The 266,403-nt window shown below is 34.9% G+C and overlaps 11 protein-coding genes across 71 annotated transcripts; 6 read left to right on the top strand and 5 right to left on the bottom strand.

The window, feature by feature from the left end:
- Positions 1-23,790: 23,790 nt before the first annotated feature.
- On the top strand, positions 23,791-33,381 carry LOC129265143 (uncharacterized). 6 transcript variants are annotated; one of them, XM_064101670.1, is made up of 8 exons: positions 23,791-23,901; positions 24,401-24,633; positions 26,024-26,139; positions 27,275-27,373; positions 28,566-28,721; positions 30,641-30,802; positions 31,165-31,449; positions 31,814-33,381. In XM_064101670.1, exons 2-8 carry the CDS (start codon positions 24,441-24,443, stop codon positions 31,925-31,927), a joined length of 1,125 nt encoding a protein of 374 aa, XP_063957740.1. In that variant the 5' UTR covers positions 23,791-23,901; positions 24,401-24,440; the 3' UTR covers positions 31,928-33,381. The 6 variants fall into 6 exon arrangements, with proteins under 6 accessions (XP_063957740.1, XP_063957743.1, XP_063957742.1 ...); XM_064101673.1 differs by having other exon boundaries at positions 23,822-23,975; XM_064101672.1 differs by lacking the exon at positions 23,791-23,901 and adding an exon at positions 24,179-24,258.
- Positions 33,382-44,152: 10,771 nt separating this feature from the next.
- Positions 44,153-45,097, bottom strand: LOC129264061 (testis-specific serine/threonine-protein kinase 1-like). The gene has a single exon (XM_054901931.2). The coding sequence runs from the start codon at positions 45,095-45,097 to the stop codon at positions 44,153-44,155; it is 945 nt and encodes a 314-aa protein (XP_054757906.2).
- Positions 45,098-46,130: 1,033 nt separating this feature from the next.
- LOC129264062 (testis-specific serine/threonine-protein kinase 1-like) lies at positions 46,131-52,068 on the top strand. The gene is made up of 5 exons (XM_054901932.2): positions 46,131-46,451; positions 47,224-47,372; positions 47,870-48,030; positions 50,833-51,031; positions 51,621-52,068. The coding sequence occupies exons 1-5, from the start codon at positions 46,131-46,133 to the stop codon at positions 52,066-52,068; spliced, it is 1,278 nt and encodes a 425-aa protein (XP_054757907.2).
- Positions 52,069-52,624: 556 nt separating this feature from the next.
- Positions 52,625-83,068, bottom strand: LOC129265144 (WD repeat-containing protein 64-like). Its single transcript, XM_054903136.2, has 25 exons — positions 82,478-83,068; positions 80,355-80,485; positions 79,866-79,971; positions 79,177-79,283; positions 77,668-77,700; positions 73,096-73,206; positions 70,878-71,089; positions 70,263-70,403; positions 69,410-69,629; positions 68,851-68,977; positions 67,749-67,897; positions 67,081-67,204; positions 66,206-66,396; positions 64,619-64,828; positions 63,950-64,074; positions 62,485-62,613; positions 61,825-61,933; positions 61,150-61,395; positions 60,364-60,469; positions 58,290-58,351; positions 57,767-57,879; positions 56,875-57,087; positions 56,199-56,376; positions 55,548-55,685; positions 52,625-54,938 (listed from the first exon to the last, which is right to left on the bottom strand). The coding sequence occupies exons 1-25, from the start codon at positions 82,635-82,637 to the stop codon at positions 54,840-54,842; spliced, it is 3,540 nt and encodes a 1,179-aa protein (XP_054759111.2). The 5' UTR covers positions 82,638-83,068; the 3' UTR covers positions 52,625-54,839.
- Positions 83,069-86,202: 3,134 nt separating this feature from the next.
- LOC129265145 (presenilin-1-like) lies at positions 86,203-119,370 on the bottom strand. Of its 33 annotated transcripts, XM_064101655.1 has the most exons (13): positions 102,311-102,471; positions 101,257-101,372; positions 100,663-100,699; positions 100,086-100,506; positions 98,760-98,965; positions 97,656-97,797; positions 96,207-96,274; positions 95,603-95,823; positions 95,127-95,225; positions 94,263-94,361; positions 93,418-93,630; positions 90,554-90,666; positions 86,203-89,857 (listed from the first exon to the last, which is right to left on the bottom strand). In XM_064101655.1, exons 4-13 carry the CDS (start codon positions 100,191-100,193, stop codon positions 89,702-89,704), a joined length of 1,425 nt encoding a protein of 474 aa, XP_063957725.1. In that variant the 5' UTR covers positions 100,194-100,506; positions 100,663-100,699; positions 101,257-101,372; positions 102,311-102,471; the 3' UTR covers positions 86,203-89,701. The 33 variants fall into 33 exon arrangements, with proteins under 33 accessions (XP_063957725.1, XP_063957704.1, XP_063957713.1 ...); XM_064101634.1 differs by lacking the exons at positions 100,086-100,506; positions 100,663-100,699; positions 101,257-101,372; positions 102,311-102,471 and adding exons at positions 108,730-108,973; positions 114,554-114,616; positions 119,182-119,370; XM_064101643.1 differs by lacking the exon at positions 101,257-101,372 and having other exon boundaries at positions 102,354-102,473.
- LOC129265603 (uncharacterized) lies at positions 105,877-107,932 on the top strand. The gene has a single exon (XM_064101669.1). It carries the CDS (start codon positions 106,444-106,446, stop codon positions 107,515-107,517), a length of 1,074 nt encoding a protein of 357 aa, XP_063957739.1. The 5' UTR covers positions 105,877-106,443; the 3' UTR covers positions 107,518-107,932.
- Positions 119,371-128,853: 9,483 nt separating the features above from the next.
- Positions 128,854-142,727, bottom strand: LOC129265147 (uncharacterized). Of its 2 annotated transcripts, XM_054903139.2 has the most exons (5): positions 142,397-142,727; positions 139,213-139,279; positions 133,615-137,685; positions 132,773-132,881; positions 128,854-132,427 (listed from the first exon to the last, which is right to left on the bottom strand). In XM_054903139.2, exons 1-5 carry the CDS (start codon positions 142,511-142,513, stop codon positions 132,124-132,126), a joined length of 4,668 nt encoding a protein of 1,555 aa, XP_054759114.2. In that variant the 5' UTR covers positions 142,514-142,727; the 3' UTR covers positions 128,854-132,123. The 2 variants fall into 2 exon arrangements, with proteins under 2 accessions (XP_054759114.2, XP_054759115.2); XM_054903140.2 differs by lacking the exon at positions 128,854-132,427 and having other exon boundaries at positions 132,679-132,881.
- A 4,750-nt stretch (positions 142,728-147,477) lies between these two features.
- On the top strand, positions 147,478-170,319 carry LOC129265148 (delta(14)-sterol reductase TM7SF2-like). 10 transcript variants are annotated; one of them, XM_064101627.1, is made up of 17 exons: positions 147,798-147,878; positions 148,351-148,486; positions 149,264-149,399; positions 151,167-151,306; positions 153,900-154,075; positions 154,298-154,504; positions 158,417-158,464; positions 159,278-159,422; positions 160,383-160,579; positions 161,774-161,828; positions 162,592-162,786; positions 163,226-163,329; positions 163,807-163,929; positions 164,698-164,866; positions 165,244-165,324; positions 166,331-166,453; positions 167,151-170,319. In XM_064101627.1, exons 5-17 carry the CDS (start codon positions 153,920-153,922, stop codon positions 167,309-167,311), a joined length of 1,764 nt encoding a protein of 587 aa, XP_063957697.1. In that variant the 5' UTR covers positions 147,798-147,878; positions 148,351-148,486; positions 149,264-149,399; positions 151,167-151,306; positions 153,900-153,919; the 3' UTR covers positions 167,312-170,319. The 10 variants fall into 10 exon arrangements, with proteins under 10 accessions (XP_054759117.2, XP_054759116.2, XP_063957695.1 ...); XM_064101626.1 differs by lacking the exon at positions 149,264-149,399; XM_064101625.1 differs by lacking the exons at positions 148,351-148,486; positions 149,264-149,399 and having other exon boundaries at positions 147,790-147,878.
- Positions 170,320-176,864: 6,545 nt separating this feature from the next.
- Positions 176,865-205,749, top strand: LOC129264063 (fibropellin-1-like). 3 transcript variants are annotated; one of them, XM_064101623.1, is made up of 32 exons: positions 176,865-177,326; positions 177,780-177,862; positions 180,693-180,830; positions 181,273-181,419; positions 181,845-181,979; positions 182,378-182,500; positions 183,564-183,692; positions 183,994-184,125; positions 184,800-184,934; positions 185,218-185,361; positions 187,348-187,470; positions 187,803-187,919; positions 188,337-188,450; positions 189,389-189,538; positions 190,018-190,152; positions 192,009-192,143; positions 192,704-192,892; positions 193,649-193,712; positions 194,094-194,137; positions 194,564-194,627; positions 195,085-195,128; positions 195,419-195,488; positions 196,040-196,086; positions 196,676-196,748; positions 197,680-197,727; positions 199,014-199,085; positions 199,454-199,517; positions 200,266-200,370; positions 200,910-201,104; positions 201,533-201,598; positions 202,280-202,964; positions 205,595-205,749. In XM_064101623.1, exons 2-31 carry the CDS (start codon positions 177,796-177,798, stop codon positions 202,376-202,378), a joined length of 3,168 nt encoding a protein of 1,055 aa, XP_063957693.1. In that variant the 5' UTR covers positions 176,865-177,326; positions 177,780-177,795; the 3' UTR covers positions 202,379-202,964; positions 205,595-205,749. The 3 variants fall into 3 exon arrangements, with proteins under 3 accessions (XP_063957693.1, XP_063957692.1, XP_063957691.1); XM_064101622.1 differs by having other exon boundaries at positions 176,993-177,326; positions 187,345-187,470; XM_064101621.1 differs by having other exon boundaries at positions 177,057-177,150.
- A 4,630-nt stretch (positions 205,750-210,379) lies between these two features.
- Positions 210,380-212,275, top strand: LOC129265604 (tetrapeptide repeat homeobox protein 2-like). Its single transcript, XM_064101620.1, has 2 exons — positions 210,380-211,206; positions 211,865-212,275. The coding sequence occupies exons 1-2, from the start codon at positions 210,421-210,423 to the stop codon at positions 212,216-212,218; spliced, it is 1,140 nt and encodes a 379-aa protein (XP_063957690.1). The 5' UTR covers positions 210,380-210,420; the 3' UTR covers positions 212,219-212,275.
- A 1,588-nt stretch (positions 212,276-213,863) lies between these two features.
- LOC129265606 (77 kDa echinoderm microtubule-associated protein) lies at positions 213,864-266,192 on the bottom strand. Of its 12 annotated transcripts, XM_064101606.1 has the most exons (24): positions 265,128-265,372; positions 262,180-262,356; positions 258,265-258,300; positions 255,901-255,939; positions 253,935-254,109; positions 253,459-253,482; positions 249,412-249,495; positions 244,883-244,911; positions 243,860-243,883; positions 239,582-239,708; positions 234,554-234,703; positions 226,029-226,101; positions 224,975-225,076; positions 224,240-224,335; positions 223,742-223,876; positions 222,935-223,034; positions 222,314-222,468; positions 221,337-221,462; positions 220,493-220,624; positions 219,790-219,946; positions 219,187-219,284; positions 217,850-218,033; positions 216,597-216,727; positions 213,864-216,057 (listed from the first exon to the last, which is right to left on the bottom strand). In XM_064101606.1, exons 1-24 carry the CDS (start codon positions 265,336-265,338, stop codon positions 215,932-215,934), a joined length of 2,691 nt encoding a protein of 896 aa, XP_063957676.1. In that variant the 5' UTR covers positions 265,339-265,372; the 3' UTR covers positions 213,864-215,931. The 12 variants fall into 12 exon arrangements, with proteins under 12 accessions (XP_063957676.1, XP_063957678.1, XP_063957679.1 ...); XM_064101608.1 differs by lacking the exon at positions 253,459-253,482 and having other exon boundaries at positions 265,128-265,819; XM_064101609.1 differs by lacking the exon at positions 258,265-258,300 and having other exon boundaries at positions 265,128-265,783.
- Positions 266,193-266,403: the final 211 nt, after the last annotated feature.

The following is a 266,403-nucleotide window of genomic DNA, read 5'->3' as shown; positions in this document are numbered from 1 at the left end:
CAACCATTTCTTTGCACACTTGCCGCATACCCCTCCATGAAAAACATTTATTTTCATTCACGGCAAATTCAGGTATGCCACTAGGTGTCCTCCAAAAATACTGAAACTTATCAGGGGCAGGGACAGTGTCCAAGAACAGTAAATTGGGGCATTGGGGGCAGAAGCAAAAAAAATTAGGGGGGTCCAGTTTAAATTTTGGGATGGACACAGGTAAAAAATTGGACAAGCCAGCAAAAAAAAAAAAAAAGTTAACATAAATTTTAGGGGGGGGGGGGGTGGTCCATTGCCCAACCTCAAATTTAGGGGGGGAAGGACCAAGTAGCTTCCTATCTTGTTGTGATCGATGACTTTGAAGTCAAGGTTTGAAAAACTGACGGTAGTTAGTTCTTGCTCCTAGAACGCTAGACCAAAAGCTTCAGTCTTCATTTTGGTTGTTCCGCTAAACCGCGTTGGCTCCACTCACCAATACATAGACTGTATCAGCTAAACCAGGGAGCTCCAGCCCCCAAAGCGGGCCAGAGCTCCCTGAGTTAGCCGATACGTAACCCAAGGGAGCTGCGGCTTGCTTTGCGGGCCGGAGCTCCCTTGGTTACGTATCGGAAGGCAGCAGTAACATTCGTCGGAAACCCGATTTTCGGATCGTTTTTTGTACATAAAATGTCACATTATAAAAAAATAATTACATCCGAATTTACAAGAAAATATATAAAATACAGAAACATCGTACCTTAGACCGCAGTTACCGCTAATTCCTTTCAAATGATGATCAAAACATAGTCATCCTCGACCCTTTCGTTAGTCATCGTACGTTGCCATCTTGGATGACATCATCATCCTTACAGATATATGTACCAGTCGCTATTATATCGCGATTCGTGCCGCTGCTTTGCGCTTGTCTATGTGCGTGCGTTCGGAACTTGTCGCTCGCATTGATTGGCTAGGATATCGAGAATTCTAATTGGAAATCCTTGATAAAAGCATAACTCTATGAACGTAGTGGGTAGTGCGCACGTTTATAAATTATGTACTGTATAATAGCAAATATCTTGGGGAAATATCTCTCACTGCATGCATCGCAATCGAGAGAGAGAGGGGGGAAAAAAGGAGGACTTTTCGATTTTTTTAATACACAGAAAATAGGAAAAGACGGAAATAAGACAGATAGCAGGGAAAAAGACGGAATTCCGTATAAAGACGGAAAAGTGGCATCCCTGCAAATTACATCATGATTCCGGACGTGTGCCGGATGGGTAAAGATATTCTTGATTATAATGATGTAAGAAAGAATTTGTGTGATTTTTTATTCATATATCATATCGTGAGTAAATTCGAAGTTTTTGTTTGCTTTTTTTATATCGAATCTGAGCAGATGTTGGTAATAAATTTGTGTTTGCTAACTACTTTTTTTTTCTTTTTAACTGCATGTTCCATGGCACTTTCCAATAATATGCTTGTTTGTATTGTATGACGCTCATCAAGTTCTATCGATGCACTGTCGATGATCGAACAGCTCTAATCACGGTTAACCTTGTGCACGGGTACCTTGAGAACTAGCCGTCGACAATCACCCACAATACACCACACCTCAACATTTGATCAAAGGAGCGGACGAGATTGAAATTCAGCAAATCATCAAATCAGGCCCATATTTCCCTCAGAAAATATTTCAATTGTTAAAGCATAAAGTTTCATATGATATTTTAATAATTTTCTGTAATTTAAAAGATAGAAAAGGTAAAGTTTAATTTTTTTTCGCCCTTGTTTTTGCAATCTTGTTCTATGTATTGCTCCCCATACATTCGTAATTCCAAGCTTCGTTATTCCGAAAGTTCGGATACTCCGAAGGTTCGTTAGTCCGAAAACAAGAGGTTCGTAATTGCGAAGGTTCGTTAATCCGAAAACGAAATGAGGTTCGTAATCCCAAAGGTTCGTTAGTCCGAAAACGAAATGAGGTTCATAATTCCGAAGGTTTGTTAGTCCGAAAACGAAATAAGGTTCGTTAATCCGAAGGTTCGTTAGTCCGAAAATGAAATAAGGTTCGTTAATCCGAAAATTAAATAAGGTTCGTATTTCCGAAAATGAAATTAATTCATTTTGGTAATAAAAACGGTGTTGTCCTTACAAGATAACATGATACTATGCAATAATAAAATAACGAACGATGATACATGTGTGTGTTGTGGCCAAAGCATGTATTGCATTAAGAATAGGCAGCCGGATCAAGCATACGCTTAATTTCGATTTTATCTGAGCAATTGCTGCCCAAGCAAATGGTTTAAAGATGCAGGGGATTAACCTCTAGATAATAGGATTTGTATTGGAGGGGATGTCATTTTTAATAAGAGCTTCTGCTGGTAATAAAAATAATACTAATGATGATCATGATAATCCCAAACGATGATCATAATAAAAATGGTGATGAAGAATATAAATGTTAATAACATTTTATTGATCGTTACGCTAGTGTTAACAATGTTAATCTTTTTTCATGATTACAAAAAATGCTTGGAAATGGAATGTTTACTTTTTATGTGGGGCGTTGTGGACCAGTGGATTAGTCTTCTGACTAAACAGAGGGTCGTAGGTTCGAATCCCAGCCATGGCATAATTTCCTTTAACAAGAAATTTATCCACACTGTGCTGCACTCAACCCGGGTGAGGTAAATGGGTACACGGTAGGAAGAAATTGATTAAATGCCTCCCTTCGGGCGCCTAGGCAGCCCAGCTAAAGCCGGGGTAATAATAATAGCAGGGCCCGCTGGGAGAATAGTTTTCAGAACTAAAGTGGCTTCCCTTGGTACATAATACCAATATTATTATTATCATTATTATTATTATCATTATTATGTCTTATTAGGCCTACATGAAATTTCCAAAGTTTGAGCTAGTGATTCGCTCGCAATATCTCACAAGGATGCCCTTTTAACAGTAATTAGGTCCATAATTAACCAAAAAGCGAGTTTTACAACTTCAGATTTGATTTTTTTTCCAAACCGCTTGCTCGCGAAAATAAAACCTAAATATATATTTTATCAATCAAAAATCAATTGAAAAAACTTTGCTCAACTTAATTACGACAAAACACACAACTTTACACAGATGATAATCTCATGGTGAAAATATCAGTTTGCAGCAAAATGCCCATTTTTTACTTTGCCCCCCCAAAGGAAAATACGTTCCGCCGCACCTGGTTGAAACATGTATCGTCTTCATGGCTAACTGCAAAACTTCCTTAACATGTCCCTTTAGATCAGGTCAGAGCTTATATTTAAAATTTCTGCTCGCGCTTCTTGCTCGCAGAACTTGTTTTGAAGATCACAAACATATTGCCCATCATACTTTCAACAAAAGATATAGCTTGCGCTTCGCGCTCGCATTATTTAAAAAAGGCTTATGATATTATTACATATTTACTTTATTTTATAAGAATAAAGCTAATTATTGGCTGTTAGGACTACCCTTTCAAAGAAACAAACAAACAAAAATCAACTTTGAGCTGCCGATCGGGGAAATTATGGGTGAAAACATTTCGCCCCCCCCCCCTATTGGCGAAAGTTGGATCCGCCGGGGGGGGGGGGGGGGGGGGGCAGGGGGCACTTGCACCCCCAAAATAAATAACAGGGAAATTCCCTTTTTTCAAAATACATACTCTTTTTAAAGTATACATTTTAGATTAATTTTCAGGCTGGAATATTACAATTTTTCAGCTCGCGTTTCGCACTTGCATTATTTGATTGGTAAAATAATTATGTATCCTAAAGAGGTCACTAAATGCAGTCCTTAACAGGTTCCTTTTCTGGTCAGTATATTTAAGCTCTCGCTTTGCGCTCGTGTTAACTCTTAAGTTAGATCATGGACCCTAGGGTCCATGGTTTAATGATAGCAGAAACCCGCTCGGATTTTTTTTTCATTTCTTATTGAAATGCCCTAAAGTTTGAGCTTGTGATTCACGCTCGCAACATCTCGCAATAATGACATTTTAACAGTAATTGACCCCCAAAACGAGTTTTACAACTTGAGCTTTGATTTTTTTCCAAACCACTCGCTCATTATACTCTCTCGCGAAAAATAAAGCCTAAATATACATCTCTCATAATCAGAAGTCACTTCTAAAAGGCCTTTCTCTACTTAATTACTATAAAACACACAATGACTTCATTGTGAAAATATCACCAAATTGCCCATTTTGACGTACGAGTGTCATTTTTGGCTTTGCTCCCCAAACGAAAATTCATTCGGCCGCCCTTGCCTTCCCATCCTCATAACAATTGAACAGCAACTGTGTCCTCCCCCCCCCCCCCACCACCACACTTGCCCTTCCTCTGCTTTCCCGGTTTTCATTTATCGGATTAACGAACCTTCGGAATAAAGAACCTTATTTCGTTTTCGGATTAACGAACCTTCGGAACAACGAACCTTATTTCGTTTTCGTAATAACGCCACAAATGTTCAGATTAACGAACCCTTTTTCGTTTTCAGATTAACGAACATCGAGGTATAGGCAATTTGCGTGTTTCGGAATTACGAACCTTCGGAATAAAGAACCTTCGGAATTACGAAGTGTAACCGTATTGCTCTGTGAATTTGAACTGCGAACGTCTTGCGGTAAGAAATTGTTTTCGTACGCAGTAATATGCGCATCCGGAATCATAATAGTGTCCGGTAATAAAATATGTGACTATACCTCAAGTGATGTTCATGTACAATTCATTTATAACAACTCATCTTACATATATCACAAAATTTCATTTCTTTTCCATGCTTCTATCAGTCTCAAAATTGGTGATTTAGAGCCAGTATCGGTTTCCTCACACGTATTAATTCACTGCCAATCCAAAACATCGCAAACGCAAATTGCACATGCGTGGAAATCGCAGCTCAATTCATGAATATTCAGGAGTAGATCTACAGATCGAGATTTGATGCAAATGCAAAACGATCCCGATCTATAGTCCTATCATGAATATTCATGAATTGAGCTGTCATTTCCGCGAATACGCAATTTGCGTTTGCAATGTTTATGGAATCGGCAGTGAATTAATACGTGTGAGGAAACCGATACTGGCTCTAAATAACAAATTTTGAGACTGATAGAAGCGTGGAAAAGTAGTGAAACTTTGTGAAATGTAACTTTGTAGGAGGAGTTGTTATAGTCTAAATGAATTGTAAGGTCATTTTTTTGCATGAGTTTTATATTCCTCCCCCCCATAAACTTTAAAGTGACACCTTTAGCACTCAGACTAGCATAGCAGAGCGAGTTTTATACCTTGTCGTTCGGGTAGGTGTAGCAGTAGTGAAGTGGAGCCTACACAAACATAGACCAAAAGCTTCGGTCTCTGTTATGTTGGTTGTTCCGCTGAACTACGTTGGCTCCACTCACCAAATACAGAGACCAAAGTTGTAGCTAGATCTGTACAGGGACTCAATGGCCATACGTTTATGTATTAAGTTCGGATAAAACAGGGAAGTGAAGTTGCGCGATGTTACAACCGATAATGTCGCACCAACGCATAATGAAGTCAGACCAAATAGAACATGGACAAAATGAGAGTAGACCAAGTGGTTATTAGACAAATTGGCTATTAGACCAAAAGGTAATAGACGTAGTGATATTGGACAAAGTGGATATTGGACCAATTGAAAAAAATACAATTAGACTAAATGATAATAAACAAAACGGCTATTAGACCTACTGGCTATTAGACGAGATGGTAATTAGACGAAATGGTTATTGGACTATGTTGATAGTTGACTAACTAATTATGGTAGACGAAATGATATCAGACCATGCGATAGTGGGGGAAAAAGACAGTAGACGAAATGGCAATAAACCGATAAATATCCATACAAAGAGTAATCCTGATTTCCAAATCACTTAATTCTCTTTCTCGTGTCTCAAAATACTTAGTGAAAGCGTATTTTATATCTTATCTGTAGCTCGGGTCCTGAAGAAAATACCGCTGCGACATTATGCGTTGCGACATGTGACGTTATAAGTTAGAAATTTGCTGGGACATTATGCGTTTCGACATGTGACGTTATCAGAGATGCCAACCTAAAGGGATGGTTGTCAGGAACATTTACCATATTTGTCAGGAACAAATGGGAGTCTCTCAGGAACATCCCGCGAAGTAGCATCGTTTATACAGGGATGCCACTAGGTGTCCTCCAAAAATACTGAAACTCATCGCGGGCCGGGACAGTGTCCAAGAAAAAAAAATTTAGGGGGGTCCACCTTTAATTTTGGGATGGACACATGTCACAGGTAAAAAATTGGACAAGCAAAAAAAAAAAAAAAAAAAAAAAAAAAAAAAATTAGGAGGGGGGGTCTGCCCCCACCTCAAATTTAGGGGAGGGGGGGGGGGAGGACCAAGTGGCTTCTTACCTTGTTGTGATTGATGACTTTGAAGTCAATTAGGACTTAGGTTTGAAAAACTGTTAGTTGTGTGTTTCTCATAGAACGCTAGACCAAAAGCTTCAGTCTCTGTATTTTGGTTGTTCAGCTGAACCGCGTTGGCTCCACTCACCAATACATAGACTGAAGAGTTGTTGGCCCGTACATTAAGACAACGTATCAGCTAACCCAGGGAGATCTGGGCTAGCTGATACGTACGTAACCCAAGGAGCTCCGGCCCGCTTTTCGGGCCGGAGCTCCCCGAGTTCCGTATCAGCATGCAGCAGTAACGTTAGATCTAACATTCGGCGGAAACCCGATTTTCGGATCGTTTTTGGTACATCAAATGTCACATTATGAAAAAATAATTACATCCAAACTTACGAGAAAATATATAAAATTAAGAAACATCGTACCTTAGACCGCAGTTACCGCTAATTCCTTTCAAATGATGATAAAAACTTAGTCATCCTCGATTCCTTCGTTGGTCATCGTAAGTTGCCATCTTGGATGACGTCATCATCTTTACAGTCGTATTTACCAGTCGCTATTATACCGCAATTCGTGCCGCTGATTTGTGCTTGTCTATGTGCGTGCGTTCGGAACTTGTCGCTCGCATTGATTGGCCAGGATATCGATAATTCTAATCAGAAAGCCTTGATAAAAGCATAACTCAATGAACGTAGTAGGCAGTGCGCGCGTTTATAAATTATAGTAGAGAAACTCCCGTTGGTTTACCGTTGGCCACACACACGCTGCATGCACGATACATGTATACACAATACACGCATATACATGCACAATACACAATACACGCATATATACACATACACAGCAAAGCAATACACAATACACAATACACATGTATTGTAGTTGTTTTTTCCGTAACCTTTTTATTGTTGCCGTAACACCGTAATTGGAGGAATAAAATCGGAACAAATACGGCGAATCCGTAACGGTTGGCATCTCTGCGTTATGCGTTAGAAAAATTACGACATTATGCGTCGGACGCTCTTGGGCATGTCGCAATCTGCGACATTATTGGTTGTTACACGCGACAGCCGAAGTAAGTCACTGTTTTTTCCCCTTTTGATGCATTTCAGGCCAAAATGGAATACTAATCTTTATTTTGGACAAGTTCTTTTTATATGTTATTATGAAATAAAGACAAAAATTGATGAGCCCCGACGGGGGGATTTTGCATTGTTAACCCCCTAATGGTAGCTGCCCGATAGCTACCTCAGGCGATGTTCGCGCAGGCTCCACTCCACTTCACTACCGCTACACTACGCTCCACCTACCTGAACATCGGGACAGTGAACTCGATCGGATATTCCGAGTCACAAAGGTGGGATGGCAATTATGGTTATCGTAAAAATTAAAGAAAAAAAATATAACGAGGGATATGAATGACTTAATATCTTACTCTACACCCGTATTTCACTCCGTGTCCATCCTCAAAATTGGTGATTTTGGGCCAGTATCTTTTACCTCACACGTATTATTCACGCCCGATTTCAAAACATCGCATGCATGCAATTGCAATCGATCAGCGACCGATCGCATGCGATGTTTTGAAATCGGCCGTGAATAATACGTGTGAGGAAAAAGATACTGGCCCAAAATCACAAATTTTGAGGATAACCGGAGGATGGACACGGAGTGAAATACGGGTAGAGTAAGATATTAAGTCATTCATAACCCTCGTTATATCTTTTTTTAAATTTTTTACGATAACCATGATTGCCATCCCACCTTTGTGACTCGGAATATCCGATCGAGTTCACTGTCCCGATGTTCGGGTAGGTGGAGAGTAGTGTAGTGGTACTAGTGAAGTGGAGCCTGCACGAACATCGCCTGAGGTACACGATAGCGAGCCGTCTGTGTACGAGGAGAAACAAAAAATGAAAAATGTTAAAAAACTCCTCGAAACAGACGGCTGCCAGCTGTCTATCACAAACATCACTTGAGGTAATCCTCAGACTGATTTCGCTTTAACTTGGCACCCTTCATGCCCTTTTTCCTTTCACCTTTTTTCAGTTTAAATAAGGTATAACTTTCACAAGGACTTTGTTCCTAATCCTAACCATGGCCATGCTAACTAAAAAATAGTACTTTTTTATAGTAGATCCCTTCTTTTCCTTTTTCATGGAAGAAGCCCAGGCCTGCCTGGCGTAAATATACACTATGTCGTGCTTTAGTCTAGTAACAAGCATTTATATTATTAAATTCTCGAGATCTAAAAATTTAGATCCAATTTTAATTTCTTGTTCAGTTGTTATTATTTTATTAACTTACCGCACATCGACAAACAACATCAGCCTCTGTCGCTAGCAAGTCGACCAGCTTTCCTTTCCCTTCGTCGCCCCATTGAGCTCCCAATACCACGTTGACTTTGTTGACGGGCTCCAGTCTCAACTTCTTTGAATTTGTACTCGTCGAATTCGAGTTATTTATCGAATTTTCGTGGCTGTTCATAATGTGAGATGATGTTATCTTCCTCAAAAGCTAAAGAAAGTGAAAGCAGCAACCAGAATTGTGCAGGGCCGGCGCGGGAGACACGTACGTGCAGTCGCCGCTGGCTAACGTCAGCTTAATGGACGCCGCCATATTGCCAGATTCAGGCAGATTTGGCCCGCGCCCTCTCCGGCTAACGCTCGGCTAAAGCTCGAACGCCATTCACCCATACACTAATTCCCCTTGATTACCGTTGTTAAAAACCTCTGTCAAATCTTTTCCAGCATTTTTATGAATTAGCGATTGATGTTTTTCCGTTTATCAGATATCCTTCATTATACACATATTTTTTTCATATTTATAACATTTTTATTTTAATCACAATTTTAGTCCAAATGCGGGTCAGTTTTTGTTAACCCACGTTGTTTGTGCATGCCCACGTATAGCCTTACGCGTATTGAAAGGAATGATGTTGGGTCGAAAAACAGAATTGTTATTGTTTGTTCCTTGTTTGTTGGGGATGAAACTATGATGGCGACCAGTCACGTTTGACTGTACCGCCAAATAGTTAAGATTAATTAATTAAGGTCAAGGTGAGATAAGAGAAATGAGCAAGGGGCATTGTGGTGGGGGAGATGGAGAGAGGGGGGGGGGGGGGGTTACGAGGGCCGAGTGGGGATACAGTTTCATCATGCAGTACAGGGCGTCGATGAACACTTTTATTTTTTTCTCCAAAATATGGAAAGTGACAGAATAATCAGAAAAAGGTTGATTGGTTCTGATTTTGAAGAAAAAAAACAGAATTTATCAAGATTGCTGTTATTCTTCATGGTTGTAGAATTTAATTTAGTTTCTCTGATAAGTATAATTCTTTCAAACAACTCAAATTTTGATTAATCGTATTTCATTTATTTCACTCTTTTCTTTCGCCTCGTTTTTTTTTCTTCCAAAAAACCAGGGAGCTGAAAAATATGAGAGCTAGAACCTAAAGATATGGGGTACGTAGCTATGACGTTGGAGGGGGCGCAGCCTCATGCACTTGCAGATCCAAATCAATTTTCACAGGGGACAATTAGAGTAGCCCCTATTTCTTTAATATTATTTTTACAAGCAAAAAGAAGTCAATGAAGACATCAGGCCACCGACAGCTGCCTCGTCAAAGGGGGGGGGGGGGGGCGGTCGATTATTTTGAGTATTTTTTTTTCATTTTGTCCTCAATAAGGGGGGGGGGGGTTCAATTAATTCTATATACACTTCTATTGTCTTTATATATGGGGGGGTCTGCTACTGAGCATGTTTTTAAAAGGGCTTAATAAGGGGCTTAGTACAACAGAAATTGTACGATTTAATACAATAAAATGTATCATCGAGGTTAATACTAAATTAATACATAATTAATAATTGTTTTAATTGAAAATGAAAATAATAAAGGCACCCATAGATCTTAACATCTCATAAATACAGGCCTAAACCTGTATTGGAAGTTGAACAGGCATAAAGTATAAATGTTTAGCTATATAGCTGATGCTTTGATCCCGCAACCAAATAATGTTATCATAAACTAGTAGATGTTATATCAGTCATGTCAGTGGCGTAACAAGTGAAAATAATTGAGGGTAAAAATACTACGATATGGCGTATCAGGCAAAATTTATAAAATATATAGTTGCAAGCAAGCGACATAAGCATAATTTTGACTTTTGGTTACAAAAATCCAATTGAACAATTTCGCAAGATTCTCTTACCTTTTCCTTTTTTTTCTTGTTCGTGAATTGGGGGCATGCAAGACCCCACCCCCCCCCCCCATACAGCACCACTCTTTGTTGTCACTGTCTAAAATTTGATTTAAACTTTGAGAATTTGAATTTCTTATCTAAGTAATCCAAAGGGATAAGACAAAAATATTTGCAGATTACTTATTTCAAAGTATTTTTATACCTATAACTCCCCAACTCTGCTCTAGCTGCACTGCACGTTGCCTGACGGCCTTCCACCAAAGGGCCAGGCCGACTCGCCCCGTGAGCAAGTGACCGCGTTCGCGTAAGTTCACCCGAAGCCATGACTGAATTCTGACCATAAACATCACCTAACTAATCACTCTCTGACAATATTTCAAAGTATCTTTTATTACAGTCGATCCTTTGGGCCATTAAACGATAATATTTCCAATGTTATCATGACAAACAATTTTAATGAGATAGTGGCATTGTAGAAAAAACAAATTTATAAGCACGAAATGGCACCAGATAAATCATCAAACATACAGCGCAGCGTTCGGGACTGGTGAGTGGTACGGCTCTCTTGGAGTTTTCGCCCCGACGAATTCGGCGAAAACGCTACCATTGCGCCGTGCGAATGTTCAATCTGCGGCTCTCAATCAGAGACTTGAATGTCTCTTTTTGCATTATCGAAAATGTATCATAGACTTTGTTTGATTTGTTTACAAGTAAGTTGCATATCCGTCGTGATAATTAGGAAAATCCATGATGTCTTCTTCTAATTCTGTAAAAATTACCTCTTCAAAGTGCCTGTGTCAGAAAATTGCCGGAAATCGTAAAAACTTGCCTAAAATGTCTCTTTTTGAAAGTTCATCCATGGTCTGGAAAAAAATGTTATAATTTATGTAGACGTATACCGTAAACAAATACATCCTCGATCACTGAAATGAAGTGTTTGCTAAGCTTTTATATCTCAGACCGCGTTACCATGGCAACTTGGGAAAACCTTTATTTTTTACTAATAAAATTCTGGTTTTAAGGGTCATTTTAGAGACATAAAACTAACCATATTTTGAAGTATTGGGTTTAAATTTCACATAAAACTGAATTATCTATGTTTATACTTTCGTATATGAATATTCATATTTCTTGTAGAATCTTAGTTTTTGATTGGTCAATGTTTCAGTCATGGATAATAACTGAGCGTTAAAAAATCTGAAAATGCGCATTTTATCGGCAACCAACAAGCAAGATGGCGGAACACATTAAGTTGGCGCTATGCACGTACGTGGAGATAGATCAGATATGGATCGAGTGCAAGCGCGCGTAAACGTAATATTCGCGCGGGTTTGTTGTTATATATACCGTATAGATAAAAGAAAAAAAGGCGGTGTAAGTTGAGCATTGGCCCATTGGCAAAAAAGTAAAAATTAAAAAAAAAAGTGTGAAATAGATAAGCGCTTTTTACCCACATGCATATGTTTAAATATAATAAAGGCATAAGAACAATATTGTTAGTCCAGGCATAGACGGATCCAGGGGGGGGGGGGGGGGCGAGGGGCCCATGCAGGCACTGCATTCAATTCAATTCAATTCAAGGCTTTAATCCAGTCACAGCTGCATATGCAGAGGTCCATATCAACAAATAACATACATGTAATATACATCAAGACAAACATACAAAGATAATACTGGAATAAACAAAGAACAAATAATTAAAGTATAAACAGTCAAAAAGGAGAAAAACAAATCACACTATAAATAACTAGATTAATGAATACCTAAAACAAGTGGTTAAGCAGTAAGTGAATAGTACAATGGAAATATTTACATATGGCAAAATGAGTAACTTGTCTCGAAAAAGACAAAGATACAGACTAATATTAGTTGACATGAAGGTACATGAGCGTCAGCGAACATTCTACTAGCACTAGAGTGCCTACTGTACTGAAGAAGCATTCTCATAGCATCGTTATAGGCTACCATAACTTTCCTTAAACTGCTCTTTTTATATCTGCACCATAAATGTGCAGTATACAACGGTGTACAATATGCTCGAAATAATGCAATCTTTACTCCATGGGAGCACATGGAACTTCCTGCACAAGTGTGTTTCCTTGTGCATAAAGTTTGCGACACTGTCTATAAATATCTCTATCATCACATAGGTCCTCTGTGAAAAAATGACCAAGATATCGGGTCTCCTTACAAACTTCAAGTTTGGTGCCACACAGATAGAAATCTGGAAACACTAATCTATTATGATCTTTACAAGTAACAAACATAGCATGACTTTTTTTTCGCATTAAATTTGACATCATTTTCCATACCAAACTGAGTGCAAACATTTAACAAACTCTGCAGCCCGGCAGTTGACGGACTAAAAATTACAAGATCGTCAGCATACATCAAGTGATTAATCTTGGTACAGCCAACTAAACAGCCAGTACTACAATCATTCAATTTCACAGATAAGTCATCCATGTACAAGTTAAAAAGGTATGGAGACAATATACCTCCTTGTCGAACACCATTAACAGGGCGGGAGTAAACGAGTCGGATAGGCAGCTACCCCATCTAATCATCATAGTTTGGTTACCATACCAATATATTTTTTAATATCCTGATCAAATAACTTGGTATCACCCCTATCATACATTTTTTGGAAGAGTTTTTCATGATTGACTCTATCAAATGCTTTGGAGGCATCAAGAAAACATAAAAACACTGAGGAATTTCTCTTTTGATAGCTCGCAATGATCTCTTTTAGAACAAAAATACACATATCAGTTCCATGTTTTGCTCTAAAGCCAAATTGATTATCACATATTGAAATATATTTTTCTAACCTAAACAGAATTATCTTCTCCAAGACTTTAGAAATTACACTCGCTAACGCAATTATAGTTATCTTTGCTAGCAATTCGGCCCGCTTTGTCCTTCAACACAGGGACCAAAATAACAGATAGCATACTATCGGGTAGTATTCCATGAATTAAAAAACCAGAAAAGCATACAGCAAGTAAATGCAAGTAAATGGAGACCGATCTCACTACTTAATGCAGATATTAAAATTTTATCCAAAGTCTTTGCTAATAGACTATGCAAAGTTTTACCTAGATTGATACATCCATGCCAGACAGGTTTTATGAAAGATCGATACATAGGTGAATCGATTCGAACTATCATAGATACTATGTTCTACACAAAAGAAAATGATATCCCAGGTTTGCTTTTATTTTTAGATTATCAAAAAGCCTTTGACTCTTTAGAATGGAATTTTATTTTCTCTACCCTTGGCAAATTTGGATTTAGTCAGAAATTTATAAAGTACATTCAGTCCTTTTATACAAATATCAGTAGCTGCATATGTAGTAATGGACATTCATCAGGATATTTTGATTTAAATAGAGGGGTTAGACAGGGAGACCCCTTGTCCCCGTATTTGTTCATACTTTGTATTGAATCTTTCGCATGTGAGATAAGGCAAAGGGATGATATTAAAGGTATTCTTATAAATGAAAATATGATTAAACTTGCCCAATATGCCGATGACACGACATTGATTTTAGCGGACAAAAAGTCTGCAGAGAAAGCTTTTTCAGTTATAGATAAATTTTCCTCTTTTTCTGGTTTGAAAACAAACAGAGATAAGTGTAAAGCCATGTGGTTGGGCTCGTTTAGAGAATCTCAAGATAAATATTTTGATATTGAGTGGCCAGAAAACCCAATTAAGGGTCTTGGAATATTTTTTTCTTATGATACTGATTTAGCTTTAAAGCTTAATTTTGATAGATGTATCAAGGATGTAAAGGTATTGCTAAATATTTGGCGAAAACGTAATCTTACTCTGATAGGAAAGATACAAATCTTAAAAACTTTTGCATTGTCAAAGTTCATATTTTGTGCCTCAGTTTTGTCTGTCCCTGAACATGTGGTGGAAGAACTTGAGAAAATTATACATGCCTTTTTATGGAATGGAAAAAAGAACTATATAAAAAAGTCAACACTGATTGCCCCTTATTCTAAAGGGGGACTGAATATGATCGATATTCGTTCAATGTTTAAGGCACTCAAAATAAAATGGATAGTAAGATTTTTTGATGAAGGACTTTCTTCATGGAAGATATATTTTAATCATTTTATAAGAAAATATGGTGGTCACTTTTTACTCTATTGTAATTTTGATAAAAAAGATTGTTTAAAACTAAGATTTGTACCCTCTTTTTATAAAGAGGTCTTATATGCCTATTTTGAGTTAAGAGATCTGAGTAACCATGATGCATTTTCTCATGAAAGTATTATTTGGAATAATAGACAAATAAAAATAGCAGGTGTCAGTTGTTTTGTGAAGGAATTGTTCAATATTGGTGTTTGGTTTATACAAGATTTATTTGATGAAAATGGTCAATTAATCCCTTTTATAAAGTGGCAACAAATTGGCTTTAAAAACTATCTTCTTTGGCGTTCAATTGTTTCTGCTATTCCACAAACAGTTAAAGCTCGTTGTTTCGAGAGGCGACATCTGTTAAAAAAGTTAGATATTTGTATAGTTTTTGGTAATAAAAAAATATTTATATCAAAATTGTCAACCAAGATCATAAATATGATATTAAAAGAAGATAAATACCAAACCCCTACTTCTGAAATATATTGGAGATCAAGGTATGATATAAGTGAAGATGAGTTTTATTTACGAGTTGCCTTTTAAAGTTATTCCAGATACAAGAACAAGAATATTTCAATATAAAATAAATACAAGATGCTTACTAGTAAATGCAAAGTTAAAGAAAATGAAAGTTGTAGATAATGAGATGTGTTCTTTTTGTAAACAAGAACAGGAAACAATTGAACACCTGTTGGTAGAATGTTCGCATACTCGAGATTTTTGGAATGAATTTCTAAGATGGTGGCATACTAAATTTAAAAAACAAATTATCCAAGTAAAGGATGAAGAGATTTTATTCGGAATTAAAAACAAGCAAGATATGTTATTGAATCATTGCCTTATTGTAGCAAAGAAAACTTTATATCTGTGTAGATATATTAATATCCTTCCTTGTTTTGACTTGTTTACCAGTAAATTAAAACAAGTGTACCAAACAGAAAAGTGTATTGCTTATAGGGACTCTACTATGTATAGATTTAAAAAAAAATGGAGTTTATTAGATTTTGGGTAATGTAGACGAACAGACCTGTATTGCTTCTCTATGTTTCTTTTCTTTTCCCTTTGTTGTTTTTGTTTTGTATGTATTTTTTTTATCAAAATGTAACCTATCCATACTGTACATTGTTATTTTATATGGTTATTAAACTCGTTTTGTAATATGTGTATGAGATGGTTATACTAAATAAAAACGTTTCAAAAAAAAAAAAAATACAGCAAGTAAAGGACCTAATTTGGAGTTAGCATACTTTAAATGCTTTGCAGTTATACCGTCTAACCCGCATGACTTATTGCCATCAAGCTTCGTAATGGCTTTTACAATTTCTTCCGGGGAAACAATCATATCATCATGAAAAGAAACATTGTTAACTAAAAACTTTTCACTTCTAACACAGTTTAGCAGATCCTTATAGTGCTTTCTCCATAGTTCACATATTTCATTATCTCCTGTGACACCTTCAATACTATTATTTTCCAAGTCTTCCCCTCATCTAATTTTATTCACTCGTCTTCCTTCTCTTATGTTTCCCCTTCTTTTTTTCTCCTCTCTTTCCTTCCTTTTTTTTCTTTCTTTCCCTTTTTTTTCTTTTTGCTCTGCCAAGGCAATATGAGTGCCTGCATGGGCCCCTCGCCCCCCCCCCTGGATCCGTCTATGCCTCGACTAACAATATTGTTCTTGTGCCTTTATTATATTTAAATAATCTTTCATGTCACTATATAAATCGCCTTTAGGTGATTTACATATCTTGCTCAATATATGAAGCTTATAAAAATCAAATTTTCAATTCAATATACAAAAAATATATTTCAGCTCGGAAATCAAACTTTCATTATTTTGTTTGATTTACAAATTGGTTTTTAAAAAGTGCTCTGTAAAATTTTCTGTTTTATGGTCTAAATATGAACATTTTCTGCTCGCTGCGCGCTCGCAAAATTTGATTTGTCAGGTAGATATTATTTTCCTGTAGGCCTATTCCATAAAGTTCTAAAAATATCTATGTCAGATTGTCAAAACTTATGAGCTAGCGCTGCACGCCTCGCGTTTGATTGGTGATGTATATAATATTAATTCTATATATAACAAACTACTTAAAATCCCCATTTCATGACAGTTTATCAAAAATGTTGGCTCACGACTGATTTGCGCTCGCATTGATTGTTGAAAATATATTAACTCATGCATCCTATTCAGTGCTTTAAATGTCCAGTTTTCAGGCCATAAAAACAAATTTCGCATCCTCATTAGTCTTATTAGAGTAATAAATAAGACATTAATTTAATAATTAAATTGTCTTTTTTTTCAGAATCTAATATCGACAAGTTTCATCCCGCGCGTAGGAAGAGAAATAGGAAGATAGTTATCATTTTAATATGATGACTTTATTATGAAGACATAGGGTTCATAGAATGTCCCGGTCCGCTGTCAAAACTCAATTAATGAAACATATCAACTCTGTTTTAACTGCATGTGCATGTGATCCATATCCACCTCACAATTTTCCTACAAAGCGTTTGAAATACGGAGCTTAAATTGACCCTTTCCAAATCGGAATATCAAATGTTATAAGATCGCGCTTCGCGCTCGCTTTATTGATTTTCATGATAGAAAAGGGTATTTAGAATGCCCAGATTCTAGGACAAAATCAAAACACACGCGCGCATGTTTATTCAAATACGCGGCTTGTTCTCTATTTAAAACATTATCCAGTTTCAGATCACAATTACCGTGTTTACACTTGATCAGCTTTTGGTTCAGAACCAAAAGCCGATGCAGAATCGGCTTTTGGTTTATCTTGCACTGCGTTTACACGCTGTTACAGCTCGCGGTTGGTTCAGAACCGCGAGCCGAAGCAAAAATGATACGCACACCAACAATATACGTCATAATAAAGACAACGCTGGATCCGTGCGCTTACAATTGCGTCACAATGGAAAAGTAAATGAAATGCACACCAATTGCCGATGCAGAATCGGCTTTCTGTTTACACGTAGTAAAAAAGCGGACTCTGCATCGGCTCTCGGTTCTGAACCTACTACTTTGGTGGTGCAAATTGCCGGTTCTGAACCGCGAGCCGATGCAAGTTAATCGCGTTTACACGTTATGAAAAAGCCGATGCAAAAGCCGATTAAATGTAAACACGGTAATTATCAAAGATTTTCTGCTCGCACTTTGCGCTCGCATTATTAATGTAGGAAGATTACTCATCCTTTTATGATTTACAAAACATGAATAGAGTGTCCCATTTTTAGGTGTAAATCTTGATATTTTTTTCCGCCCGCGCTTTGCATCAATTGTTTAGTTATATACTTTATCCTTTTAAGATTACAAAAAGTGCTTAGAACTTTCATTCTTCAGGTAAAAATGTCAAAATTTTAAGCTCGCGCTTCGCGCTCGCATTATTTGATTGTTTAAAAATAATATGTAACGTCTTCATGGGCATGGCTAAATGCAAGCAGCCGTTAACAGATCCTTTCTTTTATCAGATCAAAACGTATATTAGAAATTTCTGCTCGCGCTCGCAGTAATAATTATTTAGTTGCGATACACATCTCGTTTAGGATCACAAACATTGCCCAGAATGTTTAAATTTTAAGAAAAAAATACATGAAATTAAAAAAAATAGCTCGCGCTTAGCACTCGCACTATTTAGATAAGGCTTATGAGATAAGCATATATTTATGTTGATTTATAAGCCCGGTTTAAAAGAATAAAGCTTGGAAGTGACTATTCGGACTACCCCTTCAAAGAAACAAACAAATATAAACTTTCAGTGGCTGATCGGGGAAAATATGGGTTAAAATTTGTTCGCCCCCCCCCCCATTGGCAAAAGCTGGATCCGCCCCTGAATTTAAGCCTGCTTCAGCACCACCAGCCCCCCAAAAAGTCAATGACCTGTACCGCTTGCAACTATTCCAATTCATGTATCAGCTAGATAGAAATAGTGTACCTAATGTCCTACAAAAGAAATTTATGAGAAACAATACTTTACATTCATATAATACGAGACAATCAAATGACTATCACTTACCTAAAAGTAGAACAGTATTTTCTAGCAAAACTGTATTTTTCACAGGACCAAAACTCTGGAATTCTCTGGACAGAGTAATCTGAACCGATTTAAATTACTCATCAAAAAATTTCTTCTGAATTCTTATTGATTCAATCAAATATTTTGTGAACTTCATACTTATCCACGGTAGTATTAATTATTTTACAGTCAATATTTCATTTTGTATATAGTGTATATACATTTGTGTGACAGTGTTTATATCTATATGATTTTATATAATTTTGCTGATTATTTTACTCTACTTATACCATATTACCCTTGTATAAAATTTTGATAGGGGGTCTACATTTTACAAGCTTTGCTTTTTAGTAGGCCCCTCCACTTTTTTTAATTTCATTGCTACGTTTCAATCCTGCATGTGTTATGCATTTTTTCATTGTAAAAATGATTTATTACGAAATGTACTTAGATGATTGTGGAATATGAATATATCAATAAATAAAAATAAAATAAAATCGTCCCCAAGGCCCTGCTGCGATTGACCATTGACCAGTCTTTCAAAACCACTTTTTTTTAAATCGGTGTTTTGACACCCTTAACGAGTGCACGCGCGGCCCGAGTCCAAAACTGAAGAAAACACGTGGTTTTTTTTTGCGGTTTTTTTTTGGTCACGCATTTTGTACAGCGATATATCTGACTGCCTCCACCCCAGGAACTAGAATACCTGTACGTCAGTGCTTCAGCTTCCAAAACTTCACTACTACTCTCCAGGGGCCGCGGAACGGTTTTCAAGGGGGGGGGGGGGCTGAGCCAAAACTGTGGGGGGTTGACCATGCAAAAAATCACAATCATAATTATGCTCATTTTTACGTTTCCGCGGCCCCTGCTCTCTCCATTTCTTGCATGAGCTTCGTGTCAAACGTACTTTGTTTGTAAATAACAAATAGACAGTCTTGTGATACATTGTATCCCGCCCTCTTCCTGAGCCTAGCTCTCTATTTGTCTTTCATTTCTATATAAGTCTTATCAAATCACTTTTTTCTGCGTATACACGGCGCAGTTCTCCAAGACTTGAGAAAATCAACAGGATTTTTTTAGTAGGAGCAAAAGAACTTTTGGGGGGCGGACACAAATTTTTTGCATGTCACAAAATCGAGCGCGAAGCGCTTTTGGATATAGGCCCTATGACTTGAAAAGGGACCTGTTTTACTGTTTGATAATATCCTGATATGATAACTGGACGTTCTAAGCATTTTTTTTGTTACCATGAATAGGATTGGTATCTAACTAAACAATAATTAGTGTGAGCCCGAAACTGTCTTTTTGTAATTATGATAATGCAGGATGCGTATCTCGCTAAAACAAATAATGAAAATTCGATCAAAAGAAGAACAATATGCGAATATTGACTTGAACAACCAAGTTGTCCTATTGAATTTTATATAATGACTTGACAGATTTATCTGTTAGCGACTAATATTGTTGGGAGCTATGGAAATTTTTTCAAAGTTTGTAAAGTAAAAATGCTGTTTTGGAGCACGCTTTACAGCTCGAGTAGGATGCTTATGTCAATATTTATTACTCCTTTTTGTCTGTTTTCAAAATTTCTGGGAGCGAGGGGGGGGCAAAAATCCTGACTGGGGGAATGCCCCCGTGCCCCCCTTGGTGTCACCACTGATTGTGACCAAAATAATAATCGCACGAGCAGTTTTGTGAAAGCCCTTTATCGAACGCTATAGCGCGCTCGATATACAATGTATACCGGCCTGAAAAAGGAACATTTCTCAACTAAAATGAAACGTATCTCAATAATCAAATAACGAGAGTGAGAAGCACGAGATGAATTTTTATTATTTTTAAAAATAAACAATCAGATCTGAAAAAAGGATATTTCAAGCACTTTTTGTAATCATGTCACGTACTTATCTTATGCATGCTGTTGGGAACAAACAATGCGAACGCGGAGCGCGATAAGTTTCATTGACCCATAATTATATTTTTAAAGGGTTTTAGCACTATTTGGTATGTACGTATTAAAAAAAAAGATAAATAATGCAAGCGCCAAGCACGAGATGAAATTAGGTCAGATTTAAACCTGACGCCAGGAAATTTTAAGCATGCATTTTTTGTAATCATGAACAGGGTAAGTATCTCAAATATTGTGATAGCGAAGTGTGACCTGATATTCAGACTTGAAAAGGGTACCTAAAGACTGTTTGAAGGAAATCATGAAGAGCGTGTATCTCACAAATCAAATTTTGCGAGCGCGTAACGCGAGATGTACATATCTTTAATTTAAAAATGAAAAGTGTGGAATAATTATCTTTACCACTTTTATTAAATCATGAACAAGATGTGTATCTCACTAAACAAAATAATCAAAGCTCGAAACGAGAACACTTTTTTTGGTTGTATATTGACATTTAAACGGAAAGTTTAAAGCGTTATTCCTCGATTATGTAAGTCATTAAACAGAAAATGCGAGCGCCACGGTGTTTCGACCCCCCCCCCCTTCCTGGATCCGGGATCCGAGCCTATGGTTTATAAGCCTGCATTGGTATGATGAAGGAACGTGTTCGTTTGAAATGGGATAGGACTGGGTATGCAGGTAGGAATGAACACATATAAAATAGACTCTACAGTGCGTGTCAAAAATAGTTTACACTAAAAATAAAATCCTTGTGAAATTATATTTGTAGTATCCCTAATTTTTCCACCTTAAAACATTGATGCAGATCTCTTTAGGTAAATGACGATAAGATATTATAACTGTCGAAAAATCTTTCCGCTTGAGTGATCGAGCACTACTTACTTTTGGAAAGTTTGTGAAAAAAAAATGATTTGCGCAGAATTTGAAATAGTTGTATGACTAATGGGGCGTTGCAAGAAACTTGCGATCAATTGCAAGTCTATTTTCCTTCCCGAAATCAAGCATATGCCGTGCAATTAATTGCAAATTTGCGATTGATTGGTAATCTGCTCCATGAAACAAGGAGTGTATATCTGATTTGATAAAGGTAAAAGTGATCAATCAATTGTAAAATTGCAACAGAATATTTGCGATTGATTGCAAATATTTTCTTGCAACACCCCCTAAAAGTGGATGGTAACCATAAAGAACACATGGACTTTAGCTAGGAAGATTGACTTGAAGATATCTTTTACCTTTTTTAACTTGTGTCCTTGCCCGGGGTCCTTGCCCAGAATACTTCAAGGAGGGCCATTGCACCACGCCCCTTTCCGACACACCGAGGTAATTGTGATGATAACTGTTTTACACGGAGCTGTGATTAACATGACATGGCTTAGGCTTGCTTTATCTTCTGTAAATTATTGTCAAGCTTCGTAGAATGTGCGTATAGAAACAAGTATTAATGAAATATGAAATGTAAACCCACTTTAAATGATAAAAAACCTGACTTAGTGAAAAAAGGCTGGAGATGTCTGAAATAAACTTTTGTTTACATTCAGTTATGTCCTCAGATCCAGATGGCACAAAAACAGGTACAAGTTGTGCTTACCTATAGGGTTGAATATTCATTTGGGTGGCAAAGCTGTTACAGAATGCTTAAAATGTGTTATCTTTTGTTTCAATAGGCTAAACATCTAAAAGAAATGTATAAGAAATGTACCGTACGGTCAGTTTGTTTTCGCCCTCTTTACTTGTCACAGCGTGAAAATTAGCATTTCTGCGCAAACTAATTTCTGCGAGCTTTACAAAAAAATGGACAGTGCTCACTTGAGTGTAACATTCTGTCAAACGTTCACTTTCATTTGTTAGATGAGACTCAAACCAAAGAATATATGTGAAAAAAAAATAATCCCCATGTTATATATATTTTCAATCCCAGGACTTTTTCAAAGTGTAAAGTTTTTATTGATACGCACTGTATAAGCAAAATTATATTATGTTTTAAAAAATTGTGAACAATATATCCATGTATATATATTATAGTGTCAATAAGTATTGAGCAAGACCCGAAAGAGGCTCAAGAAAACACCATAATTCATAACTAATTTTCCTAATATAACCTTCGGATTAATTTGCCTTACTTTATAGTTCCTTAAATTTGATTAAAAATAAATTATATAATTATGATGAAATATATAAGTATATATGTATAAATAATTATGCATGCATAGATGAATGTATCCTTTTTTTTCTCCCAAACTCACACTCCATCCTACAACGGCTTGTCTCCAAAAGTAGGAAATATTCAAAGGCGTCTTGTTTCCGGGAAAGATCGAGACTTCACCAACGTTGATATTCACATCAACCGGGGTGTGTGTGTGTGGGTGTGTGTGTTATGTATTTGAGTTTTTGTCAGACGTGTATCAATCAGATATGATTATTTACGTCTGGGACCGACCTTTAACGTCACCATCCGATAGACGTGACCAGGGTTCGAACCTCGAACCTCTGCATCAATTTGTAACTTCCCCACGTAGCTTGGATTACAGGCGCACACCACAACGCCCAGTTGTACAGACGTATCCCATACTTCGATGAGGGCGTAGGATTGGAGCTGCGATTTCCTTCTTCCTTTCTCTATCATCTCCCTCCTAAGTTTTCTAGCCTGTCTACGTACTAATTAAAAGCCCTAGATTTTATATTGAGACACACCTTCATGACTTCAAATCCAAGTACCGGTATTCAAAAAGAAGAAGAAAAATGAAGAGAAGAAAAGAGAAAGTAAAAATAAAAGAAATAACTATTTTATTATTTCATTAAAAGATATATATTTTTTCAAGATAACATAGCAATTTGAAAAATATTTATAATGGCGAAACTTTCACATTGACTGGTTGCCAAATAATAACGACCCCCCCCAAAAAAAAAAAGTGCAACTAAGTATATAGCAGGTCCAAAAAGACAACGATACTGTACATGGAGATGGAGAAAACCCCTCTCGCATAGCCTGGGGTAAATCATCCATATCGATAGAATATATAGCGCCATCATCTCTAAATCCAACCAACCAATCCAAGAGGAATGTTAAAAATCCCATTGTTCCCCATTGTTACGCTTTAGAACACGATGATAATGCGTATGCGTTACAGCTAGCTCCTTCTTATTCCTGCTCTGGGCCATCGACGAGATATAGGTCTATGTCATTGTTCGTTTAGTGAACTGAGATTTGTAATCCTAACTGGGTACGTTGCTTGTTATGCAGTTGTTGCAAAAGCATTTAGCTTCAAAGATTTTTTTCTTTTATACTCTGTACTGTGTGAGTATAGTGATCTACCTTGGGATTTTATCGTATTCAATTCTTACATCCGTACGGCAGTTTGTGTATTGTCCTTAAAAAAAATTACCGCTCCACTGTGGCGGTCTCGGTCAAATGAACATCGAGTACTTCGCAATTTTTCTATTGAGATTAAAACGGCGCTCTTTGTTGTATATCACGTGGTCCCATCTCGCCAGCCAATCACAGTGCGTTATTTAACATGCGGCTGACGACACGGCACGCCGCGTGCGGAAAACATTTCATCGCATTAGAACTTCATTGTGTCTGTGATCGTTTCATACAGATCGGGTGATATTGGCGCTCTTCATTTGTCAGTGAGGATGTGATTTTTTAGAAAACATAATTGTGTAACAAATATAAATAATGATATGCTCTGATTTTGTTTAATTTCCTATATACCACAGTTAACCGCCAATCTCCTAAAGATATCAAGGAAGAGGTTTGATGATGGATCGCCCTACAAGAGTATTAAGACCGCGTGTTAGTGGCAGGGTCTACAAACATGACGTGGACAAGACGATGGACAAGGAGAATAGAGCAAGACAAGTTACAAGGAAGAGGGTGACTGTAGCCAAACATGCCAAAGGACAAGTTTGGAGAGAGCGAAAAAGGGTCAAATCAAATGGAGTGCCGACAGGTAAATGTATTTCACAATAATATTGTTCAGGATAGCAACAACAAAAAATATAAAAGTACTGACAATGTTGATGACAGTGAGGATGGCAATGTTTCTTCCCTCTATGGCGGTGATGGTGATAAATTATATTTAAAATAAGGATTGTGATTAGGATCACTAGTGCTCCTGAGGGGGGCTGCCCCCTCAAGAGTTCGATAAAAAGAACAAAAAGTAGAAAGAAAAAGACAAAATGCAAAATAAGAAGTAAAAGACAAAGAAAGAGAGAGAGAAGAAAAAAAGAAGAAAAAAGGCAAATAAGATGGTTAAAAGGAAAAAGCAATACAAAACAAAAATCACAGGAGAGACACACAAAATAAAATCTTAGTAAAAAAATATTCAAATCAATTTAAACAATTTCCGATCGCCACTGACAATGATTAAGAAAATCCTGGTTCGGCCACTGCAACCCCTCTCCCTGCCCCTCATTCACTAGCGTACATACGGGGGGGGGCAGAGGGGGCAGACTGCCCCCCCTGACGAGTCACAAACCATGGAAGGGACATATCCCTGCCCCCTGACGAGTCTTGAAGACTTTTTTTTTTTGCTTGTCAAATTTTTTTTGTTGTTACGAAATACTTTATTTGTGATAGAAGACCTTTTTTTTTTTTGCTCGTCAAATTTTTTTCTGTTACGAAATTTGTGGTTGAAGACCTTATTTTTTGCTTGTCAAATTTTTTGGCGGACGAGATCCTTTATTTGTGGTTGAAGACCTTTTTTTTTTGCTTGTCAATTTTTTTGGCGGACGAATTTGCCCCCCCCCCCTGTGGAAAATCCTAGGTACGCCACTGCCCTCATTAGTTCATTCTTGACATCGTAGTGAATATGCAAAGGAAGGGAGTCTAAATTGCCTTTCACCTTCCCTATTATCAGCTGTTATTTATTGGTGCTCTGAATAAATATATATTTATTTTATTACAAACTTTACATTCATGTCTAGTCACTCGAAATTATTTATTCTCATGATTTCTTTAATGATTTATTTTGTGGTTTCCGTTTTTCTCCAAAATGTCTTGTTATTCTTGAATGTTGTTTTTTACGATGACAAAACAATCTAACTGAACCGAGCGGCACTGAACATCCGCCCTTGTCGAATAGCAAGTGAATTTTCTACTGAATATAAGAGAATCATGATTTATTAAGATGATGGTGGTGGTGGTGGTGGTCATGATGATGATGATGATCAGTGGCGGACCGTGACCCGGAGGAGACAAAGCATTGGGGGGGGGGGGGGCACAGCATTGTTCACAAACAATACAGTGCCCCTCCAATGCTTTGTCTCCTCCGGGTCACGGTCCGCTACTGATGATGACAAAAATATGAATATAGATTTCATATTCTTTATCTATTTAAGTGCAAATCAGCGATGATGATATGGCCTTCCTGATGCGACAGAAAAATGTCGACAAGTTCTTTGACCCGTCTGTGCAAGATTACGACTACCATGAGGATATTGTTGCATATCTAAAGGTAAGAATAATGGACGGGCGGTCATATTTTTTCTCCCGACGTTTTTGTCATTGGCTGTTAGCAGGTGGAAGCAAACTTGACAACTGGCGAAATAAACCGGTGGGTAAACATTTTTGTAAGAGCAAAATTAATTTTGGGGAACGTGTCAGTTTACTAGTTTAGATCTGATAGATGTAGAAGTCGATCTTTATATACATGTAATTAATAATATAATTGTGGATTGGAGTTTGCTACCCACCAACAGTCTTATTAGGCATATGTACATTGATTTTTAAATCTAAAAAAAAATCAAAGATGATTGTTGAATCAATAAATGTATAAAGTATATACTCTCTCTTATCTAAATTCGAAAGAATTACCTGATTCGGGCTATAACGTAGGTCTCTTTAGAATCTTCATAAAATACCTGTCAACTCAAACTTGAAATTTAAGATTAAATATTTAAAGAAAAGTCAAATAGATCGTAGTAGAGGTGTTCAAAGTTATTTGGTTTTATCAAGGGCGGCAATGTGATTTATGGCACACCCAGTTAATAAATGATGCAAGAAAAAGGTGACTGTAACATTTTTTACGCTGTATGCCTACGTTAAACAAAAGACCTTTTGTTTAGGGGGAGTAAAAAGGGAACTTATATTTTAAAATTAGGCAATTGGGTGCAAACGTAATCTCATCAGATTATACTTTTTGCCTGAAATAGCTGTGTGTTTCTTAATAATCATACTGAAAAAACCGTTTGAGGGATTTATTAATGATAGAATATAGTTTTAATTACTCTGCAAGTGAACGTAGCCAGCGAGAGGTTTGAAAATTGAAATTCGAAGTTGTAAAATTCTGGTAAATTCTAGCAGTAATCCTTCCACTTGAAAGAAAGAAAGCGACTGCCGACAGCTCATTTTTATCGTTTTAAGAGAATAATTATGAACTATAAACAAGGGCGAATCCAGCTCTTTTGCCAGGGGGGGGCAGCCCGCCCCCCCCCCCCCGAGACCTAATGAATGTATAAAATAGCGCTATTGATCCGTCTTGCTTTCATGGTCCTAATACAATTACCATTTTGTTCCACAAAATGACAAATTAATTGGTGACGAAATATGTACATATAATGTTTATGTCCATCATTTTCATCTGAATTCAGGAGAGAGAAACATTGCTTGATATGAGCAGAGAAGCGAGTCGATCTTCCGTACAGCCGTTACATCGTGAAGTATTAATAGATTGGCTTACAGATGTACAAGTTAGTATAGACTCCCTATATTGGGGGAAAACGGGTAGTTAATTATGGAAGCTTAACAGTGCCACCCAGATGTTCAGATAATCATCTCGTCATGTCTACAATCCTTGAAAAATATGACGAGATGACAAGATCTTGGATCTCGTCATGTCTACATCCCATGATGAGATCCAAGATCTTGTCATCTCATCATCTCTCCCACAAGATGTAGACATGACGAGATCCAAGATCTTGTCATCTCATCATCTCTCCCATGGGATGTAGACATGACGAAATCCAAGATTTTGTCATCTGATCATCTCCTCCACAGGATGTAGACATGACGAGATCCAAGATCTTGTCATCTCATCATCTCTCCCATGGGATGTAGACATGACGAAATCCAAGATTTTGTCATCTGATCATCTCCTCCACAGGATGTAGACATGATGAGATCCAAGATCTTGTCATCTCATCATCTCTCCCACAAGATGTAGACATGACGAGATCCAAGATCTTGCCATCTGATAATCTCTCCCACGGGATGCAGACATGACGAGATCTGGCCATTTATTCTAAGGGATGTAGACATAACAAGATTATTATCTGAACATCTGAGTGGCACTTTTAAGCTTCCATAGTAAATTCAGTGATAGTTTACCAGTTACTTTTCATTTCTTTGCACGATGTTGATTCAATCAAGTTGAAGGCATACTTATTTTGTTTTTGATTTATTGAATCGCAATAAATCTCAAAAACTGTCAAACTATCAAAGGTATATACTATGCAACAGAATTTACAAAAATGCCCCCCAAAGTAATCAAACGGTTTTTCACATTGCACTGACTTTAAGATAAGTATAACAAAACAATGTTCATTTATTTTGTCAGTGTAAATAGCTTTTGCTCTGTGCCACAGTGGGCGGTGGGCGACCTGCTACATATTTTTTTGAAAAAATGAGGGGGGAGAAAATAAGAGGAGATGAATGCCTCAAAGAACATCTCATACAAAGGAGACAACTCTCCAGTTGTTTGCAAGGGGAGTTGTCCTAGAAATCATTTTGTGCGGCCCTCCTCCATCCAAGGGGTTCATAATCAGCTTCCAGTAATACAGATTCCAAAGGGAAAACAAACTGGTGGGCTTTATCCACGGATGCTCCTTTCATACAGGTGGTCATTAAAACAGGTTTGACTGTATTTTCATTCATTCATTTCAGGCTCATCTTGAACTTGAGAATGCAACATTACACTTGGCAATTGCCTTGATAGATGCATACGCAATGGAGCGGATTATCTCTGTACATTCGCTTCAGCTCGTAGGAATCACATGTCTGTTTGTAGCCTCAAAGTACGAGGATGTGTACGTTCCCAGTGTAAGTATATTACATTCAATCCATATAAATACAAGTTTTTAAGAAGCTATATAGAGTGTGAATGGATCCCTTTGCATGAAGTCACAGCAAAAGGCAAAAAGTGAAATGATGGCCAAAGAGAAAACAAGACTTCTGTAGGATATTAGTAAAAATCTTATAAAAAGTAACTTAAAAATCGAGAAAGTGGACATAAAAAATGGACTATGAAAATACATGGATTGCTTAAGGCAGATTTCTGGTTTGAAAAAAAACCCACACACACTCATAATATTATTGCCACATTTCATTATTTCATTTAAGATACTGATATACAGGCTAGTTAGAACAACCGCGTAGCCAGGATTTCATTTTGGAGGGGGCGGTAAAATAATGCACGCGAAGCGTGCCAACCAAAGGTGCCAACCGTGCCAACACTTAGAGAGCGCGCAAAGCGCGCTCCCTAGGGGGTGGGTGCAGGGAGGGGGAGCTTGCGAAGCGCGAAGCTTTCGGTGTTTCATAAATTAAAATGAAAATGAGCCGTCTCTCTTGTCTCTAGTACCTATATCAGCTCCAATTCAGTTGACTATATTGTGATTTTGAACCTTGTTTTTTAAAAGTGATTGTGAACGCACAAAAAGGGATAAAATGGAGAAAATTAAAATAATAATTACTCCGCGCCTAAAGCGTTTCACCAAGTTTTTTCTAAAGAAAAGGGTCCCGAGATAAGGGTATTCTATAAGTTAAATTAAAAAGCTTCCCTTGGAAAGATCAGATTTGATTACAAACAATTTAGCGACAGTTCATATATACTCGCAAAACAGAGGAGAAGAAGGATATATGCCGGGAGGAAGATATTCCTCCCCGCGCAGAGCAATGAAACTCTGAAATTTCAAAGGGCGGACGTTTCATCAAATGCAGATATCTCTAATACCCCATCGGCTCTAATTCAATTGATTTTCTAAGATTATTGAACTTCATTACAAGGAAAATAGTGCGCAAAAAGTTGAAACTTCTGTGATTTATTGACATTATATATTATAAAAAAAAGGATGATGTATAATTTCTTTGACCTCTCTTGAAGCGCTTCATTTTGAATATTTAAGAAACTTAAGTGTAATTCAAAATTTCAAACTGAGGGCGCGAAACAGGACAGGAGATGAATGTTTAGGGAAATGACAAGTTGAATAGAATTTGATTAAAAAAAATATTGTACTGTTTTTTATTTAATACGACACTAAATTTATACCTTCCTCTTTTTAAATTAGGAACCGTTTGCCCCCAAATTATGGTTGTTTAGTAATGAGCTGAAAAAGCGGGAGAAGTTGCCTATATGGAGGTGACGGCAGAAATTGATATCAAGGTTTTACCCGCCCGGAGTCGACCCGACCAGAAGTTGCGCGATCAATGTGATAAAAAAGATAACTTCATATACTTCGGCCTATTACTCTAATTCCATGCCCTAATGTATACTTTTGAACATTTCAAACACATAGCTGAGGTGGAAAAACAGGGTTAAAGAAAGGATTAGGGAAACAAAGGAGAACAGCAAAATTCATATATATAAATTTAGAGCAAGAGTGGATGAGTTTCTCTTTTGAGAAAAACAAAAAGAATAAAAAGAAAAACCCACAAAGCTACCTTTCCTCCCTTTCCTTCCTTCGCTTTTCCTTTTTTCCTCTCTTTTTCCCGTTCTTTTTTTTTTCTTTTTGGGGATGTTTTTTTTGGGGGGCGACCGCCCCCACCGCCCCCCCCCTGGCTACGCGCCTGAGTTAGAAAGATGTTATTAAATCCACCAGGCCTGAAATCCACCATGGGTAATTTCTAAAACACCATGGCTATCTGTAACCAAGTCATCACATTTCAGTTGTTGATAGACAAAAATAATAGAGGTAATTGCTTTTGACGCTTATCCAATTTTATCATGTCTCTTTTTTCCTTAGGTGTCTACTCTTTGTATGTTGTGTGCCAGTTGCTACAAAGAGAGTGATTTACTGAAGATGGAACCACGGATATTACGCACTTTGGAATACAGTCTCTTTTTCCCCACCGCTGTTGATTTTCTGCCTCTTTTTTTCACCCTTGCTGATATTGAGAATGAGACGGTAATCTCATGGAATCTTTTAAACATTGAATTTTTTTTCGTTTTGCTGCACTGGACTCATTGACTGCTCATTGCTCTTTTTTTCATTTCTTTGTTTTTTTTTCTTAATGATATATATATAAAAAAAAGTATTGAGCAGGTACTAATAAGAAAAAGGGAATAATACTAAATCTAAATTAATGAACATTAAGTAAAATCAATCAAGCTTGTAAAACAGTTGGTTCCATAATTTCTTCCCACATAAAAGAAATAAAATATGGATTTCTACTTGCGCATTACTTGAACATAATTGAAATTAACTGCTTTCAAAAGTTCTGGTATTTGTTGATATATAGTTAAATGTCTTTTCTTGTTAATCTAAAGCTGGTCTTCATGTGTAACTACCTGGTGGATCTTACCCTACCATTGCTCCATTCCATGGACTCCCGTCCATCAATTTGGGCCGCCGCTGCTATCTTCTTATCCCTCACAATTCGAAGATCCCATCACCTATCTAACAATGAGCAGAAGAATCCATTCAGAATGAATAACTGTGGAGTATGGAGTTTACGTCTGCAGACAGTGACAAGGTATGGTGAACTATCCATGACCAACGTAGCAAGAAAAATAGTGGAAAAGGTCCTTGAATCAAAGACTGCAAAGCTTCAGGTGATTTTATATATTTTCACATTCTCAATCATATAGTTTAAGTTATGCCAAATGCTAATTAACTACAGAAAGCTAGTATTTTTTTGTGACTCATATGTATTTTTTCTTCAATATTTTGGAAATTGACCACATTTGAAAAAGGAAAATAACCCTCAAAACCAATTGGTCTACACTATATTGTATATCAAGCTTACACTGAGAAATTCAAACACCTTGATGATTACAATAATGACTTGATGTTGATAAAGATTATTACTGAATTGCCAATATCATTAATCAGTGTATATCGTTCTGAAGTAGATGTGAACACATCCACTTTCCACAGGATTCGTTTAATCCTCGTTTTCCTATCCCTTTTCCCCAGGCACCATATAAGAAACATAACAAGGAAAGTTTCCAGTTCATCAGTGAGGAGATATTTCAATGGTGCTCTGATCCGGCAAACCTTATCTCTAACAACCTTGAACCGCTACCCTAAATAGGTAACACCAGTTAAACAGCACAACTACCCAGGACACTGCTTTCACTCATTTTCTTTCTCAAAATTTTACTTTTTTCCAGAGGAAATTCGATGATATTTAAATATTAGAGATAAAGGTATGCATTACACCTTTTCAGAATCCTCAAAATTAAGAGTGTTTCGGTATACATTACATATAATATAGTACACAGACGGGACACAGACTCTCCTTTCTACAGATCTATATATAGACTATTACAGTCTAAGAAAAGAGCACTAATTAATATTTAGTTATGCCCCCAAAATGACTTTTCTGCAATTAGCTTAAAAGAAGCACAGAATTCTGTATTGGAAGCATAATCCTGGGTTGTTTCAACTGGTGTTTTCATCAAGTGGCCTACCTGACTGAAACTATAAAAAAAATCTTTAAAAAAAATGAATGTATATCTTGCCAGAGCAAAGATGATATATTTTTCATACATATATATATTTATATTTATCTATATTCATATTTATTTCATTTATATTAGTATTTGAATTCATTAAGTGCTCTTTGCTATCTTTGTGGTATTTATGTAATTCAATGTATATTTAGGTTATGTGAGTGAAATAAGTGAAAAAACAGAATCAAGATAAACCGAATTTAGGTTGAATATATCATCTGTGCTGGTCGTAGCGACATTGCGATGAAAACTTAAAAAAAATGGAGTAAATGTATTGTAATATACTTCTCAGAATTATTTTTCATTTGAACAAAAGTGTTAAGTACTGCAATCAAGTATAAAGTATAAGTGAAGAATTTAATTGGAAATTCTGATTATTCACCCCCTTTTGTATTGCATTGTATAAAACTGAAAAGTAAATAAAATAAAACAAGAAAATGATACATGAAACTGCCATTATGATGCCAAGATTTTCTGGTCTTAATTTAGCTTCTTGAACTTATCTTAAAAATCAATGAAACAATGCACAGTCGATAACATATGAATGTCTGTTTCAATTTTTTTCAACAAAAAAGATGTTTCCAGTTTTAATTTTATGCAGACATTTAGCACCTATTTACTACAAGTGAGCACATTTATATTTATTTGTTTTTAAGAATGTAAAAAATAGGTAATTAGGGCATTTTTAAATAAATATTTCAACTATTTATAATATATTGTAATTACAGGGATACTTCAGACTGAAAGTAATGATTTAAACAGATAAGTAAAAACAACGAAAATTTTTATCAAAATCAGACAAAGAATAACAACATTATGGCATTAAAAAACTTTTCGTTACTTCAGTGAAATTGTTCTATGCATGCCTTCATGAATATGCAATGAATTTGATGTCATATCTCCACTTGTTCTTTTGTATTTTATGATATGAATTTATTTTTTTCTTCAAATTTTGTTCCCCAAGAATGTAAAAATAGGATTGAATTGATTGAATTAATGTGCAAAATGATCATTGCTGCAACCTAATTTGTTACAAGGGAGACAGGTTATACACATATTTTTGAAAATACAAAATAAAAAAGATTTTATGTAATAAAAAAAAGGAAAGTGGACATGACATCACATTCATGATCACCTGCATATAAAACTTTATTGCTAAATTGTAAATATTATTTTTTATCAGATTTTAATGAAATTTCCAGCCTTTAGCTCATTTAATTTTGCTCAAATTAGATATTGCTTTCAGCCTGGGGTACTCTTTATACATAATTTAGTTTATTTCATATTTTTTCTAGTTTTGATACCTGTGCATATTTTCCTCAATGATTTTTTGAAGTTTCTTTAGCACTGAGAATCATGGAATAGATCAGGGTACTAATATGTTGTATATAGCAAGTGTAAATATTTCTAAATATATTTTTTTGTAAAATTTAGCTTCTACTATGTTAAATATCATTCAGTGAACTTCACTCATATTACAAAATTTTGAGAATCATGTGAATTCTCTTATGTATTTTTTTTTCTTTGTTGGCGATGTCATCTTGCTAATGTTCACCAATCATTCTTTTTTTCATGAGTTAGTGGCACTTTCATCAAAGTAATCACTTATTTGTTTTTGTTTTGTTCACAATTTAAATTCAGTAGAATAGTTTACAAAGAGCATTATCCAATTATTCTGTTCATGTTTTGTTTTCAGTAGATTAGTTTATGTTGCAAATAAATATTCTTGTACAAGAACATTTCATTGTTTGTATTTTTATTCTCCAGAAAGAATACAATTATAAGCACCCATGGCCATACTTTGACTGGTATGTCAATTTTAAGCCCATCTGGCATGAAGGGCTAGATGAGCTCTTCCCGTGGCGTGGTATCAACCATCTGTCAAAATTTCAACATGCTTCTTCATTTGATGTCCGATTTCCATTCTGTTAATTCAACTGTTCAAAACATTGTTGGAGAAGATGAAAAGTAAAGTTTATATATTTTATACACTTAGCCTTTAATTTGGATTAAAATTATGGATTGAAGACCGACCCAAGATATGCATGTACCATTAACTGAGGATTTGACGGTAGAATCAGGGGGTAGAAATCCCCAAAATGAAACTATTAAAGGCACCAAAACAAGAAAAAGAGGGAAAAGGGATGAGAAAAGAGCATCAAGAGCTATTGGTTGTGTGAGATAATTAGTAAATGATCACCTCACCTATTAAACTCCCCTCGTGCCATCACTGACCAAAGCCACTATTTCTACCCCCCCCCCCATGATTTGATGAATGGTACAATATACATGTATCTATCATTTTGAATAAATAAAAATAAAGAAAGAATGTCTGAATGTTCTGTCACAAAACAGAAATGAAACTGATAATTATATATCTCTTATCATAACTCGGATCTACAGCTTTTACCTTCTAATTTCATTTGATTCAATTTTCATTATTCATACTTCATGCATGAGTGAATAAGAAAAAAGCTCTGAAGAGAGGCCACAGAAAGGTAATTTGAAGGGCGATATCTAAATTTCAAAGATATTTCCTGAAAAGTTCAATTTATGCCATTTAATTTGACACATCAATAAAGATAATTTTCATTTGAAATAAAAATGTTTGTATTCCATAATTTCACAAATCCAAGAATCATTAATTACAGGACTGTCTATCACAAAAACAAACAGAGATAGAATTTTCATCGTGACATGTCCTTTAGAGGTAATTACCAAAATCCAAGAATCATTAATTACAGGACTGTCTATCACAAAAGCAAACCGAGATAGAATTTTCATTGTGACATGTCCTTTTGGGGGTAATTACCAAAACTTAAAATAAGCTTCAACACTGATTGTATATGATAAATCATGTTTTCTGTCAGTGGCAACTATGTTAAATACATTTGTTTCATGAAATGTATGAATGCAAATTATATTTCAAATAATAACTTCGTAATATTTTTTCTTGATTGAGGTGTCATCCTAAAAGGCAAAAAGGATTTTCTTTTAAATTCAGATACTGCTGGCCAACTTTTGGTAGCCTCTTTCAAATTGTTTCCTTATTCATGAATGTCATGTGAAGTGTTTCATATCACATTGAAGTTGCCTAGAATAGAAGAGGATAAGCTTTCCAAGTACGTATTAAGTTTTATTGTAATTAAGTTATGATAAGCAAATAAGTATAAATTGATTTTTTTTATTTTTCCAGAGGGATAAATTCATAGAACGCTGTTGAAGTGCATCCCAATTTATCCATTTTTAATCATTTAGTTTTTTCCCGATTCTGTAGACCAAAAATTGAATTAGTGAAATCATCCTAATCCCTGGATTGAGCATAAAAGTCAAAATTGTTGATATCTTAGTGAAAAAGTAATTCTTGCATTATTGCATCCCATAAGTATGTGCATTGTAGATGACAATGTAAGTCTATTTATGGGCTATTCATTATATATCAAGAGGAATATCAAGTTTGACCAAAAAAAATAGGAATTTATTAAAATCCATATCAGTTCAACCACGACATTTTGAAATGACTGACAACAGGAATGGAACCATTATTGAAATTTAGAATTTATTAAAAACTGGTCAACATATGGTCAAATATTTTTATAAATAGCTTTTGTCTTATTTACAAATACTGTCTTTTGAGTTTTCAGTTGATGTGACTAAAAAAAAAATGCTGACATCCTGATAAACCTGTCCTTTTGAGGATGAGATTGAATAATACAAGCATTTACAACAAAATGTATATTGACAACTTTTTGAAGTGTGTGACATACACTGGCTTTTGGAACCCTTATCAAAACCATCAGACATAGGGCCTACAGAGAATTCAACGAACTATTTGCTTCTAAAGCTTAGGTTTTAAATATGATTAAAGCTGTTTCTGACCTCTAAATATGTTAATTCTTCTCAGTTTACAGACTAACTTTTAAGGAAGGGGGGCATTTCGTGAAAGTTGTTAGCACATACTAAATTGTCGATGCTGACTATTAATAGTGAAATCCTTACTATTGATTGGCTAAGAAGCATTGGCCTCTGACTGTTACTATGGTAATTGTCGGAGAAAGACATATTGTCAGTGCTTTTATAGTTTTAAAGGAACATTGATACTCTTCACTATACTACAAGTATAGCATGAAGCTGGTCAATTTGAAATTACACAACTTTGACATCTTAAAATGCACTTTCTTGAAGCAGGCCTATGTAGTCATCTTCCAGAAGACCGATTTTATGATTCCTTTTAAAGCTCAAAGTACATTATTCCATCGGTTAAAAGTTATACAGAAATGTTTAAGACTCACAGGTACTTTGTGTGTTTCTGGAGTTGGAAAACTTGATGATATATTCTTAGAAAGAGAAGAGCCAATCAAATATAGACAATGAGATCTACTCACAAGACATCAGGTTCACCTTTGGAAAAGGACAATCATACCCCCTCAGTGCTTTTATGCAGTAGAACAGTAACCCCCTCTCCCTACAATAGTCACTCAAATTATTATCATGCCAAGCCAGCTCTACTTGCAGCAGGGTGGTGCAGTCTTGTTTGAACATTCTCAGGAAGATAGAGTACATCCAATAAATGAGTTCATACTCACAAGACTTGTAGTTATATATCTTTGGAAATGAACAGTATCTCTTGGAGTTTTCATTCTACAGACCAACATTGGTCCTTTTTCAATGCTCTAGTATCTCGATAGCTAATAATCATTGCCCAGCTCTGACCAAACATGTTCAATCTTTTGTCATTGTTGTTATTTTTCAGTATTTGTCACCTGAGGTAGATAAAGAAAAGAAATTAACTTTCCGACGTTGTAACACATAGGAGGAAAGGTCCTTTTTCAATGCTCTAGTAATTTCGAACGCATTTTCATGAAGATATCACAGGTACAATGTTAATGCGTGCTGATCTTTTCTGAAGTACCCGCTTTGTTAATTTTTGGGGGATCTCAGAAAGAGGCTGTTTGGAGTTGGAAGACTCTTGGTCCTTTCTTGAGAAGATATATCTGATTGTTGAGGGATGCTATGAAACCATCAAAGTCAGCAACTTGGATGCTGGCTTCCTGTGATGAAAATATAGAAGTCTTGACTATGAGAGATGGTCGAAAATGATGATGCTGCCTACAATGATAACCAACCACAACATTTGTATGAAACAATGCAGTGCGTATACAAAAAAGTTTACACTTAGAAATAATCCTGTAAAATCATACTTTTGTAATATCCTGAACATATTTCCACATTTTAACATGGGTACAGATCCATTTAAGCAAACGACGATATGACTGTCGAAAAATATTTTCGCTTGAGTGAGCACCACTTACTTTTGAAAAGCTAGTGAAAAATGATTTGCGCAGAACTTTGAAATAGTTATGCGAATAAAAGTAGACCTTTATCATGAACAACACGTTGAATTTAGCTCATAAAAAATTGATTTGAAGATATTTTTTTTCATTTTGAATTGTTTCCTTGCCCAAAACACTTCGAAGAGTGCATTGCGCCCCACCCCACATTCCCACACACCAAGGCCATCGTGACGATATTTGCTTTACACTGAGCTGTGAATTACATGAAATAACTTAGGCTTGACTTTCATTTTGTTAATCATTGTCAAGCTTGGGAAAAGTGTGGAGAAACAAGTATTAATGAAAAATGAAATGTACTTCCACTTTAAATGATAAAAACTTGGTGAAAAAATGCTGGAGATGTCTGATATAAACTTTTGTTCAAATTCAGTTATGTCCTCAGATCCAGCTAGCACAATAAGGGTAAAGGTTGTGCTTACTAAGTGTTGAAATGCCAATTTGGGTGGAAAAATTGTTACAAAATTCTTGAATGTATCCGTTTTATTTCAATTGACTATAAGTACAAGGGAAATGTATGAGAAATGTTCCGCAGGGTAAGTTTGATTTCGCCCTTTCCCTTTGACACAGCGTGAAACGAGCATTTCTGCGCAAACAGATTTCTGCGAGCTTTACAAAAATGGACAGTGCTCACTCAAGTGTAACATTCTGTCAAAACTTTTACTTTCATTGGATAGATGAGACCCAAACCCAAGATTATATGTTAAAAAATTACCCACATGTTGTATATTTTTTTAATTCCCAGGTTTTTTTTCAAAGTGTAAACTTTTTTTGATACGCACTGTACATACGCATTTAACATTCAATATGTATATAGGCTTCTCTGATAAGATAATGGTCAACCATGTTTGTATTCTTGGTGTGTTCTCATTTCCTGGAGAAAAAGCCATATGTTTAACATCATACTGCACATTACTCCAAACTAGCCTCATTTTTCCTTCATGACATAACTGAACAATATCCTTTCAAAACTATAAACCATGAATGATATCTATAACCAAAATTCTTAAACATAAACAAATTAAACAACTGATATAGGGAACAATAGAATTGATTACCAGATGATACTTTTTTACTGATTAGAAATATTGTACCTGGGCAAGTTCTCTGAGATGTTGCATAGTGAAGATATTGTTATAAGTCCTTTCTGCAACTCTGTTCAGAACTGTTCAGAACTACAAATCTCTTTGCCTGAAAAAAGAAAGAGGTAGAAATAAAGATTGCCAATAATACTACCGGTTTGTTTCTTCTAGTATTAATGATATACGTTTAATATGTCATAATCTTAACCACCAAATACAAAATATCTTGGAAGAATATTAGTTAGTTATCCCAAATAATGGAATTTCTTTGGAATATCAGGCCATCCTGATAATTGCCATATATGGTTATGTCGAATCAATGTTATTTGATTCATAAACATTTATGTTTTACATACAAATTTGATCTTTATCTATTAGTATTTCTGGGTTGATCATAATAATTCAAACATACGCTGTGATTGCAATATAGTCTCGTTTTCAACGCAATATTATCTGGTCTGATCTTGCTTCCGAACATGATGGCAAATTTACCAATTGTAAAGAAATATAGATGATGATGATACTGTAAGTGACAGAACAAAAATATTTTATCTGAATTATTAGACTCTGTTTGATTATTGCATCTCAACAACTTATAAAACGAGATTATTGATTAAACAAGTGGAACGCCTCTGGTAGTCTTGCCTGCATTACGTAGTTTGATATAGCAGCAGTGCTGACTTTGAAAACAGCTATTGAATAATTATTCACAAAATAAAACATTCATATCAAATACTATGTTCATTGACCCAAAATGACCTTTGACCATGATCATGTGACCTAAGACATGTGCAAAAGTGATATGGTGATTTAATATTCAATGAGATAGGCACCAACTTTGATGTCCACTAGCGACTGTTATTTATCAGATGGCCAAGTACATTGTTATAACGACATACTAATGCATTCAAGGCAGAAATGCAAGAAATACCTTTATAGAGTGTTCATTTTGTGTGTTATTCTGTCACCTATTCTATGTAATTTCTACATCCTGCTATGTAAGGCATGCTTACAAAATGTCTTGCTTTGAAATGTTTCATTTGTTCGAAATTGCCAATGAGGTAACTCTGAACTGGTCTATTAATCACCTCTGTGATCTTTGAACCCCAAATCTATATCCTGGCTATCCTTGACAACCAGTGGCGTATCCAGGGAGGGGCAAGGGGGCACGTGCCCCGGGCGCCACCTTTAGGGGGCGCAAAAAAAAAGGAAAAAAAATAAACAGAAATTGTGAACTTTTTTTGTATTCAGAAAAGTCAAACTTAAGGAATAAAGTTGCAGAAAAGGAAGACCACTGAAGGTGATTAATACCCCCGTTACATGCTATTACCATGCATGGTAATTCAGTTTTGAACCCATGTAGAAAATGAATCTTGCATGTTTTTGCCCAACGATGAATACTCCGTATCCGCGCCAATTTTTGATGAGCTAGTGATATACTTATTCTTTCCAAGAATTCCGGCAAACATTCCTTAAAATATTTCTTTTTCAATCGCATATCATATAATATTTCATCTCTAGCTGCGGTAAGCATTTTGATATGGTACTCTTCATTGATTCTTACAAACAGTTCTGAAATACATCTTTTTTTCTTCTTGTTTAATTAAAAAAGTCTTATAATCACGCCCTGATTTGATAAGGTATAGATACAAACCTTCTTCATTATTTTTTTTTTACAAACAATCGTCTCTTTTTTGGAGAGGATATACCAACAAAATCAACTCGCGCTTCTCACACGCATTTTGTCGTTGAGATACGTTTAGGAACTTCATGAATTCAGAAGAAAACTCCTTAAAATCGTCCCCTTTCATGTCTGTATATATAAAAAAAATAATCAGCTCATTGATCGTGCCTGCATTAATTGCTTAGTTACAGATCCGCATCGTGGGATTACCTCTCCATGAAATGTCCCGATATCAGGTCTAAAATATCAATAATTTTCGGTTTGCGCTTCGCCCTCGTATTAGGTCGATTTATTTAATGAGATCCCTGATTCTCTGTCGTAATTTATTTATGATAAATGTTGCTTTTCAGGTCAGAGATCAATAATTTTCAGCTCGCGCTTCGCGTTCGCATTCATTGTTAAGTTAGATACGAATCACATTATGATTACAAAAAAAAACAAATAATATTCCGTCTTAACGTCTATTGACAATTTTTTGCACTCGATTTGGGCGTTGTAAGGTATTCTTCTTAGTGTTTAAAAATAGTATTTACTGAATAAAACTTTTTGAGCATGATAGATCACCATCGCATGCCAATTAAACCACAAAAAATATAAATTCGAATCGTTTGTGATATGAAAAGAATTTTTACGAAGTATGCGTGTCGATAAATAAAGATATTGGTACTTAATAAAATTGTATGGAAATAGTTTCTATTTACATGTGATGACCAGTGGCGTAGCTAGGATTTTTTTCTCGGGGGGGGGGGGGGCACTGGGTGTCCTTGCTTTTTAATGGGGGGACAACAATTTTTTCTGTGTGTGTATGTGTCACAGGAGCGATCCAGCTTCCGCCAATAGGGGGTGGGCACCAATATTTTTCACCCATATTTTCCCCGATCGGCCGCTCAAAGTTGATTTTTGTTTGTTTGAAGGGGTAGTCCTCACAGTCACTTCTTAGCTTTATTCTTATATAACAACATAATTATAAAATAATCTCAAAAGACCTATATAAAAAGTGCGAGCTAAATTTTCTATTTTTTGTTTTTAAAAAACTTTCATGCATTTTTTCCTGAAAATTTAACATCCTGAACAAAATGCGATGTAACTAGATAATTACTGCGAACGACAAGCGCGAGCGGGAAATTTTAATAAACGTTCTGTCCTGATAAGAACTGTTTGCAGTTACCTATGAAGACAAAAAATTTCAACACTAAATAATGTGAGCGCAAAGCGCGAGCTGAAATTTGTTTTTCATATTTTACACAACAAATTGTTCATTCTAAGCACTTTTTGTAATCATGAAAGGGATGTAACTAAACAAGTGATGCGAGCGCGAAGCGTGAGCGGAAGAAAATTCAGATTTTAGACCTAAAACGATTTGTAAATCATGAATCGGATGGGTAATTGGGTATCTTCCTGATAATGCGAGCGTGAAGCGCGAGCAGAAAATTATGTACATTCTGATCTGAAACTGGATACTTTAAGCACGTTTTAAATAAAGAACAAGCTGCCTATCTCAAACTTGCGTGCGCGTGTTTTAGATTTAGACCTAGAATCTGGGCATTCTGAATACTTTTTTTTTAATTATAAAGATCAATAATGCGAGCTCGAAGCGCGAGCTGAAAACATTCGATATTCCGATCTGAAAAAGAGTCAATTTAGGCATTATTTCAAGCACTGTGTAGGAAAATTTCGAAGTGGATGTGGATCACACTTAATAAATGATGCGAGCGCGAAGCGCGAACTGACATTTTATATCATTATTTTGACATAGGACAGGGACATTCTAAGGACATTATGTCATCAAATAAAAATGATGACTTCTTCCTTATCTTCCTATTATTCCTAAGCGTGAGATGAAACTTGTCGATATTCCATTCTAAAAAAGGGCCAATTTAGTTAATAGGATTTTATGAAAATTTTATTTTCTTATTCATTAATCAAATATCCTTAATGAGAGCGTGGAATTTGTTGATACTAAAGCCTGAAAAGCATTTTATAATTATGAATAGGACGCATGGGTTAATACATTTTCAACAATTAATGCGAGCTTAAATCGCGAGCTGATTTTTTTTTAATAAACTGTAATGAAAAGGGGACTTTAAGTAGCTGGGTATAAAATTATTATAGAGGTATACATACCAATCAAAATACGAGCGCGCAGAGCTAGCTTAGAGGCCTATGTTTTGACAATCACATCTGAAAAGGGATATTTTGATAACTTTATGGAATACACAAAGACAATAGGAGCTTGGAAAATAAAATAATGCGACCGTGCTGCGTAAGCTGAAAATGTGGATATTTTGACCATCAAACGGACATTTTACAGAGCACATAAAAACTCAATTTGTAAATAAAAAAAATATGAAAGCTCGATGTCCGAGCTGAAATATGTTTTGTATATTGATTTCAAAACTTGATATTTTAAGCTCTATATCAGCCTATAATTGAGCAATATTTGAATCTCATCGAACAGGCACTGCGAGCGCGCAGCGCGAGCGAAAATTTTACGTAGTGACATGAAAGTTGTTATCTTTTTGCAAGTTTTCCCCTTACTTTATTTTATTCATTTGTCTCCCTTCTCTAATTTTCCTCTTCTTTTTTTTCTTCTATCTTTCAACTTCTTTTTTTCTTTTGCTCCGCCAATTTTTTTCTCAGGGGGGGGGCATCTGGGGGCACACCAAATCTCTGAGGGCACGTGCCTCCCAGACCCCCCCCCCCCGTAGCTACGCCCCTAGTGATGACATACTACACTGACATGGTGACGAAACTGTTATTGATACAAAATCGTTTATCACATTGAAATAGCAACGATTTCTAGACAAGTTAGTACCAATATCTATATTAATCGACACGCATACTTCATTAAAAAAAACTTTTTCATCTTACAAACGATTCAGTATCAATAGCGACCCCACATCATTGAGCTTCTTCATCTCATGTCTACCAATAACCCAACTAAACGATTTTGTATCAATAACAACTTCGTCACCACTTCAGTTCATTTCGTCATCATAATTATGTCTAAGAACAACTCAAATAAACGATTTTGTATCAATAACAACTTCGTCACCGCTTCAATTCATTTAGTCATCACATGTCTAAGAACAACCCAAAATAAACGATTTTGTATACTCCATTTACTGTTTCACAAATAATTATTCGCTAGTCTTATTTTCTGTTATGTGTGTTTTATTGTTTGATGTTAAACTGAAAAAGGCGAATAAAAAAAATCTAATGAATGTCGTCTTCAAATACTTATATTTTTTCGAAAACAATCAATGAATTTTAAGTTCGTCGTTTATCCCCAAATAGCTTTCCTAGGCTCCATATTCAATTATTCTTCAGCAGTTCTCCATTCAAAAGTAGATAGGTCAAGTCTGTACAGCTTCGTTTATAGCTTGTTTGTATTGCCTTTTTTATTCATTGTTTATTTATTTTTTATTTCGATTACAGTTTATCATATTTTGATCACCTTTCTCTGTGTTCAAGCATTGTAAAGTTTGTATATATATATTCCCTTTTCAGGAGCACCTAATACATCTCCGATCCACCCAGCGATACTCCATTACAATTTATTTCGGGTTGACAAAATCCAGAGTCCATGCAGATACGAGAATTAGTAGTAAACTTGCATTCTACTGGTCATATAGACCCATATCACAAGATCTTTTAATATCCACATTTTTAAAAAGATTCCTTTAAGAAATCTGAACTTGATTGAGCCACTCGCTCTCCATCACCTCTCCTAGTGCCAACCTAGTCTTAGTAGATATGGTCAACATGCTTCTAATCAGGTCCCGACATTCGTCTCTGACATTAGTGCTATTACTGGCGTTGAAATGAGCACCTGAATATTGCTGATGAAGGATCTTCTTTATGTTCTTGACGTCATCACCAAACGGCATACAGCCAACAACCAGGATGTAGATGACCACTCCAAAAGCCCACACGTCACTCTTGAAAGGACAGTAAGGCACAGAACGGATGATCTCTGGAGCAGCATATGCAGCAGATCCACAGTAGGTCTTACTGAGACTACCCTTCCCGACTGATCTTACGAAGCCAAAGTCAGTTAGTTTGATGTTGTTACAGCGATCGAGTAACAGGTTTTCACACTTTACATCGCGGTGTGCCACATCCATCTCATGCATGTAAAGAAGAGCTCGTCCAGTTTGGAGGGACCACTTTCTTGCAAGCACCTCTGGGACGGAACCCTTGGTAACAGTACGTATATACTCCAATACATCACCAGATTCTGCTAATTCTAAAACCATGTAGACCTTTTGATTCTGTTCAAACCACTCATATGTACGCAGAACATTTGGATGCTGAAGCTGACGAATGACGGCCAATTCTCTTGGAAGAAAGTGATCCTGGTAATCTCTAGGTGCTCGTCTTCTATCAATGATCTTGACAGCAACACGTTTTCGGGTCGTCTTGTGCACGGCCATCCGTACTTTGGAATAACTACCAGAACCGAGTTTGTGTGCCAAACAGTATCCATGACTTAGCATCACTGTTCCATCGTTAACAGCATTATTCAAATGGGCTTGCTCTGGTGTTCTGATTCTTGCCGATTGGGATGTTTGATTTTTACCCATCGTTCGGATTTTTAAACCGATGGCTTTTACTGAACTCTGCATGATTTTCGTCACCTTTTTACGCCGCTTTTTTACAAAAAATAATATATGATGAATTCCTACAAATTTAATGCTTGTTAGAACTGATGATCGTTAGAACATTAATGTTTGATTGGTTACCAACATTGAAATATGAAATATATTTTATGTTACCAATTAAGGTCTACATTGTTACGTCATCGTGTTGTACTGGTGCGCATGATGTCAATGCGGTGATCTAGGTCACACCAGTCGGGTCATGTGCATGAGCCATGTACTCACATGACGTCACAATTACAATTGCACGTAACTTTTATTGCTTTGCTCATTGCGAAATATAGGTCACCAAACATGGGGTTCATGTCTCATGTCGATAATGTAAAAAAGGCCACATTCACACGAAGAAACATAATCCTTCCATAAAACTATTATCTTCCAATTTATAATTTAGGCCTAATCTATTCTCAAGTATCGATCTACAGGGTTCGTGTAGCCATGCAGTCAATCAACCGTTATCTTTTCCTTTTTTGTAATTTTTTTTCAGTAAGTGAGATCAACAATCTGCGAAGGTGAATTATTTTGGTAAAGACAAAATACAATTGAATATACATAAATTATTAACTTAAACAAAATAATAGATAAATATATTAAATATGTTCATTATAATTTGATTATTAATTGATTACCACATGCCTATTTACACAAGTTATCCGTCTTTCTTTAATTGCATCAACTTGATACAGGAGAATTATTTTCATTTATTGGTCAATGATATTGCTACGACAATCCTATTGTTGACGTCATTCATCAATCGACAAGTGGTTTACGTTTGCATGCACAAGGCGCGTGCGCGTTGCCCCATGCGCTATGCAAAAGAAACTTTATTAATCACAATCCAATTTCAATTTAGAGGTGCCAGGAAAACACAACGATAAAAGTTCAGTATTGAATAACTTGTGTTAATAAAACACAAAAGAAAACTTAAAATAAAAAAACATAGAGCTCAAGTCAAAACAAGCAAAATACCCCAAAAAAAATGTTATCACCAGAAACTAAGATGGAAACAAAGCCTCCGGCGACGGATAGTGCCAAATTCATGGCTGGAACAACATCGGTTCGGAGAGTTATAAATGAAGAAGTCATGTTAAACAAAAAAGGGTATACTCTTGGATTAATGTTAGGAGAGGGGTCATATGCTGCCGTCTACTCATGCCAACTGAGCAACAACAGAGGAAAGTGCGCCATTAAAATTATCAACAGAAAGAAGGCTCCAAAAGATTTTCTGGAAAAATTTCTTCCACGAGAAATCAAAATTTTGAGTAAAGTACAGCACAGAAATATCGTCAAATGTTTTGAAATATTTGATACTGGAAATAAGGTAAGCTATTTGCTCAATATTTAGGCCTATATCTATATACCCAGTTGTTGTGTGTCCGGACAGGTTGTGTGTCCGGACGATCAGTTTTATAAAGTCATTTGGAAAAATTTACAAGCAAAGTTTCATAAAATATTTAGTACGAAATGTTAGGTAATATCATAGAGAACAAAACAGAAGATGATTACAACTATTGAATTCGTATTTTTAGTGTAATCCAAAGACAAAAAAGAAGGCTTCAAAAATATTAAGTGTCCGGACACCCCACCCCCCATCCTACAGGTTAAGGTTATAGTGAATTAATTTATGAAAATCATATTTTTTGACACCCAACGTTAGTTCTTAAAACAAAATAAAACTGAAATTGATCAAAGAATTTGAGCCTACTGAATTAAGAGTTGTTTGACACATCGTTCCGATGTATTACTGCAATAAAATAATGTGGGGGGGGGGGGGTATCATCATAATCTATATCATCATTAGAATCATCATCGTTATTAACATTATTAATGGCATTATCATTATTTTCAATCATATTATGATAATAATTTTATCGTCATTCGTCGTCATCATCATCTTTATAATTATCATTATTATTTATATGACTATTTTCATTTTATTTTAAGTAATATCATTACTATCATTGTTACCATAAATAAAACATTCAGAGGAACAGATAGTTATATTATTGTGCGAGTCATTTTGTGAACTACAAATCGAAATAATAACTTAGAGTTATGAAAACTTTCGATTTTTCCATATATTTTCATTTAAGGTCTATATGGTGCTTGAGTTGGCCGGACATGGTGATATGTTGGAATACATCAAGCTCAGACGATCCTTAACCGAAGAAAAGGCGCGCTCATTTTTTCGTCAAATGGTGGATGGAGTTGCTTATCTGCATAGCTTAAACGTAGTGCACAGGTCAGTAAGCAAAATATATTAATTGATAGAAAAAAAAAATTTAAGATTGAATGGTTTTAATATCCGTCATCAACCTAAGCATGACTACCCCTGATGAACATTGAATAAAACTTTATTATAATGCTATCGAGGAATGATGATCATAGGCTATAGTTCATGAAAAAAGATCAAATTGATTATGGTAGGCCTATTTATTTTCATACTTTTATATAACCTAATGAAAAATAATCAATGTAGTCGTAATGACACTCAGTTCATTCAGAACAAATCAAAATCTAACTTGGGATTCAAGATCATTGTCATAATATTAGCTTTAATAAAAAATCTTCGCCATCGTACATCATGATATTCCCCTCTCTACAAACCTCTGCCCAATGTTAAAGGCCTTATTAATTGACAATTTCGTTGAATATTTTACTTAAAAAACTATGTTAGTAGCGATATTTTATATTAAAGTTCAATTAATTGTTGCGTTATTTTCATTGATATTAATTAAGGGATTTGAAATGTGAAAACATTTTGCTGGATGCAGCGAACACCATTAAAATATCTGACTTTGGTTTCGCACGCTTCATGGAGCCGCAAGATCTCAGCAAGACTTACTGTGGCAGTGCGGCCTATGCTGCTCCAGAAATATTAAAAGGAAACATGTATAATGGTATGTAAATGTAAATATATAATAATCCATTTCATTAAAATAGAAACTTATATATATTTTTTAAGGAATGAAATATTATCGCAATTAGATCTTGGTTTTTAATTGAATTTAAACCCTTCTCGGTTCAACTAATTGGCATATTCGAATCGTTCATAATATTGTCAGCACTGGAAAGAGATGCATCTTCATAGTTTGATGAAGAGATAATAGGTATAAACTTATTGCCATTTTAAATCAAGATTTACTTAAAGTATGAACAATATATGCAGTGGACATGGATATGAATTGGCAAAGTGATTTAAAAAATGTGGGGTACAGAAAAAGACATATAGGGTAAACATTTTGTCGCGAGCAAGCAAAAACTTTTTACCTTTAAAAATGAAAATTCCATTTGTGATAGATTAAGTCATAATATTAAGAAAATACCATATTTCACTCCTTTTCCTTTCCATTGTTTTCCCTCCTCATCCCCACCTGGGCCCCGTTGCATAAAAGCCTACTATTTTAGTATCTTTGTCATCCAAAGGTAACTACCATGGTAACAATGCTTAGCAACCAATCAGAATCAAGGATTTCAGGGAAGTTTTTTAATGGCTAAGTTACCAAATTAGAATTTTTTATGCAACGGGGCCCTGTTACAACCGATAATTTCGCAGCAACGCATAATGTCACACCAACGCATAATGTCGCAGATTGCGACATTATGCCAAGAGCGTCCAACGCATAATGTCACAGTCAACGCATTAGTAATGTCGTAGCTTTTCTACCAACGCATAACGTCGCAAGTCTTAACGCATAATGTCGCAGCGGTATTCGCTTCAGGACTCGAGTTAAATATAAGACATAAAATATGTTTTCACTGATTCATTTGTGCAAGCCCTGTCATCTGAACGTTTTAAAGAGCGTGTTTGGTGGGGCAGGTACGGATGCAGGGGAGGGGGTCAATATCGAATTCATTGTCTGGGGAAGGGCCGGGGTGGACTTTGAAACATTGTAATGTGTGGACTAGTGAAATGCAAGTATACGCATATCACCATTCATATGTGCATGTAGCTATACATGCAATTCAACTTATTTTGCAGGACAGTAAAGTCATCTTGCTGAAAATTAAATACAAATTTAATTACATTTCATTGTTGTTCATGACATTTTAATAAAGAAATCATATTTCGTATTTTTACTCGGAATGTGCCATCAATATATAAAAAATTTAGCGCGCGATTCGCGCTCGCATATCTTATACTGCCAAAAATTGCTCAGAATGTACATTGCTTTGGTCTAAATGCATCAAGATCCAAAAAGTTGAGCTCGCGCTTCGCGCTCTCATTATCTATTTAGGCAATGTGAGATAGCCTATCTTGTTTGTAAGAATACAGCTAATTAAAATAATAGTCTTCAAACTTTAGTCTTTAGCTGGGACTGCTCCCTCTATAAACCAACAGCAAAAATTGGCTTTTAGCAGCCCATTGGGGAAACCTGAATTAAAACATTCTGCGCCCCACCCCCTTTTGGCGAAATCCTGCTTTATAATGTATTAGAAACACGTATGTATGCGTGCTCTGACCCTGGACTCCAACAGGGATCCAAAAGTTGGATCCAGTGCCCTAGTCGCGCTTCACACTCCATTTTGTGAAACATGCAAAATAAATTTTAGTCCCCTCTATCCCTTTTCCTTTGCCACCCACCAGTTTTAAAATTCTGGTGCCGCCACTGCAAGGGTCGGCTCTCGTTATTTAAAAAAGAAACGAAAACAAGTTGTAAAACATTGTAATGTCCAGTTATTTTTTTTAATAAGAAATACATACTCAGCTTTTTTTCTGTGAGGAGGGGATGTGGTCATGTGAAAAACGAATCTAAAGTGATATTTAATGATTTCGTGCACATTTTAGTAAAGTTTTTTTTTTTTTTTTTTTTTTTTTTTTTTTTTGGGGGGGGGCATTAATTCTGCCCCCTCCCGCAACATACTAACATGTTATTACTTTATCACGTGATCCCCTCTCCCCCACGGGAGATTTGTATAGGACCTATCGCTTTATAATTACTGTTCATACGGTACATTCTGAGTTATAATACGAAATATGATTTCTTTCTTAAAATATGAACAACGATAAAATATCAAATTTTCAAAAAGTGACCATTCTTCATCATAATGAATTCAATACTGCCCCCCCCCCGCATTCGCGCCTGTCCCACCAAACACAATTTCAAAAACGTTCAGATGACAGAGCTTGAATGAATTACTGAGTGAAAACATATCTTATATCTTATCTGCAACTCGATTCCTGAATAAAATACCGATGCGACATTATGCGTTAAGACTTGCGACGTTATGCGTTAGTAATTTAAGCTACGACATTATGCGTTGACTGTGACATTATGCCAAAATCATCCAACGCATAATGTCACAGTCAACGCATAATGTCGCAATTGCGACATTATGCGTCCCTGCGACATTATCGGTTGTAACAGGCCCTAGTCCGATATCTTTTGGGGTCTATTGCCCCTAATGCCCCTCCATCAATACATCGGTGTAAATGTGAATTTATTTATTGTCAGATGTCTCTAATTCCAGTCTCATATAAATTATGTTTCATGAAGTATGATTATTTTATTAGCAAACAGCCACCTGAAAGTATGAATAGCCACATAAATAAGTAAAACAATAAATAACAAATTAAAAGAATACGACTCTAAATTGTAGGCCTATTTGTTATATATTTTGATCAACACCTGTTTAGCTTAATTATTATTTCAGTCCTATCAAAATGGGACTAAAATACACACAAACTTATGTAATTTCAGGTAAGGCATACGATGTATGGAGTTTGGGGATTATTCTATACATCATGGTATGCGGGACAATGCCTTTTGATGATTCTAATATCAAACGGATGATTAAAGACCAAATGGATCAGAGACTCTGCTTCACGAAAAAGAAAGAACTTACCTTACTCTTTAAAGATATCATTCTGGCTGTTCTCCAACCTGCTGCAGAAAGGAGGTAAGTTTGATATGTCAAGGCAATATAGATGATCATATCAAGGCAATATATATGATCATAATTATCAAGGCAATACAGATTATCATATCTAGGCAATATAGATGATCATATCAAGGCAATAGATGATCATATCAGAGAATAAAGTGATGATGTCATAGAATTAAAAGGAAAAGCAGGAGGAGGGAGCAATGAGCAGTGGTAGAAATTCGTTGTTAAATGAAATATTTCCTTATCATTCATCATTTTCTGAAGCCATTACAATTGCTATTCTTTTTATTATAAAATAATTCATTGATATAAAATTCAAGATAATAAAAACAATGAATGTATTGGTAGGAATTTCGGTTTTTTTTAGTTGGAAATGATTATAAGTTCTAATATGACAATGCTTTTAAACTTTTCAGTACAATAGAATGACTCCATCTCCCCAAAAGTTTTACAAATCATTGCATCAGAAATAGTACACAAACCAGCATTTGCTGTGATTGTTTTGATAAAATTACAAATAACTATGTGCTATTGGTGTGGTGAGAGTCATTACTAACAGCTACTTCTGGCTTGGTTTCATTTTGGTATATAAAAAACGCAGACTGAAAGTGAATGACATTCTTAACCATCCATGGATGCAAGATGGATGTAACTTCAAGCCAGTTACAACTCCAAACTTTGCGACTACATCACGCTCATCTTCAAACCGCCGTAGTCCACCTGCACATCCTCCTACCCCAACCCCTGCAACCAGCAATCTGGTAGAAAGTAATCGTGTGAGCGGTAACAACAATGCTACTACGAGGTCAACTCCACCGCTACGTGAAGACCGATCTACCGAATCGACCAGCCGTTTTACGCAGAATTTGACTCGACGCAGCAAGAAGATTGAACCGGGGACATCAGCTGTAGCGTCTGCAAGTCAAGATAGCATGCATTCACCAATGCCTTCAAGAACTGCTGATGTTGGTCGGAATACTCCTAGAGATGGTCATCGAGAAAGAACAAGGCCACCCACAGCAACCAGATATACTAGAAATGCACCTTGATCAATTCAAACATCCCAAGTAATTTTTTAACATCTCAGTCAATTTGAAATGAAAATAACCTATATCAAATTTAATTTTACACTTGGGGCACAAGATCATTTTCCCTGTATCATATACCAAGCATTCATTCATAATAGGTTATTTTCAGTCACAATCACGATTTCTCCATCCTAAATATTGATATACCCTTTAAAATTGTTTTTAGTATAATTGTTTGACATAGCCACAGCAAAGGCAGATACTGAAAAGCTGAGGTCCTTTACAATCAAAGTGTAATGTGAAGTGAGAGGAAAAAAAATAATGAACATCCTATCAAGTAGGTCATAATATGACAACATGAATAACTAGCCTATGTTAACTAACATTTCCCATTATTGAAGTTGTAAATAAAGATAGAAAAATATAATGTAAATAAATATATGTGAACACATGCCAAAAATTGGATGCATGCAAATTGTTTATTCATTTCCTTGTTGTTAACCCCCTCCCCCAAATCCCACTCATATTCAAACAGGAAAAAACACAATTTGAACAGAAACTAAATACAGACATAAGATTTAAATAATTTGAATTATTTTATTCCACCCTGCAAACACTCAAACTTGATAAATATTTCAGGAAAATAAAAGCGAATCAATTCGTATGATGCCCTCTATGAATATATTCAGACCAGCCAATTAATACATCACCATATACATGTATGCAAGTTTGAAGATAAAAAAAAAAAGTGTAGCAGATGAGCTGAACAAAATATAGTCAATTAGAAATCTGAGCTAAAAACAACAAATTATTGAAGAAAATATTTTTGAAATAATTTGGATATGTGAAATTTATACCTCTCAAGCTCTGTATAGTGAAATATTTTGGTGTAATGGCCAGGCATATTATACATTTGCCTGGATTTTCCTTATTTCACTGTTAATGTTTTAAAGAATACCAGGGTAGCATTTGTAAAAGGTGAAACAAAATTCTATACTCAAACAAATTGACAGGTAACATAAATTGAAAAGATAACATCTGTTAATGTTGCAAAAAGCAAATTGAAAACAAAATCCTGACTTGATTTTGAAATAAATACCTTGAGATAATTTCTCAGTTCATACTTTTAGAATTTGATGTTCAAACACAAGCATGTCTCATCTTACTTCATTAATAAGTACTAGAATCAAAACCCATAAACGATCTTTTGATAAATGAGTTGCACTTTGTGCATGTTAATATGCAACCACCAAAGCAAATAAACTTCACTTCAAATGAGTTGAGATGTCACGCCCACATTTACAAAACACTCCCAAATTCAAATTAGAATAATCTATAAATACATGTATGTATAAAGAGTGTAATACACCATATTTTCAAGGTGAATTCAAGAGAGAAAATATAGGTCAAGATCTTTATTTACATATTTATATATTCAATACACACATAACTGATATAGCTTTTCTATAAATGACTTAATTGTTGAGAATTTACTAGAAGATGGGACGGATATAATATAATTGCTAGAAAATCCAATATAAGCTGCTTTCAAATCATTATAAAAAGATATGGACAGATCTATACACAACTGAAGTGCTAGAGTATAAAAAAAGACAGATGAAAAAGAATACTTAATTTAAGTAACAAGGTTGAATACTATTCTTTGGTAATTTGATCACCCTTGATCATCATTTAAAAGATAAAATATACAGTACTATATATCAAATAAATACTATGATTCACACAATCATCAATTCTAACTTGATATATCATTGCATAGTTTGGTCCAATGATAAATAAAGGTCAATCAACCATATCTTTTCAAAATATACAAGAATATAATCAGAATTGATACCAGTAACATTTTTACAATGCAAAAAAAAAAGGTCAAGCTGTCAAAATAATAGAAGAATATCACATGACCAACTTTGCATAGGAATGGCTTCCGAGGGGTTGTGAACTTACATCATGTCATTAAATACATATCTCAGTTTGAAATAATTATGAAATTTACTAAATCATGCAATAGCATTCTGATTTGTCAACATATCAATAAAAACAATATTTGACAGATATATAACTTAACAATGATGAAGAAACATCTTTCAACAGTTTATCTTAATTATGTATGCCACAATTCCATCCAAAATGCCTATAACTTATGTCACAAAAACTAGTATTTGTTATCTACAAACGTCACTGTCAATTATAGTAAGCAAAATAGAATTAGATGGTGTTTTTTCTCTCTAGTCTCTACAACATATAACCTCCAGGTTAGAAAAATGATTAAAGAGTGAAAGGAAGTTTACTGACAAGTGAAAGAGGGAGAAATGTGTGTGTTAAAGCAAACTGAAAAGGTCTTTTAAATGTATATATTTGTGTTGGGGGAGATGGAGATGTTGGTATATGGCATTATGAAATACAATATGAGAGCATAAGGAAAAGCAAAGACTTAATGATGAAGAAAGGAGTTATACTCTGAAGTAGAAGGATGCACAAGGCGCAAAGTATTTGGATAGATGATGGTGATGGAAGATGAAATGCATATCTACATACACTAATACTGTCATATATGGGCAAGAGGTCCAATGGATTCAAGAAGATTCAAACGGGAGGAGATAACAGGTAGGAGGAAGATGATAACACTGATAAACCATCACAGATGATACTAGATACATTCACTAATTAATGCATCATCAATTCTCTTGTGCATTCCTCTTATATAAATGCATGAATGTTTATAGATTAAGGTTGACATTCATAGCCGATTGGCATGGAAGAATTATGCTGCATCATCTTGGAGTTTTGTCTGTTGTTCGTCGCCGTGGTGATGGAAGAGGTGATCTTATCGGCGAAACTGTACCTTTCTTCTGACTCTGACCTTTGCTTGGCTGTCAAATTTACAATAGAGAGAGAAAGAGAGCAACTTTAACCATCTTTCACGTTCATTTATCGATCTGAAATTAAGAAATGTATTATGTGGAGAGAAGTGTGTTGATCTTGTCAGGATTTTATGCTTTGTGACAAGTGTACATTCATTTTCATGAGTTTTCAAGTGATTTTTCATTCTTAATGGTTTCTGTTACTAAGATAAGATCTTACTCATTTGAATGTCCTATCAATGATTTCACAATAAGGGTACTACTTTACTGTTAACAATTCTTCTGGTAGGGCAGTTTTATAACTGAAGTGGCTACCCTGGATAAAAAAGATATTACTACTATAATTATTTTTCTAGTGGGTATGGTCTTGCTGTTTTACAGCCACTGTGTAGGGACACCTAAGTAGTGCTCTCAGACATTGATGTACCTTGATTTGTTGCCTTTTTAGATAGGTAATCACTTCCATCATGTCTTGAAAGTTCAGGAATTGTTGATAATACACTATTAGAGATACGTAATAGCTCTCATTCCATTCAAGGCATATTATTCTATTTATGACAGAGTTTAAGTATGTCTCCCAATAGTGTTATTTTCAAATGTAGGAATTAGAATAAATACCTTTGTTGAGACTTCTTTATTAGGTGAAGGAGCCCTGTTGTTCCTAGGTGGAGGTGGTCCATATAGATAGGAATCATTGGCTAAAGCTGATTTACTGTACTCCATAGCTGGTGTTTCTAATCTCTCAGGTGTACTCACCTAATCAAAGATCAAAATTTGACATGTGGAAGATATCTATGTCAGTGAAATGAATTGTCAATGATTCAATGAAATGCACAAATTACTCATCAATTCAAACCCCTCAAGATATCACAATGTTATACCTGATACCTCTAGATGGACCTTTAGGAAAAATCTATCGTTTTAATTATTTATATATTGCTAACATTCTCATATACATTATTTTGATCTTTAAATAACACTGAACCACACTAAACTAAATCTGAACAACATCAGTCATATTTGTTCTTAAAATGCACATACAATTCCAAAGGAAAAATTTTGAATATTGACTAATCAGGAAAGAATCTTTTTCTCAAAATGATACAATTACTTTGGTAATAAGAAATGCATAGTTCAAGTTTCTGTATCACAAAGTGAAAAGCAGCATGTTTTACGAACACAATCATGCATTTTTCATGCTTTTCCATCAATGTTTAGCCTGGGGTTCATGTCTGTATAATCCCCAATACAATTAAATAATTGACTTACTCTATAGACTGGTAGGGCTCTGAACACTGCTCCAAGACTCATTTCTCCTGTCTTGAAACTCTTCAGATGATCATTGTAGAAGTGAGGCTTCTGAAGCGCTTCAAAGAACTTCTTATCTTCAGGCTCCATCTTCTTGTTTCTGGTCTGTTGATAAGCTGAACGACGGAATGGCTTCCATCTAGATCCAGAGAGAAATGTGAAATTGGTGGTTTTGATATACAGAATTAACCTTCATTCTGTGATAATTGTTATATTTAAAAACTTGTGCTTTTCAATTTTTAATTTCTATTTTTTTCAATATGATTAATAATGACAAATAAAACCAAGCAATAAGGAAAGGTATCACGCAGGACTTCTTCCCAGGCTTATGCTGGTTTAATAATTCAACGATGATCCAGGGCACTTGTAACAAGATAATTTGCAAAATAAAAAAGAAACCCATTAATAGACAATAAAAGAGGCAATCTGGCAAATAGATTGACCTTGAATCACCAAATGAAAACAAACACAGCCCTGCCATACTAATTTAGTTGTTTTACGAGACTTTGATGTTGGTTGATAATAATATATCAGCATTTAAGAGATGGGGCGAGTGTCAACCGCCTACTGTGTTAAATAAAAACTCAATTAACCCATGTTCTTCCAAAGCAATACTCCTCTTACTGTTTCTACTTACTTGTCACTATCAAAGATGAGGGGATACTCATAGCTCTGAGTATTCTGTTTCTTCTTCTCATTCTCCCTCTTTGGTGGCAGGAGGGGTCTCTCAGCTATATCATAGGGTAATACAGGTTCACTTGAGCTTTCAGCACTGGGGTAGTTCCATGGTCTATGTTGACCAAAGAATCCCATGAAGTGACTTCTCTGGGGTGCATCACCATACCAAACCCTATCACAAAAGAATGTAGTGTTAATTGGTATCTCCAAATACGATCTCTTAAGTAACAGCAGTCACTATTTCCATTGTCCTGTATCATTCATTTTCTATGTCAGTTTTTTTTTATTGGAACTTCTATCAACTTGTAAAAATGGTGAATTGCTATGACTAGAATATTTCTGGATAAATCTGAGAACTTTTCTGAAAATATATCCTGTCCATGCTAATAATGGATGGATAATCAGTTAATGAATTATGACCAAGTGAAGTGGTACCACTGAGTCATTACATCTTGCTACCAACTATCAGCCGATATTTCCAGTTTTCAATATCACTTGTCTCCTATGGAAGTGGCATTGTTATTTTTTAAACAACCTCTATCAGAAAGAAATAAACAATTTGATTCTCATGGTGATTAGCAATGCAATAGGCAGGGGTTTGTTTATTACTCTTTCATGCATCCCTTCCAACTAATCGTTTTGAAATTTGTTGTAAATGCAGCCATTTAATCTTACAAAAATGATTCACCACATAACACAGTGATTAAGAACTAAACTCAGTTTCATAGAACTTCTTATCAAGAAAAATATACAAACTCTCACAAAATGTTCCCTAGACCAATCAGAAGGCATCATTTGATGAGTTAAAATATTAGCTTTTAACTTGACAATGATAATAGAAACCTACATACCTGACTGAACCATCTGTTGATCCTGATATGATAATCTTCATCCTATCTACATAGATCAGACTAACAATCTTACTAAGGTGAGCTCTCCAACTTATCAGCTGCTGTACTGCTCCCTGTAAAAACAATAAGAGTATTTAGTAAAGTCACCATGTATATTACAGGATATATCTTGAATAATTCATGAACATTTTCTTCAATTTATTCAATGACCAATGACCATTCAAAGACCACTAGCAACACTGAGAAAAAGAAAAATGATCACCTGGCTAAAGAAAGTCAACAAATACAAATTAGATAAAAGCTTGGCACAAAATTTAAGTTGGTATGAGCTTAAATATGTTAATTACCAAACTCTTTTATCAGTTACATATTTGACTCAAATTAAATCTACTTGAAATTTTACTTGAACAATCAAGACTGTGACTCCACACACAATCAATTTCATGATTGGTTCCTATACTTGCTTTGGCTATATAGACATTTTACTGAAATCTTTATATATATGGTATTGTGTATAACTTACATGATCATCTGTTAGGGGGTCCTCCAAGAGTGCAGCAACATTCCACATTGTTATGTAACCCTCTGATGATAATGAATAATGAACAAAACAAGACAATAATACTATTATACTGGATGGCTCAGAATGGAATACCAGAAATATCCCAAGAGTTTGGGAAAATATTAGCCATTACGAGTGGAATGTTTCTGGTATTTCATGAAATAAAGCCATCCAATATAATTATTATCATCTATACAACCCCCCCCAAAAAAAAAAAAAGAGGGAGAATTTGATTTGAACAAGTCAAATCACTTATCACATTATGGCATCACTTTAGGATCAATTTTGGTCATTGAGCGTAATTGTGATCTATGCTGCTCTTCGCATTGCTTTCATTGTTGTACGCATTGTATATTTCACGCATTCACGCATGTGCACTAGACTGTTCAATATGGTCTCATACTCAACGGTAAATTTTTACAGAAGCCTATGGGATATTTATCTCTATACACTCTGATACTGCACAAGCAATTGATGCAGACCAAAATACATGTTTCTAATGTATGGCTAAAACGCTATATATAGATGATAATGATGTATACCTCATGGTTTGTTATGATGCAAAGAGAACAAGGAGCATCATCAATCTACAAGAAAAATGTAACTTCTAAAAAGGCAATTAACCTGGTATTTGCATAAGAACACCAAAATGATGGAACAATATATCTTAAAGTTTTTTTCTTCAACGGTTCTCTTCAACGGTTCTTTCTTCAACTGAAATTCTCTACCATTATGTTATCCCTGAACCCTATCATATTGGACTGCATAATATAACATATTTGGGGATTCAATAAGCGATAACTCATTGTCACCCATGTATAATGGTCAATGTTCAAATGGTGCATAGGTTATCATACATCCAAGATGCACTGGAAGGAGTAAACAAATTGGTTATGGTTAACACATATATTTGAAACCTGGTGAAGTGGATAAGGGATTTCCAATTTTTATGACCTACTGTCACTAATTTATTGCAAATTGAGCAAGTTTTAATTCTTTGAACATATTAAACCTTCATTTTTTGCAATATTGTAAGTGGTGACAGGGGCGTCGATCCATTTTTCAGATTGGGGGGGCAAAATCATGAATCAATGTTCCAAAGGTGCTTGATCACACAAAACGAACAAACTCACCCCCCTCACACAAATAGGTACACACACACACACACACTATATATATATATATATATATATGACACATGAGAAAGAGACACATATCTCAACAACAAGTTAATGCGAGCGCGAAGCGCGAGCTGAAGTTTGTTAGTATACTGAATTGAAAACAGGAAAAGGGTACCTGTTTAGGACTGTTTGTAGTAACTCATGAGGAGGATAGATACTTGTATCTCACTACACATATAATGCGAGTGCCGAGAGCGAGCTGAAATTTCTTTATATTCTGACCTGAAAGCTTGATATTCTAAGCATTTTTGGTACCAATTGTTAAGATGGGTATCTAATAGAAAAATAGATGCGAGCGCGAAGCGCGAGCTGAAAATTTTGATATTTCGATCTAAAAAAAGGCAGTTTAATGGACATTTTTTTCATAAAGAACAAGATATATATCCAACAAAAGATTATTGCAAATCGAAGCTGTAGTTCTGTTAAGGTTCGGAACTGAAAATGGGACATTCTATTCACCTATTTAATAATGAAAAGTATGGGTTTTTGCTACATAAATGATGCGAGCGCGAAGCGCGAGCTGAAAATTCTTATATTCCAATCTAAAAAGCGGACATTTTGAGCACAATTTTAAATAAAGAACGAGTTGGTATCTCAATCTCACTTGTTGATTTCTGTGTAACATTACAATCTTAATTTATTTTTACACATCAGCGGAATTATTGGGGGGGCAAAACGATATGTTTGCCCCCCCAATATTTTCATTGGTGGGGCGATCGCCCCCCTGCCCCCCCAGGATCGACGCCTCTGAGTGGTGATACTCCTTCAACCTAATAGGATATGTTCTTGATATAATTATCATATCCTGTACAGCAATAGAGTATCAGATACAGGATAGAAGTCTGTCTACTCACTCATATCTCCAGTAATGATCATATTACAATCTTCATCTGAACAGATTGATGTTACAGCTGAACCTTGTCTCTTAGTCATAGGACTCAACATCCTCACAACCTCTCCCTAAAACCAATGGACAAGATTACAATCAAGACTAAATAAAATCCTCAAAACTGAATGAATATAAAGCAATAATGAATAATTGTGCATGAAATCATTGCTGTAATGAATACACAACATTTAGTAGCTTTCAGCACAAAGGACAACTAGAAATGATGTAACTATAGACTAAATTCCCACTGTGCCCTTGGTTTCTAACACTCACAAGGGTTTGAAAGCACCCTATAAGCCTGTTCACGGTTTTGTAAATTGCACACAAGCAGTAAAATGTTCTTTGAGATAAACCATGAAGGTGGTTTTCAAATTCACTGACATAGGCATTTGTGATTTGATGATTATTCATGTCTTACTTTTAAATTATTTTTTCATCACATCCACGCTAAAGAGTAAAAAAGTCTTCATAATCACTGGTATTTGACAGTAGTCCAAACAATAGTCAAATATGCCAAAAGCAGACAATAAAATAGATTTCCTAACTTTACCTCTATTCTATTCTAGTCACCTGGTCTATACAAGGCCTTTCATTCTTAGACTTTGAATGATTTGCATAGTTCAAGATTCTGTATTAATAAGTGAAATATTTAAGCAACATCTTCATCCTAATGAAAAAACGTAATGGTCATTTGAGAAAAGTTGATGATGAGCTAACCATGAACTGACTTGTTGTATGAAGAAAGACCTACCTCCATAGTCCAGAATCTAATGAAAGAATCTGCATGAACCGAGACAAGAATAGGATCATACTCGGTGACCAACATCTTAGCATTAGGATCCTGCTCACTCTCTGGCTTGGAACCTAACCTCTCCATCTCATCATCTTCCATCTTTTCTTCTTCCTTATCTCCATCTTGGATAGCAGTATCCATGTCTTCAGTTTCTCCATCCCTTGGGCTCTTTGTATCTTCCTCCATCCCTTCCTCATCTTCAACCTAGAGATGGAATAAAAAACAATGATGAATTCATGATCTACTAAAATATCAGGGTACATACAAGAATCTGAACAGTTTAAACAAAATTACAGTTTTATAATCGTGCAGAGCTTAAACATTGGTCTTGGTGGAAGGAATCTAGTACTGAAATTATAACACACATATTGATAAGTCTTTCTGGTATCAATAATAAGTTGTGTATTTCATATACACACTTTCAAATAACAAGAAAACAAAAGTCAAAGCAAACAAATGCAAACACTGTCTTGTTTAATTGTGTTGCATAACTTTGCCATAACAATTTTAACTCATGATGAATTATCAATAATAATAATGTTACATGCACCATAGGCTGTCATAAAAAAAAGAATCAAATAAGCAATATGAACTACTAAAACACCTTTAACAATTAGAGATAGTCAAACTAACCTTTTCTTTCTGAGTAAATGAAGAAGCATCTGAGTCTTCATCACCTTCCTTGATCCCTTCTAAATCAGTTCCAGGAGTTGATGGTCCTTCCTGTCTTACTGTTAGTTTCCTAACACATAAAACAAACAGATATGAATACAGAAAATTGCCTACAAATAACAAATGTACTCTCACTGCATCATTGAAGGTGCTGTTGATGTAATAATAATAAGATTTAAAATGATTTTTCATTATCCAAATTAGGAACATACTGTTTGGTTCTAACATTCATATTTATTCAATCTAATTTCATGAAATCACTATCTATTTGCTTAAAGATACTGTTGAGTCTATATATCACAGGACCATGAACCCATCTGTACTGAATTATTTTCAGGGAGGGAAACAATGCATTGTTTGTTGAGTGTGAAATGCGAAGTTCGCACGGCACCGAGTGTGCATTGGTGCGAAGTACGCGTGGAAAGGGTTAAGAGAGAAAAAAATGTAAGGTTACATGGACAAATGAAAATGTTGAAGATGGTTTGAAAAAAAAAACTAAATGAATCTACAAAACTGGAACCTTCTTTATTACCTTACATATCATTGTTCTATGGAATGAAACGAAGATAAACTGAACAAGTAACAAGTGTTGAAAAGGATTATGTACTAAGTATGGCTTACTTGATATAAGCAGGATCTGGTCGTCTTGTTCTATGAATAAGAAACATCATCATATAGACCTTGTGAGGATTAGGACTCTTCAATCTATTCTCATCTTCTGGTCCAGGAGCAAGTGGTGGCATCTCAAATCTAACAGATAAAGGATAAAAGAGTTTACACAGTTTTAATAGTGAAGTAAAAGGAATGTATTCACAAGTTCTCACAGCAAAGAAAACATTTTTGATAGTCAATATTCATTCATCAATATAATATTCCTTTGATGATAAAGAAGGCATCACAGCTGAGTTGGGAGAGCAGGGGTTTTAGATTCTGGAAAAACGGTTCAATTCCCACTTGGTGTGCTAGTGCCATCTGGTAAGGCATTTATCCTCATTACCAGGTCCCTCGGAGAGGACCTTAAAAACTTTGTTCCTCTGATTGCTTGCTTACAAGCATTCATGCATTTTAGCAATCAGGTAAAAAACAAGTGGAATGCCTCTGGCAGTCTCGCCTGCATTACGCAATGCGATATAGCAGCAGTGCTTCTTTTGAAAATAGCTAATGAATATTATTTACAGAAGAAAACACTAATATGATAATAAAACATTATGCCCATTGACCCAAAATGACCTTTGACCATGATCATGTGACCTAAGACATGTGCAAAACAATCATTCATACTTGATTATCCTTATGTCGATGTTTCATGAGCTAGATCCATAAACTTCCTTTGTTATGATGCCAATTCAACACATACTCCCAACACAGCCAGAGTTCACTGACCTTTAAATGACCTTTGATCTTGGCCATGTTCCTGAAATGCATACAGGATATTCAGGGATACACTGCTGCTTCCCAACGAGATCCATAGACTTTTAAATTTATGATGACAATTCCTCAAATAACCCCAACATGGCCAAAGTTTGTTGACCCTAAGTGACCTTTGACCTTGGTCATGTGACCTAAAACTCGCACATGATATTCAGAGATACATGATTGCTCTTATGTCCAAGTTTCATGAACCAGATCCATAAAATTTCAAAGTTATGATGACAATTCCTCAAATAACCCCAACATGGCCGAAGTTCATTGACCCTAAATGACCTTTGACCTTGGTCATGTGACCTGAAACTCAGGCAGGATGTCCAGTTATACTTAATTACCCTTATGTCTAAGTTTCATGAACTAGGTCCATATACTTTCTAAGTTATGACGACATTTCAAAAACTTAACCTTGGTTAAGATTTCAATGTTGACGACGCTGCCGCCGCCGTCGGAAAAGCGGCGCCTATAGTCTCGCTCTGCTATGCAGGCGAGTCAAAAACCACCACCACCACAAGCACAGACATATAGTGACTAATAACTTGAAAACCTGGCTTGAGTAATGCTCTGATTACACTGAGAATAATAACCTAAGAAGAACTTAGACCCAAATCCTCCAAGTATTCAGAGGACAATTAATTCTTTCCCTTTACATTTTACTTACATATTATCAACAGCACCTCTTGACACATCCCATAGAAGAATGTTACCATTAGAACATCCTGTAGCGAGTACATCTGGATTCATGAAGGCTGTACAAGTCATATCATAATACTGAAGAATGTCATCCTGAAGTAAGAGATCGTACAACAATGATTAATGAGCTAGGTGAGCTAGGTGAGCTATAACACATCACTTTATTTTGCATTATCAACACCTACTCCCAAAATAAGGAGTTCTTGTCAAATGAATACACATTATTATCATTATGTCCAAAGTTTGTTTCATTGGTATTTTGGATGAACTGGTTATGTTAAGCTCTGCTTGTGGATGTATTTTCTCTACACGTGATAAAGGACAGCATGTTTACTTTGTATCAAGTTTAATTTTTGATCGGCTAAATAATCAAGTTTAATCAGCTAAATAACATGTTAAATTCAATGATTTGAAAAAAATATTTTGAGGTGTGGACCTTTTTGCTCATTTCGCACCAAAAATAAAACCATATGAGTCTTTCTGATGATTTGATATGAGAATTCAGTTACTCTTTCTGTCTATAAGTAGTAAAAACAGAGTGGTTTTGATCATCTCACCTGGGCATGAAAGGTTAATTGTGGACAACTTCTTATATAATTTTGAATACAAGAATAGCTATTGGGTAGTTTACACTCACCTCCCGAGCCATATTTGTGACCTGTGCAACACTTTGACCAATGGATGGAAGTGGAGCTGACTTGTTGAAGGGACTCACACTTCCACCACCCCTAGCACTGCTACTTCCACTGCTAGGATTAGGACTAGTTGGTAAGACTAGACTGTCAGGTAGCTGGGTGTAGCCTGAGAACTCAGCAAACAGGACCAAGTCACCATGATCAGCAGGGTCCTAAAGGGTAAAGGGATACACGTAGATGAATCAGGAAGGGACAATAACATTGATGTCCATCCATGACGTCATACTATTCAAGTCGGGAATGAAACAATAGATCAACCCCCCTTGAACAATAGATTCACAACACAAATCGACACCCATACACAATAAGGTTGTTGATGAAGCTGTTACCATAACATGAATGTACTACAGAAATAGATCATTTAGTAAAAAAATACTATAACAAATCATATCAACACTTGTCTACAAAGAGCACACTATATGTTTTCTTGAATATAGGCCACAGCTGGATCATGTGACCAATTGATAAATACCATCAACTGTTGGACAATTGCTATGTCTACCTTTATTTATTTAGATGCATATATGCACTGAAAATAAGCAGACCTGTTGACCCTCTGATCTGAAGAAAAATAAAAGAAGTATCGGTCATCCAGTGATAAAGCCCGGGGGGGGGGCCACTTACATTGACGAGTGGATACCATGCGCGACCAAAAAGCACGTAAAAAGGATGTCATTTTCAAGATAGGGCACGTTACGTACGTAACGTAATAAGGATGTCAAAAAACACTAAAATACTTTAGGGTAAAATTTGCGAGGGTGTAAAAATTAAGACTAAAATGTTTTATAAAAGATGTACTTTTTGCCCCAAGGGTCAACACTACCGTGTTTAGAGTACGATTTTGCGCGAGATGGGGCTGTACTAAACACAATCAGGTAAAGGTAAAACCGACGACAGTGACATAACATAACAATAAGAATATCGTTGTACTTGTTTAGGGGGTCAATTCAGGGAATACTTGCCAAGGGTGTCGTTTTGTTTCCAATACTTGTTAAGGGTAGGGTTTCACACGCCAATACTTGTTAAGGGGTGCATTTTCAGAATATGGAAAATACGTGTTAAGGGTGATTTTCGAGACCCCATGGTCGCGCATGGTATCCACTCGTCAATGGAAGTGGCCATAAAGCATCCTCTATTCTAAAGCAATTCTATTCAATTAAAGGCATAACATAATATTCCATGAAGGCAGCACCCTTTCCAAATTCGTTTGCTGTGACTTCCCCCCCCCAAAAAAAAAAGGGGGAAAAAATTGTGCTGACCGATCATAATTTTCACACATTGTTTTTAAATACTCTCCCTATAAACATGAATCATAGATCTTATCATACCTCTAAAAAGAATACCGACAGACCCTAATTTTTCTTCTTTTTCAGCAAACAAAATTTTTTTTTGGCCTAACTCAAATGAAACTTTACCCTAGTATGCAAATCATAAACAAATTTCAATTACATCCCTATTTTCTCTACAAGTTTCTCAACACAAGATTAATTTCCTCTAATGATGTTCCACCAAAACTACAATGCACTTACCTCTAAAAGTTTGAGTTTGTTATTCCAACCCAACACAGCTAAGCATCGATGTGGCTTTGGGTCATCAAACTTTTGTACTTCACAGTAAAGCATTGAAGCAATAGATACATCCTCTTCTTTCTCATTCTCTGACCAGTAGACCCAGGAACGAATTTCTTGACCACTTCCAAAGTCCCATACTCTGATTGAACCTGTAAAATTCATGTATGTATGGAATGCAATAAAACATAATCTTGAATAGAAAAGGGATTCTGGAAATTGCTTTCAGTGCACTAATAATTATTTACTTTTGTATCTAAACGCCCTGTTTTGTGTTCAACAATTAAAGAGATAGATCCTCGTCGATCTGGCGCTGCACAGTGGCTGCGGGGCCCATGATCAATTGGGCAAAAACAAATTTTCAGAGAATTTCATTTATGATGTCTACTTCAAACAATAAAATGGATTTTCTTTGTTTTTCATTAAAACTAAAGAGATATAGTTATTTCACTTTAGCTAAAATACATGTGTGTTTAGTATATAGAGGCCTAATACTTTTCATATTTATAAAAATGATCGAGAATATATATCCTTCACTATTCAGATATCATTAACCATTAAAATCTAATGGAATGCATGGCCATGCATAAAAAGAACCACAAAACCTAAAGAGCTTTTTGTCTCTTTCTCAGAAATATGCCTGTTCAACAGGTGCTAATTAAAGTAAATTCTTAGTAAACAAAAAGAAAGATACAACATTACCAGTGAATATATCTGATAGTTAATTATAAGAATGCTGAAGCAACAGCTATCGTGTATATTACTAGTATTTACAAAGTAGTACACTAAGAGGAGTAGTTGATTAGAACCTCCCAAATAAAAAAAGTGTTATATACCATCTATTGCACCAGATGCCAGTCTATATCCAGTTGTATCAATGGCAAGGGCAGTGACCTCTGTATTTGGACCATGTGACCCAGTCACATGATAAACAGCTTTACCAGATTCTAGTTCCCAAACCTATTGAGGGAGATAATCAGACATGTGAGTAGCAATAATTCATGAGATATGAAAATACATTAAACTGAAATTGAAAAAAAAGTTCATTTTCAAAAAGTTTTCCAGTAGCTAATTTGAAGTTTATTTAAAAGATTAAAATCAACATCAAGATTTGAAAACTGTATTAAGAGAAATATACTGCATAAGATTACCAAACATGATCTAACTAAATACCTGTGTCTATTCAATCTCTTAAAGTGCTAAAAACATCCTGCTAACACTACTGTATAAAGTTCAAGTGGATTAATTTCTCTCTCAATTACAAAATTAATTGATGGAGTTATCAACTATTGCTAAACATTCTTAGTAATACAATAGATGCCTGCTCTACTATGCATCACTTAACCTGAATGAAAACACAAAGATAGATTATCTATAATGGAGAGAGAGAGAATGAACAAAAGAGATAAATGATTATATTCTTTCTAAAACAGCCCACCCCCCTCCCCCCAAAAAACCCTAAATTTTAATTATTACAAACTGACTCCTCCTAAATAGGTCTTACCTTGATAACAGATTCCGTACAAACAGAGACCACCTGATTGAGTTCATCATTACATAGTACATGACTGATTGGTCTATCATGAGTATGAGGTACCTGCATAGTATCCTGTACTGTTCTTGTTAAAGGCCATACATCCAACACACTAGACCCTGAGGCCAAACAAAATAATGGGAAAAGTATAAAAAGGTTATTGGTAGGCTCAAACAAAATCTCTAAAATTACATGGTAGGTTGGTTGGTTGGTTGGTTGACTTGACTGATAAGAAAGCACAATTGCTTGCTTCAAACCATCCATAGAAAATTCTGTTTCATTTCTTCTCTGTCAGATAACTTAATGATATTTTACTAAAGGGAAATAATACACTGACCCAATCTTCAAATTTGGGTTAAGCGATTAGAAGACTACTGTACTGCCTAAAGCGTGAATGCACATTGTCATGGTAATTAACAACCAAAAATCAAGACAAAGCCTGGAGCTGAGTTAAGACAATAAAACATATTTACATAGCAATTAGTACAGTAGCTTTTAAAGGACCTAAACTTTTCAATTAGGTAAGTTCACATAGAATACAGCGTCAATACAAATTTCCTTGTTTAGTGAGCTTACAAGCCTGAATCCTCGTCTGAAATAAATGAAGGCAGCGGCCATACACAGATCCGGGAGACCAATAGGGGGCACGCCCCCTACCCATCCAAAACTCATTATATCCCCACCTTACTAATGAACAGTGTGATTTATTCCTTCTTCATTTTGACAAGTGGGAAAACTTATTTTGATTTTTCTTATTTTCTTTCTAATTATTGCGCCCATTTGAAGGGGGCTCAGGATCTTTTATTGCTCTCAGAAGAGTCTGAATACCTCAGCTCACTTTCTGCATTCTCTCTATTTCATATAATCCTGGATTGGCCCTTGTACATAATTGAAAAGTGTTGAATAAATGGTGGCAGCGGTGGGATGTGATACATGTAAATCTCTGCTCCTTTATTAAAATGTCTAACTATATCCTCTTAAAATGTAACTGATACATGAGACAGACAGCACACCTAAACATGTTTTTATTCATCTAAATAAAAGTGAATAAGCCATTAATTGAAAAGCTCACCTGTCATGAGTCTCTCATGTTTCTCATCAAATACCATACAATGAATCCTCTTTTCACCCGGCCTGTCTTCATTATCAGTAAACACCTGTAAGCTTGTCAGCGTGTGAATATCCCATATTCTGAATACCTGCATTCAAAGATACATATAAAGACATCAATGCTATTATTTGGAAACTAAATTACAGATTTATAATTTATGTAATGACATATGTTACAGATAAATTTTGATTCCTAGTAAACATATGTAAGCTCATCAAACATGTCTTCAATGGCAGATACAATAACATCTCTGCTACTAATGGAATATTGAATTTAAATATTAATTAATGACATGTTGATTCAAGCTAGATAAAGTTTTTATTTTCCTTCTGCATTTTAAACTTTAAAAAATAAACACTGAATACAATATAAATCAATTATATGCCTAGATTCTCAAGAGAATTATGATATTAGATGCATACAATAAGGACAAGCAACTCGCTAAATGTTAATGGCCTTACATCAACAAATAGTACTTATAAATATTAAGCAGTAAAGTGAACAAAATACTAATATTTACCCTAGCTGTTGATAAACTAATGACATGTTGGTCCTTCTCATTGACTGCTACATCAATGATAGTAAAGAGATGACCAATCATCTTGCCCGTAGGTCTTGAGAAGATATGTGGATGCCAGATACGGACAATCTTATCATTGCCTCCAGTTGCTATGATGTTGGCTCTTGAACAGAAGGCAAATGAGTTGACTCCCTTAGGGATACTAATGGACTTGAATGGTCTGTTAAGAGATCATTTCAAAATATTGATCACTGACTATCAGCATACTGAGGAGGTTACAATAGCAGTTGTTTTTAATTTTGTTTTTACATGTTGAAATTTCTATTGTACAAAGGAAAGTGACAAAATCAATTAATAGATTGTTAAGTTCAATGGTACAAACATACAATTTTGCACAAATCGCACAAAAGAGGTCAACCATAACTGGAATATCATATTGATGTAGTTGAACTTATACAGATCACTTCAAGAAATCCTTTATCACATTAATCTTATTCTCCATAGATGAAGATCTTGTATTTGTATTGAATACAGGCAATAATTCTGTACTTTAAAAGATGAGTTACTGAAATCAAATTAAGATGAGGTCACCAATATAATGTATGGACATAAGCCACATTGATGAATTGCTTTAATCTATTCTTAGGTTGTTTTTCAGTTCCATGATTTAAAAAACTACCTTTACTCTCTGAGGTTGTCCATCCGTTTTTTGTTGTTGGTTTTTTTACTATCTGAATGATTATTATAAAGATCATAATATTAGAGATGGTAATCATCACATATATGGATATAACAAATCATTCTAAACTGAATAAAGATTATAATTATCAGACAGGAGCTATCCTCAACTTACTGATTATCAGTGATTCTATCAACTGACTCAAGAACAAATGAAGTATTACTACTTGGTGAACAGGATGCGAAACATCTTAACTCAGGAAAGTATTTGATCTTCAGCACCCAGTTGTCATGGAACTTTCTTTTCACAATCGGACTATGGGAGAAAATCAAAGAATTGATATTGGAATGAAGATTTTTACAAGGATGAAAAGACTAGTTGAGGTGAAATAACAAATTTATAAATTCAACAGGCTTACCACAAGTAACAAATGCTGGCCTATAAACAGAATTCCTTAGAGGGTGACATACATGGACTATAAACATACAATATGAGATGAGGCATCGATGATAACTCTGTAGCGAATACTAAACAAATTTTCATCAAACAAAGAATAATCATCTTAAATGATAACAGCATGAATTGTGTCAAAAATATTTGAGAAAATTTGAATTATTCTATGACTAAAATTGGTATATTACATAATATAAAGACATCAAATCGAAAGCCAGAGCTAAACAATCTTTAGAAATGTCTCATATTTCAGTATTCTTTTGAATAACAAACATGCATGCAAAATGGATTTTAAGATCTATGAGCTAAAATGCGGTGGGGTATGAAGGTACTTACTATGTGAGAGTAGCTGGTTCAATGATGAGATTCTGATTGCGTTTATCTACCTTAGCATGCTTAGTATTGAGATCTTTAGCAGCTATTGTAAGTAGACTAATAGAACCCTGATCATCACCAAACACTAAACTATCCTCATGAAGGTTTTGGGCATGAGGAACCCAGGCAAGACATTGGACAGAGTTGTCAGTGGGCTTGATGCAAAAGATACTCTGTGTTGTAAATAGAACAGAAGAACAAGTATAACTATTGAGGATGAATGGTAATAAAACTTGAATAATTATTAGTGAATGATTATAAAGACATCAAAACAATGTCTTATCAGGACTCCATAATGTACATAACAAATTAAGTACAACTATATTAAAGTCTATGGCAAACCATGTACAAAAATTTACTAATAAAATTTGAAAAAATGTAAAAAAATCAAACGTAGGCCTACTCTTTATTTTATTGGCAATGGCTAGAAAAGCCTTCTATCCCACTTAGAATAAGAAATTAACAAGGAAATATTACACAGATTTGCAATCAATTACGCACAACGAAGATGCTTCTCATCAGATGTTTACCAAATAACAATAAGGTCATATTTTACCCAGGGAAGCCGCTTCAGTTCTACCGGTGGGCCCTGCTTAACATGGTAATGTTATCATTACCCCGGCTTTAGCAAGGCTACCTTGATCGGGCGCTCGAGCATTCAAGGAATTTCTTCCTACTGATACCCATTCACCTCACCTGGGTTGAATGCAGCACAGTATGGATAAATTTCTCGCTGAAGGAAAAAAACGCCATGGCTAGGATTCGAACCTGCGACCCTCTGTTTCAAAGGCGAGAGTCAGAACCACTAGACCACGACGCACCCCAAATGGAAGACACTTCTCATGTAACTTTGTAACTGACTACATAAATGAAGTATCATACATTATCTAAAATCCATTAAACCCATTCAATTATAAGTGAAATATAAGCAGGTGATATATGATCACATGTGATAGTAAACAGGTTGTTGCACCTGTCAGTTTCTCATTTCTATACAGACTATATAGCATGCAGTATATCAGTTAATTAATAATACAAGTCCTTTAACAACCAAACCCTTTTACTTTGCCCCAAGTGGCAGGTGAAAAGGAAATTCTCCACCACACTGGTCTAGATTAAAAGTGATGATAACATGATACATAATTTAATATTGTGGTCATAAACTATGTGGATTTGTGACTTTTGGCGACAAGGCTAATATTGAGTGAGCTTTTTGAGGATGAGTAAATTGCTTCACTATACATATAACCTAAAAAGAAAAAAAGAAAAGCAACTGTGGTGATACTTTTTGAATAAGGATGCAAATAATTGGATTTGTATGACTTTTAGGAGAAGTAATTATTTTTCCTCATTTACTTGGAAAGAAATCTTGAAAAAAAAAAAATCAAATTTTTGTGCACCCCCTTTGAAACCTGGAACTGTCCCTGAAATAGTACCCCAAAATATATAAATATACATGCATGCGTAAAAAAATACAAGGTAAAGGTGATGAAATCAGTGAAAAAAGACAATATTACCATCATTATAATAAGTAATTTACCTTATAAATGTAATATATACATCAGTCATTCAAATTTCACTTCCAATATGAGAGCTAAACAAGTCTTTCCAACTTTTTATTTGCTATCACTATTGTTATCATGGTATTTGTATCCAACATTCCTTTAAGCCTTTCCTTACACTAACAAATCTCACACAATTACAATCTTCTTTGAATCCATTCATTGTTACATGGAGCTCACTAAACAATCACTTTCTATTTTTAGATATCAAAAATCAAACTATTTGTTCTCTGATCTGAAATGCAAATATGACAGATAGAAATATCAAGATGTCATACTACAACACTTCTGTCTTTAAGAGAACAGCATTCTTTGGGTAAACATAATGTGAAAAACATAATTGTATTTTTAGGAGACTATTTCTCCTCCTGTTCATACCACATTGTATTTCAATCAATTTAAGAATTCAATACAAAGCATATAACAACCAACCAATGTGGGAGAAACTTGAATAAGAGTAAGTTTTATGTGGGCTTTCTTGGCCAATGGTCCTAGGTATATTCAATATCCATCACATTTGTATTTCATTTGTTCTTTTGCCATGAAATAAAATGTGGAAGTACAATTGAACATACAACCTTTTAAGTGAGCACTGTAAGAAGAGTCCTAGATCTTACCTGGTTCTTTCCTTTAGCTCTATGATCCCAAACACAAATGCTACGTTCTGTACAGCAAGCAATCCTACGCAAACTTGGCAAATAGTCTACTCCTGTCACCCAGCACGTCTCCTACAACAATAAACAAGACAAGATTATCATAAAGATTGACTCATTGATGTTATAAGTATGAATTTGTAAATATTAGATCACAGTTATAAAAAGATTAAATAAAAGCCATTGTATTTATCAGAATGTAGATAAAATAAAATAAGTTAGCAATGAATAGATGGCTTAAAGATGTCTATAAAAAATATGGCTCATGTACTACATGCATATTATGAACAAAACTTGAATAGTATATAAAATAGTTTGACTTGCATAGTATATATGTATATAGCTTCGACTCGCAGAGTAGATACATGTACATAAAGATAAAACTCACATAATTTATAAATGTAACCTGTATAACAAAGGATATAGTCAGTATGACAGTAACACATATTACATACATAACATCATCTATCATTAGAGATGCAAGAAACAAGCATTTGAAATACATGAGGGTGACAGGCTATTTTGCCGTCATGACAGCCCAATTTGCACCTAAAATTCCCAAAATTAAGTGCTTTTACTTGACCATCTATTCTCAAGCTGCCCCAAGAGGTCAAGTTCTGCCACAAACAATAATCAAGAAAGTTTTAAAAATCAACTTTCTACAACAGAATAATGAGAATTGCTTTTATAGCATAATAAAAAAGTAGCCTTTGAAATGAAAGAATTAGTCCAAAAAATGAAGCAATCGCCCCATTGTGGAAAAAAACAGCCTTAAAAAATTCAAAAATATTTCCTATCCTACAAGAAACCTTTTCCAAATTAAAATTTTCATTCATTTTTCCTATCTCTTCTTAATCTTCCATCTTCCTTCCTCATGGATTTGTTTTTCACAAAATTTTGCTCTGTCACTCTCTTACAAGGAGCAAACATAAACAACTTAGAATATGCAATTCATTCCTTTGTGCATTGGACACTAGTATTGTAGAAGGCATGAAAATCAATATCAAAGATATGCCATAAGAATGAGCATTGTATCTTCCCTATTGTATTGAAAATATTGACAAAAGGATCAAAGACTGAATTGGTTCTATTCAAAAGGTCATCAAAAAGTCCAATTGAAAGTAAGACTATATTACAGTTTCTGTATTACATACAGTGAGTATCCAAAAGTCAAATATGAGCTATATGATTTCAGAGCAACATCTTTACATAACACGTGATGAAATGAATTTTCACACAAAAAAGAAAACACATACTCATCAATTCATGAAACATAATATATATTTTAAAAAAACCTAAGAATTATTTCCTTAAAAATACAAGAAATGGAATCCAAAAGTGTTCACCTCAACCCCCATCCACCCCCCATTCCCCTCTCTCTCTATATATATGTTAGATCTAATATTTTCTGGATATCAAATAACCAAGTGAATTGAAGGTAGGATTAGAATGATTTCTAAGTTGTAAAGTACATGCATTCTTTGCAATGGATAAATCTTATATTTCAAGTCAAAGAGACGTAAGTGTAATGAAATCATGCATCGATCTACATGATTAAAGGAAACCAAAACCCAAGAAGAGAAGCAATCTTATTGGAAAGAGTAAAATGAGAGGAACAATTTAAAAAAAGTTTCATCAAAATCGGTTATGAAATAAGCAAGTTATGGAAATTTAAAAGGACTTGTTGTACTTTCTATGGGGATCCTCAAATTGGCAAACATGCTTCAAAATGGCTGATTTTGTGGACAACTCTCCATTTGTTTTGTACACAAATTTTCAAATTTTCCTCATTATTTTCCAAATTGCTTCTTGCCTCCTTCTGAGCACAACATGTCATGGGAAAATATAATTCACATCACATATGTCAAGGTCAGGAAGAAATAATGTCAAATATGTAAAATAAAGGGGAAAATCTGAAAATTTGTGTACAATTAAATGGAGAGTTGTCCACAAAATCCGCCATTTTGAAGCATGTTTGCCAATTTGAGGATCCCCATAGAAAGTACAACAAGACTTTTTAAACGTCCATAACTTGCTTATTTCATAACCGATTTTGATGAAACTTTTTTTTTAATTGTTCCTCTCATTTAGCGCTTTCCAAAAAGATTGCTTCTGATGATCTTTGTAGGTTTGCATGGTGGAGTTAATTTCCTCTTTTCATCCTATCTCGTCTTTCAATTTCAATCTTTCTGCCTGTATTTCCTTCCCTTCTTCACATTACACATAGTAAACCGTAAACCTTCTCCACGTTAAGATTGCTTCTCTTCTTGGGTTTTGGTTTCCTTTAACACCTTTGTATTAGAAGACAGAAAATTGCTTGATATTTCCTTTGGGCATTTAATTGATTGAAATGATTGTACATCCATTTATTCTAGAAACATCTATCAATATCATGTACATAATTATAAACAAATCAAAAGGAGATTGTATGATGATCAAAATACATAACATTCACATGAACCACAGCAATCAAAGTGGTTTTATTAACAGATTCCATCACATCTTCATCTTGTTCTCAAACATGTCTGCTTTTGAGACATTGTTGCTACCCATGGGACTATTTTAATATTTGCAGTAAAGATTACAATATACTCATGGAAGGGCCATGGATTCTTTACCTTCTTTAGGCCTTTACAGTTCATACTCTGTGTTGAAATATTGACATAAGAGTGGTAAGAATACCCAAGCATGAGTACTTTAAATGAAGATATCAACATAGCAAGAGATGGAGTAGATTGTGTATGCATGAATATTCATGACAGAGCTTTCAACAAAAACTTTAGCTTGAAAAGGCAAACACATGTGCTTTCTTTCTTTTTTATTTTTGCTAATTATGTCAATTTGTGATTGCTTTTGAAAATCAGAACTACAGTTGAAAAAAAAAATCTAGTATATAAATGTAGTAAGTCTATAATCACAACAATTATTCCTTGTAGACTGAACTATGATTAAACAAGTGGAACGCCTCTGGCAGTCTCGCCTGCATTACCCGATTTAATATAGCAGCAGTGCTAACTTTGAAAACTACTATAAAATAATCATTCACAAAAACACCATTCATATAATGACATAATACCACGTTCATTGACCATAGATGACATTTGAACGGTGACTTAAGACTTGTCAACTACATCCATGTCCACATTTAATTCACTCTATCCATAAACTTTCAAAGTTATGATGGCAATTCAACAATTACCCCAACATGGCCTACGTTTATTGACCTTAACTGACCTTTGACCTTGGTTTTGTGACCTGAAACTCAGGAAGGATGTTCAGTGATACTTGATTACTCTTATATCCCAAGTTTTATGAAATAGATCCATAAACTTCAGAGTTAGGATGGTAATTTAACAAAGACCCCCAACATGGCCAAAGTTCATTGACCTTAAATGACCATTAACCATGGTCATGTGACCATGGAACTCGCACAGAATATTCAGTGGTACTTGATTAACCTAATGTCCAAGTTTCATGAACTAGATCCATAAATTTTCAAAGTTATGAAGGTAAATACCCCCAACTTGGCCAAAGTTCATTGACCCTAAATGACCTTTGACCTTGGTAATGTGACCTGAAACTCAGGAAGGATGTTCACTAATACTTGATTAACCTTATGTCTAAGTTTCATGAACTAGATCCATAAATTTTAAAATTTATGACAGTAATTCAAAAATACCCCCAACTTGACCAAAGTTCATTGACCCTAAATGACCTTTGACCTTGATCATGTGGCCTGAAACTGGTGCAGGATGTTTACTAATACTTGATTAACCTTATGCCCAAGTTTCATGAACTAGGTCCATATACTTTTTAAGTTATGATGTCATTTCAAAAACTTAACCTTCGGTTAAGATATTGAAAATAATTCTCCCAACATGGTCTAAGTTCATTGACCCTAAATGACCTTTGACCTTAGTCATGTGACCTGAAACTCAGGCAGGATGTAATACTTGATTAACCTTATGTCCAAGTTTCATGAACTAGGTCCATATACTTTCTAAGTTATGATGTCATTTCAAAAACTTAACCTTAGGTTAAGATTTGATGTTGACGCCGCCGTCGGAAAAGCGGCGCCTATAGTCTCGCTCTGCTATGCAGGCGAGACAAAAAACTAAATGTGACCTCAATCAGAGAAAAAGTTGAAGTAATACATACTGTTTTAAATAGATTTTTTTTAACTCTTGAAAGTTTATCTGAATGATGTACATATAAGCTGTGCAATGGATGAAATTTTTCATATTGAATTTAATAATCCTTATTTGTTTCAGATTATAAAGGATAAAATCTTGATGAATAAAAAACCTGAAGGTGTTTTTTTAAGTCAGCTCAACAAGTGCCCACACAATACAGGTAACATCCATTGCCTCAAACCATTGCACCACCCTTGATAAACTTGACAGAGATTCATAACGAGTACATGTACAAAACACTGCATGCAACAACTAATTAAAAGCAATTTACACCCACTACTAATTGAATAGCACTTAATGGGGACAAATAATGGACCATTGAGTTGCTAGATGACATACTTACATTAACATCACAGCATGCTTGTAATCTCAGTGTCTGTTGGAGAGAAAATATAAATGTTATCTCACAATCTAAATAGCAATCTATTAACACAGTCTACAACATTCATAGGGAGTGCTTCAGGGGAAAGTCAATTGCATCCTATTAGTTTTTAGGTGGTCAATTAAAAATAAGGGAAATAAATCATATATTAAAAAAAAGTGCATGTCCACATGTCCGAATACACCTAATGTGTAGTAGGCTTGCCAAGTGCCAACCCACATCTCTAAATAAACTGTTTTTTTTTTATTATGTCCACTTTCTGTTTATTTTCTATTGGTCTTCTCACCCCTCCTATCATTATACGTATTAGTGCCACCATTGACCTTGTCATATAATAAAAACAAAAGAAATAGTGAGTTGATGATGTCATCAGTCTCCTCATTTGCATACCGACCAGGATGAGAATAGAACTGTTTTGTGAAATTAGCGAAACTTTAAAGGTCAAGTCCAGCTCAGAAAAATGTTGATTTGAATAAAAAGAGAAAAATTCAACAAGCACAATGCTGAAAATTTCATCAAAATCGGATGTAAAATAAGAAAGTTATGACATTTCAAAGTTTCGCTTATTTTTAACAAAATAGTTATATGAACGAGTCAGTTACATCCAAATGAGAGAGTCGATGATGTCACTCACTCACTATTTCTTTTGTTTTTTATTGTTTGAATTATACAATATTTCAATTTTTACGAATTTGATGATTAGGACCTCCTTGCCTGAAGCACAAAATGTTAAAATAATGGAATTCCACGTGTTCAGGGAGGAATGAAACTTCATTTCACATGGCAATGATGAGAAAATCAAAATATTTCATATTTCGTATAATAAAATACAAAAGAAATAGTGAGTGAGTGATGTCATCAGTCCCTCATTTGCATACTGACCGAGATGTGCATATAACTGTTTTGTGAAATGAAGCGAAACTTTAAAATGTCATAACTTTCTTATTTTACATCCGATTTTGATGAAATTTTCAGTGTTTTGCTTGTTGAATTTTTCTCTTTTTATTCAAATCAAGTTTTTGTTGGGGTGGACTTGTCCTTTAAAAATGTCATAAGTTTCTCATTTTACATCCGATTTTGATGAAATTTTCAGTGTTATGCTTTTTGGAATTTTCTCTTTTTATTCAAATAAACTTTTTGTTGGGGTGGACTTGTCCTTTAAATATATATCAAACACCATGTAAATGAAAGGATTATGTGAAAGTGAACCAAACTAGAGGTAAATCACTAAATAGTACATGATAAACAACCAGAATACAGCCACTGGACTAGATATTCACATGTAGCTCTATGTGGTGTATAATTTTTGCTCTGACGATCCCACCGCTGCCACCCAAGACAAAGAAGAGGAATGTAAGTAACACATTGCATCTGATAAGTTGCAGAAAATCAATCTATGTTTTGTACACATTCTGATAATAGCTGACCATAAAGATACTGTAATGGAGATTGAACAAATCATCTTCTCACCTTACAGTTCCATACTGATATAACCCCTTTCTGAGATGCTGCTAGATACACATCTACCTGAGGTACACTTGTTGCAGCATGAATCACATCTCTTCTCTTCTTGTCACCTAATACAAAAATATAAATTAATTTCTTTTATTAAACTTACGTACCTAAGATTACAAAAGAAAACTCTTCCAGTGACAACATAAGATTGTACGCTCAGACAATGTAAGATTGTATACTCAGACAGTCATACATATATTACATTCCAAAGAGCATGAAACACACTTATCATCACATGGGTACAAACTTGTTAAACCAAAACAAATATCTTCATAAACATCATAAGAATACAAATTGAAATTTGCAAGAGAAAATATGTTAGATAATTCAGATAAGATAAAATAAATTTACAAAAATTATATGTTTGGGGGTATAACAGAAATAATCTTGATGATTTATAAATGAATATGTTTAGAATAACAGCAAACAATACATTTTCCAATTTTAAAGAACTATGTAAATCTTTAAAAAGATCAAGTGAAAAATAACACATCACAAAATATAATCAAAATCAAATTGTATTTCATTACATTTAAGTGATTAAAAGCAAATGTGAAACAGGTTTTTTTGCAATTTGATTTAATTATTCAAGACCCATGCAATGGTAATAAAATCTAAATTTTCAAGTGAATTGATTGCATTACCTGCAGCCTCTCCAACTCTTTGTTTCTTTGAGACAGTAAAAACACTGATGTCTTCATTTAGCATCGGCTCAGGTTCATCAGTCGTAGAATGAAAGTATCCAAAAATCTGAAGCAAAAATAGAATATTCAATGGGAACCCACAACATTTCATCAAGTAGAACAAAGAACAAGTTACAGCAATTCTTAGAATGTCAAGCTACAAATACTTGAATAAGTTCTTGATTTATAATATCATTATATTGTAAATACAAGTGTTTTTTTTTTAAATATTATTGGGGTTGTTTTCACCTCAAACAGAACTACCCCATCCCCCAAACAAACAATGTAGAAAATAAGAAGCAGTGCCCAAGCATTAATTGTTTCTATGTAGAACAATAACAGCACTGAATTGACATTGTCCATTCTTTCCATTGGTCTTTCATAATTGTTTCTCATTGATACAAACAAAACATCCTTGAAAGACAGAAATCATTGATTTTTGTTTTTTACCTCACTCCAATCAACCTTAGCATCTGGATTGTTGCTGATTTTTCTGAAAATTGATTTCAGATCGCTGCTTCGGATGTCTGGTCCAAATAAAGCTTGGATCGAATCACAGAACGTGTCAAACCTCAGGTTTTCTGAAACAATGGCAAAACATTTAAAGATGTATGATACAGAAAATATACTGAAATGCAAATAATGCGATGATGATGATGATCCACAGCATTTATATTGCGCCATATTTCTGTTAAAAACATTCATAAAAACATAATGTGGCATGACTTTCGTCCAGGATAGATTAATATAAGAAAGGGGTCTTGTTTGGTAAACAATTTTTCATATGACTTTGCTGTCTATAGTCTACTGTGAACTATATAATTACTTTAATGTTTTGCTGAAATTCCTTCTTTCTTTCTTTCTAATTTTCCTACATGTAAGCGCTTAGAGACATGTTTTGCGATAAGTGCTATACAATTATTTCTTATTAAGTTACAAAGATCAAATTCACAATAGAATACTATAACTTGTAAACAGGGTTGTCACCAGGATATCTGAGCCCTATTTTTATCCTTAAGGTGACTTTATTTTTGTTCCTCATTTAATTTCTTCATCTGCATTTTCTATATTCTTTTATCACTTGAAATATCAAAGCAAACCATCACCTGCCCATACTGCCCATAATTTAAGTAAAGGTCAAGTTCACCACATAAAAATGTTGATTTGAATCAATAGAGAAAAATCAGACAAGCATAATGCTAAAAAATCATCACAATCTGGTGTAAAATAAGAAAGTTATGACATTTTTAAGTTTTTCTTTTTTTTCAAAAAATGGTTATATGCACAATTTAGTCAGATGCAAATGAGAGAAGCGCTGATGTCCTTCACTCACTATTTCTTTTGTTTTTTTATTGTTTGAATTATACATTATTTCCATTTTTACAGATTTGACAATAAGGATCAACTTGATTGAACCATAAAATGTTAAACAATGGTAATTCCACATGTTCAGGGAGAAATAAAACAGTTTCACAGGGCAATGAGCAGAAAACAAGAATATTCCATATTTCACATAATAAAATACAAAAGAATAGTGAGTGATTGATGTCATCAGTCCCCTCATTTGCATAACAACCGGGATGTGCATATAGCTATTTCGTAAAACTTAAAAATGTCTTAACTTTCCTATTTTACATCCGATTTGATGTCATTTTCAGTACTATGCTTGTTGGATCTTCTCTTCTTATTTAAATCAACTTTTTGATGGGGTGGACTTGTCCTTCGAGAATGGTTTGATAAAACAGATTATTTTGAAATATTTTCGTTTAAATATCACCAAATCATACTAGGACTCTTATCAGACAGGGTTACATGCTTCTGATAGACTGAGACTGCACAAATGAAAGTGATATGAAGAAAACACACAATAACTCATAAATATTTACTGTATTAACTAATAGGAATACATATTATTCTGACATGGTTTAATCATGGACCTACTACTCTGGTTCATGTTTTAATGAAATATGTGAAATTTGCATAAAATATTATTATAAATATAAATAAACATATGAGACCATTCTTCCCATTGCTTTTATTACATCCGTCTTCTATCAAATGAATCAATAATTATAATCATGATGAATAAAACAATTGACAATAACATTAAGAAGGCTTAGTTTAAGGTCATAATGATAATGTTCATACTAATAATAACAATGACAACAACAATAATAATAACAACAATAATAATAATAATAACAATAATAATAATGACAATAAAATTATAAAAAATAATGAGCATGAGGATAAAGATAATGATGAAAAGGTGATGACATTAATGAAGATGAATTCCAGCAGAGATAGTGACTTTCCTATTTATAGTAATGGACATAACATTCCAGACTCTTATCATGATAAATAAACAAACATCAGCTTTAATGAGTATAACAAATAAATTTAGAAAAATTCATATAATCATGAGGTCCTACTTGAAAATACAAAAAGTTACTTGACAACTTCTTTTTCAAAACTATAATACACCAACGCCCACGCCCGAGATCCGACTCTTTTTCGGGACTACCTCTCGAATCCCACCTGCCCAAGGCCAAGGAAAGGTAATGGGATCATACCATTGATTGCCTGCCGACGCTCCTCCGCGCTTGCCTCGCTGTCCTGCTGGGTGAGACGGGCAATTAGTTCTTCAAATTGCTCCAACTTTTGTCGAAAAGTATTCGTGGTATATGGTCTCGGGAGACCACCAGATGCTTTCTCAGGCGCCTTGGATGTCATGACTCCTTAGTTCCGTCAGGTTAAATAATCATCCAGTCATCGAACATGATGAAATAATGTATATTTCAGAAATTAACATTGGTTCCGGTGGCTATTCGGAGTAGTCAAACTAGTGTAAAGTCTCAACTCGACGACGGCCTTGATTTAGTTGCAAAACGTCAAAAAGTTTTGTCCTTTGAAATTAACTTAGCATTCACAATATATAAATACTTGCAACGCAGAATGATGGGTAGTTTTCACCTTTTTCAAAGAAATTACTCTTTCAAACCGTGGTCTCGAAATGAGAAAGCAGCAATTATGTCTAGCTTTCGCCTCCTTGCTTTTCTATATCTCTCGCGCTGTATCTATCGATTATGGTAGAATTTGCTCACTTATCGTCTGCACTACTGATCGCAGAGAGACCGACCTACATACGACCTTAGCGTGTAGTCACTATGGTAATCACCGGGTCGGTGGCCCTCGCTCGAAGGCAGTCAACTGACAAAGACAAACAATAGTTGTTTCACGCTATGTAATAGTAGGATATGAGATGATCGATATAGCTATTACACGTCTATATCTTGACATCAATACCTTATTGGGCTCAGCTATTGCCATTGGCAAGGGAAATTCCTCTTATTGTGAACTTGAAGGAAATTTGATTTTCATTTCATTATATTTCTTCGGCATTGTTGTTGTTTGTGTTTTTCTTTAAACCTAGATACATTTAACCCAGAAAGAAATCCCAACTTTGACAAATAGCTTGAACTCTAAAATTTCCATTGAACTTGGTATTTATTTCACATTCATTTTATATTTTACAGATAAAACTATCAGAGGATCATATACTTAAAATGTAATAAAATTGGATGAATTATGGAAATAGGTAAATATCTAAAAGATGTAAAAAAAAAAAAACTATTGTACCGGGGGGCCACTTCCATTCACGATAAGTTTCGCTTATTTTTCACAAAACAGGATATGCACAACTAGGTGACTCAGTCGATGACGTCCATCACTCACTATTTCTTTTGTTTTTTATTGTTTGAATTATACTATATTTCATTTTTTTTATAGATTTGACAATAAGGACCAACTTGACTGAACCATATAATATTAAACAATGCTAATTCCACACATTCAGTGAGGAATTAGTTGTTGTATCATTTGACAATGAGGAGAAAATTTGAATATTTCATATTTCATATAATAAAATACAAAAGAAATAGTGAGTGGATGACGTCATAGTCTCCTCATTTGCATACCAGCCAGGATGTGCATATAACTGTTTTGTGAAATTAAGCGAAACTTTAAAATGTCATAACTTTCTTATTTTACATCCGATTTTGATGAATTTTTCTGTGTTATGCGGCTTGTTGGATTTTTCTCTTTTTATTCAAATCAACTCTTTGTTGGGGTGGACTTGTCCTTTAACAAGTATTGGCGTGTGAAACCCTACCCTTAACAATTGGAAACAAAACGATACTCTTGGCAAATATTCCCTGAAATGAACCCCTAAACAAGTACAGGAATGTTTTATTGTTACGGGTCCTTCGGTCGTCGGCTTTACCTTATTTGGTTTAGTACGACCCCACCTTCTACATCTCGCGCAAATTGGACCCTAAACACGAAGTGTTGGGGCAAAAAGACATCCTTTATAAAACATTTTAATTTTGTTTAATCATCCCCGCAAATTCGACCCTAAACACGTAATTGTTCTAGCGAAATAGATACCCTTTTTTCATTATTTTTGTGTTTTTGACACCCTTATCACGTTACGTACGTAACGTGCCCTATCGTGAAAAGGACATCCTTTTAACGTGTTTTTTTGGTCGCGCATGGTATCCACTCGTCAATGTAAGTGGCCCCCCCGGGATGCATATACAACAGTGTACCAGTATATGAAGATTTCAAATTGGTCACAGATTCAACATCTTTGTGATGTAGGGTAGGGACAACCTTTCCAAACACATTCTAATTTCATTATTATTAGTATTCGCAAAGAAAGATTATGGAAAAAACCCTATAGATAAGACTTAAAGCCTGGATATATCATGGAGGTATAAATAAATCTTTATCTATACATCCAAGTCCATGATCATATTATCTTAATATATCAACTTGAAAACAACAAAAAATTGATGCCCTATGCCCGATTGAACGTGGGCATTATATATTTTTTGTCAAACAACTATAACTTTTGTTTTTGTGTTCCTAGGAGAGACTAGGAATGAGTTTTCTATTATGAAATATGGTGATTAGGTTCAAAAGAACAAATCAAAGAAATGTGAACTATATAGTACTGAATACAAATCTTGTCGGATGTTATTCTAGGTGTCTTGCTTTTACAATACATAAGCCAAATTTTTTAATGGAGAAAATAAAACTGCCCATGCTGAATAGATTTAGTAGAGTACAGTAAAATAATAATGAAGTCTTTTTTAATATAACGGAATGTATGCTGATTAAAAAGCAAGCCATGCTACCCAGTGAACCAATCAAATATTTGTTATCTGATTCGATATTATGTTATAAACTTGATCTAGTAAAGGAGCTAAAGGTAGGATTGATGAAGAGTAAACATACAAAATATCTTATTTGTAAACATGATTAATTTTCCTTCCAAATCAAGTTTCTTACAATGTCCTTAAAGGCAAGTTCACTCGCACTGAACTGGGTTTAAAAAACCCAGAAAGGTGAAAGAAACCTATCACGATTCTTTTGTGAAAATCCATTAGTTACAATTTTATTGTGGATTTTTAAAAAGATTTAATTATGTGAAATCATATTATAGAATCTCCTCTTTGTAATATTTGACTTCCATATTAAAATTGTCATTAAGTTCATGGTGATTTTTTTGTTCATAGGAGATTGTATGAAATATGATGGATTATAATATCAAATGCACCCTTATGTGAAATCCTTGTAATTTCTTGGAAAATATCACTTTAAATGAATTAATATTGCTTAGTATATGGGGAGCTACTGGGGTGTCATTGGCTGACATAAGGGTGGAGCTGTCATTAATCATAAATGTGAGTACTGCCTTCATTCCTTATTCAAGAAGATATGCAGAAGTAAATACCAACTCAAGAATATTGATAACCAAGGTATGTGCAGATCCAAGGGTGGGGTGGGTGCAGAGGGTACACTGTATCCCCCTTTGATAAGTACCCAACCTCTTGATTTTACAACTGTTTTACTTACCAGAGTTTTGGTGTGGCAAATTGTGACTGTGTGGGAAGCGGGAACCACACTCTCTTTATTTAATTTCTATTTTATTTTATTTACTCATTTATATTATATCTTATTTTCATTTAGTTATTATTTTTTGGGGGAAAAAGAAAGGACCCTGGCTGGATGGAGGACATGGACAGAAGCCAGAGCTGTGGCCTCTGATAGGCGAAGGGGGAGACGTTCGGTGGAGGCATTATGTGCCACTAGGCATCTGGATGATAGGTAACAGGTAATTTTTTTTTAGGGGGGTCAGAAATCTTAAGAGAAAATTTGAACAAATTTCCATGCCCTCTGCCCATATAATATCTTGAATTCACTACTAATACAACAGAACAAATTAACATATGGATACATTTCAACAAATAGTAAAGACTTTATTGTAAAATCACAACAAAACAAATAAAACAGAATTATACTTAGGTCTATACAATCAAATATCATTTATTCATAAAATTGGTTGCAATAATACTCAAAATGATCTACATGATCTTGATACATTATTTTTACATTGACTACACACAGTATAAAATGGGTAATAGTGGGTTATCTATGTAAGGTGAAAAAAGGCCTTTACTATACATCAAATATGTTGACAGTTGTATATGATTTTCAGATGTGAGTATGAGGGTTGGTTGGTTGATAAGAAATGTAAAAATTTCATAAGATTCAGAGGCTGATTATGTGGTTATGTATCAAATCATTTAGTATCATATAAACATAGATAAATTCTATTTTTCGAGCAACATTCAGTAAATTCAATAGAGCTTGAATAGTATCTGAAGTACATATGATTTATGATACTGCCAGAATTTGTTTGTCAGATAGGTTCACTGAGAAAAAATAAAACAGATTTAGATTTCTGATGCGTCAATATCAGCTTTTTAAAAACAATTATACTAATTCATCATCAATTTGCATCAACAATTCCTATATTCAAAGGGGCCTACTATGCTTGATTGACTTAGATTTTTAGTTTAATCCTTTTTTCCAACACATTCAGCCTGTCATTGACTTAACTATTGAAATACAAATCTTTATATATCTTAAATTCATTTCACCCCACCCCCTCACCTAGTTTACCAATAATCATCCACAATTTTCTTTTCCTATTTATTTTGAAAAGGGTATGACAGATTAGGATGAATGACAAGTCCACAAATTATGGAAAATAAGGCACATAAGCCTTTGGCTATTAACAGAAAAAAACATATTGTGTGATTTTAAGATTGGTGTTGATAACTGATTCAATTCAATTCAATTCTTTATTTCATTTCCATTCAAACATAATACAAAGCAATATAAATCGGGTACAAGTTCACAGATAAACATTCTTCCTTTGTAAATAAAAACAGTATAAGATTGAGCATAAATGGAAATGACGTTGGTGTTGGGCCTAATTTACACAATTCATCACATCAAATTTTAAGTGAGGCTGGTGCTGCGATAAACAACAGATATTGAGCTTTCATATGTTAGTCACATCAAGCCCACATTCAATATTGGAATTAAAGTCAGTACACCGACACAAAACTTGAAATTATCTATTGTGTTCATGAAGAATTGCAAAACATGGGGGTTACTCCAAGATGGAAACATTACCTACATGTAACTGTTCTTTTCTCTTCTGTTGGAGTTTACAAAAAGGAGTATGAAATGAAAAAAAGCATTTCATCACCTCATCATCTCTAATCAACAGCTACCATGGCACAATCAAAAGACTATACATTTCATAATTCTGTATAGCATAACATTTGAAGGTTATTCAAAAAGTAACTAGTATATCACTTATTTCTCTTCAAATTTTATATAATGAAGCAAATCTTTCAAACTCTGCTGCTAAGGGAATAGTCAGAATAGTGTACATGCATCTTGTGTAAAGCTAAATGTCTAATTTCAGTTTCTTTGTAGTCATACAGTGTCTACCTATACAATGCTGGGCGATTACATCATTCAATTCTATGCAGCTTTCATGTCTGTATTATTATACTATGAAATTTTTATCTCCTAATGATACATACATTTGTGAATAAAATCATTAATTAATAATTTAAAAAGGGCTTGTGAAATCGCTAATATAATAAGTACTACTAAAGTTCCCTAACCATTTTCTTGCAAAAATCATCTGTACACATCAAAATTCAGAGTGAATATCTTACACTTTTTGACAAGCAAAATTAATAAAAAAATCATGATAAGAACATTCTTAAATATAAACGCATTAGACATAGTATCAACAAAATTAACATAGAAACAAACAAAATAAATAAGAGCAACATTAACACACAAAATATAACAATGCCAAACAAAGAGATGGAATATTTTCAAACTGGCAAAATACCATCAATGAACTCTATATTTTAATATTCAAGATCCATCATATTTTTCAATATGATATTTCACATGGTGTCTGTTGGGCCTTTCCAATTCATAGAAATAGTGCCCACAGCCTCATTACAAACAATTCATAAATTAGATCCAGCAATCATGTTGTTCCAAATAACAATACTTCTCCCTTTTTTAAATTCTTTTATAACATGTTAGCAGTGGTGTCATTTTTGATGGAAAAAAAAAACACAAAATAAAATAAGATTGTTAATGTTTTCATTATTAATTGGTCAGTTAGTTAGAAATTTATATTAACCTGAATCAAAATTCCTTGAAATAGATTTCTAGTGTTGGTCTTTTAAAACCCCCAACAGCCTAACTATGATCAGATATGCTGAATGTTAATCTCTTCTTCGTTTAACTATTTCTAAACTCATGAAGTAAATATTGCATGAAGCATGAGGATGCAGTGGAAATGTTAGAAGCTTAATTCTCTAAGCCTACAGCTTTAGCTTGAACTACTTAAAAATATTGACATTCCATTTTTCTCTTTAAATTCAATTTCCATCAAAGAGCCAGTCTACGTAAACAACTGTAATCTGGTTAGTTTATCTTGAGTAAGTTAAAGAATCAATTCTAAATTGATGTTGGAGAATATTTTTCTGAAATTTCAATAACTGCCCCCTCCCCCATCCAGACCACAAAAAACTTTTGTTGGAAGTATTTTGTTAAACAAAATAGTTTCTTATTTTCACTGATACCTGTTACAAGCTACTGAAATCCTTGTAGCTGATTGGCTCAGAACAAGTTAGTCAGTGTAATGAAAATTCACTGACAATATGCTTAATAAAACACTTTCCCAGGCCTTACATATTTTCTCCAATTCTGTGATGTCACTGATAATTCATTCTCTAAAAAATTTTTATGATTAAAAAAGAACAACAATAAATCTAACAAGCAATATTTTAACACATTCAATGGGAAAGTCCACTCTAAAATCAAGGTAGCTTGAAAAGAAATTGAGAGAAATGGGGGAGTGAACATTTAAGCATATCCCCAATGAAAATTAGACAATAATGAACTTTTGATATGCAATTAACAAACTCTTTGATTGTAATATTTGAGCCTATCACCCCCATGAGCTCATCTTCAAGTCAGAAATTTTCATTTTCCCATGATTTTTCCAAACATTTTTCATCATACTTCAACATTAAATAAAGTCATTGATGTGAAATTTTATATTTTCATTATGGATTGAAAAAAAAAATTAATTTGTTATCACTACGGTAAATTTACTTTTATTACTTCACAAATGAATGGAAGGAAACCATATATTGCAAAGTACTTGCTTAATAAAAACTTTGAAAGTTCATGATTTGCCTAGTTCCAATCCTTGTTTGTTAAAATTTCACTAGTCTGTTCCTCTCTTTCTTGTTTATTTAAACAAACTAATTTCAAAGTAAACTTTCCTTTTGAAACAGAACAATATAATATCATCAGGAACTTTTAAAAGATGTATGATGTCATATGTAAACCTGTTGACTTGCAAGCTCATCTGTAAATGGGAACACTAGGTTGGAGGTACAGAAGTAGAAAACAAGACCAAAGGCAATGGAGATTGGGAGAGCAGGAAGGGCCTTCTTAAATATGGCAAGAAGAATAAGTGTTAAACACAGACCCTGGAGAGAGAAAAAAGAAAATCAGACACAAAAATCAATGTCAATTTACTAAAATAATATAGTGGATATGAAGCAATATATGGTCAATAGCAGATATAGAGAACATCTTCAGTAATCTTAATGAGAATGTGATTGATCCTCACTACGGAAAACCAAAAATGTCACTTTATACATTTCATGTACCCCTAAGTAAAGTGAGCAATACCATATACATGCACATACTTCACAGATTTGACAAATTAGTGAGCTCCTGCTGTTTGCAAACACACAGTCGGTATGCCCTCAAAATAATGAATTAGCATTTGATAGATAACACTCATTTCAATTAATCACAAAGATTGGAAATATCTATCCAATACACACATAAACACATCTCTACATATAAAATAAATCTCTCTCTCTACTTTTCAAGGAATGATAATAATAATAATAATAATATAGCATTTAGAGTGAGCCTTCTAAGGAGGCATTTGGCTTCTTGAATGCCAATGATATTTCAATATTTCAGTAAAATGAGTTTTGAAAAATCCAAAATTTTATATAAATCATCAACATTTAAGATACAATCTGCAATACTTAAGGTATTAAGTGAAAGACATAAGAATTCATAGAGGATTATACGCAAAATAAAGAAAATTATTGGTATAATTGAATTATGACAAAAATGATAAACGGGGGAAAAAGAGGATGACTTACAATAAGAATTGCTACAAAGCAAGCTACAGTTGTAGTCCAATCTCCTGATGCTGATGCTTTCCCTACTAACACACTGTAGAAAATAAAATCTCCAAGACCCAATTTAACACCACCTGTAATATTAAATTAGAATGAAGTATGAGTAATAAAACTAATGAATATACATAAATGTGGTGTAAAGATACATCAAAGTACCAAAATACAACCAGGACAATAAGAATTAATGAACAACACAAGACTAACCCAAGAGCCCACCCCCCCAAAAAAAGTCTTCATAACCTGCTTTCTACCTGTCAATAAATATCACAAATCAGTTTCCCTAAAATAGTTTGACAGTTTCCCCCACTAAAACATGTGTTACAGGAAGCTATTCATAGAGACTGCTTTTCTTGCACCTGTATGATGGTTTTTATATACAGGTTTCACTGTACCAATGACAAAAAACATCTGTCCTTTACTAATTTCAAAGACAGTTTTCATCAAACTTCAATCTATAATTGTGTGCTACAAGTTCCTTACACAGTACCCCAGGCAACTTAAGCATGTTTATATGGTCGTCTTCAGGGCTGCACAATATGTCAATAATATATAAATATTGTGAAATTGAAACTTCAATGAATAGACAATTCTGAGTCCATGACATATTGGGTCAGATGCATAACAAGGCAAAAGCGATTTGGTGTCTCGCCCACTTATGAAAATAACAAGAAATATCGTGATTTGCGAGGGCACGCAACAGAATTGTATCGAAACTTCATTGTGAAATGACTGGGATGGAATAACACTTGTCATAAGAGCCTTGCACGTAAACTTTAATGTTGACCTGAAAATGACCTTTGACCTTACCATGTGACCTCCGACTGCAGCATAACATGCAGGTCGCCTAAGTACATCTACCATCCAAGTTTTGTTGAAAAGTGACTTACGGTTGCGGAGTTAGGTGTCATAAGAGAGTCTTGCATGTAAACTTTAACATTTACCTGAAAATGACCTTTGACCTAACCATGTGACCTCTGACTGCAGCATCACATGCAGGTCCCCCAAGTCCATCTACCATTCAAGTTTGGTTTAAAAGTGACTTACGGTTGCGGAGTTAGGTGTCATAAGAGAGTCTTGCATGTAAACTTTAACGTTGACCTGAAAATGACCTTTGACCTTACCCTGTGACCTCCGACTGCAGCCTAGCATGCAGGTCTCCCAAGTCCATCCACCATCCAAGTTTGGTTGAAAAGTGACTTACGGTTGCGGAGTTAGGTGTCATAAGAGAGTCTTGCATGTAAACTTTAACGTTGACCTGAAAATGACCTTTGACCTTACATGTGACCTCCGACTGGAGCATAACATGCAGGTCCCCCAAGTCCATCTACCATCCAAGTTTGGTTGAAAAGCGACTTACGGTTGTGGAGTTATGTGTCATTAGGTTTGTGACGGACGGACGACAGACGACATTTGGATCCCTAAAGGCCACCGCACACCTTACGACCCGACCAGTCGCCGACTGGCTTGCGACTGGGTGAGGGGAGATGTGACGTCACAGCGCATGTCAGCTTCAGAGTCGCAGACCGGTCAGAGACAAATCGCAAGGAAAATCGGAAGGATTTGACATGTCGAATCCTTATGACTGGATCGCAAGCTCAATCCACATTCCAGCCAATCAGACAGCAGAGTTGCACAACGCGTATATGATAAACAACGCGCATACGCAGTAGTAAACGCATTCTCTTTGTTGTTATGCCAAAAAGCAAAAAGCGCATGCGTGAGTCGCAAATCGGATCGCAAGGTGTGCGGTGTCGTGGCTTATGACTACCTTGCGATTCATCTCCCCTCTCTCAGTCGCAAGCCAGTCGCCGACCAGTCGGGTCGTAAGGTGTGCGGTGGCCTTAAGTCTCGCCTTCACCTCTGGTGGGCGAGACAAAAATTAGGAATTGCTGGAAAGCAATTACTAGCCAAGCAAAAGATCATGTCTTAGCAATTGCTTTATTTCGTATGCATAACCTTTCACTTGTGCTTAAACCCTTTTCTTGCCTTCAGAAAGCAACTGCTAGCGGTTTGAACAATAGCTGCGTCACGCTGGTGCAAACACAACGCACAGACCATAGGCTGGACTCGAATGCAAAAGTGTGGCAGAGCAAAATACCGCTTCTCTCATGTCACATCTTTTCCTTAGACCCAGTGTCAAACTATTCCTTTAACTTGATTCTGATCAATAAATTTATAGTGTGCATTTGGTTTGCACTTACTGGGAAGAAAACATATTCCTGCAAGCTACTGTACACCTAGGGGTTCTCTCTCAGATGCATAAACATGATTTTAAAACGTGAACACCCTGATCAGGCAAATGCTGAAGCTGCTCTGACGGAGCTTGAAAAAGCACATGCTTAAACGCACAAGCAAAATTTTTTGCTTTATGCATACATGTTTTAGCAATAGCTTAATCGTCAAGCAAATGCTAGCAGACAGTTAGCAATTGCTTGAGCTTACTAGCAAAAGCATTTGGTCGCTCATTTTTATGCATACAGAATCAAGCAAAAGCAATTGCTATTTTTTATGTATCTGACCCATTGCATATCATAATATTGTAAATAATTTCAGTTTTAATGTGTTTCACACAAGAAATCTGCCTCTAAATTCTATCAAACACAGCCATCACTCCAATCCAACTCACTTGGATCTAAGGGAAAGGGTCATAATATGTTCCCCCTAACCAATATCTTATTCTCTTATCTCCATTCTGTCAGCTGCAAAAATTATGTGGACATTACTTGACAATGTTTGACATTTATTCATCAGGAGCAATATATTATTTTTTTTCATTCAAATACTCAAATATAAATCTTCTACTTGGGTTGTATTCATAAACTCACGTTCTTCTTCTTCCTCCTCATCTACTGTAGGCTGTCTATTATTCTGTGCATTATTCTGTCTCAATGCCCTGACAGCAGCTCTCCTATCTTCAGAGGTAACGCTAGAGTTTGTACTCCTCTCTAGATCTCTATCTCTTCGCTCAGTAAACACAGTATCAAAACCACCGTTAACATCCTCTTGTTCACCTGACACTGTTTGATTCGCTTCACCACCTGAGGAAAGGAGAGTAGTTCATTCTGCACTGTCATGTAAAGGTCAAAGGTTTAAACCCTGATGCAAATGCCTATTAACTACACCCCCATGATGTTGATAAATATGCGACTGGTACTCGACATATATGACATATAAACATAAATTTACAGGAGGATAAGCCAGTGACTGGTGAACTAACGTAATGATTAGAGATAAAACTTTTCCAAATTTTTGCATTGACAAAAAGAATTTCATTAGGATAAGCTTCTTGAGGTGCTGCCGCCCATTACTATCTTATGTACATTTTATATTTGAATAATTGGAAATAAATTCATGAATAGACAACTCTAAATGATAAATTAAAAAAACTCACCGACTTTCCAGATACCTACCGCACTTTCTTTTTCGTAATTCTTTTTTTATATTCACAGTAATGTAACAGATTGTATAGCTACCAAATTGAAAAGTAAAAGTGAATTAATCCTTAAATATTTTTTGCACTGGAGATATAAAAATTCTTAACATGCCAAAGTCACCAAAAAGCATCTGATCAAATACAGGAATCCTAGACAGCAGAAAGTTCTCTAACTTGTTAATGGTTAAATCTGGGTTTTTTGATCTCCAAGTCAATTTTTGTAAATAACACACTCACCAGTTTCACTTTCTTCGGCTGCTGGTTGTTTTTTATTTCCTTTAGATGCCTGTTGCATGGAATCAACATCTGCCATTCCTACTAACCACACCATTGTTGCTGTAAAGACAGACCATGATCATAAATAAAATACAATCTACAGCTAATCTTTTGATACACATGCAATATAAAAGAGGATAGATTTCTCTGTATTGGCACTGTATTTAGCAAATGTATAAGAATACATCATTTTATTTGTTGGAATTTACAATACACACTATCTAACAACTACACATCACATTATTGACTTTATATGCTACTTCAACTGAGAAGTGATTCTTTTCACATAGCTATGAGATGATGAATTTTCATCCCCTAACCCCTCAAGAAATGGACATTCTGATGTCATAATCTCATAGCGCCCTCCCTCAGAGGATATAGGAATACACATTAACAGTTGTCAGAGATATGCCAGCTGCAGATTATCATAAAAAAGCAAGGCAAAGGCTTCAGCCTCTAAAATGGTGACACAATGACGTCAATGCATACGGTCTATAACAGTAAAGGGAGAAAAGGCTAGTATTCATTATTTCTTAAGACCAGATGAGAGTGAGAATTTTCAAATACCCTATATATTACCTGGGAGCATTTATCTGAATATGTCAGTCAAATTAAACCAGGGTGGTGTTTCAAAAAGCTGTTCTTAAAGTAACATATGACTTCATGCACAACTGGAACATAGTTTTGGGTGCTAAGTCAGCTACATAGGGATAAAACTAATAGTGCAAGAAGGGGTCACCAGTCGTACATAACTTACAAACAGCTTTATGAAATGACCCCCAGGTCATGAAATGGAATTATAGAAATGCAAAAAGAGTTTCTTACATGAATAGATGAGTGCAGGAAATATCTGTTCATCTCTCTCCTGAGCAGTTTCTACCAGCATTCTGAGAGGACCCTTGGGGCATAGCACAGCAAATAAATCTAGACACATTAAAAATAATAATATATCATCATAATAAAGTCCTTGAATAAAGAAATGATTGCTGATCTGCTTCTTGTGTTCTAATCAAGTTTTGCAATTTGAGTTGATCAATATGGTAATTAAGAAAACAATAATTTGACATTTCTGGGGAGTATGGCAGTTCTGAAATTAATTATATACAGCATACAGGATAACAAATGTGACATTACAAAAAATAATCCAAAAAATAGCTAAAATTCTGTTTTCTCTTGATGGGTTTGGTCAGTAATTAATTAACAAACGTTTCCCTCCTTTTCCTGCTTTCATAAACGAAACAAAAATTGAATTGATGACAAAACATCTGATAAAATCACATGCAGATAGAAGGAAAACTGACCATAAACGGCAATGGCTGCCAGGATGGTCCAGAGGGTCCATTCTGGGAGGTATTTGATGAAGATAAGAGCCATGAGAGCAGATATGACAATGAGGTAGAGCTGCTGGAGACGTAATGGTCCCTTCCAATGTATGCTAACCATACCAACCATACCAAAGTTCCACATGATTACTGCTATGGTAAAGTAATCCATTGGTATGTTGTAAGTTACCAGCAATTCTCTGGGGAAAGAGAGAGAAACAACCTGTTGTTATAACAAGACTCACCCTATACTCTCATAAACAAGAACATCTAAAGCAGTGTTCCCAATACCCATTCATAGACACAAATGATATTTAAAAAATTCATTTATCTAATTGTGGAGCATTATAATAGTGATATTAGGCAGACATGAGAGCTATGAAAGAAATCAATATTATTATTTTCCTTTAATTCTGTATTAATTTATACATTAATTTATTCATTCTTGTACAAGTTGGCAGAGTAAGCAAGACTAAAATTTCAATATTTCTGTGATGTTTCCACAACGCTAAATAAAAATATATAATGAAGTAAAAATAAAAGGGAAGGCTGACTCACAAAATATGTGATTGTGTATACTCACTGTAAATAAAAGAATGTGAAGAAAAACAGAAGAAGAAGAGATGACAAGACTAACCAGCCATGGATAACCTATTAAATATTGGAGAAAAAACGAGAAAGGTTTGCTGTAGTACATAAGTTGTACATGATTGGGAACCCTTTCTTTGTGGTAAATTATATACCCTCAAATTTTTATTCAGTCATGCATAATATCATTTGTAACTTACGTAGTATTGTTTAGTTAAGACTATATTGGCATCGATTCGGCAGACCCGTAACCATACAAGAAGGCTTAGTCTGTTTTTTTTTAAGGCTTTGAGTCAGACTACATGCCTTAGCTGTCAGCTAATGAATAATTATTCACAGAAGAAAACACTAATATAACAAAATATTATGTCCATTGACCCAAATTGACCTTTGACCATGATCATGTGACCTAGGACGTGCAAAATAATCATTCATACTTGATTACCCTTATGTCGATGTTTCATGAGCTAGATCCATAAACTTTCTAAGTTATGATGCTAATTCAACACATACTCCCAACACGACCAGAGTTCATTGACCTTTAAATGACCTTTTATCTTGGCATGTTCCTGAAATGCGCACAGGGTATTCAGAGATACATTGATGCTCTTAACGTGGAGAAGGTTAACGGTTCACCATGTTATAAACTCCACCATGCAAACCTTCAGATCTACAGACTTATTTAATTCCTATTTGTATTTCCCGAGACTATTGGTGACATGTACTTTTCATGATGCAACACTATCATTGGAAAAAGTACAATACAATTGTCTTAATATAAATCACTAGTGCATGAATGATGGGAATTATTTCACAATAACAGATGTTTAATTACAGCTATTATATTCCAACACTCATTGAATTACATACTCAATAGTACAATCAATCATTGTCATTTAAAGTACATTTCACACCATTATACAAGCACTGACTGAACACCTTGTATAACTATTGATGTGACGCAATCAATAAAATATTGTTTACTTCAATAACATTTCTAAGGTAATTGATATCTTTGTAGACACGCACAGGTGGGTACATTTGATAACATACATGTACTGGACAGATGAAATGAATGAACTTTTGTTGATTTCAAGAATCTAAAATCCTCTAGATATCTGATTGTTTTCAAAACAAAATAAAATGTGAACAAGCTTTGATAGTCACCAAATATTGATTACACAAATTCAATATGTTATTTAAAGAACCTAAAAATCTTAACGTTGAATTAAAGGATGCATAATTCAAATCACATTTACATCATATAAAGGGGGAGACAAGCGTAAACAAAGAAAAAAATAAATTGATTGCAGATGAAAGGGAGACAACAGACAAGAAATAGAGGAGTAATGGGGGTAGAGAAAGGGTATACAATGCAATACACATCAGATCTTGTCACCTTAAGCAATAGCAAAATAGAACAAACAAAAATACACTTACTAACCTTATAACATCTGTATTTATACAGAACCACCAGAAATATTGTCATGACAAGAACTATGCCAATTATAATAAGAGCATTTGCTAAGGCATTCCATGCTTTAGTTCCAGCTTGTTCAGACTTTTCATGGAAAGGAGTGTATATCCTATAAAGAAAGAGAAAAAATTAAAAAAAATGTGAATGACAATATATATACAACACCACCAACATTATAAAAAAAATGTAAATTGTACATTTTTCTGACTAAAAAAAAAAAAACATATGAAGTGGGGACCCATTTCTGATTGCTAATCCTTAGATTGTCTTTCATAAGAATTTAACTTTGATTGATAGGATTGGCAATATCAGGATGAGGAGAGTAAATCCATATATCCCTAGTACAAACTACTAATTAAAATGTGAGTCATAGAGGCAATCAGGAGAGGAAGAGAATGGTTACAGTTTAAAGGACAAATCCACCCTAACAAAAAGTAAATATAAAGATATAAATCCAACAAGCATAACACTGAAAAATTCACCAAATTTGGATGTAAAATAATAAAGTTATTACAATTCAAATGTTTGCTTAATTTCACAAAACAGTTATATGCACATCCTGGTCGGTATTCAAATGAGGAGACTGATGACGTTATCCACTCTATTTATGTATTTTGTTACATTAAATATTCCAATTTTCTCCTCATTGTCAAGTGAAACAACAATCAATTCCTCCCTGAAAATGTGGATTTATCATTGTTTAATACTATATGGTTCAGTCCAGTTGGTCCTTATTGTCAAATCTGTAAAAAAAAGAAAAATTCTATGATGCAAACAATAAAAAAACAAAAGAAATAGTGAGAGAGGGACATCATGGTCTGTCTCGTTTGCATGTCACTGAGTTGTGCATATCACTGTTTTGTGAAAAAAAGCAAAACTTAGAAATGTCATAACTTTCTTATTTGATGTTGTAGAGGGGGGTGTGAGATTGTTAATTCTGAACTTTTAAGATTCAATCTTCTGTTTTGTGGACCAATTTCAGATCCCTAATCCTTAGTGATACAGAATGTCTTTCATAACAATTTCATCTTACACAATATAAACAACTTGATTCTAAGAAAGTGAACTCACAGGTAAACATCCCCAGATTCTGTGTAGAAAGATACGGTGGAGATTGTTGCCACGACAACCAACATACAGAGTGAGACAGGCACAAAGAGCATGATAACGTGCTTAGCTCCATACTTGAGCATCTCATCTTCTTCATCTTCTTCCATTGGCGGTGGATTTCTATCCCTCTGTCGTTCTTGGTTAGCTTGCCTGTTTCCTGCATTGGCCTGATAAATGAATAGTAAATAAAATGAGTACATTCACATAACTAAAGCAAAAATGATGACAGATCAATGATCTCAGGCAAATGTGTAGAAAATTGTCATTTCACTTTCAAATGTTTTCTTTTTATTGTCATATTATCTAACTAAACAACTTGTTGATTATTAACTTTAATAGTATTATTATTTCAAATTTACTTATATAGAATTATAAGGTAACGATTCTACAACTGCAAAATATTCATATTGAACCATTGAAGGTGAGAAAGGGCTTAGGTGCAACCTCAACTACCTAGCTTCCCTTGAAATTCCTCTTTTAATAGACATTGGTTTTAAGTCCTAATGGACAGGGTAAGAAATCAGTTCCATTTTTTCCCCATGGATATTCTTTTTCCACATTCAGGCTATTTCTTTCATTTCAAGGGCTGCATTTTTACACAAAAATTAATTATCAATTAGCAAGTTTCATTATTTCTGCGGTATATGAATAAAAGTGATTTATCTTAATATTCTTGAATATTGTTTGTGGCAAATCTTGGGGTGACTCAAAGAAGATGGTCGCCCCAAGGATTCTATTTTGGGAATTTTAGGGGCAATTTGAGCAGTCATGAGGGTAAAATTGCTCATCCTCATGTATTTCATACACTGAGTGGTTCTATGGCAAAAAACTGCCTTGCTCTCCTCAGTGCTTACTGCAAGGGGCTGACACATTCGTAACTGAAAATGGAAAATAACAAATAGTAGTACATCATGACTACCAGACTTATGCTGAATTAAATGCCCCACTCTCATCACAAATTTTAAAATTATACATAAAAACTACCAGATTGTAGTTATTAAAAAGTGAGTTTAAGAAATATCATATGTATTGCTAAGGCAAAAACTTTTGAATATTCAAATTCACAACAGCAACCAATTATGATAACCATGCAAGATCTACATTGAGAAGGGAATAAAATACCTTTAATGATACATAAATCAGTGGGGAAAATGAAAATGTACACAAATCAAAAGAAAAAATAATTGTGTCCAAATACATTTTTATTCAAAACTGTGCAATAAACAAATGAGACTGGCAATTGCCTTCTGCCTTCATGTAGGGAAGAACTGTACATTCTAAACTTACTCTCTGTCTGCCTCTGTGGAAAGATGCCTCAGACCTAGACCTGTCTGGGTTAACAAGAAGCACTGCACACTCATCAACTTCATGATCACTATCCTCCAAACCACTCATTTTATCTCATGCTTCAATTATTACCTTTTCAGATGGCTGTATTTCTAGTCTTTACAAACTACTTGTTTACTTCAGTTTCAATTCAAATTAATGTAGTCTTCTGCTTTATCTTAGCAAAGTCAATGAGGTCAATTATGGGTCACTTCTTCCCAGGCAGTACTGTATTCTTGCAACCGTCTTAACTTTTGTATGTAACATCACCTTGGGAAATATCTGCTCAAAAATAATATCAAACTGAGTTCCTTTACACGGTATCTTGTTGGATTTTGTTGAGATCTAACCAGTTCAAAGCATTCCTGCAAGGTAATGTTGCCTCTAACCAGTTCAAAGCATTCCTGCAAGGTAATGTTGCCTCTAACCAGTTCAAAGCATTCCTGCAAGGTAATGTTGCCTCTAACCAGTTCAAAGCATTCCTGCAAGGTAATGTTGCCTCTAACCAGTTCAAAGCATTCCTGCAAGGTAATGTTGCCAAATGAATAGCGCCATGTGGGATTTGAACCCTGCACCTTGTTGTAGATCCAAGATTTAAAAAAAACTTTATCACTGCTGATCGACAATAATAACAGAAATTCACTTCAAATGTAGCAACGAAACATGATTACCAGTACATCCAAATCTTAAGGGGAGAAAGTATGCAAAGAGCTGCTCTTGTTGTATGGTTGTTATCAGCTTAAAGAGAAATTCCAGTAGTTGCAGTAAACACTGATTTCATGAGAAAGTCTGTAAAACAAGGCTTAATTGTCAGTATATCATTGAGGATCTAGATCTGGTACAGTTACATGAACTGAACTTCGTGAAATATTGAAATCTACACTGAAAAATGTTCAGACTGAAGATCCCCAACACAGATAAGCGCACGTGGGACAGTGTATAATTATTGCTTTGAATGTCGTGCCCGACGCTCTACCCGAATCCTGTGCTTATTTGCTGATTTCTCAGCAATTACACAATTTCTTCCAGAATCCTTTGGCACGTTTTATTTATACAAACAGACACTTTGGTGGTCATTTCATTGGATTCTGTACGAACTCATTTTCATATCGTTACCAAAACTAGCATTTACCTTTAAGAAAATGTTGACATGATAGTTATAACTACATGTATCTCATTGAGTGGAAAGTACTTATTGTTCAAATTGATCACATAGCCCATCACATCATAGTTTTCCAAATATTCTGCCTATTGTACAAAAACAAATCCATCATGTAAAACCAGATTACACTGTACATTGTACATGTACATGCCAACATGAATAAATGTATCATATCACAAGTAAATGGACCCCACTTTGCCCACCATACAATCATGGAGCTATATAGCTCCATGATACAATGATATGGATCAAACCTGACAGTGCTAACAAATAAAATCCATACTTCTAAAATCAAATACAATAGCACCAACTGTATTCAGTGAAGACAGAAAACAAAACTTGATCCAATTCCAAAGTCCACGCCCACGTTTAAAATGGATTCACAATCGTAAATGTATAATACACATGCACACATGTACAAAACACCAAGTCTGAACAAATGATGAACAGAGAGATTTCAAATGATTTTACTGCAACATTTCTGTGACTAATGTAAAGTAGCTACTTCTTCACAAACATCTGCTCCTAGACAGTTGGTATATATGTAGTTTAGCATGGCAAGACCCATCAACATTGATAGAATACATGCAGGTGCATGGAGGCCAAAATATCGCACATGAATACACATATCAAACCAATACATGTAGATTGTAGATTTGCACTTTTAGTCTGTATAAAGATATATCACCAATAAAACCATTCAGATTGTGTATGGTCCATGGAAGTGTCCAACTATTCCTTGATCTGGACACACAAGTGATCAAACTCTGATGAGGACACACCCACTTTTGAGTGACAGTAGACCTTACTCTTAAATGCTGAAGTGATAATCCAATCAGGACACTTTCAAAACTTTATAATCCAAACACTAGCAAGGCATGAACAGTAGACGTCAACACTTTGAGAATGATATTTGGATTTCAAAAAGAATAAGCCAAAGCATGGCAATACGAATCAACAATATCAAGCAGATCATAACAATGTTCATATAAACAGTGAACAACACAGAGTAGTGAGAACATACAGCTGGAAACCAGAAGTATCAACAGCCTTTTCTGATTTTATACCATTCACATTCATCATCCAAATGAAATTACTGAAGTGGTATGGTAGCATAACAGTTTACGGTACAAAGATTCCACAGATGAATGCACTGCCACTGATGTATGTATGAATGAGTTGAATGTACAAGGAAGCCCTATGACACAAGCTGATCCGGGTAAAACAGACAATGTCAATAAGGGCACTACAGTGCAATGTTTAACCAAGATAATAAAGTTAATGGATAATAAATCCTTCACCACATCACCCCCCTAAAAAGCCTTTGCATTTTTTAAAGCAAAATTTATTAAACAGCATGTTTCAAAAAAGGAGCAATTGATGTGTATTTTACACTCTAAAAAAAAAAGATTGAGAAAGAATTTACCCAATATTCTGTAAAAAGGGAACATGCATGTTTGCTGCATACCTTTTTCCTCCATATTGCGCAAAATGCATGTTTTAAGTGTAAATTTCAACACAACATTGCATGAAATTACGAAGTATTTGGTATCATTTTACTCAGCAAATATGCATGTCCCAATTTACCTGTATTGGTTAAACTTTTTTGAGAGTGGAATGTGTAGCATGTACATGTATACCCTCAGTCAACTTCTATCCTATTTACAGTTTTCAAGGAGTGTCCCCATGTACCTTATAATCAAAGACACTTGTCAGCTTTGCCTAATCTACATGTAATACCAATTTTTTACTTCTGTCATTAACTTGGTAACAAAACACAGTACTGACAAACAGGACACCCCCTACCCCCTCCTCCCCCCAAAAAAAAGAGAGAAACACAAAATAAATGAAAATATATGTTACACATTGGTAGAAATCATTGGAAAACCTGGGGGACTACCGGTATATATTTCTCAACAGAGGGCTCACTTGATTTACATACATGTGTACATTTGCTTGATACAGATGTGGATGCTCGCATTGCATACTCTAAATATCAAGTCTACATGGCTGTCCATTTGACATCATGATCATCCCTTTTGATATCTTGAAATGCCTTGGCCTTGGGGTTTCCATACATTGTCCTTGGCCATGAGGGCTTGGCTTTAACTGCAAGTTAACGCTACAATTATCGCCATCAATCTACATCTAACATGTTAACAGCCAAATAAAACATGATCTTTTAATTTGACATTGAGAGCTATACTTAGGACCTTAACTACAAAGCTGTATTCTGACACTTAAGCCTGCATTCTTAAGTCAGGTTTAACTACATGCAGCCCACAGTCTAACTCTGTGCTTTATTTATTGGGAGCCAAATTAAAAGAAAAATCTTGTTATATTCCTTTTGCTTTCATAATGAGGAAAAATACTTCAATATACTTCATTATCATTTCCAGACAATTATGAACAATTTGTGTGTCAAATGAGTTAATAAATTGGATGTGTACTGTTAGGGACTCGTGCCCCAATTGGCTCTCCAAACTTAAACCACAACTTTAAACCAGGGTTTTTAAATTTTAACCTGACTTCAGAATACCGGCCTTAGACCCTTGTTACATCTGGAAAATTGCTGGCCCAGGGCCAGCCCAAGGCCCGTCTCAGGCAAGAAAGAAAGCAGATGTTGCACGTCAAACCAACCCAAGAGGCCGAGACCACCTCCGGAGGTAGTCTCTGGTTGGACTAGGGCCAGCCACTGGTCAACTACATGTATGTAAACACAAACCTACCTGGAACCCATCTTGGTCCACTTGCAGTAGTTTTGAAGCACAGACCATGGTTTGTCAATAGTGGTGTGAATGGTAGTCAGACAATGGACCTACTACTCCCTAGTAGGCCCATGATCAGAAAAAGGAGAATTGAGATTATGAAGTGAAGCTACTATTATATAACCATAGTCAGAAATATTGACCCAGATAGTCTGCACTTTGCAGACCACTTTTGAATCCTAAAGTTTATCAACAGTTTAAATCAGGGTCTTTGCCTTCAGTCTAACTGAAAATGGTCAGGAATCAGAAACTGACTGTGGAATTGACATACAGATGGGGGGATGAATGTGCTGTGATGTAAACTGGACCAAGTCTGTTCACAAAACTGATCCACCTTAATTTTCCTCAAGGTTGCAACCAATCCCGGGCCGACCCCAAACCAGCGATTTTCAGATGTAATACGGATCATAGGCCATGGTCTAACTCTGTGCTTAAATTGAGGAAAGCAGAAAATGCCAAAATTTTTGTTTACATTGTATGTTTTTTGTGTTCATTAAGGGTGCTCTTTTATTATGCTATGATGGAAGAGAAAACTGTTTCAGTTTTTATTACTGTTTTAAGATTTGTGTCACTATTGGCTATCCATAGTTAAACCAAAGTTTAGACCAGAGATTAAATTAAACCTGAGTTCAAAATATAGACCTGTATGTGCATGTCATCAGAGAGAGAAAAAGATGAAATCCACATATTTCAAGCACCCCATCTTAAAATTCCAGCCCTATCAAACCTCCTTGAGAAAAAGCTCAACATTTATTTTTCTTTAATCAATCGAAGTCTCCCATGGCCAATGTCAAGTGATGAGGCTTTGCATATCTTTAGACTTTAGTACACTCTATATTTGTTTCAGACAAAGTTGGTCTGGCAAAGAAGACTGGTATTGTCAATAAAGGAAATATAAGTTCTCAAAATGACCAAAGAAAATCAAATCATCTCATGGTAGTGGTAGGCATGAAATCAAGAATATTATCATTTAATGATTGAAATGCCTAAATGGTGCATGTAGTTTAAAGTCAGATTGAACAGGAAAAAAATGTTATGCAATCAATCATGACGTAGTAAATACAGCCCGGGGGGGGGGGGGGCCACTTACATTTAGGAGTGGATACCATGCGCGACCAAAAAAACACTTAAAAAGGATGTCTTTTTCAAGATAGGGCACGTTACGTGATAAGGGTGTCAAAAACACAATAATATTGAAAAAAGGGAATCTATTTCGCTTGGAAAAATATACATGTTTAGGGTCAAATATGAGGGGACGATAAAACAAAATCAAAATGTTTTATAAAGGATGTCCTTTTTGCCCCAACACTACGTGTTTAGAGTCCGAGTTTGCGCGAGGTGTGGAAGGTGGGGCCGTACTAAACCAAAATAATGGTGTGTAAAGGTAAAACCGACAACCGACGGACCCGTGACATAACAATAAAATATCGCTGTACTTGTTTAGGGGTTCATTTCAGGGAATACTTGCCAAGAGTATCATTTTCTTTCCAATACTTGTTAAGGGGTGCATTTTCAGAATATGGAAAATACATCGCTGTACTTGTTTAGGGGCTCAATTCTGGGAATACTTGCCGAAAGTATTTGTTTCCAATACTTGTTAAGGGTAGGGTTTCACACGCCAATACTTGTTAAGGTGTGCATTTTCAGAAAATGGAAAATACGTGTTTAGGGTGCTTTTCAAGACCCTGTGGTCGCGCATGGTATCCACTCGTCAATGGAAGTGGCCCCTCCGGGAAATACAGAAAAGTTTAACTTTTTTTCTCAACTCATAAGAACAATCTGAAGAAATCAAGGTAATTCTTTCAATTTTTTATTTACGTGTTGAGAACAAAACAGATGAAATTTCATGATCGTGTGTTTCAGTCAATTATTGCGAAATCAATAATAATAAGGTAATTAAAAAAATTGAGTGACAAGGTTGAAATGAAATGGTAGATAGTAATTTAAAGAATTATTTCAGAATATGTCAAGCTCTGCGGATATAATCACATATAATGACATGTACTTGTACATGTAATGACATACTGTATAATGATATGACATTACACATTAGTTTCAAAATCTACTTTGGAATAATTCAATGTTAACCTAAATGTAAGCAAGTATGTAAAAACAAATAAGGTAACCAAAAAATAGATAGAGACATGGTCATTAAATTTTGCTGTAAACTACAAAGCAGTTGGGAGATTATAAAAGCAGTCGGTAGATGCACAAATATTACATTATCCTGCCAGTGTATAGAGATGTTGGGTTCTCTTGTCATTTTTATGCGTTTGACTGTTTGACACTGCATCATCATCAAAAAGACTTTATATTTCAAAGTGAAGTTTAAAATCAGTTCCAGCCAAGTTCAACTTAATTGGATAAAATAAGACCATAATCTGTCATAATGTATACTGGAATGGAGAACATCCGTTTAGTGGTGGGTTCTTTGACTTTAGCTCTTGGTATCCCAGGAAACCTAACAATTATAATAGTCTTCATAAGACAAGGTATCAAGAACGCTACAGATGTCACCTTCACTGCTCTTGCCATTGTAGATCTCATTGCCTGTATCGTCAGTGGCGTGAAGATTCCAATTGTGTTCTTTCAAGATGAACACCCATGGCCATGTTTTACTGAGATTATCGGAGGAAGATCTACACTCTACGCTGGCTTGTTTCTCACAATCTTGATAGCTTTTTCTCGCTACCAAGCTATCTGTAAGCCCTTTGAAAGGCGGATTGGAAGACAAACTGCCATCCTGATCAACATTGGTTGCATACTTCTTGCATTTTGTATCCATGTTCCATTCTTTTTCACCTCCAAATCAAAGAATCTTGGAGGAGATAAGTTTGGGTGCTTTGTGTATGGCAACATACCATGGGGGCGTGCCGTCTATGCCAAATTCCAAGCTTCTGTATTCTGTGTTTCTGCAACAGTCATAACAATCTTATACATCATGATATACAAGTTCATCCATGCTCATCAGAATATTCGCAACCAACTGGATGTGGGTATAGCATCTGCACATAATGCTCTTTCTAAGTCAGATGACCCAGCAACCAAAGCAGCAAAGTCTAATGGAACACGAGAAAATTGTGACCCACAAAACAAGGTCTCAATCAACATGATATCCCTCAATCATCAGGCAGTCCAAGAGCAGAAAGATCAGGTACCAAAGAAACCTAGAGGCCAGAAGACCTATCACAAGACAACCAAGACGGTCATCATTATTTCTTTTCTATTTTTTCTCCTCTGGTGTCCTAGCATTGTACTTGATCAAGTTCCAGAAGAGAAAATCATTCACATCCTTCCAGATCCACAACAAAGAGAGGATTTCATCTATATTTTCCATCAAACCAAATACATCAATAATGTCATCAATATTTTTGTCTACCTGTTTGTATATCAACGTTTCAGAAAAACGTTTTGCAAGACATTTGATTACTGCAATAAGAAACCTAATCCCATTGAAGTGTAAAAATGGATTTCTTCATACCAGCCTTGTAGAGATTTGTAAAAGTTTTTCTGACATTCACTGGGATTACATATAGTTAAAGGTCAAGTCCCCGGAAAATGTTGATTTGAATAAATAGAGGAAAATCAAACTACCATAACGCTGAAAATTTCATCAAAATCAGACGTAAAATAAGAAAGTTATGGCATTTTTAAATTTCGCTTATTTTTCACAAACAGTGATAAGCAAAAGTTAGTGACATGCAAATGTGTCAGTCAATGATGTTCATCACTCACTATTTCTTTTGTTTGAATTATACAATATTTCATTCTTTTTAATACAAATTTGACAATAAGGACCAACTTGACTAAATTAAACAATGCTAATTCTATGTGTTCAAGGAGGAATTAATCGTTGTTTCACTTGACAATGAGGAGAAAATTAGAATATTTCATATTTCATATAATGAAATACGAAAGAAATAGTGAGTAGATGACATCATCAGTCTCCTTATTTGCATACCGACCATGTTGTGCATATCACTGTTGTGTGAAATTAAGCAAAGCTTTATTAAAATGTCATAACTTTCTTATTTTTCATCCCATTTTGATGAAATTTTCAGTGCTTTGCTGTTGGATTTTCTTTTTATTCAACTCAACTTTTCATTGGAGTGGACTTGTCCTTTAAAGGATCATGAAGAAATGAAAAATCTTTTACACCAAGCTTTAAATTTAGGGGTCAGAAGTAAGAAAATCTCTTCTATATATAGATATTTATATTAAGCATTGATGATTTTGTATTCAAAACAATGCACATTAAAATCACACTTTCAAGTTTGTTTGAATTCGAACAAAAATATAGCTACTTTTCAACTGTCAATAAATGTCAGCCAAAACCTTCTATCCCCTACAAACCTACTGTACTTGACGATCTATGCCTGCTTAGAAGGACCACCAGTTTTGGTCTCCTTTATATTTCCCCATTTGAATATGTATTGCATTTTTCATTCCCTGTATGTAGAGCTATGTTGCAAACATCAAAATTAACAAAAAAAAGTTCATATTCTATTGTAAAATACTTGCACTTGTATATTGTATAAAGGCTACTTGATTAAAGTATTGCATTCAGGGTAAGAAACCCAAATGAAGCTATTCAAGGACAAGAGCTCATACTATTCCATGTGGCTATAGTTTGCCTTTAAAGATGTATACGAAAAAATAATTTTGGAAGTCATACCCTTCGTTGAACAGAGGTGCCACGAACTTCAGCATTGACGCTTGTGCCATAGCTTGGATTGTTAGATCCTTCAACCTGGATAGGCCTTCTAGCATTCGAAGCACCATCTGATGATGGTGGAGCATGTTCTTCAGCCGACATTGTCTCTGTTGGTGCCTGTTCCTCCTCCTCCTCAGCGTCAATCATCAACCGTGTGTTTTCTGTGGAATTGTCTTCGTCCTGGTCCCACACACCCATATGGGAGCTGGAAATATAAAAGCAAAGGGCTACGTCATGTGAGAGAAATACGCTGTACAGGGAAGCTAGGAGGAGGATGTATGTGCTTGTGTGATTAGACGTCACAAAATGAGTGACTTCCGCCTGCTGAGTAATTGAATGAAATGTATACGTCTAGCTACTACTTTATGTTGATTGTAGTCTTTCCCAAGTCAAGTCCATTATGTATTTGTGCACATCTACACTTATGAAAAAGAATCATGAAAAAAATCTAGAAATAAATATTAAATTCATGGCTTCAATAAGGAATATTGACAAACAAAAGTTCTGTATGATTTGTATATTTTCTGATATGAAATATCTTTGGTGTACATTGCAACTGCACTAAATAAGTACAAATTCCATAAATAAATTATTGTCTATAACTTTCAGAAATTTTTTTTACATTTTACCATGGACCATGTAATTAAAGAAACAGTTTAATAGTCTCTTTAAGTACTCAGTTACTTTATAATATTAAGAAATTTATTTTCAGAAGTCTTTTCTGAATTAGCCATTAAAAACATAAACCCATGTTACCCTCACTTTACACTTTACAGCTAAGCAAAGTAAAAACACACAGCTGGAAGATATCATTCTATTCAGAAATTGCACTTATTCTTGAATTCAAATGATTAATTAACAATGTTTACAACTGAACTGAAAAGTCAACCGAATTGAGCACAAATGGGATAGTACATGGACATTAATAAATGGAGGTTGCAGCCTAGTGAATTTACGCACTGATTTTTCTACATGGACATACACATGGTGCTTCATTTACTTTATAGAGGACAAGTCCACCCTAATAAACAAGGCAAGCAATGTTGTATCTTGCTCACTTGTGAAAGTAACCAGAAATAACATGATTTGCGAGGGCACGCAACAGAATTGTATCAAAAGTTCATTGTAAAATAACTGGGATGGAATAACATTTGTCATAGGAATCTTGCACGTAAACTTTAATGTTGACCTCGAAATGAATTTTGACCTTAACATGTGACCTCTGAACGAAATAACATGCAGGTCTCCTAGTACAGCTACACCCAAGTTTGGTTCAAAAGTGACTTACGGTTGCGGAGTTATGTCATAACGATGACCTTAAAATGATCTTTGACCTTACCATGTGACCTCTGACTGCGCCATGATATGCAGGTCTCCTATAAAGTACATCTACAACCCAAGTTTGGTTGAAAAGTGACATACCGTTGCGGAGTTATGTGTCATAAGAGAGTCTTGCGCATAGACTTTAAAGTTGACCTGAAAATGACCTTTGACCTTACCATGTGACCTCTGACTGCAGCATAACATGCAGGTCTCCTAAGTACCATCTACCATCCAAGTTTGGTTGAAAAGTGACTTACGGTTGTGTCATAATGTTTGTGACGGACGACATTTGGATCCCTTAGTCTCGCCTTCACCTCTGGTGGGCAAGACAAAAATTGATTTGAATAAAAAGAGAAAAATCTTTCGAGCATAACACTGAAAATACATCTATTATCGAAATTTTATCTAAAATATTGTTATGACATTTTAAAGTTTCACCTAATAATTTTAAAAATACAGTGCAAAATAATGCACGACCTGGGGGCCGTTTCATAAAGCTGTTCGTACGTTAAGAGCGACTTTAAGAACGACTGGTGATCCTTTCTTGGGGTAAATAATATACACAAAAACCTTCATTGGCGAGGGTTTTGCGCGTAAGAAAGGATCACCAGTCGTTCTTAAAGTCACTCTTAACTTACGAACAGCTTTATGAAACACCCACCTGGTTGGTATGCAAATTAGGGGATTGATGACGTCACTCATTCACTATTTCTTTTATATTTTAATTTTTATAGGAAATATTCTAACTTTCTCTTCATTCTCATGTGAAACAAAATTTTCTACCTCCCTCAACAAGTGGAATTACCATGGTTCAGTCAAGTCTGACCTTATTGTCAAATCTGTAAAAAATTGAAATATTGAGTAATTCAAACAATTTTTTTTATGTCAGGGACATCAGTGACTCTCATTTGCATGTCAATGATATGTGCGTATTTTGTAACAATAAGTGAAACTTTAAATGCCTTAACTTTCTTATTTTACACCCAATTTTAATGAAATTTTAATTGTTATTCTTGTTTGATTTTTCTTCATCGATTCAAATTAACATATTTCTGGGGTGGACTTGACCATGAAAATTCCTTCAGGCTTCAACTTCTTGCTTGAATTAATCAGCGCGAAACAATGCATTCCTGAAGCATGTGCACCACCATTTTGTTCTGTTTGTTTGATCGTATTTACGCTGCAAAATGTTGATGCCCTCTATGTCTATTAGTCACACACAAAACAATATGGCTGCACGCATGCAACGGGAATGCAATGTTTCGGGCCAATAAATTCAAGAAAGAAAATTGAGAAATCCTGCCTGGTACTATTATTTTCATAACTATAACTGGTTGACCAACGTTTGGAAATATGCAAAAAATTATAGAGATCTAAAAGGAAACATAGGCCTAAACTTAATTTAAAATCTTTAACAAAACTGGATTTCTTATGTATAAGCTCCGCTCCAGTCTGGACAAAATTGCACCGGGGACCACCATCATCGAGCAGGCACTGGTGGACTGCCAAATTTTATTAAAACTTAGGCATACTCACAAATAACTCTGCTTTCAGTGTTATCCAAAGAAATAGCTTTATGAAATATTATTATACATTTTTTTTATGCGGATACAAAATTTGTAATACATTATTTTTCAAACAAAATGTAAGCAAAGACTTTTTTTGAATGGTAACATTGCTGCCATTTCAGGTGACAAGATCATGATACATGTATGTACATGACCATATGTACACATATGTGTATGCTTAAATTAAAGTAATATCTCTGGAATTATCAGTGAAACTGAGAGTTGGAAGAGAATGCAGACCTATAACATAATGCATTCTCAAATCATAGTTAGGTATTGTGAATCATATAGATTGATTGATAAAAAATTAACGACACTATCAACACATGCGTGTCATATAAGTGTCGGACAGTTAATCTGGAAAGGTTACTATAATACAGTACAAATTACCCTAATGCAACTTTACAAAGGAACAGGATTATAAATTAGTAATTATCAGTAATAAATTAATACGTTAACTACTTCCCCGGGATAACTTCCCTACTCTTTACGAAAAGAGGAGTAGGTTTTTTAACGTGCAAATGGTGTGACTCTCCTTTACCCAGGACCGACGGCTTAGAGTCTCCTCCGAAAGACTAGACAATTGGAATAAAATACCTTGCCCAAGGATATAAAGCATGATCTACATGTACAATACATGTGTATGAAATCAAATGGGTTTGAAAATAATACAATATTTGATATGGACACCATTATCAAAATTAAGTGTAAATATTTAAAGAATGAGATGTATTTAGAATCAGACATTTCATGTGGTGTGACAAACTCTAATATAGTGAATGTTAGATAAAGTTATGTGTTGACTAGAGTAGTATTTCCATCTGTGGTGGCTTCATTTGACAGAATACTACTACTAATATTAATAAGTCAAAATTCATAGCACATACTATGTGAGATGCACTGTACTAGACCCTATCACTAGAGTGCTTAGTGACAATTTGAAACAAATGAAAAGAAATGTTATTCATGATTTTATTTCGAACATGTATGTGAAATTTAGTAAGTCAAATGCAAAGATATTTGACGTCATTGAAATAAAATAAAAACTGAACCAATTATGGCAATTATTTCAGTACAACTAAAAATTAGAAAAAACAAGTACCGTTAATGAAAAATAATACTTTGAAAAAATCGAACAATTACAAAATTCACATGCTTAAAATGATTATCATTATCCTTGTATTAATGGCAAAAAGCACATCAACAAAACTTGACCAAAGTAAGTTACATGCATGCCTACTGTATGAACTTAGAAAATGATTCCCTGGAGCTACAGCTACTCAAGTTTTGTCATAGAATTATTCTGAATAACCCCCCCTCCCCCCCAAAAAAAAAAAATTGTATCTATGGATGGACAAGGAAGAATCGTGAAGAATTTTTATATTTTCTTGTTTAAATAACATTCTACATGTAAATACCCATTGCAACCTGCATTTCATATTCATAGTGTACATGTACATGTACCTCTTAGCATGTCTTCTTATTTGCCCAGAAATACATGGACTTCATCATAAATAAGCTTTTCTCAAGCTAAAACTAAAATGTAGAAAAAATTGATGAAATTAGAAAATAATATAACGGTAAGGTACGAAGTGTAACAATGACAAAATGTATCAAGCACATGTGAAGAAACACCTTACAACTGGTCCACAATCCAATTTTGGAGAACATCAAATTTTGCTCATTTTCTGAAAATGTGAATTATAAGTATTTTTTTATTTGTGGTTCAAATTAACTGAAAGAATACTAATAACAATTATGAATGACTGCAAGCTTTACTTTGGCGTAAAGGTCAAATAAATTGTAGTGAATCATACAATTGCTATGACGTTATTACGATTAGATATTAAATTCGCTTTTATTGTAATAAGGATGATAGCATAGTGACAGATTTGAACCTGTATTTTTACGATGGCTTAGAACATTACACAGTAAGATATTCCATGTCACAATATGAGCATCAAATTCTACACTTTTTATTCCAAAATCAGGTCACATATATTTTATTTTGATACTGTCATTGCTATACTGTATGGCAAGTGCATCAAATTTAAGTTCAAGTCTGATACAAATACTTTGGTTCTTATTTTAATATCAAAAGGGGAAATTAATTTTCACTTTCTGAAAAATTATACACAATACAAACTTTTCATTGTGACATTGATGATGATGATGATCCCACTAAGAAAGTGGGAGTTAGACTTCCCTGATCCGACTACATGTATGTTGTTAATTTTGTTCTGGACAGCATCATGCAAATGTGTTAATAACTTAATATGGGATGGAAATGATGAAATAAAACTTTCTTAAGTAGAAGTAATGATTGAATTTAAACAATAAACCTCAACTTGTTTTATAAGATATATAAAATGAAGTAAAAAAAAAACCATCAAGTTGATTTTAGAGGCTACATGTATTCAAACAAGCAGTAACTTAAAAAGTTCATAAATCAAATACATGTATAAAACATACTTGTAGAAAGTGATGTTTAAAAACTTTTCCAAGATTATAACATTGATAAGTACAAAAGAGCTGCTTATTGATGTCAAACACCAAATTCCTTTTATAATTATATTTGGCTTGTTTATTATGTGAATTTGAATTATTTCAATATCTGAGAGTAAATAAAAAAAGATGGAGAATAAAGATAGAATTTAAAAAATGAAAAATTACTCAGGACTTTTTATACTTTTCAGAGCTCAGCTTGTTAGATTAACATGGATTAAATCAACTTGGTGTTGGGGTCACTTAGGGTGGATTTTGCCCCACAAAAATATATAAGTGAATTAATTTAGTGGAAGAGCAGAAATACTGCAATCTATAAAATGGTTATAATGAAAGCACATGAATTGGTTATAATAGGTGAAGATTTACACTGTATGTAGTTTCATTACCTTGTATATATTACAGTATTAATAGAAATCAAATGTCCAAATACTTATTGAGTCAGGAAGCCTCTGAAACAAAAAAAAACAAAATTTTTGTTTTCTAAATAAGGACAAACTGCACAAAGAGTAAATATCACTGAAAAGGTTGATCTGATTGGTGTGTAGAAAGAAACATTCTTAATTCCACTATCATGAATCAGCAACTGCGCTTGCCTACTACGACGGTCTGATGAAGCTTGCAGACTAGCAAGCGAAAGCGTACCAAACAAGTGGAACGCCTCTGGCAGTCTCACCTGCATTACACAATTTAATATAGCAGCAGTGCTAACTTTGAAAACTACTATAAAATAATCATTCACAAAAACACCATTCATATAATGACATAATACCACGTTCATTGACCATAAATGACATTTGAACGGAGACTTAAGACTGTCAACTACACCCATGTCCACATTTCATTCACTCTATCCAAAAACTTTCAAAGTTATGATGGCAATTCAACAATTACCCCAACATGGCCTAGGTTTATTGACCTTAACTGACCTTTGACTTGGTTTTGTGACCTGAAACTCACAGGGGATGTTCAGTGATGCTTGATTACTCTTATATCCCAAGTTTTATGAACTAGATCCATAAACTTTCAGAGTTAGGATGGTAATTCAACAAATACCCCAACACAGCCAAAGTTAATTGACCTTTAATGACCTTTGACCATGGTCATGTGACCTGAAACTCGTACAGGATGTTCAGTGATACTTGATTACTCTTACATGTATGTCCAAGTTTTATGAACTAGATCCATAAACTTCAGGGATGCCAGTGGCAAATGGTCCCAGGGCCTGAACTTTTTTGGAAGGTAAATTATGTGCGCGAAGCGTACATGACGAGCGCGAAGCGCGAAGTCCCATTCGGCCGGGGTCCAGGGAAGCTCTAGGGTTCTAAATAGTCTCTGATGCAATCTGAGCCTATTTTAGGGATCATTTTCCCAAAAATTTAGCTCAAGTTTTGGGCATTTTTTTATGTTGCAGAGCCTCAACTTACAATTAATTCATGAAAAATATTTATGTCTTGATGAAGTCTACAAGAACATAATTAAACAATACATCGTGCTTTACCACTACCAGCGACATCGATTTTGCGAAAATAATCCGAGAGAAATGTTCCACTATTGTCTTTGTTCTCCAACCACTTCCACTGGAATTTGTTCTTGATTCCACTGTCTATTTGCTTAATGTTGGTTCCTCTTTCAACATCCATACTTGTTGAAAAATTGTGATTAAATCCACAATCCAACTGGAGAATCAGCTCAGAATAACAACGTGAATTGAACGGGAGCGCGAAAACACCGTGTACAGCCGGTGTAGGCATACTCATCGCGCAGCGAACGCATAGCCATGCAGCCCATGCCACTTATCGCATCAATTGGTATTACACTAGACTCAAATACAGTCGTTTTCTCAAAAATCAAAGTTACGTTCACAATCCATACACATTATAATGTACGGCGATCAGTCAACACCAATCACATACATACAGTGCAGTCTAGCGTAATGCGACCATATACACACACACGCACACAAAAAACTTGATTAAAACTAGCGTTTAACTGACCGGCTCGTACGAGTCTAATTCCATTATATCACAGGATTTTTTCTTGCACAATAGCTTAGGTACATGATCATAACGGCCGTACGGAGCATAGACTTCTCATTGAACGGCCGGATCTGGCCGTAGACAGTTCTGTCCGGCCTGAGAAAACTCGACCAGCAGGAACTTAACGTCGGAAAAATGAAAAAGCCGGAATTTCGGCTATAGCCGGAACTCTGGCATCCCTGAAACTTTCAGAGTTAGGATGGTAATTTAACAAATACCCCAACTTGGCCAAAGTTCACTGACCCTAAATGACCTTTGACCTTGGTCATGTGACCTGAAACTCAGGCAGGATGTTCACTAATACTTGATTAACCTTATGTCCAAGTTTCATGGACTAGATCCATAAATTTTCAAAGTTATGATAGTAATTCAACAAATACCCCCAACTTGACCAAAGTTCATTGACCCTAAATGACCTTTGACCTTGGTCACGTGACCTGAAACTCGAGCAGGATGTTCACTAATACTTGATTAACCTTATGCCCAAGTTTCATGAACTAGGTCCATATACTTTCTAAGTTATGATGTCATTTCAAAAACTTAACCTTTGGTTAAGATTTTGAAAATAATTTTCCCAACATGGTCTAAGTTCATTGACCCTAAATGACCTTTGACCTTGGTCATGTGATCTGAAACTCAGGCAGGATGTTCAGTAATACTTTATAAACCTTAAGTTTCATGAACTAGGTCCATATACTTTCTAAGTTATGTTATTTCAAAAACTTAACCTTAGGTTAAGATTTGATGTTGACGCCGCCATCGGAAAAGCGGCGCCTATAGTCTCGCTCTGCTATGCAGGCGAGACAAAAACAGGAACATTTTTGTGACTGTGGAATAAAGATTGCTTTTCTCACAAGTGAATGATAGTAAACCATAGTGTGTTTTAATAACTCTCTGCAATTCATTCTTAAAATGTTTGATTAATATACATTTCAAATACATTTCAATATCATACAAACCAATTGATACGTGTATGTACATGTCATGATCTTGGTAATTAATGTGATATTAGAGATCTCCATGGACATGAAGTTAAAATGTGCATGTACACTTTCACTGTTCAGTATGTTGTCAGAACACATTGATGTTAAAATTGCAGAGCTTTATTTCGTGTAACGGTAGATCTACATTGTATGTTCACTAACGTCATTTGATTAAAAAAATATTTGGTCCCAACTCATTGGGGAAAAATGGACCTAATAAATAGCAATAGTTAGAACTAATTAACAAAATAAAAAAGAAAGTCAAAAAGGGGCCTAAGCTTTCGATCCTAGCAGAATCTTCGTCGGAGGCAAAATTTTGCCTCCGACGAAGATTCTGCTAGGATCGAAAGCTTAGGCCCCTTTTTGACTTTCTAATTTACTCCATTGGCTCTCTTTTATTAGATAAGCAGTTTTCAGCAGCTTCTTTTTGCCAGCAAAATAAAAAAGACAAGGATTGGGGTTCTGACACATGAGCAGATTATTAACGAATCATCTTTTAAGACTCTGTTTTCTCAACATACAATTGGTAGATATGCACTTTCTCATTTCTATATTCATGAATCGAGACGCTGCTTGTGCTTTCTTTCAATATGGTCCAGAAATGCCTGGTTGCATGCCATGGGCCATGGCTGGGGATAAAACCACTTTTGTTTTGGCAATTTAAAATTTAATCATCAGTTAAATAAATACCACTGTTACAGAGAGCTTATGATCACTGTTTCTCCTAGCCTTGAGGACTCCATGATGATGTTTTTAAAATATTTTGACATATACTTCTTCATCATGGAGCCTGGACACTCTTCCCATAGACGCAGAAGCGAGACATAGACACCCGGATGGATTTCCCTAAGACCATAGTAAGAGGGTGAAATCGGTTTGTACGGCTGAATTTTATTGATATTTGAACCTTCAAACGCCCAATTCGTATGTAGGTTCCAAAAATTGGATAATAAAAAAGTGAAAATTTGAAGGTTTCTTACCAGACCGATCTTGTGTAGATCCCTCGATCCGTTTGTCAACAAAGCAAATACAATAGGTCTGACCCTTGAACTGCTTTGTTATGACGTACATTCGATTAGCGATGTTAGTTGTTACAAAATGCCGTTTTGAAGAACAATTTATAGATACAAATTATTATTTAACAAATACTAAAATTTAATAATAGGCCTACATGATTAAAAATAATTATTTATAATCATGTACAGTATTGTATTTGCTTTGTTGACAAACGGATCGAGGGATCTACACGAGATCGGTCTGGTAAGAAACCTTAAAATTTTCTCTTTTTTTAAATTTCATTAACCAATTTTTGGAACCTTCATACGCATTAAGGCGTTTGAAGGTTCTTCAAATATCAATAAAATTCACCCGTACAAACCGATTTCACCCTCTATCAACTGCTCACTATGGATTTCCTAGGGAAATCCATTCGGGTGTCTAGGTCTCGCTTCTGCGTCTATGGCCTTATGGGAAGAGTGTAGGCCTAGTCATGATTAATTTAAGAATATAGGCCTATGTCAAAATATTATTATTAAAAAAAACATCATCATGACATGGTCATGGAGTCCTCAAGTCAAGGCTAGTTTCTCCGGCATGCCGTTTCTCCTTTGAGTTTGACTTTGTCATGTTTGTCCATGTTCACTGATATTGACTGCATTAATATTAAAGAAAAAATGAAACTTAACCCTTCCTCCCAGACGTCGATAGTCGAACTGTGGACTAAGTACTGTGTGCTGCCATGTTTCTATGTTAAATGTATACCTGGCGATTTAGCTCCTGTGTAATTCAAATAGCTGCGTCACAGAACTATGATAACCCCTCAAGATACGTGTGCAAAAGAATCGCATGCGCTGGTAATGTAAGTGGCCTGGGAGTCCTCTCATGCTGCACCGGCCTGGACACGGATGCAGACCAAAAAATCATTCCATTATCATGAATATCCTCATTATTAATCACTGAATTGATCTATAGATCGGCCTCTTTAATTAAACTTACCTTATAAACAAACTTGCATTTCTTCTCTTTCCGAATTCCACTAAATGTCAATATCTGTACCAGTAATACAGTAGTCAGTATAACGAGACGGATTTAAGCTCAATGACAATGTCCAATGACAGCCGTATAGCGTATCGGATCAGTAAATACAAAATCTTACAACAAAATTACTTCCGGGTTTATTGGGGCAAATTTATTAGTCTAGGAGATAGGGCCAGGGGGCTTCATTCAGAATTTTTGGTGGGGAAGGTTTGACAAGCTTATCCAGGGTAAAATTGTGCGCTGATTAAAAAAATGTCTTATTGACCGTACTCACGCCATTTTTGCAATTTTGGCAAATTTTTGACCAAAAATGACCAATTTGACCACTCTTTGGAAAATGCATGGTCCCTTTAACAGACTGCTTTTGTAGCCACATGCAATTAAAAGGGTCTATCTTAAGTAAAAATGGATCCAGATTCCAGACAAAGTGGTTTCATTTGCCAAATCACAACAGCAGTGGTCATTTTGGCCATGATTTGGCAAAAAATGACAATTTTCATGATATTTTTTTTTGTCCGAAATGTGTTACAAAAGTTGATCAGAGCTACGATTGGATGTCTTTAGAAATCCACATTTATTTTCAAAATATGCGCTGGATCATAACCATCAACCTCATGTAATCTATTCCGTCAGTTTTGACGTATGAGGGTCGACCATTTGGGGTACTTTAGACATAACTGACCATTCGCGCAGTTTTGCATAATAAACTGCACATAGGCACTGAGGAAATTGAGATCTTCAGCGTGTTTTATCTTCTTCCCTTATAAAAAGGGAATGCATTTAAAGGTCCATCTTGTATAGAATATTATGCTGATTCTAGATATACCAGTCTTAATGACCCTATTGAACACCTTATGGTCATTTTGGCCACTTATGGCCTTAAAAATGACCAATAACATCAGTTCAATAATCCAAAAATACTTCAATGTTACCAGAATCGTTACAAGGGTGTGCTGTGACATCTAACATTGGTGTATTAATCCTTTAAAATGAACATTTCAAAAGTATTTTGACCTCATGTAATTTATATCATTAGTTTTGACTTTTGACCTATGAGGGTCATTTTGGGTAACTGACCATTCGTGCAATTTTGCACAATAACTGCAAATCGGCAGGAATTTGAGGTCTTCCGTGTGCTTTATCTTCTTCCTTTATAAAATGGGAATGATGCATAGGTCGTTCTTGTGTAGAATTTCATGCTGATTCCCAATATGTCAAGTCTTAATGACCCCATTTAACAGATTGTGGTCATTTTGGCCACTTTTTGCCCCCCCCCCCAAATGACCAATACCATCTGTTCAATACTTCAATTTATCCAAAAATACTTTGAATGTTACTATAATCGTTACAAGGGTGTGCTGTGACACCTAACACTGGTGTATTAATCATTTAAATTGAGTGTCCCAAAATATTTTGACCACCTTGGTCATTTTGGCCACATTGTCCCCTGCCCCATGTGTATACTAAATCAGCCTATAGCGAACATGGTGAGGAGACAATTCAGGATTGTGTTAATATTAACATCAATTATTGTTAAATGGGAAAAGTTTGAAAGTTTTTGGGTGAAAATCAATGCAATGATTCCATATAAACCAGTGTTATTGGCCGAACTATTGGACCTTGTGGTCATTTTGATCACTTTTCCTCAATAATGTCTAGTGACCACACATTATTTGATTTAAAAAGGGCTCAAATGTTGCTTAATATTATTTTCAGCGTGAGCTACTACACCAATAATCAAGAGTTAAATGAATGTGATATAAACTTTCACATCAAGTATAAGGTTGTTTGACGATGCACTTTGGTCATTTTCATGATTGTAGGCACATTGACCATTTTGTAAATATTCAAAGAAACGAATCAAGAATGAGATATTATTAGCATCATTTAATGTTAGATAGGACATATACAAAAACTTTCTGAATCAGATTAATACAATAATTTCAAATATATCAGTCTTAATGACTATTTAGTAGTCATTTTGGTCACCTTTGGTCCCTACAATTAGCAATGACAATTGCATGTATCAAAAGTATTCCAATGTTGTTGCTCTGTATTTTTGTAAAATTTGTTGTATCAGTCAAAATCAGTGATAAATGATTTAATTAAATATGATATTACTAATAGTACATAATCAAAATGTGACCATTTTGGCTACTCTGACCGTTTATCCAATGTGTGAATTTTGAAATAAACATGACTTAGCAGCAACTGTAGGTCTATGAACATGATGAAATGCGTTCAATCCCTTTTGATGGGAAATATTAAAGGCTCACCTTGAGAAAAAATTGTGCCAAACATCTTGTGACTGTCTACTGTGGCCCCTTTGGTCACTGTCTGGTCGTAAATAGCCAGCATTATTTCCTTCTTTAAAGTCAAATTATACTGAGAATCATTACAAAGCAAAATAGGTCACAGTGAAGTTCACTAAGAGTTTTGACTAACATTCATTTTTACCATCTTTGGTTTTTTTTGTACAATGCTTCACAAACCTCACATTGGCATGATTGGTGAGCAGCAAATTTACCCTTAATTCTTTTGAAGACGTACTGGGTAATAAAACACATTCTCTATATGAAATTATTCTCTGTGCCGATTTTTGGTCACTATTTAACAATTTAGGGCAAGTTTTCCACTTTCAACTTTACCAATCATGCCAATGTGAGGTTTGTGAAATATTATATAAAATGGCTAAGGTAATAAAAATGCATCATGGTCAAATCTATTCGTGAAATTCACTTTGACCAATTGCTTTGTAATGACGCACCTTTGAATTGAGGATTAGTGCCTTCCTCTACACTCTTAAAAATGTTGGGCAACATACGGTCCACACAACAATTGGTTAAAACTTTATCCAATTCTGGGTAGTTTTACACCAATACTGTGTGCTTTGGGTGAAAACTACACAGTATTGGTGTAAAACTACCCAGAATTGGATAAAGTTTTAACCAATTGTTGTGTGGACCGTATGTTGCCCAACATTTTTAAGAGTGTAGAACATAGTTATCTATATAATTTAAATTAAAAAGGAGGCCAGGAATTATGTTATGGCTACTCAATGACCATACAATGACCAATTGGGCCACATTAGACAGTGGTGAGGTATTTGGCACAATTTTTTACTCAAGGTGAGCTTGTAATATTTCCAATCGAAAGGGATTGAACGCATTTCCACAATTGCTCCTGTCATGTTTATTTACAAAAGTCATACATGCGATAAATAGCCAAAAAGGCCAAAATTGTTACAACATTTTGATTATGTACTATTAGTCATATCATATTGAAATCAATAATTGATATAATACATCTTATTAACAATACGGAGCGACAACAACATTTGAATCCTTTTTGATACATGCAAATGTGATTGGTCATTGTCGGGACCAAAAGCGACCAAAATGACCACGAGCTCATAAATGGTCATTAAGACTGATATATTTGGAATCATTAATCTAGGAAAATGTACTAACATAACATGTAAATAATGCTAAAATGTCTAAGTTCTTGAATTTGCTGCCCCATATATGTGAGGTTTCCATAAACATTTACTGTGTGGTCAAGGTGGCTAAAATCATGTAAATGACCACAGTGCAAGGTCAAACAACATTATGTATGCTCGATGTAAAGGATTTTATCACAATTATCAACACTCTTCACCGATTATTGGTATAGCTCATGCTGATAATGATACTGACCAACATTTGAGCCCTTTTTGACTCATCAAAGCATGTGTGGTCTCTCTCTTAGCTATTTGGAGATTCATAGGGTCCATGGTCACTGGTCAATATTGAGGGAAACGTGGTCAAAATGACCACAGGGTCCAATAACACTGGTCTGTGTGGAATCATTTCATTGATTTCCACCAAGAAGCTTTCAAACTTTCCCCATTTAACAATAATTGATGCTAATATTAACGCAATCCCAAATTTCTCCTCACCATGTTCGATATAACCTGAATTAACATACATAATGAGCAGGGCTGGCCGGGGGGTCAGGGTGGCCAAAATGACCAAGGTAGTCAACTTTGGGGATGCTCAATTTTAAGGATTCATTCACCAGTGTTGGGTGTCACAGCACACCCTTGTTAAGATTCTGGTAACATTCGAAGTATTTTTGGATAAATTGAACTGATGTTATTGGCCATTTTAAGGGCCATAAGTGGCAAAAAAATGACCTTAAGCTGTTGAATAGGATCATTAAGACTGATATATTTGGAATCAGCATCAAATTTTACACAAGATGAGCTTTTGAATGCATTTCCATTTTATATGGGAAGAAGATAAAACACGCTGAAGCCCTGAAATTCCTGCCTATGTGCAGTTTATTATACAAAACTGCGTGAATGGTCAGTTATGTCTAAAGTACGCCAAATGACCCTCATAGGTCAAAACTGATGGAATAAATTGCATGAGGTTGATGGTTATGATCCAGCGCATATTTTGAAAATAAATGTGGATTTCTAAAGACATCCAATCGTAGCTCTGATCAATATTTGTAACACATTTCGGACAAAAAAAATCATGAAAATGACCACTTCTATTGTGATTTGGCAAATGAAACCACTGGAATTTGGGTGCATTTTTACTTAAAATACACACTTTTAATTGCATGTGGCTACAAAAGCATTCTGTTGAGGGACCATTTTCCAAAGAGTGGTCAAAATGGTCATTTTTGGTCAAAGATTTGCCAAAATGGCCAAAATGGCGTGAGTACGGTCATTGAGAGTGATATTTTTGGAATCAGCGCACACTTTTACCCCGGATAAGCTTGTCAAACCTTCCCCACCAAAAATTCTGAATAAAACCCCCTTTCTCCTAGACTATATCTTTGGAGTGAGAAACCCTTGCCATATAGCGGATCCAGGGGGGCGAGGGGCCCGCCCCCCCCCCCTGTTGGCGGAGCAAAAGATAAAAAATAAAGGGGAAAGAAAAGAAAGGAAAAGGGAAAAGTCGGGGGAAAAGTGAGGAGAAAAAAAAAGAGGAGGAAGACGGGTGAATAAAATAAGGTGAAGAACACCCCCAAAATAAAATCTTTCATATCCCTATTAAAAACAAAAATTCGCTCGCCCTTCGCGCTCGCATTGCATGTTCGATATCTGAGATACATATCTTGCTCAATAGACCAGGCCTAATCCCGGGGCCTAATATGGAACTTATTTTTTTTTCAAATTTTGAAACCAATATACAAAACATGAAGCTCGGACATCGAACTTTCATTATTTTGCTTGATTTACAAATTGATTTGTTTAAAGAGCAGCTGTAAAATGTCCGTATTTATACGGTCTGAGCAGGCCCCCGAAGCTACCGCCATTTTGATTATCCATTAGAAGCCAAAATAGGCCCTCATTAATATTAATGAAGGCTTATTTTTGTCTTCAAATGATAGCGGTAGACGGAGCCTAATCTCATTTGTTTTGTGTTGAATCCGAACGCAGCTTTCGGTCTAGTAATATATTATAAGGTCTTTGGGCCTGGGCCCGAGTATCAACATTTTCAGCTCGCGCTGCGCGCTCGCATTATTTGTCAAGTACCTATTCTCTAGTCTTCGTGTATTCCATAAATTCTCAAAATATCCCTGTTCAGGCCTGATGGTCAAAATCTATCAGCTTAATTATGCTGCGCGCTAGCATTTTGATTGGTGAGTAATCTATACCTCTATTAATTCTATAACAAACTTTCTGAAATCCCCTTTTCATGAGAGTTTTTATAAACAATTTCGGTTCGCGATCCAGTTTTCAGGCCTTGATATCAACAAATTTCGCGCTCTCGTTGTACTTATTAGATAATAAATAAGATAACAGCATTTTCATGAATTCCTAATAATTGAATTCCCTTTTTCAGAATGGAATATCATCTCGCGCTTAGGAAGAGGAATAGGAAGATAATTACCATTTTCCTATGACAAATGTCCTTAGAATGTCCCGGTCCTAGGTCAAAATAATTTTTTTAAAGTATCAGCTCGCGCTTCGCGCTCGCACTGTTAAGTTATATAACAACTGTCCATGATTTTAAAAAATGCTTAGAATGTCAATTTTTTAGGTCGGAATGTCGATAAAATTCAGCTCGCTTCGCGCTCGCATTATTCGATTGTTAAAATATGTATCGTCTACATGGCCAACTGCCATCGATCAGGCCAGAACGTGTATTAAAGAACTTTAAATATTTAGTCACATACGCATCTTGTTCAGGATCACAAACATTACCCAGAATGTTCAATTTTTAGGACAAAATATATGAAATTTCCGAAAATTTAGCTCGCGTTTCGCGCTCGCACTATTCAGAATATTATTATATTTCTGTTGTTTTATAATAATAAAGCTAAGAAGTTATTGTTAGGATTACCCCTTCAAAGTATCAAATCAACTTTTAGCGGTCGATCGGGGAAAATATGGGTGAAAAAATCCCCCCCCCCCATTGGCGAAAGCTGGTTCCACCCCTGCCTTGCCCCCCCCCCCAAAAAAAAAGGGAGAGAGAGCAAATCGATTGAAAAGGAAACTTTTGAGGGGGAACGGGAAAGAAAGGCCAAGAAAATTGGAAGAGTGAGAGAAAGATATTAGAAAGAAGGAAAAGGAAGAGGGGAAAGAAAAAGAAGGTGAATAGCCGGCGGGATTAAAGAATATAGAAGAGAAGGAAAATAATCAAGGGATAGGGAGAAATGAAACACAGAAAGGGAAAAAGGGTATTCCAGAAAAATGGAAAAAGAAAATGAAACATCTCAAGCTCGATTTCAATTATCACGATTGATTTCTCTTTTATTATTTTGTATTCATCGAAAAGATATGCTTAAAGGGGAATCCAGCCTTGGCAATAAAATGTTGTGTTGGGAAGGAGAAAAATAAATCAAACAGAATGGTGAAAGTTTGAAAGAAATCGGACAAGCAATTAGAAAGTTATAGCTGCTTTAAAATTGAGATCACTAATACTATGTAGATTTCAAATTGGCAACTGTGAAAGTAAATTATGACAAGGGGCAAGGACAACTTTCCCATAGGCCATGTACTTTATTATCAGGGATTTGTGGTTTTCTCCAAAGTACCCATTCCCCTGGGGTATTAATCTAAATATAACCCAGGTAGTATATTTTCTTATGTCCTCATGAAAGAAAAATATAATTCGAAATAAAACTTTTGGGAAAAATGACATTTTAGCCATAATATGTATTGGAGTACATGGAAGAGTAGTCCTTGCCTTACATCACTATGACATCCCATATGCGGCCAATTTGAAGTCTCCATGGGTATAGTGATTACCAATATTTACAACTTTTAAAAATTCATAACTTTCTTGTTGTTTGTCCAATAATTTTCAAACTTTCACCCATCAACTTATCTGATTTTTCTTTTCCTTATAAAAACAAGTTTTTATTTGGGTTGGATTCCCCTTTAACTTCAGAAACATTTTGAATGGTATAATTGAATTATCAAAGATAAAATGTAAGAAGAAAAATGAAAAAAAGAAAAACAAGAGACATCAAACCTTTCACCAATGAGTTTTGAAAATATGAAATTGCTCAATTATTTCACTACTAGGATATTTTACTTTGCTTCAGAAGTTATGTTTGTTGGTTACTGATCAATTAATATCGAAAGATTCTTCACTTAAAACCAATAAAATATTATGAAACGCACAGAGTCAACCCTAAAAATACAAATTGACAAAAATCATCATTTGACTTATATTGACAGTTTGAGATAATTACCCTTTATTTTGATACTAAATTGTCACTGTGTTTGAAGAGCATAAGTGAATAAATTGTAAATGTTTGTAAAAAAAAAATCAGTTCTGATTACAGGTGTACCCAAAAATTTGACTGGTATTGTGTGTATCTATCTATATATATATATATATATATATATATATATATATATATATATATATATATATATATATATATATATATATATATATATTATATATATATATATATATATATTCAGAAGAGCGCATATTCACTAAAGTATATATTCCACTGCGCTTTTTTTACTCTTAAAATTCTTGTTATTAATTAAATAGGTATTCATGAATTTGTACAAATAATCCAAAACTATTTTTGAGGGAGGTCTATTCTTTGAGTGGCACGCGTGTTGCATTCAAGATAACAAAAAAGCGCATGAAATGTTTTCTTTCAGGTCAGTATATCAAATTGAATTTTATCTTGCACTCGTCCTATTATTAGTAGTACCATAACTATTACAATTATTGCTATCATTATTATTGATATTATTATCATTATTATTATTATTATTACTACTACTACTGCTACTACTATTACTACTACTACTACTACTATTACTACTACTACTACTATTACTAATACTACTAATACTACTACTACATGTAACAAAAATTTTACCATACCAATGACGTTTTTGAATAAAATTATATTACATTAAATTACATTAATACAATAAAATTGTTCATGTCAATGTACAAAAAAAAAGGTTTCAGCTGGTACTTCGCGCTCGTATTAATTTTGATCAGAGAATACTTAACTTTCCCTTCACGAATTCAAACGGTCCTTGAAATGTCCCCCTTTCAGCCAAGTAAATCAAACAGTCACGCGCTTCGTGCTCGCATAGTTTGTTTTTATATCATCTTTAAAGCTCGCTCGGTCACAAAAATCAGTATGACATAATCTTTATTAGATCTGAGGAGGTGTTCACAATTAGTGAATGGGGCATGTCTATATTTACGTATCAGTCCTTTCCTGGCGCGTAATCAGAAAGCCTTTGTCGATAGGGCGAATAAAAAAAACAGTTTCGTCCTAGACTCTGGATAAACGACATATTTGGGATTTTTTGTCAGCTCCGAAACTTAACACCAATATGCTCTTCCGGTTAACCAATTTTCGACAAAGACTTCCATCAGTTCTTTGTCACTCGACGGGCATTTTCAATACCTTCACTATTTTCTTGAACCCTCCGTTTGATTAATTGAGAAGCACTGTTCCTAATATGGTATAACTGTCAGATAAAATGGGACTTGTCAGATAAAATGCAACGATCTCCTGATCATATACAGAATCCCTTGACTGAAACTCTTTATAACTTAAAACGAAATCAATAAGCTTCAGCGTTATGAAATCTTGGTTGTCAGTGGTTTTGTATACAGCCTTTTCCAAATTATCTGGAACTTTATTATGCCGAAATTGTTAATTAGAAGAGTGAATTTTTGATAAAAATTGACGACTCGAATAATAATGCTATGAAAAGAATCACCTTTTTCTTCAAGAAAAAAAGGAAAACTGTGGGCGAAATCAGATCAAGTTAATCGGGCAGAGAAGAGAGAAAAATCCTGGAATGATGCATTTTTCTGTTTCTCAGGTCTAATCGACGACCCCCCTCCCTCGATCACTCCCCTCTCTCTCTCTCTATTATGTTTATATGAATTCATCCCTCTCTCTCTCCCGCTCCCACCAAATCCACTGGTACATTATGTTTATATAACTTTATCCATCTCCGTCTCTTTACCTCTCTCTTACATTCTCATTTTTTCAAATTTTTTTGTTCATCCCCTTCTCTGAACTCGTAACATAACATGCACTGTTAAGATAATTATAAGATCACCTTCTTATCAGACAAGTGCAATCACATAGACAACAAATATATTTTTCACAGAGTATCGAGGTCAAAATGTTTATTAGTATACAGTCGAAAATCTCTAAGCATAAACAAATACCATACACTATAAATTCTCTCTTGGAATTTTTCCCTACATTTTTTCATAAATATATTCTAGCAATCTTTTTTTTTCAAATAAATCGTTCGACACAATTAATTTCAATCACTGATTTCAATACTAGGTATTCATTATTTGTATGTATATAGACCAAATTTTATATACATTGACATGTACATTCAATGCTAAAATGGCGCACAACAAATGGTTCATAAAGATATTCTACAACAGTTAGATATGTAGGCATAGTGGAACACGATATCCTTCAGTATCTAAAATTTTGCTCCGTTTGCATGCCTAAGCCTTTGTGGAATAGGATTTAACGTAAATGGTATATTTTTGTGAGTATTACAGTACAGGCCAAAGGTTTGGGGCCACCTTCAGATTTAATAGAAAATCATAAAAAACACTGCATTCTGCATTCATTCAAATATATTGATACTGGATGGGCTATGGTAGTTCCATGACATCACACAAGGATGTTTCCAATTGGTTTTGATTGCGCTTCTGTCAAACTCCAGTCGGTTTTCATAATTTTTTATATAAAAATTTTGTGCATGACTTTAAACTTTAAAGTTAAACATAAAATTTGAATATTTAAAGCAACTTAGGTTCTTGTCAGATGCTTGTGTGACAAAGCAACAAATATGTCAACCTGTGGATAGTCAACCTGTCAATCGGGCAGTCAACCTGTCAATCGGGCAGTCAACCTGTCAATCGGGCAGTCAACCTGTGGATAGTCAACCTGTCAATCGGGCAGTCAACCTGCCTGAAACTCTTGCTCCTGCTCTACAACTCTACTAACCAACTCAAGCCAGCCGTCTCTTACCTACTCAATCTTCTCTCACCCCTCCAACTCAACCAGCCTTAATTCTACTCAAGCCTCTCATCACTTCTCAAGCTTTCCACTCTTTCTGGTTTACAGTCCTATTTACACTATACAGTCATTTCTAAAAGATACTCACTTTTGCAATCTACACTTTCTCGCCTCTCCATTGCTCTTCTACCTCTATCCATTTTATCTCAGTCCTTTCCAGGACTTTACACACGGTGTACCATAATTATAAACCACTTAATTGATTGTTTCTGCCACCATGCAAACCTTCAAACATCTTCTGCTAGAATCCAGTTTGCAAATAGTATGTGTTGCTATGTCAGACAAGCCTCAGACAAACTTTCAGGTTGTCAAAAACAACCTTTGTTTTAAATAAATTATATTCAAATTGTATGACTACCTTTAAAGTCTTTAAAGTTTAAAGGTTTGCATAAAATTTGAATAAGAAAACCAACTGGGACTTACAGGAGGTGCAGTCAAAACCAGTTGCAATGGAAACATGCTTGTGTAATATAATGGAACTGTATAATAGCTCATTCAGTATCAAAACATTTGCTTATATGCAGAATGCAGTGTTATGTATGATAATCTTTTAAATCTGATGGGGGCCCCAGACTTTGGACCTGTACTGTTCGTCAGACCGAAAAATTGATTAATAAATCAAACTTTTTGCAGATTCCAATAATTTGCTTGATTTGACCGATTCAGAATTCGGCTTTCACACCAACACCCACTTAGGGCCCTGCTGGGAACGATTTTTAAGTAAGGGGTGCTGGGATTTTGTTCAGAAAAAAAAAACATATATCATACAGATTACACTTCATGACGAAAGGGATTTCGAGAAGAAAAAATTGACAAAAAAGTCATTGCTCCATTTTTTTTCTTTTTGCTGTCAACCTGATTTCTAGAGGGAGCTGCCTACGCAATACATTCGCAGCACCCCATGAGCAACCTGGGTGCCTATTCTTATTTCCCGAATATGATATATAAGATTAACATTCATACTCCACATTATCTTATTATAAATCTGTAAGATTTAAATGGAAATCCAGTTCGGGTCAACATTAATCACATGCAGGTGTCCAGAATTTATTTCAAATCCCCGAAACGTATATGCTCACATCTATCAAAGCAATCATCTTTTTTTACTATCAGTAAATTTATTTTATTAACAAAAAGTATCACTGATCCAGTCGCAATATTCATAAAAACATATCATGAGCCCATATGGTGAGATGGCGCTGCGGAAGTATAATACCTCAACTTCATGACTTAATAACTATATAATCGAGATCATGAGTAGATCAGTTGAAGGGTCTGAATTGATCTAGTGACAAACTCAATGCCATAATTTGGGGAATCATATAGGAGAAGCGTATTTTTCGATGACATCGTGAAGCTTATACATATCACATTAATGAATCCAGTCTTAAAGAAGGAGGCCTAGACTAGAAAAGTAAACATATTGAAACGCAAGATTATAGGCGTACTCGTCTTCAGATAAAAAAACATGCAAAATCTCATTTCATACTATAATTTGATTATGAGAATTGTAATGAAAACAATATTTCCACCCAAAATTCAGGACTATAAGGGGTAACTTTGTTCAAGTTTTTTTAAAGGTTTATTAGCTTATTCTGTATTCCAATGGCAAAGTTTCGTTATTCTCACTGAAGGGTTGAATAAATTACTCATCTTCAAGGAGCAGTCCATTATTAAGATAAAACCATCCTTTCATTGATTACCATAAATAACCAATACACCGATTTAGGAAAAACAATAGCATAAGTGCGATATATACATTGCAAATTATCGTTTCCAGAAACGAATCATACATACTGGATTCAAAATATAACATTCATCAATAATCAATTGTACTGGATAATATCAGTTTCCTAAATGCCCATGCATGCATACCTTACGATTGGTCTGCGACCTGATTTTGGAAGTAAATTTACTTTTCACGTGAGACAAGGAACATCTTGCTATGCCAGGTTCTAATTCATGATTATTGCAATTTCATTTTAATATCTAATAAATGAAGTAATGGCAATCGTGCGAACAGATATTATTTGAAACCAATGCAGACTTTATTCCAAATTGGAAGGTTTAGAATTACTCAATATTAGTATTTCTAGTTATTTTGAACTATTGAAATATTCTCATGAAACAAACTGCGATTTGTTCTCAACTCAGATCGTAGACCAATCGTACGTAAGATGTGTAATGGCCTTTCTTCAGACGTATAGGCCTTTACATTTTTACTCTTACGAGGAAGCAAACATCGTTAAAATTTATACACAATTATCGATACTCTATCGATGGCGATTTTAGGCGTCTTGGGTTAATGGACTGTAGTAATATCAATTACAATTTGATATTCTGATATCATACTAACTTTTCTGATGGTATGAAGTTTCTTTCTGGTTTGTCTATAGGAGGTTGGTTGACAACGGCGCTTACAGTCTTACGATGATCTGGTGACAACTCGGTCGCCATCGCTCCTCCACCAGTTGATGGCTTACATTTTGGCGCCATTCCACTTTCGTCGCCGCACATTGCACCCACTGTACTTTGTGCAGACCCTGCAACTGGTTCGGTAACCCAATCTTTGGCCCAATCTTTGTATGTCTGCCAGTAGTTAGCCTCGTCTGCTGCGTCAATATCGAATCCAGCCTTACTTTTACTCCTCCTAGAGTCAATGATAATATTTTGAATTCGGTGGTTACCCAAAATAGTTTTATTTCCTTCTGTTGAACTTTATTCATTTTGAAATCGGCTGTTTTATTACATGATAGATAACTTAATGAGTAATGACTTTGGCCTTTTTGTCAATCAGAATTGCTGAATTCAGGAAAAGTGAATATATAAGCCATGTATTTGTCAAATTAACCAAGTAACACAGAACTGTTTGTTCATTATGGAGGAGTAATAATATTATGTAGTAAATTTATGAATTCACGCAATGGCATTGCATGATGACCACTGCGTTTATCAAGGAATTGATTTAAACCCCATTCTTACTCATTATTTGTACCTATTCTTTGCGCAATATAAAGTGACCAAAATGAGTACAATTATGAAGAAAGCAGCGAATGCCGTGCATATGTAGATAGTCAACTCCATCTCTCTTGCTGTCATTCTACCTGTAGTAATTGAATAAAAAGAGACACGAAAAATCGATTCAACAGAATTGACCAAGAATTTTATACGAATTAGCTTCCTTATCAAATGAGGATGCATAACTTTCATTATGATGGACATGATATAGGAAATTATTTGGGGGATACTTAAGGACAAGTCCACCCCAACAATTTTTTTAAAAATTTGAATTAAAAAAAAAAGGAAAATCAAACAAGCATTAGCTTCTCCTAATTTTACAAAACAGTTATATGAAAATCCTGGTCAAGTTGAAAATGAGGGGACCAGTGAAATTACCCACTCACTGTTTTTTTATTATTTAATTCCATGAAATAGGAAATATTTTATTTTTCTCCTCATTGTCACGTGAAACAAAGTTTTATTCCTCCCTGAACATGTGAAATTACCATTGTTTTAACATATTGTGGTTCAATCAAGAGTTACGTTTGTCAAACCTGTTTAAAAAATGAAATATCCTAAAATTAAAAAAAAGTGAGTGACATCATTGACTTTAGATCTCACTTGCATATCACTGAGTTTTGCATACTTATAACTGTTTTGTGAAAAATAAGCCAAACTTTAAAATGTCATAACATTTTTATTTTACATCCGCTTTTGATGAAATTTTCAGCGTCATGCTTGTTTGATTTTCCTTTATGTATTCAAACCAACTCTTTTCTTGGGTGGACTTGACCTTTAAAAAGTACACTATGATAAAATTGAAAACTGAAATCATACCTCTTCCTGGAATTACACCAAGGGTCTGTGATGTTGAGCTTCTCGTTGTCACCTCTTCCAATGAATACGTTCCTCGAAGTCTTTCAGTTGTTGTCAAGATATCTGCCCCTTCATGTGTATAACCAGTCGTAGTCTCATGGCCTTCTGGTAACTCTGTACCATAAATATCTGGCAATTCTGTTGCAAAGTCAGTAAACAATCCCAAGTCTGGAATTTCAGTTTCTACCTCAATTGGCCACGTCAGTCTTGTTCTGTCACCTTCTGTTGTTCTTCTTCCGGTTTCGACAACAACTTCTTCTGAATAGTCATCCGAAGAGAGAGGCGAAAATCCATCGTAGTCAATGACAGCCCTAAAACCGAAGATGTCTTCTGAGGATTCGCTTACAGACTTGTTATCTGCCATGTCTCTCGATTGTGCACGAGTGACATTGTACGCCATAACAAATCCTGTGTGGTTATGAGCTGGGGTGTCTCCCGATTTGAATTTAATGGTCACGTCGCGCGAGGGTGGTATAGCCACTGACCAGTCATCATCAGAACAAAATCGCTCATTTAAAACTTTAGTGCCTGTGAAGAGTGTTATCTGAACATGTGTATCAGTCAAGAGACATCTCCTTCTCCCGCTCATTCTGAATCCATCGAGGTCTAGAGACATAAACTGAAGATTGACATTCTCATCTTGGTCTGCTAATAAAGTCCAAACACATTCGAAATTAGGTGGATAGGGAATCGGAAAACTGCCTGAAGGAAATGTCCCAGATCCTTCTCCAATTGCAAACTCGCACCTTTCCTGTCCTGGTGGTTCAACAGAAGGTCCAATCCAAGAATAATTGGTAAAAATGTCTTCGCACGAGCACGGTAACTGTAGATCATCTATACTTCCATTGAATGTAGAATTAAAGGACATGAATGACGCGCAGAATCCCCGACCAACACTATATTCCGAGGAAAGTTCAATTCTGATAAACCCTGCATCGGACAAAAACAGATTTTGTCCACGATTATTACAGATATATGCGTAATTTCCAGAAATATCAACCCTAATATATCCATAACGAGTGTCACATTTGCCGTCGATTACCGGTGCACCCATACCATTGTCCAGTATTTTCAATGCTATTTGATGATCAGGAAGGGAAGATTCTATAGCCCAAATGCAATCGGTTTGGGAAAGCAACTCTTGGGGATAGAATGCGTATGAAAAGTAACCAAATTCAGAACGTATAGTGGCACCACACTCATCAGAGCTTATAACATCGCAGACAGGATCACTTACCAAGCTTTTTGGAGGAAGAGTGGACACAGGGAATTTTGAAGGTTGTGATTCTTTGGTTGTCGTGTCTTCTCTTCCATGGAATGATGGAACAGATGTCAGATTTTCAGGTAGAATTCTTAACTGTTGACCTTCGATGGTAGATTGTCTTAGTTTGTAGAAAGCATGGAAGCCCTTGCCCTGGCCACCTTGACTGTAAAACTCTATTTCAACCGAGTTGGAATGTATAATCACCTCTTCATTTTCAGTTCTGACGCCACATAGGGTTTTCTCTTCTCCTGAAACACAATCCCGGATCAGGATGAAAGTATCAGCCTCGCTACAGGGTGGGTATGTCCCAGGAACCTCACCAAGATCAAAATCAAAGAAATCCAACTTCACCATCACATTCCCTTCTCCTCGTATAATCCAGACGCAGTGTGAACCTGCTGGGTAATGCCAAGGAAACATTGGTGATGCAATCCATCCACTTTCTTTATCAGATTCTGTGAACCACTCCAACCAGGTTCCATCTACACTGCATTTGCTCATGAGAGCTGGAAGACGAGCAGTTCCGGACACAGCAAGACTCTCTAGATGTTCTGTGGCATTGCAACTTACAATCTCACCTGTGGCAACATGAGATCGAAATTGAGGTATTTCGAAAGTTTCAAACACAGCGTAAAATCCCTGTCCTTGTCCTAATTTTCCCTTAATTTCAATTTGTATACTATTTCTGGAAGATTCAATTTTCCGGTAGTCAAATTCACCGCACAAAAATACTGCATCTAAGACAAAGTCATTGATGACCACATGAGAATATGATGTATCACATGGATCTATACGAGCAGAATCAAGTGAAAAGTTTCTAAGCTGGAGCACTATATACCGTGAGGGATTTGTCATTATATACCAACAGGCCGTGTAGTTGACTGGATAGTCATTGGGATAAAACAGGGTAGAAAACTTCCCAGAATCCTCTGTAATTTTATCGCAGACATTGGATATTAATGATACATCAGTCGGCTGTGTCGATGGAGTAGTGACCCTTGGAGAACTACTAATGTCTTCATTAAAACCAAAGTTCCCTCTGTACTTGTCAAAATCGTCTTCAAATTGATTTCCCGATGTGAAGTTGATGGGCTTCATAATTCCTCCATTTTTATCCAAATAATCGAACAGGGTGGTGTTTTTCAAGAGGTCCTCTATGAAATCGAATGGAGTCGATAATATTCGCTGGCAGATAGAAAAGTTGAATAGATTTTCGTTGGAAGCAATATTGTTCGAGAAATTTCGAGAGTAGTTCATGAATAACAATTCGCAGTCCTCAAATATTCTCGCAGGTGCATATAACATTGAAGGAGGGATAGGTAGCTCTTGTAAAAGACTCCAAGCATCATCTAAGCCCAGGTTTGCTTGATATGTATCATTGTCAATATCAAAGGACGAGAAAACAGCTTGCAATCCTCTTCCAATGTTGCCTGCCTTGGGGTCGAAAATCAAACTCATCTTGCCGCCATAAGATGTTATGTTCCATGGTGGTAAAGAACCGCAGTATATATTTTCTTTGTCATAGATAGGGGAGGAAATTATGAAAAGAATAGGCGTGGTTTCGTTGCAGATGGAAGGAGGTTCATATCCAAAATCGATGTCAACGAACTCAAGATTAATTTCCTTCCCCTTACCAACAGTGATCTCCCAGATCATGCGCATACTTGGAAAAGGCATCGGATATCCCAGAGAAGAAAGGCTTCCATTATCTCCGGATAGGGAGTAAAGCAAAGTATTTTGTAGCAACGCGTCCAACAGTTGAGTAATATCCAAATCGGGCTCAACAATGCTTATTTGTGCCTTGAAATCTTGCCGTGTAACTGCAAAAGGATGATAAAGCAGCTCAATACGCACAGGAGATTGGAACCGAGCTCCAAATAAAGGAATCGAGCAGAAAAGAGTCTCGTTAGCATATCCATCAGGTTTCCAACTACGGATAGTAATGAATGCATTATCAGAGGTACAATTGGCAACCGTAGCATTAGAAAGACCAATACTGATTAAGGACAACACAAGTTCTTCATTCCCATCAGGCAAAAACGTCAGTGAACAGTTTTCACTTATACCAAACGATTCTTTTTTAGGACTTAGCATCATTTCATCGATTTCAAAGCACTGGTCAGCAGTCAGATCAGAAATTTTTTCAAGTAAACTAGAATTTACAGCTTTTAATTCTGTAAACATCTCCCCACTTCCAACGTCACTATTGTCATAAGCTTCCTGATCAAATAGGGACTCATCGACGATCTGATACCACAGTGCCCATACAATATCAGGATCTTGTTGTGTGTATACACTGATGGAAACTCTATTGCTGACAGTTATTAATGTCAGCGCTCTAGTATTTGCAGATTTTACCTCACAAAATGCTGTAATTTGAGGTTGAAAATCAGGAAGAAATTCTTCAAATATGATAAATGTCCCGTTCTCAAGGCAGAGATTGCCAGCACTTTCGGCAATAGCTAGGCTTGTGTCGTTGTATTCCAAGACCAGGATAGCAATGTTAACAATGGAGTCCTCTGGAGCAGAAATGTTCCATCTGCAAGATAGTGATTTGTCTATTGCATATGAAAACAATATGCCAGATGAACTCTCCAGTTGATGCTCACATGCGTTTTGATCTTCACCAGTGTTCTCAACGGTATCCTGCTTCGTTGTATTTTTCTGATCTCCTTTCGATGTTTGTCTTCTCGAGATAGTATGAACCAATGGGTCTGGAATTACTTCCGGGTTATCATCTGCACCCTTGGGGTCATCACCAACGTCCCCTGTGAAAAAAAAACCGGTTATTGAATAATGATTATCAAAGAATACCTGTATTAACATACAGGTATTGGCAATAAAATAAATTCAGATGACTGTATACTCAGATGCATCTCTCCCCATTCCATGGTTATTAAAATGTGATGAGCTATTCAGAGAGAGAAAGAAAAAAAATGAATCTTTTAACTTCATCTGTCAGTTACCTTTAAAGCTAAATTTTTCAACCATCGTACTTATAGAACAGGGGCTCCTATCATTAAAGGACAAGTCCACCCCAACATAAAGTTGATTTGAATAAAAAGAGAAAAATCTAACAAGCATAACACTGAAAATTTCATCAAAGTCGGATGCAAAAAAAGAAAGTTATGACATTTCAAAGTTTCGCTTAATTTCACAAAAAGTTATGCACATCCTGGTCGGCATGCAAATGAGGAGACTGATGACGTCATCCACTCACTATTTCTTTTGTACTTTATTTTATGAAATATGAAATATTCTAATTTTTCCTCATTGTAAAACAACGATTAATTCCTCCCTGAACATGTGGAATTAGCATATGTTTAATACTATAAGTTGTTCATTATTGTCAAATCTGTAAAACATGAAATATCGTATAATTCAAACAATAAAAAACAAAAGAAATAGTGAGTGATGGACATCATCGACTGACTCATTTGCATGTCACTGAGTTGTGCTTATCACTGTTTTGTTAAAAATAAGCGAAACTTTAAAATGTCATAACTTTCTAATTTAACGTCCGATTTTGATGAAATTTTCAGCATTATGCCAGTTTGATTTTTCTCTATTTATTCAAATCAACATTTTTCTGGCGTGGACTTTAATCTTAATATGGGTCTCGGAGCTGCTATCATTGAATACACTATACCCTTTGCATTGGATATCATGTAAGAGTTTTCGCAAAAGCTACGCAGACACTTTCTGGAACGTTGTCACGTAGAGAATCTATTGTCAAATACCCTTCATGTCAATAAAATCTTTGACGAAGGTCAGTGAATCGAAACAGCAGTTTCGTCGGCGACTCTGGACAAACGGCATAATTGCGATTTTTCGTCAGCTCTGAAACGTCGAACGAATTTGCTGTTCCGACCCTAGACAAAGACTTCATTGTGATTTGCATTATCAATGCATTTGTTGTGTTGTTGGATTCATTTTGTGTCGCTAAGTAAAAACTCACTATTTCGAAATAGAGTACCGAAGCGATGATGTCAGTTGCCAAGGTGTCATGGTGGCATGGTTCTAATAAACCCGCCGGATGAAAGCGTGGTTTCTCGCATAGGGGAAAATGGCTGCTTTCGGAATTTGATCGCTTGCAACCTATCAGACGAGCCAAAGTATACAGACGACCGTCAGCTGCGACTCTGTTTAGGACCAGCCCGCCATGACACCATGGCAACTGACGCCGGCAACCATGGCAACTGACGTCGCCCTTCGGTACGCTCTATAAATGAAGCACCTCTTGTAACACAAACAATCGGGCAATAGAAGAAATCCTAAATATTTCAAATACTCACTCTGTGAAAAAGAGAAGGGTGACGAGCCTTCTGATTTCCGAGTGTCCTGGTCCAGGTATGATGTCCCCTGTGACAGGTAGAAAAAAGAAAATGACTTTGTAGAGATCTTCCTTTTTCGGATATAAGGTAGATCGTTGAAAGACTATGGTTCTCCTGCTCATCTTTAGATATCACTCGATGAAACTGTAGGGGAAGGCGGGGGTAAGTTGTGCATATGGGTAAGTTTAGCCACCACCCCCAGTCAAAAAATAGAAAATTAATAAAAAGTTTTAAATGGATAAGCGCTTTTCACCCACATGCATCTTTGAATATAGTAAAGGCATCTATTGTTAGTCCAGGCAGGGGCGGATCCAGGATTTAAAAAAAAAGGAAGGCCCATTTTCCCGAGGAAAAATTTGACAAGCACAGAAAAAAAAATCTTCAACCCAAAATTAAGGAAATTTCGTCCACGAGCATGTTTGACAAGCAAAAAAATATAAAAGGTCTTCATTTTCAAGGGGGGGGGGGGCACACTTCTGTTTTAACGGCATTTTTACATTACAAATTTTAATTTTGCCTTCTCAAAAGGGGGGCACGGGCCGGCTTTGCCCCCCCCCCCTCCCCGATCCCCCAGTGAGTCCAGGTATGGATCTTCATTCTTGTCATAGTGTTTTACATTATGGATGCATAAGAAATGTGTTGATGTAAAAATAATTATCACATTAAGTTTGGACTGGGGTTGGTTGAGCTAGCCAACATGGGGCAAATTGAGCCATGGTAATGTATATTAAAAAAAAACTTGAAAAACCATTGATATGCAGGCAGAAAGAACAAAATTCATAAGACAGTTGTTTTACTTTTAGAGAATGTTGGTATTTGTAGGGAATTAGCAAGTGAAAAAGACTTAAATGAAAAATTGACATGCTGGTTCTTGTCCCATACCTTTTTTATACATAGTTTTTGAGGCTCAACTTACCCCAGAAGGTGGCCCAACTTACCCCGATGGGTGGGGCAAGTTGAGCCATTTGACATCTTTTTATTTCAAAGGTGACAGTGACTTTCAGTGTGGGCGTAGAATGTTATATATGTACATGTAGGTAAAACATGGTTCACAGGAAGTAAATTTTAAGGAAAGGTACTTATTTCTACAAGATTATGAATCATATAAGTTCTAACATGAAATGGCAAAAAATGGATCAACTCACCCCGCCTTCCCCTACACATCATAAATGATACCCTGAATTAACCTTGCATGCGTTTGATTGGTTTAGTTAGAATTTATCACGTGATTTTTGCTTCACATATAATTTAACAATATTTTTAGTAATATTTAAAGACTTGTTAAACATGCATGGAAAACATATTTTCAAAAGCTTCGGCAATTCATTTAGTATATCACCGAGGTCGGCGTAACAGGAGAAGGGGGTGCCCCTCCCCCACGTGATTTTCAAAGAAGTGAAAAAATTGAAAAAGATAGAAAGACAGAAGAAACGGAAGAGAGAAGGGTATTGAATAATAGATATCCGGTCTTCTAACTCTGTATTACCTGTGGGCAATTCCATTAAATATGTACGTCCGACCCCCTATATGTGGGACCTTCATGAAATTTTCGGTCCCTGATTTCTGGTTCTTTTGATAGTCTGTAATGCTCTCAAATGACCATGACTTGATCAGTTAATGAAGTGAAGTAAGACTTCAATGGATAATGTGAACCTTTGCGATCGGTTTACTTCTAGGTTTCTATCAAGAGGTCAGAATTCACTTCAGTACACTTGCAAATTATGGGATGTTACTTTTAAAATATCCCTTCCTCATTGCAGGAATACCATTTTACTTTTATAATATGAAATTCATGTAAATTGTTTCCCTTTCCTGTCCTCATCAATGATTTAAAAATTTAGTATTTTTTTAATTAAGTCTTTATCAGCAATAACTACTGGATTCGATAGAAATATAATGCTGCATGAAGAAGGTTTTCATTAAAATAATCATGGTATTTCTTATACGAAGGCCTATCTTAGATATTCTGGAGCGTTATTATGGAGTATTTTGCGCAATTTACATGATTTGCACGATTTTAAATTAAAGTACAATGAAGCGCTCTAGTACCAAACGTTTCAAGTGAAACTGTCATGGCCGTACGCAGCGGGGGGAGGGGGCAGGGGGCAGTTGCACCCCAAAAATTATGAAAACTTACATTGTTTTACTGACAATTTTCACAAAATTTACCATAAGTATGCAAGAAATCCTTCAATTCCACTTTTAAAAGGCAAAAGTGCCACAATGACAAGCTCGGTCGCTTTGCTCCCTCGCTTTTAATTCTTTTCGAAAAAGTTTACGTATGCTGCCCCCAGCGAAAAATTTCTGTGTACGGCGCGGCCATAGAAACTATACTGCATCTATGATGGTGATAATGATGGTGGTGGTGCATGGTGGTGACGAAGGAGGCCAAGAGGATTTACAGTTCATGATGATGACGAGGAGGTTGATGATGACGATGATCAAGATGATGCTGTTGAAGATGGTGTTGATGACGATGATAATGATGATGACAGGTGCCGGAACTGGGAAGAGGTCATCCCCAATTTCTATATCAAAATGTGACTAACAAAAACATAAAATGATCACCTGATTGTATTGTTTTACATGGCAAGCCCCTCCCTAACCATGCTAACTCTCAGCTCAGCCCTCCCCCTGCCCAATTTGAATATTCTTTCCGGGGCCCCTGTATGATGAATATGATTATGGTGATGACGTTGATGATTATGATGTAAATGATGATGATGGTGATGATGATGATGATAATTATGTTGATGTTGATGTTGATGATGATGATAATGATGATCATGATGATGTTGATGACGATGATGTTGATGACGATGATGTTGATGGTGATAATGACGGTGAATGTGACGTTGATGACAAGGACGAGAATGATTTAAAAACAATCTTCGACTGCCATATAATCTAGCCAAGAGGGCTCCGTGATGATATTTTTATAAATATGATATTAACATAAGAATTTAATCACGAAGTCCTCTTATTCCAATATGGGCATCAACTGAAAGACAAGACAATACAACCTTATCAACATAAACATGATAAAAGGGAAACATAAATCTCTATTTTACATCATGATCAGTAATGATTAAAATAATGTTTGAAACAATCTTTTAATCATGTGAGTAATGTGTTTGTAGCTTACCTGTGGGACTGGTACCTCCCCGTTGGAGGAGGCGCCATGTCTGATTACAGCTGGTGAACTTTTATGAGATGACGAAATAAGAACAGCTAGAAACAGCAAGATATGAAGGCTCAACATTTTCAAAGTTGCACTGGATCAATAACGACGATTAAATGGTTCAACCTAGACCATCGTGATTATGGTATTTTCTTTGCAGGTTATGTGATTGATATATTTTTAACTTGCAGTTTCAACTTGGCGTGGAGCGTTTGGCGACCGTCCTCACCATTCAAAAATCCGCGCGCCCAAAATAAAATCCTGCTTCTGTACCAGAAACGATCAATTAAAATGGAACGCGAATTTTGACAACAGGTACCATGGTTCATGTCGTTCACGGGTCCGACGCATTCCGGAACATTGTGATGCTAATTACCCATACTATCTGCCTGGCATTTTAATTGGGATATAGGCGAAGGTTTTCTTGGTAGATTTTTCACAAAAAGCCTTTATCAAATCAATTAAGTTCAACGTTCTTTTTTTTTTACAATCCTGCAGTCACCGTCAAATGCATGTTGCGGAAAGTCCCAAATACATCCTTCTGATTGGTTAAAGATCAAGTTAGGTTTGATATTTTGACCAGCAATTTGATTGTCACGCTCCCTACAACAGGACCAGTCTTGAAGTCGTGGAATCAGTACGACGATTTAAAGGAGAATGAAACCCTTGAAACCAGCTGAATCCATATCAAAGAGAAAAATCAAAGAAATATATTGTTGAAAGTTTGAGGAAGATTGAAAGAATAATAAGAAAGTTATGAGCATTTGAATATTGAGATCACTAATGCCATGTAGATCCTCCCATTGGCAATGCGACCAAGATCTGTGATGTCACACACGTACAACTCCCTCATTACTTTAGTACTTATTTCACTTATATTCTCACTTTTATAGAGTCTATCACAAGGTGAGGTGTTCTCTTTATGAGAGGACAAGTACAGATGTTTCACAACGTTATATCATTGATGAATCATTTGTCATATGATTAGAATGAGCAATAAGAGACGTTTTGGGGTATATTTTCAGTGTCAAAAAGGGGAGAGTTGTTCATCTGTGACATCATAGATCTTGGTCGCATTGCCAATGGGAGGATCTCCATAGCATTAGTGATCTCGACATTCAAATGCTCATAACTCTTCTATTGCTAGTCCTATTTTACTCAAACTTTTGTTGATCTTATTCTTTGATTTTTCTGCTTTCACAAAGCTAACTTGCTCCAAGAGTTTCATTCTCCTTTAAGGACAGTTGCGTATCTCGGACAAACGGCAAGTGCTAAGATCGCGCCCTTTTCAAAGTGTATTTTATGATATACATATCGGGATACATTATATATCAATGCTAGTGCAAACATTTTTCAATAGACGTTAAGACAGAATATTCTTTGTTGGGTTTTTTGTAATGTGATTCGTATCTAACTTAACAATGAATGCAAGGAAGAAGCGTGAGCTGAAAATTATTGATCTTCTGACCTGAAAAATGAACATTTATCATAGATAAATTATGACAGGGAATCAGGGATCTCATTAAATAAATCGACCTTATACGAGGGCGAAGCGCTAACCTGTTTTTTAATTCAACATTAAGATCTTAAGACTGAATATTCTAAACAATTAATGCGAGCGCGAAGCGCGAGCCGAACCTGAATTCGGGACATTCGGGAGAAGTAATCCTACGATGTGGATGTATAACTAAGCAATTAATGCAGGCACGAGCAATGAGCTAAAAAAATACTTACCTGAAAGGGGACAATTTTAAGGAGTATTCTTATGAATTCACGAACTCCCTATACGTATCTCATCGGTGTAATGAGCTGATTTTGTTGCTATATCCTCTCCTAAAAAGAGACGATTGTTTGTAAACAATTAATGAAGAGAGTTTGTATCTATATACCTTATCAAATCAGGGCGTGATTATAAGTCTTTGTTAATTAAACAAGAAAAACTGTTTGTAAGAATTAAAGGAGAATGAAACCCTTAAAACCAGCTGAATCCATATCAAGGAGAAAAATCTAAGAAACATATATTGTTGAAAGTTTGGGGAAGATTGAATGAATAATAAGAAAGTTATGAGCATTTGAATATTGAGATCACTAATGCCATGTAGATCCTCCCATTGGCAATGCGACCAAGATCTGCGATGTCACACACGTACAACTCCCTCATTACTTTAGTACTTATTTCACTTATATTCTCATTTTTATAGAGTCTATCACAATGTGAGGTGTTCTCTTTATGAGAGGACAAGTACAGAGGTTTCACAACATTATATCATTGATGAATCGTTTGTCACATCATTAGAATGAGCAAAAAGAGATGTTTTGGGGTATATTTTCAGTGTCCAAAAGGGGAGAGTTGTTCATCTGTGACATCATAGATCTTGATAGCATTGCCAATGGGAGGATCTCCATAGCATTAGTGATCTCGACATTCAAATGCTCATAACTCTTCTATTGCAAGTCCTATTTTACTCAAACTTTTGTTGATCTTATTCTTTGATTTTTCTGCTTTCACAAAAGCTAACTTGCTCCAAGAGTTTCATTCTCCTTTAATGAAGAGTAACATATCAAGATCAAAATTTGACACGGATATGGTGTATTCATCCTTGGGTAAAAACATGCAAGATTCGTTTCCAACATGGGTTCAAAACTGAATTACCATGCATGGTAATAGCATAGGACTGTGTCACCTTCAGTGGTCTTCCTTTTCTGCGACTTTATTCCTTAAGTTTGACTTTTCTGTATACAGAAAAAAAGTTGACCATTTATTTTAAGCTCATTTTTGTTCTCCTTTTTTTTTTATTATTTATTTGCGCCCATTTCCCTTTATTGCGCCCCCTAAAAGTGGCACCCGGGGCCGGCACGTGCCCCCCTTGCCCCTCCCTACATCAGTACGCCACTGTAGCGGGTGACCCCAACTCGTCAAAATCAGAATCTTGACAAGAGCGGGTATAGTGCTCGTCATAAGGACCGCTAGTCATAATAGAAAATGGGGCTCATCATTCATAAAATTCCTTATTCATAAGCATTAATTGCTTTACATAACGCAAAAAAGTCGTCAATCAACCTTTGTCTATATATATTTGGGAAATACATGCAGGCCCTGTCAGTTGGCAGCACAAAACAAAAATAGGAGGGGAGTAAAAAAAAGAAGAAGAACAGATAAGAAGATGAAAGGGGGAAGGAAAGAGAATGACAAAACGGAAGGGGAATAAGTGAAAACAAAACGAATTTTTCAGGTCATTTTATAAAAATAATGGGGCTTAGAATATAGAATTGTTATGCACCTTTTTTCAGCTTGCGATTCGAATTTTCATTATTCTCTTTTAGCGAGTTACGCTCCGTACCCATACATGATTACAAAAAGTGCTAGAAACGCTCGCATTATTGAGATTTTATCATCTCCATGAACAGTCCTTTAAATGTTCCCTGTTCGGGTCAAAATTTTGTTCAGCTCGCGCTTTGCAATCGCATTGGTTGTTTGATTAAAGATACATCCTGACCATGATTATAAAAGGTGCTATATAATGTGCCGTGTTTAGGAATAAATCGCGAAAACTAAACTTGCTCTTCGCGCTCGTGTCGTCTATTGAGTGTCTATAGAGATGTCAATACCATATGTCATACATAATTTATGTGTCCAAATCCTCTTCAAAATTGTTCTTAATTCCCTTTCGGGTTAGTATATCAAAACTTCAGCTCGCGCTGTGAGCTTGCATTAATTTAATTCTTTATTGAGATACATCTTTTTCTTTGTTAATAAACGTGCTTATAAAATTTCAAGTTTTCTGGTCGGAATATAAAAATTCTTGAATTCTTGCATGAATTGTTCTGTTAGATTTGAATTTCGTTAGTATGATATCAAAAGCTGGTCAGAATGTTAAATGTTGAGGACTAAATCAGTCGTGTACAGGTTGGGGATTTGGGGCGCTCGCCCCCAAATAAAAAAAAATCACCACCAAAAAACAATATTTTCTCAATATTATGTCAAAATCTATCAATAGATTGGAGATTTGTAATTTGTTTGCTTGCTTCTCTCTCTCACATGTTCCATAAATTTTGCCCGATACGCCATATCTACCCCCTCGTACTTCTCGCGCTCGCATTATTTAATTTGAGATACCTTCTCTTGTTTGTCCCCTGCAGGAATCACCCAAATCGGACACATAAAATGAAAATTTTATGTTTGCTGGCTTACAAGCAACTACGCTTTTTAAGCAACCGGGTAAAATATAACAGAACAAAAATTACCACTTTCACATTTTAAACTTTCCCTGATTTTCATGATTGATTGTACATTGTAATAAAATTAATCGTAGGAAAAAAAAGGTCTTCACCAAAAAGTGTTACGTCGTTTCGTACCTCCAAATAATTTACAAGCAAAAAAAAGGCCATCAATAAAATTTAAGGGGGGGTTGAATTCTTAGGGGGTGCAGGTATCAAAAAATGGAAGGGGTTTAAACACCTGTAAACCCCCCCCTAGCTGATATGCTTATGACTGGCAACCCTCTTAACCGTTTGCCAATTATGAAAAAAAAAATAGTGAGCCTTTGTCTATCACTTTTTTTTCCCATTTTACTATGGCAACCATCTTAGTTGTCATCGTGCAAGATTGGTGACCCTATCGAATAGCACCCTTCTTCAGGTTTACGAATATCGACCCCGATTTAATAGTGCATGACCCTCATTTTTATGTTTGCTTGTTTGTTTGTTTGTTTTTTGGGGGCAACATTTTCAGTGCTATTTAGGTAATGCTTGTTGTGTTGGTGTCGTCTGTAGGCCATTGTATGCCTATAGAATTGATGGGGCACCGTAACCCCACCCCCCCCCCCCCCGAAAAAATGTTCCATTAACACATTAACAAGAAAAAAAAGATAAGGAGAAAGGAAGAAAGGAAAGGTTGATCATGAAATATTGTATTAAAATCTATCTGAAAGTAGATTTTCATTTTTTTTTTCAATACTAACAATTTGACTTTTTTTTTTTTTAACATTTTAGTTCATTGATCAACCCCGACCCTCATCCGACATTAGATATTAGACTATTAACTTAGTGGGTCCATGCTCCGAAATGAGGTTACAAGCATCCAGGAGCAGACATATCAGACTTGCTTCGATCATAATTTTGGTTCGATCAGGGAGTTTTCTACCCCTTTAATTTTCTACAAGCTCCCACATCGAGCAGTATAGTAATCAGCTGGTAAAACTAGGTCGTCGTCATTTTGTGGGCGTGGGAAATATCAATGATAAATAAATCATTTCAACCAATCGTAGATGAACAATGGTCTGGCCTGTCCTATCTAATTTGAATAAACCAATCAATGAGCTTCCCGCTTCGCGTCCCTCTGTGACCGTTACGCCTGTGTTGCTTTGTGGACTATTTGAATGATTCTTACTACGGAACCGTCAATCGGATCTGTCAACTATTTCCCCTATTTTTTACAACACAGTGGGTAAGCATTAATCAATTTTGTACATATAATTCATAAAGAATAACCGAATTGTCAGTTTACAACGTCTTTATGGAAACGAGTTTGATAAAGGAGTGAGCTGCTGATATCGCATATTTTCCCACTTGTAAACGGACAGTTTGTTGAACTTTGTTGACGGGAGACTCTTTTTGCCGAATTGCTCTCTGCGCCGTGCCCGCAGCTGGCCGACGGCATTCGCTCCGCGGTACCGTAGTCTCCATGAAGGGGGGGGGGGGGGGGGGCATGTCTGCGCACCTAACAATTATTAATCATGATTTTTTTTTCACAAAAAATTGTTGATAATATTCCTTGTATTCTTAGAGTAGGCCTAGATCTAAGACTAAGTTCATGTAAGTTTAGCACTGCAGCCTTGGCCCTAGACCAAGGCAAAAAGCTTCAGTCTCTGTTAATTAAATTAGTGTTAATGACTTTGTAATTTTTGTTGGTTGTTCAGCTGAACTCCGTTGGCTTCACTCACCAAATACAGAGACCGAAGTTCTAGCGCGATCTGTACAGGGGACTCAATGGCCATATGTTTATGTGTATTAAGGTCAGATAAAACAGGGCAGTGAAGTTGCGCGACAGCCGAGGTAAGTCACTGTTTTTGTTCCTTTTAACTTTTAATCTATTCTAAGTTTAAAAACACTAATTCAGTGGCAAGACCGTTTAAAAATATTATGTAGGGCGACCTTGGATACCAAGATACGTTCATTTCAATTTAAGTTTATTCACAGACGTATAGCAACCAATTATTTTTTGTTTCGCATTGGGGTAAAAAGTTCCCCTAGATGTAATTTTTGTAAATACGAAACTCAAGATCTTATGCACCTCTTTTTTTGTTGTCCAGTTGTTGAATTATTTTGGAATGAAGTGTACAAATGGTTAGTCAGTTTAAACATTCTTACTTTGCCTTTTTCAGTTTTGGATATTTGTTTTGGAATCAAAATTAAAAATAGTCTTATTAATACCATTATATTTTATGCAAAATTCTTTATTTATAAACAAAAATACAATGAGAAAATGTTAATCTTCAAACACTTTAAAAATGAAATTATTTTTTCAGAAAAAGTAGAGCGAGCAATCGCAGTAAAACAAGGCAAACTTTCAGTTCACTTTGATAAATGGAATTCATTAAACAAGTATCAAGATATTTTTGCTGAATTGTAACACTTTTTTTACTTATGTATATGATTTATTATATTGCTGCTATTATTTATGTATATTGTGATTTGATTTTGAAGCAATAAAATCTATAATAATAAAAAAAAAAAAGTTCATGTAAGTTTAGCACTGCAGCCATGGCCCTAGACCAAGGCAAAAAGCTTCGGTCTCTGTTAATTAGTGTTAATGTTATGTTGGTTGTTCAGCTGAACTCCGTTGGCTTCACTCACCAAATACAGAGACCGAAGTTCTAGCGCGATCTGTACAGGGGACTCAATGGCCATATGTTTATGTGTATTAAGTTCAGATAAAACAGGGCAGTGAAGTTGCGCGACAGCCGAGGTAAGTCACTGTTTTTGTTCCTTTTAACTTGATTTTCCCCGTTTTTGGGCATTTAATGCTAAGAGGGAATATTAATTTGCATTTCGGTCGCGTTAATTTTCAAAAGTTTGATTCATTAAAGACAAAAATTGAAGAGCCCTGACGGGGGGATTTTGCATTGTAAGTCCCCTAATGGTGCATGGCTGCACGATAGCGAGCCGTCTGTGTATGAGGAGAAATTTAAAAAATAAAAAATGTTTAAAAACTCCTCGAAACAGACGGCTGCCAGCTGTCTACCATGGCCCATGCCCATGGCAGGCCGTCTGTTGTCGTTGTTAGTCTTTGACGGTTGAGTATACTATTACTAACTTTTAGGCCTAACGTTAGATCAGTAACAAAGTTAAACATTTTTAAATTTTTTGATTTCCCCGCGCATTTAATAGGGGGGTTACAATGCAAAATCCCACCGACGGGGCTCATCAATTTTTGTCTTTATTTCATATTTTAAAAAAAATGGACCAAAATCAAGATTATCTATCCGTTTTTGGCCTGTAATGCACCAAAACGGGAAAAAATAGACAAATCTAACAATAGAAGGAAAAAAAACAGTGACATTCTTTGGCCTGTCGGCTGCCGTGCAACTCCCACTTACTGACTTAGCCTGGAGGCTCCTGGAGAGTAAAAATCAGTCTACTAATAGTAGGTTCAGATGCGTACATGTAGGCTTACTCTCCATGACCATGGAGCCTGGGACAATTGCATTGGCCCACACAAACCAAGTATTTTGGAGACAACAATGTTGCTCCAAAATACTCGTTTTGTGTAGGGTTTAGAGCCCAAACTTATGTATGGTGAGACTTCCACATATCGACCACCTCTTTTGAAACCGACCACCTTGCGCGCGTTAAAATTATTGCGTATTACAAACGATACGCGCGGGAGAGCAGGCGCAGTGTCCATAGAAACGGTAAGAATCGATTTTACGAGAAAAAAAGAAGCAACAAAAAGTAAAAATTTAGTAGAATTAATCAAAATTGTATTGACCAAACCCAAACCCAAACCCCGCTGAAAAACCAAGAAATCCGATAGGAAACGGCTTTAGAACAAATATCCGTCGTCAATCGTCGAATCATGCGCCGGAGCTCGCAGTGGAAGTAGTGAGGCGATCATTTAGCATGTTGACGTCATACAACTGATTTGAAAGAGTAAAAATATTTCGCCACCGCGACAAGAATCGGCCGTAAACTTAGTGTATCGCGGGTGGTCGGTTTCAAAAGACGGGTGCAAATGAGCAAATGGAAAATCGTCACATTCGTTGTTCGTCGATATATACGCGGATTGAATCGGAGTCGCCGAGCGAAACATGGGAATCTGACCTGCTCAATTTTCTGCACAAATGAGACAAAAACTGGGTAAAATTGATGAATATTTTCGCAGATATGATGCTTAGAAGATTAGGTGGTCGATAAGGGGTAGTTCCAACCATAAATGGGCTACAATAATAGGTTGCAACTTCTAGTCTAGGCCTACACTAGTTTGTTTTTATGTTACAATAAAGCTTAAATACGTTAAAATATTAAAAGTAGAGGAGCGTTTTACTTACAGATGTTATTGTCACCATCTTGTCTTTGTGATTGCATCCTAGCAACGCGTCTATAGAGGGCGGCAAAATGATGAGCAGTGCCAACCTACATGTAGATTTTTAAAAATACTTGCATCGGCCGATATATATCATGAATCGTAAAATACTTGCATAGGACGATAAATATCATAAATTGTATTTTTCAGATTGAACAAAAAAGATGGTGCCCCATGTCTGCGCACCTATTCACTTTAGATCTACACACGATTCAGGGATCTTGATGAGAAAGGCTGCATTTTGAGGTCGTCGCATGAAATGCTCAAAATTCATTATTTTTTCCACCAATGTGAGTTGGATTCTTATTTAAATATCTTTCTATGTATTGCAGGTGTAAAGTATGTGGTTGCCGTGCGTCGCGTATCTTGTAATAGAATCGCGCAGATACGCATGTGTGCGGACATGGGGCACTGCGCAGACTACCTTACCACACAACTGTAGAATGTATAGGACTATGCTGATAATGTATTAGCAGGACTGATAGTTAGATCCAATCCTAACTTTAAATCTTAGAAAATACATGTAAAGGTGCCATGACTTTGTGCAATGAACATGTATGCACTTCTCTTCATAGCCCGGTAAATTGTGTTGTATTATTAATAGCAATAAATTGAGGGAAGTATTGTGTAAATTTATTTTACAGGCGTTAAAAGAAAATTACAATGTTTCAACTTAACCCGCATTCCAACTAACCCCAATCTCCCCTACTATCTTAATACCCTTGAAGACAAATATTCACATTGCCATTGCTTCATACTGTTTTATCAGTAATTTGCCATCTTATCAAATCAGCTTTTCAAAAAGTATTTGATAAAGTATAATCTAGTGCTAAGGCCTAAGCACAATAAATAAAGCAGCTATTGTAATCAAGGAGTGGAATGTACATCAAGCTACTAATTAACCATTCATGCTGGTTAGGAACATTTCTTTTTAGTGGTTATTTTATAGAATGGTTGTTGAACAAATGTTCTTGAATACTACACAATTTAAAAGTCAAGTCCACCCCAGATAAATGTTGATTTGAATAAATAAACAAAAATCAAACTAGCATAATGCTGAAAATTTCATCAAAATCGGATGTAAAATAAGAAAGTTATGACATTTTAAATTTTCGTTTATTTTTCACAAAACAGTGATATGCACATCTCAGTGACATGCAGATGAGACAGTCGATGATGTCCCCCTCTCACTATTTCTTTTGTTTTCTATTGTTTGAAATATACAGTATATCATTTTTTTTACAGATTTTACAATAAGGACCAACTTGACTGAACCATGTAGTACTATTAAATGATGCTAATTCCACATGTTCATGGAGGAATTAATCGTTGTTTCACTTGACAAAGAGGAGAAAATTAGAATATTTCATATAATAAAATACAAAAGAAATAGTGAGTGGATGATGATGTCATCAGTCTCCTCATTTGCATACAGACCAGGATGTGCATATAACTGTTTTGTGAACTAACTTTCTTATTTTAGATCCGATTTCGATGAAGTTTTTTCAGTGTTATGCTTGTTGGATTTTTCTCTTTTTATTCAAATGAACTTTTTGTTGGGGTGGACTTGTCCTTTAAATTTGTCTGAACATTACTAGAGGATAATTTGTTAAACATGTTTGTATTTATTTAGTTTCATTTTATATTCTCTTTGTAAATTTGGTTTCATTTTTTTATTTATTAGTAATTATTATAATATTTTTTTATTATTTTCTCTTTTTTTTTTTTTGGGGGGGGGTGTGGGTTCTCCTGCAAAGATGGCTAGCCATTTTCATGCACACAATGTGCGGAATCTTTTTTCATCCCCATACCTGTATTATTCCTATAAAAACAGTGTTCTTAGGATTAATGTTGAGCTGATGTGGTTTTGATTACTAGGTTGTGATGATTTCAAAAACCTATTTTAAAGTTGACATATATATTTTGATGCAAAATTATGTTTTAAATCGATTATTAATTTTAGGGTACATGTATAAATGTAGGTTCCCCGTATAGAGTGGAAGAATGACCTCAGTCTATGGAGGATGTGCAGTGAAGTAAGACATACTGTACAGTCAAGCACAACAACCAAAGAAATAAAGACTGAAGCTTTTGGTCTACCATTTTTTTTTGGGGGGAGGCAGCTCAGAAGAATGCAGTTGTCCCTAAAAATAAGATTTTAAAGATGGGTTGATTTAACTTTTAGCCTGCAATTTGCATCAAAAGTACCTATTGCCTATGGTTAATTCTCATGCTACATGTACAGCCATGAGTGCTTGACTTCCTAATATTCTAGCTTTTTATAATACATTTTTTTAGAGACATGTCAGTTGTCTGTATCCCTGGCATTTTCTCCCATGCAGCATGTACTACAGTACCATTTCTTTTCTTACCCCGTTTCATATCAGCCATATCTCCTTAGCTACTCTGTCATTGCAGAGATCTACTCTACATGTACCTTCTACTCATGGGTGTGGTTGATGGAGGAGGATTCATGTGTGTCATTTTAAGGATTAAAGGGAAAATGATTTTTAATTCAAATGGATTACCTGATTCTATCAAGGCAGCAAGTCATAAGTTTTTTTTTCCTTAAAAAATGAGTCATCAGAAGTTTACAAATACACTTCATATTGGTTTTACTCCAGTTCTACAAATCATTTAATTTTTGTGTGTGTGTGTGTGTGTGTGCTTTATGAAAACCAGTTTGTAAATTATTATGCCTTCAAAGAGGGTCCAGAGTAAAGTTTTATTTGAAATTGCCTTTTAAAAAGAAAAACATTGTCCATAATTGTACATGTACAGTTAATTTAAGATTTACATCTTATCTAGAGTTCCGTCTTCCTTCATTTTACAATATAAGACTGTATTCATTTCACCTGAAATTTCTTTTCCTTACTGGTCTAGGACTAGAGTGAGCAAGCACAATGCCCAGAAGATTTGCAGCTGGTGATGCAGTGATGGCCAAGTGGCCAGGCAGCAATCTATGGTTCAAATCTAAGATCCTGAATGTAAATGATGATGGATATGAAGTCAAATATGAAGATGGTACAGTAGAAGAAATCCCATCTACTGATGTCAAGGTAAGATACTCCAAATTATTTTACTAAATTTGTGAACAAGGGAATGACATATCAGTTTGTACATGTCAACAATCTTGTCTATAAATACAATTCTAGATACTAAGATTGTTGTAATTTAAAATTCATATTCAGGGTTACACTTACATATATAGATTGATAAAATTGAAAGTGTCTCGATATAAACAATAACACATTTATTTGTTTGATAAATTTTCTTTTCAGTTGGAATCCTTCTTTAGAACGAGGTCACGCTCCAGGTCAAGGTCACCGGGCAGAAGACGATCTCGGTCACCAGCTCGCAAATTATCCCCTTCCAGGACACAGCAGAAGAAGTCTAGGAGTCCAGCAAGAAAGCCAGAGAAGAAAGAGGTAGTAGAAACACCAGTATCGAGAACACAAGAGAAAAGAACAGAATCAAAAATCTCCAGAGTGAGTATAATTAAAGTTTGTTTTACTCATTCACTTTGTATTGCACCTAAAATCTTCATTTCTCATACTTCAAATAATAACAAGAAAAATTATGTGTAAAGGCATTTTTTATGTATGTAAATTGGTAGGTGGAAAATGTTTGTGACTTGATAATACGGAAATGAAATGGTAACATTGTGATCTTAAAGTTTGCAGTCCAATGTAGTTAGCATGGCCTTGAATCAGCCAAACAAGATGAATTTGCTTAAAATTTGCAGGTACAGTGTACATGAATCTAACATCAATAAAACTGCATTTTGTAATTCAGTAAAGAAAATCAGATATCTACATACATGTATGTGGACGCTACTTTTTCACCTCAATAATCTAAATGAACAACATACAACACACTAGTAAGTATGACATGTAGAGTTGGCTGACAAGAGTCACAAGATTATTTCATATCACAATAATCACATGTAGTGATACTATCAGACAGCCAAGCACCACTTTGAAGTTTGATATGGCAGGACACCGGGGGGGGGGTCATCAAAATGAGTTGCAATTAAACAACTTGATTTTCAACCAGAAGATGCACACATTTCTTACTTTATATTTGCGATTTATTGTTAACTATTTTTGCAACAGACTCCTATAAAAGGCGATAGCGAATTACAATATCTGCCCTTCTGAGAGTGACTTGCTTAAAGGAGAATGAAACTCTTGGAGCAAGTTAGCTTTTGTGAAAGCAGAAAAATCAAAGAATAAGATCAACAAAACTTTGAGTAAAATAGGACTAGCAATAAAAGAGTTATGAGCATTTGAATGTCGAGATCACTAATGCTATGGAGATCCTCCCATTGGCAATGCGACCAAGATCTGTGATGTCACACACGTACAACTCTCCCATTTGGACACTGAAAATATACCCCAAAACATCTCTTTTTGCTCATTCTAATCATATGACAAACGATTCATCAATGATATAATGTTGTGAAACCTCTGTACTTGTCATCTCATAAAGAGAACACCTCACCTTGTGATAGACTCTATAAAAGTGAGAATATAAGTGAAATAAGTACTAAAGTAATGAGGGAGTTGTACGTGTGTGATATCACAGATCTTGGTCGCATTGCCGTTAGGAGGATCTACATGGCACTAGTGATCTCAATATTCGAATGCTCATAACTTTTTTATTATTCATTCAATCTTCCTCACACTTTCAACAATATGTTTCTTTGATTTTTCTCTTTGATATGGATTCAGCTGGTTTCAAGGGTTTCATTCTCCTTTAATGTTTAATGGATAGAATTTTATACATATTTGTATCGGTTCATTGGGGTGATAGTGTGGTATGTACATGTATGTGTTGTGGTCTTGTGACTTAGGGTTGCATACTTGCATATGTCGTTGAGGTAGTGTGGAACAGGTTTTAAAAATCACATTAACCCTTATTAAACTGGGGGGGGGGGGTCAATTTGACCCCCCCCCCCCTTGACAAATTTCGTCACAACACCGTTGCGCCAAATTTTTTTACCGCACCGCTCGCTGACTTTTTACTTTCAAGTCTTGCGCATCTTTTGAGACCAAATTTGCGACGCTCGGGTACGTAGTTCCAAAATTACGCAACATTTTGTAAGTGCATGTCAGACCCGAAATTGCTCAAAAAACGTGATTCCGTGTACAAAGTCAATGCAAATTGTGTTTTTCAACCAAAAATCATAAATGTATGATTATTTTCACTTTTGTTGGTTTTAAGGGATTTATTTTATGCTATTTATGATCGCAAAAGGGTCCCTGACAAAGTTCATTGGAAAAAACAATAAAAAACAAAGGTTTGAAAAAACAAAGAAATACATAAGAATTAAAAAAACAATAAAATACATAAGAAATTAATCATATTTTTTCAATATTTTTGTAGATATTTGTTAGAAATGTAATAATTGATACTCCCACCAAAAATTAGCATTCTTCTAGCTATATAAATCGAGTTAAAGGTAAAAACATACACAAAAACCCAAATTTAGGGCAAATTTCATACGCTTATTTGCATAATTAATAAAAAAATATAAACAATTAATATTTTGAAAAAAAAATTCTATACAGTCTTGTAGTTTACATCCGGCTCTACGCGTGTGCAAATTTTCGCGGCGATCGCGCAATCAGCGGCCAAGATCTGAGGGGGAGTCAAATTGACCCCCCCCCCCCCCAGTATATACTGGTCCGAAATAGCCCAGTTAAGATAAGGTTAAACCTGAGCATAGCTTCCATTCCAATGTAGTACTAATACTTAATAAGTGCACTGCTTTTTGTATTTATTTACTGTCAGTGTCTACCAAGTTCTATGGAAGATACTAAATTGCTCCATTATACAAAACGTATTTCCCCATATACTGTAGTTAGGCCAACATGTAATGGCTTGAACATGTAGATTTGACTCGTTGTATATTGGAGGGTGGGGGGGGGGGATTCAGACATTCCCCAGGTCCCATGGCAAAGTCATCACATTCTAGTTCAAAATAATTATTTATAATTATAATATTATGTTTGATTGGGAAAAAGTTACTTCATTGTGTGTGTCATGTTTGCCATCTCCCCCTCCCCCAACACCTCTTTCTGTCTCCTACATTTACTATTGGTCTTCTGTTCTGATGACTTGCAGATATTTGTGAATAGTGAAGGAGTAATATTGCAAAGTTTATTGGTAGAGCAGCAGGATGTGTAATTACGGTAGTCAAACAGAGAGAGTTCACATATAAGGGGAAGTTACCTTAGGTGCTGACAGGCCTCATTCTGCAAGGACCAAAATGAAAAGGGCTTTTAGTTACAATCTACATGCATTTCTTGTATCAGTTACACTGTATACGTACCACATGAGGGTATTTAATTAAATAGAAATGGAGGGAAAAAACTGTAAACAGCACAAAATGCATTGCCAAATTCTCTTACACAGTACATGTATCTGTAACACACTAAATCGATCTTGATTCTGAGTTTTTGAGGGATTCTTTTTTCCTCTTAGCTTAAAAAGAAATAACTTTCTTACCAATAGGAACAGGAAGGGGTTTTAAAATTTAATTAATTAATTATTTTTTTTTGCAATTTTTTTTTTTGGGGGGGGGGTCATGTAGGTATAGATCTACATTACACCCCCCCCCCCCCCAAAAAAAAAAAAAATAAAAAAAAAAATAAGATGCCCAGAGCATTATAAGGTAGCAGGTTGGGGACGTTCTGCAAATAATCGTTTTTTTGTTTGATTTTCAATAAATGTTAATAACCACTGTTTTGGTTAGTGTACATGTACAATGTATTAGTCACCAGTGTGAACAGGTCATATCTAATCAGTCACCCGGTGTGTGCTATAATGATCACACGATTCAATGACATAACATACCAGTGTACACATACTAGGCTCATGTGTTGTACATAATACATATATATGCAAAGCAGGTCATAGGGTCAATATACGTATGCTCACTGCTGTTTTGGTCATGCTATTACAGGCTTACTTAATTTCACCTGGGACACAATCTTAAGATTCCAGAATAATTACTGATTAAAATGCTGAGTTAGAAATAGTAGCTGAAATAGAATAACCATACATCTACTGCTGCAGTACTGCTCAGTCTCTGCGTTGGGGTGTGTACTCTCTCTGTGTATTGCATGTACATTAATTTGCTTGCTTGCAAATTCTACTTAGATTAAGCTTGGTAAGTCTACAGATAAAGCTATATTTATTAGTTTCTTTTTCTTTGTTAATTAATATACATGTATGCATTATAGTGAATGCATGTTGGCACAAGATTAATTTAAGCTCTTTATTGCCCAAATTTAAAATTTACTCATAGCACATTAGCACTCATTTAACTGTAAATGTAAATTCATATTAAATGTATTTAATTTTTCATTTGTTTGCACTTTGACATAATTAAGGTTGTCGGTAATTTGACATTTCGGAGTCCATTTAAAAAAACTGCAAAGGTAAACGATTTGAGAAATTGGTTTCAAGTTCTTTTCCTTTTGTTGATAGTTTTATTGCTGTTTATCAAAATATATGAGTTTTTGTGTGCGTGACTGCATATATACACATGTCACATGTACTTTGTTTAACAATCTTGATTTATCTAATTCAATTTCTACAGTTGTTTAAAAAAAGACTTTCCTTTCTTTCTCCCTTTTTTTTATACTAATGCCTCCATGTGAAAAATTTGCATACATAGTGAATCTATATTCATTATAAGACATCTTTTATTTTGCCGTTTTTGTGAATTTGTGCATGACTTTTTGTAAAGAATCTTCACTGTCTAATTCTATTATGTTCTTTGAACTTTTCACTTTCTTGTATTCATATTATATAGATCACATTTCCCCATTTTTAACTAACATTTTCTTGAGTGTGAGTGTAACTTACATGAGATTACAAATACCAATTTTGAAAATTATCAATTGATGCTTGCTCTAATCAAGTTTTTATTTCTTGTGTATGTGTGTGAGGGTGGAAAGTACTAGAATTTGTAATATTGATGTGTGACATTGTCAGCCACATGCCAAAGAAGATGTACTTTCCCCCTTGTTTTAAAAAATTCATAGACTGTAGGTTATCCCCCTCCCCCCCCCCAAAAAAAAAAAAGGGGGGAGAAATAAAATGTATACCAGTACATGTAATCATGATAATGATCAATAAGATATTAAATAAAAAAGGCCTTTATAAATTGATTAATAGACGTATAAAACAATCTGAAACATACTACATTGACTTTGTTCATTATAACTGTATGTCATTGGTTTATGTAGACACAGACAGTGATCAAGACTGAGCAACATACATACACAACCAGAGCACAGACAAGATCAGGCAAACAACAGCTAGAAATACCTGCAGAGATGAAGTCAGGAAGAGTTCCTAAAACCACACACTATGAATTTGGAGGTCCAATAGGTAAGTTCTTGTTGACTGATGTGATTATTATATAGACCCATAATGATAAGGCATGATCTAGCTATTTGGTCAATTCCATGGTCAGTCGCATTAGGCCTACACTTTTATGTGTCTCTTCCAATACACGTACTTGGTGCTGTCTGTTTTACAGCGGTGAGTCTTTCTGTCGTACTGTCAATTTATCTTGACAACTGAGGCTTTATTAAAAACAATAACATACAGAAAGGTTGTATACTGTATATCGTGGATGCCATGATGTCCCAAAAATCGGTCAGTCGCATTACACAAAAAGGACTTGAAAAAAAAGTGACTGATACTTTTTTTAATAATTCTTCAAATCAAAAACAGTTTTACCAATTTCAATACCTGCAACACATACATATAGAAGACTCAAATAAGACATTTGAATTTGGGAATCACTAATCAGTTTCTAATATATATATTTGGACTCTCCATTCTCCAAATCAATCAATTTTTCATGTGATTTATTGAACGTTCCACACTTCCATGGTAGATTTAGGTCATGTTAAATAATTTTCATCAATCTAACTCTTAGAATAAATGAAATCTAAGCTGGAAAATTACCACACTGAAGATCACCAACATCCATAAGCACATGTGGGACAGTGTGTTATTATTATTGCTTGGAAAGAGACCAGACATCTGGTCGGAATACCCTGCTTATTTTGTCAATTACTCAGCAATTACACATTCTATACCAGAATCATTTGGTATTATTTATGCATATCTATCACTTTGGGGATGACTTCAATGGATTCTGTTTGAAATTCAGTTCTTTACCACAGCTAGCATTAATTGAAGTATAAAACTGGCTAGTAGACTTAAAATAAATCTATGAATTTCATATTTGAAAAAGTGATATCTTTGTAGCAATGAATTACATTTGTTGAAACATTCTTTACATGTATACATATCCATTTTTATAATTTGATCATACAGGTACCTTCTTCATGATCCTTGGTATACCATTGACAGTGTATTACCTGTATTTCACATGTCAACCATCAGGATGTCAGCTATCCTACAAACCACCAATCTCACTTGATTGGAGGGATTACTATGATCAAGAAGCCTATCTATTCTACATTGGATGGTTTTTCTTCCAAGTCATCCTTGGTCTCCTTCCAGTTGGCAAGGTAAACTCATGTCTCAACTTTCAAAGAAAATATTTTTTATTCAGTGACTTGAAAGCTAATGTCAAATGTTGTCCCAGCTCTTAATTTGAAAAAAAAAAGCCACAAAGGGAAGGGAAACTCATTTGATATATTAATGGTGTAACTCCAGCCATTATTTTTTTTCACTCCTGTAATACATGTATGTACTTGTGACACTTCAAAAGAATTCTCCAGGAATTTTTATCATTGTAGTTAGTTTTTGTCTCACCCTCATATGTAGCAGAGTGAGACTATAGGCGCCGCTTTTCCAACGGCGGCGGCATCAACACCAAATCTTAACCGAAGTATAAGTTTTTGAAATGACAGCATAACTCAGAAAATATATGGACCTAGATCATGAAACTTGGACATAAGAGTAATCAAGTATCTTTGAACATCCCGTTCGAGTTTCAGGTCACATGACCAAGGTCAAAGGTCATTTAAGGTCAATGAACTTTGGCCATGTTGGGGGTATTTGTTGAATTACCATCATATATCTGTAAGTGTATTGATCTAGTTCATAAAACATGGACATAAGAGTAACCAAGTATCACTGAACATCTTGTGCGAGTTTCAGGTCACATGACAAAGGTCAATGGACTTTGGCCATGTTGGGGTATTTGTTTAATTACCACCATAACTCTGTAAGTACATTGGTATAGTTCATAAAACTTGGACATAAGAGTCATCAAGTATCACTGAACATCTCATGCAAGTTTCAGGTCACATGACCAAAGTCAAAGTTCATTTAAGGTCATTGAACTCTGGCCATTTTAGAGGTAATTATTAGATTGCTGTCATAACTTTCAAAGTTTATAGATATATAAAATGTGGATATAGGGGTAATCAAGTATCACTGACAAGTTTTAGGTCACATGATCAAGGTCAAATGTCAATGAATGTAGTATTGTATCATTATATGAATGGTGTTTTTTGTGAATAATTATTTTATAGTAGTTTTCAAAGTCAGCACTGCTGCTATATTGAATCGCGTGATGCAGGTGAGAGAGCCAGAGGCGTTCCACTTGTTATAAGAACTATACCACAAAAAATAGTTCTGCAAAATAATACTTTGTAGGATACATGGATTATATGCATTCATTTATTGGAGGGGTGGTTATAATTTTTTACTAATAACTGAGACAGATACATTGTATACTTTCCTTCTTTCTTTAGATTGTACAAGGTCAGCCTCTGAGATCAGGAAAGAGATTGAGCTACAGGACTAATGGTATGTACTCCTTTCAAATGATTTTCAAGGAGCTTTTTTGACTTACTGGGGGGTGTTTCACAAAGATTTAAGTATGACTTAGAGTCGCACTTAAATACCGAATTGCGTACGGTATGAAAGTCTTGACCGCATTGGTCAGATCGTGTTACGAGGACGCACATTACTGCGTATCTATCAATTAGATTGCGCGTTGCATATCATGTATGCGTCGGCATTTAAGTGCGACTCTAAGTCATACTTAAATCTTTGTGAAACACCCCCCCCCCCCCACCCCCTCTGGTTTGGTAGCTGTAAATCATCATGGTAGCCTAACAACATGGGAGTGTTTCATAAAGAGTTACAACTTGGATCAAGGTTTCTTTGGTATTTACAATAATGGCTTTGTTACCACGGACCCCTGATTTCATTTGATATTATCAAATTTTCACAAGGACCTTTGGAGTTATTAATTCCAATATGCAGCTGGTTCAGATTTTTTAAATATTTTTTTTTCAAGTTTGGTATTAAAAGGCACATCCCCCCCCCCAAAAAAAAAAAAAACTCTATAGGTGTTTGGAGGTTGGAGGTTATGAGTTCTTAGAGCCACAAAGGAGCCTGTCTACAAGATGACATTAAGTACTGTTAAACAAATAAAATATTTGTGTAAGGAAACATATTTCCTGCTACAAATTTGCTTATTACTATCGTATTGGATGAGGGATACTTTACTGTTTAGAGTTGTATATCTTTCAATATATTTTCATTGCCATCATTTTCTTAACAGGCTTGTTTGCTCTGGTTGTGACATGTGCAACCTTTGGAGCCATGGTCTACTACAAGTGTCCTGTGACTTTGATTGTGGATAAGATCCTACCTTTGATGACAGCAGCTACACTCTTCTCTGTCTTCCTCAGTCTCTTCCTGTATATCAAGGCCAGGAGAGGACCAAACAGTGCTCTTGCTGCAGGAGGAAACTCTGGTATATAATCTTCTCTTTTCAAATAAGAAAAGAAATATATTGATGGGAGTGGAAGAATGTGAAGAGTGCAGAGAGAGTAATGAATCATATCATTGACAGAGAAACCGATATACACCGTATGAAGAGTGCATTGGAGAGATTAGAAATTGTACTACTACTTAGATGGTCACTATGGCCAGGCCCCTTTAGTGCTTATACTAAACTTAGAATACCATGTAAACAGATAGTCACTATTAAAGTTTGGAAGGACTGACCATAGCTGTAGGAAAATATTCGAATTTTGAGCTAGAATGTGCAAAATAACTCTGAATTTTCAGTGGATTAAGTTATTTCAATGTTGGTGGGGGGGTAACAAAGATTTGTAAACAAGTGTAAATTCAGATCCATTGAAATAAAACGAAAAGAATTTATTGCATCAAAACATTTTCCTTTTGTATAGGCAATTTCTTCTATGACTTCTTCATGGGTCATGAGCTGAACCCTCGATTTGGAAGCCTCGACCTCAAGTTCTTCTGTGAGCTACGTCCTGGACTATTTCTTTGGGTAAGTGTCATGTTATTGATATTTATCTCTCAAGTTTTGGACATGTATATCATTATAGATAGAAAAAAGAAGATGATTAATCAGGATAACAATAAAAAACTTGAGTGTTCTTTCCCAGGAAGGTCCTTGAAAAATTAAATCATTAAATTAAAAATTAATTACAACATTCCATTTAGAATTCAATTTTGCAGTGATAGAATTGTCATCTGCAAAGAAAAAGAATGTATGAAGTTTTTGGAATCCAGTGCACTTAAATAACTATATACGAGAACAGCCGTCAGAGTTTACAATTGAAAACTTCTGGATTCTTAAAAAGTGAAGGGAAAGGATTGGCTATTAGAACAAATGTTGTGATCAATCACTGTTTGCATAACATCATAACATCGCGCATCATATTTCTGTTGGAGTGATGCGTTGATGTGCACTACATTTTTCATTTGTCAAATTAATTTGTTGATATCTCCTTATTGATACCAGGCTCTGATCAACATGGCATGCTTGATGAAGGTATGGACTGAATTCCCTGATAATCCTCCATGGAACCTCATCTTGGTCTGTGTCTTCCAGTTCCTCTATGTCTTTGATGCTTTGCTTTATGAGGTATGTCAAGGGTGTTAATGGCATTGAAATTGTCAATTGGAGATACTGTCATCTATTTAATCATTATTTTCATGCAATTTTATGTGTAAAAGGGATCTTGTAAAATGAAGGGGGGGGGGGTTGCATTTTTTAAATACAGTAAAGAGGTTTAAATTTAATTTATTATGAAATATTGAAAAATTACGTCCTTCCTTGGAAATGCAGTTATAGCAAGATTCCTGCTATCTGAATGGGAAATGTTTAGACAGTTAGAATGTCTTGGTTTTGTCCAAAGCTGAGTACAGGTAAATCTATCTTTGACCAAAAAAATTTCTTTGACTAGGGGTCGAACGGCTTATGCTTATTTACCTGTCTATATTTCATGGAATAACAAAAAGGATAATGAGAAATTCATATTTACAGTAATGATCATGTTGTGTTTGTTGTATGGCTAATATCAGGCCTGGCTAATATAATCACAGATTGGTGTAGTAGGTTTCACGATACACCATGTATTTTTCTTGGGCAAGTGTTGGTCCCGAAAAGGACCACCCAAACTCAACGTTTTGACAAGTGTGGTCTTGTCATCTTCAGGAGAATGAGCAAAGTTTGTAAAAGCAGGCCTTATATATACTCTGTCAAGGTGCCGTATGCACGGTACCTACATGTCTCTGATTGACTGGATAAGTCACATGACATCCACATATGCGGACGTGAGTGACAGATGATAATCACAGATTACTTGCTTTGGTACAATTGCATTATTATATTTTTCTTTCATCTTGATAGTCTGCCATCCTGACTACGATGGACATCATCCAAGATGGCTTTGGATTCATGCTTGTCTTTGGTGATTTGGCCTGGGTACCATTCACATACAGTCTTCAAGCTCGTTACTTAGCTGATCACCCACCTGCCTTCCCAGATTATTGCCTCATCCCAGTGGCTTTGCTCTTCTGTAAGTCATAGGCATTTCTTTCTCTTATTAATTTTTATTTATACCCAGCCAAATGAAGTTTGAAGGGGGTATATAGGAATCAGCATGAGGGCTGTCTGTCAGTCCATTGCAAATCTAGCAGGTTGGAATACTTAAGTTTAACACTCATTGGTCTTAAGATGAAGAAGTGCAAGACATACATGTATTCTTTTTTGTGCGTGTTTAAAATCTCACACATACGTACACAGAAATCCAAAACATTAATCGCATGCCCACTGTCATATTTTGCTTGAATAATATCTCATAGTTCAAATGTTTGGGTGATCATTATTTCCAGCATGGTCCCTAAATGATATCGACGATTTCAATGAATTTATTCTTGAATCATTGCATTCTAGCCCTTGGATACTTCATCTTCCGTATGTCCAACAGTCAGAAGAATTCTTACAGACAAAACCCTTATGGAAAGAGTGTTGCAGGTAGGCCATCCTTATTGCTTTTGGATTTATATACACATGTCATTATCAATGTCAAATCTATTAGAACCGTAGGAATCTGTATCATATGATCTGTAATGTCAAAACCCAAATATTTGCAATAAGCTTTATATTTCAAACACTGATTCTCAACGGGGGGGGGGCTGAATCAGCCCCCCTATGATCACAGCTGTTGATTACGCGATCGCGACGAAAATTGGCACGCGTGTTACCAATGGCATAATCTACTTAACTGTAAGTTCAAAATCTCATAGCTAATTAAATATGCTTATTTATGCATAAAATCAAAAGTTTGCTTTAATTTACTGAATAATACATATATTGTTTTCTAAATTTCTTATGTATTGCTTTTTTTTTCTTCAATGGAATTGTTGGGGAAATTATTTTGACCATAAACGAGATGTAATCGATTTTAATCAGTTCAAGGAAAAATAATGAAACATTTATGAATTTTGCCTAAAAACAATATTTGCATTGGATTTGTACACAAAATCACATTTTTGAGCATTTTGGGCCTGCATGCTCTTACAAAATGTTGCGTAAATTTTGCAACTACTTACCCGGGGGTCGCAATTTTGGTCTCAAAAGTTGTGCGAGACTTGAAAGTAAAAAGTCAGCAAGCGACGCGGTCAAGAAAATTTGCGTGGCAGCTTTATTGCGAAAAATGTTGAGGGGGGCTGAATACAATACAATACAATCATGTAAGTTTGAAACAAATATTTCCATTGGCCATTATCATTTTATAGTTAATTGCAAGTCATAATGATACAGACCTTGACAGGTCAGATAATGGAGGTTGACTGTATGATGTGATTATAATTGGGTACATAATGTAGCTACATATTTATGCCAACAAATAAATACCTTAGCATGTTTCTTTTTTTAATATATATGTTAGCTAATAAAAATACTCACACATAAGTTTTAGCTGGTTTCTTGTTCTTTTAGTCCAAGATAAATATTCTCCTTTTGATTCTGTTCCTGACAGGTCTACAGACGATTCCAACCGATACAGGCAAGAGGTTGTTGGTATCAGGATGGTGGGGCTTTGTACGTAAACCTAACTATCTGGGTGATCTGCTCATGGCATTATCATGGTCACTATGCACAGGTGAGTTTCTCCTCCATTCTCTGTACAAGAAAATATGCAGAGTGCTATGAGTGGCACCTTGATATGAAGCCACAGTAATTCCAAAATAGTACAAGAGGTACAGAGCATCCTGCTTCGCTAAGAGAGGAGCATGGCTTTTTAGCTGCACTTACAAGTAGTAACTTTTTAGAATATTTAAAAATGGCACTGTACATACTCCACACCAGACCTGCCAAATATAGTACGACAATACACCAGTCAGTGGACTGTACTTTATCAGAAGAAGAAGAGTATTACCATCTCAGGAGGAGAAGAAAATATTGATGATTATTTTTCCAAGGCACTATTTTGGAATTACTGTGGCTTCATATCAAGCTGCCACTCATAGCACTCTGCATATTCAAGAAACAGATGCTGTTAAAGACTGTGCAGCACGATATATGGATTTATTGCTGGAGGAAATTAATACCATTGCTGGGCATCTCTGTGACTTATGCTACCTATTATTGTTTGATATATATAGTCAAGTTCAAGATATTTTCTTACCTTGATATAATACCAAACTGAGTTCACATCAATCTTTCTTCATCCATTTATCAACAAGAATAATGTTAATGTTTTGGAAGCATATTAACATAACAATAACTTTATTCACATATTCTACTTCCTAATTAATTCATTTCGGATAATAAGAATATCATCTTCTATTGTTGTGTAGGTTTTGTAAGCATCGTGCCATACTTCTACCCAATCTATTTCTTCATCCTCCTTGTTCATCGGGAACGACGTGATGATGCATCCTGCAGGCAGAAGTATGGAGGAGCTTGGGCTAAGTATTGTGCTACCGTCAAGTACAGGATGATTCCTTACATTTACTAGACAATCTCTCTCTCTCAGAGCCTCATTCCAGCCATAAGACATTGGTGCTTAGCCATTGAAGTGTGATTGTTTTTTGTTGTTTTTTAGCTACTCAAAATTGTGGATGCATTCCTTTCTCTACTCCAAGCCTTGCTGCACCAGTTGGATTTTACTAACTACCTACTCAGGATATGACATATTCATCCATTTTATGATGCTAAAAATTAAGGATAGTTCTCTCTCGTCTCATGCTGACTGATAAAATGAACTTGTTTTCAGGAAGAAGTCATAGGAGAGAAAGATAAATGTAGTTTTCAATAAGCCCTGGCCTATTACGATCAAATTCATCTTGAATGCCATCCACACTGGTGTTCATGTATTACTTACATTTGACTTGCTTGTGATTGAAGTGTTTATGCAACAGGACCCTACTTTCAAATAATTCACTCTCTTTATATGAGGTAATATTCCCATTATTCGGAAGTGTTTATTTTCATAAAATAGTCTTTGAAATCATTCAATTTTTTCTGAATACCTGATGCTGTATTGTGGTTTCTAGAATGTCAGTTAACATAATGAAAATTAGATTTGCAAAGCTAGAAAAAAAAAGATATATACATCACTAAGCTAGAAGCTCTTGACAGCAAGTCATAAAACCGTCCCAGTACAAGTTCACTAATATCCTGGAAGATATTGATATGATGTCCAGGGGCGGTATTCTGAACATTGTCTTTTCTCCATATTTTATCTTATCTCAGAGATATGACAAAATCGGTATTCTGGTGGATGTCATATCTTTTGTCACAAAAATTGTCATAAATTTCGTCTCTTCTTTTTAGCGCGCACCAAAAACACGCGGCTTTAAATGCGCGTAATCCTTTTATTCAAGCAAAAGATATGACAAAAGTTATGACAGGGGGGTAGCAGTCATAAATTTTGTCATATCTTTTAGCACCAAATATCCCGATACCCTGCCGACTGAATGTCAAGCATATAATGATATTATTTAGATTAGATTGTGGTATTAGTTTCACTCATCAACCATGACAATTTTCAAAATTATATTTTCATGCTACAATTAGTTAGGCCCTACATATTAAATTCCTCCTTTTTCCTTTGTTTTTCTTCTTTTTCTACTTCTCCTCTTAAATCCTTCACAGCTCCCTGTCTCTCTTTTTAATTAAGCGCATTAATATACGCGTAGTTGCGCGATGCCAGCAACTGCATTGGGGATACGCCCTACCTGCCACGGGGCCTTCCTATTGGCTAGAAGGGCTCCCACTGGGAACTAACGATGATTTTGATTGGTTTGCTTCCGAAAAGTTGGGCGGGAACTTTGAGGGATATGACAAGGAAAAGACAATGTTCAGAATACTGATTTGTGACAATCATAGCGGTGTCACATCTCGGAGAGAAATGACAAAATTTATGACAAAAGTTATGACAGTGTTCCAAAATACCACCCCAGAGTTTCAAAAGTTTGATGACGGTCATAATCATTGAGTGGTATTCTTCTTTTCTTTTTTTTTTTTTTTTCCTCCTTATAGTTCAATGTAGATTAATTCAGTACATCTCAATTGATCACATTCACAGAAGAAATGAGTAAATTAATGCACCACCCCAGATGTAAAGTATGTAAATATGTACAGTACTTTTATTGTGCCCATTCCAAAGATTATGCAGATAAGCTGTGACATGCAAATTTAAAAAAAGTCAAGATGGTTTCTTTTTAAACCATGACTTAATCAGTATTTCTTAATTGGTTAAGTGTTGTAATTGTGCATTCCTTATTATAAGTCTGAACTGAGTTATGATAGCTTAATAAATGCAGATAATGCTAATGATTATATTTTGATGGTTATGGTAATTTAAACTAAATACAGGTGAATCTGCCCAAGTAAAATCTCTGGATCTTATGCAAGAGAATTGCACACAAAAATAGTAACAATGTGTATGTAGCCTTTGCTCAAACGTATTTATTGAATGCACTGTAGATGGCTTCCAACAAATTCATTACAGAGTGTGTGATGTGCACATAATATTACTCTATTTGAGTGCCATATGAACATTGAATTGCAGTTGGTTTGTATTTCATGCTATTTACCAATATTGTTTGTTTGTTATCAATATGCATGTCTAATGTCATTATTAAAATCTGATAATAGTAGTTTATTAGAACTTGAAATTTATCCACCTTATTCTTTTCATCAGAATTTAGAATACTTTCATTCATTTTAGCCAAACATTTGATTTCATCAAGAGTAAATGTTCGAAGCTGCTATATGTATGTTGCCTAAGAACAGTATGAGCCAAGTATGCCTTGAATTACAAAAATAATAATTACAAAACTGAAATATTTATTGATAACAGTACAAATGAACTTTTGGTAGGTATTGAAATGAACTATTTGGCAATACACTATACAATTGATTCTTCTGAATCAACTTTTATTAGACATTCATTACAAGTGAACGGGCTATGTACATACAATTCCTGTAAATAGAGATTGTGTAAATATATTTGTACAATTTAAATGGACATTCTGTGAATCTGGTGTAATGCATTTATTTTACTACTTTTATCTTGTATTCATTCAGGGACATAAAATGCATAGATTCATTTATGACTCTAATTATAGAATCCTTATAATTATTATTCAATAGAATTCCTTGTCTCTTGATATTTTTCCAATTGATTTTGATAAATGTCATGTCTTTTGTTAATATTATTTATGTGTCTAAGCACTAATGATCGTTTAAATAAGCTTGTCAATACCTACTTTGTATGCAAGTGAAAGTAGTTAAATAACAACATATGGACTTAACATGGTTTTCATGAATTCAATTCTTTGGTAAATGGTAATATACATTTTCAGTGTGTTTTATCAATGCATTTTCCCCTTCTTTTTTTTATTTTTATTTTTGGTTTCCTCATGAATAAAAACACAAGATGTATCAACAGACCTGTAATGTACATTGTATGAAATTATAATGGCATTGTGGTAAATAAATGTGTGACTTAGTTTTAAAGATTTCCTTGTGGACTGATTTTTTTTTTTGCAGACTGTAATTTGCAGTATATTCTTCTTCTTTGTTGTTCTTCCCCCGGTATTCGAGGATCAGCGGCTATCCGCAGGTTGGTCGTTGTGGTGAAGTAATTTCTCTAAGCGAATATGATGAATTTTAAGAATGTATCTGAGGCAGTGGGTCATGACATTGGCAGCAAGAGTGACAGATAGGTGCGAGGAGGGTAATAAGATATTAGTGGCAAGGATGAGGGGATGAGCAGAGGTGAAGGCTTGGCTAACTGAAGCAGGGAGGCTTAGAGATAGGACATGTTGAATGAGAACAGACTGTTGAGGGTTGGGAAGGAAGTGGGTGGAGCTTTCTTCCTCCGTTGAGCAAAGTCTACAGGTGGCGCTGGGAGACTTGCCTATGGTCTTCAGTCTTTGTTGTGTTAGGTAGGTGCCTGTCAGAAGTTGGGAGCGAAGTCTTGTAGCAATACGGAGGTGTGAAGGTAGTGCAGGGGGGAATAGACTGCTAGGGCTTGGAAACGTTGAACATTGCTTCCAGAAGGCAAGAGTGTGCTTCTCCTGAGTGGCATCAACTAGGCCAGCATTGTGCTTCTTGAAGATGGCCTGGCGGCACAGTCTTTTCCAGGTGAGGTAGTCGAAGCTCGGGGAGCCAGACAGGATGGCAGGCAAGCTGTATTTGGCGATTAGCTGCTTCCAGTAGGAGATGAAAGGGACATCGGCAGCGAGAGCATTTAGAAGTATTCTGTGCTCAAACCTATCGCTTGGTAAAGTAACCAGTTGCCCGAGAGTCATCAAGGTGTTCAGGTCGATCTGCATAGAGAGAGGGATGATTCCGGTAAGGAGAAAGACTGCCTCGTTTGCTGTGCTTCTGGGGAGCCCTATAAACTTTTTTAAGAGAAGGGCCTGCGCTGAGTCTAGCTTATCCCTGGACCTCTTGGTAACTCTAATGGCAGCAATGCCATATAGCATCCTAGGAATGCAGTAGGTGGTCCACAACTTGGCAATGGTTGGAGGCCAGAAGTTGTTTCTTGAAGCCGAACCACCTAGCAGAGCGAATATGGAGTTCAATTCAATTCAAAATTTATTTCAATCAATCAATCATAAAAAATACAGGTATATACAAGTTAGGTAAAAAACATGGGATTGGGAGCCCCTAGAAGTTTTCATTAGAAAAAACTTGTGAGTGGGGCACCACCATGGTACAATCAAATACAAATTAATATAGTACATACATAAAGAGTGAACAACAAATAACAAGAAACAATGGGCTAACATAGGGGAAATAAACAAACAAATAAGCAAACTAGAAGTAATGATTATAAATCATAGTGACCTACAGTGTGCTATTGGCAGGAGTTTTTATACTGAGCAAAAAATTCAACTTTCAAGAGTTTTTTAAACTTATTTAGGGTTTTGCTTTGTTTAATATCATTATTTAAATCATTCCACAGCTTAATTCCTCTACAACGTAGAGAATTTTGGGTAATTTTAGTTTTTGGAAGATATTGGTGAAGATCTGCTGAATGACGCGTAAAGTATGAATGGAAAGAGGCATTTGTGTTGAAGAGATTATTAAAAATATTTGGCAAGAGATTTGAATGGTAATTGTACATAAATATATAAGTATACATAAGAGCCAAGTCACAAATTTTCAATATTTTACAATCAAGAAATAACTTGTTTGTGTGACTATTGAAATGTGCATTACAAACTGTTCTGATTAACCTTTTTTGAATAAGAAATAATCTATGTAAATGTGTTTTGAATCCATTCCCCCATAGCATACAGCAATAAGTGAGATGGGGTAAAACCAAAGTATTATAAAGTGAAATTAATACATGTCTGGGTAAAATAAACTTCAGTTTGCGGAGGACACCAGTACTTTTTGATAAACGAGTGCATAATTCATCTATATGAGGTTTCCAGGATAGAAATTCATTGATCTTGATACCTAAAAAATTTATATTTGATACCTGGGAAATAATCTTGCCATCCATAATAACTGGAGGAATGTCATTACCAATTTTTTTAGTTTGTGTTTTAAATAGTACAAATTTTGTTTTTTCAAGGTTCAGTGACAGTTTATTGCATTGGAGCCAGACAACGACTTTACGAAGTTCAATATTTATGGTGTTAATGAGAGGAATAATATTTTTTTGAGAAAAAGTAATACTGGTATCATCAGCAAAGAGTATGAAATTAAGAATTGAGGAACAATTTACGAGGTCGTTGATATACAAAAGGAAAAGTAAGGGGCCGAGGACGGACCCTTGCGGAACGCCGTGTGATACATGACTGAAAGTTGACTTGAAAGTTGACTTGACACCGTTGAGTTATATCCCTTGGCAATGATGTTCGGCGCAGGATCTTGAGATGTTGAAGACTTGGTGACACCAAGATGGGGATGCTGACTGACTTCTTGAACTTCCTCTTCATTCAGGTACCAAGTGTGCTTGAGGTGGTCTTGCCCATTAAAGACGAGGATTGCACTTTTTGATGGGTTGATCTTGTACTTCCATGTGGTTGCATAGGTATGGATGAGATTCAGCATGCATTGAAGTTCTTTGGCTGAGGAAGCTTTGAGGGCCACATCATCAGCTAGAACAGTTACCCCAGCATACAGGTTTTGGCAGTGGCATCCAAGACCACATGATATTCATGTGGTTCGTTAGTTACTGATGATTTTGTGGGATTTTTAGGGTTAGAAGTGCATCATATTGCCGTAGCAAAAATAAAAAAATTGATGGTAATACTCATACCGAGTGGCGCTAGACAGCCCAGTAGAGATTTAATTGATTAGTCTTACCCCTCCCACTGATTTTCAAGTCAAGGAAAAAGGAGAAAATGAATAGAAAGGAAGAAGAGTATAATAGAGATCTTGGTCGTGTTTTTCAATTACATCATTTTTAGTTGGTCTTGGCCCCCCATCAAACATCCTGCCATCCCCCCTGAATATAAATGATTATTGAGTGTTTCCATATAGCTTATCATCACTGAGAGGTGAATACACATGTTCTAAAATTGGAAGCATTGATAATTTTCCCCTGGGAAAGGGATATCGATTTTTGGGGAAACAAATGGTGTTCAAAATTCCTTCTATTGTGATTGAGAGCAGATTCAGATTTTTTATGGACTTATTCATTTTTCCTTTTTTTTACATATACATGTATTTATGTGTATTTCTTTGTACTGTCCTATGTTACCTCACTACCCCCATAATCCAAACTTGGTAAACCAGAAACATAACTATACATATTAAACAAAGCTATACGAACTTTAGTGTATATGTAATGTAAATGAGAGAATTAGTTTCACAAATCATAAGAGAAAAATGTAAGTGTCCAGTAAAATATATATGAAATAAATATATATATATATGCATATAAACCCCTCCAAAAAAGTTTGGAAATCTGAGTTTGGCCATTGATTTCTTTCAACTCCCAATTTTACACAATGCATATTTGACATCATTCAAAAGATCATTTAATACTCTTTAAAATGATACCATGCTTGTTATAATCATGCCATCACGAAAAGAGCAGGATTCAAAAGTGTTGGATGAGGTCTGAATTGAAAAGCTGCAAAACGAGCACAAAAAAAAGAGTTTGGAAATCTGAGTTTGGCCATTAATTTCTCCCAACTCCTTATTTTATACAATGCATATATAACATCATTCAAAAGATCATTTAATTCTCTTTAAAATGATATCATGCTTGTTATGATCGTGCCGTCACGAAAATAGCAGGATTCAAAAGTGTTGGATGAGGTCTGAATTGAAAAGCTGCAAAACGAGCAGAAATAGTAATGAAGGGTCAATACAGAACATGATTCTTTTGTCTGTGTCAATAGAGATGAAAATCCATTCAAATCAAGCCCCTGCTTCTTCATTTTTTATGTTTTGTTGTGGTTTATGTAGCGATGGTTCTGTGAGATAACATGGTTTGAGCCGTGGTTTGAAATACCCATGCATGTTTGTTTGTTATGTGTTTGCTCGTGCAGAGGTATGTTTGATTCCATGTTAATGTTGATGTTAAGGTGCATGAAAACAATTAAAAGAAACCGCTAAGAAACTTACTCATCACCACGGAAAAAAAGAACAGTGACTTTCAATATTGTGTCATTTTGCAACTTTTGAATTTTGACCTTGCCCCACATTTCAAGGCACTGCACCTCCATGTGAATCATGTAGGGTATAATTTTAAGGAGAATTAAATGATCTATTAATTACCCATTGATATTTACTAAAACCGAGGAGGGATTATCGATCAAAGTCAAAAGAAACCGCTGAGAAAATCACTCATCACCACGGGAAAAAGAACAGTGCTTTCAATATTGTGTCATTTTGCAACTTTTGAATTTTGACCTTGCCCCACATTTCAAGGCATTGCACCTCCATGTGAACCATAATCATATCATGTAGGGTATCATCTTAAAGAAATTAAATGATATATTCATTGATATTAATTACACATTGATATTTACTAAAACCGAGGAGGGATTATCGATCAAATTCAGATTTCCAAACTTTTTTGAGGAGTTTATATATATATGTGTGTGTGAAGTTATACATGTACTACAGCTTTGGCAACTCTTTTATATTTAAATATTGTGTGAAAGAAATGGATGAAGAGAACAATGGTAAGCTACGCCTACCATTGTTCTCTTCATCCATTTCTTTCACACAATATATATATATATATATATATATATGTGTGAAGTTATACATGTACTACAGCTTTGGCAACTCTTTTATTTAAATATTGTGTGAAAGAAATGGATGAAGAGAACGCCTACCATTGTTCTCTTCATCCATTTCTTTCACACTATATATATATATATATATATATATATATATATATATATATATATTAATGAGGCAAAGTGGTAATGCATTGTACTTAGTGATCTCAAAATAGTGATGCATTGTACTCAGTGATCTCAAAATAGTCCTTTTCGGAGGAGGTTATAAATCCGCGGAAGAGAGGAAACTCGCTGAACTTCGAGCCATTATTCATAGCCGAAGTTTCAGGTATGGCCTAAACAAGGATCTGTCTTGGCTGGACAAATACAATTTTTTTTAATAATTTCAGGAATTTATCATAGGTTTATTATCATTATTATTGCTCTACTCTCCTCCATACATATTAACAGTTGATTTCAAGATAGAGTGATTTGGGAGGCCATTGTCACCTCCTTTTATCGTAATTTATTTTCTTGATATATAAGCCTTTATCCTTTCTATTCTTGCATTTTCATGATTGTGGTGGCGTCATAATAAGTGATTGTTACGTAACAATGATATCCTCCCGCGATAACTTTTACAGCCTGCGCCTCCAATATGCTTTTTTTTATTATTATTATGATGGTGATGCTGTTTTGTGCGCGGTTCCATGACTACCACAATCATGAATGTTATTATTTCAGTTCTTGTCTCTGTGAGCTTTATCCCTGAAGAAGACGTATGTTTAACGTCGAAAATTTGGAATTCAAAATAAACTGTTGGAACTAAGTACAATGCATTACCACTTTGCCTCATTAATATCTTCTATGTCCAACACGATGAACGTAATATCGTTATATATATATATATATATATATATATATATATATATATATATATATATATATATATATATATATATATACATATATATATATGTATTTCCTTATCCATATTTACATTAATTTTGGTTGAAGCGTAATACTTATGCTTAAGTGTCCAGTTGTTCAGACCAAGTTCTATGGGGAGAGATACTTTTGTCATTCGGCCCCTAAACTTTGGAATACGATCCCTTCTTCCATTAAGGAGGCATCTACATGCTCTGCATTCAAAAGTCGCCTCAAAAGTTGGTAAATTGCCAATTCGTCTACTGCATGCCAACTCGTCCACTTTCATTTAGTCTAATGCCATTAGTCCATCAACATTTCGTCTAACAACCGTTTGTTCCATTATCCATTTGGTCCAATCATCACTTCGTCTAATCATCATTTCGTCTATGACCATTTCGTCCCATAATCAGTCGGTCTAATATCCATTTCATTTTCATTCATTTTGCACAATTTAACACTTAGTCCAATTAGACCAAATGGTAGATGCACTAAATGGCTATTGGACCAACTGGTTATCAGACGGAATGGCATTAGACTAAATGAAAGTAGACCATGTGGTGAGTGGAGGAACTGATAGTAGACCAAATGATAGTAGACGAGTTGGCAATTGGACGAATTGACATTGGACGAATTGGAAATAAACCTGCGAGTTATTATGAAACAAAGCAAGTGATACACTTAAGAAGCAAGGCCCAAGAGAGCAATATGATGATTTTCTCTTTATGACGATCTTCATACAAAATAAATAATTACATGTGGAAATTCGAACAATGGTAAAAAAAATATTCATTTCCATGAATGACGGAATCATCCTAAAATGGAACTAAAAGAACGTAGCTTGCAAGGCAAGGTGACCCTGACACCTCATCGGAGGTCGGAAGGTGTGATATAATTGTTCCCTACTCAAAACCAAAACAGACTTCACAGAACAAATAGGTTGCTTATCAAAATATTTCATACAAAGTTTTATGTTCGCCCAACCCAAGAAATTTCCCTCTTCACAAAGTCAACGGTCCCGTTCTGTTTTACTTCTTTTATTTTGCATGTTTTCCAATGCCGTCTGTTTGAAGAAGTTGATGGGCCGTGAGAAGAGGCAAGACTTGCGAAGGCCCCATCAATCTTTCCTTAAAATAAATCCTGGAAGTGATTGGAAACAAACGTTCTTGCATTGTGTATAGCTGTGACATGTGAGAAGATCATGCATGATTGATACGAGGTAACATAGAAGTGATCCAATATTATTCGTTGATAAATATTATTTCAAATCATCAATTACTGAGAGATATCGCATCCTGGCTCAAAGATTGGCTATTCACATCCAGCTGAGAAAGACGATAATTACTTTTTGATTGAACGTAATAGAAAAGGAGTGGATTCTCGAATCTTTGTGGGGTAGGTAATATGACTTCTGAAATCAAATGTGTTCATATATTTTAGATTTCACATATATATACAACAAAGTCAACAATATCAATCATACATGTTTATATAAGTTTGCTGATTTAGTTAGAGAAGAAAATTATACCCGAAGACATGACTTTTGTTATAAAATTATTACACGACCTATAGCTTTATTTGAAACACTGTGCAAAACTATGAATGATATAACATACATAAAGTAGTTCAAAAATAAAGTGTGTAAAAACTGATCTCAGCGCTAAATTCCTACAAAATTCTCAGAATTAATTGAAAGAATATGGGCTGCTTGATATAAGTCTTCAAATACAAAACAACATAGCTATTATTTAATATATTTGTGAGCTCTATACTGTATATATACTTATGGTTTTTTTTAAACCGTAATTCATACGATTCTTTATAATTTCTTCTTCTCAATCTAAACAGCAAAGGTACAAGTTTCATGATGCAATGTGTATATGCAATGATGGTAGTACTGCTGCCAATATTCAGCTACTGCAAGACACAAGGTAAGTGTAACTTAAGGATGAATATATATATTTATATATCAGAAATGCAAAACAAATGATTTTCACGGGTAATGCAAGTTTGCAATGCCAACAAGTTCTTTATTCACTAGAATATATATATATATTACATCAGATAGTTTTTTTGGGGGAGGATATAGGACTCTATTTGTTCTTGTTTCATATATATGCGTTTGCATGTGCGTGTAGCTATATGATTTTTGTTATCACGATGTTCCGAAATCTTTCAAAATCAATTACATTTCTAAAGACTCTTAAAAATAATGAAAAACACCCTTCACATAGAAAAAAGACTTTTTTTGGGGGGGGGGGGTATAAAAATAAATAAATAAATAAAACTTTACTGTTCTTGACTTTCCTGAATTTATCTTCTCTTCTTCGTCATTCATTCTCCTTCTCCGGTGTTTCTCTTTTTTCCACCCGCAGTTGAAACATTTTTCTCTTTTATTGCGCGACCTTGTGCTGTTTCTTACTTGCTTTTGTGGCATTCGATTTAGATAATGATCTTCCGCATTTTTCTAATAATTCATGTTTTTCATATTGCTCTCATAAAAATGAAAGAGCACGTTTCATCTTTTTATAGTTAAAGTTATGTATAATAGTCATTGTTTATCTTTTGTATTTCGTTAATTGATACTAACAATATATTGACAAATTTACAAAATTGTAAAACGTATATGTTGTAAAAAAAAAAATCATCAACAACCACACAACGCACTTTAAGCATGCTTGAAATAATAATTATTGCAACGAGATAATCAGATAAAAATGAATAGTATATGTAGAGAAGAAATAGAAGGTGAAGAAGAGACAAATGTGGGGGGAAAAGTGAATTATTCAAAACAAAATTATTGCATTATATGATATTTCATCTCTATATTATAATTTATATGCATCCTATCGCGGATTGTTATCTATATAAATACAGTTTACCCAAGCATGACATAATTTAACAAAAGTATGATTGACAATAAAGTATACGTCATTGGTAACAATGACTAACAATCTATTATTTTCTTGTTATTTCCCCGTTTGTAATTTATTTCTGTTACTTTGAAGAGCATGAGCCAGTTTATTAATTTCTCGAGAAAAAAAAAAGGTTATCAAAACAAGTCAAATATTTTCTAGTTCATTCTTTAAATCGTATGTGGGGATATAGAAGCGATGTTAAAAAAATAGTAGACAAAGCTATATAGCCTGACCCTATTAATCTAAAAACTTTATTGCAGAATACTTTTGTCTGTCCTACGTGTTTTCCTGTTCCGCGTTGTTTTGTATAGTGTATAATTTTATATCATTCTTTATATTTTAGTTTAAATCATCAACAATGTATCACAAGCTTCGCTTTCACGATGTTTTCTCCACATGACAGCTTTTAAATTACAATGATCATCAATTATTCAACTGCTTTTAGGAATGATTGTGTTGTTATATTCAGTGTAATTTAAATTTTACCTTTTTCATAATGGTTTTGAGATGTGCAAACTGTATCAACTTTGCTGTTAGTGTGGAAGAAAACTGGACTGAAATGAAATATAAATCGGATATTGAAATTGAAATCTTGCTCGCCATGAGCATGAATTTCATTTTCATTTTCATTCAGTGATCTACCGTGTAAGTAAAAAAAATAAACTTGACACCTCATTAATCCCCAATTTAAGAAAAAGATCTGTCATGAACACAAAATCATACATATATGGACGGTAAGAATATCTTTTGATAAAAAATTTCAATTGCGCCAAATTAAGGCATGACTGCAATTAATGAATACAGATGTAAATGATATCATAGTCCTACAATGATTGCATTAAAATACATTGTAAAACACATTTTCAGTACTTGACAATAGAATTGTTTAACTAACACCTTTTAATCAATGCTCAAGTAAATTTCATTGAAAAGAAAATCGCAAATATGTTTATTTACTCAGGTGTGGGATAATGACATCATTGGCATCTGGATTCATTCATTTGCAGCCATGCTTTATTTGGCGCAAATCGAATTTTACACATCACAGTAAAAAAAATAAAAATACGTCCTGATTATCCAACCGTGAAGACATACCATATGAATATGATATCGAATTATTTAAGAGAAGGTACTGTTTCAGGCCATATATAATTTTGTGGGGTGTCAAGTTTTGTTTTTCTTTTACTCACACGGTATAGTAAACTTGTTTTTTTTTTTACCCGCAATCAATACTAGAACAGGAATAAAACATGACTTGAAAAGAAAAATGAACAAAATAGTATGAACGTTTGCTTTGTCTACACAATTTTATTGTTAGTTATTTTTAGTGACAATATTGTCATCAATTATCTATTTTTTTATGTCAATATCAACCCTCAAGCGAAGGGAAACGAACAAGCTAAACACTAAAAGTGTTGCCAAACCGACTGGAAGATCAAAAAGTTATGACATCTTGAAGCTTTTCTTCGTTTTACAAAACTGATGCACTCAAATATATCTTTTTCTCCATTATAATTTTGACATAGAATTTCAATTTTTTCTTAGATTTAAATAACATATTGTCGATTAGATTAAATAAATAACATAAATTGCAATTTTATATGCCAAACCATATTTAGATTATTGGAAGGAAAATTAGATTTGATATATCACGGAAACAGTTCCCTCATTATGCGTAAACTGTTAAAACCGTGTTGTGCATATCAGTTTTGTGAGACAAGCATTCAAAATGCCATATTTTATAATGTTTACTGCATCGAGTATTGATGGAATGCCTTTTTCATGTTTGTAAATCGTGTTTTTAGAGGTATTCTATTTTCTCATCTAACCCACGTGAATGCAGATGCTTGTACCAATAACCCTTGCAAGAATGGAGGGACATGTTTCCTTGCTTCCGATTCATCCGCCAGCAATGCTTTCATGTGTATATGTCCTCAAAATTTCAATGGCTTTTTATGTGACACATCGACGGAATTATCTCGTAAGCGACATCTTTAATTCATTTAATCAAACCAACTTATCTTACCTACGTCATGACTATAAAAGATGGGTATGTTAGAAGTTAAAGTTACTTGTAATAATGATTTCAGACGAATAAAATGTATTTGCGTGAAGGCAGACTAAGACACTAATATATATATATATAATATATATATATATTTATATATATAAACGCAACTTTGTTTTTTGATGAATTGTTATTTATTCATTGTCAATTGACAATTGGTATTTTTGAGCGATAAGAGACAAGACGCAATCTTATCTTGCCAAAGAGTCCATCAATGTTTATAGTTTTTTTTTGTTTGTTTTTTGTTATGTATATACATACGACTCATAATTACATTGATTTATAATAGATAGTCAGTTGTCAATCAACGATATTGCTTATCTTCTGCACGAATAAACTTGTTTATTTCATGCAGCACCCTTTCCCGCCAATACTCCATGTTCCAGCGGTCCATGTATGAATGGCGCCACTTGTGTTAATCATGCTAATCCCCTGTCCATGACAGCTATCTGCCAGTGTGCACCGGGATATATAGGTTATACCTGTGACAGACTGGACACTGGTGAGTAAATTTTATCATCTTTATGCAAAATCCTTATTTTTTTTCAGAATACATGTAATTATAAGTGGTTTCAATGGTGATTAGTGACGCCATGTAAAAATACAATTTCATTCTCCAACCTGGCTCGTCCAGAAATGAGGAAGTTGAGTTTTGTATACGAATAATTATTTCCAGGAAAATTTGTGAATTGTAGTGAAGTAAAATAACAATAGTTTCAAAATCAATTAACTCTGCACAAGTAAGTCAATTTTATGATGTTAAAAATGAAATACAATGATTTTCACTATACAAACATTTTTTTCACTAAGCCAGTAGCAATTATTGGTAACAATGTAGTGACTGTTTAAGATAACAATTGTATTTCAGTTGGATAAAAATATCTCGAAACGCAACTTTCATGACACTTATGCTTTGTTCCTTTCTAGGAAAAGGAGACTGTGACCCGAATCCTTGTGGAGACAATGGAAGGTGTGACCCAAGTCCATTTGAATTTAAAGGTTATACATGTCAATGTAACCATGGATATACAGGGAATAACTGCGAACTGAGTCTATCCGGAGGTATGCCAAGCCTTTATCAAATTTGAAAATTTGTTTCGAAAGGCGAAAGGAATAACACACAGCTTGCAATTTCTATTTTTATGACCTTTTTACTGGAATCCATGACAAGAGATCAAATATAGAAATTTTGATGTTTGGAAATATGTAAATTAAGAAAGATATTGAAGATATTAACAATCTTTTATTATGATTCATTTGAAGATGAGGACAATTACGTTTTATTATTTATTTCCTCCTATTTATAATGGTGCCAAGTGTGTGAGTACCGTAGGCCTACATCCGGTTCATATTTTCATTAAGTTAATTGAAATATGCCTTTCGTCGGTATTTTCATAACTTCGAGCACTGATAACAAGGTCTCAAAATTACTTTGTAATTGTTTATTTTTCCTTGATTAGAATACAACGGCTGTGGTAGTTCACCATGCTTGAATGGAGCACAGTGTATGAATCAGTATGAAACCCAGGATTACTACTGCGAATGTACATCGGGTTATAGTGGTCGCCATTGTGAAGTAGAAGGTACGCAGGAGTGGATGACTTTGTTACACTTCAGATGTTCATAAAATAATGATGACAAAAACAATACATAAAAGTGCGAATTATGTTGCTTCTATATTACACAAAGGAAAATTGAAAGATAAATAAATCAAACACAATTATGTATAAATACGTCACTTTACTTTTCCACGCCACGAGATGAATCAGAGAAACATGTTTAGGCTTATAATATGATACTGAAATAAAAGTGGCAAACACATGGATATGCCTTTCGTTGTTGGTGGTGGTGTTGATTGTAGGAGTAGGAAGCGTAGTTAAGTAATACTAGTAGTAGTAGTAGTTGTAGCAGTAGCAGTTGTAGAAGTAGTAGTAGTAGTAGTAGCAGTAGTTGAGTATTTTTATAGTAGAAGAAATTGAGTAGTAGTGGTAGCGGTAGTTTTAGTGGTAGTAGTAGTATAGTAGTAGTAGTAGTAGTAGTAGTAGTAGTAGTAGTAACACCAGTATTAGTAGTGTGGTAGTAGTAGACGTAGTAGAAGTATAGTGGTAGTAGTAGTAGTAGTATTAGTAGTAGTAGTAGTAGTAACACCAGCAGTAGTAGTGTGGTAGTAGTAGACGTAGTAGAAGTATAGCAGTAGTAGTAGTAGTAGTAGTAGTAGTAGTAGTAGTAGTAGTAGTAGTAGTAGTAGTAAAAGTAGTAGTAGTAGTAGTAGTAGTAGTAGTAGTAGTAGTAGTAGTAGTAGAAGTAGTAGTAGTATAATAGTGATAGTAGTAGTAGCAGTAGTAGTAGAAGAAGAAGAAGAAGAAGTAGTAGTAGTAGTAGTAGTAGTAGTAGTAACAGAAGTAGTAATAGTAGTAGTAGAAGTAGTAGTAGTAGTAGTAACAGTAGTATGAATAGTAGTAGAGGGAAAAGTAGTAGTAGTATTGGTAGTAGTAGTAGTAGTAGAGGGAAAAGTAGTAGTAGTATTGGTAGTAGTAATAGTAGTAGTAGTAGTAGTAGTAGTAGTAGTAATATATAGTTGGTATGTTTGCTACGTGACTGATATTTGTTCTCTCAATTTTATTATGTTTATCCTGCTTCAATAAGGTCCATGTGTTAAAAAGCCTTGTTTGAATGGAGGGACTTGTCGGGAGGAAGCCTTTGCTTCACTGGGTTACATTTGTATTTGCACTTCAGAGTACTACGGAATAAACTGTACAGAAGCTTACCAATCAAGTAAGGATTCCTTTCAATTATGTTGAGTGATGAATTTGTGTAATATTTTTCTTTATTATTTGCGATTAATGATTAATATTTAGAATCATTATTTGACGTTGATACAGATGTGGGGCATGATACCTGATGTGCACGTTTAAATCAATTTCTTTTGACCATTAATGATGATGATGTGATTTGCACCAATGTAAAAGTAGTTCATTAATGTGATAAGATGCATCGTTATTATTGTGGTTTATTATATACTCTATTTTTAATATTAATCACATCACATTAAATGTTATTTCAACTCTACATACAGACCCGTGTAATCCCAGCCCATGTCAAAATGGGGGACGGTGTTTCCAGTTGATGCAGACTGAATTCAACCAAAACTTAACACCGTACTTTTGCTCCTGTCTTGGTTATGTGGGTACCAATTGTCAAAATATTGGTGAGTATTGCAAATAAATTGACAGAGATGAAGGTAGAATAAACGTATTGATAACCGTGATCATGATATGAAATAGAGCGGGGCATGATATACCTCGACTCAAGAAATAAATGAAACATGGGAATACGACCAAGAGTTAATCAATTCACAAAGCTCTAAGAGACATTTTCTCAGTTGTAACTGCGCACGAGCAATTTCATTTGAGACAAACCATCAAGGTGGTTTTTTAATTTACTGACATAAGATTTTGTGATTTGATTATTATTCATGTATACCTTCCAAAACATGTGCGTCACATCCAAACTGATGTGTATACGAGTTCATAATCATTGCTATTTACCAGTAGCCCAAATAATTGTCAATGAGTAAGAAATCAGACAATAAAACAAACGATTTCCAGACTGACGTATGATTCTTTTCACCTAGTCTATACCGTGTCTTTCTTTCTTAAAATTGGAATACCACAAGATCCTCTGTCGAGAAAGCTTACAAAACTTTTTCACTTGAAAGGGTTAGGAGTCATCCTAGTGAAAATGGGAAAGGTTTTTCGAGAACAATTTATCATAAGCTAACTGTGAATTTGCTTATTTCCGGCTTCGCTAAACATGCTGAGCTTGAAAAAAAGAATTGAATACATCTGATAAGCGTCGCTTCCATTGTTTGCCCCCTTACAGATCCGTGTTATTCGAACCCATGTATGAATGGTGGTACTTGTACACTGATTGCACCCGGTGGTAATGAAGATATGGTTCAAGGCTTCTGGTGTGAATGCCCTTCTACCTTTACTGGTACAACCTGCTCTGAACCAGGTAAGGAAGTTTACAGAGGGGAGGGGTGTCACCAGAAAATAACGGGGTTGAAAACTCGCTCCTCTCCCCTGTAAATGAATGTATCCACTTTTTTCATTTATGATTCATTTTGTAGGCCTACATCCAATGAAACCTTCTATTGCACTGTTTGATTACACTCTTGGTTACTATAGTTTTATTCATTATTTGATTGCACTCTTTGCTCACGCTCTTTGATCGATAATTGCACTCCGATTACGCTCTTTAATTTCACCCGATTGCACGTTTTATACGGTACACTTAGATCCCTGCCTGTCCAACCCTTGTCTTAATGGAGCAACCTGTACCACCGTTCGTGACGTCATTGATCCATTGTTTGAAGACCAAAATGCAGTTTATTGGTGCACCTGTGAAATTGGCTGGACTGGACTCAACTGCAACCAGGAATGTAAGAATAAGAATATTCGGGTAAAGATGAATATATTAAATTACACATTAACGACGCACAGTGGGCCGGGGCGAAACAAAAGTGCGCCAAAAGTCATTTTGGGCAATTTCAGATTTTTAATTTTTGTTATGCCCAGCTGAAAGACAACACTTTGAAGAATACTTCGGCAAAATATTTCATTCCAGAATTTGCATAAAGGTTGTTAATTTCCTACCTCAAATCGTAAAATGTGACATTTTGCGAAATGTCACGTATATGACAACCTAGTTGAAAAACAGGCCATTTTACATGAGGTTTTTCATGTAGGAATCTGAAATGGCTCCCACATAATCCTGATATATTCCTCTTTCGTGTGAAAGGGTTCAAAGTAGATAAAAGACATCTTTCAGGAGGTTTATAGGATGATTATTCCTCGAAATAGGCTGAAAATCCATGTTTTTTGCATTTACATTAGAAACTTTTAGATTTCCGTGGATTTCCGTCTTAATTCTATAAGCATCATTTTTCCCGATGTCTAAGCTTTAAGTCGATACCAATTTGAGCTGCCCGTTTTTGCCCGTTTTCATGTTAGAGCCGATTTTACTTGACACAACACCCCAAAAACCTGTTAAAAAACGGTCATGTTTATACCGCGCAGTCGTCGTAGCGCACCGTACGGGTGTACATTGCCGTTAGCTTTTGCACAGCGAGGACGATTCCCCTTCCATGCCATGAAAATGACATGAATTCCGGGCATAATGTAAACAAAATAAAGGTCGCTAACGCAAATAAGGGCTATACCCACAACTCTTCCAAAGATAAAACTTACTTCTAGAATAATTTCAGCAAAAAACCCTCTACATAGTGATACATTTATACTCTGCGTTTTACACAAGTCAACACACCTTGATAAAGCACGGAATATATTTCAGATTTTATAAATCTAATTAATGATCATTTTGATGCCATAAAATTATTTTTGGAATCTCATACACACTTTTTAGGCATGTGAGAAGCATAAACCAACATTCACTCTTGTCAATCTGACAGTAGCACATAACACAAAGTTTATATACTACACATTGTTTAGCGTAATTTGTCTTTTCACAGATAGGTTTTAAGTAGCCAATCAAAATTTGGTATCAAGGTGACGTCACATCGGCTTTAAATTATGTTCAGTCGATTCTACGCCCAAAATTACCCTTAATCAACATGTTAAAGTAAAAATATAACTCGAAATATATTTTTGGCGCACTTACAACCAATTCTGGCCCACTGTGCGACGTTACTTCCTTAATACATCGATATGAAATCTGCAACCAGGAACTGCAACCAGGAATGTAAGAATTAGAATAGTCGGGTAAAGATGAATATATTAAATTTTATATTAGATTTTTTTTTGTTTATTCATAGTTAATTCACGGGTCGTGTGGTCCAGTGGTTAGAGCATTGGACTCATAATTGCAAGGTTGTGAGTTCGAATTCTCACTCTGCCATTGTCTCCACTTTGATAAAAAGGCCCGAGAGTAATATCTGTCGTCTATAAGGTCAGCAACTATGACTGATTAACCTATAGACGTAAAAATGTTTCCTATAAAATGTTTTATATACCAGCTTAGCGTTTAGCAGCAAAAGTGCTGTCGTGCCAAGTTCCTACGGGAGTTACCATAAACAGAAACAAACATAAACAACAAACAGTTGAGTTCTACACCCAGTGGTATATTTCGTAAATGAAACATATCGAAATCATGATACTTAGTGTATTTCTAACACTTCGCAAATTTTGAATAATATTTCGATCCTAATCACTTGTGTCCATACTATGCATACTTTCCTTTTACTGTCCTTGTAGGTTTTGGTAGTTGATATAACACACGAGTCAATTTTATATTTTTCTTTCATCCCATTACCCTGTATTTTCTAGTTTCTTAGGTTTGATTCTTGTATTTTGATTTTTTTATTCCACCATGACAAATTTGGTTTTATTTCGTTATGTTTACACAGCAGTGCTACGTTATGATGCATGTTCATCAAATCCTTGTTTCAACGGTGCATCTTGCATCGCTATCAGTACAATCTACAGTTGTGAATGTAGAGATGGTTTCGTAGGGTCTCGTTGTGAACTTATTGGTAAGTTACTAACGTTGAAGCTCATTATCATGTAATACACAGAGCAAATAACAAAACTTTTACTGGATTTATGCAGAAAACAGGTGGAATATAATTTCAATTAAATTGTCAATTCTGACTACACTTTAATTTCAATTTTTACCCAAGTTATGATACCCTAGGTAAGAAATGTCGTTGGTCGCTGTTTCTTAATATAAGTATATTTTCTTCTATCATTTCGTCTTTTATGGTGTGTAATCAAATACTATAAATATCAACATACGGATGTATAATATGTTTAGCCAATGTTCTAATGACAACCTTAAGTATTTACACTTAATCCTCTCAATCAGATCCGTGTTCATCTAACCCTTGTTTCAATGGCGGACAGTGTTTCATCAGCTCTCAGAAAGATTCATTTATATGTCAATGTTTACCCTCATTTACTGGTCAGTACTGCGAGATGAATGGTAAGTATAGCTTTCAATAAGAATAATGTATGTTGAGATATTGCGTTTTAGAGTTTATATACCCGACCTCTATTTTTCGTTATTGTATGTACTTTTAAAGCACGATGCCATACCTTAGAGAAACTGTTGGACAATTTCCACGACCACCAAAATGCTTTGGGTTTAGCACGGCTACGACTTTCCAGTAACTTAATAGAAGTAGTAAAAGTAGTAGTAGTCATGTTAGTAGTGATGGTGGTGGTAGTAGTAGTTATAGCAGCAGCAGCAGCAGCAGCAGCAGTAGTAGTAGTAGTAGTTGTTGTTGTAGTTGTAGCATTACACGGTCCGGGTGCTTATTACCACAAACCGTTATCTTTACCTCTAAAACATCGTTGCACATTAATTTTTTTCATATTATTTCCATATGTAACATTATAGAGCCATCATGTTTATCAGATCCTTGTTTAAATGGTGGTACTTGTACATTCGATACGAATGTCCAGGTTTGCGAGTGTGCCCAGGGATTCCTCGGTCAACGATGCGAATCAACAGGTGAGCATCTATTTATTTTGAAGGAACAAATTATGTTCGAAATTTTTCTTTAAAAAGTTATTATGTTTTAAACGACATTTTTAATTCCATAAACTACTTTATCATGCATACAAATCTTAATAAACTTCAACGTTAACCGTTTTGCTATAATCATATAAGCCTAGATACTTTTGGGACATAGAAATGTGACTTGAGAGAAAAATGGTGTGAAGTAAATGCAGAGACCATACTGATTGCATTTAATTTCAGATTGGCTTTATTATAGATTTTGTTTCTTGTTTCATTTCCGTTGTCATAATTGATACCCTTTGAATTAAAAAAATACCGAAAACGGTGGACGTACAATGATGAAAGGAAGGTATTCGGCATTACGATGTTATACATTAAAACATTTTGTGTAAACTATAGTAGCATACGATATGGATTTGCCTTTTTCAAGTCAAGTTAAAGCTTTGTAAATTGAGAGATATATTGAAAAGTATTGCTTGTAAATGCAGTTCCCCTCAAAATAATGCATGTTGAAATTGCGATACCCATATTAACTATATGATATATTTTGATTAAAAGATTTTATCAATATTGATTATATTTCGTAAGATTTATCCTTGTTTCAATGTTGTTTCATGTAATAATTGACCCTCTCTGCATGTTGAGTTTAATTAATGTTCTTCTTCTTCTTCTCTATAAGTACAGGCCACCGTCTGGCGTATTGTCGTACTGTGTTATTTTTGTGATCGTTTGAGTGAAGCTTTAAATGCTTTTAAAGATACAATCGTTTCATCCATTGAAATTATTCAAATCGACTAAAATCCATCCTCCCACACTTCACATCCTCCCCCGTTCCCCCCCCCCTTCTCTCTCCCTCTCTCTCTCTCTCTCTCTCTCTCTCTCTCTCTCTCTCTCTCTCTCATTCTCGTTCAACTTTTCTTCTCTTTTAGATCCATGCTATCCACCCCCGTGCCAGAATGGTGGTGTGTGCTGGCGGAACGTCGATGCTACTGACTTCATATGTAGATGTGCTACAGGACATGGAGGGAGGCTTTGCGAAGTAATACTACTTCCACAACCCACAACTGCTGCACAAATATGTAATTATATGTTTCATTACCTGTAGTAGTAATACACAAAATTATTTTTGTTAAGTAATGAACTGAGCTTATACAGGTGTAACTGGATTATTGCGAAATTGAATGAATAACTAAATAATCAATGAAAATGGAAGTGGAGAAAAAGAAGTGGAAAGAAGAGGAAGATGATGATGACGACGGCAAAGAAGAAAATGATGTAGAAGAGGAAGAAGCAAAGAAAAAAAATGTATAAGAAAGAGGTGGACATTGTTGTATTACACTCATTAACAGAAGCTCACTCAAGTGTCGTAGTTGTATTACAGATATTGCGTTTCGTTTTTTCGAAGGGCAAGACATTATTATGCAGGGAATGAACAATTACTTATTATTTTATAATTGAATAAAATTGAGTCTGATACACATGCATATCCCATAAGCATTTCTGCATTTAGACGATAAAATTATGGTTCTTTTTTACTTGATATTTGAATTGATTTCAGATGACTGTGAATCGAATCCTTGTGAGGGTGAGAGCACGTGTGTACTTGAAGGGCCAGATTCATTGGGTAATTTCTACCCGATGTGCTTATGTCCTCTTGGTTTTACTGGAGTCACATGTGGTATCAAACTTCCACGTAAGATGTTCACTTTCATTTTATCATAGCGCTGTAGTGAGTAAACTACCCAGACACAAAAATGGCACAAGAACCTCATTACTAAGTATTTTTGTTAACTTCTGTGACTGGAAGATTTTGAAATTGTTCGCCAATACGATAATCATGAAGCGCAGGGCTGGCTACAAAGAAATATTTCACAAAAGAGATAAACTCTCCATCTTGATATCTGATGATGGCCTATTAAGTTTAGATAGCCATTGCTTGTATAAAAATCTTGAGTTTGGAGCGCCACTCCCCCAAAAAATGAAATAGTTAAAAAATTACTAATGAACAAAAAAAGTTATACAAATAATACCGCTTCGAAACTGAATATACGTTTTTCTTTCTATCAGGCCTTAAAAGTGAAAATTAAAGTATTAATAGCCTTTTTCAGGTTGCTTTATAAGTTAGTTGCTAACAATTTATAACGTTTTAGTCTTATTAGTGTATTCGGCGAGGCAACAGATATTTGGGCTTTATAAATCCATAATTGGATTTTTTTTATTGGATTGGATGAGGGAAGTAGACAACCATAATTTTCTTAATTATCATTTTTTACTTCGTGAAATATATTTATGTTTATAAACCTCTCTTTAAGAATGTCGAACAATCCGTTCCTCTGATTGGTCAAAACTGAGGTCATGTAAACGACCATGCCTTCAAAACAACAAACTAAGGTGGTAACCAAGGGCAACGGGCATAGTTAACAAGATTTCTGCCCGTTGCCCCCTGACCCGCCCCTTAACGACGGGCATAGCAAAATTTGGCTGAGATCCCCATTTGATTGCATGCAAAATGTTGCTTTCTGCGGTGATTGCGGATACCATAAATATCCGCGCGATTTGATCGAAAGTTTTAGACAATTCGCACATTTACGCGCTTATTGCGCAAGTGCGCGCAACGGATTTGACATATCGATGGAACGATGCCGATCTTTGACTTTTGCTTGTTAATTCCTGTTAAAATAAATGGCATTTATTTAAAAGAAAACTAACTTATTAAGGACATAACGGATGTATCAATCATCAAGTCTTGTCGCAGACCGCTCAAATGCATGCTCGCAGTCGCAAAAGGTGAGTCGGGTGAAAAGATTAGACGGTCACTGCACTTTCTAAGGTTAACATAACGTTACTCGTTACTTAGCCTTAGGTATGACAAACGACAACGTTATGACGGGTAGATCTAATGTTAATTGTCGTTAGTTAGCTTAGCCTTAGAAGTTATTAGATCTAACGTTAGGACGTAGGTTTAGTCGACTGTAGGCCTAGATCTAACGTTAGATTACACTCTAATAGTGATTTATTTCTGAACGTTAGATCTAGCCTAGACCCTATTCAGAATCAGAACCTAATTAGTAATTTGGTTCCTAAAAATATCAAGATCTAGGCCTAGTAGGGCCTATCGGTATGAACTGCTCGGGAACTGCTTAGTTATGATATTCGACTTTGAGACCTAACTTCAGGGTCAGGGCTAAGTAAGGGCCTAGACCTAAGTCCTAACGTTAGCTTGGGGCCAGGGCTTTTAGATCTAGATTTTATAGACTAGCCCCTAACGTTAGATCTAATGTTTAATAATTCGGTTCATAAAATATATATGGACTGCTTTTAATTTTATATTCGAGACATGGTTGTTTCAATTCGGCTCGCGGGTACCGCATCGGCCAGACCATGCCCTCGGGCAAAGCCCTCGTGCATAGTCGCGTTGCGGTCCCCTTGAGCCTCTAGAAACAACCATGCCTCTCAAAGCAGTCCATATATCTATAATATTTAATTAAAATCACCTGATAGATGGTATGTACTCTTTTCAGCAGTGTAGTAACTTGATTATCTTTGTAGCTACTGCTGTGTGTCAACCTAACCCCTGTATTAATGGTGGAGGATGTACACCATCTCCACATTCACCTGTTGGATATATATGCACCTGTCATCAAGAATATACTGGAATCATCTGTCAATATCTCGCCGCTGATGGTAGGCTCATAAATAATAAAGTTTTAAAAAAAAAAGGTAGACAGAAACTCACTAAATTTGTAAAGATGGTCGTGATTCGTGCCCATTCTCTTTTATGTACACATAATTCTAGTTCATATTTCATTGGAAAGGAGTTACCAACTATTTTCTTAGGATCGATCGGAAATTGTAGTAATTTTAGTGATTTTTTTAAATTGAATAATTGCATTCTTTAGTTTACAAATGAATGAAAATAATAATAACCTTAACGAAATCCTAAATGTTTTGATCGGGCCTATATTTCACAATTTTAAAGTTTTAGTTAACGCAAATTTCCTGTTAGAAATTTACCAACTGAAATAAAGGAATTGCTTTTAAGTTCCGTAAATACGCGTGCCGTGTTTGATGCAGTTAATCATGAATATTTTTAGAAAGAGCACTCATTCATTTTGTCGTCATGTAAATGAATATCCATACAGTGGTGTTGCCCAAATATCAGGAATACATCACAACACCTTTCCCGTTAAGAAAGTGGCCCCAAAATAATACAAGCTTATGTTCTTCTTTCGCCTTTTGATTAGGGGAATCTCCAACTATTTCTACGACCAATTCGGCCATTCCTTCATTTACGACGGTCCAATCTAGCGAGAGCAAGTCTTGCAAATCCAATCCCTGTCTGAATAATGGCACGTGTATTGATATTGTTAATATATACTTTTGTATCTGTCCAACATTCTTTGTTGGGACTACATGCGCTACGGATGTTCGAGGTGAGTATTTATTACAATTATTATTCGAAAAAAATGTTATTACATGATGTTGATGTGGCTTGTAACGAACGATACAATTTATTGATATACATGTACATGTAACACTCGTAATTGGTTCTTGTGTTCGAAACTCTTTTTTTCGTCTCCATTCGTTTTCTTTAGCAAACATTCTAAATTGACTTTATTTGCCACACACTATAAATACATTTATATTTAGTATAAAAATACATTTAAATTTAATTCAACAAAATATGTCATTAATGTATTTCTGTTTTGTGTCCGATTTTTATTCATCATTTGAGTGGGTGGGCATGCACATAAAAAACAAAGCGATACCATTCATGCGTACACCGAGCGATACCATTTATGCGTACATCGGAATATTTACGTTACATGAAATTCAAATAGGATCAAGCTATGATATCATATATATGTTTTTGTTTATATTTTGAGCTGTGTTTAAATCTTGGGAGATACCTTTCGCCTTTAATTTTACTATTTTCATAATGACGTACGACCCTCAATCAATTTTAATTTTTAGAATCATTATATTTGGATTTATGCACATCACAACCATGGGATTTTAATTCGTCCTTTGAAATTATCTTACCTAATACTGCATTTCATCTAAGGCAAGTTTGACTTGTAATGTACCTTTAAAATCCCCATGAATAAGACTTTAAAGCCGTAATAGATTTTTCCAATGATTAAGATGGTATTGGACTAAAAGAAAGCTGTTCAAATTATATCTTTCAGATTGTTCATTCGGAGATCAAACGTTTAAAGACGGAGAAAGTCGAAACGAAGGTTGTGGAGAATGGTAAATCTCTTTCTATACAAATGCCTTAAAGCCTTGGGGGGCATTATTAATGATCAATGTTTGGAATAGGTATTTGATTACATTTTTCATTTCAAAATTTTATTAAGACAGCTCACTCTTAAAACCTAAATGTTAAAGCAGCAATTGAAAGCTTTTCTAAATGTTGCATTTACCAGTTTAAATGATTCGACCCAACAGTTAAATTAGACTTAGCTTTATGCAAGGTTGGATAAAAACACTTGGAAAAGGTTGTCACTCCTCCAACCTTTCTATTGAACATTTTACTTTTGAGTGTTTATCCACTGATTCAGCCTTTAAATTACAGGTTAATTGACAAAATAAGAATAATGATTGCTAACAGGAATATTTTTTCTCCCATAGCGTTTGTGATAACTCCGAATGGGGTTGTACTTCTAATGTATGCGGTAAGTTTATTGTACTTTTCATGATAACACAATAAAGCAAATGTATGATTTTTTTTCTGTCGTCGATAGAAATTTAAATCATTTCATGTTTAAGATCAAACTAACTGATCATGTTGATATTGGCCAGCTACACTGCAAACATAGAAACTAGCATTTTTTTAAACCAACTTGACTATATACGAAACATTTTGTAAAAATATATATATGGAGGGGGGACTTGCGACCAATTAATGGTAGAAACTTTGATCTATGGGTGATTTAATCAGCATTTGGTCTATCGTTATACTGATCGACAACAATTAAAAGTTAATACACGTACTCGACATAAGAATATTGTAATATGTCATATTACTACTTCTGAAATCATTTGTCTTTATTTCTATCTTCACGTGTCATCCCTGCTCTTATCTTCTTTTTCTCCCTCAGAATGTTATGCTGATGGAAATGTATATAACAACAATGAGACCTGGTATGAAGACTGCAATACATGGTAGGTGGGGGAGTCTTTACCCACATAGTATTCACACCTTATCATTTTATTTTCTTTGTGCCATCTGTATTAGAAGGGGAATTTTATTCATTTTCTTATTACCGTCTGATTGTCTTGCTTGAACAACGAATCACCTTCAGGAATCTAACATTTGAAACAGTGGCGTACAGATGGGGGCTTGGGGGTCTCTTCCCCCCCAAAAAAAAAAAAATCACAAAGAAACCAAAAAAGAAAGGCGAAATATGAAATTATTTTCTGAATTAACGTCAAAATCTATCACAAAATTTGATTTTTCATGTGATAAAAATATTGTTTTTTTTAAATAGATTTACGCAATATGCCATATCTAGCCCCCTCAAAAGTTTTGGCTCTTTACGCCACTGAACTGAAATAATTGATAGAGTTATTCAATGTGATTTCGTAAAATATTTTTCAACCTATTTTCATTTTACTACAGTGCTTGTCAAAATGGTATCACCTTGTGTACAAATATCGATTGCAGTAAGTATGACGTCATTGTTACATCCTTGATAGAAAAGTTATTTATATACAGGCGTTACATAATTTCTACTTTACAAGAATCACACGCAATGGTACCGATTTTATTTGTTTTATTAGAGATAATTTTTATTTATTTGAAATGATATAGTGCAGAAAGGGATTGACATTAGTGTTCATTTTTGTCAATGCTCTTTATGAATTTACATCGTATTTTATGTTTTTAATAACGTGAAAAAACTGAAAATTTTGTTCAATCTTCATGTTTAATCCATTTTCTTGATATGATTCAGGTCGTGTATGTCTACATGATGATCAGCTATATGACGTAGGAGCTCAAAGAGACGATAGATGTTCAACATGGTAGTCTAAACAATCTTGTTATGAAATTCTTCTTATTTCATAAATAACTTTCAGAAACCATACCTTATAAATTACTATATTAATTTGAATTTAATATAAAGTTCAACCACATTCTCAACAAAAGTTATTCTTTCATATTTGTATAAAATGGATACGCATTTCACTTCTTATATTTCATTTTATAGGCTAACACAAACACAAACATAAATTTACAATGAACGAATATCCAATATGTCAGCTTCCATCTATCAACTTTGTTAGACTCTCTATTCACTGATATATACAGTGTATCTGTATATCCGGACATAACAGGAGGTCGTGGGTTCGATTCCCGGACGAGTCATACCAAATACTTGAAAATAAGACCTTCTGCCTTCTTGTCAGGCGCTCGACGTATGAGAATTCAGAAGGGTAATAATGTTATGCAGGGCCCGCTGGAAGAACAGCTTACAGCTAAAAGTGGCTGCCCTGGGTAAATAAGAGTTATTATTCTTGTTATCATTATTTTATTATCTATTTCTCATTACTTGCTATGTTTGTTTGATTTTTAGTCTTTGTCAGTTTGGTCGCTGGTACTGCGCTCCTCTTGATGACTGTGGTAAGTCTAGCAAATAAAAATCATGTAGCATTTTCTAGAACACGTTTGAAAATGTATGTGAATAAAAATTAAATCAAATTGATTTTTCCTCAGTTTAAGATGGGTCACAATATAAAGTCATTTTGATCAGGCTTGAATCCAGGGGGTGTGAGGGGTGAGGACATTCTCTCTACAGTTTTACACAAAGAGTACCATGTATAATGACGTGCCCCTGCCCTCTTATATCCCCGTATAAAGTGAGGGTGAAAATGTGTCCCTTTTGGAGTCGGACCCTATCTTTTTTATTTTTGTTAGCTTTATTTTATTTTTGTTGGACAAACTTTGAAAATCTTCTGCTGCCCCCATTCTGACATCCTGAATTGATGGCCTATGATTCATCCAATTCCAGGGGCTAAATCGGTTAGCCGCCCATTAATGGAATAATAATTTCCACTATAAGCTAAGAAACCACCTTACTGTAATTGTAATGCCTCAATCCTTCGAGGGGTGTAAAACTGTGGTTGATTAAGCATTGATATTTCTTTCAATTTTAATTATTCTAATTTTAATAATAGAGGAAATTCCTCCTATTTTTCCAATGTTATAACAGTTGACAATACTTGTATGTACGGTATTACGCCATACGAAGAATGGAGCATTCGCCCACAGCACTGTAATCTATGGTAAGCGTCTTTGTATAACATCTATATGAATAGAATAATCACCGCATATTAACAGAAACTATTCAAACGAATAAACATATTCATGTGAATAAGGCACAAATTACCTTTGGGAAAATCTAAATCGTACATATTTTGTTTGATGAAAATATAAACTATCCAACTTTACATTCACCACATCGTCGTCCGCCGAGGAATCAATAACACGAAAATGTCACTTTTATTTGTCTGGCCTCCACCAAGGGGGCGCAAAAATTAAATTCCTTGGGGATGTTGCGTGTATTACTCTCCATGCACGGGCGGCACCCCCCGGTATTCTGGAAGATGTGTAAAAACCTTGTTTTGTTATTTTATTGGGGGGGGGGGGCTTTCAAATTTACACAAATTCAGCAGCCCCAGTAAAAAAAATCGTTCCCAGGGCCGTGAGGGGGCGGAGATAAGTCATGAAGATAAACAGATAAAACAACTAACAGCGACTAATAATCTTTATATCAATAATTTTTCAATTAAATTATAAGTATAGTCATAGGTTCAACCTTTCGGGGGCAGGGGTGACAGTGATTTTTCAATTAATAATAGAAAGATAACAAACGGGGTAGGAGACATGAAAATATCTTGCTGGGACTTGTAACTCAATATTCCTAGTTCGAAATCTAGAAAGTAAAAAATCAATTATTTGCCGAATAAATAATAACAACAATAATAATAGTAAAATAAACTCAAATTTATAGCGCAGACAAACTAGCGAAATTAGCTCCAGTCCGACCACAGCTTTTACGTTATTTACAGTGACAGAATAGTACTGGTCGGTTTAGAATCAATTTCATTGATATAGGGCCATCTCTAATATCCTTGAGACACTCATTATAGGAAATGAATTAATTGAAATTAGATTTTGTTAAATTTTGTTTTGACTTATCCCCATTTCTCACAGTACATGTTTACAAAACGACTGGCAATGCACAACGAGTAATTGTGGTAAGTATTATAACACTATTCTGATTGGTTCCTAGTCAGTCTAATGCGCATGCAATGATGATCCAAATAGGTCATTTCATTTAGCGATTAATTGATAATATATGTATTACAGTGCACAGCTTTACAAAAAAAAATATATGTACATTGATCAAATAGATATAATAGTTGTGTCACAAGATAACCCGTTACCTAATTGAATGAGCTGCGTTGCGACAAGAAAAAATTGTTTGTTTTTATGCATAAGAGTATATATCAAGACCAAGGAAATAAATTTGTGATGAATACGTGAATTTATATAAAGTGCTTTGATATAATATTGACGAATATTATCTCAACACAGCTGTATATTTGCATCGTGTTTGTATTATGTATATTTCTTTAATGTATAAACCTTAATTTTTGACGATTAAAATTGTTTGTAGTATGTAAGAATAAACATATCAAATAGTATGTGATGTAGGTCTTATAATATTCTTCTTTTTATTCTCTCCCTTTCTTGCAATGATCTGAATGGATCACCATAGACATCTAGTAAGTGAATAATTATTTCAAATACATGTTTGTATTAAGTCATATCAGATATAGCAATACAATCTGTTTTATGAATCAGTATACTTGCAACAGCTGTTTTTATTTTATCACTTTACTTAACAGAATTGTCCACTTTCCTCTTAAAAGAAGAAACATAACGAAAATGGTCAACACTTTCCACCCCTTTCCCCTAATAATACTCCCTTTTCGGGTGACAGTGAAGATGGTTATCGTTATCACAAAATAAATCTTTTTAGTATCAAACAGGTCAAATTTTCCTTTCTAAAAATGTTTGCCCCACACACCATGTCTGGTCCCCTCCATATTTTTGGTTATTACGCCACGGCATCCTAACAACAAATATGTTTTCACATACGGGTTATGAATTTGAATAATTATGTTGAACCGTACAAAACAGAACACAGAATTGGAATATGTTGAACCACTCAATCAAACAGAACACATAATTGGATAAGAAGTTTATATTGCGTATTTTCAATATATGCTTGCTGTTTGTACTTTTTTTTAAATGTTGTCTCACTCTCATGCTATTTATACCTCATAGAGTCTCGCATGAATATTTTCTTAAAATTGCTCAAACGCGTTTTGTAAATCGGATTTATTGTTACCCGTTATCATCATTGTCATTAGATCTATTTTTTTTTTATAACAACGCATCATCGCTTTTCTGTATATTTTGGAACTAAAATGGGTATTGTGTGATTTCACTTCTTATTAATATTCTTCTCATTTATATAGTCCTGCAATTTCACAAGCTACCATTGAATTGGACAAAGGTATCCCACAAGGAAAGGAAAATGAATTTATTGAGTAAGTTAATTACTATTTGTTTCAAATGCATATTTGCTATATAGAATGATTCAAACATGTTCCCCCTTTTCAATACTTTTCGATCTGGATATGCTGCTGGATGAAGCATTCCAATGGAATATCTAACGCCATTCGATGATCTTTAAGCAGTCTTTTGTTTATAGAACTATATTATTACAACCATGTTTATCTTCACTATGAACTGCTAAATACTTTTCAGAAAAAGAGTCACTATGGGTAATAAAAAGTTACCTATTAAGAATTTGTTTAATGTTTTAGTATAGATCTGCACTATTTTATGGATGTTATTAATAACAAGACATGATTATTGATTCGCATTATTAAAATTATTGGATTCGTTTTAACAGCACATTTCGTAATGGAATGGTCCAAACTTTCAAACTTGGAAACTCGCAGATTCAGAATATTGAAGTAAGTAAATAATGATAATAATAATAATAAATAATAATAATAGGCATTTAAATAGAGCTATATTGAGTGAAATTTTCAGGATGAATTGAAATGCTAACTTTGGATAATAATAATATTTACAACAAGCACATTTATAATGCGCACATATCCACTCCGAGGAATGATCAAGGCGCCTTATGTAGTATATGTTCCCTCACTGCAAATACACCGGTTTTAATCTAACACCAGCCTGGTATCTATGATCGGTCCACACCAGAGAGGTGTTGAAACAACACCGGTTTGGCGTTAGGCTAACACCAATTTGGCATTTAAGCAATACTAATTAGTGTTAAACCAATATCGATTTGATTCTTAACTGGTGTTGTTTCAACGCTTCTCTGGGACGGACCAATATAAATACCAGGCTGGTGTTAAATTAACACCATCATTTTTGCAGTGTTATACATGTAGTTCTTTAGTATGGTTGTATTTCATTATGCATAATTTGATCATATATCCAAGAGAAATGGACAACAGGGTGGTGTTTGGCACCAGGTAGGACACACTTCATGGACATGATACGTTCTTTTTTTAAAGAAACTAAATGAAAACGGCCTATAAATCATTGCTTTTATTTTGAAATTCGTTACTCGTTAATTATCCTCGACAGAAAACAAATGGTTTATTATTTTGTCATACTATATAAACCACTGATTAACGACTTTGTATAATAAAGAATTCCAATATTTGCCGCCTTTTATATCTAAAGATGAGTCCTGACAATGGCACAGGAATGAATCTGCAATTTAATATTGTCAAGAATTCATCAGAGGAAATCAGCGTTGATGTTATAAAGGAAGCAATAGAAAATAAGGTAAGTGTTTATTTCAAACATCGTAGAAGGCTACAATTTACTCCTGAACACTGCATAAATAATACTAAAAATATATGCTTATATAGCGCATAATATTCGACATCTAATGAAGACCTATCTAATGCCATCGATTAGAAATAACGTTCAAAAGTAAAAACCGTTTGCATTTTTAAACTGCCATTCGTGTTTTTAATGTCTATCATTGTCAAGAATATGGTTAAAATGAAAGGAATGTATAATCAGATCAACAAATCACCAATTTATCAGTTATCAGTCTATCATGATCATGTCTATTTCTCGTCAATGTAAGGAGGAAAATGGGAGGAAGATTCAAGAGTAATGTACATTTTTGTATACTATTTAAAGTTATTTCATGATTTCATTCATTTAACATTATACGATTCAGGAATAAATCTTTGACATCAACCCTCTTTAAATGATATTCTTTCTCTAAGTAGGGTCTACTCTTTCATAAGAAAAAGAAAGCTTAAAATCATACTGATCTAACGCTCATGTGTAAACCTTCTCTTTCTATAAAGGTGGAGAATGGAGACTTAGAAGTGACATTCGAAGGTCAAACATACATTGTCATATCATCTAAGTTTACAGTGATTGAGATTGAACATCCAACGGAGGAACTGTCGAATACAGGGGGAGATAATATGTCTATGATCATAGGAGCTGTAGTAGGGTCTATCGGTTTCATTGTCATTATCGTGTGCATCGTCGTCTTCGTACGTAAAAGTTGCTAAAAGTTTACGCATCTATTACCTTTATGTTACAGTGACCACCCTTATAACTTTCGTTGACATTTTATCGTAAGATGTTCTTGCAAACTAACTTCACTTACTTTTCATTACTAAACCCTTTCATTTTCTTTAGATATTTCTTTAAAAAGAGATAAGAGAGGTAAAGACTATACTTGCCTGTTAATCTAAACAAAAATACATTACCCTTTTATGAAGACTGAGAACAAACAAATAACAAACACACATTTAATTGAGTCGAAATGTTCAATGACTAAGGTGACTTAAAACCGTTATTTTTTCAGTTATTCACTAGGCGGCTAACAGACATGGATTCAAACTTTGTAGTTTCCAGTATAGACAGAGACGATTGTTGACACATTTCTATCTTTTTTGTTCTAATTATTTAATAATAGTTATATCTGTACTCCAAGAGGAAGGAGTGTAAACAAGGCAATCGCAATGGTCCTCTTCATTTACAGGTATAGTTTTTTAATATTGTATTGAATCATGCATATTAATTATCCCCTCATTACTATAATTTTCAGCTCATCTCCAATACGATATGCACGATATTGAACAACCAGTCGTGTATACTTTGGGCAATATTACTAGTATTAAGATTCGTGAATATTTTACTGTGAAATTTTGACAGGATTATATGATGAAAGTTGTTTGTTAACATGAATTGATTACATATTTTTCAGATACATCGATATTTTTATATATATATTTTAATGAACCGACGCTTAGGTGTCATCATGGCTACATAAACTCTACCTTAATATCCACAACACAATTAGAGAACTCATTCTTCCCTTACACACTGGAACAAACTCACAAGGGGAAGAGTTACTTCAAAAAGCACTGATAAGTCTTCAAAACAAAATTACATAGGCCCTCCCAAACCTAAAACTATCATACCACCACTAATAACACCACCCTCGTCAGCCATGAGTATGCTGTCTTCCGGCTGAACTACAATGTACGAGGTACATTGATCATTTTAATCACCCTAAATCATTTCTGAAATTATAATGCATATTTTATTTTCAAATGTCAGTGTAAAGTATATTTTCCGAACAATGTCACCATGGAGATGGCTGTGTATCATACGGCTGTATTATGAAATATATATATATATATTTTTTTCATCTGAACAGCAACTTGCTTTGGAGACGCCGCCTGAATCACCAGTCAGTCGACCTGAGCGTTCCCGAACGATTCCAGCTCATTTCCGCTTCAAGAATCCATACATATAAACTCAGCCGGAAGGCATATCGAATCCAGAACCTGATGCAAGAACAAGCCAACTGATTTTACGGAATCCTGTAAAGTTTGTTTTTAAAGATTCGACGAAAGTTGGCATTCCTTTTCATTTTATAAACGTATATTGTGTAGTGAATATATATTCGACTGTGCTCATTACTCAACCCAGAAAACATACTTAGTGTACAATTCATTGCTCTTTGTATGTAATGATTGTTGTATTATATTTATTTTTGTTGGAAATAAAATCTAAGTTGAATTATTTTAAAGAATATATACTGTATGAATGGTATGAACTCTGAAATAATTGCTTTTTTTTTTTTATCGGCTGCTCTTTCAAACTAATGTTTTGAAATTAGACAAAAATATTATATTTTTCAACAATAAAATTTTTAAACATTGAATATTGCTGTTTAACTGTAAAAACTTTTGTTTAAAATTAGGAAATAGGTGTTCAATTAGTATTAAACTAGCCAGTATAAAATGCTTTACTGTAAAAATATTAGCTCCTTATTTCAACAAACAAAATGTTTTATTGTGAGCATGACGAATAAGTTGTGATAGTGCATAGTTCTAAGGGTGCGTTTATCCGCCACTTTTTCACCCTAGAATCATGATCTGAATCATGATTCAAATCATGATTCTGCAGAATCACGATTGCGTTTAGTCGAAATTGAATATAATCATGATTAGAATCACAAACATGAAACACGAAAAAAGGGGCGTTTGGAAAGACGTTTCTGCAGAATCACGTACGAAAATGTTCGAATAAGGCTGCGTTTATCCGACCTCAAGCCAGAATCGTGATTTGAATCATGATTGGAATCATGATTCAAATCACAAACATGAATCACAATTACTACAGAATCAGGGTTTAGACGACCTTCGTTCCAACGCTGTTTCTCCTCGGATTCGGACCGATCCAGTGCGCATCACAGTGCGCAGTTTGACCCAGGAAGTATAGGTCAACGTTGGACACTTAATTGGAGGTCGGCGACGTACATGTGATGTGACAACGTGGGGCGCGCGCCTTGGCAAGAACCGGAAATAGCTCGACACAATGACGTCATATAATCATGATTCAAATCACGATATCGTTTATCCGAACATTTTCGTACGTGATTCTGCAGAAACGTCTTTCCAAACGCCCTTTTTTTCGTAGTTCATGTTTGTGATTCTAATCATGATTATATTCAATTTCGACTAAACGCAATCGTGATTCTGCAGAATCGTGATTTGAATCATGATTGGAATCATGATTATAGGGTAAAAAAGTGGCGGATAAACGCACCCTAAACGATATCGTGATTTGAATCATGATTATATGACCTCACTGTGTCGGGCTACTTTCGGTTTGACTCTTCATGTTTGTGTTTTGAATCATCAATCATGATTCAAAACACAAACATGAATCACGATATCACAGAATCAGCGTTTAGACGACCTTCATTCCAATGCTGTTTCTCCTCAGATTCGGGCCAATCCAGTGCGCATCACTAGTGCGCAGTTTGACAGAGGAAGTTTTTCGCACGTGTTTCGGCTCTCGAAAAATATTTTGCTTCCAGAATTCAACCTAAGTTTACTTCTATCATATAGGGTCCATATGCTTCTATTCATCTTGTTAGTTAATCCAAAATGGTGTTCGGAAGTGAATTTCAGCGTAGATCCAATTTAATATTGACACTCTATACTCAACAACAACTGAGATCATTGTCTGTCCAGTTAATTCATTTACTAGAACTTGAAGTTGAAGACATGACCAAAAAATGAAAAGTAGTGGACGATGCGAAGACCAACACAGAATTTGAACATGACAAGAAATGCATGCAGAGTAATCATGTACATACAATGAGCACATGGAGAGCCTTGAGCTTGGCAAGAGTCAAACCGAAAGCCGTAGCCCGACACAGTGAGGTCATATAATCATGATTCAAATCACGATATCGTTTATTCGAACATTTTCGTACGTGATTCTGCAGAAACGTCTTTCCAAACGCCCCTTTTTTCGTGTTTCATGTTTGTGATTCTAATCATGATTATATTCAATAAACGCAATCGTGATTCTGCAGAATCATGATTTGAATCATGATTCGAATCATGATTATAGGGTAAAAAAGTGGCGGATAAACGCAAATCTTGCCGACGGAGTTATATTTTTCCCAAGGGATTATATTTTGCCCGAAGCGCGCAGCGCTGAGGCAAAATATAGCTTCGGAGGGAAGTTGAAATGTTATTTATTAAAACGATAGACCAGGCAATATTTGTTATATTATATAGTCTATATGGATTCGCCATCAGAGATTGCCTTCATCATCTGGCCCCAACCCGAAATTCTTGCTACAGCTCTGATCCGTCTACGTCATAATAGAAAAAAAATGGAAAATACATCAAGCGCGTTCTTCATGCAATCGACGCATTAACACTATAGTGCGTACATCAAATAGACTACATGATTACGCAACTTGTAAGCAGCGAGTGACGTCACCTTAGTGAATATAACGCCGCAATTGAAAATACAACGCAGTTATATTCACTGAGGTGACGTAAAAACCTCGAATATTATACAGATATTGCCTACCTAGAGTTTGAATATAACATTTCCTCTCCCCGACTGAGTTATATTTTTCCCAAGGGATTATATTTTGCCCGAAGCGCGCAGCACTGAGGGAAAATATTCTCCCGAGGGAAAAATATAAATTCGGAGGGGAGTTGAAATGTTATTTATTAAAGCGATAGACCAGGCAATATCTGTTATATTATAATATAATATAACAGATATTAATAATTATAGTCTATGTGGATTCGCCATCAGAGATTGCATTCATCATCCAGCTCCAACCCGAAATTCTTGCTACAGCTCTGATCCATCTACGTCATAATAGAAAATATTTTTAAAATGCATCAAGCGCGTTCTTCATGCAATCGACGCGTTCAAACTACCTGATTACGCAACTTGTAAGCAGCGAGTGACGTCACCTTAGTGAATATAACGCTGCAATTGACAATACAACGCAGTTATATTCACTGAGGTGACGTCAAAACCTAGAATATAACAAATGCGATCCTCGCAGCTATGGTCACGTGTTGGCGTATTGACTTATCACTGATTCGAATCTACATAACCTATGTAATATACCAAATTATGCGATCCTCGCAGCTATGATCACGTGATGGCGTATTGACCTATCACTGATTCGAACCTACATAAGTTATGTAATATTCATAAATAATTCAGTGCTCGTCATTTTTTTGGTATGGGAGATAGAGGAAATATAAAGGGGGAATGTTTTTGAGCGGGGTTATTTTCATGTTAAAGGTTCATGACAAATTAGTAATCTCAAATAAACTATTTTCGTTACAATTTACACACTATTCTTGTCGAGTTATTATTCTAGTAGTTTATGACAAAATTATGGTATACAACAAACGTTTTTTCATGGCAAAATAACAATAAGTAAAATTATACTATCACGTCTGATATAGTATATCGGGGTAAATTTAAAGTTATTTGTGAAATGGGAGCTACATTAAGAGTGATGTAATAGGAAAGAGGATGAGAAACGTATTGAACGAGGGAGGGAGAGGAAATGAAAAAATGTAGGTTTGGAAAAGTTTCTGCAAGTGTCGCCAGTTCAAAATTACTTTCTGTTCGAGATCAGTGCAGAATTTAGTTTTTTTAATCTAAAAACATTTCTAAGATTCTTTCTGAGTTTGTCAAATTTCGTTTAAGGTAGGCCTATCCTTTCGCCAGTGACGTAATAAACAAAAAGTTTTGAGGGGCATGACATGGCGAATAGGGCAATGATTATTTTTTTAAATCAAAATCTGATTTTTGTAATAGATTTTCACATATTCATAAAATAACATACTAAACGCCTTTTCCTATCTTTTTCTTCCTTTCCTCTTTTTTTTTCTTGATCGTGATTTTTTGGGGGAGGGGATCCATGGCTCCATAAGACCACCATCTGTACGCCAGTGCTTTTCGCCGAAACTTGTATTAATTTCACTGCGAATATGGACTTCTTCAGGGGCGGATCCAGCCTTCGCCAATAGGGGGGCCCGGAATTTTTTTTCAGCCATATTTTCTCCCCTCGGCCGCTCGAAGATGATTTTTGGTTTCTTTGAAGGGGTAGTTCTAATAGTCACTTCTTAGCTTTATTCTTATGAATAAACATGAATATATAATATCATAATCCTTAGTTATATAATGCGAGCGCGAAGCGCGAGCTTATTTTTTTAAAAATCTTATGTATATTTTTCCTAAAATCTTGAGCATTCTGGGCAATGTTTGTTATCCTGAAAAAGATGTGTATGCAAATGAATAATTACTAAGAACGTGAAGCGCGAGCAGAAATAAACTGATGGAAAAGGTACCTGTTTAAGACTGCTTGCAGTTAGCAATGCATGAAGACGTTACATATTTTACAAATCAAATAATGCGAGCGCGAAGCGCGAGCTGAATATTTTTTACATTTTTACCTAAGGAATGGAAATTCTTGGCACTTTTTGTTACTTAAACAGAATAAGTATATAACTAAACAATCGATGCGAGCGCGAAGCGCAAGCGGAAAATTTCGAGATTTAGACCTACTGAATGAGACAATTCATGTTTTGTAAATCATGAAAAGGATGAGTAAGTGGGGATCTTCCTTACATTAATAATGCAAGCGCAGAGCGCGAGCAGAAAACTTTTAAATACGCTTTGAAATGATCGTAAAGGTACCTGTTAAGGACTGTTTGCACTTAGCCATGAAGACGTTACATATTTCAACAATCAAATCATGCGAGCGCGAAGCGCGAGCTGAAAATTTTTGACATTTCTACATAAGAATGTAAAATTTTAATCAATTTTTGTAATCGTAAACGAGATAGGTATATAACTAAACAATTGCTGCGAGCGCGAAGCACGAGCGGAAAAAAAAATTCGAGATTTAGACCTAAAAAGTGGACACTCTATTCATGTTTTGTAAATCATGAAAATAATGAGTAATGGGGAATCTTCCTACATTAATAATGCGAGCACAAAGCGCGAGCAGAAAATTTTTGATATTGTGATCTGAAACTGGATAATGATTTAAATAGAGAACAAGTTGAGTATTTGAATAAACATGCGCGCGCGTGTTTCATATTTAGACCTAGAATTTAGGCATTCTAAATACATCTCTTATAATAAAAATCAAAGCGAGCGCGAAGCGCGAGCTTAAACTATTTGATATTCCGATCTGAAAAAAGGGTCAATTTCAGCTCTATATTTCAAGCACTTTGTAGGAAAATTGTGAGGTTGATATGGATCACACTTAATAAAGAGCTGATATTTTTTATTATTATTACTTTGAGTTTGAACATAGGACCGGGACATCCTTAGGACATGCATGTGAAAATAGTCCGACTATCTTCCTATTCCTCTTGCTAAGCGCGAGATGAAACAAAAGGGACAATTTGATTTTGAAATTAATATCTTATTCATTAATGCTAATGAGGGCGCGAAATCTGATGACATTATGGCCTGAAAACTGGACATTCCAAGCACTTTTGTAATTATAAATAGGATGCATCAGTTAATATATTTAATCATTAATGCGAGCGCAATCGCGAGCCAAAATTTTTGATAAACTGTCATGAAAAGGGGTTTGTTGTGTAATCAATACTGAGACATACATAACTCGCCAATCAAAATGCGAGCGTGATACGTTTTGACAATTAGACATGAAAATGGATATTTTGAAAACTTTATGGAAGACACGAAAATAATAGCTACCTGACAAATCAAATTTTGCGAGCACGCAGCGCGAGCAGAAAATGTTTATATTCAGACCACTTTTTAAAAATCAATTTGTAAATCAAACAAAATAATGAAAGTTCGAATTCCGAGCTGAAATATGTTTTGTATATTGAGTTCAAAATTTGATATTTTAAGCTCCATATTGAGCAAGATATGTAAATTACCTAAAAGGCAATGCGAGCGCGAAGCGCGAGCGAAAATTTTACATGAAAGATTTTTTAAAAGATTATTTTCCAAGTCTTCCCTCATCTTATTTCATTCAATCGTCTTCGTCCTCTTATGTTTCCCCTTCTTTTTCCCCTCTTTTTCTTTTTTTTTCCTCTTTTTCTTTTTTTTCTTTCTTTCCCCCTTTTTCTTTATTTTGCTCCGCCAATAGGGGGGGGGGGGGGCCTGGATCCGCCTATGCTTCTTTGACGAGCTGTATTACCAGTTTTCTCATAGGTGTTAGGTTCAAGGTTTATTCATATCAACATTTCACACTATCAAACATCAATAGCTCAATATAAAAAATAGCATTATATATTACAAATTTCCATAGATAAGCATAGATAAATATCGTAAAATATGAAATGCATACATAATATAACAATAGAAAAAAGATACCCGAAAGTATTCTTATAATTCTTTTTAAAATAATGACACAACAAGGTTTACACTAGTTTCGGGGTTGTCTAGATAAAATCGATCGCAAGTATAGGCCACCGACCCCCATGGCATAATTAATGAGCCAAACATTTCGAGGGGGCCAGATGTGACGTATCAGGCATTAATTAAAAAACAAGTGGCGAGCGAGCAAAGTGAGCAAACAAAAATAGACATTTTTATTACAAAATCCAATCTCGTTTATACAACGAGTCGAGTACAAATTTTGAGTATGTATGTACAATGTAGTTAACGGGCTCGCCCCTGAGTATCTTAAAAGTTAGTAGTATTCAGAACCCCTCAGATACCTACACGATATGCTCCAATCTCCTTTATACCCAAACCTAAAACTCAATACATGAAAAGATCTTTTCAATATCACGGTTCTATATGGAACAAACTCCCTCTTTCTGTTAGAAACGCCACATCCTTACAATCGTTCAAATCAAAGTGCAAAATCCATGCTTCCGTCAATCGCCTTAATCCTTAATTCTTTTGTAATCTTGGTTTTATTCGTTCATTTTGTAATTGTTTGGAGGGTCTTTTTTTTTCTTTTTGAAATCTTTTTCTTTTTTTTTCATTCCATTTAATAACAATAATACATAGAATCTATATAGCGTATTTTCCATTTTGATTCAATGCTCAAGGCGCTTGGAAAAGAGCAAAAAATTACGAGAAAAACAAGAAAAGGCACATAACGAAGGAGGGAAAATGTCTGTCTTCAAACCTAGTACCTAATACCTTTTATTATATATTTAATGTATATGTTGTAATATAAAATTTGTGTTGTTTTTATTGTGCTGCAGGGCCCCTTTGTAAATCATAACTGAAACAGCTACCCTATTAAAATAAAACGTGAATAAATAAAAGATTTTGACATAGGCTAATATAAAAAAACAATAGCATATTTCACCCTTCCCTCTTTCCTATTCTCTTTTGTTCTTGGTCGTGATTTTTTTTTGGGGGGAGTGGGCAGTCACCCCAAGCACCCTCCCCCCTCCTCCCCAAACTAGGGAAGAGTTTCATCAATATTTTCATCCGAAAAGTTGTCAGATCTGACAAATTTCCTTGCTTCTGATTGGCTGAGAAGCACTGTTACTATGGTAACTGTAGGATAAAACAGGACTTGTCAGATAAAAAGGCTGATAAGTCCTTTGATGAAACGCTCCCTTGGGCTTCTAAAAAGGGATCGAAAAATTATAACAAATCCGCTAAAACAGACTTGCATGGGCTTGCATCCAAAGATTTTAGGCTATCTAGCGAAGCTGCGCTCTACTGTCTTTGGTTGCAACTATGTCCTACTGTTCCTACACATAGAGTTGGATACGCTTTATCCAACTCTATGGTCCAACACGAATACGTATCGCGATTTGAGAAGAACCTGCCAGTCAAATCAATCAATTAAAATTCTGCGTTCTGATTGGTCTAAAACTTAAGACGCGCCTAGTTCTGTAGTTGCCCATGACCATTGACGCGTACATGCATGCACCGCGTAATATGTATGATTCGCAATGCGCGATCGTGATGTTGTTGTATTTGATTTTGAATGCAAAATAATTAATAGGCAAACTGGCAAACGGCTAAATTGGCGAGGCTGCAAACAAATCAACCATGGATACCGTGTCATCTGATGCATCTGCAACTGAACCAGAAACTGAAGGAAAGTTTGGAATGTTGAAACGTAAAAGAAGGAAAAGAACTATCATTACCCCGGAACAATTGATTAAGCTTGAAGAGCTTTACAAACAGGAGCAATGGCCGGGAAGGGATAGGAAAGAAGAACTTGCACGGGAGATCGAGATGTCTTCTCACTTTGTTAACATTTGGTTTCAGAACAAACGTTCAAGACTGAAAAAGCTTGCGCAAGAGGAGGAAGAAATAAAGGCAATGAAGAGCAGAGCAGAAGAGTCTTCCAAGTGCGTTAAGAAAATACCTTTAGCACCCAAACGAGAATTAAAAAAGAAGGATGAAGACAACAATGCAGCAGGAACAACACGTCTACCACCAGTGATCTCGGCTCCGATCCAGAGTATAATGCCACCTGTTGGAGGTTTGCCAGTTTTCACCATCACAACCAAGAATGGTCCTGGTCCCGCTTCACCTGTTTTTACCAGTTTGCCTCAACTTGCTGTTCCTCTCATTCCGCAAAATACACTATTTGCAACAGTTCCACAGTCAGCATGTCTTCAAAATAAAGAAAAAGTTGTGACTCCTTCAGCCGTAACATTACCAGCACTTGTCAGAGGAACAATTCCGGGAACAGCTAGATCCAAGTCAGTTAGACTTGCAGCAACACAATTGATGTCTCCTGATCCACCAAAGAGGTCCAAATCTACCTCTGGGGCAACAACATTCTTAGTTCCCTCATTAGGATCATCATACTCCTGCAATGATAATGTAAGTTGATCAGCAAGACAATGGCTGAAACTAATTTCATTTATTAAATATTAAGGGCTCTTTTGTTGACTTAATAATTATAGGGCACAATTATTCTGAATATCTGGAAAAATTGAGCCTTTATGGAATATCAAAGGGATTGTTTGATTTTAATTCAAAATTTAGATGTGCAGACATAGCCACCCTCTTTATCAGGGACCTTCCAATTTGTCTAAAAGATTCTCCCTTACCGGTATACCCAGTTGTTGTGTGTCCGGACAGGTTGTGTGTCCGGACGATCAATTTTAGAAAGTCATTTGGAAAAAATTACAAGCGAAGTTTCATCAAATTTTAGTACAAAATTTTAGAAAATATTATAGAGAACAAAATAGAAGATGATTACAACTATTGAATTCATATTTTTAGTGTAATCTTAAGACAAAAAAGAAGGCTTCAAAAATATAAAGTGTCCGGACACCCGATCCCCCATCCTACCTGTACATGTTAAATTTGATTAATTGGAAGGAGCTTGTCATATCTGTAAAGCTTATGGTATCCCACTCCCTAAATCACTTGGATCATTTAATACTATGGATGTAGTGTGTGGATATCAATGTTATGGTTCAGCTTTGTCTTAATTAAGTCATGCTCATCCCATATTACATTTTGTTTCTTTCAGAATATGCCAAATGCCTGTCATCAGCCGAAAGAGCAATCAGGAACTTCAAACTCTACTCCAGTATCCTCAAACACAGCCAGCAAAATCGTAACCCCCACTAGCCCACTAGATCCTGCTTCAACGCTACTACGCTGTATGATACTCATGATGGCCATGTCTGAAGTACCTTGTTCTATCTCTAAGGAATCTTGGGAGTTCGATCTTGCAGTAAGTGCTATGCTGTATGGTGTCAAGCTGAATAATGGCAGTGTACTGACCTATGACAAACGAGATGGCTTCCATATTGACAAAGTGGTCAAGAAAAGAAAGAAAGGAAAGAAGAAGAAAAAGGAAAAGACAGGCAAGAAGGAATGAATATGTTGGAATAATTAATTTATTATGAACATTATACCTTATCTGATCAGCGGACTGTACCCATCATTCACACAGACATCAATTAGAAATAAGCTCGCCCAGACTGAATGACCTACCCTTTTCTTGAAAATTCTAGATTTATAGTAAGATACTAGATTCAGGAATTGCCCCTAGTATTTCAAGTTTCCTAATCCTTTGGTTTTGTTTGCTGACTTGGCTCATAAATTTAACATGCATCCCGAATCCCTTCTCTCACATAATCTTCGTGCTATGGATGAATTCTAATTTTTTAAGTTATGCCAATAGGGGACTATTGCAGAAAGTGGTGAATAAGTGCAAATCAACACATTAAACAACTTGATATTAAAATCAGAAGTATGCATTTTATCTTTCTGCAAAGGGGTCCAACTTCAATTCCAATGCTTTCTGTTTTTTAAGTCTAATGATGCAACAATATAGGAATGTTTTTATCCCCATGATATTGCTTTTAATTCTAAACCCAGGTGAAATATTTCATTTTATATTTAGAGTGAATGCTTTTAACTTGTATTCTAGTATAGGTCAGCTGTACAATAAAACATCATTCACCTCTGGTAAAACAATGCCAAGCAGCATTCTCATAGCATTCAGACATGGTGAGACAAAATTAAAAATTGCCTCACTTATGCTAATCAATATGCATTACATGCTTCCAGAATTTGTCTGAATTTGTGCATCATACAATTCTTGTTACATCATAAATTAAAATCAGTTCAGTGAAAATTGTCAGATGACAATTTCAGTGGACTTATTGGTTTTAGTTGGCTGAAAAACACCGGGCCCTATTTCATAAAAAGTTTATATGATAGCAACTCTTGATGGAATGTCAACTACCATAACAATGAAAATTCTGCTTGGCTCTTCCAATGACAGTTGACATTCCAGCAAGAGTTGCTATCAGCAACTTTTTAATGAAATGAAACCCTGATCTCTATGGGAAAGAGATTGACTGGTAATGGGGAGTGTTCCATCAAACATTATTATTATAAACAAATTGTGATTTTCAATGACTAATTTGCTCTGAGCCAATCGGATGCAAGGATTTTGGTAGCTTATAACACAAATAGTCCATGAAAATCACCATTTGTTTCATAAACTGCTTCTCTGATTCTATGAGCCATTGTAGGTATAGGAAATATAATCCTGAAGGCTCTTTCATGAAGCAGTTCATAAAGTTACATGTCTAGCTCTATTGATGGGAGTATTAAGTGCTAAATATCTGCAGGTATCCATGCTGTTTGAATGAAATGTGACAATAGTTAAAATTAAATTTTTATTACTGAAACTGTACTGTTAATGTGTCTTCACATCAAGCCGATGTAATTCAAAATTGATGTCTTAAGCTTGCCAGAAGTTTTTTAATTCATGAACAGCTTCATGATATCCCCCAGTTCTATCTTCTTGAAAATGTTACCTACTGTGCTGTAGATTATATTGTAAAATATGTGAAAAGTTATTAGCAAATGTGTTTATTTTTGTTATGTAATAATTTTGATGAAATAAATGTCTATTTACAAGTACATATAATGTCCATTTCTCTGGTAATCTATTCTACATCAATGCAGTTAAACATTCAGGAATGATGAAACATAGATAGGCATTGTACTTATAACTTATCAAACTTCAAAGTTTAATTATTATCATCATTATCATCATTTATCATAAGAGTGAAAATTTTAACATGAATATTTCTTAGAAAGAGATGAAGTCGTGATTGTATTTACGAAGAACATTACATGTTTCGGCCAGTTATCTGGGCCTATATATTTTTTCTTTGCGATAAAAATACAAAATGAACAGTGCATGCGTCCCAATATAATATAATTCCTTAATGTTTCAAGGACTTGAATTTCATTCATCACATGACTATACAAAAAACTACTCCTTTGCCATACAAATTCAACCACCATGTTTTCTTACTTCTCTATAACTTTACATATCTACAAATACGTTTCCTTACACATTTTGTCAGATTGTATCAGACTATTTTGTCAGACTATATCAATTTCCAAACAAGATTGTACATGGAGAAAGCCTATCCTTGTCACATAGAACCTCCCTGTAACAAATGGTAGATACAAACCACATGACATCTCTAAAACCATTGTAACTGTTTTCCTTAAATTTATTACAGTACACAACAAATCCTGGAATTTTAAAATATTTCCTTTTATAGCTAGACCATACATTCTTATATTTCCAATTACAGATTGTAAATTGACTGGATTAACCAGTTTTTATGTAAAAAATTGTCTCAATTGTTTGCCTTAACCCAATGATTGACATAACCAAGGCCTTGAATCACAGACTTACCAAAAATTGTATTTCTGGTTGGCTAATAGTGGGTATGTTTAACAATGTATGTATGCATACTCATCAATGGGTTAAACAAACCACACAGCATTGTCAAAGAAAAGATATGAGGGAAAATTTTAAGGGAAATGATTGTAAATTATTCAGAATTGCTTCCATATTCACTTGTGATATGGATGGGATATTGGTTAAATGCAAGAGAAATATAGATTGTGTAAACACTTCAACAAACTGCACACTATAGCACTTGTTAATCAAATTCTGATCTATTTCATCTCTGTGAAATCACTTCAACCAAATATATATTCTTTTCAGTATTTACTCTCAAACATTATGAATGATTCCATTCCAATCAATACATTGGTGTCATACACTCATATATTACATCTTGGAAATATTGATCAACCTTACTCTGTAATAGGTTTGACAAGTACAAAGAGAAATAATTCATATCATAATAGGAAGCAATTCCAATACTTTTAAAGAATTAATTACAACAGAGAATTTGTTTACTTCCACTTTTCAATCTGACTGGACAAAACACTATTGAGTCGAGAAATAAAAATTAAACGATATGTCAGCAGCTGGACTGTAAAGTGTTTACCTAAATAGATAGCCTTAGCATGGAATAGCAGACTGTAATATAACAAGTACATTCTTTCATTACTTTCCCCATATCTTTTTGAAAAAGAAAATGGTAAAAATAATGTACACCCAATGAACACTTTCAGCAATGCCAATGCATACTCTCTATAACTACTTTTATCCTTTTTCTTGTTATGGCAAGTTAACTTTCCCATTTGGGTTAAGGATCCCACCTCACTGAAGCCAGGAAGCAATGCATATAACATTAATGAGAGCCCACAAACAGAAATAACTGATATTTATATAGAATTTACTAATAAACAATACAAATAAACTTGATTGTATTCATGATTGTAGAAACATCACCAAATGTGGTATATTTCGATCAAACACATAAATATATAGACTTTCTGAAGATATCAAAAACAATTGAGAAGGCTTTGATATAATTGTATTCCTTTGATGACTTGTTTTGTGAAGCATTTCAGTGAAAGACAAACAGTGCCATAAGTACAATGTTTATATTTGAAGACTTTCTTGTAATTACTCATCCAGTAAACTTAAATAGTCAAATTACCATCAAATCTGTGCAACTCTCTGTCCCTACTACCTTACAACTTCAATCGCTCTGATAAAATTTCTACCTTGGTATGAATGAAGCAAAACCCATATAAGGCATGTTGGAAGATAACAGTGGAGGAACAATGAATATAAGTTACATGAGATACCATATGGGAACTTAGATGAATATATCTAAAGACAAACGGTAGCTGATGTTAGACAACACTCCACTGCATGCATGACATGTCACGTCCGCCTGTAGAAATGAGTTTAGTGGAATCCTCATTGAATGCAACACTAGTAACATGACTGCTGTGGCCTTTGAATGAATTGCAGTCAGCCTGAAAGATACAATATCATGAAGTTATCAATCATACCAAATCATTTATAAAAATCAGTGGGAACTTGACTTGAAAAAAAGTTATTTGTTTTTTCATATTTTCCCATGATATTCATATATTACATTTGAATGAAATGGAGAAACTACCCATCAGCTTTTAATGAATGCGAATTGATGAATCAGTGAAAATGATTCAAGTTGGGGAGGACATGGTGTGTTTCATGTTATTACCTTTATGAATTGATAGACCTCTTGTTTCAACAGATCAAGAAATCTGATCTGAGGTTTCAAAATAGTGGGAATGAATTTCAAATCATTTCACTTATATTTTCTTCAGTTATTAACATTTCATTGAAATGCTTCTGAACAAGAAGACTATAACAGAAAAGGGATCAGATTAACCTGATAGGAAGGAAAATGATAGGTAACTTGATTTGGTAGCAAAGAACAAGATCCAATGGTGCATAAAGTCCTGCACTACTAATGAATAACTCTATAACCCCCCCCCCCCCTTTGATTCAGCAAAGTAGATGAACCCACCTTTGGATGGTTGACAGGATATCTGAAGAGACTGATCTTTCCAAAGTCATCCCCAGTAGCTAAGATATTACCATTTCCTGATCGTGCTGTAGTATTTACATCTGTACCATCACTACCTTCAGGCCAGATGCCTGCAATAACATTCAAAGTAAGATGGTTTACATCAAATCTGAGATAAACTGTCATTTCATGTTCCTTGTAATGCTCCGAATTGAGTACAAGATATCAGGATTTGTATTTCAAATCAAACGTAAAGAAGAGCAAGTAACAAACTATCCTAATGCATATCTCAATTGGATAAACAAATATAACACATGCTTGGCTTGAAGGCACTGTTCATCATCTAAAGAAGTTGTGCAAATAATTATTGACCAGAAACTCATAATATATGTCAAATTGTCTTTCGTGAACATAACGATACATCTGCAAGATCCTTTGAAATTCAACACATGACTTCTAATGAATTTTAGTATAATTTATCCAACCGTCACTTTTGACCTCTACTAGTGAAATTGACTCTTGGTCTGATGGCATGCAAAAGGTAACAATTTGTTACGTTAAACACAGGGAACTCTAATATGGTTTATACATGAATAACAATGTTTCATACATGAATAGTACAAGAATTTTTGTCATTACTATGTCTAAAAAGTCAGGAAGCTCAGAGATAAGTTTGCCTTATTTTCACCTCTCGTTTGATTATCATTCATGGTGAGAAGGAAAACCTTATTTTTATCAGCTTGCTCTCTATAATTGGCAAAAAGCCTCTGGAAGATTGGTATATTACCTCCAAATTGTCTGTAACTATTTCAGCTCATCACTACATGACATGACTGCACATTTAGTGTGGATGATAAAAGCACATTTCAAATGATGTATGTTGAGGTTGAAAAAAAAATTGAGATCCAAACAAATAAAATTACTGCATATATTTTCATTTTTGCTCTAACCCTCTTCTCAAGCAAGGAATTCGGCTGAAAATGCAGGAAATAATATTTGTAGCTTTCTGATATGTAATTACTAATACTGTGAGATGTGTGTTCAAAAAGTTTTTTTTTTAAGGCAAAAAATATTAACATGACACTGAGATGACCCTCCGTATCCCAATTATTCACAAAGAAACACAGATGAGAAAATATATAGTGGCTACTACACTTCTGTACGCCTGAAAAATTGACTCTCAGGTTTGATGCATTGTAAAATATTGAACCAAAGATTTATGGGACTATATCAAAAAAGACATTATTACATACCACAGACAGGATATCCAAGGACGCCAGTGAATGTTGCCCATTCAATATCTCTTGTTTCTTTGCTGCCAACAATCTGTTTGCAGGTTTCTGCATCCCAGAAGAGTAGCTCATAGTCACCGGAATTAGACTGAAGTTTGGTGGAGTCAGCTGACCAGTCAATGTGAGTTACAAAGCTAGAATGACCCTAAACAAGAAATAAGAGAATGGTAATAAGAAGTTGAACTCCCTGGCAGTCTCAGCAGCATTACATGATTCAATTAAGTAGCGGTGCTGACATTGAAACAACTACTGGGTAAGATTAATCATTTTATCATAAAGGGGGGAGAAACACTGACCTTAATCTTAAATGTTTCATTAAAAGTATTTTCAAAATAATGAACAAATATCAATTCATTTCACACCCAAGTTAACTGATCTGAAATGACCTTTGACCTTGACCCAGCAATAATAATCATCTAATTTCTGATATCCATTAATACCTAGTTCCCACTTTCACGATTTGCTTCACGACTGAAACCATGGTCTTAGTCGTGGAGCAATCGCAGTGACCGTATCAGAAAGTATTGCATCAGTCGTAGCAATTGTATTTATCAGAGAAATATTTTGAATGGTTAAAAAAAAAATTGTGACCAGCTACAAAACAAAATGGTGGCGTTAGTAATGGGTTGCATGACAGTGGGAACAAGCTGTTATCATCCTTATCAAAGTTTAATATAATACAAATTTATAATTTAAACACTGTCTTGAAAATTCAGTAACTTTTGAACTATGACATGAAATTTTCATTGATATATTTGTGATAACCATTATAGGCAATTCTTGTGTTATTTTATTATATGTTATCAACTGAAAATAATCCATGGACCCATTTTTTAAATGCCTCTACAACTTCCAAATACATTTGTCTGTAGTGCTGCAAAGTATGACATATATGACCTTGAGTTTAAATAAATGGAAGAGTGGTTTAGAACTTTTAGATACAAAGTCTTTGGTACATTTTTTGTGTTTTAATGCACATTTGGTCCAACAAAAGTGCTGTGTGTAAAGTTTGGTGAAAATGACATGGATTTCATTTTAACTGAAATTTATTCCCCTTTTTTCATAATTGTAAACCTTGAATTGAATATTCTGTATACTTCTGTAAATATCAATAGAAAACTCTCACACTTTAGATAACATTTTTTAATTCAATTCATTTTATCCAGCAAGATTTATATAGCATCAATACAGAGAATTAACATATACCTTTATATCATTCAATGCACATTGATAAGATTGAGTTTATTTATTCAAATAGGAAATTTAATCAATTTTATAATAAGAAATAAAATACGTACAGAACATCTTCCAACTTTGGAGTACTTTCGGCCTGTTTCTTTCACTGAATAAATATAGATGTAGTTATCATGGGAAGCTACTGCAAGATATTCTCCATCTGAAATATGAATCATACAGTAAATACAATCAATGAATAATAATAGCTGGGATATATGCTTCATTTTGACCCTTTAATAGCACATTTCTCAAATTTCAATTGAATGGGAATGTCACCATGATATCAAATTGGTTTTAATAATTGTAGAAAAATAAAAGAAACATAATTATTGTGAAGGTTTGACAAAAATCCATTATGGAATAAAGAAGTAATGAATGACAAGCCGGAAACATAATGCCTTCGGCATTTTTTTTAAATTAATGATGGGCATTTTTAGAGATTTAGTTTTTCTTCTTTTACTCTCTTTATCCTTTCTGCATTTCCCTCTATACTGACAATATGATTTACAGGTTTTAATGCAAATAGAAAGGCACAGTTCCAATACATTCAACATGACTCTTGTTTTAAGTTGTATATAAATGCCACAGCTGATTTGGTGAATATATAACTTTGATGAACACATCTCTAATATACATTTATTCAACATGTATCCTCTTGTTCTTACTGGGTGAATATCTGATGATGTCATGTTGTTCCTTGCCATCAGTATGTACTGTATAGAGATCACCATTCTCTACGTCTAGGGCTACCCATCGTCCACTGGTCATTCCTATGGCAACCACTTCACCAGAGGGATGAAACCCAGCTGATTGACATCCATCCTAGAAAATACAATCATACAATCATATCATATCATGCAATCAAATCAAACCATACAATCAAATCAAACAATCACATCAAACCATACAATCAAATCATACAATCAATTCAAACAATCACATCAAACAATCACATCAAACTGGTTTGTTTGGAATCAAGCTGACATATCTTAACTTGAACAGGAAGAACTTGAGAAAGTAATATTTTGTTCAAAATAGGTATTCTGAGAACACGACTTACACATGTACATGTAGTGTCCTGGTGAAACTTTGGAATCATTGCATTATAATCAAGATTGCAAAAACAAGAAAAGCAGAGGAAATTGCCCAGGTAGGCAACTGATTTTAGAGGATTGAAAAATCTGTTTCACCAAAAATACTTCATCAAACATTATTTGCAAACTTTTGTTAGATTATTAAGATATTTGGTTTAATCTTTGAAGTATTTAAAAGAAAAAAGCACTATTACAATATCAAAAGAAGTATCATTTCTGATGATTGGTCTTGTGGTCAGAATTGGAGTCGAGTAAAGATGAAAGAAGTACTGACCTCCATGAATTTGTTCCATCTTTGTGTGTGTTGTTCAAAGTCCCACAAGATGACATTCTTATCATATCCACATGTCAAGAACAAACCCTGTGTTGGATGTATGGCTAAACCCCACAGCTCTTCCGTATGGGCCTACAGAAATCAATACATCAAAAAGTGATACTAGAATTAGAATTGTTGGGTCCATTAATCTATGTTACAGTATAACAAATAATGCACAGTTGTGAGTGTAGCAATGCAGCACATTTGAAGTTATTTAACAATCTACAACAACCACAGGACACCTGTACTGGATGCTTCTGCTTTACATTGTAAATACCACAGATGCCTGTAATGCCACTATCATCAGGTATTGAACATGTGCATTATTTGTTTGATAAAATGGGTTGGCAGTATCAATTTGTAGTGTAATTTTTTTTCCAAATCTCTTCAAATATCCTTTGATCACACTGATGAAGGGGCTTAATCTTCTTGACATCATAATTATATACAGTGCCTGAGTAAAATGCACACTGCTGTATCCATGAGTATACGGCTGCATAGAAATAAAGCATGAACACATGACATGCATAATACTTGATATACACTTAATCCTTAAAACCATTATAAATGATAACATTTGATGAAATCCTCTCCACCAAAAACCCAGTCTAAAAGGAAGAGAAGTGTGATCACTCCAACAAACCAAAATCATTCTGATATCAACTTGCGCAGTTAAAACCTATTACCAATGTCTAATATGCAGCATTACATTATGTATCTTTAAATAAGAAGCCATTTCTCCCCATCATAATATTCTCTGTTTTGCTGAATAAAACCTATTTCTCTTGTAGAGATGTCTCACCTGGACCAGAGTGTTGAAGTCTCCTCCCATATCCCCACTGAGGATGGCATTCCTGGTTGTTCCTACATAGAAGTTCTCCCCTTTACCTTTACACAGAGTTCTTACTGGTCCTGTAGACTCAGGGACCTTGATAAAAAATTGAAATCATTCTCTTTTTAACATTTCGGTCAAAAATATATATACACATTGCTGAGTTTGTTTAACAGTAGAACATTTTATTTTCATTCTAAGTGCTAAAATGCTTAGGATTTCAGACTACTCCCAAAATACATACATGTATATCAATTAGATGACTTGTATGATGAACCTTGAAAAGTAAGATGCAATAAATGTTGAATTGATAATCAAATAATAGGATACAGATAATGACAGGCTAATTGAGAGAAGGGCATGCGCACATCTGGGGGCATTTCCTCAAAGAATTTGTCAGATATTTTATTTTCAAAATATGATTAATCAGACATAGGAACTGTAATTTTCAGGCAATGAAAATCAAGGAAAAATAGTCAGTCGATGTGACATAAGAGGTCTATCCTAGCATAAAACCAGTTTATGGATCACAACTCCCACAAATCTAAACACCAGTTATTAATTAGTGCTTATGGTTTAATTTGTATTAAAAACCATAGAACTTCTAGAATAGCTGCTTGATAAAAAATACAAATAGGAAAAAAGAATGATAAGTCTGATATTTAATCATTGATCAAGAAGAGAATTGATGTGAAATATCAGTAACAATTTTATTAACAGAGTTGAATATATAATAGCAATAGAGAATCAAAGTGTTGGGATTGATTGATCACTATTTGAACACCAATAAGTAGCGTTATCTCAACCTATCAATCAAGCTTTTGCAAAAAACAACCCACACAATGAAAGTAACCAATGGCATTGGTATTAATACAGATCAGCCGATAAGTGATAGGCAGAGGACAGAGGGAGACAGAAAAGAGATAGGAGAAAGCTGAATGTTTTACCTGAGTGGTTTCACTTTGTTGATAGTCTGCAGTCCATAGAACAACCTTCTTGTCTTTCCCTCCTCCAGAGAGAATCTGACCATCATTCATCACACATAGAGAGAATATACCACCCTCATGAGCTCCAAGAACAGCCTGGGAGATACGTGTATTGCCTGTAAGGAATCAAGCACACATTCAATTTGGCAAACATCAGTATTCAAATGCTGCCATCTAATGTATTCCTTATTCTTAATCTTTACAATAAATGAATACCTTCCTGATTCAATTTAGTATATTAAATAGTTTGCTTATTCTGTACACTACTCTATATATAATTCTTATGATGATTACTTTTTATCAATTATAATATGACTTGGCAAAATGTTGATAAGATAATTTTTTTACATTCAACCCATTGATTCAACCATCTTTAAAAAACATAAACCATTCAGAATCAAAATGAATTTCAACAGAAACTGAATCAAAATGTATTGATATATACATATAGCTAGTATAGTAAAGAAGCTGATTAAGACATGCTACCAATATAGGTATATGCGATCAGTTGTGGTGTGTGATATCCTATCAAAATTCTTCATTTAAAAAATATTCCAAGAACTCAATTATTCTCAAACTTACCCTTTCCCCAGATGTACATATTTCCATTAGAGTCTCCTGTGATAACATCACCGTTACCAGTGAATGCAAGACTCAACACGAACTTGGGCTTATCATATTTCTAGTCCAGGAACAAACATTAAAAAAAAACCATCAACTTGCCATTCTTACTTGAGTACAAGTTTTCACATGCATTAACAGACCATTTCATTAGACCTCATGTTCTAGGTGGTTCATGACATAAAAATGATTAGATTAATGCAATGTACAACCAATAAAACATTCAAGAGTACCGGTATATGTAAAATTGTAATTGGTTGCAATATAACTCTGCAATGGACAATATGAATGCTGGGAGGCTATTTATTCCCTTAACTCACAGGTCTTTGTTAAACTACATTGATATTTGACTTATGGTGTAAGATAATATATACCTCCGACAAACACTCGACACTAGTTTCTTCACTCAAATTATTTTCAAAAATATAAAAATCTGAAATCTAAACTTATTGATATGTTTATCTACAATTTAAATGCAGGGGCCGCGGAAGTCCCCCCCCCCTTTTTTTTCTCCAAAACCGTGTACAAAAATGTAAAAATGACCATATGATTGTGATTTTTTGCATGGTCAGCCCCCCCCCCCCCCCACTTTTGGCTCAGCCCTTCACTTTGAAAACCGTTCTGTGGCCCCTGAAATGTATGAATAAACATCTGAAGATGTACTGGCTTGAGATTTCAAATGAAAAACAATAATAACTTGTATATATACCTTGTGTTATTATTCAGTAAAATTACAAACTTTAATTAACTTGAGACTACCAATCTTACCTCAAAGATACCAGATTTCTTGACCAGTTTTCCACCAGCAGTGTTCCAGAAATGAATGTGACCTTTACCAAGTGTGATGATCTGTTCATCATTCATAGGATGGAACTCACAGGCTAAGACTGGGTCTTGAGAACTCTGATTGGAAAATAACAAATAAAGTCTAATATCAACCCCAAAATACATGCTTGCTATTAAAATAAAAAAAAACAAGATGACATTTAATTACATATGTTCTGAAAGTGAAAAAATAAATCTTCTTTTATTTCTAACATAGCTATTTATTTCTACATTCAATTTTTATTTGCTAAGGCATATAATCCACTAATTTGTAATACAGATAGAATTATACATAAAAATATGTTTAAAAAAAATTATGATCCAACATACAAATAGACTTGGAAGAGTAGTCTTGTTCACATCTGCATTTCTGCTGCTGACTTCAGCTCATAACTTATCAATGTAAGTTTGTTTTTTTTAATTGCAGGAATACATAGATACCTTTGTTTCACAGATTTTCTTCTCCTTCTTCCAGTCCCACAATGAGAGAACATGTTCATTAGATTCATCAACAGCTGCAAGATGAACACCTACATTCTGTAAGAGAAGATACCAATAGCTTTGTCAAACCAAACCCCAGTTACAATAGATAACAATAATAAACAATTGGTTCTTTTATAGTGTACCAATGTCAAAATTACTGGTAGTGGGTAAAGACTTCATAAATTGGCTAAAATTTTGTACAAATTTATAGTCAACTACTAATACATCATTAAATCTGAGGACGGGAGGGGGTGTTAACATGAATAGATACCAATAATATTGTTGGCATGAATATAGATACAAATAATATTTACAATCACTTATAATTTCTAACATAATAATACATCAAGGTAATATCAGAAATGTGACTATCTTTAAAGAATACACAAAGCTTCCCAGTGCTCTATTGATATACAGTGGTGCTAAAAGTTAGTGAACCCCACCAGAAAAATGAACATATTTGAAGTGTTCAAATTCTCCCATATTTTAGATTTTTAATTATGAAGTCAGGTGATAAAATATTACATTCAATAAAGTTTGTTTCTCTGTGCTCGCTGAACATTGTTGTGTTGTTGTCCCATTCAACACTCAGCATGAAGAAGTGCATTTTCTGTTGGGTTTCATTAAACTTTTCAGCACCACTCTAAGCAAATGTTGTATTTTCCAAGAAGAATATAAACAAAAAGACCTTACCACTTTAGAGAAACTGAGTGAGCATACTGCCCTATCAAAGAATCCAAGACCAATAACATGAAGGGTTTCCAAGGTGATAGAACTCCAAATCCTCACATGGGGCTAAAGGGGAGAAATAGGATTGGTTGGTTTCAACCAAGAATAATTAGTCCTATGTTCATATTTCATTAATTTTTCATGAATATTTCATGAGTGACAGCTTTCAGCCAAAGAATATGTCCATGAAAAAGATTATCACACCTTCAAAATTAAAATGCTTAAAACAATAGATCATACCAGAGTTGTATGCAAGTACCAAGCAAGCAAATTTTATTCACATTTTTAATATGAAAATATCAGTTTGTGATAAATTTTGACATGATAGTCAGAAAAAATAATTATATAATTCACCATTTATTTTATTTCCCTTATGTGTTTCTTGGTTAATAACCATTTCTTTTGATGTAAAGAGATTTTTATAATTGGAAAACATATAGTATATTGCATCGCACAGATCAGTATGTTATGCAAAAGGTGTAAACACTTTTTTTATTTAAATATGCAATCAAAATTGAGAGACTTGAAAAGTAGCAAGTCATTTTGCTCCAAGTCCAAGTCAAGTCCCAAGTCATTTGTTGCTAGTCCAAGTCAAGTCCCAAGTCATTTGGGCATCTAGCAAACCAAGTCACAAGTCAGCAAAATAGCAACTCAAACCTCAATAATTGAATAAAAGCTACATCCCTTCAAAGATCTTTATGGTCCTCACTTCTAGTTCTCTTGTTAGCAACCCTAATGGGGGGGGGGACATTTGTTTGCTCATCCTCTCAGTTTTCCTGAAGATATTTTACAAAATATTTCACTCTCATACATTAATGTCCAATGCTTATTTCCTTGAAAAGTTCCTTGAGCACTTTAACAAAAAAACAAGTCCAATCTTCTATTATAATCACCACCATAACCACCATCACCACCATCATCACCATCATCACCATCACCACCATCACCACCACCATCACCACCACCATCACCACCATCATCACCATCATCATCATCATAGGAGTATTGTAAGCCTCACCTTTCCCTCAGCAGCATCGTGACCTGCTACCTGACCTGTTGCTATGGTAACACTGTCTGGATGCACTGCAATGCTGTCAAATTAAATGAGAAATGTTAAATCTAGTCATTAAACATGTGAAAAAGAATTAAGTCAGCAGAGTTTATAAACATAACAAAATACAAGATTTGCTTAACTGATTGTATAAAATAAAATATGGCACAAATATATTATTTGTATGCAAATGAAGATCATTTGAAACCATGGGATCATTTAATATCTTCAAATTCATCATTTTATTCTATGGATTTTAGTTTATACCAATACCTATAAAACAGAATTTTCAATTTATGACAAACCTTGAAATAAAAACCATTTATCCTACCAGAAAAAGTGATTTACCATACAATAAATGATACTACTAAGAGTGTACTTGATAAAAAATGTGTGTAATATAGCACCTAAACATGGATATTTAAATGTTATCAAAATGCTAACAACATAGTAAGCAATTACTAATGTGAACATGATCAAGTTAGAGATGAAATGACCTGATGAGCAGATTCAAAGGAAATCAAAGAGCTATTCAACCATCCATTGATCTTGAATTATTGCAGAAGAAGATCACCAATATTCTTGTAAAACTATTGCAAAAATCTCAGATCTTCAACAAGACCCCCAGGTTGCACTTGGACCGCGCATCCACAACCGCTATGGCACTAGGGCTTTCCTGTTTGTGAACCTCTACTTTAGAACTCTCTCCCTGCACATATTCATGATGCACCCAAACCTCACACTTTCAAGAAGAGACTTGAGACACAGCACAGATAGTTAGGTTTTTAATTTGCTTTGTCATTTTATAGATTATCCATATGTTATGTGTTTCTATTTGAATGAATGATTGTAAATAATGTATCGTATTTTATTTTATTATGTATTAGAAGCTATTCTCATGTAATTTTCTGTTTCTTTTTGTATAACAGTGCTTTGAAACTTTTGTGTAAAGCGCTATATAAATGTCTGTAAGGTATAAATGTCTGTAAGGAAAGCAGGATGATGGTCTTCACTTCTCCATGCAATACTATCCTGATTGCATTGACGCCCACTGGCGACAATGCATTGTTCTTGTTCCGTATTCCTATTCCGTCGTCTTCTTCTTCTTCTTTGCATTGACGCCCAATGGCGACAATGCATTGTTCTTGTTCCGTATTCCTATTCCGTCGTCTTCTTCTTCTTCCACAAAATCCCATTTGTTTAACACATGGTTTTTGTTAGCTCTACCCTGGCTCCGTCCCTCATCCAAATTCATCCAAACTTTGTAGACATGTTGTCCAGCAACCCTAGTTGTGCACCTCGTCTTCCATTTTCCAAAATCACTCATGCATGACCATCAAGGCGCCATTTTGTAAATTTCAAGTCCATTTGCATACCATTACTAATCTCGTCCTAACTCCCGCATCCTACATGCTACAGACTTCTAACAAATTGCTATAGATAGTCAAAGAGTTGCTCCATCATCTGCGACGTATAACCTGACCTTTAAAATGCCATCTTCATGCCCTAAATTCAAATCCAAAATAGCCTTCCTTCAAAAACTTCATATTTATTGAAATGTAAAGTAAAAAAAATCGTAAAACGGCCATAACTTTCTTGTTTTTATTAATTTCAAGCTCATATTTTAAGGAATTGATATTGGTACCATATCATACATATTAATAAGTTTTCACGCATCATTGACCTTCCGTTATTGAAATAGCGCCCTCTAAAGTCTGAAAAACGCTTACCTTTGAATGCTCCTCATTGCGTCATGCATGGCCAAACCCGTACCCTTTTTTAGATTTAGGGTGTTCAAGATATGCCCTTTCATGCCATTTAGAAAAATATATACCTTACCGCTGACGAAATATCTGAAAAATGCTCCCGAAAATCAGCAAAATACGCAAAAATGCACTATAATGCCAGCACAACTTCAACTTGCTCTTATTTCCTTATTATTGAAGCTTATCCTTTCTAACTTGGCAGATATGAGTATTGATGTATACTTTAACCGTTCGTCAACCGTTTGTGACAGAAACTGACATAGAGCTGACGTCAGGTTAAAATTATTGTGCAAAACTGTCATTTTTAATGTCTTTCTTTATATGGCATTTACTTCCGGTCTATTGCTTGCGCACAAATAAAAGTGGTATCAATGTCACCGCATTGGAATGCTCTATCCAGTGATACCAAATACGACATAGGTTACAACAGAAAATTTCAAGATAAGCCAATCTGAACACATGGTATACTACTCACAATGCACACATTATCAACAACAGAATTGTACACAATGTCTATGGCATAACGTATTATGCATGCACATCGTTCTGTTATGTACTTTACACTGAGTTACGTTAATGAACTGTCAGGGGAATTTGTATGCTTATTCATATCACTCTCTGTGTCTTTTTCTCCCTTCTCTCTCTTTGTTGAGCAGCCATATGGTCTAAAAATGGACGAAATATGTTTAACTCCAGAATGTAACTTCCTATGGAGGGCAAAATGTACCAAAATCCACTTTGATTAACATATAATTTTTGTTAGTCCTCCCCTGCCTCCGCTCCTCATCCAAATTCATTCCGATTTGGTAGACATGTTGTCCATGATGCATTATTGTGTATCTCTTATTTCATTTTCTAAAATCATTCATGCATGACAGTGCATGCACCATTTTGAGTGAGTGACATCATCATCTCTCTCATTTGGATGTAACTGGCTCGCTCATATAACTCTTTTGTTAAAAATAAGCGAAACTTTGAAATGTCATAACTTTCTTATTTTACATCCGATTTTGATGAAATTTTCAGCATTGTGCTTGTCTGATTTTTTCCTATTGATTCAAATCAACATTTTTCTGAGGTGGACTTGACCTTTCAATCAGACGCGTCAATGCATGCACATCGTTCGGAAACGATTGCAGTTCTAGTCTTCTTCTTCTTCTTCTTCTTCCACAAAATCCCATTTGTTTAACACATGGTGTTTGTTAGCTCTGCCCTGGCTCCGTCCCTCGTCCAAATTCATCCAAACTTTGTAGACATGTTGTCCAGCATCCCTAGTTCTGCCCCTTGTCTTCCTTTTTTCAAAATCACTCATGCATGACCATCTAGGCGCCATTTTGTAAATTTCAAGTCCATTTGCATACCATTACTAATCTCGTCCTAACTCCCGCATCCTGCATTCTACAGACTTCTAACAAATTGCTATAGATAGTCAAAGAGTTGCCCCATCATTTGCGACGTATAACCTGACCTTCAAAATGCCATCTTCATGCCCTAAATTCAAATCCGAAATAGCCTTCCTTCAAAAACGTCATATTTATTGAAATGTAAAGTCAAAAAATCGTAAAATGGCCATAACTTTCTTGTTTTTATTCATTTCGAGCTCATATTTTCAGGAATTGATACTGGTACCACATCATACATAGGAATTAGTTTTCACGCATCACTGAATTTCCGTTACTGAAATAGCGCCCTCTAAAGTTTCAAAAACACTTATCTTTGAATGCTCCTCATTGCGTCATGCATGGCCAAACCCGTACCCTTTTTTAGATTTAGGGTGTTCAAGATATGCCCTTTCATGCCATTTAGAAAAAAATATACTTTACCACTGACGAAATGTCTGAAAAATGCTCCCGAAAATCAGCAAAATACGCAAAAATGCACTATAATGCCAGCACAACTTGAACTTGCTCTTATTTCCTTATTATTGAAGTTTATCCTTTCTAACTTGGCAGATATGAGTATTGATATATACTTCAACCGTTCGTTAACCTTTTGTGACAGAAACTGACATAGAGCTGACGCCAGCTCAAAATTATTGTGCAAAACTGTCATTTGTAATGTCTTTCTTTATATGGCATTTACTTCCGGTCTATTGCCTGCGCACAAAAAAAAGTGGTATCAATGTCACTGCATTGGAATGCTCTTTCCAGTGATACCAAATACGACATAGGTTACAACAGAAAATGTCAAGATAAATCAACCTGAACACATGGTATACTGCTCACAATGCACACATTATCAACAACAGAATTGTACACAATGTCTATGGGATCGGTTTCACGCAAAAACGAACTTAACCTATGGGGTGCAATGTGGTCTAAAATGGTTGACTCGAGAATGTAGCTTCCTATGGAGTGCAAAATCTGCCAAAATCCAATTTGATTAACATGTAATTTTTGTTAGTCCTCCCCTGCCTCCGTTCCTCATCCAAATTCATTCCGATTTAGTAGACATGCGTCTATCTCTGTTGAGCGGCCAATGGTTTGAAAATGGACGAAATCTGTTTGACTCGAGAATGTTACTTCCTATGGAGGGCACAATGTACCAAAATCCACTTTAATTAACATGTAATTTTTGTTAGTCCTCCCCTGCCTCCGCTCCTCATCCAAATTCATTCCGATTTGGTAGACATGTTGTCCATGATGCATTATTGTGTACCTCTTATTTCATTTTCTTAAATCATTCATGCATGACAGTGCATGCGCCATTTTGAGTGAGTGACATCATCATCTCTCTCATTTGGATGTAACTGGCTCGTTCATATAACTATTTTGTTAAAAATAAGCGAAACTTTGAAATGTCATAACTTTCTTATTTTACGTCCGATTTTGATGAAATTTTCAGCATTGTGCTTGTCTGATTTTTCCCTATTGATTCCAATCAAGATTTTTCTGAGGTGGACTTAACCTTTCAATCAGACGCGTCAATGCATGCACATCGTTCGGAAACGATTGCAGTTCTAGTTGCATTGACGCCCACTGGCGACAATGCATTGTTCTTGTTCCGTATTCCTATTCCGTCGTCTTCTTCTTCTGCTTCTTCCACAAAATCCCATTTGTTTAACACATGGTTTTTGTTAGCTCTACCCTGGCTCCGTCCCTCATCCAAATTCATCCAAACTTTGTAGACATGTTGTCCAGCATCCCTAGTTGTGTACCTCGTCTTCCATTTTCCAAAATCAATCATGCATGACCATCAAGGCGCCATTTTGTAAATTTCAAGTCCATTTGCATACCATTACTAATCTCGTCCTAACTCCCGCATCCTGCATGCTACAGACTTCTAACAAGTTGCTATAGATAGTCAAAGAGTTGCTCCATCATTTGCGACGTATAACCAGACCTTAAAAATGCCATCTTCATACCCTAAATTCAAATCCGAAATAGCCTTCCTTCAAAAACTTGATATTTATTGAAATGTAAAGTCAAAAAATCGTAAAATGGCCATAACTTTCTTGTTTTTATTCAATTCAAGCCAATATTTTTAGGAATTAATACTGGCAACATATTATACCCACGAGTCAGTTTTCACGCATCATTGACCTTCCGGTATTGAAATAGCGCCCTCTAAAGTTTCAAAAACGCTTACCTTTGAATGCTCCTCATTGCGTCATGCATGGCCAAACCCGTACCCTTTTTTAGATTTAGGGTCTTCAAGATATGCCCTTTCATGCAATTTAGAAAAATATATACCTTACCACTGACGAAATATCAGAAAAATGCTCCTAAAAATCAGCAAAATACGCAAAAATGCACTATAATGCCAGCACAACTTCAACTTGCTCTTATTTCCTTATTATTGAAGCTTATCCTTTCTAATTTGGCAGATATGAGTATTGATATATACTTTAACCTTTCGTCAACCTTTTGTGACAGAAACTGACATAGAGCTCACGTCAGCTCAAAATTATTGTGAAAAACTGTCATTTTTAATGTCTTTCTTTATATGGCATTTACTTCCGGTCTATTGCTTGCGCACAAATAAAAGTGGTATCAATGTCACCGCATTGGAAGGTTCTTTCCAGTGATACCAAATACGACATAGGTTACAACAGAAAATTTCAAGATAAGTCAATCTGAACACATGGTATACTCTTCACAATGCACACATTATCAATAACTAATTGTATACAATGTCTATGGCATAACGTATTATGCATGCACATCGTTCTGATACGTACTTTACAGTGAGTTACGTTAATGAACTGTCAGGGAAAATCGTAAAATGGCCATAACTTTCTTTTTTTTAATTCAGTTCGAGCTAATATTTTCAGGAATTAATACTGGCAACATATTGTACTTACGAGTCAGTTTTCACGCATCATTGACCTTCCGGTATTGAAATAGCGCCCTCTAAAGTTTCAAAAACGCTTACCTTTGAATGCTCCTCATTGCGTCATGCATGGCCAAACCCGTACCCTTTTTTAGATTTAGGGTCTTCAAGTTATGCCCTTTCATGCCATTTAGAACAATATATACCTTACCACTGACAAAATATCTGAAAAATGCTCCCGAAAATCAGCAAAATACGCAAAAATGCACTATAATGCCAGCACAACTTCAACTTGCTCTTATTTCCTTATTATTGAAGCTTATCCTTTCTAACTTGGCATAAATGAGTATTGATATATACTTTAACCGTTCGTTAACCTTTTGTGACAGAAACTGACATAGAGCTCACGTCAGCTTGAAAATATTGTGAAAAACTGTCATTTTTAATGTCTTTCTTTATATGGTATTTACTTCCGGTCTATTGCCTGCGCACAAATAAAAGTGGTATCAATGTCACCGCATTGGAATGCTCTTTTTACTGATACCAAATACGACATAGGTTACAACAGAAAATTTCAAGATAAATCAATCTGAACACATGGTATACTGTTTACAATGCACACATTATCAACAACAGAAATGTACACAATGTCTATGGCATAACGTAATATGCATGCACATCGTTCTGATACGTACTTTACAAATAGGTTACGTTAATGAACTGTCAGGGAAATTTGTATGCTTATTCATATCACTCTCTCTCTGTCTTTCTCTCCCTTCTCTCTCTTTGTTGTGCGGCCATATGGTCTAAAAATGGACGAAATCTGTTTGACTCGAGAATGTAACTTCCTATGGAGGGCAAAATGTACCAAAATCCACTTTGATTAACATGTAATTTTTGTTAGTCCTCCCCTGCCTCTGCTCCTCATCCAAATTCATTCCGATTTGGTAGACAGGTTGTCCATGATGCATTATTGTGTACCTCTTATTCCATTTTCTAAAATCATTCATGCATGACAGTGCATGCACCATTTTGAGTGAGTGACATCATCATCTCTCTCATTTGGATGTAACTGGCTCGTTCATATAACTATTTTGTTAAAAACAAGCGAAACTTTTAAATGTCATAACTTTCTTATTTTAAATCCGATTTTGATGAAATTTTCAGCATTGTGCTTGTCGGATTCTTCCCTATTGATTCAAATCAACATTTTTCTGAGGTCGACTTGACCTTTCAATCAGACGCGTCAATGCATGCACATCGTTCTGAAACGATTGCAGTTCTAGTTTTATCTATTTTTCTTGTTATCTACAATGAGTACTATGAATGGACTGCATCTGAGGCTACTCTTCCTCCACTGACCAGATCAGATGGACGTGATACTGTTCGGATTCTCTTTGTTGGTGAACCTCAAAAACAAGGATACCAAGACATGCAAGACATGCACACAAAAAAAACCCAGAATGCATGGAGACAATGCATCAAGAAGGCAGCAACTTCTTTTGAAGAAAGACGCAATGCTGACCTTGAAAAAGGAGTTGAAAAATGAAAAAGCCAACGCCCAAAATCAAGATGCTTTTAGATATCAAGACTACACATGTCCTAGATGTGGGAGAATATATCTCTCAAGAATTGGACTTTTTAGCCATCAGAGATCTTGTATCTAATGAAAAAAATATCTTCTCAATATTTGCAAGTTTAGCCATGGATAGCACCTTAACTATGATAAGGTATTCAAATATTGAATATGGTGTAATTTCAAGCAAATGATATGAAACATCAGTTCTGAATCAAACATGGGGGATGATTTAGTTTAGTCGAAATTGAAATTATTTTCTGAAAAGTTGTTTTTACAAAATCACAGCATTAAGAGCCTACAATAAAATATTAATTTTTTTTTCATTTAAACTGAAATACATTATACAAATATATACTAACAATAAGGGTCATGCATAATATTTGTTTTTTTAGTTTTTTGTTTAATATTATTTTCAAAATCTTCTTTGTATTTAAAACCAGTACAAAAATAAATGAGTAAATGATGTGAATATATTCTATTGTTCATTGGTTTATGAACTATATAGCAAAGCGGGATATTAATGAAGTGAATAACAAACAAAATGAAAGGAATGCAGGATAAGCTCATTGTAGGTTTCATATTAAAAGAAGTCTTTACTAAGCTCCACATACAAATATGAGGTAACCAAGCGTGACTTCGGAGTTTACACTTCAGTTATTATTACCATTATGGGAGGATATATGGGAGCTCGGCAGTTTGATCATGGTAGGTAACTCATTGAAGAAAATAGTTTGAAATTTTCCTTTCATAAGAATCAGTGAATTAAAGAGGATGATAAACAGTTGATTTGTTTCACATATTTTCTCAATACTGCATTTTGTATATATCTACAATAAATATATGTAGTTTATAATCAAGTAACTAATTGAACTAACCTTTTGACATCATCATTATGACCCATGTAGTGCCTTTGATTCTGTTCTTCTACATTATAGAGGATGACAACCGCTGCCATGAAGTAGACGATCTCACCAGTCGGAAGGAGGTAGAGATTACAACGGCAGTCTCGACCACGGTACCCATATCTTAAGAATTTTAAGTCAAGGTGTGTAACAATTAAGAATGGAATTCATTATCGTCTACACAGATTCTATTCCAGTGTCATAGACACCGTTCTCATTATGCTTTCTGAAACTAGTTTACTGGAAACCGGTTCAGGAAACCAGTCTGGAAGATTGCTTTGCTAGCGTTCCCATTTGATCACACAAAAGTGGTTTTCAAAATCACTTCATGTAGAGCAATCTTGTTGCTATGGGAACACTCTCAGTGGGGTGCCACATTTCGCGAAATTAAAAACCGCAGCGTAGGCAATCTACACACAGGGTGTGGAGTAGCGTGCTCAAAATGTGCGAAGATCGCTTCCCGAAGAACGGTTGTGTCCTCACTTTCGCTGAGTCTAGTTTAACGAGGCAAAGCGATCTTTAAAACTACATCGCAAGGTGGTTTTATGAACTGGTTTGGAAGATCACTTCGACCGTTCTCATTACACGTTAAACTAGTTTCCACTAAACTAGTTTTAGGAAGGTAGTGAGAACGGTATCCTGTCTTTCTTTTTTTAATATGAAGGAATAAGGAATATCTATTCCACTTGTGACAAATCAGAATATAGAACACGTTCTAGTAACATTATAAATATAAATGTTCAGTATTCACAGAGCTTTTGTTCTAACATTTTAAATGATTATGAACTCTATAAATACAAGATTAAAAAAAAAACAATATTGAATCTTTCTAAATGCATAGATTTTAACACCATTCTAAGAAGAACAGGCAATCCCAAATATTGTCATTAATCCTTCATTTTTGTTGTACAAATAATAAATCAAAGCTTTGATAATAAATACTCCATACTCCATAAATCACATGAGATTATACCAAATGCCTGGGATGTCAAGCAATAATCTCCCCTTTAATCCCAGTGGCTTAGTCAAGGCTATCTATCTCCATTTTCATCTTCTTCAATCCCACCTAATAACTATAGGCAACATTTAATCCTCCATATACAACAATGCATGACTGCTTCCTAGCTAGTACTCTGGCAGATTCCAAAGCAATAGAAGGTATTCTAGTATTATCTCTAGATTGCATCAAGAATAAAACTCCAACACATTTAAGTTTGGAAAAGAACAATGGTTCAACAACCCTCTCCCTAAATAAATGAAATAAAATTTGATTTTTAGTTTTGCACAGTCATTTTATTTATTACTGGTCCTCAAAGTCTCACATATATTTCAGTTCATTTGCATAGTTTCCCTCATGATCAATGCCAACGTATAAATGCTTGGATAAGCAATTCTCCTTTGAAAGAACATTTCAAGCACAGAATCATTTGAGTTGATTAAATTGGATTGCCTCAGCTGGTCATATGATATTCATGATAGCTTTGTATTCTCCAATAGACCAGTACTGGATGTGAGTTGTCAAAGTAATCAAGTATGGTGGATTATGTTAATGTGTTGCGCTGACCCTAAGCTGGTACAGACATGGAAGGGTTATTTATGTATTCCTCATGCAGTAATTGAAAATTGGGAATAGGCTTGCAACCCGAGTGGAAGCAATCTACATGTCAAGGATTCCGCCATGTATTGGATTTAGATTGGACAGTTTGGACAATGCAGTGAACATTGGAAGTGGTGTTATCTTGTGAAATGAAATTATTTGTAAAGAAAATGTACACTTCATAAAGGGTGATTTTATCATCATAATCACTGTGATCATAACCGCAAACATTGATCATTTTGTCACTTAAATAGAAACAGAAAAGTAAAACAGCTTTGAAAGATTAAACCCTTTCATATGAAGCACATACAGAATCTAGATTTTATTTCTCCTACAAAATTCTTGCACTTAGTTATGGCCTAGGCCTATATGTTCCAAAAGAAAGCTATAAAGTTTCAAGAGTTAAATTACAATTTATATGAATGTTCAATCATACTTCCTCCACAAGAGTACATGTACCTTAAGTCACTTGAGAGACTGTTACATTTAAACTAATACCATGTGAAAAGGAATTATTCACTTAGCTAAATTCCAGCTTAAAAAAGCCATTCACAGAATTTTCTTATCCACCCAGTAGGAATAATTCTTGGGCAAATTGGATCTAAGTTGTCTGAAGATATATGTAACATCATGACATTACATAATATATTTTGTACTCCCATACATGTACAATGTACACCTTTGAACAAGAAGACAGGGTAGACTACCAGTAGTCGCCATATGCTCCCAAGGTTAATCTACTGCTGTCCAATAGCACATCTTATCTTAATTCAATATAATAATTTGAATATAACATTATGATAATATCAGGTTCAGCAAGAAGGTTCTTACTGCAATTGATTTACACAGCACCTATGACCTTCTTGCAGCAACTCAACAGGAATCTGAATGTAGTAATCAAGGACCATAATGGATTGTTTAATCCTAGTAGGTCCATGATTTATCCAAGGATGAAAAGGGGTACTGTCAGCTGAGTGTGTGCTGCTGAAGCCTCTTTCTACATTTGAAGGGTCACACTCAGTAAGAAAAGGAACCTGTCATTTGCACATATACTTTATTTGAAATTGGAAAAAAATATCATTATCAATAGACTTCGGTAATCATACCTCAGAATTATATTATACTTTATGAAAAATGTGACTAATTAAAGCAGAACACCCTGTTATAACTTTAATGAACACCACATCCTATCATTTCATCAATGGTAATATCAATAGCATTCTATGGAGTCATACTTGAGGATTACTAGACCTATTATCAAAATATTCCTGTCATCTTTTTTTAACAAAAAGAAAGCAACCCTTGCAAGTTCTGACATGGGTTTTATATCTGTATTTTCACTTGAATGACAAGTAAACATACATTTAAACACCAACCTGTGCCAACAATAAGATGGGAAATGGGAGTTTGAATTATATACATGGGTTTCGAATGAAGATTGACAAACTAATAATGTTTGGGATTTTTCTTTAATGTCAACAATTAGATGGGAGTTTAAATTATATACATGGGTTTCGACTGAAGATTGACAAATAATGTTTGGGATTTTCTTTAAATGTGAACATTTATGCTGATCAAAATCAAAAGACTTTACTTTGTCCCAAGATACAAATAATGCAACTCATAAGGAATGAGTTATTCATTCATCATCACTCCATGAAGTAATCTACGATGTAAGATTCTCAGCCTCTAAACTGACCTGTAATAATGTCTGGAAGCCAGATTAGCAGGAGGTTCTAGATTAACACATTCAATGCCACAAGGAAATTACTAATTCCTTGTGGATCATTAACTACCATATTAGCATTGTCAGATGAACAATACTGTGTTTGAAAAAATGATAATTTTGATTATCTGACTGCCTTTACAATACTCTGCAAGTCATCTTCCCATCCTAAATTCTCAGGGGAGTGATTATAACATGATACCTATGTGCCGCGCCAAAGTCGGGGGTCCGGGGACTTTGGAAAGAAATCTTGATCTTAAAACAGGGGTCTCCGAAATGGCTCTTGGATCAACGATTGCTAAAAAATGCTCTGGAACTGACCATCAAACAGGGGTCTTCGGAACTCATTAGATAGTAGGCATAGCATGGTAGCAGCTACGTAAAAAATCATGCGTGCTTCTTGCTAGATTCATATTGGGCTATGCAAGCTAGCTGCGAGCACGGGGAGCTTCGGCGGCCAGGTGCAATGGCTCTGCGCCGATCGAGCTTGCCACTCCAGCTGAGTAGTTCATGATGGGCATGCATTGGAACGAGAAATCACTAATTTGAGGGTCAATGGAAAAGGAAAAAAAAGTAGGCTGAAAATGGGGGTCTCAGCCGCAGCAAATACATATCATATATTTATACTAAGTACACCCCCCCACATGCCTAAATTATGCTCAACTTGACATATCCCATCTTGATTTCTTTATAGAAATGTACATATGTGAAGATCGACAATGGAGTATTATCAATTATGACTTTCAGAGACAGAGGTACTTTGAAAAGAATATAGAATGATTGCATTCTAGGATCCATGGTGGATTTTCAAAAATTGTAATTCAGCTTCAGAGGTGCGTAATTGTCTGTCTTCCTCATCAAGGTTAAGTGACAAAAGCAATGTATGAGTCACTGATAGACAAGACTAATGCCCCATACCGATTAGTTCTTAGACCTAAATACAATTCTATTCAGGACAAAGCTTCAACCAAGTCCTTTGGAATATCATGGCTCATTTAGTTCCAATTGCATAAATGCATTCATGTATGATGCATCTATTCCAGTTTTACCACCACCTTTTGAATGATACGTGCCCCTCTGAGATCCATGAAGAGAATTTGATGTCACACTAACAAACTTACATTAACTTTTATTTGCAGTTCACACACCATGAAAAGTGTTCTCTCTTTCACAGGCTGGTGGATTGCTACTCATTTCATGATTGAAACATGGTTGCCTTAATAACATGACATAGACTGATTTTAAGTACCCAACTACTGTTATCTTGTCAAACAAAGCTATCCTTGGGATTCATTTTGTTCTATATTTTTGGTTTGCCACTCTGCCTACTTTAAATATAGGGTTTTTTAACGTTACATTTCTATTATTGTATACCAAAGTGATTCATGTTTGAATACATAATGAACAAAATGTTGGATGTCTCCTGATTAATTTTACTCTGTGGTAGTCCCATAGTACTCTCTATTAGTAAGTAATGCGCTGTTTCTATGTAGCATTGTAGCAAGCTATCTTTATTTTGCAACACAGATCAAACTGTTCACAACTTGGTTTCTAAATCTAGGCATCATAGCTTTACAAGGTAGATAGGTTATTCAAGATAATAAATACCTCATGTGAAAACTAAACTTAAATGCCATACAAATCTTAAAGACATTTTACGTAATTAATGAAAGGATACACCCAGTCAAGTTTGAGTTTCTCAGTTGGTGCAGGGTGCTTGGCATTGATATCATAATCCTCAACGTCTGATGGAAGATAGTTGGTTACAGGGCGTCCTCTTAGGTAGATGCGAACGTAGCCTTCCTCTATGTATATAAACAAAAACTTACAAGTTAAAATATGAGCATTATGAAGCTTGTGAAGCAGACGTTTTTTTGTACACATCTATTACATGTACACATTTTTCAAGGAGAAGATCTGAACTTTTTCTTTTTAATCTAAAATTCCTTTTTAAAATTAATCAAAATGGCAGCTTAAGATTGATAGTATTGAATGAATGAAGTGCAATGTAATGCATAGATAAATCCATGTTTCCCCCCATCAAATCTGCAATTACAAGACCTGAAATAAATACTGAAATCAGAAATACAGAATAGTAATTTTTTATATATGCAGAACATTGTAGGTCTTTTACACACTGTATACAGATTCATGATCATGCAATGGAGATAGATATTTTGATGCATATATTTTTTAAATGATCACTGTTTCATTAACAAAAATGTAAATGTAGTGGACATCTATTAGGACAACATGGTTTAGTACAAAACAAAAATGAAAACATGACTGACATGACTTGACAAAATGCACAAATACCTGATATGGGGCACAAATATTTTTTGATTTGTGCTTTTATCGAGCACAAATCCAAAGCAATGTATATATATTACGTTACATGCATTCTGTTTTTTAGCATACACCAAGGTACGTGTTTCTGGACAATGCACTATCACTACATTAAAACAATTCTTATTTATAAAGAATCTCTGTATTTCTAACAAAATTATTAGATTAGAAAATCTTTGTGTACAAATAATCTACTTGCATCTGTCATAAAAATCATCATTTTAGGTGAGGCGGTGAATATGTGTTTTGCTACGAGAAACTTATATATCTACAAAATGTGCATTACATATACAACACATTGTGACTGATATAAAATAATAAAATGTTCAGTGTTTGTGTTCAATATATGCTTTATGCTCATAATATTTCACATATTAGTTTGTATATCACAAGTACCAATTGATAGAAATACAATGTACATGTACCTGTATAAGAATGCTTTTTGACAGACATCAAAATTTTATTTCATAAATTTTTAGAATCTGTAATGTATTACATCATAATTTTCACTGCAGCATGTTGAGCATCTGAATAAGATAGAAAGTAAGCTATATAAATCTTATGTTTTATAATCATTCATTATCATTTCTCATTTAACTTAAATTGTGCAGTGCAGCACAAAGAAATTATAACAGACTTGAGATTTTAAGTATTCATTCTTTTAGTTGCACAATGTTCTCTTTGTTTCTTTTTTTCTGTTTGGTCACAAGTCCAGGTGAGGATCAAGGGTGGGTCAGAAGGTGCAGGAAGCCCAGAGCATCCTGTAAAATGGCACACCCCTTAAAGTACATTAATTTAGGAGTGATAAACTTTTTTTCTTTCTCTCTCTCTCTTTATGCTAGTCAAGTTTTTTTTTTTGGGGGGAGACAAAACTATCTCCATTTTGGACTGATAAGCCTTTTTTTTTTTGGGGGGGGCTGTTACTTTTGGGGGGACAAATCCACATTTGAAGTCCATACGATGGCAGGCTTACTTTACCAACTGCTCATAAGTCTTCCACAGGAGTCTGATAATTCCCCATCTTATCCGTAACAGTTTGCATGGCAACACTTGCATACAGAAACTCATATTGTAAGGTATGCACTTGAACTGAAGGACTACAGTATTGCATACTCAAAGGCATTGCAAATGTAAAAGGTCATGGGTTTCGGTAAAAGGGCTAACACAATTATGACTATATAGGCCTATATGAGGTCCACCCCTTTCTATCAGCCAAAGTTTTCAAACTGTGCTCCTAATTCTCATCCAGAAACTATCCCAAACAAAACATGTATGTTTTTTTTTTCTCATGGAGAGACAATTAACGAGCCTTATCGTGGGGTTTAATTTCCAGATTAAAATTTACATGTTAACTTTTTTTTTCAAATTAGCATATTCAGTGAATAATTTATCAAGCTAATTTGCAAGTGACAATGGCACGCTCTCAAATATTGGCACAGGATCATGCAGGATACCATACAATCGGAATGATTACCTGCTTTTTAAACAAACAATATTCCAAAACCCAAGAACATCTTTCATGCCCAAGTGAGAATTCATCAACTTTGGCTAAGGATAGGATTCCATAACGAACATTTGGCTGGTAAAGACTCACAAAGTATGAAAACCAAAGAGTAGGCACATGTTTAGAATATACACATTCATCAAAATTGTAAAATACAAGTTTCTCTTCAAAATTGTCTTTTTTATCTGATTTAGACTGATCTAGTATGATTTTTTTTCCATGTATTTGTATTTCAAGTCCATAAACACCTAAGGAGGAATGTCAGTATGTTTCTAAATCAAAATAAAGGAACTTTGTACCAACTGAAGGGTGTAAAGATAAGTTGAATCATATTTTCATACTGGTATGACAAAAACTCAAACTTTGATCCAACCACCACAGCACCAAAAAAAAAGTCTTCTCACAAAAGAAATCTAAATAACTTGCAAGTAGTGGATTAACCTTCCTTAAAAAAATATCAAATATAACACCTGCAAGGTTGCTTACAGTACTCAATTTTACAAGAATAATCCAAGAAACTATATAAATGCAAAACGAACATGTACAATATGATTTTAATATTGTCTATTGCTGGTATTGGTAATGACATTTACATTCATCATCAAGCATCTTAAAAATCAATAAGAATAACGCCATGGGTATAGTGTTCAGTCAAGCATTGAGATCATGGCCCTTACTCTCCCATGGGGAGAAAGGATGCAAGGTAGATGGGTGTGTGTGTGTGAATACTTGAATAATCAATATTAATCTACAAACTTGGCCTTGCCTCAAAGGGCTAGTGGCATTTACATTCCTTGAATATCACTGCACATGCGATTATGTATGAATTAAGTTGGACATGGACATTTTTTATTTTGAAATTTCAGTTATCATTGATGAATGAATAATTTCATGAAAACACATATACTTAAGGTAAAATTAATGGATGGAACAATAACTATTTTTCTTCAAATCTTATTTAATAAACTTTAAATTGGTCTAATTGATGATTGATATATTTAATATTTATTTGACATTATACAGTTGTTATTTTATAAGTATTTTCTTTATCTTCTGAATTCATTTTTTGAGCTTTCATTAGTCACTTGATATAGAGGTTTCATACTCCCTTGGTTGTAGGCTATTTCAGTATGGTAGTATATTTCCAGATGGTAGTTATCTACACCTGCTCATCAAGCATGAAATGACCATCACTGACAAAAATATGAACCTTCTTTCATTCAGGATGGTCTCTGTGTCTCATATCCAAGATGATTAGTATACCTCTCTGTTTCTAAAGTCTAAGGTATCTCTAATGGTGAAATGAATTATTGTCAGCAATACTCATCACAAACAGATGGGGTAAAATACAATAATGTGCGAGTTGTGAATGGAAGGGAAAATACCAAATTAAATCCTATACAGCTTCATGGATATCTTAACTCTACCTTTATGAAGACTATTAATGCAAATCATATAAAACGTAAAATGAATTATGAATGCTCTGGGGGTTGTATTCAGTCTTCCAAGATGTTATAAATAATGCACAAACTACAGAAACTTCATGGATGACAGGTTGATGAAAACATGCTCATTAATATTTGTTGCCTTGGAACAGATGCTTTGAATCTTGTGAAATACATGCCAGTAGTCTGAAAGTCAATCGTTCCGTCGCATAAAAATACAATTATTTGGCAAACATGTCTCAATTTTCTCAGTGTAATTTGTAGTAAAACATGAGGTGTGACAAAATTAACTGTAATACAAAATGCAAAGCTTCTCAAACTTCTTTTTCAACCAATACAAATTTCGAAAATCAAAACTACTACTTATGAAACTTACATGTATCTGTGTTTTAAATGAACTTCATATATTCAAACTGTGTATTTCTAAGTTGCTTCAAAAATTTACAGCTGCCTGCATATTTCTGAAAGGGGGGGGGGGCACGGGCCGGCTTTGCCCCCCCCCCCCTTGGGTCTGCCAGTGTATGAATTCATATACAGTGCACCTCGGTAATGGGAAATCATGTATTAGTATTGATATTTGACAACTTATATTTCTTGCTCTAAACATGCTAGATACTTGTCACATGCATCGTGCAGACTTGGTTCATTTTCCTGCACTTACCCTGGTTATATGTAGAATGGGACGCTATAGCAAGCAGGGTACAGCAAAGCAAATTTTAATGTCAGGTTAGACATATAGACAAACATGTACAATAATACATACAGGGCAATACATTTACTCAATTTATTCTACAGACAAATACACTAACACTTGTGGGAACATCACAAGCAGGAGGGGAGGTAGCATTTACCAAGGAAATTATACATGTACATATATATATGAAAAGGGTCATCACTGATACAATGCATATAAATATATATCTGGAATGGGAACATTAAGTTTCAATACATATATCAACTACAGAAAGGGTGAGTTGATGCATGCATAGGATATTCTAAACATTTAATTAGCACTACTTTGTCTTAGAGTGTATCCATCTACCAGCAACATTAAAGCCGTTTGAAACCATTCAACTTTCAAACTGCACTATTGATCTTTTAATAATCTCAACCTACATGTACATGTAATACCAGATAACTTTTTTCTTGCAAATTTACTAAAATGAAGTGCCCATCAGAACACTAAATGGTGCAACTTTCTTTTCTGAGTTAATGAATATCAACAAAATAAAACAATAGAGTTGATGTGTTTACCATTCAAATTTCAAAATGACAAATTATAAAATGAAAGTCCCTCAAAATTGTCTGTTCAAATGGAAGAGATCTTCTGAGACTCTACTTGCAATTTAGCCAAACTACAGGAGCACTCATATTTTTTTTTTCATTTTCCATTCATTTCATTAATGACTAAAAAGCTTTGACAGGATTAGCACATGCACTGTATTTGGAATTAAATCATTTTCTCTTTTTGTTTGCATATAAATTTATGTCTATGGTTGAAATCAAGTAATACGTAGGGCATGGTAATAGATAACTTCTACTTGTCCGCATCAACAAAACTGAAAACATTGTATTCCTGAAAAAACATGGTTATTTTCATCAAAACTACAGGAGATCTATACATTCAAAACTTAACAATCAATATATGATAAATGGCAGATCTTTGAATAAAAAAAAAACTCACCAGCATTATGCTGCGGCTCCTTTTGGAATCTAAACATGGATATAGAAATAGAAAGAAAATAGAAATAATAAATCATATTTACATACAGGCCTATAACTTTCATATTCCAGTCACGTTTATACTGCTAGTCTACTAGTATGTCATTTCCATCATCTCAAAATCATATCGCGTTTGAACCGCATTAATAATTACTTAAATAATTTTTATTGATATTTTATTGCCCATGGACAAATCAAATGATCATTAGTTTCCACATCATTGGTTGACTGTAAATGACAAATATCTCATTCATCAAGTATTTGTGAATCTCAAAAGTTGGTGGTGGGAATGCAAATAATAAATTGGTATGCTTGGCACCTGATTGTTGTAAATGTCAACTGAAAACCGTGCCAATAGAGATGGTGAAAATCCTGTATCAATATGGTTTGAGATCAAGAATGAGAATTGATAATAGTACAAGAAGTATTTTGGACCTTATGCCCAAGTCTTCAAAGTTTCTCAATCCTTGGGTGAGACAAGAATTAGGAAATTATTGAAATACAACACAATGCACAATAAGTCAACTCAAATACTGTATTGATTCGCTCAACTACGACTGGGAAATGTACACATGCGGTTAGGCTTACAGGTAGTACAGGCTTATTTAAACTGCAAATTCATCTCTAAAAAAATTTGTTTCCTTCTCTTTTGTAAACAACCCACAGGATATTTTCAGTTTTGATTTATGACATAAATTGCATCACTTTAAGTAGTACAAACTACAAAGCAAAGTAATGTAAGTAGGTACAGATTTTTTTCTCTCTTACTTTTGAATAATAAAAAGAGGAAACCTAAAATGCTCACCCATATTCAAGAAAATAATGAGATTGGGCTGAAATCAATAGATCAGAGCTTAAGAAAAGACATTATTTTGATAACATTTGAAAACTACAAAGTCCAAAACTGAGTAAATACAATTCTTTCCGGATTGTACAACTTACACCCACGGGCAACTCTTTGATGTCTGGAATAAAATGCTATATACAAAGAAAACTTATATACTTTGCTATGGTAAAATATGCACTTTGATCCTAACGTGTGGGATTATTGACATTGCCTTCAATATCCTCCGATTATGTGTTTTAAGCATTTTTGGTGGGAGTGGCATCTCCACGTGGTGAGAGAAGATTTTACTATTTGACTTTCATTCTATTAACTCCAATGGGGTGAATATAAAACATTTTAGATGTATTTCACAGATGAAAAGGGGGCGACATGACATTTGCTCCTCCGACATTTCCTCCGGTCTTACTACATGTACATGTATCTTAGAGGGCATATGGTCATGGATAGGTTTTTTGTTTCTGAATAATGTAAAGATATAGAAGATTAGGCTTCATTTAGTTTTGCCGGTTTAATAGGTTTTATGTTTGGCTTAATGTGCATATTTTCCATCGAAGCAATTGTCTCCCAAGCAAATGTCATAGAACCAAAAAAGGCATTGATATAATATCTATTCTGAATGGTTTTATTGCAAAATAATCAACTTGATTATATACATGTACCTCACAAATTACAGACTAAAATTATTGATTGACTGTCAACTAACACTCTTACAAATCAAGGATTAAAATAAATCCAGATTGGCTGTGAATAATGACCAGCCAAATTTTAGATTAAGTTTTACACCTTGTAGATTTAAATATAAATCTAAGAGATTTGAATCTAAATCTTTTGAAAATTTTAAAGTTAATTCTAAATATTTAAAATAAATCCAACTTTCTGCTGGTCACTATCCAGTATATCCACAGCCAATCTGGATTTGTTTAAAATCCTTGATTTTAAGAACGCAAATTAAAGGTCAAATACATAGCTCCTACAGTATGGTCAGGGAAAAAAAAAGTTCAAAGCTGGATCTAGTATTTTTAACTATTGGGCAGATGGGATTTTTTTTCTTTAGCTGGTTCTTTTTAGACAAGGTTTATTTTCACCTACAAAACCACAGCTCTTGCATGTTGTTTGAAAACTGATCATGCCGGAGTACCCGTACAGAATATAAATTGATATAAAAAAAGTATTTATGAAATTGTTTCAAGGTTTTGCACATTATATTTTTGCAATCAAGTTACTAATACTTCAACTGGAAAAATCAGATAAATGCATAAAACGATAAAAATAATAGTATGGAACTGTAAAGACCTAAATGTAAGATGCAAAACTATAATTGTTTTACATGTACTAACACACTTCCCTTGACAAGGCATGGCGGTACTACTTATTCATGCAAGAAATATTTTCAAGCATATTACAGCCATCATCCAGGCATAGAAGACCCCAGGGGTTGTAGGAGGGTCTGCAGAGAACGTCACCTACCAACGGGGTGAATCTATTGTGAGAGTCTGCAGCTCGGCCCCCTTCATTATTGATTTTCAGGTATCCCAGGGTCATTTTGTGTACAAAAAGTACATCAATCGATAATGTCCTTTTAAAGCTTTGGCTCTTTAAATTATGCATCAGAAACACAGAGGAGGTTGTAAACAAGTCACAGCTGATCTACAGAACTCATCATTCTGCATAAACACCTGGGGGAGGGGCTACTTCAAATGACGAGTGGATACCAGGCCTGTCCAAAGAAACCCATAAAAAGGATCTCTTTTTCAAGATTGGACACATAATAAAGGTGTAAAAAACACTAAAATAATGAAAAAGGGTATATATTTTGCTTGGAAAGTTATGTGTTTACGGTCAAATTTGCAAGGATATAAAACAGACTAAAATGAGTATAGGATGTACTTTTTGCCCAACCAAGCCCCAACACTACATATTTAGGGTCCGATTTGAGCAAGGTGTAACCCAATGTAAGTAAAGGTAAAGCCGACGTCCATGATCATGTCCGTGACATAACAGTTAGAATATTGTTGTACTTATTGTCAAGGGTACCATTTCGTTTCCAATACTTCATCTTGTTGAGGGTTGGGTTTCACATGCCAATACTTGTTAAGGGGTGCATTTTCAGAATATGGAAAATAATTGTTCAGGGTGCTTTCCCCTGGTATCCACTCAACTGCTCCCCTCCCCCGCTCCCCTCCCCCCTCCCGGGCATAAATATTGTGAGTTCTTAAATGACAAATAAATAAAAAATTTGAACATTTAAAAAACGGTGATGAATATAAGTAAAAACATAAATCAATAGAAAAAGCCAATGTCATAAACTTAAACGTAACTACCATCAGAATTTAATGAAACATTTAGATATTACTTTATAATGCTATTAATTTTCTTTGTGCTCATTTATAATTACCTTGAGAAGGTAATGAAAAGGGCTTTGATATATTTTTCATGCAAACATGTCTAAACTGAACACTTGAAAAGAAAGATCAATGCTATTTCGAGACTAGGATATTAATAATGTTCTACTTGTTGTCTTCATACAACATTGAAGTCGACATCTGTTGTCGGGTTAACTATGAAACTAATGAAAGTACACTCCACTGCCTAGAGCGTCTGCAATGAATAAAGGTTTTGTAGAGTAATATGAGCCGGAAGGTTTGGCTCCTTTCCTCTTCCTGGCTAACGTCCCTTGATCAGGAAATTGATGAGCAGAGCTACCTTTTGGTTGACGAGGTACTCTTCTTCATGTTCAATTCATTCATTGACACTTATTGCTTTGACAGACAAATTATGAATGCATTACTTCATGAATAAACATGTTTGGATCCTTCTGTAATTCTGTTACAGCCTTGGAAATTATTTAGTGAGGAAATTTCCAAACGTTTTGATAACTTTTTTTCTTGGTCTCTCCGAAATAAATATAATCCTTTATCAGATCCTGTTTGTATAATACAGGTACATTAATCATCATTATTGTACAGATTTATGTACAGACCATTCTTGAATGGAAGTACTTCTATAATTGTTATCCATTTGACCTATATTTATAGATAAACAAGTCACAAAAATGTTACATCATACTGCAACACTGAAAAACTATTGTAATTAATTTCTTTGCATGTTCGTATACTCTAATTGTTTTTTTTTAATGTAATGTGTATATACTTATTTATATTGGTGGAATAAATAATAATAGTAAAAATTTTTGCTATACAAAAACTGAACACAATTACTATCATTTTATCATTTTACTGTCCAATTAGAAATTTGCAAATGTTGCATTGCAATGTGCAATGCATAGAATAACAAATATACTGCACACTGTGAAGTTCAACATAATTATAGTGAATTCTAAATCTGACAAATAACAAACTGCACAACTTTGACAATAAATAACTTATCCATTATTTCTTTTTTTTTTCATTTTCATAGGTAAAATAGAATCACAACTTCAGAATGAAAGTAGGCCTATATGTACTTACATGTAAAAACAACTGGATAAAACATATTTAATGCTATGATAATAATCATTAACTACACTTTTAAAAAATTTATATGAAATTAATTAAATCATAATGAATATTTTAATAAACATAAATACATGAACCTCCCTGGTCATGATCCTTCCTGGCCTGTTGATGAAACACATCTTTACTTACCCTCCAGAGGTAGAACCAGAGGATCCTCTTCTGTCCCTAGGTGATAGATTCGTCAGGGAGGCACTTCTCCTTGATGAACCTGCACTGTGTGTGTCATCGGATCAAGAGCGTGTACTCAACAAATGTACCACATGGTACACCATGCAAAGCTTGGATACAGACCTCTTGGTATAACTATTCTCATTCAAATGCCATTTTGTAATTCAAAGTTTGAACATAGTCAGATATTCACACATTTTGCATGTATCATAGTCTGATATAATACTTTGTTCATTTTAACAAGTGCTCATGACACACAGCACACACCATACTGACTCACTTTATTTCGTGGTTATTTTAAATCCCTGTTAGAAAAGTCAGTATAAAATAATGGGTGTGAACAATTTTCTGAGCTGAAATAACTTTTTTTTCCCTTTTTTTTTTGGTTGAGAGCAATTTCTAGAGTATAGACTTTTTCCCCCAAGTTGAATTTATATAGGCTACTTGTAATTATATTTCAGGAGAATAGTTCTACCAAAAGTACAGTATGAATAGGGATAAAGCCTAAAGAGTAAAGGGGACAATGTACCGCAACTGACCCACAATGTTGACATTATGGAATGCATGGCAATATGGACTACCGACCATCCTTTACCTACCTCAGCTGATATCAATGGCAACCTGTGAACTCCTCACATGAATAATGACCCTCAACTCTACTTAAAAACCAAGCGGTACAATAGTGCACTCTTCAGCACCCTAAACTAAACATTCTTACACCTTACAGTTGGAGCATGCATGCCCCTATTACCATCCGAGCCACACAAAACGGTTTACTCATTTCTAATTTCTAGCATACTGCTTGATAAAATAATGTTGGCAAAAACTTCTTTTATATCACAAATAGAATATCCATCTTGGAAAAGAACTTGCCTCTTTCCACTTGCTGAGCCCCCTCGTGGGCTAGTGCGTGGTCGTCCGGTTCCAGGTCGAGCACTTGATGGCCGACCAGGGGTGTTAGGACGCCTGGGGCTAGCGCTGTTTGGACGGGCACTCGATGGACGACTACTCATGATTGCAATCAGTTGTTTCACTCAGAAAATCTGATTCCAATGAGATCAATACAACAACAGACCAATGCTTCACACTCCGTCAGTGGTTGTGCTCTATAATGTTCCAGAGTGACTTCCTAACTTATGCTCTATCCTGACAAACTTCACTTCCAACTAATTACTTCCAACGGTAATCAAGCTGAAATAGATTTCTAAGTCTAACTCACAAACTTGCAAAGTTCCCTCCAAAGATCTTATTCCAAGACTTTTCTCCTTTTTCCAAACTCTGCCTTTACTTTCTTTGACTAACACCACACCCTTGACACACGACAGCCAGCCCAGACGTTGGAACTCCACTGTACCCAAATTACAGTGAGCTCAGCACACATGTACACAATCCAAGCGAGTTAAACCCCGCCAAGCCAAGCCTACCCACTCAACCTTATCTACGCCAGATGACTGGCTGCCAATGAACATGTGACCAGATCCTTCCAATTACCCAGTGTATAGTCATAATCTAAAGCCCTGGGTTTAGTTCACAGTAAGCTATCTGCCAGTTCCAGCTCTATACACTATGTGCAATCAACTGTGTTGTCAAAACTTCCTATGAATCAATCAATGGGGCTCCCTCTATTGTGAGCTTACCACACAATGAAATTCTTCTCTTGTTTTGTTGTCAAACAAGCCCTCTATACCATTCTAACTTCAAGTTAATCAATCTTGATACTGAATAGATGAATCCCAACTGTTAACGGTTCAATGAATATTAGTAATCTTGTCATAATGTTGCTGATATATAAAGTACCACAATCTGAGTGGTATAGTGCTTCATGAAACTCTCAGTTAAACTTCATGGCCAAGTATGCTATGGCATGTGTTGTCGATCTTCCGGTTGATGCCCACAATCATAAAAGTTAAATATTTATAGCAAGTTAAATAAAGAGGATCACTCAAGAAGACACCTGTCCTGCAATGCAATGTCTCACAATGACGTTTCGAGCCAGATCTATGGCATAGCCCCTTTTCTGCTTTCTTTCTCGTTATTTTTTTTTCACTATTTTTTTAGAGGTGTATCAACATTATTTACACCAATTTTGAGAAACAAGTCCCTAAATACTTAACTGATTAACTGTGAATATCAATTCTCAGTGATGAAAAGCATATAATAACCATTATGCAATTCTGATTTTCAAAAATCAAGAAATATTTTTAAAATCAATCTCCTGCGAGATAAACAAGAACTCAGATTTTACATATTTCTAATACCATAAGTACACATACACTTTGATCCTGTATCTAAGAATTTTACCAATGATACAAAGTGAAATACCTCGTTTCAATCTTCAAGTTTGAAAATTTCTTACTCGTTTGCTAAGATCCATAGCATAAACAGTACAAAAATAAAATTATATCAAAGTAAACTCACTGACCTATATCAATTCTATATTCAAAAGTTTGGTGCCCATTTTTTGTTAAAATCTTTTCAAACTTTTGTATTACCACACATACCACACAACTTAAAGAAAGCAATTACTACTTTCATATCTAAAGGGTTAACTCATTTATTTTGACAGGTTATTGAGAAGGTAGGTTCACTATGGTAGCCATGCCATGCAAACCATTAGTCAACCTTGATGGGAGGAAGGTGGAAATATGGGATTAAAAACAAATCAAATCACAGAAAGTTGCACATACAAAACAAGCAATCTAAGTAGTAAAATGCAAACATTAAAAACATATTTGAATATATGTACTGATAGAAAGAGAATATATATTTTGAAAAAATGAAAGGAAATGCCAAGATTTGAAGTGGATATCCAATTATTTTTGGTGTTGTGACCGTTCACTACTTCACTGGAATGTTTCCCCCAAAAATGGATACAATGGTACATGAAGTTTCATTTCTATATCTTACTGCCTCTCTTGGAGATTAGTTGAGGGGCAGGGAGATCTATAGGGACTATAGAGGCTAAAGGTGGTTCCCCTAGACATCAAATATGGCAAAAGGGCCTTTCTAAATTTCCATAATGACCTTGAAATTCATAAATTCATTGAATATAAAGAGGATTTTAACAAAAAGCCATGAAAAGCATTCAGTTTGCAAAGCCCCTTTTCAGACATACTACTGTTTTGTTTGTTTCAGGTTTTGGAGAAAGGTAATACAACTCCACTTCTCTTTTTTGTTCTTTATTTCAATCAATGAAGCATTAATTGTTACTCTCTTCAAACCATGGCATAATTATGACATGCACCACCCAGACAATGACACTGCAACAAAAGCATTATTTAAATAAGATTAAACATATAGATGGTATGTAATCTTCTAAATGATTGTAGTAATGATAAAAACATTGTACTGAAATGGCATGAAATTAAAGGGAATATCAGTGATGATAGGAAGATAGCCAAAGTGACACCATCTAAAATCAATGAAAGAATATACTATAGAACAAAGTGGACAGTATCTCTCTGCATAAATTGGCTTCATTTAAACAAGTATACTGCAAGTTCATTATAAAAAAACTTTTTATAGGGGGTAGAATTTGAATCTTGCCTTCTTTAACACTTAATAATAAATTACACTACCCCCATAGCAATCTCATATCATTCAGCAAATCACATAGCATCCTATGCATTAGTAAACCTAGTGAAATGTTGAATCAATGATAACAACAAATCTTATGATTTGGGGGCTCAGATTTTCTTTGTATTTTTTATAGTGATATATCTGCCGAGTTATCACTCAAATTTCAAATGAGTTGAGTATGTACTTGTTTCAAGAAATTAAAGATCAAAATATATAAGCAAATGATTTGCCACTACTTTATCATAGTCTTTGTTGTTGTTTTTTATATTATAATCTATATTTGTCATTGAAAAAACTAAACCTTTTCCCTATTAAATGCATTTAATTAAAATATAATTATAACAATTTAATGAAGGCTTTTTTTCATGAAATTTTGTTTTTACAATTACTGAAAGCTTGGACAAACCACCACGAATAAATATAACTTACAGGGAACCGTATTGAAAGGCAGACCTGAAATGAATTTGTTCCAAAAATTTAATTGAGAACATTATTTACATAACATCAGCTATAATTATCAAGTTTAAATATCCATGTATAATAATATGATATATCCTAAAAAGAATTATTATTCAAATTTGGAATAATTTAATTGCTATTAAAGAAAAATATTCTTAGTTTTTTATATGGTTTAAACTTAAGATATTCTAAAAGTATCTTTCATGAGCATAATAATTTTTCAATATTATATCGATGCCACAGTTACATATTTTAACATATTGCTATTATTCCCAACTATTTCAATCATTTTCATGGCCATGTCACATAACAATGAAATTACATTAGAATAATTCAAAATGCAGTTTTTAAATTAAAGATTATTATACAAACAACATGTACATGATCACACTATTGTGAAGATAGTGTCAAACCAACATGATTAAAATACTAATATCAATACTTACTCTGTCAAGAATGTGTCACTATCATTTGAACCCCATCTCTTTAATCTCTGTTTATCAGAGTTTCCAAATGACGCAGTTCTTCTCTTTGGTTCTGGTGTTGAAGGCCTCTTTATTCTATGTCTATCATTGCTTGGTACAGGAGGTCTTGATGGAAGGGGCGATGAGTTGAATAAACCTTCAAATTTCACCAAAGATATAAACAATAAATAATATCATTATTTTGCTATTAATGAGAATATGTATGGTATACTATTACTAGTAAAAAGGAAAGCTTTACCAACCTGGCGACAAAAACAAAATAATGGTCTTAAGTCACAAAAGAGGTCTAAACCAAGAGGGGGTACAAAATAATGGCCTTTGCAGATGTTGTGTATAATTCAACACATACACTAAAAGGCCCAATAATAAATGCAAATTTTTGCCACAGGGTACTAAATACTAAGAGTAACTATATATGAAATCTCTGTAGTCTTTTGTGAAAACAGTCTCTTGCAACCATCTATGGTGGGTGTACATATCAAAATGACACATTGAAAAAGTAGGCCCTCTAATCTATAATAAAGTCTCACAAAACAGATAATAGCTATACTACTTAAGTTGAACAATAGTCAAATGACAGTCAAAGATACAAAATAATAAATGAGCATAAAAGTTCAAGAGCTTACACCAGAATTGCAAATATCTAGGTTTTCTATTCAAATTAAAGAAGAAAATCAGATTCTTTAAAATGTCAAGACAAAAACGTCACATAAAACATAATGGTTTGTAGGAATGAACTCTGTTTCACTAAAAAATGGATAAACATTATAGAGCATTCTTGCTTTAAACACTCAAAATTATAGAAATGAGTAAAGCATTGATTACAAACTCTGATAGACTGTGTATAGGAACCATCTGGATCCAGTAGACAATACATTCACAACATGTTTATCAATTTGATTATTTACAAACATAAACACAAACACTAAAAGTGAAAGGATAATCAAACTATCTAGTATGTTCTCAGTGACAGAAAATGCAATAAATTTGCTGTTTTATCTCTATATCTTGAAGAGATTCTACATGATTGTGAAATCAACTAGGATTATTAGAAAACATGCAAACATAAACTGGTCATATCCAGAATATTCAGTTACAAACCTAATACCATCCAAATGAATACAATTTACAGTTATTCACAATGTATGCATACAAGTACATGTATGAAACAAAGGGTAAACATATCAATGAAAGTGTGTCATTTTACATTCATCACTGGACAAAATTAATGTGTAAAAGAGAAAATGATTTTTTTTGGTCACATATTTCTCCCATGACCAGATGACTCATAAAATCTTATATACACCATAATGATGTGACAGAAAAAAAAATATTTTACAAAAATGATAAAGACCAAGGGTCCATACGGCTTGTATGGGTAAACATGTAAAATTCAGTGTATTGTCATGATCCCCCTTTACCCTTTTTTATTTCAAAACTGAAAAAAAAATGAAGAGTGAATACACAAAGTACATTGTAGTTATAAGTCTGAAGAATACTGTAACCAAGTAAAATATCGATGTATATGAGTCCTTTGAGTCACAGTAAAAACATATAGTTTAAACAAATGATTTATTGCTGTTTGTGTCTTTTCTATTCCCCCATACAGAATAAATAAATAAAATAATTGGTAAAATGTGGTATATTACTAGAGTCCACAAACAGGATTAAAATGATAAGAGGGCTCAGTAAAAATTACTATTTCTGTTGTATTAGGCAAAATTGCAATATGATCATGCTTTTTATTGAATGGAACCAAGATTTATGTCCATTTTCCATGTTTGTCAAAAATGAAATGAGATCCCCATACGCTATACATTGGCTCCGACACCCCTCTAGATCCTAGGAGGGGATGGTAGTGTTGGTAGAGGGGCGTGTTGGGGGTGTGTTGTGGGCGTGGTATGGGGGGTAATATAACCAGACTCACCTGGTACATCTCTGACTTTGAATGGGCCTTGTGGCATCCCTAGATGGTTGGATGAATGGGAGGTAACAACACAACACACTTAATCTAAATATAAACACACCATGCAAGAACCACAATTCATCTTGTAATACCTTGCTGAAGCAGATATGAGTAAACTTATTCATTACTTTCCATGCATCTTGGTAATTATTTGTTTAGTGTATACACAATAAATCTATGAATAATATACATGTCAATACACTACTAAATACAAATTCTATATTAAATTACACTATAAAAAAGGAAGAGTTTTGAGATGAAAATTAAATGGTAGTTAGTATTTTATACATGTAAAGGATAACTTTCATCGCTCTCATTTTAAAAGACAATTGGTTGCCACTGCAATTCACATCTTCAAATGTTAATTAGAAAGGCAAGGTATCTGATATTGGTTCACTTTTATAATTAAGTGTACATGCAAAACATTCCAGTATACTATGTTACATGATATACATGTTCATATCTCATGCTGAAAACATTGTTCTGTGACAATTAAAACTCTAATACATACAGACATTCAATTAAAAGCTAAATTATATCACATCTCACATTCACATGCTTGAATTGAGAGAAACTTATCTTGTTTTGATTTAAATGTAAATGACATTGTTTTGTTCTGATAAAGTCTACTTTTGGTTTCATTAGATATTATCAGCATTCACCAGATAAATAAGTTTGTGTGAAATATTCATGTTGTTTAATAGAGAACCTTTTATTAGACAACATTTGCTGGTAGGAAAACTAAGTTCATAATACATTATCAAAAGAAAAAACCTGAAGTCTCTATAATATCACACTTTGAGACTTTGTCTTCAAAGGGTGCATTGAAAATGAAATGAAAACAAATATATTATTACAAGTAAATATACATGTATATGCAACCCTTTATAATTATGAAATCATTTATGAATCAGAATATAACTATTTCTGTGTTTATGCCTTTGTAATAAGACTAAATCAATGTCATACAGCATGAAGAGTGTATACTTTTCAAGCCTAAAAACAGATGTTGATTTTGACCTTGTGCAGTGTCAGATGAATAAAAGGGTACTATTCAGTTTAGAGATTAGTATACAGTAGTTAAATATTGAATGCAAGATTTACAATCACAGTACACAAATGATGTGTATACAATTAATGAGCATTGCTGTAATTGTCACATTGATTGGTTTTCATACATTTTCATTAAAACTGCTTTATATTGACAATTATAGAGAGATATCTTTAAAATATTAGATCATGAATACTCACTTGCTCACATGCACATTGTAACAAATACAGGGGTAGGGCAAATCTAACAGAATATGTATTCAATATTATGGCTGAAACATTAACAGGGTGCTGGGCTATATATTTAACCCCAAATATTTATAAGCCCGACATTCATTTTTATTTTCTTGGCAATAGATTCAATAAGAATAGATGAACAGGGGGAAATAAAGGGGATAATTAATTGCTAAACACAAGTTGGAAGATCAAACAATTCATTCCATATCTAAATATACAATAAACAATGTGTTTGGTATGGAATAGAAACATAAAATGTAATATCTTGCATTGCCAAGAATACCCCCAATATGTATGCAATCCATACAGTACATGCCAAGATGGCTTTTCTTAAAGGGGGGGCCGGGGTTCACTTTGTCAAAAATGTTGATCTTGGCACAAAAAACAGTCAACATGGAGGAAGCATAAAAAGAAGAAAGTATCAATTCCAAAGTTGGTTGACATTTTGCTCTTTTGAGTATAATTTTGCTTTTCCAGGGGGGGGGGGGGGTTCATACGCATACAGCAAAACTTTAGTTTGTACGATCCATACAGGTTATACACAAGTGTAATATATGCAATCCAAACCTCAAAGCATCAAGCAATTAATACAGTTGAATGGTATAAATATCATGCATAAATGTATTTGGCATTTTCCAAAATACCCGATAAATCAAGTGTACCACCTGGCAGGCTACTTACCCTTATTGCATTGATTTAGGTGTTTATTGTGAAGGGTGAATGTTAACATAGAGGATCATATTTTCACATAGAGCATAAAATGAAGTGCAAAAATAATATAGTTAACAAAGTTCTACTCTGCACATTCATCGCTACATACTCCAGTAAAGTGTGGTGATGTTGTGCAATGTAAACATAATGCAGATAAAACAATATTAATCATATATGTTCCCTTCATTTTTTTAATGAATGTATCAATTAGAATACTGATGCACACATTGGCTTCACTATCATGATGGGTTTTAGAACTGTCCCTGTTTATCTGGATTGTAAGAAGGTATTACAGTTTGGATAATAATCATAAGAATATTGTCTTACTTGAACTTTGAGAAGCAGGCTGCTTAGTTGTTGATGCTTTCAAAAATAAAGAATAAATCATAATTGATTTAGAATATTCTCTGTTTCCAGGGAATGAGATGAATAAATCAAAGACCAAAGAATGATTAAAACAAGCACCAGCAGCAAGTTTACTTTCAAAGAGGTTCGTAAATTCAATTTTTCACGCATGCAGCAAAAGTTCGGTAAAGACTCCCATTACTCAGATTTTAAATACACATATTTAAACTTTATAAGAATTGACATAAAACTAAAGGCAAGTGAATGTTAAAATCATGCAAGTGTTTGAGAGCTACAACAGAAACTTGCAAAGTAAAGTGGATTTATTTATGGAAAGTTGAAATTATTACATTCAATTACATAAAAACATAGAACTTTTAACAAAAAATCAGTTGAAGTAGGAATATGCTCCATCATTTTTCATGAAATATCACATTTTTTGGTACCTCCATGTTAATTCATACGATACAATTGCTGAAAAAATAAAACACAGGAAATATTATTTTCATAGATGCCTTAAAGACATAATTTCATGCCTGTTCAATGGTCTGTGTGTTAAGACTTGATTATGAGCCTTAAAGGTCAAGTCCACCCAATAAAATGTTGATTTGAATCGATAGAGTAAAATCAAACAAGCATAATGCTGAAAATTTCATCAAAATCTTGATGTAAAATAAGAAAGTTATGACATTTTAAAGTTTCGCTTATTTTTCACAATAGTTATATGCACAATTTAGTCACATGCAAATGAGAGAATCGATGATGTCCCTCACTCACTATTTTTTTTTTATTGCTAGATTTACACAATATTTCATTTTTGTACAGATTTGACAATAAGGACCATAAAATGTTAAAGAATGGTACTTCCACATGTTCAGGGAGAAATAAAACCTTGTTTCACAGGACAATATGGAGAAAATTAGAATATTACATATAATAAAATACAAAAGTAATAGTGAGTGGATGAGGTCATAAGTCTCCTTATTTGCATACCGACCGAGATGTGCGTATAACTGTTTAGTTAAAATATCAAAACTTTTCTATTTTACATCCGATTTTCATGAAATTTTCAGTGTTATGCTTGTTGGATTTTTTTCAAATTTTCAACTTTGTGTTGAGGTGGACTTGTCCTTTGAATAGTGTTGAAGGGAATTTTTATGGGGGGGGGGGGCAGGCAAGTGAAATTTCATTTTCAGGTCATTGTTTCTCAACTACTTTACAAATTGCTTCCCCTACCGAGCAAATGCCTCAAAAGTTTATAGTGCCTCCAGGTAATGCTGAAGATAAGTTGATCAATGAAAAAAAATATAAAAATTATGTGAATTTCAACTACAATAAAAAAAAATCCTCACTTTTTTTAGAATCTTTATCATAAATCGCATCAGGGGAATATTTGTGGTATACCAAATAAGATTATACCTTTCTTCTGTTCTGAATATTATTCAAGAGATTGCATTTTCTTATTGTTTCAAAGTCAATTGAGTAAAAATAAATGCATTGTTGTCTCATATTGATACCTAAATGTTACAAACAACTACCCAAAAAAATGATTGCTTCGAATTCAATCTTATACTTTACTGCAGGTCTCCTCCTAAGCCAATTTTAGCTTAAAGTTAAGAAGCAATGTTCCTCACTCAAAGAGTGTGGGTGATTAGCAACCTAATTTAAGACCTGCTGAATGATTAGCAGGTCTTCCTTGTTCTAATAATGACCTTTAGATGCTGAGGGAGTAATCAAAATCAATTCATTTTACATGAAATGTCATGTAGGCGTCTTGACTTGCAAGCTTGAAAGATGTACATACAGCTGACACACCCTAACAAATTCTTACTCGTCTATCAAACTTTTCATTATTTAGAATAGCAGCTGAATTTCAATTTCTGGCTATTAAAGGGATCATCAAATATGGTTTTCCAAAGTATTAAGTGTAGTGAACTGCTTCCAAGTGCATCCCCCCATCAAAAGTAAAAAATAAATAAAAACAAATTAAGAAGTAAAAAACGTAAATGAAATATGATAAAGAAATGTGTGAAGATATTAACCAAATTAATTGAAATTAGAGAAAAAGAGGCTTTGAATAAATCAAATTAATCAAAAGGGGGGGGGGGAATTAAACACATATGAATAGAACTGATTACTTTATCATTCCAGATTATTCCAGTGCACATTGTTTGTAATATGTATTTACAGGTACAGTACTTACAATTTAATTTTAAATTCACAAAAAAAACATTAGACATGCATCAGGACCAGGGAGAGTGCCACAAAAAATGGTAGATAGGGGGCAAAATGTCCCATTCATGCAAAAAACCTTTGGAAGGGGCAGCAGTCAATCTGCTCTCATTCTGTCACTCTTCACGGGTTTTACACATTAATTAGGCGATGATGATACGACATTTTCTCCAGGTACACTTGCTCAGGTTTTATTTCGTCCAAGATATAGGGTTAGGGTTGCAATAGGATGTTATGTTAGGTTTATGATAAGGTTTATGATCTATAAAGTATTGTGTTAAATCCAGGGTAGAAGTTTGTCATTCCATTGGTGTGTGGAATTTACAGTGGAGTAATTGTCGCCGGAGCAAATGTCATGGTACCAATTAGACAAACATAGAATGCTAAATTATTAGCGTGCGAATTGAAATTAAGATGATCTCTTAACATTGGGATGAGTTAATGAATCATACTATCCAGATTACAAATGTGTTTTTCACTTTTTGCAGTTTTCTCTTTAATATGCCATACCTAGGAATCTAACATACATGCCCTGCCTGGGATATTTTAGAGAAAGCATAATTATTGCACGCAATCCGAAGTGATTTTAACAAAACTCTAAATCATAAGTGTTATTACGATTCATGCATAAACATAACCTTTATCATGCACCAAAATGCACAAATAAATATGATGTAAAACATGCAGGTTATCATACACTATATACATCTGTAAAGACTTCAATACATAATCAACATTACAATCACGATACATAAAAACATGAAAAATCAACTTACATTTTGCTTTTGAATTATAAATGAAGCAAAATGCAAACAAATGATGGTTGTGTTAAAAAATACAAATAATGGGAATTGCCTTGTGTCTTAGAGTAATGACACTCTACATGTTCAACATCTGGTGACAATTAAACAAATCTTGAGATATCATATCAATTCAATATGAGTAATCGCCATGGGGAGACATAAAAAAAGGTGTGATTTTCATCAAAAGTTGGTTGGAGATTAAAGGCTTATTATTGTGAGATTTGTTTTAAGTCTCCCCATCAAAACTCAAAGAAAAATGAGGCCAAATATCTTTGACCCTATCCTTCATTTCTAACATCCTGTTTCAGAAAGTTAAGAGTAAGGGTTTGTCTCAATGACAGATTAGAAATTAAAGTAGATTTGAGGTCATCTTACAGGATACTAATATTGCAGAATAGCGTGGAACATTGCAAAATCGTACATTCAATGGCACTTCACTGGCAGTTTGTTATTTCCAGGGGCCGCGAACGGTTTTGAAAGTAGGGGGGTCAACTATGGAAAAAATAACAACCAAATAGTCATTTTTTTACGTTTTCGTACATGGTTTTTTTTTTAATGGGGAGCTGAAGCCCTCCCCAGCATCCCCCCCCCCCGCAGCCCCCCCCCCCCTGCAGCCCCTGATTTCATAAATTTCTTCAAAAGAATTTAAGGTTTGAGATCCAGGTCTCAGAAATCCACTGCAATCCATTTACTTTATCAACAGCAAATAATGACTATTTTAGAAAGTTGAAAATAGCCTGGAAATTGGGGAAACTCATAAATTTCATTTTGAATCAGGTGCGAAGATCCTGTATCAGATCCAGTTTCCTTCTTTGTCAATTCCAAACTATTTCAAACATCTTTTTCATGACATTTCACTTACCTCTCGTGTTATTTTTAGCTGAATGTTCAACTGTCGCTAATCTTCTGACGACGTCAGCCAAGGCAGTTTTAAGACAAGTTATTTCATCTAGCTGATCGCGTACTGTCCTTTCTAATGCACCTACTCTATCACTTAAATCAAGGCTGAAATCATTGTCATTCGGAAGCAGAAATTCATCTGTATCAAAATTCAAACATAAAAGATTATCACATGAGAAAATTTGTACATTTTAATATCCAGAAGATAGAAAGAAGATGCAGTGAAAATTGAAAATATTATATATGTACAGTATTTGGGTAAAAATTAACTTTCAAGATAAAGTATAATTGTTTCCAAGTTTGCAACTATTCATTCATCTAAAATATATGACATGAGGTACAAGTCATTGTTCCTGGTGATTTCATAAAAAAATATAACAAAATCCTAAGCTTACCTCAAATAAGAAATTGAAGAATATTTGGATGTTATACACTGACTACATGTGGGCAGGGCAGTGTATTAAATTATTGTCTAATATCTTTTTTTCTACAAATGTCCATCGTTTTTTTTTCATTACATAATCATCATATGAATACAGGAAGAAACATTCCAGATACAATGTGTTTACTTTTTAGATGAGCGCCATGGACCTACAAAAATATTGTTCCCTCTAATACCCTACATTTAAAATGATAACATTATCAGGAATGCAATAATAAGTTTTTAGTTACATCATCAAAAAGGTGCTACCTGCTTGTTTTTTTTTTTCTAATTGCATTAAAAAAAAACTGTTGCAATTATCCGCTGCAGAAGACCTTAGCAAGGAAAGTCACAAGGGCCGGGCTCATTTACATACAGTGGTATTAGATTGTTATATTCAAGCAATTTACTAAGATATACAAGAATGAATCATGATCCAACTTCGTATTTTGTAATTTTGTAAGTGTAAGAGTGTGTTTAGAAGAGCAGTGTGTCTTTTTGTTAGCATGATCTTTGCGAGATCCAAACAACCATCCACTGCAGGGCAGTGTTATGTTGTCATGAAAAAGAATGAAAAATGGTTTACATTCAAGGTGTTCTACTCTAGCAATCATGATTCTGCCCAAATCATGTTTTAAAAAACATTAGATTTCGATATCTAAGGTTTTTATTTTGAATAATACAAAAGTTATAATGCTGCCATGCATTCACATTTTCAATGAGTTTCAGCAGTGTAATGATTAATTGGGTGAAAGTTGTCACTTGTGAATGCAGCGTTTAAAAGCCTGCTCTTCTCTAAATTTGTCTTTTATGCCCCCACCCCCCCCCCCCTCTCCCTCTCTTCCTCTCATTACCAACATAACCATAGCTAATAACTTAATCAATTAGAGGCAGAGTGTGTAATTACTACATCACTGCCAATTTCCATAAATCCCAGGTAAATCTGTGACCTGATTATTTTCTTTAATCACTTTGGCCTTAAATCCCCACTGTTAAAGGGGAGTCCGACCCAAATAAAAACTTGTTTTTATAAAAAAAAGAAAAATCAGACAAGTTGATAGGTGAAAGTTTGAACAATATTGGACAAACAACAAGAAAGTTATGAATTTTTAAAAGTTGTAAATATTGGTAATCACTATACCCACAGAGACTTCAAATTGGCCACATATGGGATGTCATAGTGATGTAAGGCAAGGACCACTCTTCCATGTACTCCAATACATATTATGGCTAAAATATAATTTTTTCCTAAAGTTTTATTTCAAATTATATTTTTCTTTCATGAGGACATAAAACAATATACTACCTGGGTTATATTTAGATTACTGCCCCAGGGGAATGGGTACTTAGGAGAAAACCACAATTCACTGATAATAAAGTACATGGCCTATGGGAAAGTTGTCCTTGCCCTTGTCATAATTTACTTACCCAGTTGCCAATTTGAAATCTACATAGTATTAGTGATCTAAATTTTAAAGCAGCTATAACTTTCTTATTGCTTGTCCGATTTCTTTCAAACTTTCACCACTCTGTTTAATTTATTTTTATCCTTCCCAACACAACATTTAATGGCCAAGGCTGGATTCCCCTTTAATTCAAATCATGGTTAATATCATGACTATTGGTTGCCACTTAGTCAATAGCTTCGGTTGCAAAAATGCATAATTTGGCAGGTAAGGTAAACAAGTAAGAATATACACAATCACAATCATCAGCTTTACAGCAAAGTTGCCACTCAAATCAGTGACAAATAATCATAATATTGAATGTGGTATAGCCAATCTTCAAGGATCATCATAAAGTGTCAATTTAATATCAATGCTTTTTCTTCACAACATCCCTTTTATCAAGCTTTATGTAGGATTCCACAGGAATCTTACCCCACCCCCCCCCCCCCTCGATAGTTTGTCAGCTGTTTATTCATGTAACATTTTTTCATCACTGGCATTAAAAACATGCAAGCTTTGGTGCAAGTTGTCATGGTTTCACATAGTATGCCTTTTCAAGTGACCTAAATCATCAAAACTTTTCATTCTGAGTTTTACTTATTGTCCATAGCTACTTGCATCTTCAACTTCAGCAATTTTTAGAATGTAAACATGGCTCCTTGCATGGTTTATGACATCACCTATCAAACATTTTCAGTTTCTATACCGTAAATGTTATTCATTAGTTAGTACAGTTACATGCTTGTTATACTGTGAACGTGCATGGAAAATATCAATAATGTTAATAGCAGTGTTCAGAATAAAATACATCCATAGGAACTTGGGAGGTAGTGCCCACCCTCCTAGCCCAAATTAGCCCTCTTTCAAATTTTCTCCTAAGGTCCCCTCATGCCTGTTATATTCAAGATCAATGTTTTACTTTTGCCAGCAGTAAACCTTTACTCATAACCTTGACTATGGATAAGAATTAATTTTTTTCATGTTAGAATGTTGAGCTATTAAATGTGCATTAGATGAATATTCATATCGAGATAAAATTACCCAAACCACTGCTATATTTTTTCCAGGTATGAGATGGTAAAGACTGAGGCATGCTGTTGAAGGGTGAACCATTGGTTGTCCGATGTTTTCTGGATGTCGCAGGAATGTCATCTTCTATAGAATCAACTTCAAACAGCTCTGTTGTATCCCGTAGAAATTTCACTGCATTGTTTACTGCACTATTATTAGCTGTGCGTATCAGGGATGTCATAGTGAAGTAAAGATAAAATTCTGAAAGATTAATCCAATCTGATTTCAGTTGGTGTACAATGAACACTGACACAGATTTATACTAGACTGCTAGCAGTACAATGATCTCAAGCGAAGCAATAGGGGAATATCCATACTATCCACAGTGTTTACATAGTAGAAATATAGTACACGAGAGATACAGAGTGAAAACATGTGCTCACAACAGTCACTGGTGTAACAGTAAACATGTAAACATTAAGTGCTAATCATGTTATGATCCTAAAATCAATTTGTGCACATCATAACGAGCCTCAATATAAAGCAGGTCTAATGGTAGAAGTAGAAAACACTGATGCACAGAGTCAGATTCATTTAGGAGTTCTTCGACACGTTAGTTCTCACACGATCAATGCCAACCTATGCCTACTCTGCTGCCAAGTTCTAAATTTAACTGAAGTTATTCTGGCAATTGCTGTGTGTTGCGTAGCAATGTTGCTCCTAAATGCTTCCTTAAAGAGGAAATGTACCTGACCCCTTCAACAGGCCGAAGTGGAACCTTCCAAAATACGTTAGGGGTGTCCTATGAAAGTACGCAGAGAGATAGCGTTGTGAAGCAATAATTGCCCAACCCTAATTACGAGTCCATATCCTCTTCTACATAACAAGCAGGAAAGTCATATTTATTTACAGGCCACGTTCATACTGCTTTTAACTAGAGCCAATGGAGGAATTCTCAAAGCCTTGAGGAAATACCAATATGAATCTTTCACACTTTTTAAACTATATTGAAAATAATCACTCGTTGCCTCAACAACACACACATCACCATGTATTTCCTCTAATACAGTCAATCATGGCCTCACAATGTGATCTAGAACAAAAGTGAAAGTAGCCCTTGTCTATATCAGCAATCTAGTTAGACTATGGTTTCCTCTTTATACATTTCTAAATTAAAACCAATCCTCTTGCGAATAAGCACTGTCAAACCATCTGTACTATTGAGGATAGTTTAAGGTTACAATACCCAAAAGAAAAAAAAAGAAAAAAAAAAATCTTCAATGATTCAAATGCTTTTATTGGGAAC

The sequence above is a fragment of the Lytechinus pictus genome, chromosome 7 (genome assembly GCF_037042905.1).
Source record: "Lytechinus pictus isolate F3 Inbred chromosome 7, Lp3.0, whole genome shotgun sequence".
NCBI classification, from domain to species: Eukaryota; Metazoa; Echinodermata; class Echinoidea; order Temnopleuroida; family Toxopneustidae; genus Lytechinus; species Lytechinus pictus.
This window is presented reverse-complemented; position numbering and strand designations above follow the sequence as displayed.

What these genes read in the sequence shown, in the direction of transcription:
- LOC129264063 (XM_064101621.1), top strand. An exon ending in CACATCGACGGAATTATCTC is followed by an intron (nt 180,831 to 181,272) that starts GTAAGCGACATC and finishes TATTTCATGCAG; the next exon opens with CACCCTTTCCCGCCAATACT. An exon ending in ATGGTCCTCTTCATTTACAG is followed by an intron (nt 201,599 to 202,279) that starts GTATAGTTTTTT and finishes TCATCTGAACAG; the next exon opens with CAACTTGCTTTGGAGACGCC.
- LOC129265147 (XM_054903139.2), bottom strand. Translation starts at nt 142,513, where the DNA reads ATGTTGAGCCTTCATATCTTGCTGTTTCTAGCTGTTCTTATTTCGTCA. An exon ending in ACCCTTCTCTTTTTCACAGA is followed by an intron (nt 137,686 to 139,212) that starts GTGAGTATTTGA and finishes TTTTTTTCACAG; the next exon opens with GGGACGTTGGTGATGACCCC. An exon ending in TGGTGTAATTCCAGGAAGAG is followed by an intron (nt 132,882 to 133,614) that starts GTATGATTTCAG and finishes CAATTACTACAG; the next exon opens with GTAGAATGACAGCAAGAGAG.
- LOC129265148 (XM_054903141.2), top strand. Translation starts at nt 153,920, where the DNA reads ATGCCCAGAAGATTTGCAGCTGGTGATGCAGTGATGGCCAAGTGGCCA. An exon ending in GTCTCCTTCCAGTTGGCAAG is followed by an intron (nt 160,580 to 161,773) that starts GTAAACTCATGT and finishes TTCTTTCTTTAG; the next exon opens with ATTGTACAAGGTCAGCCTCT. An exon ending in TTATGGAAAGAGTGTTGCAG is followed by an intron (nt 165,325 to 166,330) that starts GTAGGCCATCCT and finishes TGTTCCTGACAG; the next exon opens with GTCTACAGACGATTCCAACC.
- LOC129265603 (XM_064101669.1), top strand. Translation starts at nt 106,444, where the DNA reads ATGTATACTGGAATGGAGAACATCCGTTTAGTGGTGGGTTCTTTGACT.
- LOC129264062 (XM_054901932.2), top strand. Translation starts at nt 46,131, where the DNA reads ATGGAAACAAAGCCTCCGGCGACGGATAGTGCCAAATTCATGGCTGGA. An exon ending in AAAAGGAAACATGTATAATG is followed by an intron (nt 48,031 to 50,832) that starts GTATGTAAATGT and finishes ATGTAATTTCAG; the next exon opens with GTAAGGCATACGATGTATGG. An exon ending in CAACCTGCTGCAGAAAGGAG is followed by an intron (nt 51,032 to 51,620) that starts GTAAGTTTGATA and finishes TAAAAAACGCAG; the next exon opens with ACTGAAAGTGAATGACATTC.
- LOC129265606 (XM_064101606.1), bottom strand. Translation starts at nt 265,338, where the DNA reads ATGACATCCCTGATACGCACAGCTAATAATAGTGCAGTAAACAATGCA. An exon ending in AGTGACACATTCTTGACAGA is followed by an intron (nt 253,483 to 253,934) that starts GTAAGTATTGAT and finishes AATTCATTTCAG; the next exon opens with GTCTGCCTTTCAATACGGTT. An exon ending in AAACTCAAACTTGACTGGGT is followed by an intron (nt 234,704 to 239,581) that starts GTATCCTTTCAT and finishes AAAATTCTTAAG; the next exon opens with ATATGGGTACCGTGGTCGAG.
- LOC129264061 (XM_054901931.2), bottom strand. Translation starts at nt 45,097, where the DNA reads ATGCAGAGTTCAGTAAAAGCCATCGGTTTAAAAATCCGAACGATGGGT.
- LOC129265144 (XM_054903136.2), bottom strand. Translation starts at nt 82,637, where the DNA reads ATGACATCCAAGGCGCCTGAGAAAGCATCTGGTGGTCTCCCGAGACCA. An exon ending in GGCATCTGGTGCAATAGATG is followed by an intron (nt 66,397 to 67,080) that starts GTATATAACACT and finishes TGAATTTTACAG; the next exon opens with GTTCAATCAGAGTATGGGAC. An exon ending in ACAAACTCAAACTTTTAGAG is followed by an intron (nt 64,829 to 66,205) that starts GTAAGTGCATTG and finishes TTTACCCTTTAG; the next exon opens with GACCCTGCTGATCATGGTGA.
- LOC129265145 (XM_064101634.1), bottom strand. Translation starts at nt 108,966, where the DNA reads ATGGGTGTGTGGGACCAGGACGAAGACAATTCCACAGAAAACACACGG. An exon ending in ATAAATACAGATGTTATAAG is followed by an intron (nt 96,275 to 97,655) that starts GTTAGTAAGTGT and finishes AATATTTAATAG; the next exon opens with GTTATCCATGGCTGGTTAGT. An exon ending in AGCCGAAGAAAGTGAAACTG is followed by an intron (nt 93,631 to 94,262) that starts GTGAGTGTGTTA and finishes TCCTTTCCTCAG; the next exon opens with GTGGTGAAGCGAATCAAACA.
- LOC129265143 (XM_064101670.1), top strand. Translation starts at nt 24,441, where the DNA reads ATGATGGATCGCCCTACAAGAGTATTAAGACCGCGTGTTAGTGGCAGG. An exon ending in ATATTGTTGCATATCTAAAG is followed by an intron (nt 26,140 to 27,274) that starts GTAAGAATAATG and finishes ATCTGAATTCAG; the next exon opens with GAGAGAGAAACATTGCTTGA. An exon ending in AGGATGTGTACGTTCCCAGT is followed by an intron (nt 28,722 to 30,640) that starts GTAAGTATATTA and finishes TTTTTTCCTTAG; the next exon opens with GTGTCTACTCTTTGTATGTT.
- LOC129265604 (XM_064101620.1), top strand. Translation starts at nt 210,421, where the DNA reads ATGGATACCGTGTCATCTGATGCATCTGCAACTGAACCAGAAACTGAA. An exon ending in CATACTCCTGCAATGATAAT is followed by an intron (nt 211,207 to 211,864) that starts GTAAGTTGATCA and finishes TGTTTCTTTCAG; the next exon opens with AATATGCCAAATGCCTGTCA.